The sequence below is a fragment of the Hyla sarda genome, chromosome 4 (genome assembly GCF_029499605.1).
Source record: "Hyla sarda isolate aHylSar1 chromosome 4, aHylSar1.hap1, whole genome shotgun sequence".
Lineage (NCBI taxonomy): Eukaryota > Metazoa > Chordata > Amphibia > Anura > Hylidae > Hyla > Hyla sarda.
In genome coordinates, this window is record NC_079192.1 from 102254037 (window position 1) to 102542394 (window position 288358).

The window sequence follows — 288358 nt, forward strand, 5'->3', positions numbered from 1 at the left end:
AAAATTGATTAAAAAATGTATTAAGTTTTATATAAGCAAATATGGTATCAATAAAAATTACAGATCATGGCACAAAAAATTAGCCGCTTATACGGAAAAATGAAAAAGTTATAGGTCTTCAAAATAGGGGAATTTTAAACGTACTAATTTGGTTAAAAAGTTTGCGTTTTTTTCAGCACAACAGTAATAGAAAAGTTATGTTATCACGGGTATCATTTTAATCGTATTGACCCAAAAAATAAAGAACACATGTCATTTTTACCGTAAATTGTACAGCGTGAAAACGAAAACCTTCCAAAATTAGCAAAATTGTGGTTTTCTTTTTCATTTCCCCACACACAGTATTTTTTTGGTTGTGCCATACATTTTATGGTAAAGTGAGTGATGGCATTACAACGGACAACTGGTCGCGCAAAAAACAAGCCCTCATACTAGTCTGATTTTAGCACTTACCTGCCAGACAGTAATGTACATTCTTAGGAAGGATCTGCGCTTGTCTTGGGGCTAAATGTTGTGAGATTACCATAACACTGTGGCTAGCTTTTTGTGAACTGGTATTTCCTGTTGGAGTTTTCAGTTTTACTACAAATCCCACAATTCCACTTTTCTCCTTCCCACACATCAGCCACCCCACTCATTGAACCACAAACGAGTTGAATTCCATGCAAAAACCAGTGCTTTCTAACCAGGGTGCCTCCAGCTGTTGCAAATTCCCTGTGCACACCCCACCCATTGAAGCAGAACAGGTTCCCTGTCATCACCTGACTAGTGAGGCCGCGTCTTGGCCGCACTGCATCCTGGGAAATACCCGAGACACGAGTCATTTTGTATGCTGTTAAAATTGAACATCTAGAGCAGTGGTCTTCAACCTGCTGACCTCCAGATGTTGCAAAACTACAACTCCCAGCATGCCCGGACAGCCGTTGGCTGTCCGGGCATGCTGGGAGTTGTAGTTTTGCAACATCTGGAGGTCCGCAGGTTCGAGACCACTGATCACATAAGAATGAGACTGGCCATGACACACAGGTACAGACACTATATTATGAACTACACTAACTTTACAGCCGCTGTAGCATAGTCAAATAAAATAAAACCTGGAATACCCACTTTAAGTGGTTGTTTTTAAACTTTTTTTTTTTTTAAAGAATTTTCAATAATTTTAAGGATTTTATATATCATTTTTGGAAGCTGGTGGCATTCGCTCTCCCTTGGATTTTTTCAGTGTTTATCTGCATCGTTGTACTATGAGTTGTGGCAGTGCAAGGTACTGTTGTGTTGCTCCGTTCACTTGAAAAGAACATTGCTGTAGATACAAGCACTGGAAAACATTTGGTGCTTTCATATGTGTCACAGTCCCTTTCAAACAGCAATGTATTATTGATTTCTTTGCCTGATCATGAGCCATCGGTATGAGGAGGCTGTATAATCCCTTTAAATCTTCTGTTCAGGTCTGATCTCTCTGTTTTCTGCTCCCATTAAATCTGCCCTCTACTTTGTGTTTGTTGAAAAATCAGGTGGTGAGTTCCTAAGGTAAACTATCTAATGCATAACATCTGCTCTTACAGGCGGTATCATGCGTCTACGTTCCCAGGTAGTAAATTTCCTAATTCTTTTACATATATTGATTTTACTATGATGGAGAGAAGTGCAGCGAGCGTCTACATCAGTATTGTGCCTACTATGAGCACAGTCCCCTCAGGAAGCATAGTTTACACTACTACAAATATAATATTTTTTTCTTCTGTGAAGAAAGAAAAAACTTGTGTACAATTTTTGTATAAGAGTTGGGGGGGCGGCAATAAAATATATTTCTGTGCAAAATGATGGTGTGTGTATATACTTGTTTTATTATTCTGCACCCTTCATTATATGAATCATCATTCAATTGAAGCATATTCAAGTCACAAAATATTGAAAGCATACTTACCTACCCCAAGCTCCAAAAGAGAAACCAGTATCAGGATGTGTGTGAGGACTGAAGATGGTCGCAAGACCAGTAAAGACCACAAGTCCCAGTACAGGAGAGCGATTTAACAAATAGGTTTTGTACGGATGTGAAATGTAATGAAGCCGCTGGTAAGCAAAGACAGTCTCATTGGAAGAAGGTGACATTCAGCAACACTCAAGCTAAACCTGGATCACAGTAGAATCTTAAAGGAGAACTCCAGAATACAAAAATTGTCCCCCATACTGCCGGCAGTAAAAAAAAAAAGATACTTACTTTCCTTCGTTCCTCTGGTAACTGGCTCTGGTCTCTGCCGCACTCCTCTTCCTGGTTGCCGGCGAGTCATACTGCACTCAGCCAATCACCAGCTGCAGCGAAGTCCCGACTCGGCCGGCGATAGGCTGAGCGGCAGTGTGACATTTTCAGCACCGGCAGCAGGTGCCGGTGTAGAAGAATTTTGTGTCTTGAAGCGTTCTCACACTGCCGCTCAGCCTATCGCTGGCCGAGTGGGGACTTTGCTGCGGCTGGTGATTGGCTGAGTGCAGTATGACTCACCGGCAACTAGGAAGAGGATCGCGGCGGAGACCGGAGTGGGTTACCGGAGGAGCGAAGGAAGGTATGTATTTATTTATTTATTTTACTGCCGGCAGTATGGAGGACAATTTTTGTATTCTGGAGTTCTCCTTTAAGTTAGGCTGAATAGAACCACAAGTTTTGCACCCATAACTTTGTCCAAGTGCCCAGCACAGAGAAGCCTCTCCTGATGACCACTCCATAGGCCAAATGCTTCGGTGTTGGATTTTGAATTTCCTTATATCCACTGTATAATGACTCTTTTTGAGAAGACCACCCCTCTAGAGCAGTGTTTCCCAACCCAGTCCTCAAGGCACACCAACATTCCGGGTTTTTTCAGTTACTCCATTGGAATAGAACAGGGAAAAATTTAAATCCTGGACTGTTGGTGTGCCTTGAGGACTGGGTTGGGAAACACTGCTCTAGAGCAGTGTTTTCCAAGCTTGTGTCTCAAGTCCCTCCGAGACAATCGCAAAATTTCCTTAGTCTATCAAAGGTGATATAATTCTAGTCAGCGCATCAGGCATCACCACAATTATATCATCTGTGAAAGACTTAAAGGGGTACTCCACCCCTAGACATCTTATCCCCTACCCAAAGGATAAGGGAATAAGATGTCTGATCGTGGGGGTCCCGCCACTGGAAACTCCCGCAATCTCCCTGCTGCACTCGGTGTTCCTTTAGAGCGTCTGATGCAGTGCCGGTGCCTCATGACATCATGGCCACACCCCCTCCAATAGACTTGCATTGATGGGGCGTGGCCATGACATCATGAGCCTCTGCATCGCTAGTCCTCAAGCACAGATCGAAGTTTGTTCTGTGCACCAGATGTATGGGGTGCTGCAGCAGAGATCACGGGGGTCCCCAGCAGCGGGACCCCCGCAATCCGACATCTTATTCCTTATCCTTTGGATAGGGGATAAGATGTCTAGGGGCGGAGTATCACTAAAAACATGACCTGGTGGGGGGCTTGAGGACTGTACTTAAATGCTGATCTAGAACAGTGGTCTTCAAACTGTGGCCCTCCAGCTGTTGCAAAACTACAATTCCCAGCATGCCCGGACAGCCGTTGGCTGTCCGGGCATGCTGGGAGTTGTAGTTTTGCAACATCTGGAGGGCCACAGTTTGAAGAGCACTGATCTAGAGGAAAAATGTTGTTTTCACAATGTTTGCATAGTTGACTGAAAGAGGTCTCACTGTACCAGGTGCCACATCTCTATGAGATCTCATTAGGGTGAAACAAAATGTACAAAGCTGGTAGAGATGAGCGAACTTACAGTAAATTTGATTCGTCACGAACTTCTCGGCTCGGCAGTTGATGACTTTTCCTGCGGAAATTAGTTCAGCCTTCAGGTGCTCCGGTGGGCTGGAAAAGGTGGATACATTCCTAGGAAAGAGTCTCCTAGGACTGTATCCACCTTTTCCAGCCCACGGGAGCACCTGAAAGCTGAACTCATTTATGCAGGAAAAGTCATCAACTGCCGAGCCGAGAAGTTCGTGACGAATCGAATTTACTGTAAGTTCGCTCATCTCTAAAAGCTGCAGCACATCCAATCCTTTTTTTTTTATGCATGAAAATGTACGTGTCTCATATAGAAGAGACAGAAAAAGTCCAGGGTGTGGACTATAACCTAGCTGCCAGTACAATTTCCTCTGCTTTTCATGTTTATAGGAAGCGGACATTGTTAGAAAGATGACACAGTCCAGGATGAAGTGCACAATAAAAGCCATTATATTTACTTTAGTGAATGCAGGATACAAATATTTTACAATTGCTATTCTCTTTTTATAACCATTCAACAAAAGTCACAAGTATATCCATAATGTATAATAAAGATAAAATAACACACCCATGAAGTCAATTCTCACAAGTTCAATATTTTAATTCCTTTTACCCTAAAGTGACTGCGACAAAGTCCAGCTTCTGTCGCCATTTAGATTCTAGTCTGCAAACCACGGACAACAAGTTAGTGACAATATGTATTTATTAATACAACCAGATCACTGTTGCTGCACATGAAGGTTTGCTTTGTGATTTCTGTAAGGAGTCTGGAGGTCATTAAATGGTTTCCCAGCTGTGTTAAACATTAAAAATTCCATGTTTACTATGTATATCTTGTGTGCAAATATGGGACGTGTCAAAAACAAGGCAATGGAATTGATAGAAATGTCAGGTTATCTGTTCTGCAGCATTACACCACAATTCTGCTCTTTCCAATATTGTTGGCAGTCCAAAGTTGTCCAGCTATTGTAAACCAAATAAAAGTCATGAGAACTGTATTCTAACAATAATAGAAACAAGAAGCATTTGGAGGGGAAAGTGGAAAAAAAAAAAAGAAAAAAAGTATAAGCGTTAAAAGTAGATGCCCAAACAGGTAGGCCAGTTTCACATTATGTTAATACAGCTGGCATTTTAGAGTATAATGGACAGAACACTTGAACCACATTTTGACTAGAGAGGAGCGAAGTTACAGTGATTTGATTCGTCACGAACCTCGTGGCTCGGCGGTTGCTGACTTTAGCCTGAATAAATTAGTTCAGCTTTCAGGTGCTCCGGTGGGCTGGAAAAGGTGGATCCAGTCCTAGGAGAGTCTCTCTGGAAAAGGTGTATACCAGTGGTCTTCAACCTGTGGACCTCCAGATGTTGCAAAGCTACAATTCCCAGCATGCCCGGACAGCCGTTGGCTGTCCGGGCATGCTGGGAGTTGTAGTTTTGCAACATCTGGAGGTCCGCAGGTTGAAGTCCACTGGTGTATACAGTCCTAGGAGAGTCTTTCTGGAAAAGGTGGATCCAGTCCTAGGAGAGTCTCTATGGAAAAGGTGGATCCAGTCCTAGGAGAGTCTCTCTGGAAAAGGTGTATCCAGTTCTAGGAGAGTCTCTCTGGAAAAGGTGGATCCAGTCCTAGGAGAGTCTCTCTGGAAAAGGTGGATGCAGTCCTAGGAGAGTCTCTCTGGAAAAGGTGGATCCAGTCCTAGGAGAGTCTCTCTGGAAAAGGTGGATCCAGTCCTAGGAGAGTCTCTCAGGAAAAGGTGGATCCAGTCCTAGGAGAGAGTCTCAGGAAAAGGTGGATCCAGTCCTAGGAGAGTCTCTCAGGAAAAGGTGGATGCAGTCCTAGGAGAGTCTCTCTGGAAAAGGTGGATCCAGTCCTAGGAGAGTCTCTCAGGAAAAGGTGGATCCAGTCCTAGGAGAGTCTCTCAGGAAAAGGTGGATCCAGTCCTAGGAGAGTCTCTCTGGAAAAGGAGAATACAGTCCGAGGAGAGAGTCTCCTCGGACTGTAGACATCTTTTCCAGCCCACCGGCGCACCTGAAAGCTGAACTAATTTATGCAGGCTAAAGTCAGCAACTGCCGAGCTGAGAAGTTCGTGACGAATCGAATCACTGTAACTTCGCTCATCTCTAATTTTGACCATCAGAGAGTTCTAGGATCTTAGTTTGGTTCAGAAGAACCATGGGTGTTGGGGCAGTTTTTTTTTTGTTAATATTAAAATTAATCTGAGAAACTTTGGTAGGCTTGCTAGTTTAAAAATACTGCTGGGACCCGATAACAAGTCCTCCGGGTGGGTCACGGTAGCTGCTCCCTGCCCAGCTGGATTGAATGACGCATGTCTCCCTAGCATTGTATCAGTAGAGACCCAGCGCGCAAGTTAACCGGGGCAGGGAGTATCCACCAAGACCTTCCCCAAGGACTAGTTGCCTCGGTCCCCGTGGCATTGATTAACTCAAACGCCTGAGCGTATCAAAATTCATGGTGACCCAGGATTGTGATCCCTGCACCAATTTTTTTCTGCTTGTGGTTTAAACTGCATAAACCTGAGGTTCCCATTAAGGTAGGTATAGATATACTTATACTCATTTATAATGTAAAAAGGAACATCTGTATAGATCTGTAATAACTGCTGTGTGGCATTTTACTCCATTCCATCTGGCCTGCAAAGCTATGGACGGTAGAAGACTAGAAGCAGAAAAGGTGGCCATACACCTTCATTGATTGTACAGCAGCCATTTCTCCTGCCCACACATAATTTGCACAATTGGCTCAGGCAAGCATACACAGCTTCTTAAAGGGGTACTCCACTGGAAAACCTTTTCTTTTAAATGAACTGGTGCCAGAAAGTTAAACCGATTTGTAAATTAAATCCCAATCCTTCTAGTACCTATCAGCTGCTGTATGATCCACAGGAAGTTCTTTTCTTTTTGAATTTCCTTTCTGCCTGAACACAAGTGCTCTCTGCTGACACCTCTGTCCATGTCAGGAACTTTCCAGAGCAGGAGCAAATCCCCATAGAAAACCTCTCCTGCTCTGGACAGTTCCTGACATGGAGGTGTCAGCAGAGAGCACTGTGGTCAGGCAAAAAAGAATTTCAAAAATAAAAGAACTTCTTGTGTTTTATACATCAGCTAAGAAGTACTGGAAGGATTGGGATTTTTTAATAGAAGTAATTTGCAAATCTGTTTAACTTTCTGGCACCAGTTGATTTCAAAGAAAATGTTTTCCAGTGGAGTACCCCTTTAATGGGGAAAAGCTGCTGCCAGACATCTAACGGCTGCTTATCTTACATAGGAATGGATAGTTTAAAATACAACTTGCCCAATCCTTCTTTTATGCAATTATCTGCTATCACATGAAGTCAGGACTCCTCCCTAAACATTAGGTCAACCAATCCTAATGTGGTAATGGGGTCGTCCAGGATTAGAAAATCACAGCTGCTTTTTTTCGAGAAATAGCGCCACTCTTTTCCTCAGTTTGTAGGGATATTGCAGCTCAGTGCCATTGAAGGGAATGGAGTTTTAATACACATACACTGCTTATTGGCAGAAAAGTGCCCTCTTACTAAACACTGAAGTGAGAATTGTCTTTTAATTTAGCAAAGCTACTGGAGTTTAAACTCTCGCGTGTGCAGTAGCGCGCAGGTCAACTCATTTAGGCTCAGCAATAGAGACTGTCAGAAAACAACTGTGTTCACATAGTCTATACCATTAGGCTAGGTTCAGACTACGGAATCTCCAGGCAGAAAATTTCCGCCCAGAGATTCCGGGTGCGGCCAGCGCTGACTGAATCAGTCGGCGCTAGGACCGCGCGGACACTGCAGTCTCCAATAGACTACAACGTGTTCCGCGAGTATTTCCGCCTGTGTGAATTTGTGGACGGAAACCCATTCACTACACTATACATTTTAGCAAGCGGAGTTTCCGCCTGCAATTTCAAAGCGGAATTGCAGGCGGAAATTCCGTAGTCTGAACCTAGCCTTACAGACTTGGGACTTGATAGGATGTTAAATTTAGGCTCATCTCCATAAAGGTTAAGTTTTGTTTTACACTGCAGTGTATGGTAAAAGAGGGTGCTTTTCTGCCAAGAGGCAGTGTATATGTATTTAAACAATTCAGCAAAAAAGTCTTGAGAGACCGCACTGGACCACTCGGCTGTACCCGTACCTATCCGGAGGGCCAATCCAGAGTCACAACAATCCAAGAAGAGATGTACAGCACAAGCCGGAGACTCCAATAGCAAAGGAAAGTGACTTTTATTGGTAACTACCCAGATGCAACGTTTCGGCAAAGAAACTGCCTTTTTCAAGCATGCTTGAAAAAGGCAGTTTGTTTGGCGAAACGTTGCATCTGGGTAGCTACCAATAAAAGTCACTTTCCTTTGCTATTGGAGTCTCCGGCTTGTGCTGTACATCTCTTCTTGGATTGTATTTAAACAATTGGTATACCCTCCATACACTAAGGGCAGAGGGTTTGTATGAGTTGTAATACCACATACAACCTGAGGGCAGGTGTGATGCTGGTTTTGGAAGAAAGCAGGTATGCATTTCTAATTCTGAATAACCGTGAGGGGCACTTTTACACGTGACTGCAGGATATATGTCTGCATAGGTACTGTGCACACAAAACTCTACGCCACTGTTTCCCAACCAGGGTGCCTCCAGCTGTTGCAAAACTACAACTCCCACCATGCCCGGACAGCCGTTGGCTGTCCGGGCATGGTGGTAGTTGTAGTTTTGCAACAGCTGGAGGTACCCTGGTTGGGAAACACTGCTCTACGCTATCTATGAAAATTACTTCCAAACTTGCTTGTATTGTTAGAATACTAAGATGCACTGGAACTATAACGCTGGGATGTTATGTACCGGCTGTAATTGCAGTGAGATGTGGGTCAATGTTGTTTTCAAAGTGGCTTATTTAACCATTTAACTGCACTTGCATGTCAGCTTGGTTTTGCCCACAACATGAAGATTAAAGGGGTTGTATAATACAAGGTAGAAATGTTCATCAAAATTTGTCCATTACCAATGCCATTTACCTACGTATTTACCAAGCTGAAACACTGAGACTAGAGATGAGCAAACTTACAGTAAATTCGATTAGCCACGAACTTCTCAGCTCGGCAGTTGATGACTTATCCTGCATAAATTCGTTCAGCTTTCAGGAGCACCTGAAAGCTGAACTAGTTTATGCAGGATAAGTCATCAACTGCAGAGCCGAGAAGTTCATGACGAATCGAATTTACTGTAAGTTCGCTCATCTCTAAGACCTGTAGTTCCACAACAGCTGGAGAACAATGGATTCCAGATTATAGTGAAGTATGATTTATCACACTGTAAAGAGCTGTCAGTATATTCACTCCATTATACACTAGTAACCTCTATTGATATACATTGGGGCTCTGAGGAATAAAATGCATACAAAGCAGATGCAGATATAATGGTCAGGGCTCAGATGTGCAATTCAGGCTCCATTCACACCATAATTATAAAGCTTACTGGATATACTTATGGACAGGAGCGTAATATGGGCTAAATATATGAGAAAAGTATGTGCCTGTCAAACATAGGCCAAAATGTTTTTTGATTGTATGTTGATTTTTTTTTTGTATTTATTGCCAGACATATAAAGCTGTATGGGCATGCATTGCATACTGTATGTTCTAAGGCAAGCCGCAAGCAGTGCCTGAACTTAAAGAGTACCTATCATGATCTAAACTCTCCCTAATCCCCCCCCCCCCCCATCTGTCCCTGACTCTCACTATCTGTGTTTCTTTTCATTCAAAACCCCCTCTTTCTACCTGATTTATTGTCTTCTTGGCTGCTCATTCAGCCTTCTTAGTGTGAGGGAGGAAGGGGGCGTGGCCCAGCAATAGAGGCCGTGAACACAGCAGCCAGCAGCTCTGAATCTTCTCTCTGTTTACAACTGCATGTGCAGAGAGAAGAAAGAGTGGAGCTCAGATAGTAAAATGAATGAGGGCATGCAGTAAGGCAGATTCAGGAGTATGGCCTGCTGTGCTATGAGCACAGTGCTGGCTCCTGCCTGTCTGATTGACAGGCAGGGAGCAGTGCTGAGCTTGTCTGTGTCCTGGCTGCAGTCTGAGATTTAGGACTCCAGCATTAGTCTGAAATCTATTTAAAAAAAGGGCTTGCGGCCAGGACTGGTAGGGAGACCCTAGTGGTAATTTTTTTCAATGTGGAAAATTTAATAGAAAGAAGCATATTTTTTAATAACATGCCAATGGAAAGTTATTCTGCATACATTAATCTATAATATATCAGAAGTTTTTTTTTGATGAAAGGTACCCTTTAATGTAAATAGAGACTTACTGTCCAGATTGTTCCAATATATGGAAATATATAGGAACAAGTCACGTGTCATGTATATAAAAGGAGCATCACAAGGAACTTGCTTACCTCCCAGTCCTACTGGTTAATGTAAAATAATGTAACTATACCAGATGTGGTGATGCCAGTCATATTATACAGAATAAAGAGTATGTAGTAAAAGGTTTGACCTAATGAAATGTGAAGCTTGGATACGGTTTGATCTGTGGCCCATAAAGCAGCTCATTGGCGAGTGGGTCGCTGCCCTGAGCAGTGCTGTTAAACAGGAATCATCTGCATAGGACAAGAATACAGTCAGCTCAGCCATTTTCTTAAGGCACACAAGATAATAGACAGTAAAGGGGAAAAAAAAGTCTCACTGTGTAGAATTACTCAGAAGAGCGAGGAGGCCATGACGCAATAGCCCCTATACAAATGCGTCATGTCCACCACTGTCGTGACACTTCCAACACAGCAATGTGGCAAATAATAATCATTCCCCTCCCACAAAAAACTTATAAAAACATACCCTGTGTTGTGTACTGAGGCAAGAAAAACCACAAATCTTTGCTGTGGAGGGACACAATAAGAGAAATGCCGCCACCTCCTTTATCCACATTATAGTATTAGTATAAGCCATTTAGTGAAGTCGCTAGTTATTTTGTAGGTTTTACAGGGGTCGGGTCCTGGAAAAAAAACAAAAAAAAAAGGGGGGGGGGGGAACCCACTTAAGATTTTTACTCAAAGGCTGTTCCTGTAGGACCCCTGCTAATGAAAAATGTTCCTGCTGTGGGAAAAAAAACTGCAGGAACTCCGTTCCCATGCGTTCCTGCAGGACGTGAGCCCTGAGCTATTATTTCTCACACTGACGATACGATAACCACATATATGGCCTAATATGGAGATTCTGCAATCAAGGAGATCAGGATCCTAAATTATTGAACATTTTAATTGGGAGGATTTCTTATTGCTTGGTAGAAAGCACAGCAGCGGGTTAGTGTAAAAAATTAAAAAAAAAGGGCTATGAGCACATGCACAGACCTGTACAACTAGGAGCCTCTATGGGTGCGCACTTCCTGTGAGGCTTGTAGGGAAGTCCAGCTCGGTAGAACAGTATGCACTGGAGCCTGTCACAAGACATTCTCATGGTTCTGTATGGAATCCCTGAGAATAAATCCTCTTTGTGCCCCCATATAAAATAGAAGAGCACATGGGGTGCCATCTCATGGATTTATGTCAGAAAGATATGTAAGATAAGCATATACATGGGTGCCAAGTGTAAAACAGGGAATATGCCAATGGATCTTTGCTTTTATTACCACCTTAAAGTCCATCCACTATTAAAGTCCATCCAGTTTTGTGGGTTAAACAGCTGTCTACAAGAAATAACCATAAGGATATTATCAACAGAAAACTGCACATTGGCAATTATGGGTGGGCGAATCTACAGTATGTCTAGCCAAATCTAAAGCTAACAAATATTCTGAGCTGCCAAAATGCCGCAAGTGCATGGAAAAGTGCAATATGACACTCCACGGCAGTGTTTCCCAACCAGTGTACCTCCAGCTGTTGCAAAACTACAACTTCCAGCATGCCCGGACAGCCGACGGCTGTCCGGGCATGCTGGAAGTTGTAGTTTTGCAACAGCTGGAGACACATTGCTTGGGAAACACTGCTCTGAGGTCTCCTATGACTTGGATACAATCCTAAGAGCTAGAGCTGAGCCAAGTTACAGTAAATTGGCTCGTAGCGAACCTCGCAGCTCGGCTGTTGATTACTTTAGTCTGCAGAAATTAGTTCAGCTTTCCAAGGGCTCCAGTTGTCTGGAAAATGTGAATATAGACCTAGGATACCTAAGGCTGTCATCCCGGACTTTTCCAAACAACCAGAGCCCTTGGAAAGCTGAACTAATTTATGCAGACTAAAGTAATCAACAGCCGAGCAGCGAGGTTCGCTACGAGCCAATTTACTGTAAGTTCGCTCAACTCTACTAAGAGACCTCGAAGTATCACACTTGACTTTTTCCATGCAGCTCAATTTTGGAAAAATAATCAAATAGTCAGAAGGTTTGTTAGATTTGAATAAAATTACTAGTTTTACTCATCTCTAGTAAACTAAGTTTACTGAATTTGTTCACTGACTTGCAGAAGGTCACATTCTAGTTACTAGGACTAGTAAAAGTAAGTAAAATTAGGGCTCATTTACATAACAGGAAATCTGCCCTAAAAATTCCAGGCAGATATGTGTGCGAGACAAGGACTGCTCATAAATGCGCCGTCTTCATAGCCAGTAACACATTTCTGGGATTTGAATTAATTCTGCCGTGTGCACGGTGCAGCAGAATCCAATAGAAAACAATTGAAGGCTGCTGCCTCAGTGTATGTTCACATGATTTAATGTCCATGCAGAATTGCGCACGGACATTCCGCCGCAGCAGAGTCTCATTGATTTCAATAGGATTCTGTTGCACTGAGCACCAGGTGTAATTTCTGCTGCAGATATTTCTGCTGCCGAAATACTGATTCCGGTGTCCGCAAAAAGAATAGACTTAGCTATGCATTTCTGAGCGTAATCCTCAAAAATAATAGACTTCTATGAGACGGGGGATTTCGGAACGGTCTTATCGACTGACAGATTATTCTAATGCGTTTTCTGGGCGCACATTTTATGCCATGGAGTGAAATTGTTATGCTGGATTCCACTTAGAAATTCTGACTATGAATGTGACCTTCCTTCTGTCCAAATTAATGACTTTAGTGTGTCATATCTGAATTTCTCATGCAAATGTGGTCCTTTTTTTATTTTTTTTTTTGGGGGGGGGGGGGGATTTGGATTATTTCATTTACTTAGAGAAAGTCACCTGAGATATCACATGCTGCTCATCTATGTCTATATCACAAGGAAGACTTGCACACACTTTGAAATTTTGCATTTTTAGTGTCTTTTGGGGAAAATTTTTTTTTTTGTAACCAGTAGTCACATGATTTGATTGTGTAATAAATAAAGCTACATTTAGCAACAACACATTTTGATATTGCTCTGGATAATAAGTGATGATGACGGATGATGAACCTCTAATAAAACAACAGGAGTATACTATGAAGAGATCACTTCCGGCATAAGGCCAGACTGGCCACTGAAGTATACGTCAGGAAAAGGAAGGCAGCAACATACACTGTATACATCATAAGCACCCATTGTGTTACACAAAAAGGACATTCTTTTGGCCTCATTCAGGTTAACGGAGTAGTAACAGTACAAAAAGTGTACACACGGCCTAGTATGGATCCCATTTTTCCCCAAAAATTAACTGCAGACAAGCTTACTTCACACATGGTCTTTATAAAGGGAATGACGTTTATACAAAGATTGCTGTGAAGTGCCCCCTGTGTTGCTATTGCACACCCCCTTTAAACTACAATACCCTGCGTCCCTTTGCCGCCCCCCCCCCCCCAAGTAAGGTATATTTATAGATTTACAGCATTTTCTAAAACTTGATCACTGTGTCTATTTGCCACATTGCTGCTTCTGGAGCATCAGTGAACTAATGTAGATAACAAAAATATATATATATAATAAACCACACCACTGTGAATAGCACGAAAACAAAATCTTCTACAACTCTGAAAAAACAGGAGTTGTGCAGTAACAGTACTAGCAATTAATACCCAAAGGGGAATACAGCATATCTGACAAAATTGTACATTACACACTGAATACTCTTCTACTAGGATATTGCCTGTTTCTGTTCAAGTTGGCAGCAGTCCGATTGTTATATATCTCATTTGGTGAACATACAATACATTGGTACTTACACCCTGTGGTGAAATAGTTAGGATGCTATATACAAATAAGTTTGGCTCAAAGTTTAATTTACACATACAGTTATATATGTATAGCATGGCTTGTTTCTCTCTCTGTAGTTGTTGCATTATTATTATTATTAATCTTATTTTTTTCTTTTCTTTTTAGTTTTACCAGTAAAAGCAAAAAAACTATAAAAATCATGAAATAACCGTTTCGAGCTATAGTCTACAAAAGAAGCTCCAACATACAGCTTTGGTTTATATAAATAATTCATTGCAGAACATGTTCAAAAGTATAGAACTTTATATATATAGTCATTAATTCATAAGGGTATTGGTTTATTTTTTTTCCTTAATAATATAAAATATACAAGCTAAAATCACTTATCTATCTGTTCTTCAAGGTATGAATGTAAAAAGAAATGCTCTGAAACATATCCCAATTATAACTTAATATATTACTTTTTAATGCCTCAGTAGGCGTATAGATCTTTAAAAAAAATTCTCATGCTTGTCCCTCCCCCCCCATATCCATTTATTCTGTAAGTCACACACTTTAGAAGTTGAACCCCCATTTTCCTTCCTGGTACGTTTGCTTTTTGTGTTGCACGTGCAAAAATAGACTGTGTGGCTTAAGCCCTTCATGAACTCCTTTTGTGAGGGGGATCTAGGCATGGTTGTGAGAGGGGGAAAACATTGTCATATACAGTATTGCTTTCTTTCGTTTCCTGCTTTTCATTCCTGCTACAAAGCCACGTCTTTAACTCATCTGGGCCAAAAACACAAAACTGCTTTGCTAGTAATATTATTTCTTCCGAACCCCGTTTAATAAGCGATTCGGCTGAGGCGGTAAAGGGTCTTAAAACACGGCACTGCACTACAGGGAGAAGCATCTCACTACCCCCAACCCTGTCTAACACCCCTTTACTTTTGCAGTCTTAATGTGATACAGTACTAGACACACAAGTTTTATTTTTTTCTCCAGAAAAGGATTTTTTTTTTTCAAACTCCACGTGCCACATTGCCAGATAAAGTTGTAGGTCTGTGTACAGTCATTGCAGCAGGTACCTGATTGATTTGTGAGAAACTCAAGCGAGCTCACAGAAACACACAAAAGATGTCCCTTGTGCGTGTGTGACATGCTTCTTTCTCTCTATATTTATATATATATAGATTTGCTTATATATAAGGGTTCTGCATCTTCTGGAAAAGTTTTGTGATATGCTGGGGACTCTGCCACAGAAGGAGGAAAGCTATCTCTATGTCACCCAGGCATCCATTCTCATGCGCTTCATGGAGGGACTGTCCCTGTCCTCATTATTGGAATTCCGCCCCATACCCACAGGGGAGTGGAAATCGTTCCTGACGTCTTCCCGGTCACTTCCATCATACGAGCTGCTGGAGCTGCTTAGGCTGTCCACGGGTGATCGCCCCATTTCTGGACGGGTCTGGTGTTGATGATGTTGCTGCTGCTGTTGCTGCTGAGTGAACCCAGATGATGTGACTCTGTCACGGGGAGGGGATATTGGCTCTGACTTAATGTTGATATTTTGGTTGGTATTGATCGAGGATAAGTTTGAACCCTGAGATAACTGCCCCCCGGCCCTGTGGAGAGAATATATAGACACTAGTTATTTAAGCCAACTACAAAAGTAGGGGGCTCAGACTATTGGCAGCTTAAAAGTGGGGTGCCACTAAGTGTCAAAAAGCCAACACTGCATATAGTAATAGAAAGAAAAGACTCCAAAATTGAACACACCCAAAATAGAATACATAATCACTGACAAAAAATAAATAAAAAATGTTTAATATCAAGGACAATATGGATTTAAAACACTTAACTTTCCCAATGCACCCTTTAAGAAAGGGCTCCTGTGGCCCCTATTGTCTCCTGAATATTATTTTTTCTTGCTTGCAGCCCAGACTACAACTACCAGCAGTCAGTGCAGGTCTGTGTAATGGCTGCTAGCCAATTGCTTTTGCCATCTGTTGTAAACATACTGTACATGTCTTTTCTTTCAAACTATCCCCCCCCCCACCCCAGCAAAAAATCATGATATTCTATGAAAAGCATCAGTCAGTGATAAGATCTACAGCAGGAAAAGAGCAGCGTTATGTTCTGAGGAGTCTGAGCTGTTTTTCCCCAGAAAGATCCTCACACAGAGAGGGAAGGGGAAGTGTGGCTGTGAAGCCAGAAATCACGTGTTGTTGGTCTTGCAGGAAGGTGGGGGCTAGGCCTCATTGAGGGGTTTGTACAAAGACAAGGAGGATCTGATCATGACATCTTTCTCTCACTCCCTGCATGTAAGTGACAATAGGGAAACTGCTCTATATACAGTGGGGCAACAAAAAGTATTTAGTCAGCCACCAATTGAGCAAATTCACCCACTTAAAAAGATGAGAGAGGCCTGTAATTTTCATCATAGGTATACCTCAACTATGAGAGACATAATGAGAAAAAAATCCATACAATCACATTTTCTGATTTTTTAAGAATTTATTTGCAAATTATGGTGAAAAATAAGTATTTGGTCACCTACAAACAAGCAAGATTTCTGGCTCTCACAGACCTGTAACAACTTCTCTAAGAGTCTCCTCTGTCCTCCACTCTTTACCTGTATTAATGGCACTAGTTTGAACTTGTTATCAGTATAAAAGACACCTGTCCACAACCTCAAACAGTCACACTCCATACTCCACTATGGCCAAGACCAAAAGAGCTGTCGAAAGACACCAGAAACAAAAATGTAGACCTGCATCAGGCTGGGAAGACTGAATCTGCAATAGGCAAGCAGCTTAGTGTGAACAAATCAACTGTGGGAGCAATTATTTGGACATACAAGACCACTGATAATCTCCCTCGATTTGGGGCTCCACGCAAGATCTCACCCCGTGGTGTCAAAATGATTATAAGAACAGTGAGCAAAAACCCCCAACCACACGGGGGGACCTAGTGAATGACCTTCAGAGAGCTGGGACCAAAGTAACAAAGGCTACCATCAGTAACACACTATGCCGCCAGGGACTCAAATCATGTAGTGCCAGACGTGTCCCCCTGCTTAAGCCAGTACATGTCTGGGCCTGTCTGAAGTTTGCTAAGAAAGCATTTGGATGATCCAGAAGAGTATTGGGAGAATGTCATGTGGTCAGATGAAATCAAAGTAGAGCTTTTTGGTAAAAGCTCAACTCGTCGTGTTTGGAGAAGAATGCTGAGTTGCATCCAAAGAACACCATACCTACTGTGAAGCAAGGGGGTGGAAATATGCTTTGGGGCTGTTTTTCAGCAAAGGGACCAGGACGATTGATCCGTGTAAAGGAAAGAATGAATGGGGCCATGTATCGTGAGATTTTGAGTGAAAACCTCCTTCCATCAGCAATGGCATTGAAGATGAAACATGACTGGGTGTTTCAGCATGACAATGATCCCAAACACACGGAAGGAGTGGCTTCATAAGAAGCATTTCAAGGTCCTGGAGTGGCCTAGCCAGTCTCCAGATCTCTACCCTATAGAAAACCTTTGGAGGGAGTTGAAAGTCCGTGTTGCCCAGCGACAGCCCCAAAACATCACTGCTCTAGAGGAGATATGCATGGCGGAAGGGGCCAAAATACCAGCAACAGTGTGTGAAAACCTTGTGAAGACTTACGGAAAACGTTTGACCACTGTCATTGCCAACAAAGGGTATATAACAAAGCATTGAGATTAACTTTTGTTATTGACCAAATACTTATTTTCCACCATCATTTGCAAATAGATTCTTTAAAAATCAGACAATGTGATTTTATGGATTTTTTTTTTCTCATTATGTCTCTCATAGTTGAGGTATACCTATCATAAAAATTACAGGCCTCTCTCATCTTTATAACTGGGAAAACTTGCACAATTGGTGGCTGATTAAATACTTTTTATCTGTAGCTAATAAATGATATTTAGACAAATACATAAGTTGGTGAGAGGGAAAGGATGGGCTATGGGTTAAGTTTCCCGGAGTACCCCTTTAAAAAAAAAAATTATAATAATAAAAAAAAAAAACAGACCATAAATATTAGAAGGAGCAAACTTCTGCCTCCAGGAAACACTTATCCACATGATAAAGATCTCCAATTGTCAACCTCCCAAATGTACCAAAAGCATGACTATATAGACATAAATAATATTGTAAACCAAATATATTACACATCTGACAAGCCTTGAATGTAGACCCATATTGATTGTATAATAAAACAGAAATAAAAAAAATACTCTGAGTATGCCCAAATGACCATAAAATGCTCCCATATCGGTATGTCGGAAATCTAAACTTTACAACTATTGCAATATAATGCTTTGACCAGACTTACACTAAATACAATAAAGTACTATAATACTGATATACAAGAAACATGTATACATACGTAATGCAAGAAAGTGCTCTGATGTCATGTTGTACCAAAGCAGGGTAGCCAATTGTCTCAGTGCAACTTGGCATCAGTGCACTTTATTACATTAGATATACATACCTGTTTCTTATATATTAGCATTATAGCACCTTCACATTATAAAATAATTTTGCCATTGTTGTTCAGTTTAGATTTTGTACACACTTTTTTTTTCCATTAATTTGGATACACTAGGGTATTTTTTTGTATTTCTGTTTATTATACATGCAATATGGGTCTGCACTCAAGGCTTGACTGATGTGGAATAAACTTGGTTTTCAATATTATTGATGTCTGTTTGCATTAGGTACAGTTGGTAGATTGACTGTTAGTTGGAGATCTTCATTCTACATCATGTATATTTTTATGTGGATAAGTGTTTCCTGGAGGATGAGTGAATTTGCTCCCTCGGATGATATTTTGGGGGTCTTTTTTTGAGCTTTTAATCTGTATTAATCTGTGATGTTTTCTCATATTTTGGGTGTGCGCTATTGTGGTATTTTTCTTTCTATATCGGTATACTAGTTATTGCTACTAAACATGGCAGCACTACCAGCAGCAGAATATGGTAGCGTTTCACTACAATGAGGAATGAGGAAATGTACAGTAAATAGGACTATGACTCTAACTTGAATACAGTCCTAGGTGACCTCAGGCTGTCACACATGACTTTTCCTGACAAATGGGGCAATTTGAAACAAGACCAGATTTTTCAGACACACAAGAATATATAGCCAATTCAGATTTTGTCCTATTTACTGAAGATTTGCTCATCTCTACCTACAATAATCTCCACAGCACATTAACCTGCATTACATTTCACAAATGGGATTTTGTGCTGCTCTAATAAATGGTCATTGTGAAAACAGTAGAAATGTCACACTTAGCATGCTTCACCTGTAATACAACCCTTTAATAAGCTTTTTTTTATTTCAGTACAGGTAAGGTGACCCAGTAACTAAAACGTCACTGCCATTTGAATAACCTTTAAACATGTTGTCTAGACAGGTCTTAAAGGGGTATTCAGGGCAAAAAACCTCTTATCCCCTATCGAAAGGATAGGGGATAAGATGTCTGATCGCGGGGGGCCCGCCGCTGGGACCCCCCGAGACTTCCCTGCAACAGCGTGCATTCCATGCGTAGCTGCGTCTGCAGTCTCGGAAACTGCCGGGCTTCCAAGACGGGGACGTGACGTCACACCACGACCCCTCCATTCATGATGTCTATGGGAGGGGGCGTTGCGGCCGTTACGCCCCCTCCCATAGAAATTAATGGAGGGGGCGTGACGTAACGTCCCCGTCTCGGAAGCCCGGCGGTTTCCAAAACTGCAGACGCAGCTATGTATAGAATGCGGGCTGCTGCAAGGAGATCACGGGGGGTCCCAGCGGCGGGCCCCCCACGATCAGACATCTTATCCCCTATCCTTTCGGGGATAAGATGTTTTTGCCCTGAATACTCCTTTACGTGTAAATAGTACTGGGTCTCACTCTTGAGACCTGCTGGGATCATGAGTTACAGACGGGGGAAGTGCACGGCAGCACGCACCTAACTCCCCACCTGTCCCTCAAATGCATACGTTTACGGAGTGGAGGGGGGGGGGGGGGCGCAGGTGGATGAGTGCAGCTCACTTCACCAGCTTTAGGGAAAAAAAAGAAAAGAAAGACCTGGTGCATTCTAGACTTTTAACATGTCTAGAAACATATCAGATGCAGTCATTTTTTGTGTTTTCCCTTCTTGCCTTGTCAGAGCCATAATTTCTTGTTTGGGATTTTACAGGGGGCTTGATTTTTTGAGGATGAAATGTACTTTTCACTATACAGTCATGGCCGTAAATGTTGGCACTTCTGAAACTTTTCTAGAAAATGAAGTATTTCTCACAGAAAAGGATTGCAGTAACACATTTATTCCCTTTGTTTGTATTGGAACTAAACCCAAATCAGTCGCTTCCTATAACCATCAATAAGCTTCTTACACCTCTCAGCCAGAATGTTGGACCACTCTTCCTTTGCAAACGGCTCCAGGTCTCTCTTATTGGAAGGGCGCCTTTTCCCAACAGCAATTTTAAGATCTCTCCACAGGTGTTCGATGAAATTTAGATGTGGACTCATTGCTGCCACTTCAGAACTCTCCAGTGCTTTGTTGCCATCCATTTCTGGGGGCTTTTTGACGTATGTTTGGGGTCATTGTCCTGCTGGAAGACTCAAGATCTTGGACGAAACCCAGCTTTCTGACACTGGGCTGTACAGTGCCACCCAAAAGCCATTGGTAATTCCTAGATTTCATGATGCCTTGCACACATGCAAGGCACCCAGTGCCAGAGGCAGCAGAACAACCCCAAAACATCATTGACCCTCCACCATATTTCACTGTAGGTACTGTGTTCTTTTCTTTGTAGGCCTCATTCCATTTTGGGTAAACAGTAGAATGATGTGCTTTACCTAAAAGCTCTATCTTGGTCACATTTGTCCACAAGAACTGTTTCCCAGAAGGATTTTGGCTTACTCAAGTTCATTTTGGCAAAATGTAGTCTTGCTATTTTATGTCTCTGTGTCAGCAGTGGGGTCCTCCTAGGTCTCCTCCCATACCGTTTCATTTCATTTAAATTTTGACGGCTAGTTCGTGCTGACACGCATGCTCCCTGAGCCTGCAGGACAGCTTGAATATCTTTGGAATTTGTTTGGAGCTGCTTATCCACCATCTGGACTATCCTGCGTTGACACCTTTCAGCAATTTTTCTCTTCCGTCCATGCCCAGGGTGATTAGCTACAGTGCCATGGGTTGCAAACTTCTTGATAATGTTGTGCACTATGGACAAAGGCAAATCTAGATCTCTGGAGATGGACTTGTAACCTTGAGATTGTTGATATTTTTCCACAATTTTGGTTCTCAAGTCCTCAGACAGTTCTCTTCTCCACTTTCTGTTGTCCATGCTTAGTGTGGCACACACAGACACTCAATGAAAAGACTAAGTGAACTTCTCTCCTTTTTATCTGCTTTCAGGTGTGATTTTTTTATATTGCCCACACCTGTTACTTGCCGCTTAACGACCACGGACGTAAATGTGCGTCCTGGTTTGGCGGTACTTCCCGCACCTGGACGTACATTTACATATGACCTATCGCGTCATACATGGCAGGTTCCGGCTGCTATCAGCAGCCGGGGACCCGCCGGTAATGGCCGAAATCCACGATCGCGCGGATGTCCACCATTAACCCCTCAGATGCCGTGATCTGTACAGATCACAGCATCTGCGGCAATGCGCATGATAAAATAGATGATCGAATCGCTTGCAGTGCTGCCGCGGTGATCCGATCATCTGTAATGGCGTCCGGAGGTCCCCTCACCTGGCTCCGGCCGTCTCCCGGCGTCTCCTGCTCTGGTCTGAGATTGAGCAGACCAGAGCAGGAGATGGCCGATAATACTGATCAGTGCTATGTCCTATACATAGCACTGCACAGTATTAGCAATCAAAGGATTGCTATAGATAGTCCCCTATGGGGACATAAAAAGTGTAAAAAAAAAAAAGTTGAAAAATGTAAAAAAAAAAAAAAAAAGTAAAAAAAAAGTGAAAAATCCCCTCCCCAATAAAAATTGTCAGTTTTTCCCATTTTACCCCCAAAAAGCGTAATTTTTTTCTTAATAAACATATTTGGTATCCCCGCGTGCGTAAATGTCCGAACTATCAAAATATAATGTTAATGATCCCGTACGGTGAACAGCGTAAACGTAAAAAATTTACAAAAAGTCCAAAAATGCTGCTTTTTTGTCACATTTTATTTTTAAAAAATGTATAAAAAATGAAATAAGTTTTATATATGCAAATGTGGTATCGATAAAGAGTTCAGATGACGGTGCAAGAAATGAGCTCTCATACTGCCCTATATAGGGAAAAAATGAAAAAGTTACAGGTGGTCAAAATAGGGCGATTTTAGATTACTGATTTTGTACAAAAAGTTTTAGATTTTTTTTTTTAAGCGGTACAAAAATATAAAAGTATCTAGCCATGGGTATCATTTTAATCATATGGACCCACAGAATAAAGAACATGTAATTGTTACCGTAAATTGTACAGTAAGAAAACAAAACCCTCCAAAGTGTTCAAAATTGTGGTTTTCATTTAAATTTCCTTCCTAAAAAAAATATTTTTTGGGTTCGCCGTACATTTTATGGTAAAATCTGAGGTTTCATTACAATGTACAATTGGTCATGCAAAAAATAAGCCCTTATATGGGTCTGTAGATGGAAATATGAAAGAGTTACGGATTTTAGAAGGCGAGGAGGAAAAAACAAAAATGCCAAAATAAAATTGGCCTGGTCCTTAAGGTGAAAATGGGCTTGGTCCTTAAGGGGTTAAAGGAGCATCACATGCTTGAAACAATCTTCTTTTTCCACAATTTAGAAAGGGTGCCAACAATTTTGTCCAGCCCATTTTTGGAGTTTGGTGTGACATTATGTCCAATTAGCTTTTTTCCTCCCTTTTTTTGGTTTAGTTCCAATACACACAAAGGCAAAATAAACATGTGTATAGCAAAACGTGTTACTGCAATCCTTTTCTGTGAGAAATACTTCCTTTTCCAGAAAAAAATTCAGGACTGACAACATTAATGGCCATGACTGTATTATATATTGATAACCAAAAAAAGAGAACTCCAGGATATGAAACTTATCCTAAGGATAGGAGATAACCTATCCTAAGGATAGGGGATAAGTTTCAGATCGAGGGGGGTCCGACCACTGGGGCCCAACGGTCAGACCTCCCCCCCCCCCCCCCGTGATCTGAAACTTATCCCCTTGAGATAGGGGATAAGTTTTCTTATCCCGAAGTACTCCTTTAAGCTACCTGTCATTGAGACTGCATCATGGAGGAGAAAAGGAGAAAAAATAAAAAATAAAAGACTGTGGTGTTTTTTCAGGCCAAACTAAATGTGTGTCTGTTGGCAGCCTAACCAGCTGAAGTGATAAGCCGGGTAATAAATAACTGTATTGCCATAAATATTTCCAGTATTGCACTAGCACTCACACAAGAGAGCTGAGGGCTGTTTGTCCTAAGTGGTGCTGCTGCCAGGCAGACACCTGTCCAATAGGCAGCATTCCTGGGGAGTTAAACCCTTGAAGAACAGACAGGTCTGCACTGGTGAGAGAATAATCTGTACAAGAAAAACAAAAAACACAGTTAGAGTTTAACACTTCAGACAAATCAGTTCAACATTATACTAGTTTACATAAGCAGATAGAACCAGAATATGCAGATGTAACATTGTTCATACTAGTTTTAGTGAGATCTGTTCTGGAGCTTTAGGCCATGTTCACATCTTTTTCTAAAATATCATCATAAAACATTTGTAACTTTTTGTTTTCCACTTTATGCTGCCATTGACAAATAAGCAGGGCTTAGTGGTAAGTGGTAGAAAGGTGGCATGGCTTCCTGTGCACAGCAGATTTACTACAATGTATGCCAGAGAGCTATCGTAAATTGCAGCTGAAGATAGCATACATTTCCAAAGAGTGCAGCACAGGGCAGCCATTGCAGTGCCTGATTTACTAAGAGGTGTGCTTCTGTTAATAAACCAAGTGAACCAGAAGCCATTGGGATTTACTTGAAAAAAAAAATGACATATCATCCCCTGGAAAACCTCATGATTTAAGAGAAGACTAAAATAGAAAACATAAAGGGGAATCATTTTCTAAGATCAGCGTATCACGGGCTTGGTCTTAAATGGGCACGGTCATGAACTTTTTTTTTTTATATATGTTGTAGTACTTTAATTACTTTATTATTTTTTTTATTAACACACTTTATTTTTATTTTTAAATCCGGCCACTAGGGGTCTCCCTCCTAGTGGCCGGCTGCAGCCTGCCGTGACGTCACCCCTGAATTCGGACCGATGCCGATAACAACAACAGTTATTGTTTTCACCTGTACAGTATGCCTCCAGTTGTTTCACCACTACAACTCCCAGCATGCCCTGACAGCCAATAGATGTCAGGGCAAGCTGGGAGTTGTAGTGGTGAAACAGCTGGAGGCACCCTGTACAGTGGTCCCTCAACATACGATGGTAATCCGTTCCAAATGGACCATCGTTTGTTGAAACCTTCGTATGTTGATGGATCCGTGCAATGTAAAGTATAGGACAGGGGTCTACAACCTGCGGACCTCCAGATGTTGCAAAACTACAACACCCAGCATGCCAGGACAGCCAATGGCTGTCCGGGCATGCTGGGAGTTGTAGTTTTGCAACATCTGGAGGTCCGCAGGTTGAAGACCACTGGTATTGGAGGTTATACTCATGTGTCCCCACCGCTCTGGACTGTCACCGCTGCCCTGGATGTCGCCCTCCATCGCTGTCGCCGCGTCCCCGGGGTGTCCCCGCCGCTCCGGCAAGGCCTCTGCTTCCCCGGCATCCTCGCTCTCCGTCGCCACCATCATCATGTCGCTACGCACGCCGCTCCTATTGAATGACGGGACAGCGTGCGCAGCGACGTGATGACAACGATGGAGAGCGCCGACGATGCAGGGGATCCCGAAGGGGACGGTCCAGAGCCTCGAGGACAGGTAAGTGATCGTCAGCGGACCACACGGGGCACCATAAACGGCTATCCGGTGGCAGCTGAAGCAGTCTGTGCTGCCGGATAGCCGTTTATGCGATGGCCCCGACATACAAAAGCATCGTATGTTGATGCTGCCTTCAACATGAGATGGCCTCTGAGAGGCCATCGTATGTTGAAATGATCGTATGTCAGGGCCATCGTAGGTCGGGGGTCACTGTATAGTGAACTAAGGGCGGAAGTGTCGGCCCCAGGAGGCATCAGTGACGTTGTGCCTGCTGGGCATTTCTACCATAGTAAAGAAAAAATAAAATTAAAGACAGGGAGGGGGTTAGGGATAGATGGGCAATAGGCAGGAACAGGAAAAAAAAAAAAAAAGATGGTGGGAGCTACTCTTTAAGCAAAATCCTGTGAACATAGGATTCGGCCAATTCATTAACAGTTGCACAACTCTTAAAGGAGTACTCCGGTGCGCACTTTTTTCCTTTTATCCCGTCCGTGCTGCAAAATAAAAGAAAACACACTTTCTCTTACCTGCCAACAAGCCCCCGGAGCTCCGGTACACTCCGGCACAGGTGTTCGGTCCCCGGTGTGTTTTCTTTTATTTTGCAGCCTGGGTGGGGTAAATGGAAAAAAGTGCGCGCCGGAGTACTCCTTTAATGAATCAGGTTCTGCAGTGGCTGCCCCGTGCACCACACTTTATAGTTTACCTTTACGTTTTTTTTTTTTTACTGCCACAGCTGGAGTAAAAGGACAAAAAGTCAAATTTTTGTGAAGATAGATGGCTTGCATAAAATGTCTGATTTTTGTCTGCCAATCTGCTGGCAAAACTGGGTAGCAGAACTAAAAATAATATATTACTGAAATGTTCTTTTGGATACTTCATTGGGGTCTGGGCGAACCTTTACACTGTGGTGCAGAGGGTGAAATGTACAGTCATGGGAATACAAAGAAACAGAGGCATTAAGACTTACCTGTATTGTAGGTAGTTGGCATGGCAGAGTACACCAGGCCTTGTGTGGCCAAACTAGGAGTAGTCACAGAGACAATTGGAGTAGCAAGTGACTGTGTAGACTGGGAGCTACTTATCCTGTGAGTATTCTGTGAATAAAAATAAATAAATCATTAGAAAATGCACTAAAAAGAAAAAACAAAAAGAAAGAGTGGAAGCATATGCAAAATACAATCCCAGAAACAATTAACTCTTATTAGTACATTATTTGGTGCTGTATACAACGTAACAAATACACAAATGCATGGTAATTGGTACTTTGTGTAACATTATTGCATGCTACCACCAGCAGAGGGCAGTGCTGTAATGCTAACTGAAGAACATAGAAATGAACACTAAAAAAAATGTATACAATTATAGTGAATGAGGGAGCAGGCAGAGATCCAAACAACGGACATACAGGCAATTGATTTGCTGCAAATCTCATAGAATTCTAAATAAGCGTGCAGGAATTACACCTCACATGTGATAGGCACAGATGTACATGCACCTTAGCAGGCTGTGACATGTGGGTGAATAAATGTAATGGGCAGCCCTTACTAGGCCACACCGGCTCTATAACATGTAGCTCAGTAAGGCTGTGGTCTTTATTTAGGTCATCAGCAGTGCAACGTTTCGGCTATAGTGTAGCCTTTGTCAAGAAAAGGCAAAGGCTACACTATAGCCGAAACGTTGCACTGCTGATGACCTAAATAAAGGCCACAGCCTTTTTGAAATTGGGAGTCTGCATACTTTTTGCTGTGACCTATACCATTTGGATGTTCTGTATCTGGACTGGTTATCCGGATGGTCACGGCCATAAGAGCAGGGACTAGTGCTGTCTTCCCTTCTTGACATGTAGCTCAATAAGCTGCAGATACTTCATGTTTTGTCTATTTCTAATTGAGCCAATGTAATGCATTAAATCGGATAATGAGAAAATGTCCATGCATCCCAGTAATGTGCAGAAAGTGGGTTACGGTTGGCAGGTACTCCTTTCAATAAAATATTAATCAAAACTGAGAAGCTTGGCATTGGCATTCGGGGTGGGTCTCATTCACTGAGGCAGTAAATCAGTATGTAGATAGGCGTGAGGAAGACTGAGATGAGCACTTCTCTGGGGCTCGCTGCTGTCTGTATACTAGCAGACTTGTGCTTTAGTTCTCATGAGGAAGATGAGATCATTCACAGCTCTGTCAAGAAATGACCTCACCAAGGATGATGTAACCTCACTGAAAGGAGGAAGACAAAACAGCACTCCTACCAGGCTGAAGGAAGCAGACAGTAACCTGAAGAATGGTGATACCGTGATGGTGATGACGCTGTATTGTGTGGTGCACAGTCATGTGATCGGTGCACAAAACACAATGTGAAACTCACATCCAATGTTCCCTTTGAACATGAATAAAAAGCATTCCATTCTTCTGCAGGAAATAATGCATCCTTAGAACTCTAATTGTGACGCCCCCCCCCCCCCCAAACTTTAGTAATGTTAAAGGGAACATGACTGACACAGCATATACATCTCCACCAGACACGCACTTAACTTACCAAGTCTAATTCATCTTCTTCTGTCTGTATGTAAATGAGGAAAAGTATAATTATAGAGGATACTGTGTGTGAATGTTGTATTGTACAGTGAGCTGACAGAACAGATCATTTTCCACCAATACCTATATATCACGGCAGGGGACTATGGTTTAGATTTTATTTTTGCAGCACAAAGAAAAAAAAAAAAAAGGTTGTCCTTGAAAAACCCCTGAAATAGTTTCCTGAAGCAGAGCACCCCTTTATAGGTAGGTCCCCCCGGATGAATGTCTAGCCATCCAGTTCACAACATGACATTACTCAATGGACAAAAAACAGCTAACACAGGGTTTCCCAACCAGGGTGCCTCCAGATGTTGCAAAACTATAACTCCAGCCTCTGGCTGTCCGGGCATGCTGGGAGTTATAGTTCTGCAACACCTGGAGGCACCCTGGTTGGGAAACACTGAGCTAACATACCAACCAATAGTGGCCTTCTTTATAATCAAGCAAAGAGATCTCCAACTTGAGACCCTTCAGCTGTTCCAAAGCTACAACTCCCAGCATGCTCTGACAGCTGAAGGCTTCCACAGTAATTTAGTTATCATTCCCTCCACCAAAGAGCCATAGCTTTTTATTTTTCCATCAACATAGTTATATGAGGACTAGTTTTTTGAGAGATGAGTTGTATGGGGGGTGGGGTGTTTTACTTTACTGCACAGAATACACAACATGTTACCTTATTTTATTTACTTTTACAGTACCACTCAGCACCCTTCAACCACCTTGAAAGGGGGGTCCTATTAGGTGACTGAGGACACTACCCTATCTAACGGATTAGATGCAGTGGTTGCTATTGACTGCAGCATATTAGGGGTTAAACTGTATACATCTCAGTTATTTCTGATCTTAGCTGTTACGTAAGCTGTAGTAGACTACTGACACCCACCATGTATGGATCAGTTTCATTCAAATATACCAAATGTGGCAGAAAGGTAAAAACGGTCATGAAGGACCAAAGTATTAATCCATGGATAAGCCACCAATACCAGGCAGCGGGGGCCCGAATCTCTGCACCACGATGCAACAGCAAACCATATGTCCCCTTTAGGCCCCGTTCACACTACGGAATTCTCGCGGATGAATTACGCTCGCGGAGCTTCCTTCTGGCGGCCGCCGCTTCGGCGCTAGGACCGTGGGGCACTGAGCCGTCACCATTGACGGCTATGCAGTGCTCGCGGAATCCGCGTAAAGAATGAACATGTTCTTTCTTTGCGCGGAACCCTTTCAGCGGCGGAAATGTCCGCCGCTGAAATTCCGCAGTGTGAACGGGTCTCGCGGAAATCCGTTCACACTAATGTTAAAGTTCACACCGCGGAATTCCGCGAGAAATTCCGCGGGAATTCCATAGTGTGAACGGGGCCTTAGGGTATGTTCACACTGAGGAACTTCCGCAAGGAATTTCCTTGCTAGAGTTCATCGGTCAATCCACACTATTAATTATTATCAAAGGGGTTATACAGGAAATATATATATATATATGTCAACTGGCTCCAGAAAGTTAAACAGATTTGTAAATTACTTCTATAAAAAAAAATCTTAATCCTTTCAGTACTTATGAGCTGCTGAAGTTGAGTTGTTCTTTTCTGTCTAAGTGCTCTCTGATGACACCTGTCTCGGGAACTGTCCAGAGTAGAAGCAAATCCCCATAGCAAACCTCCTCTACTCTGTGCAGTTCCCGAGGCAAGCAGAGATGTCAGCAGAGAGCACTGTTGCCAGAGAGAAAAGAACAACTCAACTTCAGCAGCTGATGATTATTGGAAGGATTAAGATTTTCTAATAGAAGTAATTTACAAATCTATTTGGAGCCAGTTGATATAAAAAAATACCCCTGGAATACCCCTTTAAGCTTATTTTGCATGGAATTCTAGAAGTCAAAAACCTTGTTTAATTTCTGAAATTTTTAATGTTTAATTTTTTTCTTCTAGATCCTGATAGCAGGGATTAGTTTGGAAGTGAAATTATTAAAACTGTGACAAAGCTGATTTTACTAAACATACAGGCAGAAAACTCACCAGAGGGGGCATCATTCCTTTGCTGGAAGGAGGTATGACTACACGTAAGTCAGGCTTTCTGCTGTTCATTCCCAAATTGCCCCCTGGAGGAGGTGGAGACTTTGTGGGCATTACTTTTCCCAGTCCATTGCCACCAGATGGTCCTAGAAGGCTTGGAGAAGCTCTAGGGTTGACAAACCCATTACCTAAAAAAAGAGACAAAAGATTATAGAAGTGTTAAATAGCATGAACAGATTTTAAGGATTTGGTTGCCTGTTAATGGACTGGAATGATAAAGCCAGCAAAGATACAAACAGTTCTTAAACTCAAGAACTCAAATCACATCCATCAATGCTCCTCAAGTTCACATGTATTTGGAGTAACTACTTAGTGTTGAAGGAAAATTCTGTTTTAATTTTTGTATTAACTCTTCCATATAAGCTATTCATAAAGAGCTTGAAACTCACACACACAAATCCCACCTATTACAATAGAAGGGAAAAACAGCAATAAAAGACCCCAATTGATCAAAACTCAAGTCAAGTCTCTTGTAATGACAGTGCCTATTTAAATGTAAAGAGTGCTATAAAGTACATATGAAGGGCCATATTTCCTGTTTACTACTACAATGGTAGGTTAAAAATTAATTCACAGCTAAAAAGGCTATAAGCCAGCATGATGCATATAAAATGCAATTTTGGTACTGGCACCATATAGACGTCTTATGTGTGTGAAAGGGTGAGACGAACCAGACCACTCAAATAGTAGGCATTTGAGGAGTAGTTCACCAGTATTTTGCAACTGTGCTACTTTCCCCAAGCAGCAATGAGGCTTGTCTAGTTTTTAACCTACTCTTATACCAGTAAGTACACCCCTTTTTCTGTGATTTAAAGGGGTACTCCAGTGAAAAACTTTTTTTTTTTTTTTATCAACTGGTGTCAGAAAATTAAACAGATTTGTAAATTACTTCTATTGAAAAATCTTAATCCTTCCAGTACTTATCTGCTGAATACTACATAGGAAATTCTTTTCTTTTTGGAACACAGTGCTCTCTGCTGACTTCTCTATCCATTTTAGGAACTAACCAGAGCAGCATATGTTTGCTATGGGGATTTTCTCCTGCTCCGGACAGTTCTTAAAATGGACAGAGATGTCAGCAGAGAGCTCTCTGTTCCAAAAAGAAAATAATTTCTTCTGTAGTATTCAGCAGCTAATAAGTAGTGGAAGGATTACATTTTTTTCAAATAGAAGTAATTTACAAAACTGTTTAACTTTCTGGCACCAGTTGATTAAAAAAAAAAAAAAGTTTTCCATCAGAGTACCCTTTGAACCCCTTAACGACGCAGGACGTAAATGTATGTCCTGGTGAGCTGGTACATAACGCATCAGGACGTACATTTACGTCCTATGCATAACCGCGAGCATCGGAGCGATGCTTGCGTCCTACGCGGCAGGTCCCGGTGCCGTGATCAATACAGATCACGGCATCTGCAGCATCGCGGTACTTTAAATGGATGATCGGATCGCCCGCAGCGCTGCCGCGGCGATCCGATCATCCAGCATAGCAGCCAGAGGTCCCCTCACCTTGCTCCGGCTATCTCCCGGGGTCTTCTGCTCTAGCCTGCGATCGAGCAGGCCAGAGCAGAAGATGACCGATAATGGTGATCAGTGCTGTGTCCTATACATAGCACTGAACAGTATTAGCAATCGAATGATTGCTATAAATAGTCCCCTATGGGGACAATTAAAGTGTAAAAATAAAAGTAAAAAAATAAAAGTAAAAAAAATGTGAAAAAACCCCTCCCCCAATAAAAACGTAAATTGGCCCATTTTCCCTATTTCACCTCCAAAAGTGTCAGAAAAATATTTTATATACATATTTGGTATCGCGTAAATATCTGAACTATTCAAATAAAATGTTAATTACGGTATACCGTACGGTGAACGGCGTGAACGTAAAATAAAAAAAAAGGAATAGTTGCTGTTTTTTATAACATTTTATTCCAAAAAAATTTATAAAAAGAAAGTATTAAAAGTTTTATAAAAGCAAATATTGTATCAATAAAAAGTACCAATCACGGCTGAAAAAAATGAGCCCTCATACCGCCGCTTATACGGAAAAATGAAAAAGTTATAGGTCTTCAAAATAGGGGGGTTTTAAACGTACTAATTTGGTTAAACAGTTTGCGATTTTTTTTAAGCGCAATAGTAATAGAAAAGTTATCATGGGTATCATTTTAATCGTATTGACCCAACGAATAAAGAACACGTCATTTTTTACCGTAAATTGTACGTTGTAAAAACGAAACCTTCCAAAATTTGCTAAATTGCGGTTTTCTTTTTAATTTCCCCACACAAATAGTATTTTTTTGGGTTGCGCCATACATTTTATGATAAAGTGAGTGATGGCATTACAACGGACAACTGGTCACGCAAAAAAAACAAGCCCTCATACTAGTCTGTGGATGAAAATATAAGAGAGTTATGATTTTTTGAAGGCGAGGAGGAAAAAAGGAAAACGTAAAAATAAAATTGTAAAAGTACACATGGGCTCAGACTAACTAAGAAGGTTGGGTTTTCCTTTCACATTCCGTCAGATTTACTAACAGTCTGCTTGTTGTTTAGTGTGTGTGTTTGGTATGCTTTTTATTTTTTTAAGCTTTACAATGCAACTTTATGACAATTTGCACTAAAAGAAAAATCCAACAAAAAGTGTGGGTTTTCAGTTTAGTAAATTTGGGTTATGGTCTCCAAAACAAACAGGCAACGGTGCTTTCCCAACCCCCACCTTCCTTTGCAGTGATATCTTCTTTATTATTTATATAGCAGAAATGTGATGGTTAAGAACACACTTTTGCTTTCCCCTTCACTCCTTGCATTAGGCACATACTTTCATTATCCTTGACACTTCTGTCACAAAGCAGCTCCGTCCCTGCAGCCCGGCTCCAAAATTAATCAGGCACCAACCGGGGCAGCCAGTCACTTCTGCCGGTAATGATGTCTGATTCAATCCCATTCTGCTGTCATAACAGAAGGCAATTATCCAGCAAAACTGCCAGTCCTGTGTGGATAGCACTGGCCTGGGGGACAACGCTGCTGAATGGAGGCTGGCATCGCACCTCATGAGGGCCTAGCAGCATGTATTGTAGCACACAACCTAATGATATTACTCTAGAGCAGTGATCTCCAACCTGCAGACCTCCAGATCTTGCAAAACTACAACTCCCAGCATGCCCGGACAGCCAACGGCTGTCCGGGCATGCTGGGAGTTGTAGTTTTGCAACATCTGGAGGTCTGCAGTTTGAAGACCACTGCTCTAGAGGAACCTTCTCCTGGACCAGTACTGTCTGCAGTGTCCTAATCCTGCAGTAAACATCTGCCTATAAATATTGGGGTCCACATTAAATGTAATAATATAGTTCAGCACATACATATAAGCCGAAGTAAAAAGAAAAGCATTTCTCCAGTTCCATTTTTGATGAAAAAATTAAAAATTTACTCACCATAAGCATCATTCTCACGTGTCATTATAATGTTAGTCTACTTTTTATTGTTATATATTTATTTACTTTAGGTAATTACAGAAGTAATGATATTCCCCCAGTGTTTGATTGGATTTCCTTCAGGTTCTCCAACTTCTTCCCACACACCAAAAACATTGACAAGTTAACTGTCTTTTTGGACCTAGCATTAGTGTGTCCAACAAGGACAGGGGCACTGTACAAGGTCATGTAATGGAGCCCTGGGCAGGACTGTTTTATTATTCCCGCTCCCACCGGATTTCTGCCGCTCCTGCAACATGTGTGTCTAATCCCGCCCACTCCGCCTAACATTTTGTCACAGCTTTTAGAGATCATACCCCCTGTGCCATTTCATTACTCCCTTGTGCCATTTTATTACCCCCCCCCCCCCCCCCCGTGCCACTTTATCACCCCCTTGTACCATCTCATCAGACATGATTAGGTTTCGGAGGTTTGTGAGACCGCGCAGGATTTTGTGGGACGTGCTGTATGTTCTGTGATCGCCCGCTCCAGACTGCGACAATCACATTACCGCCTGCAGGAAAAGAAATCCCGATGCAGGGCTCTACCATGAAATATGTCGGTGCTATAAATAAAAATACTAATACAATGTGGGTAAATACTGTGTGCAGATCCTTTATCCAAAATACATCCATGTTTAGAGCGCTGGATTGCGTTTTCTTAGGCTGCGTTCACATCACGATTTCTCCATCCGACTTGAGTAAACGATTTTATAACTTAAAAGGGTACCCCCACCCTAGACATCTTATCCCCTATCCAAAGGATAGGGGATAAGATGTCTTATCCAGGGGGTCCCACCGCTGGGGACCAATGCATTATTGCATGCGGCACCTACCTGTTTTTTCACCGGAACCGCTGGAGCCCCCTCCCATAGGCTTGCATTAAGGGGACGGGCGTGACTTCACACGGGGGCAGAGTCCTGACGTCACGGACTTCCGTTCCCGTAGTCGCGACTCAGACCCTCCAGCGGTTCCGATGAAAAAACAGGTGGGTGCCGCATGCAATAATGCGGGGGTCCCCAGCGGCGGGACACCCGCAATCAGACATCTTATCCCCTATCCTTTGGATAGGGGATAAGATGTCTAGGGTGGGAGTACCCCTTTAAAATCGTATGAAATTATATATAAAGTCGGATACATTGACCTCCATAAAAAAATCGGATCCATTACACACATCCGATTTGATCCGCATCCGATTTCACACGATTTTTGTTCAGGTCTGAAACCGTGGTCAAACCCGATTTCAGACCCGAACAAAAATCATGTGAAATCGGATGCGGATTTTTTAATGAAGTTTTAAGTTATAAAATCGTGTACTCCAGTCGGATGGAGAAATCGTGATGTGAACGCAGCCTTATTACTCGCTCCTTGGTATGTAGGTTTACCGAAACCCTCCTATTGCAAAGAGATTCATATCCTTTCTGCATCTAACACAATTCCTTCAATGCTAGCGACGGTCAGATCTAGTCTAGCCACGATCTATATTGGTACTATCCCTGTGATAATATAGCTTTACAAAGCATCCCCCTGATTTCTGAGGTACTCTGGAGATTTCCCACAATGAGTCACCTATTCACTCAATTTCCAGAGCGGTAATTTGTACCATGAATGAAATGCACAGCATTAGACCCACTGAGAGCACAAGAACAAATAACGGGATTAAACCTGGTATCCTACCCACAGGTAGAAAATACTTAGGAAGCTTTACATTCACAAGATAAAAAAAAGGAAATATTTGCAACAAGAATATCGCAGAAAATAAGATTAGTTCGCTTTTGTTTTTAGAGAGAGAGAGAGAGAGAGAGAGAGAGAGAAAAAAGTGAATCAATACGGGTCATATTTCCTTCTCTAAATTAGATGTACAGGAAGACTGCCAATAATAATGCTTATATTACTGCGGGGGATAAGGCAATGCTCACACCATTAAATATTTATCATGGTCATCTTCCAAAAAGAAAGAACTGGTACGAGGGCAGTATATGTAGAATATTACTACCTGTAGGGAATAAAAGAATACAGGGATGATATCAGACTTCGTAACGGTAGAATATGTTGAAAATAGTATAGTGGTCAAGTATGTTGAAAATACAAGACAAGATTGGTGCCAGAAAGTTAAACAGATTTGTAAATTACTTCTATAAAAAAATCTTAATTCTTCCAGTACTTTTTAGGCGCTGTATACTACAGAGGAGATGCTTCTCTTTTTAGATTTCTCTGATGTCATGACCACAGTGCTCTCTGCTGTCCATTTTAGGAACTGTCCAGAGCAGGAGAAAATCCCCATAGCAAACATATGCTGCTCTGGACAGTTCCTAAAATGGACAGCAGAGGTCAGCAGAGAGCACTGTGGTCATGACATCAGAGAAATCTAAAAAATAAAGCATTCCCTCTGTAGTATTTAGCCCCTATACTTTTTATAGAAGTAATTTCCTAATCTGCTTAACTTTCTGGCACCAGTTGATTTGGAAAAAAAAAAAAAGTTTATCACGGGAGTACCCCTTTAACTACTAGAGCAGTTACCTCCAAACCTAGGACCTCCAACTGTTGCAAAACTACAGCTTCCAGCATGCCCGGACAGCCTTTGGCTGTCCGGGCATGCTGGGAGCTGTATTTTTGTAACAGCTGGAGGTCCACAGTTTGAAGACCACTTTAGTAGAGCATAGCCGTGTAAGGTATACACGGCATCTGTGAACCCACAATACGTCAAGCTAGTATCTGCCAGACAGTAAATAGGGGCACATCTGGGTTTTTATTCAGACTGTCCTGACATCACAGACTGTCCTTCCGGTAAGTTACACTCTGCAGAGCTGACAGACTGGCCAGCGTATGCACTAAAGCTCTTCTAGCTTTTATACAAGCAATAGAATAGGTGCTATAGATCTGCTTTGCGGTTCCTAAATGGAGGCCATGGGATTTCCTTGCCACTGCTTTAGTTCTTACCATCACAATCTCGGTTACAGTAAAGATTTTAGGTCTAAGGTTTTCAGCCAATGCAATGTTCTACTTTCACATAATCACTTATAGACTAGTGATTAGTTTATTGTTCAGCTACAAACTAAGGTCAGCCTAAAAAAAGAACACAAAGCATATCTTATAGGAGGTTTTCCGTACAAAACCTACTACTGGGCGAAAGAGAGGGAAGACATAAATTTGCTACCAACTTAAAGGGATACTCCAGTGGAAAACTTTTTTTTTTTTTTTTTTTTAAATCAACTGGTGCCAGAAAGTTAAAGAGATTTGTAAATTACTTCTACTAAAAAATACTAATCCTTCCAGTACTTATTAGCTGCTGAATACTCCAGAGGAAATGATTTTCTTTTTGGAACACCAAGCCCTCTGCTGACACCTCTATCTATTTTAAGAACTGTCCAGAGTAGGAGAAAATCCCCATAGAAAACATATGCTGCTCTGGACAGTTCATAAAATGGACAGAGATGTCAACAGAGAGCACTGTGCTCATGATGTTAGCAGAGAGCTCTGTGGTCATTATGACAGCAGACAGCTCTGTGTTCCAAGAAGAGAATAATTTTCTCTGTAGTATTCAGCAGCTAAAAAAAAAAAATCTTAATCCTTCCAGTATGTATTAGCTGCTGAATACTACAGAGAAAATGATTTTCTTCTTGGAACACAGAGCTTTCTGCTGTCATCATGACCACAGTGCTCTCTGTTGACATCTTTGTCCATTTTAGGAACTGTCCAGAGCAGCATATGTTTTCTATGGAGATTTTCTCCTACTCTGGACAGTTCTTAAAATGGACAGAGGTGTCAGCAGAGAGCACTGTGGTCATGATGTCAGCAGAGAGCTCGGTGTTCCAAAAAGAAAATAATTTACTCTGTAGTGTTCAGCAGCTAATAAGTACTGGAAGGATTAAGATTTTTTTTAATAGCAGAAGTACGGTAATTTACAAATCTGTTTAACTTTCTGGCACCAGTTGGAAAAAAAAAAAAAAGGTTTCCACCGGAGTACCCCTTTAACTCAAATTGTTGAGTTCCCTAAAATTTTATTGGGCAGACTCTCTTCCTTTATTTATTAGTCCCTTAGATCTGGTCAAAAATAACAAGTTCTATCTGATTATATTAATGTATAAATAAGCAGAATAAAAAGAAAAAAAAAAAAAAACAGGAGCTGCCGGACAGTAAAATCTATAAAATATATCCTACCCCCAACCTTCAGCTACCCCACTATTTATAGTACTGGTCTTATGTGAAAGGGGTCAATCCACACTCCTTAATCCATTTCTGAACCAATACTCTGAACGCACTATAATTCCACTCCTGCCATTAGGAGTCCTTGCAGATTGGTTGCAAATAAAATTCCGAAGAAAAAATAAATAAAAATTACACACATATATACATACAGTGGGGCAAAAAGTATTTATTTAGTCAGCCACCAATTGTGCAAGTTCTCCCATTTAAAAAAAAAAAAAAAAAAGAGGCCTGTAATTTTCATCATAGGTATACCTCAACTATGAGAGACAGAATGGGGAGAAAGTAGACAGGAAATCCCATTGTAGGATTTTTATTGAATTGGTAAATTCCTAAATAAGTATTTGGTCACCTGCAAACAAGATTTCTGGCTCTCACAGACCTGTAACTTCTTCTTTAAGAGTCTCCTCTGTCCTCCACTCGTTACCTGTATTAATGGCACCTGTTTGAACTTGTTATCAGTACAAAATATACCTGTCCACAACCTCAAACAGTCAAATTATACTATGGCCAAGACTAAAGAGCTGTCGAAGGACACCAGAAACAAAATTATAGACCTGCACCAGGCTGGGAAGACTGAATCTGCAATAGGCAAACAGCTTGGTGTGAAGAAATCAACTGTGGGAGCAATTATTAGAAAATGGAAGACCTACAAGACCACTGATAATCTCCCTCGATCTGGGGTTCCACGCAAGATCTCACCCTGTGGTGTCAAAATGATCACAAGAACGATGAGCAAAAATCTCAGATCCACACGGGGGGACCTAGTCAATGACCTGCAGAGAGCTGGGACCAAAGTAACAAAGACTACCATCAGTAACACACTACGCTGCCAGGGACTAAAATCATACAGTGCCAGACGTGTCCCCCTGCTTAAGCCAGTACATGTCCGGGCCTGTCTGAAGTATGCAAGAGAGGGTATATAACAAAGTATTGAGATGAACTTTTGTTATTGACAAATACTTATTTTCCACCATATTTTGCAAATAAATTCTAAAAAAATAAATAAATAAATAAATAAATAAATAAAAAAAAAAACAGAATATGATTTTAATGTATCTTTTTTTTCTCATTATGTATTTTTTCTCATTCTCACAGCTGAAGTGTACCTATGATGAAAATTACAGGCCTCATCTTTTCAACTGGGAGAACTTTCACAATTGATGGCTGACCAAATACTTTTTTGCCCCAGTGTGTGTGTGTGTGTGTGTATATGTGTATGTGTGTGTATATATATATATATATATATATATATATATATATATATATATATACATATACATATATATACACACACACACACACACAGACACACACATACACATACAGGGGTATGGAAATTTTATAAAAAAACTACTTGTCCACGGGACTAAAATCTACTTGTCCCTCATGACGATCCACTTGTCCGGGCCAATTTTCGCTTTTACACACTCATTTTTTTCCTCCTCGCCCTATAATAACCATAACTACCTACTATAATGATACCTTTTAATTTTTCAATAACATATTCTCTGAACCAAAAAATATATATATATATTTGGGGAAGTGAAATTGAAATAGTAAAAGATAATTTAGCAGATTTGGTGGTTTTCTTTTCTGCGCCATTTACCTTGTTGTTGAGATAACATGTTAGTTTTATACTTTAGGCGCCTGGTTACAGCAATACCAGATTTGTATCGTTTAAGTCATGTTTTACTAATTCTGAACGTTTTCTAATTTTTTTAATTGCCATTTTTTAACCCCTGTAGCTTTATTTTTTTTCCGCAAACCAGGCTGTATGAGGGCTCATTTTCTGCGCCATAATCTGTTTTTTGTATGGGTACCATTTTGGCATTGATCTGACTTTTTAAACGCTTTTTAACTTTTTTTTTATGGGATATTATAAAAATTGCAAATCTGTGGTTTGGTATTTTTTTACATTTACCGTACGGGATACATAATGTTATATTTTAATAGGTTGTACAATTACGCACGAAGCGATACCAAATATGTTTATTTTTATTATGTTTGCATGTTTTTATATAGGAAAAGGGGGTGATTTGAACTTTTAACATGGAAGGGGTTAATGCAGCAGTCTTCAAACTGTGGCCCTCCAGATGTTGCAAAACTACAACTCCAAGCATGCCCGGACAGCCAACGGCTGTCCTGGCATGCTGGGAATTGTAGTTTTGTAACATCTGGAGGAGCACAGTTTGAAGACCACTGGGTTAATGTGTCTTTCAAACTTTTATTAAAACCTTTTTAATTTTTTTTACACTATTACACTTATAGGAGGAATCATTAGATTCCTCAGACAGATGAATAGAATTCTATTGAACTCTAATACTCTGTGTGCTCTGTGATCCATTGATAGAGCCTGGTCCAGCCAGGCTCTATCAATGACAGAGCCGGGACAAGAGGAAGCAGAGGTTAAGTCCTCCGGCTACCTCTATAGTGGATCGCCCCCCCGCTATCGCGCTGCGGGGGGGGAGGGGGGGTGATCCACCCCACTAGCCCACCGGGGAGCATTCACATCTCCCTTTAGATCTAAAGGGTTAATAGCCAGCCGCGGCGATCGCCGCATGCTGGCTATTAGCGGCGGCCCCCGGCTACTGAGAACAGCCGGGGGCTGCAGAGTATGGAGCTGGCAGGAATCCCGAGCCCGCTCCATACATACTACAGAGCGCCGCATGCATCTCTCCGTGCAGACGTGCCTCCTCCCCTCAACTCTCCGAAGCTTCAGCTGGGGGGAGTGAAGGCAGAGGACGCAGGTCTGCACGGGGAGCAAGAAGCCACGCCCCCCTCATCTCCCCCCGCACGTCTGCAGAGCAGGGGAGAGAAGACAAATACACAGCTTCTCATCTCCCCTGCTCTGCTTCCGAGGATACAGTTTTTTATTGTCGGAGGCGGCAGAGTATGGAGCGGGCAGGAGTCGGCAGCCCGCTCCATACAGACTGCAGATCGCCACCGCACTTGTCAGGTCCGGCCCTGCTTGCCCGGCGCCCAAAACTGCTAGTCCCGGGCGTCGGGCGATAGGAATTCCACATCCCTGTATGTATGTGTATATATATATATATATATATATGTGTGTGTGTGTGTGTGTGTGTGTGTGTGTGTGTGTGTATATAATTTTATTTATTTTCTTAAGTAATTCTCAGGGAATGGATTTTAAAGAGAAATTTACTGCTCAAAAAAATAAAGGGAGCACTTAAACAACACAATGTAACTCCAAGTCAATCACACTTCTGTGAAATCACACTGTCCACTGAGGAAGTAACACTGATTGACAATTTTACATGCTGTTGTGCAAATGGACACTCCCAATAAAGGAGAGGTTTTGCAGGTGGTGACCACAGACCACTTCTCAGTTCCTATGCTTCCTGGCTGATGTCTTAGTCACTTTTGAATGCTGGCAGAGCTTTCACTCTAGTGGTAGCATGAGACGGAGTCTACAACCCACACAAGTGGCTCAGGTAGTGCAGCTCATCCAGGATGGCACTTCAATGCGACATGTGGCAAGAAGGTTTGCTGTGTCTGTCAGCGTAGTGTCCAGAGCATGGAGGCACTACCAGGAGACAGGCCAGTACACCAGGAGACATAGAGGAGGCCGTAGGAGGGCAACAACCCAGCAGCAGGACTGCTACCTCCGCCTTTGTGCAAGGAGGAGCAGGAGGAGCATTGCCAGAGCCCTGCAAAATGACCTCAGCAGACCACAAATGTGCATGTGTCCACTCAGTCAGAAACAGACTCCATGAGGGTGGTATGAGGGCCCGACATCCACAGGTGGGGGTTGTGCTTACAGCCGAACACCGTGCAGGACGTTTGGCATTTGCCAGAGAAAACCAAGATTGACAAATTCGCCACTGGCGCCCTGTGCTCTTCACAGATGAAAGCAGGTTCACACTTAGCACATGTGACAGACGTGACAGAGTCTGGAGACGCCGTGGAGAATGTTCCGCGGTGGGTGGCATTTCTTTTGGGGGGCCGCACAGCCCTGCATGTGCTTGCCAGAGGTAGCCTGATTGCCATTAGGTACCGAAATTCTCAGACCCCTTGTGAGACCATATGCTGGCCCTGGGTTCCTCCTAATGCAAGATAATGCTAGACCTCATGTGGCTGGAGTGTGTCAGCAGTTCCTGCAAGAGGAAGGCATTGATGCTATGGACTGGCCCGCCCATTCCCCAGACCTGAATCTGATTGAGCACATCTGGGACATCTTGTGTCGCTCCATCCACCAAGGCCACTTTGCACCACAGACTGTCCAGGAATTGGCGAATGCTTTAGTCCAAGTCTGGGAGGACATCCCTCAAGAGACCACCTCATCAGGAGCATGCCCAGGCTTTGTTAGGAGCTCATATGAGCACGTGGAGGCCACACACTCTACTGAGCCTCATTTTGACTTGTTTTAAGGACATTACTTCAAAGTTGGATCAGCCTGCAGTGTGGTTTTCCACTTTGATTTTGAGTGTGACTCCATATCCAGAGCTCCATGGGTTGATAAATTTGATTTCCATTGATATTTTGTGTGATTTTGTTGTCAGCACATTCAATTATGTAAAGACAAAAGTATTCTCTAGTAGTATCAAGGATGGGTTATCTTAGTGTTCCCTTTATTTTTCTGAGCAGTGTAGTTAACACTATAAGCTGGCTATACACATTACATTCTTTTTGTCTGAACCCACCATTTTAAGCATAATGGGAGGACCATCCAATGTGTATGGGGGAGCTCCTGCCTCTCCTCAGACAGAAGATTTCAAGGAAAAAGTGGATCAATTACATATTAACAAGCTTTATCCATTTATTCTTTAAGGATTTAGCAGTCAGCAGATAGGTCTGACAGAAGCTTACAATCCCCTCAACCCATCCACCCGCCTCTTTCAATTTAGGACACATGCATCATTGGCTGAGCTAAGCATACATGTGTATGGGCGTTGGGAAATATCAGTCAACAGCTATCATGTATAGAAGGTCAGCCATAGGCCTAGAATGCCCACCCCCTGCATCATAGCCACATTCCTCATAACAGTGCCTTCCTATCAGAATTAGCAGGAAAGCTGGCTAAACTAATTTGGCAAGGTGGAACATGGTCTTACGATCCACAATGATGACTTTCAATTGAACAGGAACATCAGAAATGCAGGAACATTTTCAACCCAATAATCATGATGGGTTGTAAGACAGATGCCTGATTTTCTGATACATTCAGGTTCCATATTATATATTTACAAATACATATATGAGATATAAATATGAGTTTAGCTACAAAAAGCCCAGGAACTTTGAAATGATAATGGCAAAGAGTGCACCACAAACAATGTTTGACAACCCGAGTAAGTAGGTTCACTGCATGCATAGCTGTCACTGCTCTGTACTGTTTACTGGAAGTGGTGTAGACCTCTGCTTCATTATGTAAACAATTGTCCATGCATGCCTCTGGAGTATGCAAACTTGGCCTACCAAGCTTTTCATCCCCAGAACAGTTAATGACAAACACACCAGCAGAACGCATGTCACAGGAAACAGGACAAGGCAGAGGTGACAATTGTCACCACACAATGAATGGAAATATGAACGCACTGTAACTATTGTTAAAGGCATACAAGGAACCAGAAGGAAAAATACTTCAGCACCTTGATGATCCCATTTGTGCATGGAATATAGGATATGATATTTAAAAAATATAAGACAATAGCAAAGATATAGATGGCTACTTTTACACAAAACTTTTAGAGGACCTGTGCCCTCTCCCAAAAGGTCTGTTTTAGTAAATACTTTTATTTCCCATAAAATATACATTTTGAGCATGTTTTCTTATAGTTCTATGGTGGGCCATTTATTATGCCTAGAAATGTATGACTAAATAGTCAACTAGGTGTTAACAGCTGGAGCATGTCCCTACACTGATTAAGACTAGTACAAGACAGTGTAGAGAAACACCCAGTTGGATATTTAATCACACATTTCTAGTTAGAAACAGTACAACACAGAGCTGTAACAACCCATGAAATACAAATTCTTTAACAAAACAGACAAGTCAGCAGAGGTAACAGGTCCTCACTATCCCGATCAGGATGTAGGGTGTATGGGTACGCCCTTGCATCCCGGTAGTTAGGCTAAGTTTCCACTTTTTTGGGGGGCTTTTTGTCCATAAAAACGCCAAAATGGCTGCATGTTAGCAAGGATTCAATGGGGAAACGCAGAACGCCAAACCCCATTTGCGTTTTTGGGTTTGGCTTTTTTTCCCCTGACCCCAGCGTTTTCTGCGATCTGACAGTATTTTCAAATCGCAGCATTGCCGAGACTCTGGCGTTTTTAAGCAAAAATGCCATAGTTTCATAATCCTTGGAGAGAAGGAGTGATGCATAGCATCTCTACTTCCCTCGGCAGCCATACAGCATTTTCCAGGACAGCATGCTGCATTGGAAAATGTCCCTGCACAGGTCGGGACTTCAGCTGTGCTCGTGGCTACAGAGCCGGAAGAACAGCTGATGATTAGCAGTAGATATACGTTGTATATCTACTGCCCAGCAAGAACTTACAGTGAGTCTGCAATGTGTATACAGAGCACTAAGCACCAGCCTTGCAAGGAAAGAGTTAACTTACACTGCTGAACAGTGTAGGTTAACCATTGGGCGGTAAACACTTTATACAGCTATCTATAGATAGCTGTATACAGTGTATACAGAAGAGGTCCACTTACCTCCCTCGCTCCTTACCACCAAGTCTGTGTAGCTCCGCCCCCTAGTGATGACGTCATTAGGGGTGGAGCTACAGATGGGAGCCAGGCTGGTAAGGGTGTGAGGCTCTGTTCACATTGTACGTTTTGTATAATATGAACAGAGCCTTCTGCCAGTTGGTTGTCTGGGCATGCTGGGAGTTGTAGTTGTGCAACAATTAGAGTCTCTCTGTTTGGGAAGACATTACACTATGGCCGCCCTCCCCAGTGCCAAAAATGTCCTAACCCACTATTTGTCTTCTCGTTTCCGATTCGTGTATGCAGAGGATTACAGCGGACTCGGTGGACTACTGTGGATGAACTGGATTTTTTTCCTTTAATAAAATGGTTAATGAGGGCTGTGGGGGGAGATTTTTTTTTAAATAAAATAATTTTCCAATGTGTTTTTTTTTTATTGAATTTTCAGGCTTAGTAGTGGAAGCAGTCTTATTGCAGGAATCTATTACTAAGCCTGGGCTTAGCATTAGCACCAAAAACTGCTAGTGCTAACCCCCCAATTATTACCCCGGTACCCACTGCCACAGGGGTACCCGGAAGAGCCGGTACCAAGAGGCCCGGAGTGTAAATATGGTGCTCCTGGGCCTAGGCGGTAACAGGCTGGCCATATTTAGGCTGGGGAGGGCCAGTAACAATGGTCCTCGCCCACCCTGGTAACGTCAGGCTGTTGCTGCTTGGTTGGTATCTGGCAGAGAATAAAAATACGGGGAACCCTAAGCATTTTTTCCCCCCCATAAATAAATAAAAAAAATGCATAGGATTCCCCAAATGAATTAATAAATAATACCAAAGTCTAAAATTGTGCATTTCTGGTCACTTTATATACCATAAAAACATTTTTTTTAATAAAAAATGCGCTATCAAAAAGTCCCTTAAAAAAATGGTACCGATTAAAACTATAGACCACGGCGCAAAAAATAAACTCTCATATACCCCCGTATGCGGGGAAAAAAAAGTTATAGGGGTCAGAAAATGACAATTTTAAACATTCTAATGAGTAAAATAAAATAAAACCTACATAAATTGGGCAGCTTTGTAATTGTATGGCCCTACAGAATAAAGATAAGGTGTGATTTTTACTGAATAGTGAAACTACGTAGAAACGGAAGCCCCCAAAAGTTACAAAATGGCATTTTTTTCACCCCACAAATAATTTTTTTTTGCTTCACTGCAGATTCTGTTATAAAATAAGTGATGTCATTACAAATTACAATTGGTGACATAAAAAAGAAGCCCTTATATGGGTCTGTTGGTGAAAATTTAAAGGGTTATGATTTTTAGAAGAGGAGGAGGAGAAAACAAAAGTGCAACAATGAAAATTGGCCTTAAGGGGTTGATTTCATGGTCCACATCAATTTTGTTTTTACATATTACATTTTTTTGTTTTACTCACCTACTGGACTGCCACCAGCACCATTTGGCACAGAGATGTCAGATGCACACAGCATTACACCTGCCAAAATGGAAGGAAATAAAGGGTTCATACAGAAAGCAATGAAGAAGTTGCTGACTAGGACTATGAGTTCGTCCCAAACAATGTAACATTGGATGTAAGTATGCCATATGCTTCACTGTAAACTCTACCATTATACACTCATTAGTGGAAACTGCACAGGTTTATTTCTATTGCTCCAAATCAGCTAAAATATTTTTAAATGCATGGTATATCCCCATTAAAATAAACTGAGATTAGGAACAACAGAGATGAAGCATGCCTAAGTGCCAATAACATTTTATCTATCTATCTATCTATGTATATATATGTATATATATACACACACAGAAAAAACAGCAGAGTCTAGTATATATACTGTAACACTTTTGGAAACCTAGTACCTGCCATTGGCATTGTTTGTTGCACCCTGCTCCCACCTTCAGTCTGGTCCTGTGCATTCTTCAGTCTGGTCCTGTGCATTCATCCAGAAGAAGGATGCACATCAGTGTTTATCTTGCGTTCTATTTTCTTTGGCTGTTGTGAGTGTTTTAGGCCCTGCTTTTTAATATTGATTTTTTAACACTGTGTTGTGATTATTGTATAAGGTTGAATACTGATATATGATTGGATTCGGCACTACTGTATTGTATTGCACATTGCAAGATAACATGACTGCAATATACATACATATATATTTGAGAATGTGTGAGAATGAACTGGCACTACTTGTACTGTGTCTTTAAAGCAGCAATGTGAACAAGGAGTCTTAATGAACCTGCAGCTGAGGAGCTGTGTATTGCACAAATGGAGGTGCTGACCCAGCAAAGTCCAACTATGATGCAAAATAATCCAGAAAAAAAGAGAAAAGGTCGCACTCACCATACTTCTCAAAAGTGCTTTATGTGGGGTGCGTACATGTGGGTACAAGAGGGGAGCGACATGTGTTTCACACTAGTTGCGCATCGTCTGGCTCCATCCACCTTCTGCCATTCCTCTCTTAAAATACCCTACCTTTTGCTCGACTGTATCCATTAGAATGACAGAACCCCACGTTTCGCCGCAACTTCCCCGGTCACATAATACGACCCATGTGACTGCTGACATGGCAACTCCTCCATTGGAAGGGCCGTGCCGGCGTCACTGAAGTGCTGAACACAGGACCGGTTTACGTGGCAGCTGAGGACGCTGTCACCTTGGAGACCAGATGTTATGCTGAGAACAGCACCAATTTAACCATCAGCTTCTATATAACGATGAGGAGAGGGAAATGACAAATATATAATGGTTTCTCCAATCGTGCGAATTAAGGAGAGATAATATACAGTGATGAGTTAAAAACAAATAACACAGTACGAAAAGATGTGCTGTACAGGATCTTATAAATACAAGAATACAGTTACAAATCATTGGCATAAAGTGCCTAAGGTCTTCATCTGACGGCGGTGTTAGAACTCAGGAGAACCCCAGGACCGGCAGTGGGAGAGAAGCGGGTGGCGGCGGCGGTCTCTGGCACCGCAAAAGCCGCTGCAGTTCATTGATTTAAAGCGACTGCTTTAAATCAATGATATGCAGCGGCTTCGGCAGGGGGGATAAATAGCCGATAACTTATATCGAATATCGGTGTAAGTTATCGGCTATCGGCGATAACAGATTATCGGCCATCGGCGATAACAGATAACCTCCACAGATTATCGGTTTCGGCCCTAAAAAAAATTGATATCTGTCGATCCCTAGAGGCGTCACTATTAGAATCATTGTCGCAGAGCGACACAATGACAGAGCCTGGAGGTGGCATCAGTATGAGGAGACCATATAGTTCCTGAATGACACAGCCTGGAGGTGGCGGCAGCATGAGACCATACAGTGCCTGAATGACACAGCGTGAAGGTGGTAGCAGCATGAGAAGACCATATAGTGGCTGAATGACACAGCGTGGAGGTGGTTGAAGCATGAGAAGACCATATAGTGGCTGAATGACCCATCCTGGAGGTGGCAACAGGCTGACGAGACTATAGGGCCTCACAATTGAAAAGATTTAAGATATTTGTTAACATTAAATTGAAGATTTCAAATAGATGAACCTAAAAAGTTTTATTTAATGTGCCAGCAGCATGAGGAGACCAAATGGCGGTACAAATGACACACCCTGGAGGTGGCGGAAGCATAAGGAGACCATATAGTGGCTGAATGACACAGCCTCGAGTTCGCGGCAGCATGAGGAGACCATATAGTGGCTGAATGACACAGCCTGGAGTTGGCAGCAGCATGAGGAGACCATATAGTGGCTGAATGACACAGCCTGGAGTTGGCAGCAGCAAGAGCAGACCATATAGTAGCTGAATGACACAGCATGAGGAGAACATATGGTGGCAGTATAAGACTGCCTGGAGGTGGCATCAGCAGCATCAGGTGTCCTGAAAGTGACCCGGTGACATAGTGGGGCGGTGGGTGGCAATACTAGTACCTGGTGATGAAGGTGGGTGAAAAAAGGAGAACTTGGCATCAGATGTGTGTCATCAGGTGGGTGACAGGATCAAAATAGTAGCTGAGGCAGGTAGGCAGAAGAAAATGGTCTCTTTTGTAAAAGTGTTAGTGTGCACAAGTAAATGCATTGAGGAAATGCATTACGTAAAACAACTTTAATAATATACCCAAATATTTTTTTTTTTTTAAATCAAACAAAAGGAAAGGTGTGCAAAAAACTCCATGTGCCAGCTACACCACCAAGTATTGATATGATGCAAAACCTCTAAAAGGTGGAAGGGAACAACATATGGTCCACTGTAACCAGTGGGGGTAAAAACTTCTCCTGTAAGGCCCTAGTCTCGCATTATCAATTCCCTTCTCGGCAAGTGTTACACGCCCTAAAAAAGGGTGGCCCCACACAGGAAACTTTCACTATTTCCACCTAAAAACCCTGTGAAATGGCAGTGTTTGTAGGTGGAAATAGGGAGAGGTTCCTGTGTGAGGTCGCCCTTTTTTAGGGCGAGTAACACTTGCCAAGAAGGGAATTCATAATGCGAGAGTAGGGCCTTACAAGGGAAGTTTTTACCCCCACCGGTTACAATGGACCATACGTTGTTCCTTCCACCTTTTAGAGGTCTTCGCATCACATCAATACTTTGTGGTGTAGGTGGCACATGGTGTTTTTCGCACACCGTTCCTTTTGTTTGATTTAATAAAAAAAAAAACTTGTGTACATATATTTTATCCTAAGAAAAGTAAAGTTTTAGCTAATGCATATCCTCAATACTTACTTGTGGTCTGATATGGAAGAATGTCTGTAACTGTTGAGCAGCACCTTAAATATGTTTAGCACTATCCATATTTGTGAAGTGTTGGTGTGGCACCATGGTCAATCTACTCTGATGCATCAAGCATTGGTGGGTGGAAATCCTGGCTGATCCATGCCTGATTCATCTTCACAAAGGTCACTCTCTTCACATTTTTCGTGGACAGACAAGTTCTCTTTGGGGTTTATTATGGCCCCTGCCGCATTAAACACCCGCTCTGATGGCACACTACTGGCTGGGCAGGACAGCTTTTCAAGGACAAACTCTGCTAATTGCGGCCACAAATCAAGTTTAGCTGCCCTGAAGTCCAGTGGATCTTCAAGGTGTGTTGGCACGGTCATGCCATGGTATGCCACTACCTGCTGGTTCAGGTGCTGCTCCAGGTCTGCCTGCTGCTGATGACTTACTTTACTATGTGCCTGAAGAAAGCTACTCATCAGCGACTGTAGACTCAGGCTGCTGTTGATGGAGCTGGTACTGCTCCTGCCTCCCCAGCAGCCACAGCAGTGGAAGGTGAGTGCAGATGGCCCCCCGAGTCAGACCTGCGAGAGGATGGACGATGGAGCAGATAGGCATTGGCCGACTGACTACGTAGAGGTCTCTGTAGTAGGTCAGTTTGTCCTCCCTCTCAATGTGTGTAAAAAAGTCCCCCATTTTGTGCCAGTAGCGAGAGTCCAATAAGGTGGAGAACCAGAAGTCATCCCGCTGCCGAATGGTGACAATTCGGCGGTCACTACGCAAGCGAGCATGCATCGTGCCATTTGTGCAAGCAACTCTTAGGGACTTCCTGCCTCCATTTCCACTGCATACTGCCACGGTGTGTCTGGGTTCTCTGTCTTGCCTTCCTCATAATACTCTAGCTCCTCTGGCTGCTCCTGCTCCTCCTCTCCTGTCAGATGACTATAAAAACCACCCATCTCAGGAAACCTAAACTGTGCTCTACTGTGCCCCTACCCCTCCTCCTCCTCCAGTTCAGCCCCCCAAAGGGCTCATGTGGCCGTGAGATGTAGATGCCATGTCTCCCGTGCCCTGACCAGCCGTCGCTTCCAATACGTGTTGTAGTAAATGAAGCAGTGGAATGACGCTGTTCAACCTGTAATTCCTCAAAGGGCCAGAGCGAACGGCAGGTGTCACGTATGAGCTGTCACTGGTTGACATTGAAGTTACACAGGGGATTCCACCCATCCACTTAGATCATCAATAAATATGTGATGGCTTTTCTCTATTCATTTAGTCGGTAGAACATATGGATGCAAATCAGACTATGTTGGGGGATACCGTTCTGACGCTGCAGCTCAAGGAGGGTGTGCTTTGCGTTGTACGAGTGTCTGAAGTGCATGCAAAGTTTCCTTTCCATTGTTAGGATGTCTTGCAGATGGGGGGGGGGGGGGGGGTGGGAACACTTCAGGAACTTGACAACCAGATTGAACACGTGTGCAATGCAGGGCGCATGGCTCAGGCTTCCTTGTCGCAGCACAGACAAGATGTTCTTCCCGTTGTCGGTCACAATGGTTCCCATTTCCAGTTTTGGTGGAGTATGCCATGATTCGATTTCCTGATGAATGACTTAGCAGTTCCTCCCCGTTCGCCAAGGGAAACCATGTGAAGAACAGCGTAACACTGCCGTGTCCTACACACAAGGTATGCTGGAGGGGCACTGAGACTTCTCCATGCAGTGGAGGCTGAGGACACGGTGGAGGATGAGGAGGCGGAGTCGCACACTGTCACAGGACCAACGTCCTGAGACCATGGAGGTGGAAGCGGCGTGACCTGTCCAAGCTGCTGTTGTGGCTGTGCAGGAACCACATTCACCCAGTGGGCCGTAAAGGACATGTATTGTCCCTGACCATAATCACAGCTCCACATGTCGGCGCTGCCGTGCACTTTGGTACACACCCACAGGCTCAAGAATTGGCCCATCTTTTGTTCCACAAAATTGTGCAGGGCTGGTACGGCCTTCTTCGCAAAGAAATGACCACTTTGGACTCTCCACCTTGGCTCAGCACAAGCCATCAGTTCTCTGAAATGTGCAGAGTCCACAACTTGAAAAGGGAGGGACTGCAGCACCAGCAACTTGGACAGGAGCACATTCAGCTTCCGTGCCATTGGATGAGTGGGCGCATACTGTTGTCTCTTGGACATTGCTTCTCTGATGGATTGCTGGCAGAATGACTGACTCGAAGTAGGAGGGAGCATCTGGAGCGACAGAAGATTGGTATAACACACCGCTCCTTTCGGCTAAAGTGGTGGAGCCTTGGGTGGCTTAAACACGGAGCAGCGTGCCGCTGGTTGAAGCAGAAGGCTGGACCACCACCTCGGAGCCACGGTTCTCCCAGGCCACTTCATGGTGATGCTGCGTATGTTGACGCAGGGCCGTGGTGCCAACATTGGGACCCTGGCCACGCTTCACTTTCTGCCGGCACATCTTGCATGTGGCCAAGTTAACATCCTCTGAATGCTTGATGAAAAACTGCCACACAACCAAGTAGCTGATTTTCCCAGCAACAGTCTGCCCTGATTGACTGTTACTGCCACCGACTCCAGGAACCCCTGTTCTACTACCTCCGGGGAAGGTAGGCTACAGCAAGTTGGTCTACCCCGGGCATATTTGGCTCCAGAATTTCCACTTCTGGCACCATGCAGACTGCCAACCATGCTTCAACCTTGCTGTCTCAGCTGCTGCCTCAGGGGCAACCTGGAAGCCTCTTCTCCTGATGATGACTAAGCCCCTTCTGCACCCGGCTCCCAAGTGCGCTCGGCTTCATTATCATCGAGTTGTGTCTGCACGTCACCGACATCCTCCTCAGGTTCCTCAACGGTGTCTGCCTCAGAAGCCTGAACGCTTAAAACGCCACCTCCCACGTCACTCTCCTCATAACTACTTGCCTGGAAGCGGCAGATGTCTCCTCCACTTCTTGGCTGGGCAGTAGCTGCTGACGGTCCTCTAGTAGATCGTCCTCACTAAATAGTGGAGCTGAACCCACAGTATAAGATACTTCTGTGGAGGAGGGAACAGCATAGGACAGAGGCAATGGGAGGACAGGGACTGCCCCGGGCCATGCCAACTGAGGGTTGTGTCTGAGGAACTCACCGACTGTTGACTGGGGGTGTCAGATGTCACTTGTGATGAAGTGGATGACAGTGTTAACTAATAGATGACGGCAGATGGGTCGAGACACGACCGCTAGCTGATACTGAGAGCTCAGGCCTCTAGCTGCTACTCCTGCTGCCACTCGCCTCTAGTCTGCTTTGACCTCTGTCTGATGAATTTAGGCCTCTGCCACTTCTCTGTGCATGTCCTGGCACTTCTTTGCCTGACATACTTAGTGCATATATGCGGGGAGTACAATACGCACCACTATGCTTAAAACAGTATTTGTCTACAACACCAGCAGGTGTGTACTTTTGGCTGGCCTTTCACAGTATCTAGGCCCTTAAGACTTTACCAGGAACAAAATGGTACACCACCTAGATGTACACACGTTACACTTAATAGAGTACAATGCGCTTTTAGTGCTCTGCTCACCCTAACTGGCTGGCTACTATTAGCTTTTTAGTTGTTGTACACACCAGTGCTGCAGCACACAGTCCCTGTGTACTACACCCAAAATTGCACTCTCTCTCAATCTCACTCTCTTCCCTATCAGTGCTTCTAGGCTGGATTTGGGATTGAGTTGAATCGTTGCTTTAAAAAAGCATTTCTGTGCAACACACCGCTCTTCGTCCCTCTCCCTCTGCAATAGAATGCTGATGTGACTTGCTGCAAGATGGCTGCCGATTATATAGGGCTGTGACATCACAGGGGTGGCTGGCTGCTGATAGGCTGCATGCTGCATGTGATTCAGTGTCATCCCGCCGACTCTTGTTCCCGCCTTCCCAGGATTCCTTGCCCCATGTCCTCACATGTGGATCTGCCATTTTAGATGCCTGGCCCCTGGACCGCACTAAATGGAGTTTAATTAAGTGATTTGCGTGATCAAATCGTGGCGATATTTGTATTAGTTGCAAATCAATTTTTTCCTGAAATTCGTAGCGAATTCGGATTCGTCAGATTCACTCATACCTAATTGAGTCCCAACGGACCCTCTGCCTCAGTTCTCATTATCCATTTTGCTTCAGTTTGGAGTAGCAATTTTTGTCTGTCTCCCCCATTATATGGGGTTGAGATCAATTCTAATCCTGCAAATTGTAGTACAGTAGGATCACTGTTATTGCTTTTCCTCACATGTTCGATGAGGTGAGGAGAACCAATGCCTGTGCATTGGACTTAAAATGTTCTCGTATCCTGAGGTATAGAGAATGTATGGATTTACCTATATAGAAGTCCACACTGGCATTGGATCACATAGACAACATAATTACTTTTGCATGTCAGAAAGTGTCTGACTCTACATACTACACCCCCCACTATAAGGTAAATACATGCATGGTAAATCTGCAGTGGGTGCACTACCCAAATCAGTAATTACCTTGTGGCCTTTACCTACTTAACCAATTGTCCATAGTTTTTTCTTTATACTGGTTTGATCCTAGTTCACTGCCTATTGTTTTATTTCTTCTATAGGAGAAAATGGAGCCTTTTTTTTTAAAAGCTATTTCTGCTAACATTGGGTCATTTTCTATTAGATTCCAGTGTTTTCGTAAAGCACTCGACGTTCATGTCCATATCGGAGTACGAGGAGACAAACCTCCTCGCAACCTTTCTTGTCCTTTTCTTTTTTAATAAATCTTCCCTTTTAAGTTTTTTTTAGCTTTTTCATATGCTTTTTTTTTCACTGACAAAGACGGATACCCTCTATTAATTAGCCTAGGTGTCAACTCTTTTGCTTGTTGGTCAAATATCTACTCATTATTATTTATTGTTCTTAGCCTAATAAACTGGCCATAGGGTATGGCCCTCTTGACGTGCGGGGGGTGGTAACTTGGATGATGAAGAAAAGTATTAGTAGCAGTCAGCTTTCTATAATTAATAATTCCGCCTTCCTCCACCACCACCACCCGCACGTCAAGAAAGTCCAATTTTACCCCTCTCTGAATGCGGAGGTGAAGAACATGTTAAACTCATCATTGCCGTTTAGGTAAGTTTTGAATTAATTTAATTGATTTTCATCTCCCTTCCATACGATGAATACATCATCCATGTAGCGTAGATCATTTCCTATCACACCTGTGAAGGGATTTCTGGCAGAAAAAATAAAATGTTTTTCAAATGCGGCTAAAAATTAATTTGCAAACGAACAAGCTACCGGGGTACCCATTGCAGTAACAGATTTGTTTATACCACTTGTTATTGAATCTAAATGAATTATGTGATAATATAAAAGTTTAGTGACTCGCAAATAAATTCCACCAGTAGGGGATCGACAAGGAGCTCCCCCACCACCCGGACCTCCAAATCTTGAGGGAATGGGTATAGAGGCTCTCCACGTCCACCGAGGCAAGACTATATCCCTCCTGCCACAATATTTCTTTCAGAGATATCAAAAACGCACCTGTATCCAGTAAATAAGAGGGCAGTTCATTTAGAATAGGTCTCACCAACCAGTCGATGTACTTAGATAGACTTTGTTATTGACCCAATCCCTGATATGATAGGACAATACTGGGGGTCGGAATAATGATTTATGTAGTTTGGGGATGTAGTACCAATGTGATTTTCTGGACAAACATAGAAATTAATATTTAGCTGTATTTTCAGAGATAACACCTTTTCCCACAAATTTACTTAAAGATTGTAAGCGACTTTGGTAACTACATGTCAGGTCCTCTGTTTGCAGCATATACACTTTCGTGTCACCAAGAAGCCTGTTAGCTTCATCCACATATAGCTTTTTGCTTAATACCACTAGATAACCTACTTTATCAGCTCTACAGTAAATAAGGTGTTTTTGATGCTTTAACCATCTCAGTGTCCTTTCTTCTTTTTTTGTAAGATTTTCTCCTATTTCAGGGTACAAGATAGACTTAACCTCCTGGGCTACTGATTTGGAGAAGGAATCCAGGGCACTTCCTGGCTTTATGGGGGGACAAAATGTGGAACTATTGCCTCTTGAAAAAAACTGGGGTCACTCCTCATTGTTATCCCCTTTTAATTGGTGCTGTTCCCAGCGTGGCGTCTGGTCTCCACGGTGACTGCGTCCTCAGCTGCCGCGCAAACTCTGTCACGCGTTCAGCACTTCAGTGACGCCGTCAAGGCCCTTCCAATGGAGGAGTTACTCCTCCTTGGTGGGCATATCAGCAGTCACATGGGTTGGATCATGTGACCGGGGAAGTTGCAGCGAGACGTGGGAGGTCAGTCAGAATGGAGACAGGTGAGCAACGCTGAGAGAACGCTTCTGCCCAGCAAGTAATTATGAAGACAGGTGAGTCAAAGGGGAGGGTACTTAAGGAGAGGTATGGCAGAAGGTGGATAGAGCCAGACGATGAGCAACTAGCGTGAGACACTTGTCACTCCACTCCTGTACCTGCATGTACGCACCCACCTTGATGGAATAAAGCACCCTTTCACTTTTGCATATATATATATATATATATATATATATATATATATATATATACATATACACAAATATACGTGTGTGTGTGTGTGTGTGTGTGTGTGGCCATGAAATATTTTTTTTTTTCCCCGGCCAAGAAATCACTATGGTTAAGGGAACCTGTCAGCTGTTTCACGAGGCCTGAACCACAGACACTACTTCCTCAAAATACAAAGCGCTAGTATATACCATGAAATTCTTCCCCATTTCAGATAAATAATTTTAAAAATGAGCCTGGAACTTGGTATAAATGCAAGGAGGTGACACTTTGCAGTTATTCCCTGCCTCACTGGGTTTGACTGACAGGTCTCTACCAATACACATATAGAATGAGTGAAGCCCAGGGATGCAGTGGCCTCCTTGACCGTATAACTGGTTCCCAGTTCATTTTTAAAACTGGGAGCATTTCAGAGTAAATCAGAGTACATTGTATTGGGGGATATGGGCCTGCTTCATGCCGCCTATGGTTCGGACTGGTTTCCATTAGCGGCCAGCTGAAGGGTTCTTGGGTGTATCACAAAGTATATATTATCAACCCAGAACTAGCACAGAATCACATTTTAATAGATGATGCCAATAAGATATAAAAAACATTCAAAAGCAGAAATAGATGATCAAAACTTTTCACTCATAATGTGCTCCTATTTTCCTGTGAGATAAGCAATGTGTTATGTTGGCACAAATGAAAGACGCCACACTGGCGTAGCTGAGAATGTCTTTTGAGCAACCATGCTCCCTTTACCTGCATTTCCAGTGCTTGGGGGCCTCTGTGACACTCCTGGAGAAACCACATTTCGATGCAGCGATGTCTGCGGTGGGGACAGCATGCCCGTGTCAGTCAATGTGGTGCTGGCAACTAATGAAGCAGTGACAAGTGTGTTGCCAGGAGAACTGTAGGGTAATTGGTTGGGATTGCTCACTGGGACAGTCACAGACATGGCGAAATTCTGCTGCGGTAATCCAGGCTGCAAAAAGAGTGTGCAATATTACTTTCAAGAAAAAAAAAAAAAAAACACTTAATAGAACGTCCATAAATCTTACACTTATAAGTGAATATAAACCTCACATATAATTGTGTGAAATGAACAAATGGTCAGATGCATAAACACAAACAAAAAAACAAAATTTTTACTAGTACAGGCTGCATCATACATGGTAGATGGTAGGAAATGTGTGGGTTCCACCAACTGCGATCAAAAAAGTAAATGGTAAAGCAAAAGATGAAAGCACTATAATAACTAGTCACCACAATATAACAATATATACAAGTTGTCTGTGTTAGTAAGAAGACGTTGGAAGAGTTCCTTGTCATTTAAAAAAAAAAAAAACTGACCCCAAAAGTTTTGATTGGTCAGGGTCTGCATGTTTTGTGGAGTGGTCTATGGAGTGCGTTTAGAGCAAGTGGACTGAGATGGCAGCAAGCAGTGGAGTATAGCCCAAAGCTGTAGCTATAGCCCACCAACCACTAATCGTGTACGGAAGCTACTCTAAATTTTTTAACATGTTACTGAGACAGATCAGGGTCTCTGTGCTGAGCCTTTCACCGATCAGGAGAATATGCAGGGAAAAGCACACAGTAGTGCGCTTCATTCCCCAGCTTGCAGTGATCTCCGGTCAGCTTCTTTGGATGTGCCCATAAACTTATAATGGGGCTGCAGGACAGAGAATGCTGTGAGCATGGGAGTGAAGCATGCTACTGTGCGCTTCTCCTCGTTCGTTCTCCTTATCAGTGGGAGACCCTGGCAAATCAGAACTTTTTACATGTTTCTGAGACATGTCAAAAGTTTTAAATGAAAGGTACACTTTAAGATATAGGAGATACAGTCCTTTTAAAACTCCTTTTTGGGCTAGGAGCATTATATTGCTCAGTGATTACGCCTTCATAAAAAATTACAATTTAGATTAACAGTGTTTAAAGTGCAACTGCCACCAAGAATATGCTTGTGAAGCTGCATACACAGTGCACATTCTAGGCATACCTTTAGTGGTACATAAGGCTGCTTTATACTTACAGAATCAATAATCCCCTCAGGAGTCCAGCCGACAGTTGGGGAGGTGGAGCCCGTTCTGCTATTGATTGACAGGCAGGGCACGTGGGCAGCTGGAGCAGAGCGGCCCCCCAGGCCCCGCCTCCCTGACTTATTGATTCTTTAAGTATAAAGCAGCCTAATGTACCACTAAAGGTATGCCTAGACTATGCTTGCGAAGCCCTAGTGCATGGTGTGTGCAGATTCACAAGCATATTCTTGGTGACAGTTCCGCTTTAAACCAGTTTGACCCATTCCTTTGTTTAAACTGGACAATTATTGTTATAATCGCTCACAACTGATGAAATAACAACGATCGACCAGTGTAAATGAGCCTCAAGAAATAAGGGATATCTGATTATTTCTTTATAGTAATTGATTCTTCTTGGCGACAATTCTTTGTACCAGATGGGACTACAGATCTATTTATAAAAAAACATTTTAGCTGGTATGAAGTAATTACTGGAGCTTTAGAGAGTAAATGTATAAGATTGATGATATGTTTATTATATTAACTTCATTTACAACCAACACTAGATGTCTTCTATATCATATTTTAACACATTGTATTCTTCACAGTCAGAAAAGACCTTCTATATCAATCTCACTCTACGTATGCATACATATGTATAGATTATTTTATCCTATTCATATTTGTTACAAATGTGGCCATTAAAGGGGTTACCTCACTAAAGTAACCACTCCAGCCTCCACTGGTCTGCTTTATCAAGACACAGAAGAACGGTTATAAAGCAAATGATCTCTGTATAAATTATTTAGAACTTAGACCACAACAGTATCAGTTATAAACATATATTCATATACTGGAATAGAACATTTCTTTATAATATAATTCTTTAACCATACAAAGATGACTTTAAAACCACTTATTTTGTAGCAATTTATTTGCAATATTTTCATTTTCAAGTTTAAGTGATCTTAATCTTAAAGCGGCAGAAAGCTTTTGCTTTCATCCAGTAAGTGCAATGTAAAGACTGGGCAACCATTGGCTTGTATGTCTCATGGCGAAACAGTAATGTATGCACGTAGATTAGAGTAATCTGTGTAGGAGGTGAAAAGGAAAAGTTCCTCAATGGACAGCATTTTACTTTATAACTTGGCTGGCATGCCTTCTTACTGCAAGAGTTCCGAGAGAAACCTTATATTTCCCACCACTGAACACAAGGGGCTGACATACAAGATTAAAGGGGTACTCTGGTGGAAAACTTATTTTTAAATCAACTGGTGCCAGAAAGTCAAACAGATTTGTAAATTACTTATATTAAAAAATCTTTAACCTTCCAGCACTTTTAAGCAGCTGTATGCTACAGAGGAAATTCCTTTATTTTTGAATTTCTTTTTTGTCTTGCCCACAGTGCTCTCTGCTGACACCTGATGCCCGTATCAGGAATGGTCCAGAGAAGTATAGGTTTGCTATGGGGATTTTCTTCTGCTCTGGACAGTTCTGGATACGGGCATCAGGTGTCGGCAGAGAGCACTGTGGACAAGACAAAAAAGAAATTCAAAAAGATAAGAAGTTCCTCTGTATTATAAAGCTGCTAAAAAGTACTGGAAGGGTAAAGATGTTTTAATAGAAGTCATTTACAAATCTGTTTAACTTCCTGGCACCAGTTGATAAAAAAAAAAAAAAAAAAAAATATAATAATAATAATAATAATAAAAATATATATATATATATATATATATATATATATATATATATATATTTATTATAATATATAATATATATAATATAAATATGTGTTTACCCCCGGAGTACCCCTTTAAGGTGATAACTGTAATCCAATAGCTGGTTATGGTCAATACAGATTTTTTTTTTCGGTGTCCTTTACATTTTAAGAGATTCTCCACTTTGTGATCAGCTTATTGTCAAGGAAGCCCTCTAATAAGTAGAGATTGTCCAAATTGTCCCCTGTTAAGACCCCAAGAGATGAGATATATTTGTAGGAAAATCTAGCAGTGTGTGTCCTATTTCCCTGCCACCACAAATCAATGGGTTGTCTGTGCAATGTAGAATACCTATGGGCACCCTAAGGGCACATAACAGTCAAGGCTGCTGTGTGGTAACCATTATACAGAAAAAAAAAAAAAAAAAACACACACACACACACACTTATGCATGATTACAAAAATTTTTTACAAAAGAGGAAGCTAGACATTGAGGAACAGCATCTGTAAAGTTTGCGGGGAAGCAGAACAAGTCAATGTTAAATAGAAAGCCAGGATATGGATTCACTTTAATGTAGTTAATGGCTGTTAGGAATTATTTTGTATGGACATGCAAAAAGGTACATGGTTTTGTAAGGACAGGCAGAAACAGTAGGAACAAACATAGAGGTGACCAGAATGGAGATAAAAGTCCTCTGACTGGATATGCCTCCCGACTGTCCCAACAGTAATATTCCAATGGTAGATAAAAGGGATCTTGCAGTCATATATGCTACTTTGCCCATTAAAGTAAACATCTCTGCGTGAAAGAGACGAGCTTAAATGCTAAAAGGAAATCTTATCAGTGTCAGCTGTACTAACCTGTCAGTACAGACTGGAAGTGCAGGTGCCACTGATGACAACCATACTTGCCTGATCCCATTCTGTGCTCCCGTTCTGCTGCTATCTTCCTCTGCATCTTCAGTTCGGGGGCAGACTTGAAGCATGGGCGGAGCTTCTTGACGTCACAGCTACCGTTTGCTAGGAGCGGGACCGGGCAGAGAAGTAGAAGCGGTGACATCAAGAAGCTCCGCCTGTGCCCCAAGTTGGCCCTGAAACAGAAGATACGGAGGAAGATAGCACAGAACAGGATCAGGTAAGTATGGTTGTCAACAGTGTCACCTGCACTACCTGGTCTATACTGACAGGTTAGTGTAGTTGAAACTGATGACAGATTTATTTTAAAAGTTTAAAGGAAATCTGTCATCAGAATCACCCGCACTAAACCTGTTACACAGGCTTGTAGTGCGGGTGATCCTGATTAAAACGCTCCTTACCTGGTTAAAAATTGAGCGCTTCTTAAGATATCTATATTTTTAGTTTTCTGTTATTCCCTGGCTTGGGACTCAGTGGGAGGTGTTATCATCTGGGACTCGGCCACACGTCATTATAGCTGGGAGGAGCTGCCGCCCGGCTCATGAATATTCATGAACTTATCCTCGCGGCCCTCCCCACCAGACCTAGAAAAAGGAGTTAGACTACGAGGATAAGTTCATGAATATTCATGAGCCGGGCGGCAGCTCCGCCCAGCTATAATGACGTGTGGCCGAGTCCCAGATGATAAGACCTCCCACTGAGTCCCAAGCCAGGGAATAACAGAAAACTAAAAATAAAGATATCTGAAGAAGCGCTCAACCATTTTTAACCAGGTAAGGAGCGTTTTAATCAGGATCACCGGCACTACAAGCCTGTGTAACAGGTTTAGTGCGGGTGATTCTGATGACAGATTTCCTTTAAGCTGGGAGATTTTAACTTTTGGACAAACGTCCAATTGTTATCGTGTACAGGGCTGGTGCAAGGATTTTTGCCACCCTAGGCAAAAGCAAATTTTGCAGCCCCTTGGCTCCGCCCTTTGACACCCCCCACTTTACTACCTGGGGTGACACACTGTAACAAACCTCCTTCTAATGTAATCAATCAAGGGTTTTGTTGGGGTATTGCTGGATGGGCAGGTGCTTCGGATGCTGGCTAACTTTATTGCTGCAAGCAGAGCGGCACCCCCCATCTAAAATGCGCTCTAGGCTGCTGCCTATTTTGCCTTTAGGCAAAGCTGGCCCTGCTTGTGTATTGCTAGCTTTAGACTGCTTGCTCTCCATTACTCAAAGAAGGAGGGGCAGCCTAAGCTTGCAATTCACCTGCACTACTAGATAGGTACTATTATAATATAATAAGTACACCCATCAAAAGCCCACCAGGCTTATAACTACAAATAAAGCCAAGTTATATTACTGTTATGTGACAGCCCTATAAAAAATCTTGTCTTGGGTATTTATCTAAAAGCCAAATTGCAACTGTAATAACGTTGCACAAATTATTTTGGTTGCGTGACTTAGATGTGATTGCCAGTCACATGACCAAAGTCACTGTGTACCCCTAAAAGGACCTTTAGACCAAATAAAGTTATAGGGCAAATAGCTCAAGTATATCCGGGGAGGGTTTGGGTCTCACTTGATCACTGCTCATACCTCACAAGTGAGGAGCGTCTTATTCAAGCAAAATCTGAGAACCTGAAGATGTGCAAGCTCCTGAGTCATAACTGTTGGAGATGCTTCTTCTATTTCCAATATAGTAATGTCAGCATTTGTATCTACAGTATTTTGCAAATCCTCCACCTGGCAAAGTTACATTTGCCTCCTTTTCAGATCCACATTTTGGCCCTGACAACGAGTGGTGAAATTTAGCATATTAATAAAGAAGTGAGAGTACATAACAAAATAGGGAAAAAAGACAAATTGCTGGCAAAAACAGCTTTACATCTTCAGCAACAGGTTGACAGATTGCAAAAAAGCCCATCTGTTTATGAAACTAGGTGCCAAGTACTCACCAAGGCAAAGAAAATATTCTTAACACATTGTACAAACATTATTCTTATACATCAATAGGAGACTTGTTTTCAGATTTAACATGGCACGAATGACATCACGTGTGTTAGATGCTTACAAATGACAAAGGGGGTTAAGTATTAGAGAAAAAAGTCTAATTCTAATGAAGCATACACAGAGGCAATTTTTGCTAAAGTGAAAAAAAGTGCAGCCATACTGGTCAGTTCACACTACCATCAAGCTGTCCATTTCTCTGCTCTGCCATATGAGCAGAAATAAGGCTCCCACAGTAGTAGTGCGTGGCCTCTAATTTTCATTTTATCGTGCCCCCATAGTTCACCATACTTTACTATAGAGTGGAAAAAATCTTAGGAGCATTGGCTGGGTGAGGTATATAGTGGGAAAAGCATCCAATATATATGTCGCCTTGAAGCAGTGGGGGAGGGGGGGGGGGTGGATATGGGGAGTTTGTGTGGGTTTCCTCCAGCACTCCAAAATATACTGATAGGTGAATTTAGATTGTGAGCCCCAATGGGGACAAGGACTGATCAGGGTGATTTAAAAAGGACTGCAAAATCTGTTGGTGCCATATAAAGAATTATTCATATTATTACATATATCTCCAACATGGTTTTTATTTATAAGCATTAAATAAATATTAGTTTTTGCCAACCCAATATCAAGGGATAGGCAATAGGGATCGTCCGATAATCACGATTTTGGGCATTATCGGTATCGGCAATTACCTTGCCGATAAGCCGGGGCGCGGAGCGGTTCGGCGGTGGGGGGAGCGGTGCGCCGGCGGTGGGGGGAGCAGTGGTGGTGATAGGACTCAGGACCCCCGGACAGGCAGGGGGAGAGAAGCGGGTGGCGGCGGCGGCCTATGGCACCGCAAAAGCCACTGCAGTGCATTGATTTAAAGTGCCCGCTTTAAATCAATGATCTGCAGTGGTGTCGCGGGGGGGATAAATAGCCGATAACTTATACCGGAATATCGGTATAAGTTATCGGCTATAGGCCCTAACCTCCACCGATTATCGGTATTGGCCCTAAAAAAACGATATCGGTCGATCCCTAATAGGCAATACACTGTACTGTAGACTACATGGGCAGGTCACTTTAGGAGCCTAAAGACTGTGGTCTCTGGTAAGTCATTAATTGGCAATGAGGCATAATAACCCTGTATCTACTGTGTATTTTGGCTCTGTATTCTGCTTAAATGTGGTAAGTCCCACATTGTTCCATGCAGCTTTATACAAATCCATAGTTCTGTACGCCTCTTTTTGTATTTTTTAAAGCATTGGATGCTGCATGATGGTCATATTCTCCTGTAGACATAAATGGAGTATGGCACACATTAAACCACCATTCTCTGCTGGCATGCCCTATAAGATCTCATCTACATTGCGTTTAGTCCGTAGAGGTCTACCACTGTCTGACCGGAAAAAGAAAGAACTCTAGTACTCACAGAGATTTTATGATTGCGCATCATATTATCAAATTCCTCGTTTATTTTTTTGTACTTTTCCTCCGTGTGGGGTGTGAGGACATAAGAGCTGTCTGGGTCCGGGCTGTCGCACCCTCGGTGTTCCTTCTTGTTCAGTGCCTAGACAGCAAAGTCAATAAAAAGGATCAACACATACAAGGAAGGGAAGAAGGGTAAAACAATACTTACAGGGTCTCGCTTGAAAACAAAATCACTATCTTCATTTAGTTTGCTGAATGTCTCCTCCTCAAAGTATCTCTCAGCATCTGGGCTCTCACAACCATCTAAGCCTTTCTTTTTGAGAGTCTGAAACACAATTGGAAAATTCACAAACAAACTGCACTAACTGAATATTCAGACTTTGGATCTAATGGAGTTCTGCCCTCGCAGAGCAAAACACCTCTATCACAGCTTTATAACTTTTTACTTGGTTGAAGGAGGATTTACCAACAAATTCCCTTCACAAAGAAGGCTGCCTACATCTCCCTGCTATGTATGCTGTCTGGAGCTACAAGGCATATACAAAATCTATGGCCACAGCCACACTTCATTATTTTGCATGAGTATTTGGAAGCCAAAACCAGAAATGGGTTCTTTATTTTTCTGTGTAGCTCCCACTCTTGGTTTTGGGCTACAAATACTGATGCAAGATGCTGACCCATTAATTGCCATAGGAAATTGTCTTACTGTATATGTGAGAGACAGAAGTATTTATTTACTGGACAGAAGACAAATACACAGTGGTCCTTTAAGTTACAATATTAGTTGTTTCCAGGACACACACTGTAAGGCTATGTTCACATTACAGTTGAGCTACATTAAAGTGTGCTTCATCGCAAAAATAATGGATGCCCGACGGACCTCATATAAGTCCATTGGTAGCATCGGGATCAGGTGGCGCCTGTTGTGCAAAGGGTCAATTCGGCTCTGTTATTTGGCACCAAACAGACCCTAAACGTGTAAGGGCCCAATGGCAAGGCGAACATAGCCTTAGTTAAATTGTTGTATCTGGAGACCAAAAGTCTATGGAAAACAAGTAATTAGTTCCAAAGAATCTAAAATGTCTGCCCAAAATTAGAAAAGATTAATTACAAGATAAAAATACAGATAGAGCAAGTCCTCAAATATAAAAGTGAGAAATAGCTGCTGGAAGCTATAAATCCCTTTATACATAGAGGACAGGTGCCTCTTTAGGGTCCTGTACAGTATGCACAGTGTACCAGAGATACAAAAATGGAGACATCCTCACCTGGTGTCCAAAGGAGCAGCACAGTACAACACTATACTGTAAGGAGGCGCTACTAGACAGCAAATCAATGCATGCACTTCTATATAACAGGGGTTTTACCAGCAAACAATCTGCAGGCAAATTCACAAGACAAGTCTGAAAAATCGTGGATTTTCAGCTGTGGAAAAAAATGGTTTTGAAAGCTGTAAGGGTAGAAGCAGATGCTGGCACTTTTTTTTGCCAGCATGTGGATACAATTTAACATAATCTCGTCCACTTGCCTTGTGCTGTATTGCACTGTGGATTTTTCCCGCTGCAAATTTGCAAAAAAAATGTGAACTTACCCAGAGATCAAAATACACTAGTGTAGTAGTATAAATAAACCATGTTCTGCACTTGGTGACCTAATGCATATGACTATTAGGAATTTCTAATATTTCAAGGGTTAAAACTAAAATGTCTCCTTAACACATCTATAATAGTGAAGAATTACTATTACATTAACAGCAAAACACACATATCAAGCCAGTCAGATCAAGAACATTTTTTGTGCTATTTTTGAATTATTTTGATTTTACGATCTGACGGTATACTTAGTAAATAATCTGAGCTAGAGAGCGCTCTGTCTTAGAAGATGAGGTGTAAGATGTTTGCACGGTTAGCTCTGAACCACAGTCATGTACTGGGCTAGACCAGGGAATTTCCATGCTTGCACTGACTCATGTACAGATCATGGGCCAGATAATAACCCATCAGTGGCCTCACCCAGACCACATGCCGCCAGCTACAGGGACTAATCTTTCAAAGCAAGGACAATACCAATACACCAAATTACAGCTCACCAGCAGGCTCTGCACATAAATGTGATATTGTGCGCTTCGTCCATGTGATCAGCCATATGGTTTATTGCTCACTCAATCATCATAAGGTATAAGCCTGAAATTCTGTCTTTCTAATGCAGGATTTGGTTCACAGCACAGGGCCCACTGCCGCCCTGACATTACAAAGAGGATAAGCATTTTTACCATAATACAGTGTAATTGGTAATTTGTGGCAGGTCGGTGGTGATCATTAGCTAAAATGCCCTGCAAGTCCATCTCGCATTACTTTGGCATGTGTTCTGTGTCTCGCGAACCTCGCTACATCAGCACATGAAGGAACAGGTGTAGCTTTCTCTAGCACCTGTCACTGCTCTGAGCGGGGCCCGGCCAATCAGGTGGGTACGAGCGCGCACACGGCCATACATGGTGCTGTTGTTTCTCTCTTTGAAGGTCGGATGTTACTCTCCTCCAAAACCTTCCCAAGCTGTCAGTAATCTGTGGTCACTTTATCTGCTTGTTATTGTTAACCCCAACCGTGCCAGGAGGCCTGCCTAATGCCAAGCACATTGTGACTGTCTTAGCAGCCCAGTGAGGCTATTATATGTCTAGCTCAGGTCCATGCTGAAAGAGAACACTTCTGCATAGCGGACACCACATGCCTGTGGGTGACAAGCTTGTTTATAATAAAGGCAGGTTCACTTCTTTCATTCATTCCTCTACTTTACAATAGATTTAAAATGATTAAACAAGATAAAATTCCTAACAGCACACGACATTAACCCCTTAAGGACCAGGCCAATTTTATTTTTTGCATTTTCGTTTTTTTTCCTCCTCACCTTCTAAAAATCATAACACACTTATATTTTCATCCACAGACTAGTATGAGGGCTTGTTTTTTGCGCGGCCAGTTGTCCTTTGTAATGAAATCACTCATTTTACCATAAACATGTATGGCACATCCCCAAAAAATACTATTTGTGTGAGGAAATTAAAAAGAAAACCGCAATTTAGCACATTTTGGAAGGTTTCGTATTCACACAGTACAATTTATGGTAAAAATGACATATGTTTTTTATTCTAATTATAAAGTAATAATATCCATGATTACACACTTTTTTATTATTGTTGCGCTTAAAAAACAAAAAATGCTAACTTTTTAACAAAATTAGTACGTTAAAAATCCCTCTATTTTGATGAACCTATAATAACTTTAAAACTTTTTTTTGTATAAGCGGCGGTATTGGGGCTCATTTTTTATGCCGTGATCTGCACTTTTTATTGGTACCACATTTGTGTATATAAAACTTTTAAAAATTTTTTTTTAAATAAAATGTGACGGGATCATTAACATTATATTTTAATAGTTCAGACATTTACGCACGCGGCGATACCAAATATGTGTATTAATTATTTCTTTTTTTTACTTTTTGGGGGTAAAATGGGAAAAAGGGACATTTTAAATTTTTATTGGGGGAGGGGATTTTTTAAAAATGTATTTATTTATTTTTACACTTTTTATGTCCCCATAGGGGAATATTTATAGAAATAATTTGATTGCTAATACTGTTCAGTGCTATGCATAGGGTCTCAGGTCTCGATCTCAGACGAGAGCAGAAGAAGCCGGCGGAGGTAGGTGAGGGGACCTCCGTCCGACATGTTAGCTGATCTGATCCCCGCGGGCGATCAGATCAGCATAAAATGTAGCCACGCTGCTGCAGATGCCATGATCTGTATTGATCACGGCATCTAAGGGGTTAATGGCAGACATCCACACGATCGCGGATGTCGGCCATTACCGGCGGGTCCCTGGCTGCTATCAACAGCCGGTACCTGCCGCACATGATCCGATCATCGCTCCGATGCTCGCAGTCATTATAAAGGGCATAAATGTACGTCCTGGTGCGCGAAGTACCGCCGCACCAGGACTTACATTTACATCCTTGGTCGTTAAGGGGTTAAAAAAATGTTTAGCGGAACTGCAGTTTTGTTTTTTGCCCATATCATGCAAAATCATCACTTGTCCTAAAGCAGCATCTGTTTTATTCCAGCACCACTGCATCCACGCATTTCATTACTGTAACTGGGTCATGTAATCACCATTCTGACCCACACAAAATCACAGTGCTTAATGGGGATATCCAGGAATAGGAAAAAATAAAAAAGTTATTTTTTCTGAAAACAGCACCACACCGGTCCTTAGGTTATGTGGGGTATTACACCATCATTTAATTCACTTCAATGGAACTAAGCTGCAATACCATGATGTCAAACCTTCATTAAAGTGCACCGAGGAGGGCTCTGGGCACCGAGGACAAGCAGGGCTCTGGGCACCGAGGACAAGCAGGGCTCTGGGCACCGAGGACAAGCAGGGCTCTGGGCACCGAGGACAAGCAGGGCTCTGGGCACCGAGGACAAGCAGGGCTCTGGGCACTGGACACTGAGGACAAGCAGTGTTCTGTGCACTGATCACAAGCAGGACAGTGTGTACTGAGGCTCTATGACAAGCTACCAGCTTACACGTCAGGATGATTTTTTTTCAATTGACAGCAATGCGGGTACTCCGGTGGAAAACTTTTTTTATTATTTTTTTTTTTTAATCAACTGGAGCCGGAAAGTTACACAGATTTGTAAATTACTTCTATTAAAAAATCTTAATCCTTCCAGTACTTATTAGCTGCTGAATACTACAGAGGAAATTCTTTTATTTTTGGAACACAGTGCTCTCTGCTGAATCACGAGCACAGTGCTCTCTGCTGACATCTCTGTCCATTTTAGGAACTGACCAGAGCAGCATATGTTTGCTATGGGGATTTTCTCCTACTCTGGACAGTTCCTAAAATGGACAGAGATGTCGGCAGAGCGCACTGTGCTCATGATGTCAGCAGAGAGCTCTGTGTTCCAAAAAAGAAAATAATTTCTTCTGTAGTATACAGCAGCTAATAAGTACTGGAAGGATTAAGATTTTTTTTTATTATAAGTAATGTACAAATTAACTTTCTGGCACCAGTTGTTTTTACAAAATAAAAAAAATAAAAAATAAAAGTTTTCTACCGGAGTACCCCTTTATATAAGTATATCCTTGGTTATTAGAAAGATTAAGCATAATGCATTTCAGCATACCTGATCCTTTATTTCTGCAGGAGACAAGCTTTCGGGACACGGCAGTAGCTTATTCCCCACTGAACTAAACATGCACACTCAGCAAAGCAGAGTGTGCATATTTATGAGAACGTCAGGATAAATATGGTCAGAAGAACATGCATTTAGCAGCCAGCAATGTTGTGTATTGCTGGCTTTACAGTGTTCGGTCTTTGCCCTGCACTTTATTTCGTACAAAATTCTCAATGACCTCTATTGATGTCCTTGCGCTGGATAGTCTAGGGCAGTGTTTCCCAACCAGGGTGCCTCCAGCTGTGTGAAAACTACAACTCCCAGCACGCCCGGACAGCCTTCGGCTGTCCGGGCGTGCTGGGAGTTGTAGTTTTCACACAGCTGGAGGCACCCTGGTTGGGAAACACTGGTCTAGGGAATTCCCACAAGGCATACAGAAAGAGTAATCCTGGTGACCATCAACCATCCTTACAGGCTCTCTCTAGACAGTCTCTCTAGTCTTCCAACAGTTAGTCATTGACCTAGAAATGAACCTGACCATTTTATAAGGTGTATAGTCTCTTCATATGTGGTCAAGGAGAACAAGTCAAGAGGCAGGACTGATTTTCTGGCAGCTAGTACAAAGCCTATGGGGAACATTTATCATTGAGTTTACCCCTTTTTCTTGGGTATTTTTTTGCGCAAAAATTTGCGCAGTGACTTTTTAATTGCATCTTTTGTTGTGCGTCTTTTTGGATAGAATATTTCCAATGTTTTCTACGTGCTCGTTTACCAAAGAAAGAAAAATGCTTTACACACCAATTTACTATTGCACATTTTTTTGCTTAAATATTAAAACTCTGCACAAAGGCAACAGATTTTGCGCAAATATAGAACACTGAGGAGTGCACGTACGAATGTGTCAGATGGTAGAAACATGAAAGAATATCTATGTTTAAGCAAAATGTATCAACAAGCTTGCGCACGGTTGATAAATGTTGCACAGACATACAAAACATAGAAAGCACTGACAGGGTTTAAAGGGGTACTCCACCCCTAGACATCTTATCCCCTATCCAAAGGATAGGGGATAAGATGTCAGATCGCGGGGGTCCCGCTGCTGGGGACCCCCGGGATCTCGTCTTCAGCACCCGCCTCAACGGCTTCCGGCAATGCTGGAGGCTTTGGATACCGACCACGCGAGCGGAAGAGCGCGACGTCACGATTCCGCCCCCGGGTGACGTCACGCCCCGTCCCCTCAATGCAAGTCTATGGGATAGGGGATAAGATGTCTAGGGGTGGAGTACCCCTTTAAATGATTTCTACCTCACACCGACATTGATAAATCTCCCCCTTTATCCAGCATTAAAAGTAACAATTAGATTTATCTATAGGCACAGCAGGAACCTAAAATTAAAATATATTGCTCTATCAATATTAATACATTGGATATAATGATAAGATAAATTGATGCCAAGAATCACCTCAGATGAATACACATTTATCTTTACTGCATAGACATCAACAAAACTAAAGACACAAAATAAATAAATCAAGCTGCCCATATTGTGGAGGAATGTTTCTATCTGCCACAAGGACAGGAGCCGTGTGAGAGACATGTCCGCCTCTGCTTTCTCACAGGCACTCAGTAAGACAACAGATGATAACAGCCTCCCCCCTCAGTAAGGGACATCACAGAAAGGTCACGACTACTCTGGAGTATTGTGTGTACACCCCGAGAAAACATTCACACTGATAAGTTCATTGGCGCCTGAGGACACACAAGATACTATACTACAATGGATGGGGGAGAATACTATTTTATTATGGGATGGACAGCAGCAAGACTCAGAGCTCAGGTTCAGTTTAGCCACAGTCTGCTGCAAGATCAATGTCCACATGAATAGCATAAGATCATGGGGGTAACTTCATGCACTTCAAGCACTTGCCCAATAACTTAGGAGGCCCATCAGTTAGTGACTCCATTATAAGTTTTACTGTGGAGTGTGTGGAGTGTTCAGTTATCTATTATCCCCTCACTTCTGCATTATTTCTGTACTGTGACAGCACTGCATTAGACTTTTTTGTGCATGTTATTTCTACACTAAGACACTGTGTGCATGATCCACACACTGACATTGCTGTGTGCATTATCCACACACTGTAACATCCCCGTGTACATTATCCATACGCCGTCACATCACTGTGTGCATTATTCATACGCTGTCACATCACCGTGCATTATCCATACACTGTCACATCACTGTGTGCATTACCCATACACTGTCAAATCACTGTGTGCATTACCCATACACTGTCACATCACCGTTCATTATCCATACACTGTCACATCACCGTTCATTATCCATACACTGTCACATCACCGTGCATTATTCATACACGGTCACATCACTGTGTGCATTATCCATACACTGTCACATCACTGTGTGCATTATCCATACACTGTCACATCACCGTGCATTATTCATACACTGTCACATCACCGTGCATTATTCATACACTGTCACATCACTGTGTGCATTATCCATACACTGTCACATCACCGTGCATTATTCATACACTGTCACATCACCGTGCATTATCCATACACTGTCACATCACCGTGCATTATTCATACACTGTCGCATCACTGTGCGCATTACCCATACACTGTCACATCACTGTGTGCATTACCCATACACTGTCACATCACTGTGTGCATTATTCAGTCACATCACCGTTCATTGTCCATACACTGTCACATCACCGTGCATTATCCATACACTGTCACATCACCGTGCATTAGCCATACACTGTCACATCACCGTGCATTATCCATACACTGTCACATCACCGTGCATTATCCATACACTGTCACATCACCGTGCATTATCCATACATTGTCACATCACCGTGCATTATTCATACACTGTCACATCACCGTGCATTATTCATACACTGTCACATCACCGTGCATTATCCATACACTGTCACATCACTGTGTGCATTATCCAGACACTGTCACATCACCGTGCATTATCCATACACTGTCACATCACTGTGCATTATCCATACACGGTCACATCACTGTGCATTATTCATACACTGTCACATCACCGTGCATTATCCATACACTGTCACATCACCGTGCATTATCCATACACTGTCACATCACTGTGTGCATTATCCATACACTGTCACATCACTGTGTGCATTATTCATACACTGTCACATCACTGTGCATTATCCATACACTGTCACATCACTGTGCATTATCCATACACTGTCACATCACTGTGTGCATTATCCATACACTGTCACATCACTGTGCATTATCCATACACTGTCACATCACTGTGCATTATCCATACACTGTCACATCACCGTGCATTATCCATACACGGTCACATCACCGTGCATTATTCATACACTGTCACATCACCGTGCATTATCCATACACTGTCACATCACTGTGTGCATTATTCATACACTGTCACATCACCGTGCATTATCCATACACTGTCACATCACTGTGTGCATTATCCATACACTGTCACATCACTGTGCATTATTCATACACTGTCACATCACCGTGCATTATCCATACACTGTCACATCACCGTGCATTATTCATACACTGTCACATCACCGTGCATTATCCATACACTGTCACATCACTGTGTGCATTATTCATACACTGTCACATCACCGTGCATTAGCCATACACTGTCACATCACCGTGCACTTGCAATATCCTTGTAGTGTGACATCAAAGTTTAAACAACTCATGTGCTGTAACATGACTGAGAAGATTATACATGTACTGTGACCTCACTGTGTGCATCTTCCCTGTGCTTTAGGGAGATTAAATCAATAATTGTCTTATGTTATGGACTTGATGCTAAAGGTGGTCATGGTGCCCCTTTCAAGTCCCCTGTATTATGTACACATAATGGGAATATTGATCAATTTGGAAGAGCATTGAAAAACAGTACGGTCGATCAAGTACCAGATTGTGACCCATACTGCACAGAGGAAGAGACATGGTGTGCTGTCATGCCTGTTCTAATACTAGTAATGCAGTGTGCAATGATCTTAGCTGCAGAGAAAGCACACACAACTGCATTAGCACCCGGGAGGTGAAGAGAAGCAATCCACAGTTCACACCCTTGTGAATGGACACAAATGGACCTCTTCACCACATTATTTTTCTTTACATAGAATTACTTCCTGATCTTCCCCCTAAGAATCATATACAGCTGTCATTGCTACAATTTTTTTTATCTTAAATATTAACATAGGCCAAGATCCCATTGTGAGGAAGAGCTAGCTTTTTATTATTTTTTAAACAAAGTACAGTAATGTATATATAGATATATTTGTATTAAATACTGCTAAACTATGCGTATGATTCATACATTTAGTTTTGTGCATCCTGGTGCCCTGGTACTCAACTCACCAGCACGTACATTTAAAGGAGTACTCCAGCAAAAAGCATCTTATCTCCCCCATCCAAAGGATAGGGTATAAGATGTCTGATTGCAGAGGGTCCCAGCGCTTTTTTCTAAATTAACTGGTGCCAGAAAGTTAAACGGATTTGTAAATTACTTCTGTTAAAAAAAAATCTTAATCCGTCCAGTACTTATCAGCTGCTGTATGCTTCACAGGAAGTTCTTTTCTTTTTAAATTTATTTTCTGTCTGACCACAGTGGTCTCTGCTGACACCTCTGTCTGTCTCAGGTACTGTAAAGAGCAGGAGTAAATCCCCATAGCAAAATATCCTACTCTTGACAATTCCTGAGACAGACAGGTGTCAGCAGAGAGCACTGTGGTCAGACAGAAAATAAATTTAAAAATAAAAGAACTTCCTGTGAAGCATACAGCAGCTAATAAGTACTGGAAGGATTAAGATTTTTTATAGAAGTAATTTACAAATCCGTTTAACTTTCTGGCACAAGTTGATTTAAAATAAAAAATGTTTTTCACCAAAGTACCCATTTAAAGGGTACGTTCACACAGGATCTGCTGCTTATTTTTGCTGCATATTTTCTGCAGCTGATTTTGATACCCATTGAAATCAATGGGTAGCAAAATCAGCTACACAAAATATGCTGTATACAGTATTCCTGCAGAATTGATGCTGTCTTCAGTCATTTGGTTTACATTGAAATTTGCAGCTTCAAATATGCTGCATCAAATACGCACAGGCAGGATACCGCACGTGTCAATACACCCTAAGGTTCTGTTCACATGTTCTTATATATGCTGCAGCAGATTTGTGCTGCCCACTGACTTTAATGGGTAGCAAAATCTGCTGCAGTAAATCTGAAGCAATGAAATTATGTACAATTTTTATGGTATACATTAAAAGCTACAGATTTGAAGCTGTGTTTAGTCATTTAGTTTTTATTGAACTCTGCAGCTTCAAATCCTGCACATCAAATACACACAGGATAGTGTACATGTGAATAGACTCTAACAATATATTTTATTATCTCCTCACACAAATCTTAATGTCTTTGCATGAAGTTCTTTACAGGCTCTGATCAATAAACTTTTATTTCCCAAAAAAGGGTATGTTATACTACAGAATTTCTGTAAATGTTAATAGGACCTAACACATCAGATACATCAGCAGGGGACAATGGTTGTGGTTTGGCCGCTAGATGACAATCTCCAATGTATTGAAAGGCAAAAAAATAAATAAAAAATATTTATATTAAACCAAAAAGTAACAAAAATGCAAAGTTTATTCAATAAAGCTCTCTAGCCAGATGGCTATACATTGGCAGTCTTTACATTGAAGGATAAAATAGGTCGTACCCTTGAGATAGACTTCAAGGAAATCTATTAGGAAAATAGAAACATTCTTAGACTGTCTAGTCTAAGTTTAAACTGTCTAAGAATGTGCCAAATTTATCACATTGACTTTGAAAATCTTCTCCAGATTTAGGCTGTACTATACTTTATTAATTAGTTGGCTTACTTTAGACCCGAAAGAATATGTGCCAAATACACTGCTCAAAAAAATAAAGGGAACACCAAGATAACACATCCTAGATCTGAATGAATGAACTAATCGTATGAAATACTTTCATCTTTACATAGTTGAATGTGCTGACAACAAAATCACACAAAAATTATCAATGGAAATCAAATTTATCAACCCATGGAGGTCTGGATATGGAGTCACACTCAAAATCAAAGTGGAAAACCACACTACAGGCTAATCCAACTTTGATGTACTGTCCATAAAGGGGTAATCCCCCGGAAAACACACACACACACATATATATATATATTTTTTTTATATCTTAATCTTTCCAGCACTTATCAGCTGCTGTATGTTCCAGAGGAAGTTCTTTTCACTTTGAATTTCCATTATGCCTGACAACAGTGCTCTCTGCTGACACCTCTGTCCATTTTAGGAACTATCCAGACTAAGGCGAATTTGCCTATCTTGGTGTTCTCTGGCAAATGCCAAACGTCCTGCAGTGTTGGGCTGTAAGCACAACCTCCATTTGTGCACGTCAGGCCCTCATACCACCCTCATGGAGTCTGTTTCTGACTGTTTGAGTGGACACATGCACATTTGTGGCCTGCTGGAGGTCATTATGCAGGGTTCTGGTAGTGGTCCTCTGAATCTCTCCTGATGTACTGGCCTGTCTCCTGGTAGCGTCTCCATGCTCTGGACACTACGCTGACAGACACAGCAAACCTTCTTGCCACAGCTCGCATTGATGTGCCATCCTGGATGAGCTGCACTACCTGAGCCACTTGTGTAGGTTATAATCTCAGTCTCATGCTACCACTAGAGTGAAAGCACCGCCAGCATTCAAAAGTGACCAAAACATCAGCCAGGAAGCATAGTCTGTGGTCACCACCTGGGGGGGTCTTGTTAATTATCTATAATTTCCACCTGTTGTCTACAGCGTGAAATTGATTGTCAATCAGTGTTGCTTCCTGAGTGGACGGTGTGATTTCACAGAAGTGTCATTGACTTGGAGTTACATTGTGTTGTTTAAGTGTTCCCTTTATATTTTTGAGCAGTGTACTAAACTCTGCCTCCTTGTCAATCAAGGAGAAAGTGTCTCAAACACTTTAAAAATGTTGTCTGAAAACAGTTTGTGGTTGTTGTTTTTTTTGGTCCTTACTGCACCAGAATTTCTCTCTCCTATGATCTCCACTAATTTGGCATATATGTCTTGGTTTTCCGTACCCTCCGGGCTGTTTGCAGCAGCCGAAGAAGGGGAGTTACGCAATTTGTGTAATACCCATTGACTTTAATGTGAGTTATGCAAACTATGTAGTCCCACAAGCTGCTTGGTTTGTGTAAAGTCAACTGAAGTTACACAAATTATGTAACTTTCCTGCCTGGCTCGCTTTTGGCTTTTTCGAACCACTAAGGCAGCTGCAAACAGGCCAGAGAAACCAGAAAACCAGTAAGAAGTTAGGACAACCTCTATAACCCCTTAAGGACGCTGCCTGTTTTACCTTAATGACCGGCCCAATTTTTCAAATCTTTCCTGTGTCTCTTTAAGTGGTAATACCTCTGACATGCTTTTACTTAGCGATGTGATTCTGAGATTGTACTGCAGTACAATATCACACTGTCAGTATCACACTGACTAAAAGCCTGTGCGATCCTGCCTATGGCTGGACCTTACAGGCTGCTGTACTAGGCAAACAAGAGGCCATCAGCTGGACGTTGGTGGACAGGGGGAGCCCCCTCTCCTTATCAAACCCATAGATTCCGTGATCAGGACTGATCACGGCATCTATGGGGTTAATGCTGCCGTGACCGGTGAGATCCCGATCTCGGCAGCTGCGGCGGGACCCCGGCTGTGATTGACAGGTGGGTCCCACCGCCGATCTCCTGCAGTGCATCAGACTGAGCAGGAGATCGCTAGGACGTATGCATATGTCCAGTTGCGCTAACTAGCTAGCAACTTGGACGTATGCATACATCCTGGGGCGGGAAGGGGTTAAGAAGAAAATTCCATATCAGTAACAAGATAGATTTTTCCTGAATGATGCACCGAAAAGGAAATTTGGGGCCCGAAAACTAAAATTTAGGCTGTGCTTGACCGAAAACCAAAACCGAAACTGCAATGCCCTGCCAGCTTTTTTTTAATACAGTTTTTGTACAATTTTATTATCTGAATTTTTTAGTTAAATAAATTTATGAATTTAAATAATTTGAAATTAAAAACTAAATGCTAATAATAATAAAATAAATATCACGCCCTGTACACTAAAGCGGCCCCGGCCTCCTTATAAACTATGGGCCAATGTGGGGAAAATGCAGCAAGCATTATGTACTGGCCCTGCTTCAGATGTGCTGATCCTGGGGGCGATGTGGTGATCCTGCTGGTATTTGGCACCAACTGCGCTTCCTCTGCTGGACTTGCCTAAGTAAGTTCAAAGCCACGCCCCTACTTTATCCACTGAAGGACACAGACCATTTTTATTTTTCCATATACAGGGATGTATGAGGGCTCATTTTTTGCACCATGGTCGGTAGCTTTTATCGGTACATTCTTTTTTTGACTGTTCTTTTGATCGCTTTTTGTAAAAAAAAAAAAAAAAAAAATCTGATGATGTTAATTAAAATCAATATTTTTGGACTTTTATATTTTTTTATGTTTACGGTGTTCAACGTATGGGATCACTGATGTCCACCATCAACTGCAAGTCCATGGCTGCTGATAGCAGGAACCCGTGGTCTATAATGCGAGCAACAGGATTCAGGGCATGCAGGTACGTTCTGGTGAGTCAAGTCCCAGGCGCCCAGGGCATACCTGTATTCTCTGCATCCTCTGGGGTTAAACGTGCCCACCGAAATTTTTGGCGGAAAATTCCCTTAGCCGAAAAAGCCATTTTCAGCCAATAGTTTTTAGTGGCTGAAATTTCAGTGCGTGCTAAGTTAGCACATCACCTGTTTACATGGGTAGATGCCAACAAATTATTTTTATCCCCAGATAAAAGTTGCATGGGCCATTCTCAGGACTTTTTATTTTTTTATTTTTTATTTTTTTTACAGGGAAATCCATAATTAGGAATAAATATTCTTATGAAGATTTGCTCAGATAGTTATCAGCCTATATAGAAAGCTGCACAAAATCAATCAGGTTTTATGAAAGGAAAATTGGGTATATAAATATTACAAAAACTGTACAGAACTCGATAAGTTCCAGGACCCAGGTAACGCAGAAAGCAGCCATTATATCATTTGCTTCTAAGAAAGCTTTCCATAACGTGTCCTGGGTCTGGCTCTTACATATTAAATATATCTCAGTTAATGGGGGAATATTAAAGATTTATACTTTATGTATATAAAAAATTACCGTACTCAGCGCACAGGTAAGGATGGCGGGCACCCTTTTATTTCATTTTGCTATTGTGCTGCTGTCTTTTAGTCTTTAGAATAATAATAAACAGGGATTAAGGTGAAAGAAAGATGTGAAAATCTCTCTATTTGCAGATGATCCATACAAAGGTCCATATTATTAACATTCCACAGCAGAGGAGATGAATAGGGCCCTTTTATTGTTTAATGAAATCATATTTAACAAAACTGAAAAACCATGGTATATCCTATCATACAAGGACTGATACAGTTTATGTTAGGAACATTATAAAGATACTCTTGCTGGGCAGAAGAATATAAGAACATAATATATATGATGACATTTATTAAAGGGGTTGTCCAGTATTATAAATATGCTGCTTTATTCTTGCAAAAATAGCACCACTCCAGTCCACAGGATGTGTGTGGTACTGCAATTGAGCTCCTTTGAAATTAATGGAACTAAGTTGCAGTACTACACACAACATGTGGACAAGAGCGGTGCTGTTATTGCAAGACTAAAGCAGCACTTTTTTTCTAATACGGGATAACTCCTTTAAATTCAGGTCTTAATCCAGTATTAGGCTTCTTTCACACTATGTTAGGCTCCGTTACAAACAGACGTTAATGGCTCTTTTTTTCCCCCCCACTTTGTCTGCCATTAACGGAGCCTAACGAGTGTAATAAACGGGCACAGAGGGTCCCGTTCACTTAAATGGGATTCCTCGAACGTCCATTATTACATCAGTTATTCCGCTGGGAGAAAAAGACTGCGTAAGAACAATATTTTCTCCCGCTATCTTCTGACGGACCCGCTACTGACAGGCAGTAGCGGGAACATTCTACAGTGTGAAAGAAGCTGTTGGTAAAATTATATTTTGATATCTATGTTCCCGTATGTATATATATATATATATATATATATATATATATATACACACACACACACACAGTGGGGATCAAAAGTTTGGGCACCCCAGGTAAAAATTTGTATTAATATGCATAAAGAAGCCAAGGAAAGATGAAAAAAATCTCCAAAAGGCATCAAATTACAGATTAGACATTCGTATAATATGTCAACAAAAGTTAGATTTTATTTCCATCATTTACACTTTCAAAATAACAGAAAACTAAAAAAAAATGCAAAAGTTTGGGCACCCTGCAGAATTTATAGCATGCACTGCCCCCTTTGCAAAGCTGAGACCTGCCAGTGTCATGGATTGTTCTCAATCATCATCTGGGAAGACCAGGTGATGTCAATCTCAAAGGTTTTAAATGCCCAGACTCATTTGACCTTGCCCCAACAATCAGCACCACGTTTGACTGCACAATCCCTCCAGAAAGATCTGGCAGACACTGGAGTTGTGGTACACTATTCCACTTAAGAGATACTTGTACAAATATGGTCTTCACGGAAGAGTCATCAGAAAAAAACCTCTTCTATGACCTCACCACAAAAATCAGAGTTTGAACTTTGCAAATGAACATATAGACAAGCCTGATGCATTTTGGAAACAAGTTCTGTGGACCGATGAGGTTAAAATTGAGCTTTTTGGCCGGAATGAGCAAAGGTACGTTTGGAGAAGAAGGGGAACAGAATTTAATGAAAAGAACCTCTGTCCAACTGTTAAGCATGGGGGTGGATCTATCATGCTTTGGGATTGTATTGCAGCCAGTGGCACAGGGCACATCTCACAAGTAGAAGGAAAAATGGATTCAATAAAATTTCAGCAAATTTTGGATGCTAACTTGATGCCATCTGTGAAAAAGCTGAAGTTAAAGAGAGAATGGCTTCTACAAATGGATAATCCTAAACACACCTCAAAAACCACGGGGGATTACATCAAGAGGCGTAAACTGAAGGTTTTGCTATGGCCTTCACAATCTCCTGACCTCAACATAATTGAAAATCTATGGATAGACCTTAAAAGAGCAGTGCGTGACAGACAGCACAGAAATCTCAAAGAACTGGAAGACTTTTTAAAGGAAGAATGGGCAAAGATACCTCAAACAAGAATTGAAAGACTCTTGACTGGCTACAAAAAGGGTTTACAAGCTGTGATACTTGTCAAAGGGGGCCGTACAAGATATTAGCTCTGCAGGGTGCCCAAACTTTTGCAGATGCCATTTTTTTTTTGTTTTCTGTTATTTTGAAAGTGTAAATGATGGAAATAAAATCTAACTTTTGTTGACATATTATAAGAATGTCTAATCTGTAATTTGATGCCTTTTGGAGATTTTTCCATCTTTCCTTGGCTTCTTTATGCACATTAATACAAATTTTTACCTGGGGTGCCCAAAAAAAAAAAAAAAAAAAAAGAAAGTAAAGTAATAATAGTGTGGGGGGTTAACAATAGGGAAGGAACACTCATATCTAACAGATTTCTTACAGTAATATTTCCTAAGCTGAAATAGCTATTTGGCCATACTAGAGAGCTAATACATACAGTGATTTCAGAATGTAAAGAAACATAATTAGATTAGGGGAGATTACCATATGGAACAGCACATTGGCTCACACTAAAAAAGTTAATTTAGAAAAATATTGTAATATATTATTTTTATTTTAGGATAATAAAAGTAATCAAAATAATAAGGTAGCCAGTCTTATCAGATGTGGAAAAAGATGTATTATAAGGCAATCCATCAAGCATCTAGACTTCTATAACGTGTAGGTAATATCTATCTCAAAATAACCTAAATGCTATATAAAAAAAAAGGAAAAAAACGTAATATATGGCTTATGGTACTGATGCACTCAGACATTTTTGGGATGAGGAAAAAAACATTTTATTCTATAAAACTGGTCATAGTGTAATAAATATATATTACATTCCTATTTCATTAATACTTGTACAGTGGAGAGGGGGGGGGGGGGGGACTATGTAACGATGAATATGTACATACAATTTTATTGGATCTGCCTCTCTGATATGTAGATTTAAATGTTTTATTTTTGAAGATTTTAAAAGTTATCACTGACCCACAGGATAACGGATAAGTATCTGATTGATTGGGGTCTGAGAGATGGGGCCCCCACAGCTTATGAGAATAGAGGTCCATCTTCATGAATGGCGCAGCTGTGACCAGGACTGTCGTTCACTCCATTCACTCTCTATAAGAATGCGGAACATAGGATGCTCTTCTTGTCAGATGAGGGGAATATATTGAACGTTTTCAAAGTTGAAGGTGTACTCTGTGGGAAAACAAACGTTTTCAAAGCAACTGGTGCCAGAAAGTTATACAGATCTGTAAATGACTTCTATTTAAAAATCTTAATCCTTTCAGTAAGATCAGCTGTGGTATGCTCCAGAGGAAGTTGTGTAGTTCTTTTCAGTCTGACCACAGTGCTCTCTGCTGGCACTTCTGTCTGTGTCAGGAACTGTCCAGAGTAGGGGGTAAATATCCATAGCAAATCTCTACTGCACTGTACAGTTCCTGAAGCGGACATAGGTGTCAGCAGAGAGCACTGTGGTCAGACTGGAAAGAACTACACAATGTCCCCTGGAGCATACAGCAGCTGATAAGTACTGGAGGGATTTTGATTTTTAAATAGAAGTAATTTACAGATCTGTTTAACTTTCTGGCAGCAGTTGATTTGAAAAATGTTTAGTTCCACTGGAGTACCCCTTTAATGAGAACTTGCCAGCTAGTTTTCAGACACAAAACCCCCAGCATGCATTTTACACAGCTGGGGGCTTAGTGCGACACAACCGCCACTGCTTGGCCCACCCAACCCCACTATCTACCAAAATCCAGAACTTTACTCTTGGATAACGTATATTAGAACTAATATGTTCACAAGGTTGTCATTCTCCTTAGATGTATTTCTACATTAAGTAAAGTTGTCAGTATGTTCATCTTGTAAACATGATGTGCTTGACCGCCTGCCGCTAGATTTCACATTACCACTAAGAAAATCTTCCCTTGTCACAATATTGAAAGTAAAGCAACAACAGAAAACAGATGGGCAACATCTGAGGTTGTCATAGCGATGGACCATCACAGTAGTTGCAAACCACAAAGAAATAAAAAAATAAGGAAAAATAAGAAAGAAACATAAAAACACATTATTAATACTGCTCTATTTCCATTACACCAGAGCAGAAAAAAACAGGATCTTGGTTAATAAGATATTAAAGAGTCCAGGAAATCTGGCCTTGGTGTCCCTGACCATGGTGAGTTGGAGCAGGGGAATATGGACCCCATAATAGTGATCCTTGAAATGTCAATAGGTGATAAGTGTTTATCGTAAGGACAGTGGATCCATGTGGAAGGAGAAGAATAAGGCCATGTTCACACAGCGTAATTTGTGCAGAAAGTCTGCACGGAAAAGATGTGCGGACATTTCGCACAATAAGAAAAATCCAGATGAATTTCCGAGCTAAATACACTAAAAGAATAGACATGTCTATTCCTTTTGCGGATATTCCACCATGTGAACATACCCTAAGTCCTTCCTATATTTTTCCCATTCCTTTTGAATACACTTCTGGCTTTGGCTCAAACACTGCAGTGGGACTTTTCCAAAAAACCTTCCAAGTGGACAGAGCACAAAACCCAATTACCGTATTTTTCGCCGTATAAGACGCACTTTTTCTTCCCTAAAACTGGGGGGGGGGGGGGGGGAGTTGGTGCGTCTTATACGGCAAATACACACCTATCGGGTCGGTCCCGACGGCCATCAACGGCCGGGACCCGCGGCTAATACAGGACATCACCGATTGCGGTGATGCCCTGTATTAACCCTTCAGACGCAGCGATCAAAGGTGACCGCCGCGTCTGAGGGCCCTTACCTGCCTCCTCGGTGTCCGATCGGCGAATGACTGCTCCATGCCGGGATCCCCTGCATGGCTGGCACTCTCCTTCGCCTTCATCATGTCGTCGCGCACGCCGTCCCGTCATCCAATAGGAATGGCGTGCGTAGCGACGTGATGACAGCGACGGAGAGCGTGGATCCCTGGGAAGAAGACGTCCGGAGCGTCGGGGACACCACGGGGACGCAGCGACAGCGATGGAGCGACATCCAGGGCAGCGGTGACAAGCGGTGACGGGTCCGGAGCAGCGGGGAAACGTGAGTACTACCTCCTATATCAGTGGTCTTCAACCTACGGACCTCCAGATGTTGCAAAACTACAACTCCCAGCATGCCCGGACAGCCAAGGTTGAAGATCACTGTTGGGTTCAGAATCTTTTTTTCTAGATTTTGCACCTTTAAAATTGGGTGCGTCTTATATGCTAGTGCGTCTTATATGGCGAAAAATATGGTAATCACTTTGTTTTCTCGACATCTCCACCTTCTATGTGATATACTGACAAATAAAGTGGTCACAGGAAGTTCTAAAGTCTACATGATACAAAGGCCTGTATTAACTATCATTCAACAGAAAACATTCCATTATAAATGTGGTAATTTCAAGGTGAAAACAAGACAGACAAATGTGTGGGGAGGGTCACAAAGAAGGTTTGGCGCTCTCCTTCTGCTGAAGAAAGTCTTCAGGACGACACTGTGTAGCAAACAGCTAGGCTCTAAGGAGATGGTACACAAGTAAAGTGGCATGTATATATATATTTTCTTATGTAAATGTTTGGCTTGTATTCACAACCGAGCTCTGGAAATTTGCCGTGTACGCGCCAATGTAATTTTCAGCAATGTTTGCATAAACAAAATACTTATAAGCAATAATAAAAAGGCCAGAACATAGATCCAGATTGCTGTCATTAGTCAATAAGTAGCAATGTAGAAACAATTTTATGCCGTTTTATTCAAGGGAAGAAAGCGTTTTCCCTGACATTTTCGAACTGAGGTAGACAACCTTAAAGGGGTACTCCGGTGAAAAACATTTTTTTTTAAATTAACTGGTGCCAGAAAGATAAACAGATTTGCAATTTACTTATATTAACCCTTCCACAGTGCTCTCTGCTGACACCTCTGTCCAAGTCAGGAACTGTCCAGAAGAAGAACAAATCCCCATAGCAAACCTCTCCTACTCTGGAGTCTGGACAGTTCCTGACATGGACAGAGGTGTCAGCAGAGAGCACTGTGGTCAGGCTGAAAAGAACTCCAGAAAGAAATACAACTTCCTGAGGAGTTTACAGCAGCTAAAGTACTGGAAGGATTAAGATTTTTAAATAGAAGTAATTTACAAATCTGTAACTTTCTGGAACCAGCTGATTAAAAAAAAAAAAATTTCCACCAGAATAAATAGTACACTTTTACAGGGAGCCATGCGTGTGCCTTCCTACAGGTTGTGGTGTTTTACTGGGGGGTTTCTGCAAGTTTTCCATTCTGACCGTTGGCAAAAAAAATAAAAATAAAGTCTCATCTGAGGACCTCACTTAACCCCTTAAGGACCCAGCCCATTTTCACCTTAAGGACCAGAGCATTTTTTGCACATCTGACCACTGTCACATTAAGCATTAATAACTCTGGGATGCTTTTACTTTTCATTCTGATTCTGAGATTGTGACATATTTTACTTTATGTTAGCGGTAAATTTTCGTTGATACATGTATAATTTTTTGGTGAAAAACTCCAAAATTTGATGAAAAATTTGAACATTTTGCATTTTTTTTTTAATTCTCTGCTTATAAAGGAAAGTGGCCATCCCAAATAAATTATATATTGATTCACATATACAATATGTCTATTTTATGTTGGCATCATAAAGTTGACGTGTTTTTACTTTTGGAAGACATCAGAGGGCTTCAAAGTTCAGCAGCAATTTTCCAATTTTTCACAACATTTTCAAAATCTGAATTTTTCAGGGACCAGTTCAGGTTTGAAGTGGATTTAAAGGGCCATTATATTAGAAATGCCTTATAAATGACCCCATTATAAAAACTGCACCGCTCAACACACTTTCTGAATGTAATTTTGAATATTTTAACCCTTTAGGTGTATCACAGGAATAGCAGCAAAGTGAAGGAGAGAATTCAAAATCTTCATTTTTTACACTCGCATGTTCTTGTAGACCCAGTTTTTGAAATTTTACAAAGGGTAAAAAGGAGAAAAAGCCCCCCAAAATTTGTAACCCAATTTCTCTTGAGTAAGGAAATACCTCATATGTGTATGTCAAGTATTCGGTGGGCGCAGTAGAGGGCTCAGAAGGGAAGGAATGACAGTGGGATTTTGGAGAGTGAATTTTGCTGAAATGGTTTTGGGGGGCATGTCGCATTTAGGAAGCCCCCTATGGTGCCAGAACAGAAAAAAAAAAACAACAACACATGGCACACTATTTGGGAAATGGGATAAAAACCTGAAACTATTAATATATGTTAGTCTGAGCTCCTCAGAGATTAGCGAATTTATAGTAAATTCGATTCGTCACGAACTTCTCGGCTTGGCAGTTGATGCCTTACCCTGCATAAATTAGTTCAGCTTTCAGGTGCTCCCGTGGGCTGGAAAAGGTGGATACAGTCTTAGGAGACTCTTTCCTAGGACTCTATCCACCTTTTACAGCCCACCGGAGCACCTGAAGGCTGAACTAATTTATGCAGGATAAGTCATCTACTGCTGAGCCGAGAAGTTCGTGAAGAATCGAATTTACTGTAAGTTCGCTCATTTCTACTCCTCATTCCAACACAGATATTTTGAAGGCTAGAAGAAAATAGTTCCTATACTACCATAATAAAGCCACCATCACAGGGATTAACAGTTATATGGTCAAAAGCAAACCAGTTTCAGAGATTTACTAGCCAAACACTACATTGCCATATATCTATATTGATGTACCTACAGTCTAGCACAGAGTTTCCCCAACCAGGGTGCCTCCAGCTGTTGCAAAACTACAACTCTCAGCATGCCCGGACAGCCGTTGGCTGTCCGGGCATGCTGGGAATTGTAGTTTTGCAACATCTGGAGGTACCCTGATAGGGAAACACTGGTCTAGCATAATGCATTCTAGTAAAAGTCAATAGAAAACATCCAATAAATTCTGTTCTAGCATCTTTCCAAATGAGAGGGATACAAATAAATTCAAAACATTCTTAAGACATCTACGATGCTCTTGTAGAAAAAGCAGGACAAGGAGTTTTACTAAATGGCGGCACATTTAATGAGATCCTCTATATGAGAGTAATATTTACTAGAAATACCCAGTGCAGCAAAAGTTGAGAATGAGAAAACATCCACTTGTATTTCTAAAAGGAAGACAGAACTGACGTCAAAAGGCCATTTACTGAAGGTAAGTGCTCCTCTTCTAAGCGTTACCAGGAAACTAGCAGGACTGGATAGGTATTTTTGTTTCTCTACAAAACCATGTTACATTGTACTAACAGAGGCTGCAACCTAACCCTTTCCTTGCCATGTCACAGCACATGCACCAGCAAGCTTTATTCTCTCTCCAACGCAAAGTCTGACTGAGAAGAGAAGAATTTATTTTAGTAGCCAAAACAAAGATGAAATTATTCACTGTGTTCCAGGGGTATGAATCTTAGATCCTTAGTAGGTAACAAATCATTTAAACAGATGTCTTCAAGACTTACTTTGACAAATGAATCAGTAAGAGACAGATTGCCTTCTCCAAGGCCGTGTCACATCTAGTAATGCAGTTTCTCTGTTCTGGTTATGATCAAATTCTCGGATTCCTGAAGTGTATGTCCGAACTAGAAGTAACTACATAATATGTTTTCATAGTATAAGGCCGGGTTCACACAACGGAATCTCCAACTAGAATTCCAGCCAGAGATCCCCAAGGTGGCCAATGCCGACAAGCAGTAGGCTCTAGGACCGTGCGGTCTGCATTGCAGTGTATGGCAATGTATTTCTTTTGGGGGGATCCACTAAGGGTGCGTTTACACGGCTGTCTGTCCCCGTTTCCCCCCCCCCCCCCCCCCCCCATTTAGGTTCCGTTGTTGCTGCTTGTAAACGGATTACAAACGGTTGTAAAATAATCCCATTGATGTCAACGGGATTTTATTTTACAATCCTTTCACATCTGTTTGCACCTGTCTGCGCTCATTTCTGTTTTTTTTCCATGGGAGAAAAGACGGTGCATGCAGTATTTTTTCTCCCATCAGAAAAAACGAAGAAAAAACGGATACAGTAAATTTAACATTGAAGTCTATGGAAAACAGATGAGTCTTTAAAGTCATCTGTTTGCATCAGTTCAGCATGCTCAGAACAAAAAACATATTTTTTTAGTTTATTAACTGAACAATAACGGATACAAACAGATAACATTCGTTTACATCAGTTTTTTTTAAGTCCGTTTTTATTTCTGACGGGAGAAGAACGGGACGGGTCTAGACGGGCGTGTAAACATTTCCTAAGAAATGCATTGTTCATGAGGACAGCAATGTCGGCACTGGCTGCCCTGGGGATTTTCAGACAGAAATCTGGCAGGTTATAAAAAAGCAGCAATTATGGACCTTTTTTTTTTTTTTTTTACCGTATGGTATAATTAACATTATATTTTAATAGTTCGGATATTTACACACGCGGCGATACCAAATATGTATATTAAATTTTATTTTTATTTTTTACACTTTTTAATAGGGGAGGGGGTTTTTCACTTTTTCTTTTTTTACTTTTATTTTTACACTTTAATAGTCCCCATAGGGGACTATTTACAGCAATCATTCGATTGCTAATACTGTTCAGTGCTATGCATAGGATATAGCACTGATCAGGGTTATCGGTCATCTTCTGCTCTGGTCTGCTCCATCTCCAACCAGAGCAGAAGACCCGTCGAAGGCAGCGGAGGCAGGTGAGTGGACCTACATCTGCCATTCTGGATGATTGGATCGCCGAGGCGCTGCAGATGCCGTGATCTGTGTTGATCATGGCATCTGAGGGGTTAATGGCGGACATCCGCATGATCGCGGATGTCGGCCATTACTGGCGGGTCCCTGGCTACTATCAGCAGCCGGGAGCTGCCGCGCATGACCAGAGCATCGCTCCGATGCTCGCGGTTATGTAAAGGACGTAAATGTATGTCCTGATACGTTAAGTACCAGCTCACCAGGACGTACACGTCCTGCGGCATTAAGGGGTTAAAAGGGGTACTCCGGTGGAAAACATAATTTTTTTGTTTAACAACTGGTACCAGAAAGTTAAACAGATTTGTAAATTACTGCTATTTAAAAATCTTAATCCTTATTAGCAGCTGTATGTTACAGAGGAAACTCTTTTTTTGTCTTGTCCACAGTGCTCTCTGCTGACACCTCTGACCATGTCAGGAACTGTCCAGAGCAGCATAGGTTTGTTATGGGGATTTTCTCCTGCTCTGGACAGTTCCTGATACGGATATCAGGTGTCAGCAGAGAGCACTGTGGACAAGACACAAAAGAAATTCAAAAAGAAAAGAATTTCCTCTGTAGCATACAGCTGCTAATAAGTACTGGAAGGCTAAAGATTTTGTTTTTAACCCCTTAAGGACCAAGGACGTACCGGTACGTCCTTGGTCCTGCTCTTCTGAAATAACGCGGGGTTACACAGTAACCCCGCGTCATATCATGGCGGGCCCGGCGTCATAGTGAAGCCGGGACCCGCCTCTAATAGCGCGCAGCTATTAACCCTTTAGCCGCGCGCTCAAAGCTGAGCCGCGCGGCTAAAAGTGAAAGTGAAAGTTCCCGACTAGCTCAGTCGAGCTGTTCGGGATAGCCGCGGCTAATCGCGGCATCCCGAACAGCTGACAGGACAGCGGGAGGGCCCCTTCCTGCCTCCTCGCTGTCCGATCGCCGAATGACTGCTCAGTGCCTGAGATCCAGGCATGAGCAGTCATCCGGCAGAATCGTTGATCACTGGTTTCTTATGAGATACCAGTGATCAATAATGAAGATCAGTGTGTGCAGTGTTATAGGTCCCTATGGGACCTATAACACTGCAAAAAAAAAGTGAAAAAAAAAAGTGAATAAAGATCATTTAACTCCTCCCCTATTAAAAGTTTGAATCACCCCCCTTTTCCAATAAAAAAAAAAAACACAGTGTAAATAAAAATAAAAATAAACATATGTGGTATCACCGCGTGTGGAAATGTCCGAATTATAAAAATATATCATTAATTAAACCGCTCGGTCAATGGCGTGCGCGCAAAAAAATTCCAAAGTCCAAAATAGTGCATTTTTGGTCATTTTTAATTTTATTTAAAATGAATAAAAAGTGATCAATAAGTCCTATCAATGGTTCCGTTAAAAACTTCAGATCACGGCGCAAAAAATGAGCGCTCATACCGCCCCATACACGGAAAAATAAAAAAGTTATAGGGGTCAGAAGATGACAATTTTAAACGTATTAATTTTCCTGCATGTAGTTATGATTTTTTCCAGAAGTCCGACAAAATCAAACCTATATAAGTAGGGTATCATTTTAACCGTATGGACCTACAGAATACATATCAGGTGTCATTTTTACCGAAAAATGTACTACGTAGAAACGGAAGCCCCCAAAAGTTACAAAACAGCGTTTTTTATTCAATTTTGTCGCACAATGATTTTTTTTCCCGCTTCACCATAGATTTTTGGGCAAAATGACTGACGTCATTACAAAGTAGAATTGGTGGCGCAAAAAATAAGCCATCATATGGATTTTTAGGTGTAAATTTGAAAGAGTTATGATTTTTTAAAGGCAAGGAGCAAAAAACGAAAATGCAAAAACGGAAAAACCTCCGGTCCTTAAGGGGTTAATAGAAGTCGTTTAGAAATCTGTTTAACTTTTGGGCACCAGTTGATAAAAAATAAAAATAAAATGTTTCCCACCGGAGTACCCCTTTAAGACTTCAGGAAGTAGCATAGCTCAGGTCCAAGCATGTGTGTTGCTGCTCCATTCTCTTGGGTCGTCGACCGGCCCTCATTCTCATTGTTGGGCCCAGCAGATAAAAGATAGCTAGCTGATCAGTGCGGTCTATCCTGTGGATTGGGGATGACTTGAAATTTTGGACCCATTTAAGGATGCGTCAGAGGCTCCATTCAACAGAAGTAAGGTGAAGTAAGGTGAGCTGGGAAGTCTGCTGCCCACCAGACAGCCTGCAAAGTCTTCTTGGGAATTGCAATTTCCCCCCTTTAACCTGGTAGGCACATGAACACATGGCATCTGATACGGAGATTTCTGTAAATGAAAATGTGATCTATTTATTCTGCAGCACGTGCACGGACTCAAAAGAATTGGACAGTCTGAGAAACTGCCACATGAAGTGGGATCCAAGGTGATCCACTGGTCCTCCAGGCAGCATTCTGAAGGGAATTGTCTCTGATGAAGAAACCTCTTTATTACATTCTAATATATACTATGGCAGAAAATTATCAAGAACGTCTGGTCTTAAAAGGAAAGGAACTGGTTTAGGTGCACAAGCCTCCTAATAAAATGTGGCACATTTTCATTGTCTGTATGCTGAACTATAAAATCTAGGCCAGCTTTGACTTTAAAAGGGGCATTTCAGGGAAAAAAATTTTTTTTTATATCAACTGGCTCCAGAAAGTTAAACAGATTTGTAAATTACTTCTATTAAAAAAATCTTAATCCTTCCAATAATTATCTGCTGCTGAAGTTGAGTTGTTATTTTCTGTCTGGCAACAGTGCCCTCTGCTGACATCTCTGCTTGCCTCGGGAACTGCACAGAGTAGAAGAGGTTTGCTATAGGGATTTGCTTCTACTCTGGACAGTTCTCGAGACAGGTGTCATCAGAGGGCACTTAGACAGAAAAGAACAACTCAACTTCAGCAGCTCATAAGTACTGAAAGGATTAAGATTTTTTAATAGAAGTAATTCACAAACCTGTTCAACTTTCCTGGATAACCCTTTTAAGTTGATTTCATTCATATTATGCTGTGAAGCAATCAGAACATTATACTAGATTGTAGATGTGCACCATGTCTATTTTCTACCCGAATTCACACTGTGTTTTCTATCCCCTCCTTTTTTTTGTTTGAACATGTGCTGCACTCTTCCCCACCCCCTCAGCCCAACCCTGTATAAGTAGTAGTTAGCTACACAAGGGCCATTTCTTTCCTAGCAGCCTCCCAGTCTGACTGGGAGAGCATGGTAAGTGAGCCATTACACCTTGTTCACACTGGTGTGGTGCTGTGCGGCGTCCGTTGCTGCCGCGGCGTCGTGTCGGCGGGGCGGGGCGGGGCGTGCAGCCCATAGACTGGTTTGAGTGGCATTGGGGCCGCTCTGCCAGTGGGTCGTTCCCCCCCCCCCCCCCCCCTCCCCGTGGGCACTGGTGTCGCGGCGGCGGTGGTCGCCGCTCGGTGCTGCGCCATTTTATGCTAGGGACGTTAGGGACCAACTCTAAATAGGTGGCCTTGACGTGGCGAGTGGGCTTGGTACTTTTTGATCAACAATGTATACTAACAACCTGTTAGTTTTTGATATTATGCTGAGAAGCAATCAGATCATTATACAAGATTGTAGATGTGCACCATGTCTGTTTTCTACCCGAATTCACACTTTGATTTAATTCATAACTGAAGTGAATTTGTAGCATAAGCTATAGTAAATCCACAGTGCCCCAGAGCCCTTCCCCCCCAAAGTGTTGAGAGTGGTGCAAAAAGAAGAAAAGTGCCAGATGTTTGCACAAAATGAAGCTTGTGTAAATACGTGTGACTTTCATTTAACAGAAAACGAACTGACCGGTCATAAATGATGCCTAGATGTTGATGGTAACGCACCACGGACAGATTACGCCAGTGTTTCCCAACCAGGATGCCTTCAGGTGTTGCAAAACTACAACTCCCAGCATGCCCGGACAGCCTTTGGCTGTCCGGGCATGCTGAAAGTTGTAGTTTTGAAACATCTGGAGGCACCCTGGTTGGGAAACACTGGATTACACATATATTCATGTTATCATGTAAATTCTAGAATATTAGTAAGCATATGCGTTCCATTTTTGACTAAGAATGCATCTTTATCTAACCCGGAAGAGCTCTTATGAGATCTAGGACAGCAGAGAACTTCATAAAGCTTCTGAGGTAAAGACTTGAGATTTAGACCTCTGCTTCTTTAACCATTCTATATTTAAAGACTGACAACTCATAGCACAGATAAAGGTCCAGAGGTCTGAACCTCAGGCTCCAGGCTTTATCCACAGTGAAAGCAGAAACTCCTGAGTCACAGGGTGGAACACTCCATAAGTAAATGAACGGCCCCACAATGACAACTCTCTAGAACTGCTTCTTCCCCACATTAAAATAAAGGAAAGATAATCACTGAATAATTGGAGGCCTCTGCTGATTTCGTATGCATATGGATTTTTTGTGTATGAACAATATATAATTATACATACACAATGTAGTAGATTTTCTTTTCAATGATGTGTGTGCACACACAATGCATATACTTAGGAAATACACATCCAATATAAAGTATTCCCTAGGACAGTGTTCCCAACCTGTGGCTCTCCAGCTGTTTCACATCTACAACTCCCACCATTCTTCGCAAATCTTTGGCTGTCAGGGAATGATGGGAGTTGTATCTTCTTAAAGGGGTTATCGAGGAAAAAACACACACACACATATATTTATATATATATATATATATATATATATATATATATATATATATATATATATCTCAACTGGCTCCAGAAAGTAAACAGATTTGTTAATTACTTAAAAAAAAAATGTAAACCTTTCAGTACTTATGAGCTGCTGAAGTTGAGTTATTTTGAGTGCTCTCTGATGACACCTGTCTGAGGAACTGTCCAAAGCAAATTTCCATAGCAAATCTCTTCTACTTTGTGCAGTTCCCAAGACAAGAAGAGATGTCAGCAGAGAGCGCTGTTGCCAGACAGAAAAGAACAACTCAACTTCAGCAGCTGATAATTATTGAAAGGATTAAGATTTTTTTTAATAGAAGTAATTTACAAATCTGTTTAACTTTCTGGAGCCAGTTGATATATAAAAAAAAAAAAAAAAAAAAAAAAAAAAATGTAAACCATTTTTTTTTCCTGGAATACTGCTTTAAAAGCTGGAGAGCCGCAGGTTGGGGAAAACTGTCCTATAAGAAGTGCTGAGAACCAGCGAGTGCTTTGTTAAATTTCCTGTAGGTGCATCTATCAAAAAAAATGTATGTTACATTTCCCCTGCAGCTGGTAATATACTCTATCAAGTAGAACATATCAGGTAATACATAATGACATTAACTGGGCACAGAGTAACTCTTTTTGTGCGGAGCTGTCGGGGCTTTTTAGAGATCACTAATAATGTGTGTCATGTGTAGGGTATGCCAACACTGCTCAGCCGTCAGAACGCCAGGTGAAAGGGAGTTACAAGAGAACAGGGTGGACAATGCAGATCCACAATGACAATCTCCTTCACCTCTCTACTAGCTCAAGGCCTGGAGGAGAGGGTTCCAATGCTGAAATACTGAAAAAGAAGTACACACTGGCACAAAAGCTGTAGGATGTTAATACATTTTATGCAAATCAAACCAAATTGGCATTTACAATGACCTTGGTTCAGAAAGGAACACACTGCTCCAGATTTGTCAGTCTGGCGGAAACAAAAAAATACTGTCTGGTTTTGCCCATAAAAACCAATCACAGCTCAGCTTTCACTTTACCACAGCTGGTTATATGATAGCTGAGCTGTGATTGGACGTTATGGGCAAAAAATGCAGTTTTGGTTTCAGGTAGATTAAAAAATATGGACCATTACATATCTACAGTGGATATAAAAATTCTACATGTCCTTTTAAAATATAAGGTTCTTGTTATGTAAAACAAAAAAATTAATCAGACAAAGATAAATTCACTCATCCCATCCCCCTGCGATAGGACACATTAAAGAGGAACTTTGGTACTACACAATGTAATAGCTATGGATAGGATAGAGGATAAGAGTATGATTGCAGAGGATCCCGTGGATAGGGGAAAAGTTGTTATGTACTAGAGTTTGTCTTTAAGTCATGTAACTTTCTGTGGGTCAGACTGGTGATCACGTGACCAAGTTATAGTCATGAAACGCATAGACCCAGCTGTGCTGGAATTAAACACATTAAAACAGGCTATACTTGCCTGGTCCAGTCGCTCCGGACGTAGTGAAGCACCCTCAGCGTGATTGACAGTCCACTTCCTGGCTCTGCTCCCTAAGCAGATGGAGCAGAGTGGTCACTACATCTGGAGCGACAGTACTAGGTAAGTATAGCTCACCGCACAGGGGACTACTTACAGGGTGGCGGGGGTAACTTACAAGCTTCATATCCTCACCCTACCAGGGGGCAAAAACATCCCCCAGGGATGTGAGGATAAAGATATTACCATATTTAATGCTGTGCCAAACATTATATATGGTAAAATCTAGTGCTCGATTCCCTTTAATCACTGGTCGGGACAGGCCAGCGCTGTGGCCAACGGCTGGACGAATCAGCATTTCCTATGTGCTGGGACAGAGAACAGTAAGCGCTGACAGCAGGAATCGGCACTGGATCGGCGTAAGGAGAGTACATATCTTTTGTTATTTATATTCCTGACACCACTAGCAGTTTTAATTGGCCACATATTTCTCTAGAACACCTCTTACATAAAGATTTATTGCACACAAAAAATATATATATATCATTATATCTCTAAAAACTGGTCCTGACTTGGCCCTCCCTTATATCAAGATCTGGTATCCAGTCTGGGCAATCCTTTGTGAGGTAGAATACATCAGCAGCACAAACTTCTGCCCTGTTCTGATATTCTATTACATGGTGTTTGCACCAAAATGTGCTATGGGGGAATTGGGCGGCCTGTGTTTGTTTACACCTTGGAGAAAGTGTTCATACATAAAGCCTTTCCCCTTTCTGTGTACCTGTCTGGTTCATTGGGAAAATACATCTATAAGGTTTCCACTTGGCAGGTTTTTTGGATAATGCCACTGCATGAGCCAAAACTAACAGAGTAAGGAATGGGACATATAAAAGGGAGGACTTCTACTTCTTCCTCACAAAGCCACTTCTGGCTTTGGCTCAAAAACAGCAGTAATATTTATAAACAAACACAAAAATAAAAACTGCCAAGTAGAAGCGCAGCCTAATGGTGGACTCCATTCATTCATTCAATTACCGTATTTTTCGCCGTATAAGACGCACTTTTTCTTCCCCAAAACTGGGGGGGAAAAGTTGGTGCGTCTTATATGGCGAATACACACCTATCGCGGCGGTCCCTGCGGCCATCAACGGCCGGGACCCGCGGCTAATACAGGACATCACCTATCGCGGTGATGCCCTGTATTAACCCTTCAAAGCTGACCGCCGCGTCTGAAGCGAAAATAACACTAACCCGGCTGCTCAGTCGGGCTGTTTGGGACTGCTGCGGTGAAATCGTGGCATCCCGAACAGCTTACAGGACACCAGGAGGGACCTTACCTGCCTCCTCAGTGTCTGCTCCATGCCGGATCACCGTCATGGCCGGCGCTCTCCTTCGACGTCATCGCGCACGCCGTCCCGTCATCCAATAGGAGCGGCGTGCGTAGCGACGTGATGACGGCGACGGAGAGCGTGGATCCCGGGGAAGAAGACATCCGGAGCGTCGGAGACACCACGGGGACGCGACGACATCGATGGAGCGACATCCAGGGCAGCGGTGACGAGCAGTGACGGGTCTGGAGCGTCAGGGACACGTGAGTACTACCTCCTGTCCAGTGGTCTCTTAACCTGTGGACCTCCAGATGTTGCAAAACTACAACTCCCAGCATGCCCGGACAGCCGTTGGCTGTCCGGCCATGCTGGGAGTTGTAGTTTTGCAACTCTGCAGGTTGAAGATCACTGTTGGGTTCAGAATCTTTTTTTCTAGATTTTGCACCTTTAAAATTGGGTGCGTCTTATATGCCAGTGCGTCCTATATGGCGAAAAATACGGTAATTAATTTATCGCGAATGCAACTCGCAGTCATTTTTCAGATTTTTAAAATTCTTCATGTGTAAAAACCTACCGTATATACTCGAGTATAAGCCGACCCGAGTATAAGCCGAGACCCCTAATTTCAACCCAAAATCCCAGGAAAAGTTATTGACTCGAGTATAAGCCTAGGGTGGGAAATACCTCATCCCCCCCTGTCATCATCCAGACCCGTCATTAACATCCTCATCATCCCCTTGTCATCATCCCACACATCCCCCCTTCATCATCCCCTTGTCATCATCCCACACATCCCCTTATCATCCCACACATCCCCCCTTCATCATCCCCTTGTCATCATCCCACACATCCCCCCTTCATCATCCCCTTGTCATCATCCCACACATCCCCTTATCCCACACATCCCCCCTTCATCATCCCCTTGTCATCATCCCACACATCCCCTTATCCCACACATCCCCCCTTCATCATCCCCTTGTCATCATCCCACACATCCCCTTATCCCACACATCCCCCCTTCATCATCCCCTTGTCATCATCCCACACATCCCCCCTTCATCATCCCCTTGTCATCATCCCACACATCCCCTTATCATCCCACACATCCCCCCTTCATCATCCCCTTGTAATCATCCCACACCCCCCCCCCTTCATCATCCCCCCCCCCCTCCCCCCCCTTCATCATCCTCTTCTCATCATTCGCCCTCAGTGGTCTTCAACCTGCGGACCTCCAGAGGTTTCAAAACTACAACTCCCAGCAAGCCCGGGCAGCCATCGGCTGTCCGGGCTTGCTGGGAGTTGTAGTTTTGAAACCTCCGGAGGTCCGCAGGTTGAAGACCACTGCGGCCTTCAACATGCGGACCTCCAGAGGTTTCAAAACTACAACTCCCAGCAAGCCCGGGCAGCCATCGGCTGTCCGGGCTTGCAGGGAGTTGTAGTTTTGAAACCTCCGGAGGTCCGCAGGTTGAAGACCACTGCGGCCTTCAACATCATCCAGCCCCCTCTCACCCCCTTTAGTTCTGAGTACTCACCTCCGCTCGGCGCTGGTCCGGTCCTGCAGGGCTGTCCGGTAAGGAGGTGGTCCGGTGAGGAGGTGGTCCGGGCTGCTATCTTCACCGGGGGCGCCTCTTCTCCGCGCTTCCGGCCCGGAATAGAGCCGTTGCCTTGACAACGACGTATCTGCGTCGTTGTCAAGGCAACGTGACTATTCTGAGGCCGGGCCCGAAGCGCTTAGAAGAGGCCTCCCCGGTGAAGATAGCAGCCCGGACCACCTCCTCACCGGACCACCTCCTCACCGGACAGTCCTGCAGCACCGGACCAGCGCCGAGCGGAGGTGAGTACTCAGAACTAAAGGGGGTGAGAGGGGGCTGGATGATGTTGAAGGCCGCAGTGGTCTTCAACCTGCGGACCTCCGGAGGTTTCAAAACTACAACTCCCAGCAAGCCCGGACAGCCGATGGCTGCCCGGGCTTGCTGGGAGTTGTAGTTTTGAAACCTCTGGAGGTCCGCAGGTTGAAGACCACTGCGGGTGGGGGAGTTCACTCGAGTATAAGCCGAGGGGGGTGTTTTCAGCACGAAAAATCGTGCTGAAAAACTCGGCCTATACTCGAGTATATACGGTATTTATTTACTTATCTCCCCCTTGGATAGTAAGATAGAAGCGTTTACATGACTAAGAAACAGCAGAGTACACTAGGGTGCCATGTCTCCAATCTACAAGCAGATTACTTCCAGGCACAGGCTTATTGAATGTTTAGAGCTGCTGCTCTGTCCTTGCCCTTAAAATGCTCCTCAAGATTACTCAGACTTTAAGGCATTATCCTTAAACCTGATAAAGAAGAGATCAGTCCGTCTGCAGGGATTGCCCTGTGGAACTCCTGTGTGCCAGTCTGTTTATAGTCTGTGTTCATTGATATATAGGTGCAGGAGATCCACAAACAAGGACTACTTTTACATGTATAGCATCAAGGACTCTATTCATTATGGTGCATTCACCAATAAGTAGAGAAATGTTGCTCCAATCCGATAACTATTGTGGCATCACTGCAAGTTCTGCTTTCCAGGCAGAGGTACTTTACCAGGGTTATAGTAGAGGAAAATGTAAGAGGCAAATGAATCAACAGCATTTCTCACAGTTCTTACCACTATTCACCTTTCTATGATTTACCAGTGTTTAGTTCATTCTGCTTTACTAGTTTACATATGAATATTTTTGCATACACTTGTTAAACAGATTTTTTATTTTTACTTTTTTTACATTTTCTTTAACATCAGTATTTCCCAAACTCTCCGGCTAGGAGTTGTAGTTTTTCAACAGCTGGAGAGCGATAGGTTATTGAATTCACATTTTAAGCTGGCGATACACATAGGACTGATCAATTGTTCATGGGATTATTCTAAGGCCAAGTTTACATGGTTGTTCTGACCTGTTCAGGGTCCATTTGGGTTTTTCTAAACACACAAGACGTCTCCAATCTAGCACCAATTACATACTACAGGGTTACAATATGTATGTTATTGATCCTTACCAAAGGTGTCCAGGCTGAGTTTATTACCTACTTTTAATAAAGCCAAATGATCCAAATATCAGGCTCCCTTCAATGTAATAGAGAGTGAAAAAAAAATCCTTAAAGGGTTACTCCGCTCCCCAGTGTCCGGAACTCATTGCTCTGAATGCTAGGTGCGGGCTTCCGTGTTCGTGTCCGCCCCCTCATGACGTCACGCCCAGTGACATCACGCCCCAACCCCTCAATGCAAGTCTATGGGAGAGGGCGCGACGGCTGTCGCGCCCCCTCCCATAGACTTGTATTGTGGGGGCGGGTGTGACATCACGGGGTGGGGCGTGACGTCACGAGGGGGTGGGTGTGAAAACGGAAGCCTGCACCCAGCGTTCGGAACATTGAGTTCCGGACGCTGGGGAGCAGAGTAACCCTTTAACCTTGCCCATTAATATTATGTGTTCCTGTTAATAGTCCATCCAGCAAAACACAACATGTTGCCTTTCTTCCGATGAGGTGTTTGATATTGACAGGCGTCGCTTCAACCCAGACCGAGGCCAAGTAACACACTGCAATTTGTCTTCAAGACATTGCTCTGAAAACCACTGATCTCATTTCTCCTGGCACGGAAGGTTCTTGCCAAAACTCATTAAGTCGAGCATTCAATTGTCATCCAAGCCTGCCAGACGCATCGCCTCCCTATTTATGAAGCACATGTGCAAAAGAGCTCAGGCTTCCTGAAACACGGGAGCCTTATAATTTGCTCTAACAGCTTCAATAATATTGATCTGGGTTGTATGATTAAATGAGAGCTGCCAGATCCCAAACTGCTGGATTATGTTTTATTTGGCCACCAGAATAACCCGTTTTTATGGCTTGCAGTGTAATCTAATGCATTTCTACAGAAGTTTTAAAACATCTGTGAAAACACTTCATAAGCACAGGAATTTAGGGAGAGCCACACGAGGAAGTCTTATGTGAGCGCAGACATCAAATGCTCATTGTGTCAATATAGAGTTTTTACAGGCTCCTGTGTTCAGCCTAAATGAATGTGGGGAAGGTCAGAATGCCGCCAATGCAGCCTGTCACCAGAAATATATAATGCGCCACAGTTATTAAGACTCACACTAAAATTATGTTAACGCAGCTACTTTTTTCTCCAGATTTCAACATTTACTTTCTCTAAAATTGCTGTGGATTTGTTTGGGATCAAAGAAAAAAAAAAAGAAAAAAAAAAGGGGGGGGGGGGGGGCTACTGTTAGGATTCAGCAGGCAGGAGGTGGATCCTCTGTGTCAGAGAGGGATTGGCGTGGACCGTACCGGTGGACCGGTTCTAAGTTGCTACTGGTATTCACCAGAGCCCGCCGCAAAGCGGGATGGTCTTGCTGCGGCGGTAGCAACCAGGTTGTATCCACCGGTAACGGCTCAACCTCGCTGACTGCTGAGACAGGTGCGGTACAGAAGGACAAGGCAAGAGCAAGGTCAGACGTAGCAGAAGGTCAGGGCAGGCAGCAAGGGTCGTAGTCAGGGGCAACAGCAGAAGGTCTGGAACACAGGCTTGGGACATACACTAAACGCTTTAACTGGCACAAGGCAACAAGATCCGGCAAAGCAGGGAAGGGGAAGTGAGGTTATAAAGGCGTGGAGCAGGTGGAAGCTAATTACACTGATTGGGCCAGGCACCAATTAGTGGTGCACTGGCCCTTTAAATCTTAGAGAGCTGGCGCGCGCGCCCTAGAGAGCGGAGCCGCGCATGCCAGGACGTGACAGCCGGGGACCGGGACAGGTAAGCAGATTGGGATGAGATCCGCGAGCAGGCGCGTCCCGCTATGCGAATCGCATCCCCACCGGCAGTGTCAGTGCAGCGCTCCCGGTCAGCGGGTCTGACCGGGGTGCTGCAGAGAGGAGAACGTCGCGAGCGCTCCGGGGAGGAGCAGGGACCCGGAGCGCTCGGCGTAACACCTACATTTCTGGAAACAGCGTCACTTTTGCCCATGCGAGAGTGAACAACCGATATAAAATCTTTACACCTGATGAAACATGACACATATCTACAAGAATGTGAGCTTATCCAGCCAGGTAGTAATTCCCAGTTCTATAACCATAAGGCTCAGATATATAACTCGATTCTCCCCTGCTCTCTAGGAGGCTGGATGAATAATAAACCACTAACAATATATTCAAGAATTCATTGACTGAAATAAATGCTTATCTATTGCCTTTCGAGTCATCCTGGCCAAGGTTTGCCCATTTTAATTGATTTCACATAAGGCTCTATAAAGCGAAAAGAGGTTTTGTTTTTTTAGCCAAGTCATAAACTGAGGGAAGGTTTTATATTTGAGTCTCTGTGGGTTTTAACCAGGCATTTTGTTTTCTTCTACAGTCTAAACATATGGCGGCAGGATAACGGGTTTTCTTGTGTTACAGGAAATTACATTGTTCTTTCCAAAACCGTGTAATGGACCAAAACATTCATATGCAATGTGCGCAAAAGGCCGGTTATATGCAATGAAGACCTGTACCCAGGTAATCTGAATTATATTGTTGGGGTGTACGGTTTGTTGAGGTAGGTGCTACGTATCCAAGCAACAGCCACATGAACGCCAGGACCCAAGGACTGACAGCAGAACATCACACTGCCCCCTCCAGCTTGACTTCTTCCCATCCTGTTGACAGGTTAGGAATGCACATACTGTACCTAGCCAGCCACATACTGTCAAAAGAATATATAATTCCTCAGCCCAGGCCACCTTCTTCCATTGATCAGTGATCCAATTCAGAGGGCAGGGGTCAGCATGGACACTCAGACCATATAGGACATCACAGCTTACTGCAGTGCTTCCCAACCAGAGCGCCTCCAGCTGTTGCAAAACTACAACTCCCAGCATGCCCGGACAGCCAAAGGCTGTCTGGGCATGCTGGGGGTTGTAGTTTTGCAACAACTGGGGGCACCTTGGTTGGGAAACACTGGCTTACTGAGTAGCTGCATACAGCCACATAAAAGGTCACTTTTGTATTATAGACAGCAGTAACATTATCAGATATTTGCACTTCAGCAGCTCTTCTGTAGGATCATGGCAGACAGGCTCGTCTATGCTCCCTATGCACATCAATGAGCCAATATTGGTAGCTACCAACTAATGCATACAAGTAACACCCCAAGAGACCAATTGTTTTAGAGAAGCTGCCCAGGCCCAGATATCTAGTCTTGACAATTTGTTCCTGACCCAAGTCGCTCAGAGTAGAAAAGTGTCAAAACTATTATTTTTTTTCTTTGTATTAAACTATAAAACAGTAGAAAATGTGAATAAAACTTAGAAAAGTTAAATTCTCTTCATCATACCAATTTTTAATTATAAAATATGAAACGGGGGGGGGGGGGGGGGGGTCAGAATAACCACTTTATTTTTCCTGAATGAACATAGAGTGACAAGAAACCGTGTTCTTAAAGGAGAACTCCGGGATAAGAAAAAACGTGTCCCCTATCCTAAGGATAGGAAATAAGTGTTCGATTGCGGGGCCCCCCACGATCTCCCGTATGTGGTCCCGACAGCAAGTGGCCAGGGAGCGTGTCCGATGACCGAATGACACGGTAGCGGACACGCCCCCTCAATACATCTCTATGGGAGAGCCAGTGCGTTGCATCTGGCAGTCTCCGCCTCTGCCATAGAAATGTATTGAGGGGGCGTGTCGGCCGCCACGTCATGTGGTGGTCGAATCGTGCTATTTCGGCAAAGAGCTGAAGGCCCTGTACGGGAGATAGTGGGGGGCCCCAGCGGTCAGACCCCCCGCGATCTCAAACTCATCCCCTAGAGATCCCTTTAAAAAGGAACAAGAAAATTTGTTATTTCCACTTTGAAATTGAGGGTGATGTAAGAGACATAAAGCTCACTATAAGAATTGAACAAGTAAGACTTTTTTCCTACCACACTCATGTTATCCGTTTTTAACAAACACATGACGGACCTAAAAGTGAGCTTCTATGGGTTCTTGGCAGAAAGAATAGCGCTGCAGAATGTGGAATTTGAAAGCCAATGTAACGCAAGCCAATTCAAGCAAAAGGAAATGCTAAAGGATACCCATCACTCATACTGACATGTCAGAAGTTTGGATTATTGGGGGTCCTATTTGCTAAAATATGGGGGCAAATATGTTCAGCTGAGCACTGTTCCTGTTTGCTTCTACCTTGAAAGCTTTTCAAGTGGTGCATGGACTTGCAGAAAAGCTATAGACTTTCTACAAATCTGTACACTGCTCATCCCACCCTCCAAGTAGGTGTCGAGCAAAAATAAAGGGGGAAGAGCGCTCATCTATTTTAGCAATAAGTGGGGGCCTCAGCACCCAGATCTCCACAGATTAACCCTTCTGATATGTCAGATGTTTTTCAAAAGTGATAGGTACCATTAACAAAATTGTACTATGTACCAAAGGAAATATTGCAGCACTCAGTGTCTCTCCAATAAGAAGAGGGAATTATTCATCCATGACAATGAAATATTTCAGCTCCTCTCCGAGCCTTTCTAATTTACTATGTAGATATTCAGTAACTTGTTGTTCTCAGGGGGAGCTCTCTTTTAAAGAATAGATAACAGTATATCCAAGATATTACGGCATCAACCACCTGACGAACAGGTCATTAGACTGAGATAACCATACAATAAGAATGTGAGGAACCAAAAACACATAATGTCTGCTGATATCCAATAAAGGCCACATTTCTGCAATGACTATATGACTCTATGGAGCAGCATTACTACAGGCTGCTCAGACTAGAGGATCACAGTCTATAGATTTTTATTTTATTTATTTTTATGTCTGATACTTGTCTTTGTTTGTACCCCATAATTGTAAGCGCTGCGGAATCTGTAGGCGCTATCTGTAGGAATCTGTAGGCGCTATATAAAATAAATAAAGTACACAAAACTTAAAGGGGTACTCCACTGCTCAGCGTTTGGAAAAAAAACTGTTCCAAACGCTGGAGCCGGCACCAGGAGCTCATGACGGCATAGCCCCGCCCCTTCATGATGTCACATTCCCGCCCCCTCAATTCAAGTCTATGGGAGGAGGCATGACGGATGTCATGCCCCCTCCCATAGACTTGCAGTGAGGGGGCGGGGCGTGATGGCATGAGGGGGCGGGGCTATCACATCACGAGCTCCCGGAGCCGGCTCCAGCGTTCGGAACAGTTTTTTCCCCCAAACGCTGAGCAGTGGAGTACCCCTTTAAGGTAGGCATTCATGTGTCTTCAAGCCGTCTCAGAGCTGTCTCTCTCCAAATCATGTCCTATCAACTGAACCTCTGATCAAGGAGTAGAAACATCTCAAAGATGATAGAGAGAAATCAGAGAACCCCCAGAACTAGATTTCAAGTAGTACTTTTCCCTTTTTTACTAAATTTGGTGCAGATCAATGGGGAAATTTTTTATTCATACAAGGCCCCAACATAATAAAATTTGAAAAAAATAATAAAAAAAAGTCTGAAGACTTTTCGAATGCATTGTAGATCAGAAAGAACAGTGAAGCACATATAAAGAGCAGTCAAGTTTTTTTCTAGTTTCTAAAGCTATAAACTGTGGTTATATCACATGACCACAATATTGTAGTTTCCATACGTGTATGTAAGCGCATTTCTCCTAATGTGATATAAAAAGTGCAAAGTTCTGCTAAACCATTTGTTAGCTATATATGTTTTTTTGCTTGTTGGTTTGTTTTTTATATTTTTTTTTTATGCATGTTGACACTACAATATCTACATGAGGGTCAAGACTCTTGTATGCCAGATCTGCTATTTGCTGTAGTAGCCAATCACAGACGTATTTGGTACAAGGCTTGACAGCTGGGTGTCAACATGTATGTGGAGGATGTAATGGTGGCCTCAACTTTCCCAGGAAGAGATTACTGATGTGAATCCCATGATACACTGAGAATCCAGCAAATAATTATTCTCACATATAACCTGCCATACCCATAGAGATAAAAAGACAGAGCGTAGTCTATCAATGACTATGCTGAATCTGCATCACCGCAGTAGGACTTTTATTTGTGGGACAGGATCCATTCTACAATGGCATTTATTTTTTCAGGTAAAAAAAAAATACTTTTTACATTAATGGTGGCACTTTGCTTTTTTTTTTTTTTTGCTGCTCTAAAATGCTATGGTTAGGTGGTCTAGAGCAGTGGTCTTCAACCTGCGGACCTCCAGATGTTGCAAAACTACAACTCCCAGCATGCCCGGACAGCCGTTGGCTGTCCGGGCATGCTGGGGGTTGTAGTTTTGCAACATCTGGGGGTCCGCAGGTTGGAGACCACTGTTCTAGAGTAAAATATGACAAGATCTATATAGACAGTGTTTTGGTTTGTGGCGATTTTATCAAAAAGCAGTATATTGAAGGTATGGAATCTTGTCTTTTATATGACAAGAAAGAGAAGTGACTACAGACTGTTAAATACACAGCATTTCCGATCTGTTGCAGAAATGACACAGATTTTCACCAAAAATTGTATTCATTGCAATAAATGAAATCTACATCTAGATTCTGCACCAAAAATCGACAAAAGTCTGCATATAAAAATGTGTGTTTTACTGTGTAATTGGGTGTGCCCCCAGTCTTACACAATTGACAATAACAACTAATATCACTTCCTGGCACCATCACCTTTACACCAACGTGAAGAAAAATCTTCAAAAACAACTTCCATATTTTACCAGCAGCAAAAAATCTTTATGGAAGAGCAACATTCAGACATTAAAAAGGTAAAGAGTCCACTAGGTTAATCCATGATCATGTGGCTGGTGGAAACTAATGCCATGACCTTATAGCAATCCACAAAGCTAAAGGGAAGGCTCAATGCAACGTGCAAGAGGCCAACCCTGTCAAAGGTGTTTGATGCTGGCCAACCCATGGGCAGATTAAAATAGGAGCAGCCTCCCTCATAAAAATGAACTGATTTACTGTAAAATTGTGGGCATCATTGACAGATCTTTCCCCATACAAAAAAAGGGAGAGACCTGTCAATGAAGGTCAGGAGGGCAGAGAGAAGACACTGCGGTGGCTCAAATCCGTGTAACCGGATGGTTTAAGAACATGATTTCCTTAAAGGGGTAGTCCAGTGGTGAAAAACTTATCCCCTATCCTAAGGATAGGGGATAAGTTTGAGATCGCGGGGGGTCCGACCGCTGGGGCCCCCTGCGATCTCTCTGTACGGGGACCAGGCTCTCCAGCCAGATAGCGGGTGTCGACCTCCGCACGAAGCGGCGGCAGACATGCCCCCTCAATACATCTCAATGGCAGAGCCGGAGATTGCCGAAGGCAGCGCTTCAGCTCTGCCATAGAGTTGTATTGAGGGGGCGTGTCGGACGCCGCTTCGTGCGGAGGTCGACACGCCCCCTTCCCGCGGGCTGTCGGGGATCCGTACAGGAGATCGCAGGGGGCCCCAGCAGTCGGACCCCCCGCGATCTGCAACTTATCCTCTATCCTTAGGATAGAGGATAAGTTGTTCACCACTGAGTCACCACTGGACTACTCCTTTAAAACATTGCAGAATTTTAAAGTAAATCGTAGTTCATTGTAATAAAGGAGCCTGTGTCTCATGCTGTCAAGGTTTGGGAAGCATAAAAAGCCTGAAAGGTACCTTTTAGGAACTATTGGTCTAAAATTTGTGTGAATATCATAGTAAACAGACTCCAGCTGAGTGAGAACAGGAAAGTAAGGAACAGCCCATGGCAGCCATACATTTTTCCTACTCCCTCCAGTAGTTCCTCTGCACACATTACATAATCAACTCTATCCCTCAAACAACCTGAAGGAGTTCTACACTGAATCTATGTATCCCAACACATGTAGGTAGCATCCTTACCTCCACAATGTCAGAGTTGGTTCTGCTCTCATGCGGTTCATTGTATTCTGTGTACTTGAGGAGGACTTTATCCATGTCAGTGCTCGCATACTGAAACAGTTTGTTAGAGCCATTAAAAATTATCAGTGCAATTTCACAGTCACATAGTACACTGAGTTCGTAGGCCTTCTTCATTAATCCAAACTTCCTCTTGGTAAATGTGACCTGTACAAAGAATAAACAAATATGAATCTGAATATTCTACATTTTCATTTTGTTTCTTGGTATGTAAGAAACTTTTACCCTGACTTCAGAATGGTATACTTCTCAACAAAAAGGATATGTAAAAGCATATACAAAATTAGAGGTGGCATAATACTGAATTATAAGGCTCACCAGAAAAGTATCCCACGTGTCACATATAACAAACTATATCCCAGCCCCCTGAAACAAACAAACCCACCACATTGCTAATGCAGTTCAGTCTACTGTTAGCATATTATAGAGGAGGAGCAGATGAGATATAGATTTGTTAAAAAAGTTACAGTATAAAGGCCTTTTTACACAGATTATAAGGCAAATGACCATTCAGAACAATCCAACTATGTAAAAGGGCCAGCGATGGGCCAATGAACACGCAAACGTTCATTTGTCGGCTGATTGGATCTTTTGTGCTGCCATTTAAATTATGGTTACCAGTTGCACTTCGCCCTGTGTGAACAGGCAATGTGTGGCCACATATGATGCATATAAATGGCCGCACGAATAATTGAGAATCATAAAGGCTCTGTAAATGAGCATGGGTCACCACCAGCCGGTCTAAAAGAGCGCTAACGTGTCAGTTTTTCATTACAATCTCTGCTCATTCTGGGCTTGGGAATTCAGTGGGCAGCCCTGATCACTGATTAACAGCTATTTCTGTATGTAAACTACTACAGGGAAGGCTGACAATGAATAGGACCACCCACTTGACCCTAAACCAAGAATGAAAAGAGATAATGACAGGTTACACTGGAACTTTTTTAACAAAACTATTAGCCAATTTGCTTATTTCATCCGGCTCTATAACATGCAGGCTGTAGGACTGCTTTTTCAATGTGACATGTCCCCTTTAAAAAGGTACGCCACACAAACATGTATGGAGCCTGGCCAACGTGTCTGCACACCCAGGCAGTGATAAAAGATACATACATAGAAAAAGGCTTATTACACAATTATATACATGGATAATAAGAGGGTTTTTTTTTTTTTTTTAATTTTTTTTTTTTTTTAAGATCGTCACTAAAATAAGTAGTTTTTTTTTTTTCTTCTTCGGGAAAGTATTTGTTAAAGTCTGCTACCAGATAGCATCAAAACACAGAATGCACATCTCCTTTGTATTAAGTACCTGTCTGTTCCGTTCATCCATTATCCGCGTAATCTGTATTTTCTTCCTCCCCATTGTCACTTTCTTTCCCTTTTACAATCCACAATAAATGTTATAATCCAAAAAGGTGGCAGTCCCCAGAATCCTAACGCATGGTCAGCAGCTTTCTGTAATTGCTTTCTCGTGCAGCCCAAGGCTTCAATTTCCTAGCCAAGAACCTAGAAGAGCAATTTGGAAATGGAAATTAATAATAAGTTTTGCCACAAAAAAAGCAAGAAGTTAAACCTCCAACACGACAAGTAAATATAGTTTGGGAATAAAACAGCAGGCAAAGTGATTACAAAATTAAAGGGCAATTACTTGCCTTAAAATCATGGACTTTAAAACACATGCGTTAAAAAATAAAAGGAGGTTATGCTGTGGTTTATTTTCAGAATGCAAAAAAAAAAAAAGGAATGAATGAATTGCCATCATGACACCTGCTGTATATTTCTGTTCATTATACTGTGCTTATAGGTGTTATCACTTGGACAATCCCTGGATTTCTGCTGCTGGTGCTCTGAGTGATCAAGTGTGATCTGCAGAGAGAAGTCTGGCAGTAAGTGTTTAAAGGGGTACTCCACTCAAAAAAAAAAAATTTTTAAATCAACTGGTGCCAGAAAGGTAAAACAGATTTGCAAGTTACTTCTGTTTAAAAATCTTAATCCTTCTAGTACTTATCAGCTTCTGTATGTTGCAAAGGAAGTTCTTTTCTTTTTTAATTTCTTTTCAGTCTGACCACAGTGCTCTCTGCTGACACCTCTGTCCATTTTAGGAACTGTCCAGAGTAGAAGCAAATCCCCATCGCAAACCTCTCCTGCTCTGGACAGTTCCTAAAATGGACAGAGGTGTCAGCAGAGAGCACTGTGGTCAGACTGAAAGGAAATTCAAAAAGAAAAGAATTTCCTCTGTAGTATACAGCAGCTGATAAGTACTGGAAGGATTAATCATTTTTAAATAGAAGTAACTTACAAATCTGTTTAACTTTCTGGCACCTGTTGATTTACAAAATAATGTTTTCCAGAGGAGTACCCCTTTCATTTTCCTGCAGCACCACCACAGGGAAAAATGATTACACAGTGCTCATACAGATCAATGGGTTGTGACCTATATATTCTTTTTAAGCTCACATCTGTGTGACAGTCATCAGTCAGCAGTTCACTGGAAGCTGTACATCAGTGGTCTCAAACTGTGGCCCTCCAGATGTTGCAAAACTTCAACTCCCTGGCTGTCCGGGCATGCTGTGAGTTGAAGTTTTGCAAAATCTGGAGGGCCACAGTTTGAGACCACTGATGTATACCATATGATCTAGGTAGCTGGGTCTGTTCACAGCTGGAGGTACCCAAATCCAGCCCCCTCAACATCTCTCCATAATACGCTGATGCTCTGAGGTAGCCCCAAAGTTACAGCAGGAAGGAAAAGTGCCAGAGCTCATCAATATATTTGCATGCTGCTGCCTAGAATTATTTATCATGCAAAGTGTGTGATGTTTCACAGACTGTAAGCAGATGTAAAGCTGCGGGACATGACATGTGGACAATGTCTGGTGAGAATTTATTCTTTGCAATGCTTGTCTTAACTATTTCATTCTTAGAGAAAGAAAAAAAAGAGGAAAAAAAAAAAAAAACATGCTACTTATCAACACTTAGGTCCTATTCACATGACTATTTCAACCAGTGGAAAAAGGCTTGCAGAATGTATTGCAATGTGTTCCCAACAGGCCCAAAACCTGACTGGGCTGAACTTCCTGTTGGTTCATAAAAAGTTTTTTCAAAAAGGTAGTAAATCTCCCAAAACCACTGCAAAATCCATGTGTTACATGCATTGTTTGCTATGGATACTTACTAATTATATCGATATTTCGTATTTTCTAAATATCGCACAATTTGGGAGAGGGAAAAGCCCACAGCATTGGATAAAAATGAATGTCATCCCCTTGCCTAATGCTGTAATACATGGACTTTGTGTAATAAATGTGGGCTTAAAGGGGTACTCCGGTGGAAAACAATATATTTTAAATCAACTGGTGCCAGAAAGATTTGTAAATTACATCTATTTACATCTATCTTAATCCTTCCAGTACTTCAGGTGCTGTATACTACAGAGAAAGCTATTTTCTTTTTAAATTCCTTTTCTGTCCGTCCACAGTGCTCTCTGCTGACACCTCTGTCCAGAAACAGCAAGGGAATAGAGAGGGCGCTACCTAGCGCATTACCACTAAAAACAAGGGTGAACAGAGGTAATTACAATGCTCACCCAGAATGTTACACTCGCCAAGTGTAACAATGGAAAAGGGCTTGTGTGTGAGTATGCCGGCAGCCGGTCCACCTTCGAACAGATGCACAAAGAAACAAGGAGCCTCAGAGGAGGTGGCGGACATCACGAGGCACTGGACACACTCGGAGGGTAAAATCCACTTTAATGACCCATCATGCAACGCGTTTCACAGATTATCTGCTTCATCAGGCATTCCTGATGAAGCAGATAATCTGTGAAACGCGTTGCATGATGGGTGATTAAAGTGGATTTTATCCTCAGAGTGTCCACCGCCTCTTGATGTCCGCCACCTCCTCTGAGGCTCCTTGTTTCTTTGAGGAACTGTCCAGAGCAGAAGAGGTTTTCTATGGGGATTTGCTTGTACTCTGCTGACACCTCTGTTCATGTCAGGAACTGTCCAGAGTACAAGCAAATCCCCATAGAAAACCTCTCCTGCTCTGAACAGTTCCTGACATGGACAGAGTTGTCAGCAGAGAGCACTGTGGTCAGACCGAAAAGAAATTGAAAAAGAAAATAACTTTCTCTGTAGTATACAGCATCTGATAAGTACTGGAAGGATTAAGATTTTTTAATAGAAGTAATTTACAAATCTGTATAACTTTCTGGGACCAGTTGATTTAAAATATTTTTTTCCCCCACCGGAGGACCCCTTTAATCTGGACACACACATTAGATTTGTCAGCCAAACCTACTAATTTTATTTATATGGCGGCCTCACGACTGATGGCAGATGCCATGGGAGAGAGGGATCCCTGTTAGATGTCAACTGCTGGCCAGAGATGTCTGGCAGCGACCTTATCCCCTCTTCTCATTCAGAACACATGCACACTCGGGGGAATAAGAGATTTTGCAGACAGCCACCTTACGTCTATGGCTTCACCCTTAAAGAGGAACTGCACGAGAATTGCTTTTTAACACTGTACAATCTGCACTGTATGCAGATGCTGACTATGCAGTGATAAGTTATTTATGCTCAGCTGAGATGTAACACCCTTGTGCTCCCCCATCATGGTCCCAGGGGCTCAGAAGATAAATGAGGTGATATTCAAAAAAAAAAAAAAAAAAAAAGTGTTGCCTATAGCAACCAGATGACTAATTACCGTTCCTTTATTAGGTTCTACACTAAGGCAGATTATGAATGCAGCTATCTGACACTGTTATGGGCAATTATTATTGTGTAAATTATTAAGACGAAAAACAAAGGACGACTACAGCAGAACTGTGGAAAAATAATATCTATATTGTTTCCTGGATATCACTTCTTGTCACATTCCAAAGCCTCTCTGAGAAATCGTCAAGGCTTCTCCTCACAGCCATGACAGTTTTCACACATCCGCTAACAAGCCAATTAACAGGCCCACAGCTCTGACGAAGCCCCATAGAAATGAAGACATCTCTCGAGCACTAGGTGACTTTAGCAAGTGCATGATAAGGGGTAAAAGCTAACACCTAGCTCTGTATGGCGTCACTGGTGAATAGCCCCCGCACACAATAATGCTCACAAGACTCTAAAGATGGAAGCTCCCATCTGTACTTATTAGGAAAGGAATACTTCTATAGCAACAAGGACAGCGGTCTCCAAAACTATGGTCCTCTAGATGTCGCAAAACTACAACTTACAGCAGTGTTTCCCAACCAGGGTGCCTCCAGCTGTTGCAAAACTACAACACCCAGCATGCCCGGACAGCCTTTGGCTGTCCGGGCATGCTGGGAGTTGTAGTTTTGCAACAGCTGGAGGCACCCTGGTTGGGAAACAATGTCTTGCCACATGACTGGACAACCTTCAGTATGGTAGCCCATGTTAAAGGGGTGAAAAACTTTTTTTTTTTTTTTTTTTTTTTAAATCAACTGGTGCCAGAAAGTTAAACAGATTTGTAAATTACTGCTATTAAAAAATCTTAATCCTTCCTGTACTTATTAGCTGCTGAATACTACAGTGGAAATTATTTTCCGTTTGTAACACAGAGCTGTCTGCTGACATCCTGAGCACAGTGCTCTCTGCTGACATCTCTGTCCATTTTTAGGAACTGTCCAGGGTAAAAGGAAATCCCCATAGCAAACATATGCTGTTCTGGACAGTTCACAAAATGGACAGAGATGTCAGCAGAGAGCACTGTGCTCGTGATGTCAGCAGACAGTTCTGTGTTTCAAAAAGAAAAGAATTTCCGCTGTAGTATTCAGCAGCTAATAAGTACAGGAAGGATTAAGATTTTTTTTTAATAGAAGTAATTTATCTGTTTAACTTTCTGGCACCAGTTGATTTAAAAAAAAAAAAAAAAAGGTTTTCACCGGAGTACCCCTTTAAAGGATGTCCAGTAATGCTACAAGTTGTAGTTTTGCAACATTTGGAGGGCCACAGTTTGAAGACCACTGAACAAGAGCCCAAAAAGAGTTTGATCTTTATGCATAAACAGCACCACCTTTCTCCACAGGCTATGTTTGGTATTGTTATAACTAGAGATGAGCGAACTTACAGTAAATTCTATTCGTCACGAACTTCTCGGCTTGGCAGTTGATGACTTATCCTGCATAAATGAGTTCAGCTTTCAGGTGCTCCCGTGGGCTGGAGAAGGTGGATACATTCCTAGAAGACTCTTTCCTAGGACTGTATCCACCTTTTCCAGCCCACCGGAGCACCGGAAAGCTGAACTAATTTACGCAGGATAATTCATCAAAGTTTGTGACGAATCGAATTTACTGTAAGTTCGCTCATCTCTAGTTATAACCTACAAGAAAGGACTAATGTATATGTAGGGGTAAGCAAAATAACCCCAAACAAATCGGCAAGATGACACTAAATATATCAACCTACAAAAACTTCTGCCCAAAATAGATAAATACGGTAAATGTAACAAGAAAGTAATCATCAAAATTATACTTTATTAAAACAAGAAAATTCATATATGACATACAATTGATAATCCCATCCTCCCCATATAAAAACATACATACACACATAAGACAGTGTTAAAACAATGGTTGGGGGAACATCCTGGATAATCTATGTGATAATGGTTCTCAATACACACCCTCATAATTATGTATATACATAAGCACCTCACAGATGTATTAAAAATACTATATCAATATTGCACTTGGCCCCCGATAAATATATAGTGGATCACTATGATATGCGAGTCCAATATAGTAAGTCTTAATGTACTGCTCCTATACTCAAACAGATCTATAATCAAGTGACCACTGAGTCTATAAAGTAGCTAGTGCATAAAAAAGGTTGCAGCATAAATATAGGGCATAGTGCAAAACAGAAACATCTGCTGCCCAGGTACGTCGCTCTCACGCCGCCATCAGGTCACTACGCACGCCGCTCCTATTGCATGACGGGAGGGCGTGCACGGCAACGCGATGACGACGACTGAGAGCGCCGGCGATGGAGGGGATCCCGAAGAGGGCGCTCCGGAGCCTCGAGGACAGGAATGAGACCATCACCGGAAGACACCGGAGGGCACCGTAAACAGCTATCCTGCGGCAGCTGAAGCAGTCTGCGCTGCCGGATAGCCGTTTATGCGATGGCCCCGACATACAAAATGTTGATACTGCCTTCAACATGCGATGGCCTCCGAGAGGCCAAGGCATGTTGAAATTATAGTATGTCGGCGTCATCGTAGGTCAGGGGGTCACTGTATAACAATATTACAAGGTGAAAATGTAGGCAAACAGGGTATACCATACCAATCAATATGATGTACACAGGGTATGCTCCACGAAGTCCCCCCACATATGTTTGGTATTGAAAGGTGATGAGCTTCGATACCCAAAACTGGCAATGATTTACTATTGTGAACTTGACCTGTTTTTTATTTTTTTTATTTTTTTTTGGGTTGAGCACCAAAACGTGGTGCACTGGGCCGCAATTTGTGTCTGCGCCAGAACAAAACAAACCTACAAGCCTTACAAACCGGAAAAGGGGCATGGTTGGCCATAAAGGGGGGAGTGGTTGAGCAGGTTAAGGGGTGCATTCTCAAAACCCAACCTATTCAAAATCCTGTGAATAAATGGCTAAAAATTCCCACCAAGAAAAAGCTGGTCAGAACTTTTGTGACCTGCAAACCCCCATAGTAAATAGAGTGTAATCCTGCAAGTCTAAAACAACAACATTCCACACTAATAAAAACCCAACACTCTTAGTTCATGCAGTAAGCACCGTAAATACACACTAGATAGATTTGCTGTGGACATTTTCTGATCTGATGACAGGTTACCTTTAATGGACATAAAAGCTTTATGGTCTATGAAATAAAATTTTAAAAAAACACAAGTAACAAGTTTTGATCAGTGTCGAGACCCTAACTGATATAGCCAGGTGAAGCACACAGCGGTGCACTTCACTCCCCCCCGGGTGAACACTCACTCACATACAATAATGGAGCCTGTCTCCCACAATAAGTGCAGCGCCGGGGAGTGAGGCGCACTGCTGTGGTGCTTCACCAGGCTATATCTAGAGATTGGTGACGGTCTGAGCCCTTAGACACGGACTGAACAGAACCTTAGACTTGTTTTAAACCTGTCACCAAACTAAACTTTTAATATATTGTTCTTTATGTAATTATAAGACACTTTGCTTTTTACTTACAATTGAAATTCTCAACCTTTATATGTCTTTAATGTGACTGAAAAAACAGCCACTAGGTGGCTCTGTTCTGTTCCCTGCGCAAGTCAAAACAGTTAGTTTGGTCTCCTCCAGGACTTGCAGAAGTCCAAACTTAGGAAGTGTGTGCGGGGCATGGCAAGGCACAGCTCTCACAGGCTTCAGTGACATCGCGCCTGCTGGGGAACGCCCACTTTCTCCTGCCGGACGCTCACACAATGAGCAAGGGGAAAGGTAAGATACACAGCTTTTTAAAGCTCGGAAAAAAATATTAAGGGTAGAAGAGGCGTTAGAAGTAGCTAGGGAATATAACCTAAGTTAGTTTACAAAATATGGTACTCTTTAATGACAGTAACGCTTGTCTAGTGACAACGTTTGGTCCATTTCTTGAATGTATTCTTTTATCTTGCAGAGTGGCAGACCACGCACACAGCTATTATCTGAAGTGAAGTCTCTAGGTTCCTGAGGTACCACTGAAATGGAAAGTGTAAAATGACAGAACTATTCTTAGAGCGGAACCTGCACAATTACATCCATGACACTGCTTTTTCACTTCTGTCTCTGCACCCACTTCACTTTCTGCCCACTAAATACACAACAAAAAAATTCCACCCATTGCAGACTTATTCATCCAGTCCAAAGAAGTGGGTGATGCAAACACCTCATTACTATACTACAAGTTCAATTAAACAGTAAACCTCAACCTTGGAAATTTCGCTGAAAGGTCTTCCCCCAGATGACTAAAGGGCTGAGGTCTATTTTTTGTAACAGATACTATAGGAGGTTAAAAAAATCATAATAAAATGGTATGGCCTGAATTAGAGTTAGATCAGCTTTTTACTTAAGGAACACAGGCTTTGTTCAGACCTCGAAATGTCTGCACAGAAAGTCTCTGTGCGTACATTATGGAGACTGCAGGTGCATTGAGACTTGTGTGCGGCGACCACAGAAAAAATGAACAGGTTTATTCTTTCTGCGGACACAAAATTCTGCTATGTGCACAGGGAAGTAGAATTCTGATGAATGCTCTACGATTTCCATGCAGAATTCCAATGCCGAATTATGCACTAAAATTCCGAGGTGAGAACACACCCCTAGAGTTGTCCAGTATGGGTAAACCCTTCTTACAATGTAGGCACCCACTAAGAAGTAGCCATATTCTGGTTAGGCTGGTTTCAGACAGGATATATTATGGCCACAATACAGATGTATGAAGCTTTTAGTTTGGGTCATCGGACCCCCAATTGGGCAGCCATATTATGCTAGGGGGTTAGCAAGTTTCCCTATTTAGGGGTGGGGATGACGACCTCCTAATTTGGACCCTCTCCTGGGCAATACTGAGGTCCGTCTGCAGTTCTGGTCTACTCACTCTTTGTCACTGTCGAGTAGTTAAATATCTTTAAAATGATTTCTCTCTCCAAATTTTTACACCTGTTCCATTTGTTGGCTGTTCTTCCCCCAAGAGATTTTTTTTAAACAATTGAATGGTGTGCTGAGATACTTCTAGTGGCAGGGCCGGCCTCCTAAACTGAGTCTGGCTTTAATTCCGATGCCAAAACATGAAGGTGGGTTGGCGGCTCCTAATTTACATAATTACTTTTTTGCTTCTCAGTTGGTTTATGTTGCCTGGGGGATCGATCTTGATCTCTCTAACATAGCAATAGCCCTGGCTAGGGCCCTCGTGGGATCTTATGAGAGCCTCACCAGCGCACTTACATGTCTTCCGCTACTTCTACTTTTCTTGGCACTATAAAAACAGTGGCTGTGGTTTGGTTTGTGGCGTCTAGGTGCTTCCCACAATCCGGTGTCTCTCTAAGAACCCCTCAGTGGGCGAATGTACATTTGCCCCAACTACGCGAGTTATCGGCTGCCTGCTTCTGGGGTCGTGGGATTGAATTTGTTACACATCTGTTCGGTGAGGATCATAAATTATTTGTCCTTCACTGACTTGCAGTCCCAGTTACATATCCCTCGGACTGGAATCTCCTTATTCAGTCTCGTTTTCGCCTAGTCTTTATTCTTCATCTGATTTGTGCTTTAAGTGCTTAGTGGAAGAGTGTTCCTTCTTACATGTAGTGTGGAGCTGTAATTGTGTTGTCCTGTTCTGGAGGAAGGCCATGCAATGCCTTACTGATCACCTAGAATTCCTATTGCCCCTGAGGTCTGTTTGCTGGGTCTAATAATGAGGCGGAGACTGATTTGTTTTCTTCAATTCCGTGCATGCAAGATTATAGCCATGACCTGGAAAGACAATTCTACCCCCTTATTGTTCACTGGATTAGTCTAGTTAATAAGTATGTCCCAGTTTATCAGGCCCTCTACCTTAGTCAGAAGTGTCCTAAAAAGTTTGACAAGGTATGGATGCCATGGCTCTTCCTTGATACATCAGTGGATGCTCCACGGCTGGCTGTCCTGAATGTGTAACTTGTTATACCCCATTTCCTTACCAGAGAGGTTGTGGCGGGGGGGGGAGGGGCGTGTGTGTGTGTGTGTGTGTATGGTTGTGTATGTGGTGAGCAAGTATGCTGTTAGGGTGGGTGCACGGTGTCTGCCTGCTTTACTGCCTTTTACTATTCCCCCATGCCATGTTGCCTCTGTTTCTGATGCCTGTTTTTTGTCTGTCTGTAACTGTGTGTCATATTGGCCATGCTCAGGTTGGTACTGTTGTTACTACTTTTTGTTGTATTATGTTTTATGCAGTTGGAGGTCCACGTGCTGGCTGCAATTATCAGGGACTCTCGAGCACTAGTGTCTGACAGCTAGCCACTCTCTGATAATTGCAGCCCAAACTTGGACTTACTGCTGCTTTGGGGCAAATTCACAAGTACGGCATCTTCTGCCGATTTGATGCGGTGTTAAAATATTTAATTGTATTGATTTAACAGTATGGAATTTGCAGGATCAAATCCGCAGTAGGGTCCAGCATGCATAATTGTACCCTAAAGCTGCAACTGCAGGCTGCAATGATTAAACTTGCATGGCAGCGGAAGGCTCTTACCGCCGTGTATAAGACCGACCTAAGTCTGCCCCTGGAACCAATGAAAGAAGATAATCCTGGACACTGAAGGAAAGCAGCTGCTACACAATTCACCAGTTACGTCTGTAGACATCTGACCTTCTTAACAGTGGAGTGCTGGAATCTGGCTGGCAGCTGACTGGTGGAAAGCAAACAAAGTCAGGATCTTCTAATACAGTATAATGGACACCATGAACAAGCAAACGCTACATTTGATAAATTAGGCTCTGCTTCATCTGTCCAGCATTACGTAGCAAACATATGATGAAAAAGGGTAAACTGGATATGTGCTAATACCCTTAAGCAGAATGGATGCATAGTGGGATCTGCACCTATCACACTTAGTGGTTTAGACATATTGCTTGTCTGGATAGAGATATTCTGTATGTGATACGATCTACAATGATAAGGAATGACAAGAAATAGTTAATCAGAGGAGAGATTAGCCAAGATGCACTCTGTCAACCCTTTCACCTCCTGCTGAGCCTGCATATGAAAGTCAGCAGGTTGTGTCCGCACCAGACTGAACGTTACACTGGACCCTGTAATGATTTCCACAAGTATTGCTTCATATCCCCTACAGATTCACTAGTCAATGGAAAGTAATGCTTCACATGAGACAAACATAAACCTATCTCAAAATCTTCATTGAATCCTTCTTAATCTGTCGCAGCATGTACCATATCCCGCTAAACATGCTCTGTTTGGGTGTGCCACACAAGTGATCACACTACTGAAAAGGTGCCAGGAACAGGCACACTGCTCCCTATTTAACCACTGCAGTACTCCCCAAGCAGTGTGTAAGTCAAACACGACAGGTGACAAGTTAACAGGCTTCTTCTAGCACGCATACATATAGACATGGGCTCGCGTATGATCTGTACAGTCAGATCCCCCCACTCCCCATCGTGATCCAGAAATGGAATGTGACATCAAAGTAACAGTAAAAAGTAAGCGAGTCAAGTTTCCTACTATGCTTTGCCTTATGTAAAACTGCTACTAACGTCTCCATTCTTCAGGCTGCACTCAATACATCCTCTCTGTTTGGATTCCTACACTTGACAGAAAATATTGCAGACCCTTTCAAGTCACAGAAAGAGGAAAAAAAAAAATTTGAAATAAGCACAAGCATACGTAACCCATCCGGTGATCTCACTTATAAGGATGATTGTACCCAGTTATAACTGGTACCAACCCTTGGCATAGTCTACTATAGTAGCATGGCACAGTGTTTCCCAACCAGGGTGTCTCCAGCTGTTGCAAAACTACAACTCCCAGCATGCTCAGACAGCCTACGGCTGTCCGGGCATGCAGGAAGTTGTAGTTTTGCAACAGCTGGAGGCACCCTGGTTGGGAAACACTGGCATGGCAGGACGACACTTAGTAATGTCATGCCATCAACCTACTGTAAGGGAGAGTTCTCCCCCCCCCCCCCCCCCCCCGTTTAGTTTCAGTTCTTGCAGGCTGTAAACTGATTAAAAAAAGTTGTTTTTTTTTAAATCCCATTCATGTCAATGCGTTTTTTTTACTATCCGTTTACATCCGTTTATACCCATCTGCACTCATTTCCTTTTTTTTTGACGGTAGAAAAAACGGTACATGCAGTATTTTTTCTTCCGTCAAAAAAACGGTAGAAAAAACGGATACAGTAAATTTAACATTGAAGTCTATGGAAAACGGATGAGCCTTTGAGGTCATCCGTTTGCATACTGTTTTTTGATCCGTTTTTACTTCTGAGCATGCTCAGAACAAAAAAAAATGATTAACTGAACAATAAGGGATCCAAATCCGTTATTGTCCGTTTTTTTTAAGTCCGTTTTTATTTTTGACGGAAGAAGAACGGGAAGGGTCTATACAGCCATGTGAACGCAGCCTTACATGGAGTAGAAAGACAAAACGTTTTACTACATTTTGGCAGGAGAACAGCAGAAGTGACTGGCAACACGGACAATATGCACAATTATGAGGTATATCCTCAACCACACGGAAATGCCTCAATATTTCGAGGAAACTATGAAGATCAACACGAAGAGCCTTACAGATCTTTTCTCTAACCTGTTACAGCAAAATGACAAAGGCAACCATCAAGACTGAAATGCAAAGCAACAAAGACGACATATAATCCCCATATATTAGGATATTTAAATGTGTACCTTATAAGGGGGTGTCTATTAGGAATTGCCAGTTAATAGAGGGGGATCTCCTGTTTATGACCCTAATATATTCCCTACATCAGAGAGTAGGTACATTCAGTATTTCTCACTCTGGAGGACGCAGAATATACACACATTACATGGACAGCCCTTTGGATAGGGGATAAGATGTCTAGGGGCGGAGTACCCCTTTTAATCAAAACCTGTGCAGATAAAAGCTGACCAGTTGCCTACTGCAACCAGATTGCTTCTTTCATTTTTTAAAAGGCCTTCTGAAAAATTAGAGAAGCAAATCTGAAAGAAAAGTCTTCACAAAAGACAGTGCTGAAAAGTACTTACTGCACATGCACAGACCATGGAAAGATTTACAGATTTTATCGGTTTTACTTGTGAATTATTTTCCATCATTATTTTTTAAACAAATTGTTATAGTGTAGGGAGGGGTGGTAGGTAGCAGTGGCAAAAAAAGACAAAAAAAACAAACAAAATAAGCCTGGGACTATAGAACGACTCTGGCCACATGATATTAAAACCACAACGTTGCGCTGCTAATAATGCAAGCTTGCATAATGTTACGATCTAAATTTTGGGCAGCCAAGCTCACTGTGTAGTCCATTCTCCTACAAAGAAATCCTTTTTCAATACTGTCATGTAGTACACAATAATTGCTCTCACAGCAGCATACAGTGGTGCTCAATGTGGGGGTATAACACACAGCAATGCGTTACATGTGATCATAAGAGTGTACTATTACTATTACTATTGCTGGAATTTCCAGCCACCAGTTGCAGTCTGTAGAACACCTGTTCGCATATGATCAGCTGCATGTGTGATGCATGTTGGGGACTCCAGTATGGGACCCACTCTTTGCAGCCACACTATGCTCCAATTCCCAAAGTATTTGAAAATACATTTTCTAAGGGTGCATTCACACCACCTTTTTCCACTACAGTTCCCATATACGTTTTTAATTTGAAAACCGTACTGAACCGTATTGAAAACCGTATGCATTGACTCTCCATTCGTATGCCAAAAGATGCCTCCGGTTGAATCCGTTTTGCGTCTTGTACGGTTTTGCCCGTTTTTTTCACATACCCAAAACTGTAGCCTACCACGGTTTTTGGTCCATGTGAAAAACCGTATTGAAACCGTATACGTTTTTTTTAAACGATGGGAACCGTAGAGAACCGTATGTGCGTATGGTTCCAACCGGTTTGCACCATACGGTTTTTGACTTTGCAGTTTTTTTTCTTGGAATTTCAATCAAACAAGTGAAACTTTATTCATAATGAAGTGAAAAGTTAAAAACTTATACTTTTTTTCTTTAAGGAAAACGGATGCTACCGGACATCCTTTCTCAAACCGTATATGGGATAAAATTTGTACATACGTTTTGAGGAATCCGTTTTTCATCAAAACCTGATACGGGAACTAAATTGCAAAAACGTGGTGTGAATGCAGCCTTAGCCAGACTACCCACTGGCAAGAAGCAATTTGCTTGTGCTTAAATCAGTGGTCTCAAACTGTGGCCCCTCCAGATGTTGCAAAACTTCAACTCCCAGCATGCCCGGACATTTTACTGTATTGTATTGTTTAGGGAAATGAAAGGGCTTCTCAAGGGGTCTTGGGATGCTGTCCTTTTGTGCCACAGAGCTTTTCTCTTGGATGTGAAGGCTACTTGTTCAGCAGAAAGATACTAATGGGAGGCATTTTCCCACCATGCTGAAATAATCCTGGGAAGCACTGAGTGGTTTATGCTCTTGTATGACTTTTACCAATTTATCAAGTGTAAGCATCACTGTACAAATGGATCAATGGGAATATGCTGGTCTCAATGGTCTTCAGATTACAATGCAGCTCCTCTGGAAAAAAACAACACCCAGGCTTCTTTTCGGTCATCCTTATGGGGTGTCAGTTTCCAGCAGGCCATGCCCTGCACAAGCACAAATGATATTGCCATTGCCAGAGGAGTCAAGGTATTTAGATGGTACAAGGTTTTAAAGGGCTACATTTCTTTTAAAATATATGTGCCCTGAAGCCAAAGCAACCCTTTCTGTAGTGTAGGTAGGAGAGATTCTTAACCTTTCACATGAAATATACACATTGGGCTTAGTATAGGAAATGCATGAGCATTAGACAGATGCTTTATTCGCAATTGCCATTACACTAAAGCTAATAAGGCAATGACTATTATGGTACAGGCCAATAGGTATACGTTGTACAGCCTAAAAATGTAAAAAGAATATCTGTGTTCAGATATACATCCCCCACTAACAGTGACCTATTGATAATGCAATGCACTAATAATTCTGTAAAATGTAATAAAGTTTGTCCTCTTAATAGTGTACAGCAGGCCAAATACCAGCTTTTTCATACTATTTGATGCTATCTAGCACGTTTGCTGCTGCCGCGGTATGCTAGACTATCAGATGAGTCTCTCTTTGCACTTTACCGGGGTAATGGAATTACACTGTAAGGCTCGGTTCACAATACGGAATTTCCGCCTGCAATTCCACTTTGAAATTGCAGGCAGAAATTCCGCTTGCTAAAATGTATAGTGTAGTGAATGGGTTTCCGTTCGCAAATTCACACTTTGGAATTTGTGAACGGAAAATCCGCTTGGAAATTTCCGCCTGAAGAATGGCATTGCTCATTCTTCAGGCGGAAATACTCGCAGAACACATTGCAGTCTATTGGAGACTGCAGTGTCCGCGCGGTCCTAGCGCCGACTGATTCAGAAATTTCCTGCCCGGAGATTCCGCAGTGTGAACCTAGCCTAACACTTCTAGCATAGGGATCATGGATTTTTGGGCCATTTATCCCTCCAGGTTATAATAACCTCACATGCAATAGAGAGGAACAGCCGTCACAAAAGTCGATTCTCTATAAATCAGAAGACTTATTTCTGCTTGATGTCTACAGTACAAAGAATCATACATGACACATGGAATGATTTGCGCACCTCTACACGGTCACGTCTTGCAGTTGACAAACAAGGAATCAGAGTGCTTTGCTTTTGATGCACAAAGTACTTACCAAATAGAGCAGCCTGAAGCTAAACACTAAAGTCTTTAATCTCAGTAAAACTGCTTTAGGAGATTGGACTAGATGACACTTTGAAGGAATCACATACACCTCTCTCCGATCCATCCAAGGACAACTTGTGTGCACTGTATGGTCAAGACTGCCCCCCAGCCTCTCCCATCCTGCAAGCAGGAAATAAATGATGGTTTCAAAGGCATCTCTGTATGAGCAATCTCCGTGTCAGGTTTCAAAACAGATCCAGTCACACTTCCACTACATTTGCTGTAAAGTGCAGGGTTTACAAAAAAAGACTTGCCAACACGCTGCTCGCTTCAAAGCCACAGAATGGGTTGTTAGCTTATTAAATTCAGACAGAAAATATCAGACATAAAAACTACACATTCCACTTACGGCTGTCAGACATCAAACACAGGCAGGCTATTTGGGACTTGCTAGCAGGAATAGTGTAAGAATCTGTCTATGGTGAATGCCAGAAGATATCTTTTCTCCTACCACATCTAAACAGTGACAAGTATGTGGTGTGCTCGCAGCTATACTGTAAAGCTGGGCAAAAAAAAACTAAAATATTAACAAATATCCAGGTTCAGGAACTCCCAATAGGATCCATGTAATGCATCTGTCCTAGTAGGATCCTGGTCATGGATACGCAAATGGTGTATATCATAAAATATGTATGTTTAAAATAAAACTAGACCTCAGCTGGAGAATCCTTGAACACTACTTAAAGGGGTACTCCACTGGCCAGCGTTCAGAAGTAAATGTTCCAAATGCTGTTTTAGCGCTGCAGGGATCGTCCACGCCCCTTGATACATTACAGCCACGCCCCCTCAATGCAAGTCAATGGGAGGGGGGCGTTACTTCTGAATGCTGGCCAGTGGAGTACCCCTTTAAGCCTCATTCGCACATGTATATATTCTTAAATAACTAAGACAAGAGAACCATGCTCGGTAGAGGAGAAGGTCTTTGCTTTTTACTTGCTGTAGTCTAGTATGCAGCCCAGCAGCAATGCATAGAAGCAGCAGGCCAAACCCTCATGAGGATTACGAAAAAAGGGAACCCAACTGAAGCCTGGCGGAGGTAAGGGGAACATTTAAAAGTGAGGAAAAACAAAGTTTTTAGGTTTTTCCAACGAGGGGGTGGAAGTCAAAAGGTTGTGCTAGAAAACATACAACTGCTACTTTGAGCCAGAACGACAGTCACAGCAGATGTCATGTCCTGTATCCCCACACAGGAAAGTCATTTATATGCAATGTCCTGCCGTATGTAGTAAAATCATAAAAAAATACAGTTAACTGTAGACTTTATATCCTCCTACGGAGAGACTCCAGATGCTTCTGGTGGAAGGAGACATGCACCCAGCAGCATAGATTACCTGCACCAGCAAGAGGGAAGGAAAAACATCATGAGAGGGCATGTTTTATGCTTTGTAAATTACTTTACATTATAGGAGTACTCCGCCCCTATACATGTTATCCCCTAACCAAAGAATGGAGGGGGCATGGGGGCTGCATTCTCCAGTCATCCGGCACTGCACAGAGTTTTCTACGTGCACCACATGACTGGGGAGCCGCAGCAGAGATCGCGGGGGTGCCCAGCGTCCAGACCCCCTCGATCAGACATGTTATTCACTATCCAAAGAATAGGGAACAACATGTCGAGCAGCAGAGTACCCCTTTAAGGGTCCCATTACACGTGGCAATGGGGTCTCCTGTGGGTTTTCAGCAGAAGAATTTCCTCTACGGAAAATCTGTCAAGGATAGCCCAGTCTGATGGAGTTGGCTGCGGGAAAAACTGCGACGGAGAGCTTGCAGCGGGAAACACGCTGCTATCTGACAATTAACCCCTTAAGAACTAAGCCCATTTTGGCCTTAAAGGGGTATTACAGGAATTTTTTTTATTTGACTATGCTACAGGGGCTGTAAAGTTAGTGTAGTTCATAATATAGTGTCTGTACCTGTGTGTGACGGTTTTCTCACAATTCTTCTGTGATTTTCACCCCAATATTTATTTTTAACAGCATACAAAATTACTGTTGTCACTAGTCAGCTGATAACAGGGAACCTGTCTGCTTCAATGGGTAGAGCAATCGCTTGGTGGGAGAGAGATCAATCTGCAACTAATGCAACAGCTGTAGGCACCCCGATTGAAAACCACAGGTTTTTTGAATGGATGCAGCTCATTTATATTTCAATAGGTGGGGTGGCTGATGTGTGAGAGGGAGGAAAATGGAATTATGGGGATTTGTACGAAAAAAAAAGAAAACTCAAAAAGGAAATACCAGTTTACAAAAACTAGCCACAGTGTTATGGTAATTTCACAACATAGCCATTTAGCCCCAAGACAAGCGCAGATCCTTCCTAAGCATGTCCAATACTGTCTGCCAGGTACGTACTAAAATCACCTTATGGTGGATAACCCCTTTAAGAACTTGGGGGAGATTTATCAAAACCTGTGCAAAGGAAAAGTTGCCCAGTTGCCCATAGCAACCAATCAGTTCGCTTCTTTCATTTTGCAGAGGCCTTGTTAAAAATGAAAGAAGCGATCTGATAGGTTACTATGGGCAACTGGGCAACTTTTCCTCTGGACAGGATTTGATAAATTTCCCCCTCAGACAAGTAGGAGGGCTTGTTTTTTTTGAGCTACCAGTTGTCCTTTGTAATGACCACTCATTTTACTATAAAATGTATGGCACGTCCCAAAAAATACTTTTTGTGTGGGGTCATTTATAAGAAAACCGCAATTTTGCAAACTTTAGAAGGTTTTTGTTTTAACACTGTACAATTTACGGTAAAAATGACATGTTCTCTTTATTTTGTGGGTAAATATTATTAAATGGGTACTCCGGTGCTTAGACATCTTATCCCCTATCCAAAAGGATAGGGGATAAGATGCCTGATCGCGGGAGTCCCGCCGCTGGGGACCCCCGTGATCTTGCACGCGGCACCCGTTTATAATCAGTCCCCGGAGCATGTTCGCTCCGGCTACCGGCTGATTACCGGCGACCACAGGGCCGATGGCGAGTGACCATCACGCCCCCTCCCGTAGGTTTGCATTGAGGGGCTGAGGCGTGACGTCACACGGGGGCAGAGGTGTGACGTCACATGCAGTCAGCCCTGTGGTCGCCGGTAATCAGACCCGGAGCGAACACGCTCCGGGGACTGATTATAAACGGGGTGGCGCGTGCAAGATCACGGGGTCCCCAGCGGCGGGACTCCCGCGATCAGGCATCTTATCCCCTATCCTTCGGATAGGGGATAACATGTCTAAGCACCGGAGAACCCCTTTAAAATGATACCCATTATTACATACGTTTATTATTGTATCGCTTTAAAAAAAATCTCAAAACTTTTTAACCAAATTAGTACATTTAAAATGCCACTATTTTGACAACCTATAACCTTTTCATTTTTCCGTATAATCGGCAGTATGAGCACTCATACCGCCGTGATCTGTACTTTTTTTTTTATGTTTATGCCGTTCACCGTACGGGATTATTAACATAAAATGTTTATAATTTTTATTTACACTTTTTGGGGGTAAAATGGGAAAAATGGACAATTAAAATTTTTATTGGGGGAGGGGATTTTTCACACTTTTTTTTTTTTTTAACACTTTTATGTCCCCATAGGGGACTATTTATTACAATCACTTGATTGCAGATACTGAACAGTGCTATGCATAGGGCATAGCACTGATCAGTATTATCAGCTATCTTCTGCTCTGATCTGCTCGATCGCAGACCAGAGCAGAAGACCCGAGGAAGGCGGCAGACGCAGGGGAGGGGACCTCCGTCTGCCGTTCTGGATGACCGGATCCCCACGGCAGCGCTGCGGGCGATCCTATCATACATTTTAGTGACAGCTTTGCCGCAGATGTATACATATGCATGGCACTGATCAGTGTTATCGGCTATCTTCTTCTCGATCTCAGAGTAGAAGACGCTGTGAGGACGGACGTGGGCAGGTGAGAGGACCTCTGTCCACCATCTTGGCTGATCTGATCCTTGTGGTGGTGTCGTGGGCGATCAGATCAGCCATTTAAAGTGCCACACTGCCACATATGCCGTGAGCTGTATTGATCACGGTATCTGAGGGGTTAATTACAGGCGGGTCCCGCGCATGACGCGAGCACAGGACTTAAATGTATCTCCTGGTGCAGGAGGACGTACATTAACGTTCTGCGTTATTAAGGGGTTAAATCTGCCTGTGTAAACAGTCCTTAGGGCATATTCACACATACAGCATCTTGCTGATTTTATGCTGTAGATTTCAATTTAGACTAAATGACTGAGCACAGCTTCAAATCAGCAGCTTTTACTTCTATTTTCTGTAATTCAGTATTAACAGCTCCCATACACACTAGTATGTGCAGTCTAATCCTGCAGTCATACTGCCATCCATCTGTATAAAAGAAGCTACAACTGAAGGATGAGAGGTCACAGTTTGTATTATGTTACCATGGCAACAAATAGATCTGCAAAGAACAATGTTTCATCTACCTGTTGCAAAACTACAACTCCCAACTGCTGGGAGTTGTAGTTTTGTGACAGCTGGGGGCACCCTTGTTAGGAAACGCTGGCATAGAAGCTGTAAACACAAAAAAAGGTAGGAGATACATGCTATTTAAATTCAATTTCTTCACTTTTTAATTGCTCAAATATGTCTATAATGAAATTGGTTGGCGAGGTAAACCTTCCTTTTCCTAAGGTCCTAATAAACTGTATGTCCACATACAAAGGACTAGTGTTAGATAAAACCCTGAAGCTGCTGCGCCAGCAGAGGTCCACAGCAGCTGGAGTCTTACAGGTTACCAAGGCCTGTAAAAACAGTAAGAAACAGTAATGCTGTAAGAAGAGACTGCTTTTCCAGGGTATGTAAATAAATGGGCAGTGTGGCTTACATAACTATATAATTATACATTCAGATTGTCAGCTCAAGGGGTTTGTTGTACCAGCTCACTTGTAGGATACCAGTATTGCCAACCTGTCTCTACTTGTCTGGCACACGGTTCAGGAGTATCTGTTGCAGATGTTTATCTATTTGACTAACACTTCTGCCATAATTGCATTAGAAGCCAAGAGAGTAATGGACTGACACACCGCATGTATTCATACAGAGGCCATAACAGAACGCTCACTCATTCAGCATTGTAAAACCATTAGGCTAGGTTCACACCTGCGCTGAAGGCTCCGTTGCCGTCTGTCACAAAAATACTGAACAAAATAGAGCAGCATGCTGGGGTATTCCATGCAGACACCATGCCGGACTCTTGACAGGTGCCATTCGTGTCCTTCATGTGATTGATCCCCTGACGCCCTTTGTTTTGTTCCTTTGCTTCAACGACAGAGCAGAATGGAAAACACAGGTATGAACTCTGCTCTAGGCACTGTTAACACTTCGATAGGGGCCTTTATGTTTGTGCTGTACCTTTTATTCCCCTGTCCATTTTTTCCTTCATAATGACAGACAATGTAGTGGAATGGTTAACAAAAGTCATAATGGAAGTATGAACAAAGCCTTATGCTAAGCTATATGGCCACTAGGTGCTGTTCCAGTTTAACATATAAGCATAAGAAAGTGATAACAAACTGATAAGAAGCCATGAAACACTGAATACTAAAAAGATACAATAAGGGCACCCTGACATCTATATGAATGAATCTTTTTTCCCAGTAAACATCAGTAGGACAGTGTTCCAATGTATACTGTAGTGTACTTGTGCTGGATCCATTGATTTCAATGGGACGATTGTGGTGTAACATTGTGCTTTTAGGCCCTGCAAAAGACTGTACGGGGGAGATTTATCAAAACTTGTGCAGAGGAAAAGTTGCTGAGTTGTCCATGGCAACCAATCAGATCTCTTATTTCATTTTTGAAAAGGCCTCTGAAAAAAATGAAAGAAGTGATCTGATTGGTTGCTATGGGCAACTTTTCCTCTGGACAGGTTTTGATAAATCTCCCCCTATATGCTTATAATAGGACCAAAAGAAGTCACACAGACTACATTTGGTCCTCTGAAATCCCTGAATCTGGGACAGGTAAGCTGCAGAATACATTAGTATACTGCTGACGTATACCGCAAATACACATCAGAATAAATGTCAACATGTCCTATTACTGAGGAGAGGTGGTCTTCACATGGGATGCACAGAAGTGCTATAAGAAACAGTATAATGGACTGTCTCCTGAACTGTATACGAAATATATGAAGCTTGGTGAAGCAAATGAAGGAAGAGATCAGCTTTGAGCATGACAGAAGACTGCATTCCTGCCATCTCTCCAATTAGATCTGCATGTCTTTGAAGTGCACGGCTCTATGTCCCATTAATGATCAGAAATTGGGAAGAACAAAAAATGAAATGTTCTTTCACATCAAAGCAACTATTATTTATGAAAACAGCCCTGCAATGAATAGTTGCCAGTAAAGTGCATATTTCTAACTCCCGTCAAGCAACCTGTGTGTAGTTCACTTCCCTTGTTCTGCTCTACCATACAAGCAGGAAGTCAGCAGTTCTGGATCCATCAAATGACAAAAAACAGAACGACCCTTGTATAGTGAATGGAGAAGTAGGGTTTCCACCACTAATTTTGTCAAAAATTTAAAAACTTGCACGAAAGCATCAAACTTTGCTTCTGTATAGTATTAATACTCTATATATATTATACACAAATAGAATCATCTTCCAGAAAGCCAGCATGCTGTAATATTACAATAATGTCATTACAATCACCGTTCAAAACACGTGCCAACAGCACCCAAAATTAGGCCATGGCTTGTATATGTCGGGATGTATTTTCTTTAAAGGGGTACTCCACACCTAGATATCTTATCCCCTATCCAAAGGATAGGGGATAAGATGTCTGATTGCGGGGGTCCCGCCGCTGGGGACCGCCACATTCTACCATGCGGCACCCACCTGTAACTGTTTTCAGAACTGCTGGAGACCCTCAGGCTAATACCTTCCCGATCACGGGGACGTAAGATCGTGACATCACAACTCCGCCCTCTTGTGACGTCACACCCACCCCCTCAATGCAAGTCTATGGGAGGGGGCGTGAAAGCTGCCACGCCCCCTCCAATAGACTCGCATTGAGGGGGCGGGGTGTGACGTCACACGAGGGTGGAATCGTGATGTCACGATCTTAAGTCCCCGTGATCGGGAAGGTATTAGCCTGAGGGTCTCCAGCAGTTCTGGAAACAGTTACAGGTGGGTGCCGCATGGTAGAATGTGGGGGTCCCCAGCGGCGGGACCCCCGCAATCAGACATCTTATCCCCTATCCTTTGGATAGGGGATAAGATGTCTAGGGGTGGAGTACCCCTTTAATGAGCCTAGCATAATCTACTAGCAACTATGGAGGAGCTTTAAAACCTGTGCATTTTAGAAGTAGAGCAGGCACCTGTAGCAACCAGTCAGATTGCTTTTTTACATTTTTCAGAAGCCTTAAAAAAAAAAATGGAAAAATTGGAAGAAGCAATCTGATTGGTTTCTACAGGCAACTGCATCACTTTTCCTCTGCACAGGTTTTTATAAATCAGCAGGACTTACTTCTGTGTTCTACAAAAACAACAGTATAAGAGCTCTCAGGTACTTGGTATAGAACATTAGTATACAACCAGGTATAGCACTTTGTATAAAACCAGGTAAAATCAACCCTCTCCTATCAGACTGCAGCATAAAAAAAGGGTGATTACAGAGCAGCCTGCAGTGATTGGATGAAGAGACCCAGCACAGCACAGCAGACTCAGGGAGCAAGATGAGTCATGCAGAGCAAGGATACACCCATTCCAAACACAGAATAACAAATCAAGTGAGCAACAGATAGTTGGTATTTTTGAGAGAAATATAGCTGCTAGACACATAAAAATGATATATATATATACACACACACATGATCAGGATTAGTTAATGAGTAACGTGTAACTTTTTTGTGGGATATGACAAGTAATAAGGTCTAAGTTTTTAAAATTGCTACAAGGTTGTTTGTTCCAAATAGAACAGTACTATCTGAATGACAATGTCCTAGAGCAGTGTAATGATTCCCATGGGATTCTGTAAGCAGTTCCGTCATATCACAGGATGACAGATCATAAAGGGGAAAACATTGGTGACCCTTTGTTTTATAACACTTGCTGTAGCTTGTCCAAGATCTGACACAATGGAAAAGAACAGTTGTATCTGTTCAGCAATATGTCACTAAAGGAAGAGGATGAGACAGCTGGGCCACTAGGCTCATTCCATGTGCAGGTGGCAAGTTACACGACAACTGCCTTGTAAAAAGGTGTGACATGTGAACAAACGACTACTGCATACGGACATTTAACACTAAAATAAGGTACAAAACTACAATGCTACCCATGCTGAAGACTTGTCTCTGAACAAATGCTTTGTAGAACTACTAATAAAATATGGCTTTAACATGGTAAATAGTTATAGACAATTGACCTAAGAAATTCAGAGACACAGATGGTTCTGTGATGGTACATTTAGGAAATAAATACTCATGCCACCACCTACCTATCTCCTGCAACCATGTCCAGTCTGTATTTATCTCTCAACTTAATGAAAAGAGAAGGAGAAACAACTTACGCTTAAGGTGTGTGCCCAACATAAGCTGTGACCTTGTCTAAGAGAACTTGTCCCCCTTGGATGCACCTGTGAGCGTCATTCTTTTGTAGTACGGGCACAACAAAGAGACGGGGCTCTATAGCGGGTGTAAACAGACCCTGCCCAGATGCTGAATGAGGATAGATGATATTGTAAGGGAGGGGGGATGGAGGTGAAAAATGGGAAGAACAAAATGTCTACATTCATTGTAAATATATATATATATATATATATATATATATATATATATATATATATATATATATATATTATATATACACACACACACACACACACAATTGAAGTAGTGCGGCACTGCTAAGACGGCTGATCGGTGCAGGTGTAGCTATGTTGCTGTGGGTGGTGCTCTGATATGTTAAGCAGTATTCAGATATGGTTCATAAGATAACAGAAAATATCGGCACTCACCAGTTCAGCTTGCAAGTCTTCTTTATTGAGACATACTCACATTGCGGGTACAGAAGAGAGGGGTAGTGGGGGGACAGTGAGTGGCGACCGAGCTCCTTCGTCTGGCCGGACGAAGCACGCCAAGTGTGCGAAACAGGAGCTCGGTCGCCACTCACTGTCCCCCCCACTACCCCTCTCTTCTGTACCCGCAATGTGAGTATGTCTCAATAAAGAAGACTTGCAAGCTGAACTGGTGAGTGCCGATATTTTCTGTTATTTCATTGTAAATATATTTAGTACAGAAGCAGCAGTCAACCTACCGGGTAACCTGCTCACTGCCAGGGACTATGGAACACTTCTGTTATTTCAGGACTATGAACTTTACAGACTGATCTGATAACAATACATATTAGGAGAGGGGCCTATATCTTAAGAAGTGTTTCCAAACCCTTCATGTCATTCCAGTTGTTACAAAACTACAACTTCCAGAATACTCACACAGCCTGGGTGCATGCTGGGATTTGTATTTTTACAACAGCAGGAGGCACTCTGGTTGGGAAACACTGACCTAAAGGCTGTATGAAAGATGGACCACAAGCTTTGCTACAGGCAATGGCAGTATACAAAACTGGGGAAGCAGTATATGAGACAGGGGAGGACCCACTGAGACCCAGTAAGTATGCCGAAAAGCAGCTCCCTAAAATCTACTAGGTTGTAAGGGAACAATGAGCCTATGAGTCAAATGGCTCACACTTTCAAGGAATCTCATAGCAGTTTTAACTCCCTTACACCCCCCCCCCCCCCACCCCAAATCACTTGATACATGACAAGGATACAGGTTAATAGATACCCATGCTGTCGATCATACTCCTATCAAAATTAAGAAAGTTAAAATGGAATCGCTCGTGCGGCATAAGCGGATGAGGCACTAAGTGTCCGCTAGGCAGGGAAGTGGTTCCTGCTTGAGCGATGGCTCCACCAGTCTCCTGGGTGAGATATCCACTAGAGCCGTCACAAGAGCATAGGGAAAAGGTTAGGAAGGGTTCACAGCAGAGAAGCTTGAACATTTCCATGCCTGGCGGACACTGGGGCTCTCATACAGTGCATGAGTGCTTAAAGCTTCTAAGTTATGTAAGGAATATAATAGTCAACACTGGTATGTTCAGATTTGTATCCTTATCTAGACAGCAATGTTGGTGGATTCATTCCTTATTTCAGCATGCAGAAATATTCCAAAGCTCCTTTGAGAAGGAATGTGTTCGACCGCCTTATTCGGGGAACAACTGACCTTCATTCTAGGGATCAGCAGTCAGACCTAACTGCTCAACTAGTTGTCCCCTATCCTGTGGAAAGGGGGATAACCCAATTTTTTGGTGAGCGTTATCAAAACCTGTGTAGAGGAAAAGTTGACCAGTTGCCCATAGCAACCAATAAGATTGCTTCTTTCATTTTTGATAAGGCCTCTGAAAAATGAAAGCAGTAATCTGACTGGTTGCTTTAGGAAACTAGTCAACATTTCCTCTATGTAGATGAAGAAAGGTAGTCCAGCAGTCCCTTAAAACGTAGATCCTTTATTTCACTTTTCTTTAAAAATACAGAGCACACACCATCCACCTTCACCTGGTCAGCAAACAACTCCTATGGACGCGTTTCGAACGCATGGGCATTCTTGATCAAGAACGCGCATGCGTTCGAAACGCGTCCATAGGAGTACTTATTTTTTGATATGTTATAGTACTTATGTACCCTCCTAGTGGCTGGCTGCAGCCTGGCGTGACATCACGCCTGAAAAAGGACAGATTTTGGCCTGGCAATCAGTCATTTTTCAGTTATGCTGCACTCGCTCCCTGTCTGTCAATCAGACAGGCGGGAGTGAGCGCATTGGCTCCCTGGCCACTGGCTGGGAGGCCACTCCTTCCGCACATCGCCGCCGCCGCTGTCCCTGCACGCCCGCTGCCGGACTCTGCAGTAACTGTAAGTGTAATGAGGGAACGGGGTATGCGGGAGGGGGGGTTTGTGATGGAGGGAACGGGGTATGCAAGGGGGGTTGTGATGGAGGGAACAGGGTATGGCGCGGGGGAGGGGGGATTTGACGGAGGGAACGGGCTAGCGATTAACGGGCTGTTTAACTTTCTGGAGCCAGTTGATATATAAAAAAAAAGTTTTTTCCTGGATAACCCCTTTAAATGTGAGTGCAAGTGCAGTGACAAAAAAAATAAAATAATAATTATATATATTTTTTAAACATTTTTCTATAATAATTTTTTTTTCTATAATCACTTAACACCTTCCCCCCCCCCCCCCCCCCAAAAAAAAACAAAGAAAAAAATTAAAAATAAATAAATAAAACTACAGCTATTTCAGTGATTTCTACACTATCAAAAAGCTGGTGTGAAATTTTTGATGTAAACTGGACTCTGACCCCTTAGAAAATATCATGTAAAGCAGACAATATACGTGGACACGCCCACTTTTACAAAACTGACGTGAACAGTGTAAGCCGCGGCACAAAGCTCTTTGAACATATGGTCGATACTTTTTGCGTCCAAATTTTTGAGCGAAATTGATTTTTTTGGCACAAAATTCTTTGACAATCTCCCCCAAAGCATCTACAGCACAATGGAGAAACTTAAACTATGCAAACCTGTTGTTCTACCATTCAAGAAGTAGGAAATTCAGAAATTTAGACCTGGGGCATGAAATAAAATCTATGGAATCTGGAACAATGTGACCATTGGACAGACATGACTGTGTCCATCTTCTTACTACTGCTGTACTGACAAAAAGTATAAAACACACAGAAAACTTTACGTCTGCAGCAATATCAATGTAATAAATACAACCTGATGTTAGACAAAAAGCACTGACAGTGTCACCGATACTACACGGAAACACACAGATGACGCCAGTGTTGTGAGACCAAACGCTTGTTTCACCACATTACAATAATAGAAGTAATATACCATCTGCACTGGCACCAGCTCAACTAGGAAATAGAGTTACATTTATTAAGGATTTATGTATCTAAAACATAAAAATACATAACAAAAAAGTGTACATGGCCTTTTAGTGCAAGGTACTGATGAGGTTAAACCTTTATGTTTCAGCAATTTAAACACGAGAAATTGTAATAAAACACATATACATACAGAACATTGCCCGGAGAGAAATTCTGCCAGCCGCATGAGTGATATCCTAACCCGGGCAGAGATGATCTATGTGCAGCCGCTGACTGACCTGCAGGAAGGTCTTCGTGTTGAAAGTTTGTCACCCAGGAAGGAGAGAAGGACAGCCTCTCTCACCGGGCATCGCCATCCCCTTTTCTCTCTCCCTCTCTGATTCCCATTTGAGGAGCAATAGCAGCTGAAGCAATGAATATTGATGGTTGGCCGGTAACAGCTGAGATAGCACTGACGTCTTTCATTTCACCTGCATCAGCAGAGATAGTGCTGGGAAGTAGGAAGTTTTGGCCCTTCGCACTCCTTTTGATGTGTCTACATTTTAACGAAAAAAGTTGCCAGTGTTTCTGGACTGTAATAGGACCTACTGTGTAAGTGTAACACAGCAAGAATCCACAAGAATGTCAAAAGTTATAAAGCCAACAAATGCAAAACTAAATTAACTAAGGATCAGATGAATATTTAAATACATTTTTTAATTTTACATCTACTGTTTTCAACACAAAAATCTAAGAAATTCTGGGGGGGGGGGCGACTTTAATCAATTTGAGTTAATCTTAAATTATTGTTTCTAATCTCCAAACAAAAATAAATAAAAAATTAAATAGCTGTACATTGCTGGCTTTACTGCCAACCTGTTGTGTCCATCTAGCTTTTCAAGGCTGCAGATTGTCAAATCTACCGAACCTTCAATAAATCATATATATTCAACATTTCAACCCACTTTCCATGAAATGGATAAGTACCGTATATACTCAGGTATAAGTCGACCCGAATATAAGCCGAGGCCCCTAATTTCACCCCAAAAAACCTGTTAAAGGTATTGACTCGACTATAAGCCTAGGGTGGGAAATACATCATCCCCCCCCCATGTAATCATCCAGACCCCCGTCATCATCACCCTGTCATCATCCCCCTGTCATCACCGCCTGTCATCATCCCCCCCCCCTGTCATCATTACCACCTGTCAATCCATTGGTCTTCAACCTGCGGCCCTCCAGATGTTTCAAAACTACAACTCCCAGCATGTCCGGACAGCTGATGGCTGTCCGGGCATGCTGGGAGTTGTAGTTTTTCAACATCTGGAGGTCTGCAGGTTGAAGACCACTGAGAAGGAATTGACAAGCAGAGAGTTCACTCGAGTATAAGCCGAGGGGGGAGTTTTCAGTACGAAAAATCGTGCTGAAAAACTCGGCTTATACTCGAGTATATACGGTATGTTGAAACAAGATGAAAGAGGATATTGGAGGTATGCTAGGTTTCTGGCTTGAAAAAAACTCCAAAATTTTGGCACAATGTAGATTTTATCAGGATTGCACCTCGCTTGCCACTGATGTTTGCAATAAATATAAGCTAAAATCTATTATTTGAAAGTCTGGCACCAGGTATTTGCTGGTGTGCCAAGTTTATTAGAAGGTGTGGACTTTTTAACAAATCTAGCAATTTTTATATAATCTGACTAGCATCAGACAAATGTAAGGTCTCAAATCCTGTTGCAAACTGCAGATCTAATGATCCAATGATGGGACTTGCAACCACCCTCTCTCAATCAGGGGCCAATCTCTATTATGTATACACGTCATTATGGGGTTTATAGACAGGGATTGCCTTTAATAAGCCAACCTTACCAAGACCTATTACGTCCAATAAAAACAGAGATCTGATGCACTGGTAAACACTGCCAAGTCTGCAGCAGTTTTAGATCATCAGAATAAAATCCATACATAGAGTTCAATGACATTTGAGAATTATACCATGTACACTTGGAGAAAGTAACATACTCAATGTCACCAGAGGTCAAACACTTCTCAATCAAACCACACTGCAGCTGGTGTTTTCTTCAAGGTAATATAACCCCAATAGCTCCAAAAGGAAGCAGGATCCAAGCCACACAAGACAAAGAAGTGGAGAACACCCTCTGTAAATAACTGTCTGGTCCCAATAATGCTCAACACCAATGAAGACCGACAACTGCATAAACAGAGAACAAAGCTTAAAGTCCCATGTATTCCAACCCAGGAGATTTCTCACACTTGCCATTTGGGCTCTATATAGTGGATTCTCATCTCAGCACAAACTACAAATAATTTACATGTCGGTAAAATAGCCATCATGAATAACAGGAGCGGGGTCTTACAACAGGAGCGGGGTCTTCCAACAGGAGCGGGGCCTTACAACAGGAGCGGGGCCTTACAACAGGAGCGGGGGGTTACAACACGAGCGGGGGGTTACAACACGAGCGGGGGGTTACAACACGAGCGGGGGGTTACAACACGAGCGGGGGGTTACAACACGAGCGGGGGGTTACAACACGAGCGGGGCCTTACAACAGGAGCGGGGCCTTACAACAGGAGCGGGGCCTTACAACAGGAGCGGGGCCTTACAACAGGACCGGGGCCTTACAACAGGAGCGGGGCCTTACAACAGGACCGGGGCCTTACAACAGGACCGGGGCCTTACAACAGGACCGGGGCCTTACAACAGGACCGGGGCCTTACAACAGGACCGGGGCCTTACAACAGGACCGGGGCCTTACAACAGGACCGGGGCCTTACAACAGGACCGGGGCCTTACATCAGGAGCAGGGGGTTACATTTTTCATAAAGCGGTTATCCAGCTTTGTAAAATTGATGGCCTTTCCCCAGGACAGGCTTTCAAGATTTTGGCCAGGGTCGGATTGCCAGAACCCCTGCCAGATAGGTCATCAGTTTTAAGACTCTGGATAACCCCTTTAGCAGGGATGTAAAAGTTTAGAAAGAAAATGTACATCTCATATATGGGAATGAGCAAATCATGGACCACAGGGGACAATAGGAGCACTGTTTGAGACAATCCCTTTAACCCCTTAAGGACCCAGCCAATTTTCACTGTAGGACCCGGCCATTTTTTGCACCTCTGACCACTGTCACTTTAAACATTAATAATTCTGGGATGCTTTTACCTTTCATTCTGATTCCCAGACTGTTTTTACGTGACATATTCTACTTTGTTAGTGGTAAAATTTTGTTGATACTTGCATCATTTCTTGGTGAAAAATTCCAAAATTTGATGAAAAAATTGAAAATGTTGCATTTTTTTTTTAACTTTGAAGCTCTCTGCTTATAAGGAAAAATTTATATTCCAAATAAATTATATATTGATTCACATATACAATAAGTCTACTTTATGTTTCCATCATAAAGTTGACATGTTTTTACTTTTGGAAGACATCAGAGGGCTTCAAAGTATAGCAGCAATTTTCCGATTTTTCTCAAAATTTTCAAAATCGAAATTTTTCAGGGACCAGTTCTGTTTTGAAGTGGATTTGAAGGGCCTTCTTATTAGAAATACCCCACAAATGACCCCATTATAAAAACTGCACCCCTCAAAGTATTCAAAATTACATTCAAAAGGTTTGTTAACCCTTTAGGCATTTCACAGGAATAGCAGCAAATTGAAGGAGAAAATTCAAAATCTTCATTTTTTACACCGGCATGTTCTTGTAGACCCAGTTATTGAATTTTTACAAGGGGTAAAAGGAGAGAAATCTTACTAAAATGTGTAACCCAATTTCTCTCGAGTAAGAAAATACCTCATATGTGTATGCCATGTGTTCGGCAGGCGCAGTAGAGGGCTCAAAAGGGAAGGAGCGACAGTGGGATTTTGGAGAGTGAGTTTTTCTGAAATGGTTTTTGGGGGGCACGTCACATTTAGGAAGCCCCTATGGTGCCAGAACAGCAAAAAAAAAAAACACATGGCATACTATTTTGGAAACTACATCCCTCAAGGCACGTAACAAGGGGTCCAGTAAGCCTTAACACCCCACAGGTGTTTGACGACTTTTCGTTAAAGTTGGATGTGAAAATGATTTTTTTTTTTTCACTAAAATGCTAGTTTTCCCTCAAATTTTAAATTTTTACAGGGGGTAATAGGAGAAAATGCCCCCCAAAATTTGAAACCCCATCTCTTCTGAGTATGGAAATACCCCATGTGTGGACGTAAAGTGCTCTGCTGGCGCACTACAATGCTCAGAAGAGAAGGAGCGCCATTGAGCTTTTGGGAAAAAAAATTGTTTGGAATGGAAGTCAGGGGCCATGTGCGTTTACAAAGCCCCCCGTGGTGCCAGAACAGTGGGCCCCCCCACATGTGACCCTATTTTGGAAACTACACCCCTCACAGAATTTAATAAGGGGTGCAGTGAGTATTTACACCCCACTGGCGTTTGACAGATCTTTGGAACAGTGGGCTGTGCAAATGAAAAATTAAATTTTTCATTTTCACGTACCACTGTCCAAAACATCAGACAATTGTGGGGCATAAATGCTCATTGTACCCCTTATTACATTCCGTGAGGGGTGTAGTTTCCAAAATGGGGTCACATGTGGGTATTTATTTTTTTGCGTTTATGTCAGAACCGCTGTAAAATCGGCCACCCCTGTGCAAATCACCAATTTAGGCCTCAAATGTACAATGTACTGAGCCTTGTTGTGCGCCCACAGAGCATTTTACGGAAATACGGGGTAATTCCGTACTCAGGAGAAATTACGTTACAAATTTTGGGGGTCTTTTTTTCCTTTTAATGCTTGTGAAAAAAAAAAAAAAAAAAGTATGGGGCAACACCAGCATGTTAGTGTAATTTTTTTTATTTTTTTACACTAACAAGCTGGTGTAGCCCCCAACTTTCCTTTTCATAAGGGGTAAAAGGAGAAAAAGCCCCCCAAAATTTGCAGTGCAATTTCTCCCGAGTATGGAGATACCCCATATGTGACCCTAAACTGTTTCCTTGAAATACGACAGGGCTCTGAAGTGAGAGAGCGCCATGCGCATTTGAGGACTAAATTAGGGATTGCATAGGGGTGGACATAGGGGTATTCTACGCCAGTGATTCCCAAACAGGGTGCCTCCAGCTGTTGCCAAACTCCCAGCATGCCTGGACAGTCAGTGGCTGTCCAGAAATGATGGGAGTTGTTGTTTTGCAACAGCTGGAGGCTCCGTTTTGGAAACACTGCTGTACAATACGTTTTTAATTTTTATTGCGGGGGACAGTGTAAGGGGTGTATATGTAGTGTTTTACTCTTTATTATGCGTTAGTGTAGTGTAGTGTAGTGTTTTTAGGGGACATTATTCGCACTGGCGTGTTACAGTGAGTTTCCCGCTAGGAGTTTGCACTGCGGCAAAAAATTTGCCGCAGCCCAAACTTGAAGCAAGAAACTTACTGTAAACCTGCTCGTGTGAATGTACCCTGTACGTTCACCTGGAGGGGCAAACCTCCAGCTGTTTCAAAACTACAACTCCCAGCATGTACTGACAGACCGTGCATGCTGGGAGTTGTAGTTTTGCAACAGCTGGAGGCACACTGGTTGGAAAACCTTCAGTTAGGTTCTGTTATCTAACTCAGTATTTTCCAACCAGTGTGCCTCCAGCTGTTGCAAAACTACAACTCCCAGCATGTACTGATCACCAAAGGGCATGCTGGGGGATGTAGTTATGCAACAGCTGGAGGTACGCAACTACAACTCCCAGCATGCCGAGACAGCTGTTTGGGCATGCTGGGATTTGCAGTTTTGCAACATCTGGAGGGCTACAGTTTTAGAGACCACTGCAAAGTGATCTCCAAACTGTGGTCCTCCAGCTGTTGCAAAACTACAAATCCCAGCATGCCCGGACAGCAAACAGCTGTTTGGGCATGCTAGGAGTTGTAGTTTTGCAAGATCTGGAGGGCTGCAGTTTAGGGACCACTAGATAGTGGTCTCAAACTGTAGCCCTCCAGCTGTTGCAAAACTACATATTCCAGCATGCCCAAACAGCTGTCTGGGCATGCTGGGAGTTGTAGTTTTGCAACATCTGGAGGGCTACAGTTAGAGACCACTTTCTAGTGGTCTCAGACTGTACCCTCCAGATGTCGCTAGGCAACTCACCGACTTCCGTAGGATCCAGCCGCACGACGTCGCCGCCCGCCGATCTCTGTCGCCCGCAGCCTCCGGATCGGTAAGTGGATCTTCGGCGCCGGTCCCTGTCGGGTTTCCCCGTCCTGCCCCGCCTATTGTGGATGGGCAGGATGGGGAAAACGAAAGTTAACCCCCCCCCCCCCCCGCCCCTGATCTGCTATTGGTGGCCGCGTCTAGACCACCAATAGCAGGGATAGGAGGGAACCCTGCCACCTCACTCCTATCCCTTCAGGGGGATTGTGGGTGTCATGGACACCTGCAATCCCCCTTCTATTCCGGATCACCATAGACCCGTAATGACCCGGAATCGCGCAAATCGCAAGTGTGAATTCACTTGCGATTTGCCGCGATCGCCGACATGGGGGGGGGGGGGGGGTCCCCCCTGGGCCTTTGCACGGGATGCCTGCTGAATTCTCCATGATGTACGCGTACGTCGTGGGTCATACGTCATGGGTCCTTAAGTACCAGGGTGTCATGACGTACATCTACGTCAAGGGTCCTTAAGGGGTTAATGACACTTTATAATATACTCTCTGATTTAAGTGTGCCATTTTTGTTTTTTTTATTTCTTTTTTGAAAGTACTGTAAGTAGGCATGCTGCACTATGGACACCACAAAGGAACATGTTGGACCCCACTACAAGTCAATAGGGTTCATCGGGACAGGTAGTGTTCGTTGTTTGGCAGCTTCAACATTGCTGTCATGTGATGGCAGGATTCTAAAATATATTATATATATATATATATATATATATATATATATATATATATGTCAGTGTATATCTATGTACACACACACAAACACCCACACGTGTCGTCAGGAAACAGTCGGTATGTTCCGAAAGCCCTGCTGAAATTGGTAGGTTTGGTCCACATTCATCTTATGTGACTGCTCTAGTCCTCTTACAATGAAAGCTCAATTAAGAATTCTGCAAAACAAATCAATAAATCTGGTTGCAGATGATCCATATTACTGACAAGTCGCAGCCTGAGCACGTTTATCCTGGTCCACTGAAAGGCTGGGCCCTGTTTTTGTAATACAGATGCAGGATAGGGGGGTTTATATGGCCACAAGGGATGAATAGAACATTGCAGAAGGACCTGAAGTCCGAATCGATTGTGCAAAGGGTAAGGGTATTTCAGGAATGGCAAGCTAATGGAGCTCATCTAGAGATTGGAGGGGGAAAATGTGCACATCTCAGAGCTTGACCGATCAGAACTATAATAATAATAATTATTTATTTATATAGCACACACAGATTTTGCAGGAATGTACACTGGTCACTCAGATCGGTCCTCGTCCCCATTTGGGCTTTCCATCTAAATTTACCTCAGTATGTTTTGGAGTGTTGGATACAATCAGAGGAAACCCATACAAACACGAGGAGAACAAACTCATTGCAGATGTTATCCTTGGTGGGATTTGAACCCCAGCGCTGCAAAGAAACAGTACTAACCACCATTTGTTTATTGTCTATTTAGCTTCTGCATCTGCGGCATTCATGGTGCTTGCAGACATCCATGCACTTGATGCCAAAACAACTCCATGCATTTGAATTTATCAATCATGATTTGCAGGCATTTCTGCAACAAAAATCTGCTGTGTAAATAGAGCTAAAATAGTCATTACAGTATTATTAATAAAAGGTAATGATAGGCTAAATTCACATCTCTGGTCAGGAGCTCCATCACCGATTAGGACAAAACAGAGCTGGGTGGACCATTGCACAACAAACACCAACGGGTCCCAGTAACTTTCATGGGGTATGTCTGGATTTCATCTAGTGTCTGCTTATTAGCAGAACTTGAGTGGAGAAAAAAAATCCTGCCAACACAAGATGCACAGCACAAGCTACTTCCAATGGGTCACTTTTACCACTTATTTCTGACTGACAACTAAAGAGGAGACCAAAGACATGTTGGTTGAACCTATGTTAGAGTGTGTCCTCTATGCTGTGCTTGGGGTTTCTAGCGTCCTATAGTGAGTTGCATGAATACGTTTTGCTCAGAAGCAGATATACTGAGAGGCCCATCAGGGTTTTGGATTCCACACTATTTACAGGAAGTCCCTGTGCCAGTCCCCTCACATATAGTTGTGTGGCATTGGTATAATCACATTGGCATTTTAAGACTTATTTCTAAACAGATATTGGCTTATAATTACTCCAACCTCAGGTGCAAGAAGAAAGTGATATAAATGTTGAACGGTTACAAAATAAAAGTTACTTTATACCAACTAAAGGGGCTTGTTCACTCCTCCAGTGAATGAGATAAGCTGTAATACCCAACACAGCTACTTGTATAGACGGGCCACCATGTCTATGTAAACAATAAGGGAATATGGTGCTCCAAGTAGTCAGATCCCACTGATCTATCATTGATGGTCTATCCAAAAGATAAACAGTCAATGTCCAGAGAATCCATTAAAAGTTAAACTTCTATGTAAATGAAAGAGTGGTCACCTTTCTAATTATACTTTGTGTCACAATTTCTCAGCCCTTTTAACACCTCTGCTTGCTGTCAGTGAAAAATAACTTTCTCATTTCCATTACCAGGTTTATAACATGTACTAATATGTGTTCATGAGTTAAAGGGGTTAGTAAAGTGATTTTAGTACGTACCTGGCAGGCAGTAATGGACATGCTTAGGAAGGATCTGCACTTGTCTTAAATTGGGGTTAAATGGCTATGTTGTGAGATTACCATTATGCTGTGGCTATCTTTTAATGACCTGGGAATTTCCTGTTTGAGTTTGTACATCCAAAACTACAAATCCAATAGTTCCTTGTTTGTAAGTGATAGGTCACTTTCCTCCCTCCCACACATTAAAAAGACCAGTGTTTTCTAACCAGGGTGCCTACAGCTGTTACAAAAATACAATTAGTTGCAGAATGATCTCTCCCATCCAGTGGCCGCTCCACTAATTGAAGCAGGACAGGTTCCCTTTGTACACCTTACTAGTGATGTTATGTCTAGGCCACACTGAAACCTAGGAAAACCTGAGACCTAGGTAATTTTGCATGCTGTTAAATAAATATTGGGAGCGAAAATCACAGAACAATTACGAAATCACCGTCACACAGGTACATACACTATATTATGAACTACACTAACTTTTCAGCCCCTGTAGCATTTCTTGAATTCCCATTTAACCTAGTGCTGCTCACTGCTCAGAATTTCTTACAATGAGTCAGTTTAGGCAATAATGTATGAGACAAGTACCAATCTCTGCTATCTTCAACCCTAGGCATAAGGTTTAGCTGTTTGAATGTAAAATGTTCTGGTGTAAAACGGCTATCTACTTTATAACTATTAAATAACTTAGGTAAGAATGACATCTGTCTCATTCCTTAAGGACCATGGGACTCTAAATGTCAGAGATGTTTCAACGAAACAGGTAAAATTAACTTTTCAAAGGCAAACAGCCAGAAAACCCCATTCTCATAACCTGCTGGAGGCCACAGAGATGTAACCCCGACATTTCAGGCATGCGTGGCATATTGTGCGGATATTCCATAAATGTTTTGGATGAGAATACCCCTTTAACTGTTTACATTCTTGACAGACTTCTGCTTTGATCCAATAGAAACATAACGGTAAACAATACTGCAGATTTTGATGCAGATTTTTTAAAGATGCTAACCAGTAACTTAAATGGGCAGCAGAATCCACTGCAGAAAATAATCACATGTGAACAGACACTTACAGGTCCCATTGACTTGTTTTATCCAGGTTTTAGATTTTAACTTTTCCCCACAGCAGATTATGGAAACCTAACAGATCTAACCTAAGGCTCAAGACTCCATCTGAAATCCATGGAGACCTTAAACAAACATTTTATTTAAGGGGTAATAGGGAGAAAAAAAATGTATTTTTAAATCATTGGTGCCAGAGAGTTACAGTATATTTGTAAATTACTTCCACTTACAAGACTCAAGCCTTCCACTATTTAGCTGAATGAACGTCCCAGGGGAAGTTATGTAGTTTTTTTTCAGTCCAACACTGTGATACCTGGTGTTAACCACTGTCCATGTCAAGTATACGGATGCCCGTACTCCTGCTATCGGCATGCATTCATTGTAAAATGGTATGATCAAGCCATAAAACGATTTAAAAAAATATATATATAAATAATAATAATAATTAAAAAACCCATAGAACGTTACTGCCTCATCAAAGGCCTAGCGAGCTGTCCACCTTGTGCTTCGGTATGCAGTCTTCTAATTCAAAATATGCCCCAGTGCCTCTGAGAAGCTCTGAATGGGAAAAGTCTCAAACACTGGAGCTATATTTGGAATTAGAGGACTGCATAAAGAAGCACAAGTGTAAGAGTACGCTAGGACAATGGTGAGGCAGTAGCGTTCTATGGGTTCCCTGTGAGAAGGAACATAGGGTAAACTTTTTTTCTTCTTCTGCTCTGGACTGTTCCGTTCACGGACAGAGGTGGAAGCAGGGAGCACTATGTCAGATTGGAATGACTTTTTTGAGTCCTCGAGCTAGGACTATGGTGAAGCAGTATTGTTCTATGGGTTTTATCTTCTTAATTGTTTTTATGCCTTGAGCATACTATAACCGTGTGAATCCACGCCAATGGGAGCTGTGCAGGACTTCCATATACTTATATATTTGCAATAGTTTCTATAGAACAGTGATGACAGCAGGTATCACACCATGTTGTACTTTAAAAAAAAACTACACAACTTCCCTTGGGGCATACAGCAGCTGACAAGTAATGAAAGACTCAAGTTTTTGTGTTAGCACGGTGGTTCAGTGGTTAGCACTGTTGCCTTGCAGCGTTTGGGTGCTAGGTTCAAATATCACCAATGACAACCTCTGCAAATTGTATGTTCTCTACATGTTTGTGTGTGTTTAGATGTCTTCTAATGGGGACAGTAGGCAATTTGAGTGATGACAAGCTTTGTGCAGTACTGCAGAATATGTTGGTTATTATTAAAAGTCAGAACAGATGTCAGATTCAATTGCAAGTGCATACCAATAAATCCTGACTGAGCCGAAATTCTTATAATAGGGTCTAACTAGCTTCTGATATTTCGGGCATCAAAAATCATGCTGCAGTCACTGATGTTATTGGTGTTAAAATGACTGGAAAACCTGACAAAACAGTAAAAGTACCAGAATGAACAGTGCCAAATAAGGGGACAGTAAGAGCACATTTTAACACCTTATCCAAAATCTAGTATATCTTTTATCTACTTTATAATAATCTCCTTTCTTATCTGTAAAACCTCCAAGGGCGAAGTGCTAAGAAGAGGCTGCTCGTACATATACAAATGTGGTAAAAATAAGAGGAACTGAAAGGCGAGGATACAGGCGAGGATACTCCTACAGTTTAGACTACAACAGTACAACAGTAATGACTGCGGCACAGAGGGTGATGAGGGGACAGTAATGACTGCGGCACAGAGGGTGATGAGGGGACAGTAATGACTGTGGCACAGAGGGTGATGAGAGGACAGTAATGACTGTGGCACAGAGGGTGATGAGGGGACAGTAATGACTGTGGCACAGAGGGTGATGAGGGGACAGTAATGACTGCGGCACAGAGGGTGATGAGGGGACAGTAATGACTGCGGCACAGAGGGTGATGAGGGGACAGTAATGACTGTGGCACAGAGGGTGATGAGGGGACAGTAATGACTGCGGCACAGAGGGTCATGAGGGGACAGTAATGACTGCGGCACAGAGGGTGATGAGGGGACAGTAATGACTGTGGCACAGAGGGTGATGAGGGGACAGTAATGACTGATAATATGACGTCATATAATGCCCTGTTACGTGTGGCATCCTGGCTCCTAACTTTTTTTGCTGGATCATAGATTTATAACAAATATTTTTAAGCTCTGGGCTACAACACCATTTTTGGACCTAGACTTGGTTGAGTAAAATTCATATTTTTATGTTCATATACGTTAGCAGAAAGTCCACCAAACTCCCTCACATGTATCAGACAATTTCAACTCTCACACGGCAGGCAGATTTTCAGAGAAAGAATGATTCTGCTGTTGTACTATTTTTTTTATACTGAAGATAAGTGTCTTGCAGTGGCCCATTTCCCTTTCCTGGCCCAGCATACATGTGTTTGGTGGAATCAGGACGGACAGCTGTTGGCTGAACGAGTGCCCTAAGCTTTTGTGTATGACCAACTTTGAAGAAAGCTGTATATCCATAACACTTTACTGTTCTTCTTCCATGCCTGACAATCTTCTGTATGTATTAGATGTTGTTCACACTTCTGGTTTTCTCTAGGCTAGTTATTACAAAATCTCTAGGTTATTTATTATTTTTCGGCAAAACCTCTTTCATTTTTTTCGTATTTTCACGATAACAAACGCCATCCGTGAGTCTCTAATAGTAGAAGAAAACCACAGAGCACTCCAAATGTAGTAACCTGAATGGTTTATTCATGCAACAAACTCTAAATGATCTAAAGCAGAAGAGTTTGTTAAAAGTATTAGAAGATACCACAAGCATAAAAATACAGAAGTTTTGGTCTTCATCATAATAGTACCTGAACTGCAGACTAATGACAGCAGGCTAAGCCCGTGATAGGTAAAAACAAAATATGTCAAGCTATACAAAAAATTTACTGTACACTGTATATCTTATAATGACTTCTATGTTTGAAAAAAAAAAAAAAAAAAAACATATTTGCTATTCTTCAGAGGATAGGTCCAGGTACTGATTAACAAACCCACTGGTAAAATGATGAACCTGGAAATGTGGGAAACCCTCTTTTAGGGTACGTTCACACATGCAGGATCCTGCGCAGATTTGATGCACAGGATTTGTAACTGCAGATTAGAAGCTGTGCTCAGTCATTTAGTTTACATTGAAATCTGCATTAGAAAATCCCGTTCATCAAATCCTGTGCATCAAATCTGTGTACGTGTGAACTTACCCCAAGGGTACATTCACACACGCGGATTTTATAGTGGGTTTTCCGCTGCGTATTTGAAAGTGGGCAGGCTCTTCTCGGCTGTCCGCAGCAGATTTTCTGCAGCGGAATTTACGCTGCGGAAAATCCGCCACAGTCCCTACTGACTTCAATGGGGCTTGCGGTGGATTTTCCAACATTCCGCCGCGGAAAATCTGCTGTGGACAGCCTGCCCATTTTCAAATACGCAGCGGAAAACCCGCTAAAAAAATCAGCACGTGTGAACGTACCCTTTAGCAGATTTTGCAGCTCACTGAAGACAAAATTTGCAGCAAGGGTATTTTTTGCTACAGATTTTCAGTAGCAGATTTTGCTACCCATTGAAGCAGCTAAATTGCAGCAAAAATAAGGACATGTGAACTGACTCTAAGGGTCTATTAACACATACAGTATTCTGCTAATATTTGATGCTGCATATTTGAAACTATTCTGTCAATTACTTTATATTGAAATCTGCATTGAATTTAATAATTCAATTGCGGATCAGCAGCTGTAAAATCTGCAATTGGGGATTTAAAAACCTTTAAATCCGCAGCGAATCCCGTGTGTGTGCGCGTGTATGTACACAAATAATTTCTGATGCCTCCTTCTTTCTAGCTGTATCAATGAGCACACTGTCCATATGTGCAGCAGTATTGGCTGCCGGCAGTTATCCTCTCCAGCGCACAACACAATATAATAAGAAAGGTATTCTGACTAAGACAGGATTCCCTGTATAAAGGCCAATGGAGCCCAAAAAGACACTCTTGGGGTTGCCTTAGTGTCTACTGGAGATTATGCCTAGGTTTGCAAAGAGCTTTTTTTGGAGCAACTTAACTAGAAGTGATCATATGTGTAACATGAAATCAGCCTCCACCTGCGTTTCTATTCATTTTACTAAAAGACATCATCTGTTTCCATACACCTACTAATCCTTCCACATTTCTACAATACGTTTGTACTTTTACAAAATGAGGGCTCCACACGGAATATTTTTATATAGCATTCCCTTCCAAAACATAATTGTTATGTGGGAAAGTAGCCGCATAGTTGTAGTTTCCTCACAGCAGATCCTTATCTCACTTGCTCCCAGGACATCTTTTCCAATTTTATGAGCTGTGTTTTCATGCAGAGTAACAGAGCACAGGCAGCAAGTAGAGAAGAAAAGTCGTCATAGAAAGCAATTTAAAAAGGCATTCTTTGACTTCTTGGGCCCTGTGCACACTACAGTTTTATTTGCACACTTCTTCCCACCAGGGAGAATGGCCTGTAAAACTTCCTGGAGTTTGATCTCAATAAGGGGAATCAGTTGGAGCCCCCCTGGAGGTGTGCCAAAAGCGTCTACACCCAGCCAGCTAGTACCTGCTCTGAACCGATGAGGAGCAAGAACAAGAGATACAAGCCAAGTAAACCAGTAAAGATGCTACACTGCAAATTTTTTTTTGTACAAAATTCCGATTTTTACAGAGGATCACCAGGAAAAAAAACTTTTTTTTTTTACATATCAACTGGCTCCAGAAAGTTAAACAGATTTGTAAATTACTTCTATTAAAAAATATTAATCCTTTCAGTACTTATGAGCTGCTGAAGTTGAGTTGTTCTTTTCTGTCTAAGTGCTCTCTGATGACACGTGTCTTGGGAACGGCCCAGTTTGGAAGTAAATCCCCATAGCAAACCTCTTCTCCTCTGTGCAGTTCCCGAGACAAGCAGAGATGTCAGCAGAGAGCACTGTTGCCAGACAGAAAAGAACAACTCAACTTCAGCAGCTGATAATTATTGAAAGGATTAAGATTTTTAATAGAAGTAATATACAAATCTGTTTAACTTTCTGGAGCCAGTTGATATAATATAATTAAAAAAAACTAAGAAAAAAAAAAGATTTTTCCTGGAATACCCCTTTAATTTACACTTTATTTTCCCTCCCTTTCTCTTTGGGAATGGGTGTAAATTTACCATTAGCTCAATTCTTGCATGCAGATGCCGCGCATTGGGCAAAGAAAAAACAACACTGCTGTAGAAAAAAAAAAAATACAGTAGTTTCCAAATAAAGGTTCAACGCAAGATTTGTGTTTTGTTTCTTTGTGTCTTCTGAGTGTCAAATATTATATCGCACACACAACTAAACCAAACTTCACAAAACACCTGCTTTAGAAATAGCATAATAGCATAAGCTGCAGTAAAAACGGACAAAAAAAAAAAAAAAGCAGAAAAAAAATTGCTGCTGTGGCAAATACAAAATGTACAAAAAAGAAAGTTGCAACAGCCACAATGGAGGCTCTTAGCGCACTTTTTGATCAAAAAGTGTCCCCCCCCCATCCACCACGCGGAGGTGGTATCATATCGGATGGGACCCTAACATGATAACTCTTGGTCAAAAAATGGAGAGCCTCCATTGTGGCTGTTGCAACTTTCTTGTTTGTACATTTTGTATTTGCCACAGCAGCGGGCACCTGTGTATTAGGTTGTTGTGCTGGCTATTTTTCCTTTTGTTTTTACTGGTGTAGATTTGTGCCAAATTTAGCACAGTTGCGACAAACTGATGAATTCCTTAAAGGGTAGCTCCCACCAAGTACTATATAATCTAATCAAAAAATGTTTTAATGGCTTTAATAGAGCAGATTTAGTGCTTCTAAATCTGCTCTATAAAGCAGGGCAGGAAGCAGCGCTTCCCAACAGGCGCGATGTCACTGACACCTTGCTGGGCGCTTGCTTCCTGCCCTCACATCGTCTATGCATGAGTGTTATTTATCCAATAGGGTGCCTCCAGCTGTTTCCCAACTACAACTCCCAGCATGTCATGATTGCTATTAGCTGTCAGGCCATGCTGAGAATTCTAGTTGTGAAACAGCTGGAGGCACCCTGTTGTCTAGTGTCACAAGAATGCCTCCCGCGAGCGTGATCGCTACCATCACTGCTAGCGGGGTCCCTGTGCCCACTAGCGGTGTCACAAGAATGCCGAGCGCTGCTCTGTTTCCCGTCCCTGTCAGCTCTCAGGGTACGGGAATAGATTTAAAAGCCTCGCGCGCGGCTAACGTAGTACTGCGCAGGCGCAGCACTACGCAAATAGCATAGGGCTAACGTAGGCAGCGCTAGGAGCCTGGCGTTAGCCCTACGCTATATGCGTATTACTGCGCATGCGCAGTACTAAGTTAGCTGCGCGCAAGGCTTTTAAATCTGTTCCCGTACCCTGAGAGCTGACAGGGACGGGGAACAGAGCCGCGCTCGGCATTCTTGTGACACCGCTAGTGGGCACAGGGACCCCGCTAGCGGTGACGGTAGCGATCGCGCTCGTGGGCACAGGGACAGAGTAACGGGGGAGGGCCCGTGCGCAAGGCCAGTCGAGCTGACCAATGCGCGCAGCACCAGCTATCAGCGTGCTCGCTCTCGCCTGTTTGATTGACAGACGGGAGCGAGCACCGCAGTGCCTGAATTTCGACTCATTGCCAGGCTTAAATGAGTCGAAATTCAGTAGTTACGTCACTGCCGAATGCATTCGGCCACTAGGAGGGCGACCCCTAGTGGCCGAATTTAAAAGTGATTTTAAACTTGTTTAAAATCACTTTTTTTAATTAAAGTATATTGGAGATATGTTGTAGTACTTAAGTACTACTTCATGACAGTGCCCATTTAACACTGCATGATATCAACTGAAATCATGACTTTATATGTTCTTTCAGAAAAACCTTCTAAAAGAAAGTCGCAAGGAAAAGTCTCAAAACAGAATCTGAGAAACTGTGAGACAAATGTACACCACAACACTGCAAGACATATGTACACCACAACACTGCGAGACAAATGTACACCACAACACTGCGAGACAAATGTACACCACAACACTGCGAGACAAATGTACACCACAACACTGCGAGACAAATGTACACCACAACACTGCAAGACATATGTACACCCCAACAGTGTGAGACATATGTACACCCCAACACTGCGAGACATATGTACACCCCAACAGTGTGAGACATATGTACACCTCAACACTGCAAGACAAATGTACACCTCAACACTGCGAGACAAATGTACACCACAACACTGTGAGACATATGTACACCACAACACTGCGAGACAAATGTACACCACAACACTGCGAGACAAATGTACACCACAACACTGCGAGACAAATGTACACCACAAAACCAGGGTAAAACCAATGATAAATTCCCCCAATGTCAACTGCCCCCACTAAACAGCCTTCTGAAGTGGTAATGGCACACAGGTAAAATCTCTCCTCTTCATGCGCAATACGCGGAGCTACAGCTGTTATACTGCAGAGTGGAGCTCTCTATATGGCAGCATAGCAGGCTCAGCACAGAGGGAGGAGGCGTAACAATGAAGAAGCCAGCACATACAGAACTTCAGGACACTGGACATCACTGTGCACAGAGATTTGGAGTCTTGGGTACAACCCCCCCCATGCACCAGGCTCATTACCACATCCAGAAGACAAGGGATTACTAAAGAACGGAGCCACAGATAGAAGATTGCCAAGTATAATTTTCATCAGTGTCAACCGCACTATAACCCTGTACCAACAGGCTCGTGCAAGTGATATTGATGTCAGATTACCTTTAAAATCTTTTTTTTGCCACATATACAAGATTAGTGACAATCCATGTAAAAGTTCTTCCTAAAAGTACCTGCTTAATATTTTTTAATGGTAAAATATACAATTGTATTGGTTAATATATAATGTTTGCTGTGTGCAGCCTGAAAACTATCTTGTACTGACTGGCGTCCCCATAATGTCAAAAACAGAAACAATGGTTGGATTGTAAGGAAAGGGCTTGTTATGTCTGCACACAAATACACAGGAGGATTTTTTAAGATATTATACTCACATACCAGCATATACTGTATTTGACTATTACCTATAACACCAGAACAGGCACATGTTTTGATAAAAAGGCCAACAGAACTGGTGCTATTTTACTGGAAAGACAAATGAGGATTACTGTGTATTCTGGTAAGAGATAAGAGAGAAGACAAGAAGCAAACGAAACAGGAATTAACAACTCCAAACCACACGCGAGCACGCAACTTCAACGTGCCCCTTCTGCAGGTGCACAGACACAATAGGTTGTTGGGGGGGGGTTCTCAGGAATACAGTGAGAGCTGGAGTTATGAGACAGGAAACAGTCTTATCCACAGGTGACCGCTGCCTGTTGTCCTTTTCAAGCAAGTTTACTCTGTGCCACAGTTTAGATTGTACCTAGCATAAGTCAGTCACTGTGCTGTCCCCTTACCACCGCACTTCACAATACCAAGCAGGAGAACATTTCATTGGGGGAGATTTTATTCTTGACCTTAACCAAGGTCATCTGTACTAATAACTGAGCTGGCAGACTGCAAAGCCAGATATCCAAAAACAGCTACAATTCTTGGAATTTGTTACAAAGTGGTCATTTTAAACCTAATATATATATATATATATATTTTTAATTTAATGGGGCAAATGCATACAGTGGTCCCTCAACATACGATGGTAATCCGTTCCAAATGGACCATCGTTTGTTGAAACCATTGTATGTTGAGGGATCCGTGCAATGTAAAACACAGTGGTCCCTCAAGTTACAATATTAATTGGTTCCAGGACGACCATTGTATGTTGAAACCATTGTATGTTGAGACCAGAACTCTATGGAAACCTGGTAATTGGTTCTGAAGCCCCAAAATGTCATCCGAAAAATAGGAAAAAGTGAGGATTAAAGAAAAATAAGTAGATACTAATATAGAGAAAGCAAATCCTTACATATAAAAGTAAGAAAGGTCTGCCGGAAGCTGTAATCACTGTCTATGTCAGTGTTTCCCGACCAGGGTGCCTCCAGCTGTTGCAAAACTACAACTCCCAGCATGCCTGGACAGCCGTTGGCTGTCCGGGCATGCTGGGAGTTGTAGTTTTGCAACAGCTGGAGACACCCTGGTTGCGAAACAATGGTTTATGTAGAGGACAGGAGCTTCTTCAGGGTCCTATACAGTACACAGTGTCCCAAATGGAGCCCCCCTTACTTGGTGTCCAAAGGAGCAGCTAACCCTGGCACAGATAAGGAGTAGTACAGAACTTGTAGTTCCTCCCTGTACTGTAGGGGGCGCTACCAGACACCCAGTCAGTGCATGCACTTCAGTAATACAGGTGATTTACCAGTAAAAAGCCCATTCTGATTGGTCAGTTCCTCCAGTTGTGACACGTTTCGCTGATCTGTACTGTCTGTACATTGTATGTTGAAACTATTGTATGTTGAGGCCATTGTAAGTTGAGGGATCACTGTATAAGACAGTAGTCTACAACCTGCGGACCTCCAGATGTTGCAAAACTACAACACCCAGTATGCTGGGAGTTGTAGTTTTGCAAAATCTGAAGGTCCGCAGGTTGTAGACCACTGGTATTAAAGGTTGTACTCACCTGTCCCCGCCGCTCCGGACCGTCACAGCTCGTCCATCACTGTCGCCGCGTCCCCAGGGTGTCCCTGACGCTACGGCAAGGCCTCTGCTTCCCCAGCATCCTCGCTCTCCGTCGCCGCCATCAAGTCGTTACGCACGCCGCTCCTATTGGATGATGGGACGGCGTGCGCAGCGATGTGATGACGTTGGAGGAGAGCGCCGACGATGCAGGGGATCCCGTAGAGGACGCGCCGGACCCCCGAGGACAGGTAAGTGATCGTCAGCGGACCACACGGGGCACCGTAAACGGCTATTCGGTGGCAGCTGAAGAAGTCTGCGCTGCCGGATAGCCGTTTATGCGATGGCCCCGACATACAAAACCATCGTATGTTGATACTGCCTTCAACATGCGATGAGGCCATAGAGGCCATTGTATCTTGAAATTATCGTATGTCGGGGCCATCGTAGGTCGGGGGGGGGGGGTCACTGTATTAGGATAAGGTTATTTAAAGGGAAATTGAAAGTGGGTTCACCCACACAAAAAACAATACACCACCAGAGGAAAATCTGAAAAAAGCCAGCTTTGCGCAATGGTATACCAAGCATCCCTGCCTTCAGGGAGGTCAACCAAACCTATAATCATTTACATATCTACTTGAGACATGAAAGCAGAGTTTTAATCCTACATTTCTAATTGGGTGAACAGTTTTTGTCAAAGAGTGTGCTGGAAGATTGCAACCAAGCTTGGTACATGGCATGTATTCCCAAGCTTGGGAAACCGTATGTATATAAAATAAGCAAAAATGTTAAAGGGGCACTCCAGTGGAAAAAAAAATTCTAAAATCAAATGGTGCCAGGAAGTTAAACAGATTTGTAAATTACTTCTATTAAAACAACTTAATCCTTCCAGTACTTATCAGCTGCTGTATGCTCCAGAGGAAGTACTTTTCTTTTTGAATTTCTGTTTTGTCTGACCACAGTGCTCTCTGCTGACGCCTCTGTCCATGTCTGGAACTGTCCGGAGCAGGAGCAAATCCCCATAGCAAACCTATGCTGCTCCGGAGAGTTCCTGACAGGGACAGAGGTGTCAGCAAAGAGCACTGTGGGCAGACAGAACAGAAATTCAAAAAGAAAGGAACTTCCTCTGGAGCATACAGCAGCTGATAAGTACTGGAAGGATTAAGATTTTTAAATAGAAGTAATTTACAAATCTGTTTAACTTTTTGGCACCCACTGATTTAAATAAAAGAAGATTTTCCACCGGAGTACTCTTTTAAGCTAAATTCAGTGCAGTATAACTTATTTAACCCAGTTATTACACGGAAAAAGCAACACAAACACACACACACACACACACTTCCTATAAAGGAGATCCCATACATGACCTCTCTCTATCAGCCATTGTCACAGCATATCCATATACTACATGGTCAGTCACTTTTCTGACTACATGAACACACATTTGTTGCAGTGTTTGTGTGGGTTTACACAGTTTTTTTTTTTAGGTAACTAATGAGCACAAACTAGAATGGAAATACTCCTGGTTCTGGTTACAAATACTGACCAAAATATTGTCGAGTGATCCCAGCCTTTGGCTAATCTCTTAGATATAATTTAATTTATTATCTGATAATATGAAATATCAGTATCTGTTACCGTATTTTTCGCCCTATAGGACGCACCCAATTTATAGGTGCAAAATCTAAAAAAAATAAAGATTTTGAACCCAATAGTGGTCTTCAACCTGCGGACCTCCAGATGTTGCAAAACTACAACTCCCAGCATGCCCGGACAGCCGTTGGCTGTCCGGGCATGCTGGGAGTTGTAGTTTTGCAACATCTGGAGGTCCGCAGATTGAAGACCACTGCAGGAGGAGGTAATACTCACGTGTCCCCGCCGCTCCCGACTAGTCACCGCTGCCCTGGATGTCGCTCCATCGCTGTCGCCGTGTCCCCGTCGCTCTGCTGCTGAACGTCTCTGCTGCCGGCCGGGTATCCTCGCTCTCCATCGCCGTCATCACACCGTTACGCACGCCGACACACGTACGCGACGACGTGATGACGAGGAAGGAGAGCGCCGGCCATACAGGGGATCCCTGAACGGAGAAGACACCGAGGAGGCAGGTAAGGTCCCTCCCGGTGTCCTGTAAGCACTAACCCGGCTATTCAGTTGGGCTGTTCGGGACCGCCGCGGTGAAATCGCGGCAGTCCCGAACAGCCCGACTGAACAGCCGGGTTAGTGTCACTTTCCCTTCAGACGCGGCGGTCAGCTTTGATCGCCGCGTCTGAAGGGTTAATACAGGGCATCACCGTGATCGGTGATGTCCTGTATTAGCCGCGGGTCCCGCCATTGATGGCCACAGGGACCGCCGCGATAGGGGTGTATTTGCCGTATAAGACGCACCGACATTTCCCCTCCAGTTTTGGGGAAGAAAAAGTGCGTCTTATACGGCAAAAAATACGGTAAGTGGGGTTGACAAATGCTGATGTGTATTAGTATGAAATAATCATAGTTACGAAGTAGTAAAGTATATAAGAACATAGGGAGAGATTTTTCAAAATTTGTGCAGAGGAAAAGTTGACCAGCTGCCAATAGCGACCAGATTGCTTCTTTCATTTTTTTTTTAAAAAAGCCTCTGAAAAACTAAAGAAGTGATCTAATTGGCGAAGGGTCAACTTTCCTCTTCACAAGTTTTGATAAATCTCCCCAATAATGCTTACTTCTAGATAAATTGTTCATTAACATACCCTACTATTTTTTTTTTTTTTTTTTTTTTTATTGAAGTCCCATAGATTGATATTTTTTGCATATTTTTCAAATTTTCAGTCTTGTTAAATTCCATATTATTTATCAATTAGTATTGGACTATCAGAATTTCCGACTAATGGATTTCAAATAAAAATAACTTTCAAAAAAGTTATCTTCTAAATAAGAAAACAGAATGTCATTGGAATGTAAAGGCTAAAAACATCCTGCATCGTCTGGTGTTGACTGAAGGGCAATCCAGGGAATATGACAGCCAGAAATAGTCCTTCATAGTACAGTGAGCAAATCTATTTGGGGGTTTATTCTGAATGGCTGCTATATTTTACTCATTCATTGGATACTATATCTGCTACAGTTAAACTATTAACAGCATCCAGTTTAGAAAAAAAATTCCTATAGGATGCGTGCCAGGCCTTCTAATCTGAGGCGGGACTCTGGCAGAGACCTCTATTTACTGAACACACACGTGCGCCTGGTGCTACAAATAAAGGGTGGAAAAAACACTTATCCCAGTGGTTCCTCTTGTAACACGCCAAGTGAGCCAAGCAAATAAGCTATATATACACAGCAGGGACTATTTTTATTTCCATGTCATACTTTATATTATCTGCCTATGTCTTTCTAATACATTACAATACAGGATATACTCTGCTACCTGTCTAGGTAGCATAAGTAAAGTAAATTGTACATATTCTGCAAATAGTACTTGCAGCAGAAGCCTCGATCATATGTATTTATTTAGTTTACATCTATTATGTCATTTGTATGCTATTCAGAAAAAAGGGTGTTTACTTAGATGCTGAGCTGTACAAAAATAGTTAAAAAAAAAGTCCTCACACTCGATATGATGACACAAAAATCCTAAATAAAAGGGAGGCCACCAAATTCACTAGGGGCTCCTTTATGTCAAAGGTCTGTGTGACACCGGCTAAATAAGGCACTTTTCTAAAAACAAAAATGTAAAATACATATTAAAGGAGAACTCCAGGATATGAAACGCATCCCCTATACCTATACTAAGGGTAGGAGATAAGTTTCAGATCACGGGGGGGGGGGGGGGGGGAGAGAGAATTTCCCATCCTCGGCCCTCAGCTCTTTGCTCAAATAGCGAGTTTGGACCACCGCATGATGCGGCAGCCAACGCTCCCCACAAAACACTTAATTGGCGAAGACTGCAGCGCTCTGGCTCTTCCATACAGATGTATTGAGTAGGGGTGTGAATCGGCAAGAATTTGGCGATACGTATCGCGATACGATATATCCCGATTCTGTCTCAAAAACAATGTCTTTTACACTTTTATTAAAACATTTTTATTTAAAAAAAAAATTTTTAATACACTTTATTACATTTTTAGGAGGAATCATTAGATTCCTCAGACAGATGAATAGAGTTCTATTGAACTCCATTGAGCTGCGATCCATTGATAGAGCCTAGTCAAGCCAGGCTCTATCAATGACAGAGCCACGGGACAGCAGGAAGCAGAGGTAAGCCCTCTGGCTACCTCCACGGTGGATCGCCCACCTGCGATCGCGCAGCGGAGGGGCGATCCACCCCACTAGCCCACCAGGAATCGATTTTTTCTTACACCCCCAGAATTGAGGGGGCGTGTCGGCTGCCGTGTCATGCAGTGGTCAGACACGTCCCCTGGCCGCTGACTCTCGGAGCCCCATACGGTTGATCGCAGGGGGGCCCCAGTGGTCGGACCACCCGCGATTTGAAACTTATCCCCTATCCTTAGGATAGGGGATACATTTTCTTATCCCGGAGTACTCCATTTAATTATATTGCTCTGTCAACATAGAGCTGGGCGGTATGACCAAAAACGTGTATCACAGTATTTTTGTAAATTATGGCGGTTCCATGGTATTTAATGGTATTTACCCTCCCCCCCCACCCACACACACACACACACACACCCCATCATCATGTAAGGAGGGCCGGCTTCTTACATGACAGTGTGCTCAGCCTATCACCGGCCGAGGTGGGACATCGCTGCGCCAAGTGATAGGCTCACGGCTCTGTGACGTTCCCATCCCCAGGAAGCAGCAAGAGCAGCGGAGGGACAGTGAGGCCGGTTCCGGAGCAACGGGGGAATGTAGGGGAAGTTAAAGTTTATTTTGTTTATTTCTGAAGCCTGGGCTCAGGATAGTACAGTGCAGTACAGTACAGCACAGCACAGAAGCTGATAATTATTTGGTGGGGGGATGAAGAGAAGCAGTGCTCGCAGGTCACATAGTCCCCCAATGTCAGGACAGCACTCTGCGGCTGATAATTCATTAATTCAAGGGGGGGGGGGGGAAATGGTATTGCGGTATAGGAAAAATTCATATTGTGCAGGAAAAAAAATTCGGTATCAACCGGTATACCGCCCAGCACTATGTCAACACCTGCCAAAGGTATCCAAAAGGACAGGGAATAAGATGTCTGATCGCGGGGGTCCCGTCACTGGGCCCCCCTGCAGCACCAGACATTCGTTTAGAATGACGTCTGCGGCTCTGGAGGCTTGTGACATCATGGCCTTGCTCACACATTTGAAAAGGGGTGGGGTCTCTGCGGGCTATCCATAGCAAATTTTTGGCAGCAAAAGGTCCGCTGCAAAAAATCTGCCTCAGACCCCATTGAAGTTAATAGGATCTGCGACGGACTTTCAACAGCGGAGACTCCGTTGCAGAAATCTGCTGAGGATGGGTGCGGAGACCTCACCCCTTTTCAAACTTGCAGTGTGAAATGCGCTGCGAGTTTGAAAAGAAATATGCCCATGTGAACATACACATATTGACATACATATAAGACATATTGTAGATGTGAATGAATAACTAAGTTATCTGGAACGAAGGTCCCTCTTTCAGAAGCAAAGAATTTCAAATCTAGAAAAAGAGCCAGGCTGTACAAAAAGACCACTGATCTGATGAGTAATGTTTTTAACAAGGTACTGAACAATACATAGCAATCTTATGATTGCTTCTAATTGTCCCCTATGGAGATTTAAAAATGTAAAATAAATATTAACCCCTTAAGGACACTGCCCATCTGGGCCTTAAAGGGGTACTCCACCCCTAGACATCTTATCCCCTATCCAAAGGATAGGGGATAAGATGTCAGATCGCCGGGGTCCCGCTGCTGGGGACCCCCGGGATCTCAGCTGCGGCACCCCCTATCATTACTGCATAGAGCAGACTCGCTCTGTGCGTAATGATGGGCGATACAGGGGCCAGAGCATCGTTATGTCACGGCTCCGGATGACGGCCGTCACGCCCCCTCCCATACACTTGCATTGAGGGGACGGGGTGTGACGTCACGGACTTCCGTTCCAGTGGTCGCGACCCAGACCCACCAACGCTTCCGAACAAGAAACAGGTGGGTGCCGCATGGTGGAATGCGGGGGTCCCCAGCGGCGGGACCCCTGCGATCAGACATCTTATCCCCTATCCTTTGGATAGGGGATAAGATGTCTAGGGGTGGAGTACCCCTTTATCGCAAGAATTGCCGATTTTTGGTCACATCATATGCTGGGGATAATTTTTTATAAGAACACAACAAACAGATCCATCAAAACTAAAATGGTACCGATAAAAACTACAGATGAGAAAAATGGATTTCATACCGCCCCACATAGGGAAAAACAAAATATAGGAGTCACAATAGGACAATTTTTAACATACATATTTTGTCAAAAAAGTTTGACTGTTTTAAAAGTAGTACAATAATAGGCAAGCATGCAAACATAGGTATGGTTCTCCTTTCAGTAAGATGGAATCAGACATTACAGTCTATGGCAGTAAACTATAGGGAACTGCAAGCAATTTGCAAAGCTCTCTAGTGTGTCTACATCTATTCAAAAATTGAGAGGGGACTTCAAATACTGCCCTCTTAAGGAGTTGCCCAAAAAAATTATTGAGCAGAAAAATCTGTAAAGTCTTTAAAAGCAGTGCACCTAAAGGGCTTGGAACATGAACGGGGACAGACTTTAGACTAGGGGGAATGGTCTCTAGTTTCCTAGGCCAGTGTTTCCCAACCAGGGTGCCTTCAGCTGAGGCAAAACTACAACTCCCAGCATGCCTGGACAGCAGCAGGCTGTCCATGCATGCTGGGAGTTGTAGTTTTGCCATAGCTGGAGGCACCTTGGTTGGGAAACACTGTCCTAGGCATTCAACATGATTAAGGATAACTGAGGTTTTCCTGTAGAACATTGTAAAAAAAAATGTCTTGCTTAACCCCGAGACTTTCCATTGGGATACATGCTCAGAGGTGGCCACCTGATCGATCGATTTGGCTTCCTCCTCTTCTAGATCTGCTGTCTGATGGTCCAGTTTGTATTATAAATATTATGAAATATGACAATTTTCAATGCACAATATCACTGTCAAATATTTTAGAGAATATGGCTTAATTGATATACAATGTACAATTTACAGTGTTTGGTATCTATATTTAGAATCTACTGACACAGTACAATATATTTCAGAACAATGCACATCAGAAAAGGACACACCCACAATCTAATGTATGCTATAGGGGGTAAATCGACCACTGGAACCCCCAACCATCTCCGGAACGGTTCTCTGAAAGCTAGTGCCGCAGGCAGCACGTGCTCCATTCATTCCTATGGAAGCCACGTACAGTGGGGCAAAAAAAAAAGTATTTAGTTAGCCACCAATTGTGCAAGTTCTCCCACTTAAAAAGATGAGAGAGGCCTGTAATTTTCATCATAGGTATACCTCAACTATGAGAGACATAATGAGAAAAAAAATCCATAAAATCACATGGTCCGATTTTCAAAGAATTTGTTAATTATGGTGGAAAATAAGTATTTGGTCAATAACAAACGTTCATCTCAATACTTTGTTATATTCCCTTTGTTGGCAATGACAGAGGTCAATCGTTTTCTGTAAGTCTTCACAAGGTTTTCACACACTGTTGCTGGTATTTTGGCCCATTCCTCCATGCAGATCTCCTAGAGTAGTGATGTTTTTTTTTTTTGCAACACGAACCTTCAACTTCCTCCAAAGGTTATCTATGGAGTTGAGACTTGGAGACTGGCTAGGCCACTCCAGGACCTTGAAATGCTTCTTACGAAGCTACTCCTTCCTTTCCCGGGCGGTGTGTTTGGGATCATTGCCATGCTGAAAGACCCAGCCACGTTTCATCTTCAATGCCCTTGCTGATGGAAATCTGAAAAGAGAAAGGAGAAAGGCGCTCCCTGTGGAGTAAAGCCAGCACGAGGGTGGGGAAAAGGGGAAAATGAATTATCCGTGCTCACCCTGCTAAGTTGTGTAGTGGCATACACAACAATGCTGATCGCGTGTGATTTGAGGATCACAATCCTGTAGTCTGCAGCCTTCCTGAGGAATATATGAAATAGAGAAGGACTTCAAAAGAACCAGGTTTTTCGGCACTGACCACGGAGGAACAATCGGAGCCCAGGTAAAGGAATAAGGTTTAATAGCAATGCGTTTCACCGAGCTTGTGCGGCTTCATCAGGCTTAACACACAGCAGTTGTTCAGGGGTTATATACCCACATGGAGTTAACCCATAAGGTGCACAATAGTAATATAATCCAGACAATATAAAATATATATCAACAAATGTATAAACTTGCTGATGGAAGGAGGTTTTCACTCAAAATCTCACAATATATGGCCCCATTCATTCTTTCCCTTACACAGATCAGTCATCCTGGTCCCTTTAATGAAAAACAGCCCCAAAGCATGATGTTTCCACCCCCATGTTTCACAGTAGGTATGGTGTTCTTTGGATACAACTCCGCATTCTTTCTCCTCCAAATACGACAAGTTAGTTTTTACCAAAAAGTTCTACTTTGGTTTCATCTGACCATAGGACATTCTCCCAATCCTAGTCTGGATCATTCAAATGCTCTCTAGAAAACTTCAGACGGGCCCGGACATGTACTGGCTTAAGCAGGGGGACTCGTCTGGCACTGCATGATTTGATTCCCTGGTGGGGTAGTGTGTTACTGATGGTAGCGTTTGTTACTTTTGTCCGAGCTCTCTGCAGGTCATTCACTAGGTACCCCCGTGTGGTTCTGGGATTTTTCCTAACCATTCTTGTGATAATTTTGACACCAAAGGGTGAGATCTTGCGTGGAGCCCCAGATCTAGGGAGATTATCAGTGGTCTTGTAGGTCTTTCATTTTCTAATAATTGCTCCCACAGTTGATTTCTTCACACCTAGATGATTGTCTATTACAGATTCAGTTTGTTTCTGGTGTCCTTCGACAGCTCTTTGGTCTTGGCCATATGGGAGTTTGGAGTGTGACTATTTGAGGTTGTGGACAGGTGTCTTTTATACTGATAAGTTCAAACAGGTGCCATTAATACAGGTAACGAGTGGAGGACAGACTAGACTCTTGAAGAAATTTAGAGGTCCGTGAGAGCCAGAAATCTTGCTTGCTTGTAGGCAGGGCTGTGGAGTCGGTAGATAAATGTTCCGACTCCGCAGTTTTTTTGTACTTCCGACTCCCCCTCCCTGACTCCTCTGTATTAATATGCGAATGTATTTATAAACACTTACAGTTGAATCCAAGAAGCTGTTCCACCAAGTTCTTCTAAGCTCTTCTAGCAGAGAGAGGTAGTTGGGCAGAAGCTGCTGCCTTCTCCTTTTTGTGTGCTGATCTGCTGCTAAAGATAGGGCAGTGGGAGGATCCAGGAAGGGGCATTTATTATAAAACATGATTTCCCTAGTAGAATCCCATAGTCATGTTTAAAGTTTAAGCTAACAATCAGAGTTTACAAGTTTTTATAGCCTTAGCTGAATGACAGCAGTTTTTCCATTGATTTACAGCTTCAGTCTTGAACTATTGACCCTCCATTCCCTTCACTTATAAAAGTGTCTCTAGTCCTGCAAAAAACATATTTACTTAATCCCTTATAAGTGAGAGGCTAGGTTACCCCTGGGTTCCCTGTAACAGCAGAACACAACACTATGCAAAGTATAAGTATTGCCACTCCTAATTGTGCGTTGCGTGCCATATAGTGAAGCACATGAAAAGCATGCTTCTTCACGGTCACTTAACATGTTGGTTTTGCGGTTACGTGAGGCACTGCATGCATTGGTCTTTATTCTTACAGTAGAGAAGTCATTAATTATAACTTTTTGTGAATTGGGACATGTAAACTTGCTTTTTTTAAATTCCAATCTAAATTTAGTAGGAGTCGGTGCATTGTTTGCCGACTCCAGGTACCCAAAATTTTGTCCGACTCCACAGCACTGCTTGTAGATGACCAAAAACTTATTTTCCACCATAATTTGCAAATAAATTCTTTAAAATCAGACAATGTGATTTTATGGATTTTTTTTTCACATTATGTCTCTTATAGTTGAGGTATACCTATGATGAAAATGACAGGCCTCGTCTTTTCAAGTGGGAGAACTTGCACAATTGGTGACTGACTAAATACCTTTTTTCCCCACTGTAGATGCCAGAGTGCTGTCTGGGCCCTCCCATAGAAATGAATAGTGAGCATGCTGTTTACAGTCAAGGTCCCGTTCTGGAGATCGTTGGGGTCCCAGTGGTAAACCCCTCCAATTCTATAGATAGGGGATAAGTTCTTTTTTCAAGGGGCAACCCCTTTAAAAAAGCAGTCCAGGCATATTTATGGGGGGAGAACAAAAGGAAAAAAAAATAATAATAAAGAAAAAAAACAAAAAAAACAACTTTTAGTAGAACAGCGTACTGCAGATTTTAATTGGTTCTACCATGAACATAAATAAATCTAAACTGATGAATTTTGGTAAATTAAACATATTTACAATGTACATGCATTTATAAAAATGTACTGTTTGAGAGCAATATACTTACTAATCCCCCATGTGCCTTCTTTGTTTTGTCCTGTTGCCCTTGGTTACGATGGCATCCTTTACATATATGTATCTGGTATACAGCTGATTTTGCCAACTTTACTTTGTGGGGGGAAAAACTTTACAGTCTAATAAATTTCTGTGGATTAACTAAATATTTTGTTATGCAGTATATTGGACATCACTTTGCTGCTATGTAAATATACTGCAGATTTTATGTACACAAATCCACAGCATAATCCATTCCATGTGAACATAGCCTAGTAATGGTCCCCATGTTCGGTTTCAAATATGAAATTAACAAGACTGCAATAAGCCTATGAACACTACACTTTTGTGGCTCTTTAACTAAAATCAAAAAGGTTGGCATTTATCATTGAATGTCCCAAAATATTCAGCACTGCACTACACACAATGCATCAACTTAGATTAGCCCCTGCAGAGTACAGACATCCAAATACAGTGTATATCTACACGTACACTAGGGACCAGTGTGATGATGGTTGACCATTAGTAGAAACCTGAATGAAAAATGAAAGCGCAAAGGCTCACAAACAGAAGGCGTCAGGGGACCAAAAGACCGTCATTGCTGGAGCCGTGGAGGATTTAGCAGGAGATAGGTGCTAATCTGTTATTTTATACCCTAAGAAATCAGCTTATTCTTAAAATAGGCCATTAAAGCAAAAACAGTCATCCTGTGTCATCCCACACTAAACACAATACACTGCGTTACAGTGTGGGTGAACAGGAGACCGGTGAGGGATGAATGAGTTAAATACGTACCTGTAGTCCGGAGCTGTGTCCCTTCAAAGATCCTCTTCTATCCCTGCTGAATTGCGAACAGGAGGTGGGCCCGCCTGGCGAATCTGAATATTCATTGGCACTGGTCACGTGAGAGCTCAGTAGGCACATGAGCTCACGTGACCAGCGCCAATGAATATTCAAATTCACCCGGCAGGCCCGCCTCTTCCAGGGAATAAAGGGGGTCACCTATCTGCCTCCAAGGACATAGAGGGAGATTCATGAAAACTTGTGCAGAGAATATGTTGACCAGTTGCCCACAGCAACCAATCAGATAGCTTCTTTCATTTTTTTAAAAGGTCTCTGAAAAAATGAAAGGAGCAATCTGATTGGTTGCTATGGGTAACTGGTCAACTTTTCCTCAGCACAGGTCTTGATGAATCTCCCCCATAGTCTTTTCACTTCTTAAAGGGGTTATCCAACAACCAAAAGACGGATTTCTTTTGAAAACCGCTCCCTGGCTGTTTCCAGGTTGGATGTGGTTCTGCAGCTCAGTTCCATTGAAATCAATGGAGCCAAGTTATAATACCACACCCAAAGTGGAGACAGACAGAGAGCAGTCTTTGGAAAAAAAAAAAAAGGTCTGTTTTTCAATTCCTGGATAAGATTTCAGAAGAACATTATTATTGAAGACAATCATTGAAACTGTAAAATACCTGTTGTCCACAGAAACTAATCACTGAGCATATTACCAAAGCCACGCTCTTATTGGTTGCCAAGGCAACAAGCCAGGGAATGTAATATCACGTTTGCGCCAATTTTATAATACACACTATATTCATGCTAGAGTTTGTGAAGTTTCTTTACTTTGCATGAAAAAATTGACACCTGTTCACGGCAGGCATATATTTCATTTTCTGGCTTAAGACCATTAACACCTTAAAGGAAAACATTTTTTTTATATCAACTGGTGCCAGAAAGTTAAACGGATTTGTAAATTACTTCAATTAAAAAAATATTTACCAGTACTTTTAAGCAGCTGTATGCTACAAAGGAAATTGTTTTCTTTCTGAATTTCTTTTTTATCTTGTCCACAGTGCTCTCTGCTGACACCTGATGCCCGTATCAGGAACTGTCCAGAGCAGGAAAAAATCCCCATAGCAAACCTATGCTGCTCTGGACAGTTCCTGATACGGGCATCAGGTGTCAGCAGAGAACTGTGGACAAGAAAAAAAATGTCCTCTGTAACATACAGCTGCTAAAAAGCACTGGAAGGGTAAAGATTTTTTTAATAGAAGTAATTTACAAATCTGTTTAACTTTCTGTAAACAGATGATTTAAAAAAAAAATTCCACCGGAGTACCCCTTTAACCTCTTAAGGATGGAGGGTTTTTTCGTTTTTGCATTTTCGTTTTTTCCTCATCACCTTCTAAAAATAATAACACTTTCAATTTTGCACCTAAAAATCCATATGATGGATTATTTTTTGCACCACCAATTCTACTTTGTAATAACATCAGTCATTTTATCAAAAAATCGACGGCGAAACATAAAAAAAATTTCATTGTGCGACAAAAAGAAAAAACGCCATTTTGTAAATTTGGTGGCTTCCGTTTCTACACAGTACATTTTTCTGTAAAAATGACACATTATCTTTATTCTGTAGGTCCATACGGTTAAAATGATACCCTACTTATATAGGTTTGATTTTGTATGACTTCAGAAAAAAAATCATAACTATATGCAGGAAAATTTATAAGTTTAACCCCTTAAGGACCAAGGACGTACCGGTACGTCCTTGGTCCTGCTCTTCTGATATAACGCGGGGTTACACAGTAACCCCGCGTCATATCATGGCGGGCCCGGCGTTATAGTGAAGCCGGGACCCGCCTCTAATAGCGCGCAGCGCCGATCGCGGCGCCGCGCGCTATTAACCCTTTAGCCGCCCGCTCAGAGCTGAGCCGCGCGGCTAAAAGTGAAAGTGAAAGTTCCCGGCTAGCTCAGTCGGGCTGTTCGGGATAGCCGCGGCTAATCGCGGCATCCCGAACAGCTGACAGGACAGCGGGAGGGCCCCTTCCTGCCTCCTCGCTGTCCGATCGCCGAATGACTGCTCAGTGCCTGAGATCCAGGCATGAGCAGTCATGCGGCAGAATCGTTGATCAGTGGTTTCTTATGAGAAACCAGTGATCAACATAGAAGATCAGTGTGTGCAGTGTTATAGGTCCCTATGGGACCTATAACACTGCAAAAAAAAAGTGAATAAATATCATTTAACTCCTCCCCTATTAAAAGTTTGAATCACCCCCCTTTTCCAATAAAAAAAAAAAACACAGTGTAAATAAAAATAAAAATAAACATATGTGGTATCACCGCGTGCAGAAATGTCCGTTTTATAAAAATATATCATTAATTAAACCGCTCGGTCAATGGCGTGCGCGCAAAAAAATTCCAAAGTCCAAAATAGTGCATTTTTGGTCACTTTTTATGTCATTTAAAAATGAATAAAAAGTGATCAATAAGTCCTATCAATGCAAAAATGGTACCGTTAAAAACTTCAGATCACGGCGCAAAAAAATGAGCCCTCATACTGCCCCATACACAGAAAAATAAAAAAGTTATAGGGGTCAGAAGATGACAATTTTAAACGTATTAATTTTCCTGCATGTAGTTATGATTTTTTCCAGAAGTCCGACAAAATCAAACCTATATAAGTAGGGCATCATTTTAATCGTATGGACCTACAGAATACATATCAGGTGTCATTTTTACCGAAAAATGTACTACGTAGAAACGGAAGCCCCCAAAAGTTACAAAACAGCGTTTTTTTTTTCAATTTTGTCGCACAATGATTTTTTTTCCCGCTTCACCATAGATTTTTGGGCAAAATGACTGACGTCATTACAAATTAGAATTGGTGGCGCAAAAAATAAGCCATCATATGGATTTTTAGGTGTAAATTTGAAAGAGTTATGATTTTTTAAAGGCAAGGAGCAAAAAACGAAAATGCAAAAACGGAAAAACCTCCGGTCCTTAAGGGGTTAAAATTGTCCTATTCTGACCCCTATAACTTTTTTATTTCTCCATGTACGGGGCGGTATGAGGGCTAAATTTTGAAGTTTTTATCGGTATCATTTCTGTTTTGATCAGACTTTTTGATCGCTTTTTATTAATTTTTTATGGTATAAAAAGGGACCAAAAATACACTATTTTGGACTTCAGAAGTTTTTTCTGCGTACGCCATTGACCGTGTGGTTTAATTAACGATATTTTTACATTTTTGGACATTTACGCACGCGGCGATACCACATATGTTTATTTGCACAGTTTTTTATTTATTGGGAAAAGGGGGGTGATTCAAACTTTTATCAGGGAAGGGGTTAAATGATCTTTATTAACTTTTTTTTCAAAAATGTTCTCTCTCTCATAGGGGACTATAACATTCAGTACATTGATTCAATACACTGATCCCTGCCATTAAATTGCAATGCATTGATCAGTGTTATCGGCGGTTGATTGCTCAAGTCTGGATTTCAGGCTTGGAGCAATCAATCGCCGATCGGACGTGCAGGAGGCAGGTAAGGCGTTCTAGTTGATCGGGACACGATTTTACCGCAATGGTCCCGATCAGCCTGACTGAGCTGCCGGGAAGCTTTTACTTTCACTTTAGACGAGGCAATCAACTTTGATCGCCACGTCTAAAGAGTTAATGCCGGACATCAACCCGATCGGCGATATCTGGCATTAGCCACGGGTCTTGGTTGCTTATAGCAACCGGGACCCACCGGGTATGATGCGCGATCACCTGCTGAGCGCGCGTCATACCTTGGGAGCAGCTAATGAACATTTATAAACGTCAATATGCGTTAAGGTGTTAAGGACAAATTATTATTTTTTTTTATGTTTTCGTCTTTTCCTCCTCGCCTTCTAAAAATCATAACTCTTTTATATTTTCATCCACAGACTAGTATGAGGGCTTGTTTTTTGCAAGACCAGTTTTCCGTTGTAATGCCACCACTCATTTTACCATAAAATGTATGGCGCAACCAAAAAAAAAAAAAAAAAAAAATACTATTTGTATAGAAAACCGCAATTTTGCTAATTTTGGAAGGTTTCATTTTCGTGCTGTACAATTTATGGTAAAAATGACATGTGTTCTTTATTCTGTGGGTCATTTCAATTAAAATGATTCCCATGATTACATACATATCTATTATTGTACCGCTTAAAAAATAAAAAATCACAAACTTTTTAACCAAATTAGTACGTTTAAAATCCCTCTATTTTGCTAACCTATAACTTTTTCATTTTTTTGTATAAGCTGCGGTATGAGGGCTCATTTTTTGCGCCGTGATCTGTACTTTTTATTGATACCACATTTGCATAGACAAAACTTTTAATACATTTTTATAAATTTTTTGGGAATAAAATGTTACAAAAAAACTGCAATTTTGGACTTTATTTTTTAAAAAGTTTTGGTGGTAAAATGGGACAATTTACATTTTTATCAGAGGAGGGGATTTTTCACACTTTTTTTTTACATTTATTTTTACACTTAAATAGTCCCCATAGGGGACTATCTATAGCAATCATTTGCTATACATTTGAGCCAATACTGTTCAGTGCTATGTATAGGACACAACACTGATCAGTGTTATCGGTCATCTTCTGCTCTGGTCTGCTCGATCTCAGACAAGAGCAGAAGACCCCTGGAGTCTGCCAGAGGCAAGTGAGGGGACCTCCGGCCGCCACGCTGGATGATCGGATCCCCGCGGCAGTGATGCGGGCGATCCGATAATCCATTTTAGTGACCGAACTGCCGCAGATGCTGTGATGTGTATTGATCACAGCATCTGAGGGGTTACTGGCACACATCAGCGCAATCGCTGATAGCAGCCGGAACCTGCCACGAACGAACCGAGCATCGGTCTGATGCTCACGGTCATGTACAGGACAAAAATGTACGTCCTGGTGCGTTAAGGGTTTTAAGAAAAGTCAGTTTTTCTGGGGGGAGTTATAATAAGGTTTGTCTCCGTCGGAGTGAACAAGGTGCAAGGTTCACTTTAAAGGAAAGCTGTCACCAAGTTCACCCACACTAAACCCAATACACTGGGTTACAGAGTCCATACATGGGTCACTTACTTTTTTACGTTTTCTTGTCGCCGAGTTGTCGTCCACTAAAGTTCCGCTGTTTGCCCTTCACTTGCGCTCTGAAGGCGGGTCCACTGCCGGCAGCCTTGCTTTGGGTCCTGGAGGAAGGGGCCTTAGCCCACCCCCCCTTGTTCGCATATTCATTTTCCCCCTGAGCACAGCACATCGGGAGAACGCTCTGTGCAGTGTAACTGCGCACGCGCCGATCCCTCGCTTCACCCGGAAGTCAGGAGGTACTTCCGGATGTAACGAGGGAGCAGTGCATGCGTAGTTACACTGCACTCAGGGGGAAAAGGAATATGTGAACAAGGGGGGCAGGCTAAGGCCCCTTCCTCCGGGACCCAAAGAAAGACTGCTTTTTTATGTTTTTTTGTCACCGAGTTGTCGTCCACTAAAGTTCCGTTGTTTGCCCTTCACTTGCGCTCCGAAGGCGGGTCCCGCCTTCGGAGCGCAAGTGAAGGGCAAACAACGGAACTTTAGTGGACGACAACTCGGCGACAAGAAAACATAAAAAAGTAAGTGACCCATGTATGGACTCTGTTCACCCACACTGTAACCCAGTGTATTGGGTTTAGTGTGGGTGAACTTGGTGACAGTTTTCCTTTAAAGGATATGTGCAACTAAAATTGGCACTTTTTACTCTAACATACTGTACTTCAGTTTAAGCCTGGCATATAAAATGCTGGTCTTATAAATCTGTCCTATTGTTTTTTTTGTTTTTTTAGACAACTTTGATAAATGAAGCCTGTAACATGGAAATTATAATTTACAGCTGCTATATCAATGCAAGGAAAGAGCAACACATAATCTCTGCTGGAAAGGTCAGAATCACTATGTGCAAATGACAGTGTGCAGCCACCCAGGGCTCAGGTTCACAGGCAGGCACTATCAGAGAAATGTGAACATAAAGAGACATACTGACAGCACAGCCGGCATGACCCGAAGTTACGGCAAAGCCTTAAACTTTTTTTAAATGTTCATATACTGTACATAATAAAAGCAAAACAAGTAAAATTTTATATAGTAGCAACAACTGCTATAATTCAATGCAATGTAAACACAAATTTGCAAGAGGTCCAAACCGATCAGCCATAGAAGGACACATTTACATATTTTAAAAAAAATACACACTTCTGTGTATAACTATACTTAAAAATAAATAAATAACATAGGTCACTATATTTGTGTAAAATCTCCCGATTTTTTTAAACAATACATTGTGAACACCAAGTACAGATATGACTGTATAGCATTTTTCTTGACCAATCAGTAGTTTATATATGGCAGCTCATCGAGCCAAGTGGATCGAGCCAAGTGGGTCCATGGACCCATGAAGGCGTACTCCGCCCCTAGACATCTTGTACCCTATCCAAAGGATAGGGGATAAGATGAATCTCCGTCCACCCGGCATAATGTTCCCAGCGGCCGGACCCGTGATCAGACATCTTATCCCCTATCCTTTGGACAGGGCATAAGATGTCTAGGAGCTGAGTACCCCATTAAAGTTATGATCACACAGTGTAGAATTAACCAACTTAGCCGATTGTAATCAGCAAAAAGGAGTCTCCCCAAAATGCCGATAACGGACAAAAATTTACACTGTGTGACCCTACCCTGAGGCTTCAAAAAAGAGCCAACATGTGCATTCTTTGCGTGTTTTGCGCTTCTTTGAAATCAAAAGGAGCACAAAAAAATAAATAAAAATTTACCACTAAATACACAAGGCTAAGGCTGCTTTTACACTATAAAAATTAATCCGTTATAAACGCCTGTTATAAAAACCCTGGAAATCGTCCGATGGAGAATCCCATTATAGTCTATGGGATTTTTCTAATAGCCGTTTTAACCCGTTATCGGCCGTTATTAATAACGGACGTTATTTTGTGATGGGCGAATGAACGGAAGAAATAGTGCCTGCACTATTTCTCCCGTTACTATTGCCCATCACAAAATAATGGCCGTTATTAATAACGGCTGATAACGGGTTAAAACGGCTATTAGAAAAATCCCATAGACTATAATGGGATTTTCTAACGGCCGTTTAACAGACGATTTTCAAGATTTTTATGATGGACGTTCATTACGGATGAATTTTTATTGTGTGAAAGGGGCCTAAGTTTACATGGAGTTTTTTTTTTTTTTTTTTTTTTCTTTTTAGCAAAAACCAAGAGCGGAACAATACAGAAAAAAGGGATAAAACATTATTATTATGGATTATTTATTTATTAAATAAAGATTGCCAGACCCACTTCTGGTTTTGGCTAAAAATACCGACCATGTAAACAGCCTGTAAATCACACATATTTTGAAAGCGCATCAGCCTTAAAATACGTGTATTTTTCTATTTAACACTATGTGAATCAAGTGACGGTAAACAAGTCTGGGATGAATAAACCTGTATTATCATAAAGTAAAGATAAAAGGGAATGGATATGAAACAGACTAGATGGATCATGTGGTGTGTCCCTGATTTTAATCTACTGCATGTTTCTAGGAATATATTTTCTAAACTCAAAAAGCAGCATTGTAGCACGAGAGTACTTGCAGCCTAATGCATTCCTTAGAGGAAATCATAATGCATTACAGAAACACCATACTGCCACACACAGATGGCGATATGGGCCCGTACTGCACTAGACAGGAAATTAAGTCTTAAAGGGTACCTCTCATCAAATAAACTTTTGATATATTTTAGATTAATGAATGTTGAATAACTTTCCAATAGCATGTTAATGAAAAATATGCTTCTTTCTATTATATTTTTCCCGGTCAGTCCTGTCAGCAAGCATTTCTGACTCATGCTGGAGTTCTAAACACTCAGAGCTGCCAGCCTGCTTTGTTCACAGCCAAACAGGCTGTGAACAAAGTAGGCTGGCAGCTCTGAGTGTTCTCCTTTGTGAACAAAGCAGACTGGCAGCTCGTAGTGTTTAGGACTCCAGCATGAGTCTGAAATGCTTGCTGACAGGACTGGTAGGGAGACCCCTAGTGGTCATTTCTTCAAAGTGGAAAATTAAATAGAAAGAAGCATATGTTTTAATAACATGCAATTGTAAAGTTATTCTGCATACATTAATCTATCATATATCAAAAGTTTTTTTGATGAGAGGTACCCTTTAAAGCAGACCTACTATATATTCTATGCAGATGGATCTTCAATATTACAGTACAGGTCGAGTATAAAGCTGCTATGCAAAAGAAAAACAGGAAAACTAAAATGCCAAAACACAAATAATGTATAACCAGTATACGAAGAGCAATACAAAATATCCAAATCATTTCAGAATAGTAAATCTACCTACCATGTTTTCCTCTCAATGCGATTTCCATTTTAGTACAAAAATATAAAATAAAACCCATTTGGTGCCATATACCACACAAGCTCCTTTGCTTTTTTAATGGTGTTATTAAAAAAATGCTTCAAGGTCAGTTGCTTATTGGGCAAATAACATTTTGCAACATTTTCAGTATCCATGTGTCGGCCATGCACACAAACATGAGCTGTATTCTCATGTGCCACCCATTTCTCATTAACAGAATTTTATCAATAAAATCACCAAGCAGTTTCTCGCACAAATAGCATGGCATTCAGAAGGTATTTTTATGTTACCTCACTGAGATAGCGACTCCACTATCACCACAGGGTTAACCCACAAGTGGCATCATGGAACCTTCCTAATTTGAAGTCAGCTATTAAATATGTTTATCAAAAGTGTTTACCCGCCGCTCTCCCCAAAGACACGCCTGTAGTAGTGATGGCGAGGAGAACATCTGGCTGCACCTCTAGGTGACTACACGCGGTAGCACTGGGAGCACCATCACCCAATTAAACAGTTTGTTTGGCGGTCACATTATTAATGAGATTCTGAATACAGCCGCAACCAGACAGATGCTGCAAGAGCAAATGCATTAACTCTATGCTATCTGCCCGAAGAATTAATGCCATGAGCTCTGTTCAAAAAAATATATATAAAGGGAACACTAAGATAACACATCCTAGATCTGAATGAATGAACTAATCATATGAAATACTTTCGTCTTTACATAGTTGAATGTGCTGACAACAAAATCACACAAAAATTATCAATGGAAATCAAATTTATCAACCCATGGATGTCTGGATATGGAGTCACACAAAATCAAAGTGGAAAACCACACTACAGGCTGATCCAACTTTGATGTAATGTCCTTAAAACAAGTCAGAATGAGGCTCAGTAGTGTTTGTGGCCTCCAAGTGCCCGTATGACCTCCCTACAATGTCTGGGCATGCTCCTGATGAGGTGGCAGATGGTCTCCTGAGGGATGTCCTCCCAGACCTGGACTAAAGCATCCGCCAACTCCTGGACAGTCTGTGGTGCAACGTGGTGTTGGTGGGTGGAGCGAGACATGATGTCCCAGATGTGCTCAATCGGATTCAGATCTGGAGAACAGGCGGGCCAGTCCATAGCATCAATGCCACCCCACATCATTACTGACCCACTGCAAAACCAGTCGTGCTGGAGGATGTTGCAGGCATCAGAACATTCTTCACGGCGTCTCCAGACTCTGTCACGTCTGTCACATGTGCTCAGTGTGAACCTGCTTTCATTTGTGAAGAGCACAGGGTGCCAGTGGCGAATTTGCCAATCTTGGTGTTCTCTGGCAAATGCCAAACGTCCTGCACGGTGTTGGGCTGTAAGCACAACCCCCACCTGTGAACATTGGGCCCTCATACCACCCTCATGAAGACCGTTTCTGACTTTATGAGTGGACACATGCACATTTGTGGCCTACTGGAGGTCATTTTGCAGGGCTCTGGCAGTGCTCCTCCTTGCACAAAGGCAGAGGTAGTGTTCCTGCTGTTGGGTTGTTGCCCTTCTACAGCCTCCTCCATGTCTCCTGATGTACTGTCCTGTCTCCTGGTAGTGCCTCCATGCTCTGGACACTAAGCTGACACTGCAACCCTTCTTGCCACAGCTCGCACTTATGTGCCATTCTGGATGAGCTGCACTACCTGAGCCACTTGTGTGGGTTGTAGACTCCGTCTCATGTTACCACTTGAGTGAAAGCACCGCCAGCATTCAAAAGTGACCAAAACATAAGCCAAGAAGCATAGGAACTGAGAAGTGGTCTGTGGTCACCACCTGCAGAACCACTGCTTTATTGGGGGTGTCTTGCTAATTGCCTATAATTTCCACCTGTTGTCTGTTCCATTTTCACAACAGCATGTGTAATTGATTTACAATCAGTGCTGCTTTTTGAGTGGACAGTGCGATTTCACAGAAGTGTGATTGACTTGGAATTACATTGTGTTGTTTAAGTCTTCCCTTTATTTTTTTTGAGCAGTGTATAGAACACTTGCTATACAAGAAACCAATGAGCACTTTGGCCCAATTTTTCCCAACCAGGATGCCTCCAGCTGTTGCATAACTACAACTCCCAGCATGCCTGGATAGCCAACGGCTGTCCGGGCATGCTGGGAGTTGTAGTTATGCAACAGCTGGAGGCATCCTGGTTGGGAAACACTGCTTTTCCCAATATATTGCTATTACTTACCTAACTGGAAGATCTATAGGAAAGCATAGTAGAGTCCAGAGTCTGCGTATGATCAGATTTCCTTGATCATCACGGATTCACAATAAAAAATAAATTAAGTTGTCACATTACACAGATCTAATGTTCCTAGTACATTAAATTGCATCTAAAAGGTTAATACAGACCTGTATATGGTGGCACATAAGGTGCTATAAATCTGTAATGCCAAACCATTAGAATTATGTGTGCCACCTTGTTGGCATCAAGTCTCAGAACAAGAAAAATTAGTGCAATTTGCTCTAACCGGATGCAAATGACCAATGCTGGCAAAGTCACATTCATCCTGCAACCAAAAATCCAACACTGGTGTTGCGATCGTATCACAATGTTAAAATGCCAATCATCAGACGCAACTTTGCAATAAGTCATTGCTATTTTCATGTTGTGCAACCAAAGTCACCACATAGCCCCAGGCTAAAGGTTTTGTGTTTTGGCCTTAGAGAGAGTTTGGGGAAATGTCAAAGGCACTGTGCGCCACATTAACCAGTTTCCTCCATATTTCAGCTTCTTTAAATATAGGGAAAAAAGGGTCTTTACATTTCGAGACTCTTTAAAAGCAAAACTTAATGGTAACTATATTGCTATGGCACATAAGTCGGTACATAGACGTTACAGTAGAATGCTGGGGAAGAAGTAGACAATGAACCTTCTCCATAGATATGTACCCTACCATCACGTGTCCTGGTGACGTAGGTCCCTACATACTGCACACATCCTGGCCAAAATGGAATAAATTACGAAAATAATTTCCTACGGTAACATTTCTGCACCCACTGGAACAGTCTACATAGGTGATCTCTAAACTGTGGCCCTCCAGATGTTGCAAAGCTACAACTCCCAGCATGCCCGGACAGCCAACGGCTGTCCGGGCATGCTGGGAGTTGTAGCTTTGCAACATCTGGAGGGCCACAGTTTGAAACCACTGGTCTGCAACTCCTTGAATGGTCTTGACAAATTTTTATAAGATCATTTAATAAAAAACAAACAACGTAATCTATGAATATGCTCCGGGCATGCTGGGAGCTGTAGTTTAGCAAAATCTGGAGGGCCACAGCTCGGAGACCACTGGTCTACAGCAACTTCAGCACCTAGAATGGTCCTAACAAATTTTGTTAAAAGAAGAACAACAACGCAGTCTATGCATTTGCCACAGTAGTAGCCAAAAGTCATGTGCAATCTACCACAACCTAGGGCTCTCTCAGCCTGTCGCAAAACTACATCTCCCACCATGCCCTGACAGCCAGGCTGGGGATATGACATGATGGGGGTTGTAGATTTGAAACAGCTGAAGATCCACAGGTTGGGGGATTTGGCTGTCAGAGCACGATGGGTGTTGTAGTTTTACAAGTGGTGACAGACAGGATGGGGAAAGCTGCTAAAAGAGTCTTTGGCTGTCGGGCAGGATAGGAGTTGTAGTTTTCCAACAACTGAAGACAAACGTTGCATATATATATATATATATATATATACATACACATTCATTCCAGGAGTCAGTCTGACTTCTTCCATAAGAACATAGACATCAAAACAATCCAAAAAGTTAGGATAATGTGAACAGAACGCCCCATGGGTGCTTTAACTTTGACAGTAAGTGCCAATATATCACGTTGTGCGGAATAAAAAATAATAATAAGAAATAGAAATGGAGCTTATGAAGAAATGGCGCTTGTAATGGAAAATAATAAAACCCCATGACCAAGTAGCCCCTGACAGGGGTATCTAGTGTTGTGATCTCTCTCCACCTGTCAGCAATGGCAGTGCGGTGTATTTACCTCCCTATGACAGGGGGTGTGGACAGAGAAAACAACATGACATACAGGCTGGGTACACAGGGCAGTGAGGGAAGTGTGGGCACAGCAGGGTGGGCACCTGGGTGACCCCACAACTACGGGAAGAGGTAAGTTTCAGCTCCATATTTCCTTCTCTTCCCTCTCAGTGAGCAGACACTCCGCGGACTCCACACCGAGCCATAATAAGATGACAGCACATGTGTGAAGCCCCTCCCCACAGCAAAGACCCCCACACCGGGGCTACTCACCAATGTGCTCCTGTTAGTACACTGTCACCGAGCTTCCCGGGGACTACAACGTATTCCTGCCGCCGCTGGACACACACACACCCCGCCTTCCCAGCCTTCACTCCCTCCACACGTCGCTCACCTGGAGCTCACGGTTCTCTCCGGCGGACTTCTTTTCGTCAATCCGTACCCACCCTCTCCACCACACAGAATAATTTCTGCTCAGTGACACTCCGCCACAGCCGCTTCACCTCCTGGAACTCGGGGGGCTGAGGAGGGCGGATCACTCCGCGCCAAAGGCCCGGTTGATGACGTCAGCGGCAGCCCAGAAGCAATGGCAGGCAGAAAGAAGAGCACGTCGTCTTAAAGGAACGCACGTCCCGTCTGTAGAACTGCAAGGCGGCTGTCTCGGTAATGGTTCTCGGTCACGGGACAAGGCAGGAGAGAAATGAGGCCGCTAGCTTGACAGCTCGCATGTTGGATTCCTCTTAGCAACCGATGACGTCATCTATCCCGTAGCTTCGGGCAATTGGCTGATACAGTGACAGGAGACGGGAGGGAGGGGCGTGTGTGTTGAGAGGGGAGTGATTGACGTCTGTTGTAGCCAATCCGGAGAGAGAGCAGGTGGAGCTCAGGAAGCCTGCTTGTGCTCAATGTTTTTATCAGCTGTGTGGTAAGGCGTGTGCTGCACGGGCGGAGCGCAAATCACTGCGCTAATAGCTCTGACACGGGGTGATACCTGAGGAGCTGCTGGTATCACGCCCTGAGCTATGCCAGATTACATCGTGTAAGGGAGAAACATAGCTAAATTAGTGCAAAGGGAAACAAAAGTAGTTGCTCCTGGCAACCAGTTAGGTCACGTGGTGTAAACATGAGTGTCAGGATCTGATGGACAGCACCACAACTACTTCTTTGCATTATATTTGATTATCCTTTCCCTTCACATTTTAAGAGGTTTTTATTGATGTTTTATAAAAATTTTTCATTTTACTATATTTTTTAAATAATCATGAAATTTAGCAGTTTTCATTTTGGCCATTAGGCCTTAAACTTCTGTACAGATCATCACAGACAGGACTGCAGTGGAAGGATATGCCACTAGATAAGACAATAGATGATGTCCACAGCGAAGCTCCCAATGGAACGACCTTTGCAAAGGTCACAGAGAATGACCAGTAACATTTCCAATTTATATGAATGGGACAGCTCCTGCCTATTGTTGTCTACATTCCATAGGGTTGGCTGTAAAGAATATCTTTAACGCGTACCGGTCAGATCACCACAAAAAAATAAACTGTTATATGTTGCTCATTATCTCATCCCGATCATGTACATATCATTTTAATGTGTCTATGACCCATATTTCTCTCAGAATTAGCTTTATTTCTGAATTACCTAATGTTGTCGACAAGAAGCAGGGGGGCGGGTCCCTTTCTTCTCAGGTGATAACCATCCCCCTCCCTCACTCTCCTCAGTCACTCGTCTCGGGAGGGAGCATCTGTAACCCTTTCCTTTCTGGTTTTATGCTATACACACACACTGTGTGCTTACAGCTTTTGCAAAACTACAGTTCCCAGCATGCCCACATATCCTTTGAGTTGTAGTTTTGCAACAGCTGGAGGCATATGATTAATAAAACTCAGATTTACAGCAGTGTTGCTGCAGGCTGTGTTCCTCCTGCTGTTGCAAAATTACAACTCCCAGCATGCCCACACATCATTTGGCTGTGCAGGCATGCTGGGAGTTGTAGTTTTGCAACAGCTGGAGGCATATGATTGTAGTCCCCCTGTATTCGATACACACACATATTGGCCCTCATTTACTATTGCACACCCGACATGTTTTGTCGGGACGTGCGCCATTTTCGGGCGCATTGCGCCTGAAATTCTGTCTGCGCCTGAATTTTCACCTGAAATTCTGTCTGCGCCTGAATTTGCGCCTGAAATTTTGTCTGCGCCTGAATTTGCGCCTGAAATTGCACCTGAAATGAAAAAACCCAACTAACTCTCCATTTTGCTAAGAAAACCCGAAAAAGGGGCATGGCCGTCGTGAAAAGGGGGCGTGGTCACACAAAAGGGGCGTGTCCCCGACATTTTCACAAAAACCCAACATATTTACTAAAGTTTCCACAGAAAATGTGGTGAATTACAGCTGAGGAAAACCAGACAGGTCAGAGCATGTGTAATAAAAGCAAAGTGTAGGGAAAGTGGAAAATGTAGGGAAACTTTAGTAAATACCGTGGAAAATACATTTTAGGGAATTAAAACCCACAAAGAAACCTACACAACGCTCTTAGTAAATGAGGGTCATTGACTTTATTTATTCATACTCATGCACATTACCTAGACAACCCAGATTTACACACATACATATATATCCACACACATATATACATGCAGGAACACTTACTTTTTAAACAAAAAATCCTCCATTCAGTCCCCATCTTCAGTCACCAGCTTTTTCATCATCTGCTCACAGGCAGCAGTGTACTCCCGCCCCTCTTCCCTTCTCCTCACATGAGGAGACTGAAGTAAACACAGACAGTGAGGGAGTTGATCACAGCAGCTTTAGATCTGCAGACCTGTCAATCATGAAGTGTGTCCATGACGTAGGTGATGACGAGTGGACACAGCCGGGCTGGTATGTATCCCAGGAGGCAGGAAGGCAGTTTTATCACTGGCTTTTTCAGTATGAAATACTGAAAATGTTTTAATTAAAGCAATTGAAAAACCTATTGGTTTTTCATGCTTTACCACATATCAAAAGTTTTTATATCTGACAGTGCCCATTTAACTCCTAGAGGACACACAACATACATGTAAGTTGATGTAGCCTAGCATGTTTACTATCTGTGAAGAGACCAGCAGTGCTGTGCTAGCTTGATAAACCACAGGTCTCACAATAGCAGCCAGGAACCTGCCACTAATGGTGGACATTAGCCTGCCACTAATGAATGCCCCCCCCCCCATTAACCATTTAGATGATGTGATCAATGCCATTCACAGCATCTAAAGGATTATGGAGAGGTGCCTGTGGGTTCAGGGTGCTTATCGGACGCCTAAAGCACAATCACGGGGATCCCATGAGTTGAAATGGTGGCTGGAGCTTTCTTAGCCATCCTCCTGCTGCCGGATCCTTGCTTCTGTGATATAGCCTGACAGAGCCAGGCTGTATCAGTATAGTGCCGATCTCTTTGTACAATACTAGGCATAGCGCTGATCAGTATTATTGGCGATCTTCTTCTCTGGTCTGCTCGATATCAGACCAGAAGATAAGACCCCTGGTTGATGGCTGGAGCAGGTGAGGGGACTTCTAGCCCCCAGCGCCACGGGCGATCCGTTCATCCATTCAAATGCCCGCATTGCCGCAGATGGTGTGATTTGTATTGATCACGGCATCTGAGGGGTTAATGGCGGACATCAACGAGATTGCTGATGTTCGCCATTACCTACGGTTTCCTGGCTGCTATGCATGATGCGAGCACCGATCCGGTGCTCCCTTCATGTACAGGATGTAAATGGTAAATGTATGTCCTGGTGCATTAAAGGGTTACACCAGTGGAAAACTTTTTTTTTTTTTCAAATCAAATGGTGCCAGAAAGTTTAATAGATTTGTAAATTATACAAAAAAAGAAGGTTGCAGCAGCACTCTTAGTCAAAAAAGGAAGGCTCTTAGCGCACTTTTTGATCAAAACGTGTCCCACATCCACCACGCGGATGGGACCCTAAGGCTAGGATTCCCCTTAGTTTTTTTCCCCAGCATTTTTTTCCCAGAAAAAAAACGCCAGTGCAATTTTCCGCGTCTGACGTTTTTTCTGTCATTTTTGCGTTTGAGTCATTTTTGCATTGAGTATAGAGCTGCTCCACATCTCTGCAATATATAGGATGATCACAGCAGGTGTCAGGAGTGATACCCGCTGTGATCTGTCCTTAACTGCAGGTACTACTACTCCCATCATGGAGCACACTCTGCTCCATGTTGGGAGCTGTAGTACCTGCAGCTAAGGGGAGATCACAGTGGATGTCACTCCTGACACCCACTGTGATCCTCCTGTATAATGTATAGATGCGGCCGGCCACTCTTCTATGGTCCCCTGCACTGACGTATATATACACATATTCCTATTTCCCACAGAGAGTTGTGATTGGCTGGAACCATCTGGTCAATCGCAGCTCTCTGTGTGAAATATGAATAGGTGTATATATACGTGAGTGCAGGGGACCATAGAAGAGCGGCCGCATCTATACATTATACAGAAGGATCGCAACAGACCCGGGTGATCTCTCAATTAGTACAGGTACTACTATTCCCATCATAGAACAGTGTGTGTTCCATGCTGGGAGTAGTAGTACCACCTAAAAATAAAGAAAAAAAGTGAAAAACACACACACACACACACACACTACATTTTTATTATTGTCGGATAGATTTTTAGTGCCCTGCCAGCCCACCTAAATTGATCCCTGTTTAAAAATTTATAAACATTTTGTTATAAAAAAGATTAATTTAGTTAAATACAATTTTTTCCATGACTACTGTAGCTTTTTATAATTTTTTTTTTAATGGTACCCTATGAAATTTTATTTCAAAATTTATCTCCATCACTTTTTTGGATCGCTAAAGAATTTAGCGATTTCTCATTGATTTACAGCTAACATCTGGCCACAGCGTTTTTTAGCCGAAAAAACGCCATGCGGCAGAATTGGTGTTTTTCTTGGCATCCCCCCCCCCCCCACAAAAAAAAACAAGTGGAATTCTGGAATTCCAGCGTCACACTTATTCCACTCACTCCTGCTGGGCATATGGCCTCTGACTGGGTGACATGCAGGATCCACTATCAATTAAAAAAAAAACTCCTGTGAATAGGGGAGGGGTGCACAGCTACAGAGGGTGCCAGTCCCCCTAAATTGCACAGCAAAAAAAACAAAACAAAAAATAGCCAGCACAACTACCTAATACATGGGTGCACGCTGTAGCCTGATTTGCAAATGACTTTTATTTAAAAGTCTTAATCCTTCCAGTACGTGTCAGCTGCTGTATACTACAGAGGAAGTTGTATTTCTTTCTGGAGTTTTTTCCAGTCTGACCACAGTGCTCTCTGCTGACACCTCTGTCCATATAAGGAACTGTCCAAAGCAGGAGAGATTTGCTATGGGGAATTTATTGTACTCTGGACAGTTCCTGGCAGTTCTTGCTCCCCCTGCTGCCTGAGCTAGGCCAAGAGCAGCTGCAATGTGTGCGAGTATACTGTGCATGCGCATGGCGACTCGCAGAACACTGTGTCTGCTCTTAGTGGCGGATTGCCGTTACGAGCAGGCACAGTTGGAGGCACACTGTAGGGTCCTTCATCACCGGATCCACAATGTAAAATATGCTGTGGATCTGATCCGTGTTACCCTACCCCAAGCCTTGTTTGTACCGAGTATTTGGTGCAAAAACACTGTAGTGTGCGCCCCACTGTTTTCACACTGTTTTCAATTTTGGTATGCCTTTTACGCCAGAATAAATAAAATGTCACCTAAAGGGGTTTACCAGGAAAAGAGGAGTAATGGGCTATTTAGAACATGGTTGATGGGGTGCTGGAACCCTCTCCGATCAGCTGTTCTGCACAGCCATGGCACCCAGCTATAAACAATGTACAGAGCCACAACACATGTATAGAGCCAAGGCTTCTGACTCCGTATATTGTTTACCTCTGGGAGCTGTGCCTAGTTTAGATATTCATGGCCTATCCTGCGGCCATTATGGTGGAGATTTATCAAAACCTGTGCAGAGGAAATACAGATCGCTTCTGTATAACTTGTCAAAAGTCTTTTTAACTTATATTAACACTTTAAGGATAGAATGAAAATGACTAATGCAATCACACTGAAGTGTGAATGAGGCCTTAAGCTGTGTAAATTGGCTATATAGGATGAAGGAGTCAATGGATCATTGAGAATTAAGTAATTTGGGACAGAATGGTTGCCAGAGATCATTTAGAAAGGTGTATTCCTAGCAGCCTGTCTGCCTTGAAGGACTTGTCTACGCTGCTGAATCTCTGCCTTCTCCTGCTATAAAATTGCATATACAAGTAATAAAATGGCCAAAACTAGTGCTGCTCCTCATGTACACAAACAGAACGGATTATAGTGAAAATCTACAGGTACATTTTAAGAATCAGATGCTATAAACTGTACTATACCAGGGGTTTCCCTTTTTACTTTATTATTCTTCTAAAATAAGCTGTTTACATAAGCACATAATGATAACCACAGAAAGGGGGATTACTTTCAGAAGGCATCACTATGTAAATAGTTAGAACACTCAATGTGCAGTATGAACTATATGGGTGAAAAGAAGCCTTGATTTACCTTTCAGGCCCAGTGTGCATAGCTGAATATGGCTCCGCCCACTTCCTGTGTTCTACCTGTGTACTATGGAAGCCCCTCCCACAGAATTCCCCTAACAGAAAGGAAACAGCAGTTTGCAGAGTGTGACACCAAGGGGGAAACTTTAATGCTATTTTTTTGGAGTGAGGATTCAGTTTTGGTAAAGAAAGTGGTTTACAAATATGTTAGAAATTACATAGTCATCACATAGAGAGAAGTTGAAAACAGCTTTGACTATTTAACTATCCACGTAGACAAGAATAATATTTATAATATCTCACATGAGTGAGTACACTTCTTACATTTTAGTAAACATTTTATTATATATTTTCATGGGACAACACTAAAGATAATACATTCTGCTTCAATGTAAAGTAGTGAGTGCACAGCCTGTATAACAGCGGAAATGTCCAAGTTTGGCTCAATTAGCCATTTTTCTCCCTGGTGTCATGTGACTCATTAGTGTTATAATGTCTCAGGTGTGAATGGGGAGCAAGTGTCTAAAATTTGTTGTTATTGATCTCACACTCTCTAATTCTGGTCACTGGAACTTCAACAGGGCAACTTATGGCAAAGAACTTTCTGAGGATCTAAAAACATTATTGTTACTCTACATAAACATGGGCTAGGGTACAAGATTGCCAAACTGAGCAGTTTCACAGGACAGGCTCACCATTGTCAACTAAAAGTTTAGTGCATGTGCTCAGCGTCATATCCAAAGGTTGCCTTTGGAAATAGATGTATGATTGCTGCCTGCAGAAGTTAAAGGACATGAATTACTGGAGTGTCCTGTTACATGTCCTGTGATCCAATGAGATAAAGATAAACTTAATTGGTTCAGATGTTGTCAAGTGTGTTTGGTAGCAACCAGGTGAGGAGTACAAAGACAAGTGTGTCTTGCCTACAGTCAAGCATGGTGGTGGAAGTGTCATGGTCTTGGCCTGCATCAGTGCCGCTGGCACTGGGGAGCTACAGTTCATTGAGGGAACCATGAAAGTCAACATGCACTGTGACATACAGAAGCAGAGTATGATCCCATCCCTTTGGAGACTATGCCGCAGGGCAGTATTCAAACATGATAACCCCAAACACGCCTCCAAGACGACCACTGCTACTAAAGAAAGGGAGGGTAAAGGTGATGGACTGACCATGTATGTCTCCAGACCTAAACCCTATTGATTATCTGTAGGGCATCCTAAAATGTTAGGTAGGGGAACGCCAGCTCTCTAACATCCACCAGCTCCGTGATGTCCTCATGAAGAAGTGAAAGAGGGAACCTGTGAATCTCTGGTGAACTCCATGCCCAAGAAGCTTAAAGGGGTACTCCTGCCCTAAGACATCTTATCCCCTATACAAAGGATAGGGGATAAGATGTCTGACCGCGGGGGTCCCGCTGCTGGGGACCCCCGCAACCTTGCATTCGGCACCCACCTCTTTGAGCTGCATGCCGTGTTGCCAGCTCACAAACTGCTGGGTGCTGACCACAGGGCCGGAGTATCGTTACATCACGACCCCCGTGTGACATCACTCCCCGCCCCCGCTATGCAAGTCTATGGGAGGGGGCGTGACTGCAGTGCTGGAAAACAATGGTGACCACACTTTGACACTTTGATCCCAATTTGGACTTTTCTATATAGGGTGTACTCAGTTTTGTTGCCAAGATTTAGACACTAATGGCTGTGTTGAGTTATTTTGAGGGGACATAACATAAACACTGTTATACAGGCTGTGCACTTACTACTTTACATTGTAGCAAAGTTTTCACCAGAGCCTGCCGCAAAACGGGATGGACTTGCTGCGGCAGGCGGCGCCCAGGTCGCTGCCCCTGGCATGGCTCGACTACACAGGCGGCTGAGGAGATTCGAGGGACAGGTGGGATAAGGCAACTCGTGGTCAGGATAGCAGAAGGTCAGGGCAGGTGGCACAGTAGCGTAGTCAGGAATGTAGCAAGTGGTCAGTAGGCAGGCGGCAAAGGAGCAAGGTCAGGTCACGGAGCAAGGGTATGATACACGGCAATTTGATACACTGGAATGCTTTCTCTAAGGCTCTAGGGCAACAAAGATGTGGCAGGGAAGTGTGGGAGGTGGAGGAATTTATCAATACACTGCTCCTCCATGCATGCGCTGTCTGCGACCATTACGTGGTCCGGCAGAGAGTGAGCAAGCTTTCTGCCCCTATTGGTAAGAGACCATGCGGGGAGGAGCTGTATATCACTCCCACAGCCGAGATGCTATAACATTGTTTAAGAGAGGTGTGGTATTGCAGACCCCCACCACGCCTCTTCAACTGTGCATGACTCTGAATAAAAGCTGTTTTTACAGTCATAAAGCCAACGATTAAACACAATAAAAGTATGTCTCCATTACTGTGCTACACAGCTTTCACATAACACGTACAGGATCCTGCGCAGATTTGATGGGCAGGATTTGTAACTGACTATTAGAAGCTGTGCTCAGTCATTTCGTTTACATTGAAATCTGCATCAGAAAATCCTGTGCTTCAAATCCTGCGCATCAAATCTGCGTATGTGTGAACGTAGCATAAGGGATAAATATTGATGACCACTTCACTTTGAAGGGGTACTCCGATGGAAAACACATTTTTACAAATCAACTGGTGCCAGAAAGTTAAATAGATTTGTAAATCACTTCTATTTAAACATCTTAATCCTTCCAGTACTTATCAGCTGCTGTATGCTCCACAGGAAGTTGTATAGTTCTTTTCAGACCACAGTGCTTTCTGCTGACACCTCTGTTCATGTCAGGAACTGTCCAGAGCAGGAAAGGTTTGCTATGGGGATTTGCTTGTACTCTGGACAGTTCCTGACATGAACAGAAGTGTCAGCAGAGAGCACTGTGGTAAGATCGAAAAGAACTTCACAACTTCCTCTGAAGTATACAGCAGCTGATAAGTACTGGGAGGATTAAGATTTTTAAATTAAAGTAATTAACAAATGTGTTTCACTTTCTGGCACCAGATGATTTGAAAAAAAAAATAGTTTTCCACTGAAGTACCACTTTAACCCCTTAACAACATCGGACGTAAATGTATGTAATGGTGCGGTGGTACTTAGCGCACCATGACGTACATTTACGTCTTGTACATGACCACGAGCACCGGATCGGTGCTCGCATCATGCAAGGCAGGTCACGGCTGCTGTCAGCCAGGGACCCGCTAGAAATGGAGGACATCAGTGATTGCACTGATGTCTGCTATTAACCCCTCAGATGCCGTGATCAATACAGATAACAACATGTGCGGCAATTTAAATGGATGATGGGATCGCCCGCAGCACTGCCCTGGGGATCCAATCATCCAGCATGGCGGCCAGAGGCCCCCTTACCTCTCCAGGGGTCTTCTGGTATGAGATCAAGCAGACCAGAACAGAAGATCGCCGATAACACTGTGCAAAGCACTGAACAGTATTAGCAATCAAATGATTGCTATAAATAGTCCCCTATGGCGAAATAAAAAGTGTAAAAAATAAATTTTAAAAAAAGTTACACATTTTTTTTTTTCAAAATGTGAAAAATCCCCTCCCCCCCATAAAAAGTAAATTGTCCGTTTTTCCCATTTTACTCCCAAAAAGCGTAAAAAATGTATAAACATATTTGGTATGGCCACGTGTGTAAATGTCTGAACTATCAAAATATATATTTTATATATATAATTATCCCGTATGGTGAACAGCATAAACGTTAAAAAACAAAAGTCCAAAATTGCTGCTTTTTGTCACATTTTATTCCAATTTTTTTATAAAAGTGATTAAAAAGTAAAATATAAGCAACAGTGGTACTGACAAAAACTACAGATCACGGAGCAAAAAAATGAGCCCTCATACCACCCTGTATATCGATAAATTTGAAAGTTATAGGTGGTCAAAATAGGGCATTTTCAAACTTGCTCATTTTGTTAAAGGGGTATTCCAGGATCTTTTTTTATTTGACTATGCTACAGGGGCTGTAAAGTTAGTGTAGTTCATAATTTAGTGTCTGTACCTGTTTGTGACGGTTTTCTCACAATTCTTCTGTGATCATCGCCCCAATATTTATTTTTAACAGCATACAAAATTACTCATGTCTCGGGATTTTCCAGGATGCAGTGCGTCGAGACCTGACATCACTAGTCAGGTGATCAGAGGGAGTCTCTCCTTTTTCAATTTATACACCAAAAGAAGGGGACAAAATAAAGGTCATAAAAAATATATATCTTTATTACAAACAGTGGCGTTGCTAGGGTTGGTGTCACCCGATGCGGTAGAAAATGGTGTCACCCCCATACCTCCCCCCCCCCCCTCAGTAAGTTTTTAGCCTGTTGTGACAGACACCACTGTTGTAGCGCATTGTGAGAAATTCCAGTTTAATAATTAGAAATACCAGTTGCCACAGAATAGGAAAGTGTTAAAGAAGTTTTCACCATTTAAATATACAGCTCCCAGAATTACTTAAAGGGGTACTCCACTGGAAAACATTTACTTTTATATCAACTGGTGCCAGAAAGTTAAATAGATTTGTAAATTACTTCTATTTAAAATCTTAATCCTTACAGTACTTATCAGCTGCTGTATGCTCCACAGGAAGTTGTGTAGTTCTTTCCAGTCTGACCACAGTGCTATTTGCTGACACCTCTGTCCATGTCAGGAACTGTCCAGAGCAGGATAGGTTTGCTATGGGGATTTGCTCCTACTATGGACAGTTCTTGACATGGACAAAGGTGTCAGCACAGAGCACTGTGGTCAGACAGAAAATAAATTAAAAAAGAAAAGAACTTCCTGTGAATCACTTATACAGCAGCTAATAAGTACTGGAAGGATTAAGATTTTTAAATAGAAGTCATTTACAAATCTGTTTAACTTTGTAGCACCAATTGATAAAAAAAATATGTTTTCCAGTAGAGAACCCCTTTGAGCAGTGGTGAGGTTATGCTGGGAGTTGTAGTTTCACTCACCATAACTGTAGAACTTACAAGTGACTACAGCTCTGATAGGACATAGAGAGGAGAATGTACAATGACATCAGTGACTACAGGTGACGTCTTCTCTATAGTCTTCCCTTATCTAATTCAGATGGTACAAACCGCCTGGTCCAGCTAAAACTTCTGTCTGTAGAATGTGACGCCCAGACGTCTCCTCACTATGTCAGCGCATTCTCATCCTCTATATGAAAACAAGTATTATTATAAACCTGCCAGACACTGTATCCTCTAACCATAATACTACTATACACTATACTCTTTGATTATAAACCTTCCATACACCATACCCACTGAATATAAAACTACCACACACTGTACATTCTGAATATAATATCATCACATACTGTACCCTCAGAATATAAATCTACCACATACTGTACCCCTGAATATAATACCGCCACACACTGTACCCTCTGAATATAATACTACCACACACTGTACACTATGAATATAATACCATCACATACTGTACCCTCTGAATATAAATCTACCACATACTGTACCCCTGAATATAATACTGCCACACACTGTACCCTCTGAATATAATACCATCACATACTGTACCCTCTGAATATAAATCTACCACATACTGTACCCCTGAATATAATACCGCCACACACTGTACCCCTGAATATAATACTACCACCCACTGTACCCACTTAATATAATACTACCACACACTGTACATTCTGAATATAATACCAACACATACTGTACACTCTGAATATAAATCTGCCACATACTGTACACCTGAATATAATACCGCCACACACTGTACCCTCTGAATATAATACTACTACACTCTGTACATTCTGAATATAATACCATCACATACTGTACCCTCTGAATATAAATCTACCACATACTGTACCCCTGAATATAATACCGCCACACACTGTACCCTCTGAATATAATACTACCACACACTGTACATTCTGAATATAATACCATCACATACTGTACCCTCTGAATATAAATCTACCACATACTGTACCCCTGAATATAATACCGCCACACACTGTACCCCTGAATATAATACTACCATCCCACTGTACCCTCTGAATATAATACTACCACAAACTGCGCCCTCTGAATTTAATGTTGCCATACAGTGCACCCTCTGAATATAATACCGCAACCGCAGTAACACCCCTCAACATCCGTTAGCTGATGCTATTACCACGGGAGTTTTTTTTTGGTGGTGTTGCTAGTGGATGATGGGGGTGCTACTACTGGGGGGGTGTTGCTGGAGGATGATGAGGGTGCAACTGGCCATCCCCCCTGGCAGTATCACCCCCATCATCCATCAGCAGGATCATCCTCCTGGCAGGAGCACCGCCATCATCCACCATCAGGATCTGCTGATGGAAGTGCTACTGCTGGGGGGGGGGGGGAGGTGTTGCTGGTGGATGATGAGGGTGCTACTGCCAGGGGGGGAGCATTAGGTAGGCAGCAGTTCCCCCACTTTAGGTAGGCAGCAGTTCCCCCACATTAGGTAGCATATTTTCCCCACATTAGGCAACATAGATTCCCCACATTTGGTACGTGTTCCCCCACATTAGGTAGCAATTTCCCCACATTAGGTAGCATAGATTCCCCACATTAGGTAGCAGTTTCCCCACATTAGGTAGCATAGATTCCCCCCATTCGGTAGCACAGATTCCCAACATTAGGTAGCATAGACTCCCCACATTTGGTAGCACAGATTCCCCACATTAGGTAGCAGTTTCCCCACATTAGGTAGCATAGACTCCCCACATTAGGTAGCACAGATTCCCCACATTAGGTAGCATAGACTCCGCACATTTGGTAGTAGTTACCCCACACTAGGCCGCAGATTCCCTTGCAGGTTCCCCACAATGGGTCAAAGTCTCCCCACATTAGATTGCTGTTTAACCCCCCCCCCCCCCCACACACACACACACACACAAAAAAAAACACATACAACACAGAGAGACACAAACACACACACAGTCAGAGAGACACACTCACAGACAGACACACACACAGAGTCACAGTCACACACACAGTCACACACACACAGAGTCACACAGTCACACACACACAGAGTCACACACACACACAGAGTCACACACACACACGGAAAATAAGGCATACTTGGCACACCAGATGGCCTCCTACATAATTCCAATACAAGAAATGATTGTGGGCAGGGGTGTAGCGCTCCTGGGTCCCCCTGCAACACACACGCAGTCACATACACACACAGTCACATACACACACACACACAGAGTCACACACAGTCACATAAATACACACACACAGAGTCACACACAGTCACATACACACACACACACACAGTCACATACACACACACACACACACACAGTCATACACACACAGAGTCACACACAGTCACATACATACACACACACACAGAGTCACACACAGTCACATACATACACACACACAGACAGTCACACACAGACAGAGATAGCGACAGACAGACACACACACTCACCCATCGAGCGCAGCGCTCCTTCTCTCCTGGCGCCCTGCGAGTGACATCACTGACGTCCCATGCCGTGGTGCTGACGGACGGGCGCACAGCGGCGATGAAGGCCGGGGGGGGGGGGCTGAGCAGCTGACGGACGGGCGCACAGCGGCGATGAAGGCCGGGGGGGCAGCTGACGGACGGGCGCACAGCGGCGATGAAGGGCGGGGGTGCTGACGGGAGCACAGCGCAGGTGAATGCCGGTGGGGGTGGGGGATGGTGCTGTTGGACGGGCGCACAGCGCAGGTGAAGGGGGGGATGGGGGGTGCTGTGGAGCATCTTGGTGTCACCCCATTAGGTTGGTGTCACCCGGTGCGGGCCGCACCCCCCGCACCGGGTCGCAACGTCACTGATTACAAAATTTATTAAAACAATCCAACAGATTAAAAAATGACAATATCACTTCAAGGGGACAGTTACACACACAGAAAAATAGAGGTGAGTATATCGTATAAAGCGCCTGATGGAAATAATCACCCTACATAATAATAGGTAGAACAGTAGAGCAGGATCACTAATAAATGCTATATCCAGAGAAATCAACAAGGTGCAAAAAAGACTAACAAAGTAATAGTTATACACTGCAGGGAAAAAGGCTGGAAGAGGAAAAAGTCACACATAACATATTGCAGACCGGCCAGACCATATACCCCCATACAATACCTCACCTTAGCAACATCTGTAGGCCCCCTGGTTAGAAAACACTGTTTCAATAGGTGGGGTGGCTGCTGTGTGGGAGGAAGGAAAGTGACCTCAAACTTTCAAGCATGGAACTGTGGGATGTGTTGTTTCGAGAACAAAATTCTGGAAGGTAAGTACTAAAATCACCTTATGGTGGATAACCCCTTTAAAATAGTTTGAGATTTTTTTAAAGCAGTACAATTATAAATAAAAGCATATAACATGGGTATCGTTTTAATCGTATTGACCCAAAGAATAAAGAAAATAAGTAATTTTTACTGTAAAGTGTACAGTGAAACAACAAAACTTTCCAAAGTTTGCTAAATTGCGGTTTTCTTTTCAATTTCCCCACGTAAATAATATATATTTTTTTGTTGCGTCGTAAAATTTTTTGTAAAATTTGTGATGTCATTACAAAGTAAATTTGGTGACACAAAAAACAAGCCCTCATATGGGTCTGTGCAGGGGCGGACACAGACAACAGAGGGCCCCTGTGCAAAGAATATGCCTCGCCCCCCCCCCCCCCCCTTGCTAGGTAAGCAAGTAGTATGTTTTACAAGTAGTAAATTAGGTAGGTAGAACATTCTCTAAGTAGGTAGGCAAGTAGTAAGTTTGCAAGTTATTTAGGCAGATAGTAAGTTCAGTTGGTAGGAAGGCAAGTAAAAGGTTTGCCGCTAGGTAGGTAGGTTATACGTTTGTTAGGTAGGCAGGAAAAGCGTTTGCTAGGTAGGTAATATGTTTGGTTGGTAGGTAGGCAGGTATATGTTTGGTTGGTAGGTGGGTGGCCACGTAACATTTTGTACGTAGGCCCTTAGTCCAGTGTTTTCCAAACAGGCTTTGGCTGTTTGGGCATGCTGGGAGTTGTAGTTTTGCAACAGCTGGAGGCACTCAGGTTGGGAAACACTGGACTAAGGGCCCAACTACCCACCAAAATGCCACCTTCTGTTGCAAAACTCTAATTTCTAGCTTAAGACTGTCCGGGCATGCTGGGAGTTGTAGTTTTGCAACAGCTGGAGAGACAATGCTTCGAAAACTCTGCCGTAGGCAGTGTTTCCCAACCTGGGTGCCTCCAGCTGTTGCAAAACTACAACTTCCAGTATGCCCGGACAGTCTTAAGCTGGGAGTTATAGTTTTTCAACAGCTGGAGGCACCCAGGTTGGGAAACACTGGACTAAGGACCTACCTTCCAAACCTGAGTGCCTCCAGCTGTTGCAAAACTATAACTTCAAGCATGCCTGGACAGCTAAAGACTGTCCAGGATTCTGCTGGGAGTTGTAGTTTTGTAACAGCTGGAGTGGAGGCACCCAGGTTGGAAAACAATGGACTAAGGACCCACCTACCAAACCTGAGTGCCTCCAGCTGTTGCAGAACTATAACTCCCAGCATGCCTGGACAGCTAAAGACCCCCCCCCCCCCCCCCCCCGGTCACGTCCTATCTTCTCCACAGGCCAGGCATCCGTGAGTGATGTCGTCAAGGCAGAGGTCACGGCCTGCTCTGTATACTGTGTACAGCTCGGAGCAGCGCCGGGGCAGGAGCAGTGCCGTCAGTAAAGTTTTTCTTTCTTTTGTTTCCGACGAGGGGGGCTGGCATAAGACGGGGAAGGGGGCCCTGCAGATGCTCGCCATGGAGGTATGTGCGGGGCACGCTACTGTAGTCTGACTGATTGGCTGACTGTATGTAGTCAATCAATGAGCAGTGCACAGTGGCGGCCCCCCCAGCGGTCAGTGAGTGACAGACACAGTCACTCACTGACAAGAACGGGAAAAAAAAAAAAAAGCAAAGGGCCGGCGGGCCCCACCTGAAGTTCTGGGTCCCTTACAGGAGTAGGGGTTGTACCCCCCTGATGGCGGCCCTGGCCCTGACTGTGAGCAGCAGCGGTGCAGCGCTGCAGCTCAGTGTGTGTTGTGTGAGGGGGCCCTCTGCCCTTTCAAAGGGCAGTGGGCCCCCTCACACGCTAGGGCCCCTGTGCAGCTGAACCGGCTACATATATGGTATGGCCGCCCCTGGGTCTGTGGATGAAAATATATAATAGTTATGATTTTTTTTTATATATCACTCAGTACCTAATCCTGACCATGTACATCTATTTATATGTGTCTAGCACCTTTATTTTTTATTACACTTTTAATTTAGCTCACTAGTCTGAATTCCTCTCAAAGGGAGGGGACGTGGCTTCACTGTGCAGGTCTCCACCCCCTCCCTCAGTATGCTGTCTGCTCACATCTCCCCTAGTATTAGCAAAACTACAACTCCCAGCTTGTCCTCACTGAAAGTAGCGGAACACAAACTGACAGTGGGAGGATTTTTTCTCCAGCTGTGAGCCCTGCGCTCACAGCTGTCAATCAAGGAAGTGTGTCCATGACATAGGTGATGACGCATGGACACAGCAGGACTAGTATGTGTCCAAGCAGACAGGGGGGGAAGTTGTTTGACTGGCTTTTTCAGTATGAAATACTGAAAATTTTCTAATAAAAGCATTTGCAAAACCTATTGTTTTTGCATGCTTTACAACATATAAAAAGTTTTTGTATCTGACAGTGTCCATTTAAGGCCAAAATGGGCTTGGTCCTTAACCTCCCACGGTGACCCCGCATCATATCACGGCGGGCCCGGCGTCATAGTGAAGCCGGGACCCGCCGCTAATAGCGCGCAGCACTGATCGCGGTGCCGTGCGCTATTGACCCTTTAGCCGTGCGCTCAAAGCTGAGACACGGGGCTAAAAGTGAAAGTAAAAAGTGCCGGTTAGCTCAGTGGGCTGTTCGGGATAGCCGCGGCGAAATCACGGCATGCTGAACAGCTTACAGGACAGCGAGAGGGCCCCTACCTGCCTCGTTGCTGTCCGATCGCCGAATGACTGCCCAGTGCCTGAGATCCAGGCATGAGCAGTGAAGCGGCAGAATCACCGATCACTGGTTTCCTATGAGAAACCACTGATCAATGTAAAAGATCAGTGTGTGCAGTGTTATAGGTCCCTATGGGAGCTATAACACTCCAAAAAAAAAGTGAATAAAGATCATTTAACCCCTCCACTATTAAAAGTTTGAATCACCCCCCTTTTCCTATAAAAAAAAAAAAAAACACAGTGTAAATAAAAATAAACATATATGGCATCGCCGCGTGCGGAAATGTCCGAATTATAAAAATATATCGTTCATTAAACCGCACGGTCAATGGTGTACGCGCAAAAAAATTCCACAGCAAAATAGTGCATTTTTGGTCACTTTTTATATAATGAAAAAACTATTTTAAACACATTAATTTTCCTGCATGAAGTTATGATTTTTTCCAGATGTACGACAAAATCAAACCTATATAAGTAGGGTATCATTTTAATCGTATGAACCTACAGAATAAAGGTAAGGTGTCATTTTTACCGAAAAATGTACTACGTAGAAACAGAAGCCCCCAAAAGTTACAAAACTGCGTTTTTTTTTCAATTTTGTCTCACAATGATTTTGTTTTCCATTTCACTGTAGATTTTTGGGCAAAATGACTGACATCATTACAAAGTAGAATTGGTGGCGCAAAAAATAAGCAATCATATGGATTTTTAGGTGCAAAATTGAAAGAGTTATGATTTTTTAAAGGCAAGGAGCAAAAAACGAAAGTGCAAAAACGGAAAAAACCCCGGTCCTTAAGGGGTTAAGGACGCAGGGTGTACCTGTACGCCCCGACGCCTTAAGTGGCTTTAAAGTGTGCACAGGAGCTGCGCTTGCTTCAGAGCAGTGAGTGTTGGGTGCAATAATGGGTTGCTGGACCATTGTAACATGGTTTGCCTGAAGATAAGTGAGTCTTCAATTCTCCACAGACACAGATCATATTTATTACCCAAAGCTTTATTGTGGACTTTCACATTTGAATAAAAGAACAAGACATTTCACGTTTCAAACCTGTTAAAGAAGGTTTAAAACCTTTAAAACAGGTTGTTCTTTTAGTCATATTTAGTTCATACCGTAAATATGATCCGTAAATCTGGAGAATTGCTTGATGTCCCAGTGATCATGATGTAAACCTCATTACAAGGGTCCAGCAACAAGCCTGTAATACATATTTTCCAATGGCTGGAGCACCCAACTTGCTGGGTATGCTGAATGTTCATCAACTGCTCTATATCATACTCCTCAAGTAGAAATGAGAAAACAACAGCAATAATTCCCTTTTTATTCAGGATAGGAATGTAGCAGATCACCCAGGTTTTGCAATACAGTTCCCGTATCAGGTTTTTGATTAAAAAAAACGGATGCCTCAAAACCTGACTAAACGTATCAAAATTTGTGTACAAATTTGAATCCGTATACGGTTGAAAACCGTATACGGTTTGAAAAATGATGTCCGGTTGCATCTGGTTTTTTTTTTAAAGAAAAAACGTATATGTTTTTAACTTTTCATTCCATTATGAATAAAGTTTCACTTGTTTGATTGAAATTCCAAGAAAAGTCAACCGTATAGTGAAAACCAGATGGAACCGTACGCACATATGGTTCTGTACGGTTCCCATTGACTCCCATGTTAAATCAAAAACGAATATGTTTCAATACAGTTTTTCACCCGGGTAGGCTAAGGTTTTGGGCACGGGAAAAAAAAACTGACAAAACCGTATAGGATGCAAAACAGATGCAACCTGATGCATCATTTGCCATATGGTTTTCAATGGAGAGTCAATGCATACGTTTTCAGTATGGTTCTGTCCGGTTTTCAAATTGAAAACGTATACAAGAACTGTATTGCAAAAACGTAGTGTGAACCCAGCCTTAGTCAGTCAAAGCCAAAGTAAGACAGCCACAGACTCTCCAGTAAATAAAAAATTTTAAAAGAGGGAAAAGTCAATTAGAAGGCGTAAAATAAACCTTGAACTTTGACTTTTCATTCTTCTATACCCTATAAGACTTTCAGTTTATACCAATCTTTTATTGAGAGTTCTCCACCCTTAGAAGCAACGAAGAAAAGGAGTCGAATTCACCCAATGTTATCATTTCATATTCTATATGATGCAGGTTTAGCTGAACTTATTGAGTAACACATTCATTAGTGATAACAACACATATTTTTCTTTTGTTAATATGATTTATTTGTTTAATGAAGAAAAACTGATTTGAAAGAAAAAATAAAAAATTGTCCTCAGATCCATATTTATTTCACATCATGTACATTATTAAAAAAAATGCAACATTTTGGATTATTATAAGCCATGATGTTTGACAGAGGCATATTATAATCCAAATATTGCATTATTTTGTGTAATGTGCAGGACTTAAAATATATATGGACTTGTGGACTTAAAGGGGTACTCCAGTGGAATTATTATTTTTTATTTAAATCAACTGGTGCCAGAAAGTTAAACAGATTTGTAAATTAAAAGAGAAAAAATGGTATGTGCAGCTCACAATTGATTAGCCGAGGTGTAATATGGTTGAACACCTACACCTTAGGTGTAATATATATTTGTAAAAAAGAAAAAGAGATTGTAACCATAACCTCAAGGCTAATATCAGATATACTGATACATGATGGATAATTAATGGAATCGTGCTTCAAATGTATGATGAAAACAATAGATACATTTATTAAAATGCATATAACAAAATTAATAAAATAAATGTATTGTTATATAAATCCTCCTTTCACAGGGCCCTTGTGACGAGGTGAATGCAATAGATCAATAAAGGGTACCTCTCATCAAAATAACTTTACAATTGCATGTTATTAAAAAATATGCTTCTTTCTATTTAATTTTCCACTTTGAAGAAATGACCACTAGTGATCTCCCTACCAGTCCTGGCAGCAAGCATTTCAGACTCATACTGGAGTCCTAAACACTACGAGCTGCCAGTCTGCTTTGTTCACAAAGGAGAACACTCAGAGCTGCCAGCCTGCTTTGTTCACAGCCTGTTTGGCTGTGAACAAAGCAGGCTGGCAGCTCTCAGTGTTTAGGACTCCAGCATGAGTCAGAAATGCTTGCTGACAGGGCTGATCGGGAAAAATACAATAGAAAGAAGCATATTTTTCATTAACATGCTATTGGAAAGTTATTCAACATTCATTAATCTAAAATATATCAAAAGTTTATTTGATGAGAGGTACCCTTTAACCCCTCAAGGACCGTTTTTTTTTTTCGTTTTTGCATTTTCGTTTTTTGCTCCTTGCCTTTAAAAAATCCTAACTCTTTAAATTTTGCAATTTTTTGCGCCACCAATTCTACTTTGTAATGACGTCAGTCATTTTGCCCAAAAATCTACGGTGAAACGGAAAAAAAAATCATTGTGCGACAAAATTGGAAAAAAAAACGCCGTTTTGTAACTTTTGGGGGCTTCCGTTTCTACGTGGTACATTTTTCGGTAAAAATGACACCTTATCTTTATTCTGTAGGTCCATACGATTAAAATGATACCCTACTTACATAGGTTTGATTTTGTCGGACTTCTGGAAAAAATCATAACTACATGCAGGAAAATTAATACGTTTAAAATTGTCATCTTCTGACCCCGATAACTTTTTAATTTTTCCGTGTATGGGGCTGTATGAGGGCTCATTTTTTGCGCCGTGATCTGAAGTTTTTAATGGTACCATTTTTGCATTGATAGGACTTATTGACTTTAAATGATATAAAAAGTGACCAAAAATGCACTATTTTGGACTTTGGAATTTTTTTGCGCGCACGCCATTGACCGAGCGGTTTAATTAATTATATATTTTTATAATTCGGACATTTCCGCACGCGTTGATACCATATATGTTTATTTTTATTTTTATTTACACTGTGTTTTTTTTTTTATTGGAAAAGGGGGGTGATTCAAACTTTTAATAGGGGAGGAGTTAAATGATCTTTATTCACTTTTTTTTTTCACTTTTTTTTTCAGTGTTATAGGTCCCATAGGGACCTATAACACTGCACACACTGATCTTCATCATTGATCACTGGTTTCTCATAAGAAACCAGTGATCAACGATTCTGCCGCATGACTGCTCATGCCTGGATCTCAGGCACTGAGCAGTCATTCGGCGATCGAACAGCGAGGAGGCAGGTAGGGGCCCTCTCGCTGTCCTGTAAGCTGTTCGGGATGCCGCGATTAGCCGCGGCTATCCCGAACAGCCCGACTGAGCTAGCCGGCACTTTTTACTTTCACTTTTAGCCATGCGGCTCAGCTCTGAGCGCGCGGCTAAAGGGTTAATAGCACGCGGCGCCGCGATCGGCGCTGCACGCTATTAGAGGCGGGTCCCGGCTTCACTATGACGCCGGGCCCGCCGTGATATGACGCGGGGTTACTGTGTAACCCCGTGTTATATCAGGAGAGCAGGACCAAGGACGTACCGGTACGTCCTTGGTCCTTAAGGGGTTAAATTCAGGATGTATAACACACCACTGTATACAATGTTAGGAGATATAGACAGACATTTATCAACCGATTTACCCGAGTTTTAGTGCATAAAATTGTCGCAAAAAATTTGCAATTGCGCCACCGTCTTTTTTTGTGCGACAATCTGCCACAAGAGCGAGAAAAGCATTTTTTTTTCAAATCGGCATACATAAGCATTTTTACCATTTTGACTTGCCATAGTCAGAAATGTATCAACCGTGACATTCGCAAAAAAGTCGTTAAGGCTTTAAAAACCTACTAAATCTTCTCCAGACGAACCTCGGCTTAACTAACAGAAACTGACTATTGTTTTCGGTTACGTGAGAAAAAACTCCCGCTTTTGCTTACCTGCGAAAAATGTATTAACGCCGTGCAACAATATAGTAAATTTGTCGTACTTAAGCAGAATGGAAGTGAAAAAAAAAATAGCATACCTAAGCAAACTTTCATAAATCCCCCTCATAGTCCATTAATCCGACATTTGTTAGTTTAGAATGTAGGTCACTCACAGTCTGCAAAAATGAGTAATAGTGTGTGTGGACCCAGGTCCATAAATTGGACACCAATATTAAGTATATTTACCAGCCAGATGGAATAGTCAGGTAGATGGCAAGCACCCATCCAAATCGGAGTCTGTGTATGTTGAGTACGGGCGCTAGCGTGCGCTCCTGCGGCTGGTCTGCCTGCCACAGACACGGGGGAAGCCGCTATCGATGGTAGGAAAAAACACAGCTTACAGGTTTCAGATGGCCAGACCTCATGGCATTTCTTGGCGAAAGTCAGGTAAGTGGGCTGGATAGATGGAGGTTGCAGCTGTTGTAGGCAAGCTGTGTTGGACTTGCAGTAGCGATAGTGCTCACTGTCTCAAATGACAGTGGTGCGTTAATGATGCGTTAAAATACTATACGCGTTTCGGTGCTCTCTGCTGACACCTCTGTCCATGTCAGGAACTATCCAGAGCAGGAGCAAATCCCCATAGCAAACCTATCCTGCTCTGCACAGTTCCTGACATGGACAGAGGTGTCAGCAGAGAGCACCTTGGACAGACAAAAAAGAAATTCAAAAAGAAATGAACTTCTCCTCTGTATTATACAGCAGCTGATAAGTACTGGAAGAATTTTTAATCGAAGTAATTAACAAATATGCTTAACTTCCTGGAACCAGTTGATTAAAAAAGATATGTTTTCCACCGGAGTACCCCTTTAACCCCTTAACGTCATAGGACGTATATTTACGTCCTGCACTGGCTCCCGCGATATAACATGGGGTCACGCGGTGACCCCGCATCATATCGGTCTGTCCCGGTGGCCATCAACGGCCGGGACCCACGGCTAATACCGGACATCACCGATCGCGGTCATGCCTGGTATTAACCCTTCAGATGTGGCAATCAAAGTTGACCGCTGAAGTGAAACTGAAAGCATCCCGACAGCTCAAGTCGGGCTGTTCGGGACCGCTGTGGTGAAATAGCAGCATCCCGAACAGCTTGCAGGACACCAGGAGGATCCCTACCTGCCTCCTGCGTGTCTGATCGCTGAATGACTGCTGCGTGCCTGACATCCAGGCAGGAGCAGTCGAGCGGCGTTAACACTGATCAATGCCATGTTAATGCATGGCAGTGATCAGTCTAGGAAATGAGTGTGTGCAATGTTATAGCCCCCTATGTGGGTTAAAACATTGTAAAAAAAAAGTGTTAATAAATGTGATTTAACCCCTTCCCTAATAAAAGTCAGAATGACCCCCTTTTCCCATAAAAAAAAAAAGGAAATAAAAATAAATATAAAAATATGTGGTATATATATTGTTAATTAATATAAACTGCACGGTCAATGGCGAACATGTAAAAAAATTCCAAAATAGCATATTTATGGTAACTTTTTATACCATTAAAAAATGAATAATAAGTGATCAAAAAGTCTGATCAAAACTTTTTTTTTTTACTTTTTTTTAGGAGGAATCATTTGATTCCTCATAGAGATCAATGTGGTTCCATAGAACCACATTGATCTGTGTGTTCTACACCCGATTGATAAAGCCTGGTCCTGCCAGGCTTTATCATTCACAGCGCAGCAGCTGACACAGGAACAGAGGTAAGCCCTCCGGCTACCTCAGAAAAAGATCGCCCCCCGGGGGGCGATCCACCCCACTGGACCACCAGGGAGCAGTTAAAGGGGTACTCCTGCGTAAAACTTTTTTTTTTTTTTTTTTTAAATCAACTGGTGCCAGAAAGTTAAACAGATTTGTAAATCACTTCTATTAAAAAATCCTAATACTTCCAGTACTTTTTAGGGGCTGTATACTAAAGAGAAATCCAAAAAAGAAATGCATATCCTCTGATGTCATGACCACAGTGCTCTCTGCTGTCCATTTTAGGAACTGTCCAGAGCAGGAGAAAATCCCCATAGAAAGCATATGCTGCTCTGGAAAGTTCCTAAAATGGTCAGCAGAGAGCACTGTGGTCATGACATCAGAGGAAATGCATTTCTTTTTGGGATTTCTCTTTAGTATACAGCCCCTAAAAAGTACTGGAAGGATTAAGATTTTTTTTATAGAAGTGATTTACAAATTTGTTTAACTTTCTGGCACCAGTTGATTTAAAAAAATGTTTTCCACAGGAGTACACATTTAAAGGTACCTTTAGATGCCGCTATTCAGCTTTGACAGCGGCGATCTAAAGGGTTTATAGTGGGCAGTGACAATCGCCGCATGTCGGCTATTAACACCGGCCCCCAGCTACAGGAATCAGCTGGGGGCCGGCCGGTATGATGTGGGCTCGAGTCGGGAGCCCGCGCACCATACCCAGTTAATGGCACAAGGACGTGTATACACGTCCTTGGTCATTAACCAGTTAAAGAACTTAAAACAAAAACAGTTAATCAGTGACAGAAAGTTATACAGATTTGTAAAGTATGCTCACGAGAAAGTTGATCACAGTGCTCTCAGTACGTGTCAGGAACTGACCAGAGCAGGATCAAATCCCCATAGCAAACTTCTTCTGCTCTCGACAGTTCCTGACACAGACAGAGGTGGCAGCAGAGAGCACTGTGGTCAGACTGGAAAGAACTACACAACTTTCTCTGTAGTATACAGTAACTGATAAGTACTGGAAGGATTAAGATTTTTAAATAGAGGTAATTTACAAATCTGTATAAGGGTCTGCATGCGGATATTCAGAAGTGTGAATTGGAGTGCGGAATTACATAGAAGTCTGTTGGCCTTTATTTGAGGCGGAATCCGCATGCAGAAATTCTTCCATGTGACTACACCCTAATGGTACATTCACACTGGCGTGTTCCTTTTCAAACTTGCAGCGGATTTCCCGCTGCGATTTTAAAAAGTGGCAGGGTCTCCGCGCGCTACCCACAGCAGATTTTCACCAGCGGAATCTCCTCTCTTGAAAATCTGCTTGAGACCCTATTAACTTTAATGGGATCTGCTGAGGATTTTCAACAGGAGATTCCGCTGGCGAAAATCCGCTGCGAGTTTGAAAAGAAATACGCTTGTGTGAACGTACCCTAACTTTCTGTCACCGATTGATGTGAAAACATTTGTTTTTCCTCCGGAGTACCTCTTTAATGACTTCCTGATACCATTTCTTCCATGAGCTCTATATCACCACATGATCTCCTTTATAACTAGTATTTATGCTTCTAATACAAAATTTCAGTTTCAAAAGATTCCATTGGCTTATTTTTCACAATATGAAAAAACAAAATTTCTGCAAAAAAAAAAAAATCCCTTACAGTTACAGTATTAATAATGATCATATATTAAACTGGTAAACAAAGTTTTTGTTTCTTATGTATTTTTTAATTCTGATTCTGAATCATCATCAGGCACCAGTTTTCCGCAATTACATTTTCCATTGTTGTGGGTTAGCCTAGCCAGCCTTCATACTCTATATTTAAAAAATCTAAATTTTTAGCCCAATAATGGATATTATGACTCCTAAAACTTGCCTCATCTGACTAAATATTATGGAATAGTACATCAAGATTCTTTTGAGGTACCTCTGATCATGTATGGTGGGGAAAAGGGAATTCCCCAGCCACCGAGCAATCACTCGGTAGGAAGCTTTGACCATACCCAACCGCCAGCATTCAATTAGTTTATACCTGTCTGCATTTTCTCCTCGGGTCCCCTCGGGGACTTCCTCGACCAACGCAAATTGCACTGCACATGATGGCAAGCCTGAGCAGGGATATAAGGAGAGAGTTATTGGAGGAGATTTATCAAAACGTGCAGAAGAAAAGCTTCCCAGTTGCACATAGCAGCCATTTATATTGCTTATTTCATTTTTAACAAGGCCTCTTCAAAATGAAAGAAGCAATCTGATTGGTTGCTATGGGCAACTGGTCAACTTTTCCTCTGCACAGGTTTTAATAAATCTCCCAGAGTGTACCTTCAGACGCCATTGCTGCTGGTCGTGCCTTTTTATTTAGACGCTTCATTAAATGGAAGCTTCATTTATTACTTGTTTGCGTTTCAGTTCAGCTTTTGTGTTTTTTTGGTGATCTTGTTTCTGAAATTGCCTTGAAGTTATTTGAATCATCCTGATAGTTCCTGTTATGTTTGTGGAGAGCTCATTTTTAAATTGCTAAGAAAAAAAGTTAAAGCCATTGATTGGCAAAAGTTACGAACTATGTTTTGGTTGCAAGATCAGAGAACAGGACAAGTCTTGGTTTTCACATATATATTGTGTGTCATGTACTACTTATCTTGCAAGTTGGTTAAGAAAGAAGCTTTGTCACGTGGCCTTCGTTCCCCTGGTATGGAGAGAGCCAAAGGATCCCTTGTCCGACTGCTATTTCTGCACTACCAAAATCACTATATTGCGATGGATAGAAACGGATGGATAGAAATGGTGACAGTTTAAGCTCTCTAAAAAAAACTAATTTCCATGGGTCAGTGATGCTAAAATCAAGGAAGGCATATTCATTGGCCATCAATTTTGAGGATTAATGAACGATCCTGAATTCGATGCCACCCTAAATGAGCAAGAAACACCAGCATGTGAGTCATTCAAGAAAATAGTCAGGAAAGTAGGACATCGTTGAGAAATTTCTTTAGAACTGTAAAGCTCTATAAAGGTTGTGATATATTTACTTCATTCACATTTAGATTATTTCCCAAAAAACCTAGGTGACGTCAGCGACAAGCACAGTGAGCGATCTCACCAGGACAATCGCCTTATCAAGTCAAGTGGAGCCCAAACATGCTGGCCGATTAGTGATGGACATTAAAAAGAGATATTTTTGCTGCAAAATACAGAAGAAAATCATGTAAAAATACTTTTTGAACTGTCATCAATATTAGAAATTTGGAAAGCAGATTCAGAGTCAGTGGAGAAAATACTATAAGAATGGTCATATTTGATCGAAGAAACACGAAAAAAAAGTGAAATCTTGTTTACCACACCCTTTATAAAGCACACTTGCTTCCAGGGCACCTTACATTTGATAAGGGTTTAAATACATAATACAAGTGCAGATACTATGAACGTGATGCAAATTAAATTGCAGACTGGTAATGAGGGGGAGAGGGCCCTGCCCGCAATGGCTTACAATCTATTTCAACAAACTGATACTGTACAACTTTATAATGATGTATGTTATAAAGGTGAACTGTAAACCGTATGCAAAGTGGTGAATTCTTAGTAGTCGCTTTTTATCACTTTTTTTCTAGTGCTGTATATTCCAGTTACAAATGTATCGTTCTTCCTATCCATTGTTCCAGTGTTAGAGGTGTCCTAAGAAGTTATTTAGGATATGAATTAGGGAAATCCTTTCACACTGCTTCTAAAAACAAATGGAAGACAGGGAAGTCTACAAGATGTTATCATGTCATTTTTACAATGACCTGATGGCTGATAAGCTTTATCCACATAAGTCTGAAACAAGAACAGCATTTTCACATACAGCTTAAAGCTCCCTATATACATTAGATTATTATTGGCCATGCTCCTGATTTTGGAGGGACTGTATGGTCTATGTTCCTTTTTTCTCTGTCATATAAATTCTTAATAAAAGGATTGAAACATATTGCCGTGAATGAAGTTGTAAGGTCCACTATATGACAGACCCCAATAGATCCTAAAAGACTCTACTCACTTAAATACAGTCTGTCACATTTACACTTGGTGTCTGTCATTTTATTGGATTTTAACTGGGCAAAGAAAAACAATACTGTTCGGAAAGCTTTACAATGGGGATCAAAAGTTTGGGCCCCCCAGGTAAAAATTTGTATTAATGTGCATAAAGAAGCCAAGGAAAGAAGGTAAAATCTCCAAAAGGCATCACATTACAGATTAGACATTATTTTAATATGTCAACAAAAGTTAGATTTTATTTCCATCATTCACACTTTCAAAATAACAGAAAACAAAAAAATGGTGTCTGCAAAAGTTTGGGCACCCTGCAGAATTTATAGCATGCACTGCCCCCTTTGCAAAGCTGAGACCTGCCAGTGTCATGGATTGTTCTCAATCATCATCTGGGAAGACCAGGTGATGTCAATCTCAAAGGTTTTAAATGCCCAGACTCATCTGACCTTGCCCCAACAATCAGCACCATGGGTTCTTCTAAGCAGTTGTAAGAAGATAGCAAAACGTTTTCAGATGTCAATATCCTCTGTTCGGAATGTACTTAACAAATGGCAGTCATCAGGAACAGTGGAAGTTAAAGCAAGATCTGGAAGACTAAGAAAAATATCAAACAGAACAGCTGGCAGGATTGTGAAAAAACTATTCAAAACCCATGTTTGACTGCACAATCTCTCCAGAAAGATCTGGCAGACACTGGAGTTGTGGTACACTATTTCACTATAAAGAGATACTTGTACAAATATGGTCTTCATGGAAGAGTCATAGGAAGAAAACCTCTTCTACGTCCTCACCACAAAAATCAGCGTTTGAACTTTGCAAATGAACATATTGACAAGCCTGATGCATTTTGGAAACAAGTTCTGTGGACCGATGAGGTTAAAATTGATCTTTTTGGCCGGAATGAGCAAAGGTATGCTTGGAGAAGAAGAGGAACAGAATTTAATGAAAAGAACCTCTGTCCAACTGTTAAGCATGGGGGTGGATCAATCATGCTTTGGGGTTGTATTGCAGCCAGTGGCACAGGGAACATCTCACGAGTAGAAGGAAGAATGGATTCAATAAAATTTCAGCAAATTTTGGATGCTAACTTGATGCCATCTGTGAAAAAGCTGAAGTTAAAGAGAGCATGGCTTCTACAAATGGATAATGATCCTAAACACACCTCCAAATCCACGGGGGATTACATCAAGAGGTGTAAACTGAAGGTTTTGCCATGGCCTTCACAATCTCCTGACCTCAGCATAATAGAAAAGCTATGGATAGACCTTAAAAGAGCAGTGCGTGACAGACAGCCCAGAAATCTTTAAGAACTGGAAGACATTTGTAAGGAAGAATGGGCAAAGATACCTCAAACAAGAATTGAAAGACTCTTGGCTGGCTACAAAAAGCGTTTAGAAGCTGTGATACTTGCCAAAGGGGGCAGTACAAGACATTAACTCTGCAGGGTGCCCAAACTTTTGCAGATGCCATTTTTTTGTTTTCTGTTATTTTGAAAGTGTAAATGATGGAAATAAAATCTAACTTTTGTTGACATATTATAAGAATGTGTAATCTGTAATTTGATGCCTTTTGGAGATTTTTCCATCTTTCCTTGGCTTCTTTATGCACATTAATACAAATTTTTACCTGGGGTGCCCAAACTTTTGATCCCCACTGTATGTCCAGTTATTTGAACAGATTCCGTAACAGAGACCGAGAATGCAGCCTCCAACACAGGTGTTACCATAGCCTAATGTGTATAAGAGCCTCCCTACTATTTCCATTGGCCAATGTCAGGGGGAGAAAAGGATCTGTCATTTGGATTTCAAATTGTCCAAAATTTCAAATACATCTGTGAGCAACCTCTCCCCTTTCAGACCTAATGCACATTTGGCTGAGTATATGGGGGATGAGGAAAGATAGCTGATGATGCAGAATACAAAGCCAGACTGGCACTCTTCAGTGCAACAGCTCTAAAGCAGGCTGTACGCATTTAAGTTTCTGGGCTGCACAATCTTCAGCTACAGTGTGGGAAGCTGCTGGGAGGTACAGTTGCCAAGGCAACCACATGACGCCTAGTGACTTTCGTGCTTAAGCCCTATTAAGTAGAAAAGGGCTCATGCACAGTACCCACTGGACATCCTACTACTGGAACATAAAAAAAGCACCTAAACCACTGTCTCACTGTGTGCACTACCACTATTTTATCTTAGTACTACATTCTATCGGTGACAGGGGCGGCCTGACCGGCCGGTCCAATCGGTCGTCCGAGGGCTCGGCCGGGTTAAGGTGTCCCCTCTGTCTGAGCCGCATCTGCAGTTTACACAGAGGAGACGTGACCTCGGCCCCCACGCAGTACAGGCGCCGAAGATATCACTCTTCAATGCCTGTACTGTGGAGGGGAGAAGACGCGGGCCCCTGCTGCTGAGGAGATCGCTGCGTGGGACATCTTGAGCATACTTTTTTTTTCTTTTTTAACTCTGCCTATACCTATGCGGAAGAGGAGGGGGACAGTACAGTCAAGAGCCCTCTTGTATAAGCCTGTTAGTGGATCCCTCAACATCTGGCTCATAGCCAAACAACTTCCAGCCTATATTGGTAGGACTGCCTTTAAAAAATAATTTATTTCTGATAACTGTTAATACTGTATTTTCAAATATGTATATTTTCACATAATGCATCAGTTTAGACCTATTTACTGTATCTTCAGGGTAAAAGCCTTTAACTTTGCTGCCTGACTAATCCATCTCTTCCCTTGCTCCTCCTCTGCTAATCTCTTCACAGGCTACCCATTGCCTAGTGCTTTCAGTTTAAATTGTGAACAATGACACACAAACCTGGTCTCCAGAAACCGCCCTTTATGCAGTCTCTGATCCTCACAAGACACCTGGTCGACTACTCATACAACGATCTCCAAAATTTCTCCTAAGCTTCCTTCATATCCCGCAACTCACTACAATGACAAATCCACCTCACACCCATCATCAAAACCTTCAAAAGATACTTGAAACCCCATCTCTCCAGAATAGGCCCCAGCCCACAATAACCATGCTGCCACTGTACTGCACTGTGAATGGCTTCTCTTACCTACCGACTTCCTCTCTTCACCTTTTAGATTGTAAACCCTCGTAGGCAGGATCCTTTCTCCTCCTGTATCAGCCTGTCGTTTACTTTTTCATGTGTATTGTACTTGATTTTATTATAATATGTATTTTAACCCCTTATCTATTTTTCTTCTCTTGTCCTGCTACAGTTTTATTCATATTGATCTAAATGATAATGCTTTCTATTTTTTGGTGCTTTATGTTTAGTTGGTCATAGGTCATATACTCTTTAACACTGATAATGCAACACCAAGAAAGAAAAGCCATGGAATTATGAAAATCAAAGGATCGATAGACATGTTTATGATATGTACATGAGGAGAAATGGAAACAACTAATTTAAATGATCTTGATTTTTTTTATTGTGTATGACTGCCATGCACAGAAACATATACACTTACATGCCTTTGTATGCTATCAGTGAGGTTATTATTAACTGTTGTCTGAGGAATGTTCTGCCACGTTGAGAGCACATGTTGAGGACACCTAAACCATCATGATAGACTGCTTACAGCTCCCTTTGCAATTTTATACCACCTCACACCACAATCCCTGGAGTAAGACCAGTGTGATGTTCCCTCATTAAGGCTTCTTCATGGCGTTACCCATGTGGTCTCCAGGCCAGTCTTCAGCTAGTAATGAATCTGACACAAAAGTGTGACACCTCACTAAAGAGGATAGACCTCTATTCCAGCCACCATTGCTGTCTTGCTCTGCACTATGATAGCCTATGATCAGTGGTGTGAGGTCAATGAAACACATGTTGCTGGACATCTGGCTCATAGCCCAAATACACGCTGTTTTTGTGGCTACTCTTCAATTCCCTAGGCTTGGCGTGTAATGTTCAATTTCACTCACCGTGCAGAAAAAATTATTAGTTGCCTTTGTTCTACTCTGAAGATCCATCTATGCAATGGTTTGCCTAGTTTCAGAGGCGTAGTGATCTGCCGTAGTTAAGAACCAAAGTCTCTCAGTTCAAGAATTCTGTCCCACTAATTTTACAAGTGGCAATAACTGGCACATCAACAATCATACTGTACTGGCTTGATCTGGTTTCTGAGGTCTTATGTGAAAAAATTTGCTTTCAATCTTGCATATCCCTTTGAAGCCCCTCTCTGACTGGAGCTAGGTGCTTGGAAATGTGATCATTTGCAGATCTTAGTCAAACCTGCTACTTACTCAATTTAAATAACTTTCAAATAACTTTTTGGCTCATCCTTCTTAACCCCTTAAGGATTCAGGGCGTACCTGTACGTCCTGAGTCCGCTCCCGTTCTATAGCACGGGGCCACTGGGTCGGAACCATGGCTAATAGCGCGCGGCACTGATCGCCATGCCGCGCACTATTAACTCACTAGAAGTGGCGTTCAAAGTTGAACACCATGTCTAAAGTGAAAGTAAGTGGGAGCTATAACATTGCAAAAGAAAAGTGAAAAAAAAAGTGAATAAAGATCATTTAACCCCTTCCCTAATAAATGTTTGAATCACCCCCCTTTTCCCATTTAAAAAAACCCCACTGTAAATAGAAATAAACATATGTGGTATTGCCGCATGCAGAAATGTCCGAATTATAAAAATATATTGTTAATTAAACCACACGATCAATGGCGTGCGCGCCAAAAAGTCCAAAATAGCTTATTTTTGGTCACTTTTTATATCATGAAAAAAGGAATAAAAAGTGATCAAAAAGTCCTATCAATACAAACTTCAGATCACGGCGCAAAAAATGAGCCCTCATACCACCCCGTTCATGGAAAAATAAAAAAGTTATAGGGGTTAGAAGATGACAATTTTAAACGTATACAATTTCCTGCATGTAGTTATGATTTTTTCCAGAAGTACGACAAAATCAAACCTATATAAGTAGGGTATCATTTTAATCATATGGACCTACAGAATAATGAGAATGTGTCATTTTTACCGAAATATGTACTGCGCAGAAACGGAAGCCCCCAAAAGTTGCAAAATGGCGTTTTTCTTCAATTTTGGCACACAATGATTTTTTTTTCTGTTTCGCTGTCGATTTTTAGGTAAAATGACTGATGTCATTACAAAGTAGAATTGGTGGCACAAAAAATAAGCCATCATATGGATTTTTAGCTGCAAAATTGAAAGGGTAATTATTTTTTAAAGGTAAGGAGGAAAAAATGAAAGTGCAAAAACAGAAAAACGCTCAGTACTTAAGGGGTTAATGTTTAAATGTTGAAGAGTGTATATGTGTATATATATATATATATATATATATATATATATATATATAAAGTATAAGTCAATTCAAAAAGTGACAATAGGAGTCAACATCCTGGGAATATACAGTATATGAATATAAATTAGTATGAATTACTAAATTGTTTCTGGTCCATTAAAAGTCTTCTCCAAAAGGGTTACATTTCTTTACCTGCAATGCCAAATAGAATAAATCATAGGCTATCTGCAGCTGTGGGAACATATTGGCACTTTGCCGTACATATCACTCATCATCAGACAACTGCGTAGACACTTCACATTACAAGCTGTCTGAGTTTGGTGGGTGATACTCGATTTGTCACCTACATGATACTCATGTATATCTTGATAGCAAACAGATAAGATGGGTGCCTTGAATGATGAAATATAATATCACAAGGCTGCATCTTGCATGTCGTGGCAGAGTGTACATATTTTTAAAATCAGCACAAGAAAAAAACCGAAATCTCTTCTTAGTTTGCTGATATTTTAACTTGTCTTGTACTTGTGTGCTTAATAACCTTACCTTTTGCTTCCGGACACAAAGCAGAGGTCTTCAGTATGTTATATAATAAAACATCATGGCAGCAAACATCATATATCTCAGGTTTTTCTAGTGTTAAATATTTGCTTTCTGCCAGCATGAGTTATCTGCCATAACTTGAATAGATTGTCTAAGGGAGGATACAAGAGTTTGGTTAAATGTAAACAGTTCTCCCCAAATCCTGTAACCCACGATGATCCTGGATATGGATGCAAAGCTCCTATGATAACCATACAGTGGTTACAAAATAATGAGAATCTAAAAAATTAATGTAAAAGATAGGAAGTAGCCAGCCTGAAAAATGCAAGAAGTCTCGTTTATTGGATAAAAGTGTCAGAGATACATATATAGTTAACCAGGTCATGCGTTTCAGGTGTTGCCACCCATAGTCATAGAAAGTATAAAATGGACATCTCAGGTTTAAATAGGGGAAACTGACCCTGTCAGTTTCCCCTATTTAAACCTGAGATGTTCATTTTATATTTTGCATGACTAAGGGTGGCAACACCTGAAACGTGTGACCTGATTCACTATATATGTGTTTCTTTTTTAGCCACACTTTTAGTCAATAAACGAGACTTCTTGCATTTTCCTTTTTATCTTGGATTTATACTTGGTGTGCCCATCACCTACCGGGACGTGGATGTGGACCTGGGGTGAGCTGAATTACTGCACTTTTTTTTGTAAAAAAAGTAAAGTAGTGTGATAATGGCATACACTTTACTGTAGTTATAAGAATATAAGTGACCAAGGAGTTCTGTCACCATGCAGTAGCACAAAGCTGCAGACTGAAATAATTTCATATAATACACACCTCAACTGCTTCAAAATCTGGTTTTGTTGCACATTATACCATGAGATGTGTCCTTTTTTTTTTTTTTTTACTAATTTTACTGTGAGTTGTGCAGTTTTGCAAATTGCACAGTGACAGGTAAACAAGTTTGAAGCAAAAAGGGAGTGGGACATGTCAGTCAGTCAGTGTTTGACGTAACAAAAGAAACTTCTGCAAAAACGATCTGCAGAAAGAGGTAAGTAGAGCCTTTATAGCCCTATTAATTTCTGCATAACTGTCACATTTTGACATCATGATTTAATGTAAATATCAAATTACATTTAAACAAATATTATTTACAGATATGTCAACATAAAAATATATTATACATGTATAACAAGATAGCATATATTTTCTGTCATTTTGTTGGTACAGATAGACTGATAGCTGACAGCAAATATCGTGATATCCTATTGCAGAAGCTTGTTGTCTGTGAATTATCAGTAAAAATGAAGACATAAGAATGGAAGTTTAGAGTAATATAGTTTGTAAGGCTGGGAAATCATATAGGTCCATCCAGTTCAGCTTATTGTTCTGTAATGATGTCTTAAATACATTCAAGAAAATTTTCAGGCCTACACACAATACTGATATTCTGCAGACAAATCTATTTATCTATCTATCTACACAAGCCTGGTAACTGACTACTCAGAGGCACATCCATAGTGTAGGGTCCGTCCCAATGAGGTCACCTTATCGTGGTCGGATGGTACGCACTATTTTGCCCAATGGTAAGCGAGGCACCTCAATTTTTCATTATAGCAATATAGCATTTCATATTTTATATATATCTTTGGCTAGCAGTGTGCTGCTATATTCTCCTGCTTGTGTATATTTAGCTTAGCAGCGTGCACCTGTATGCCGGGTCCATGCAATAGTTGTGTATCTGTATCAGTATGTGCTGGCCATATCCTTTTTTGTATCTATCTATCTATCTACAAAAAGAAGAAGGTAGCAGCACCCCGAACAGAGTCCGATGCGGGTGGGTGCAAGTCAGAGCGAAATTCCTCGGTTGCAGGTTTCCAGAAAGTAGGTACAAACTTAAAAAGATCACTGCAGCACCCCAATGTGGTGAAGAAAGTGGATAGTGTTTATTCCATCAACCCACACATGACAACGCACATGCACTTGCACTTTTTTGCACATGCACTTGTCTAATGTTATGATTGTGGCCAGATTAACTTTTATATTCACTATATGCTAACTGTATTACCTATGTCAACTCTGTGTTATGATTTGTATGCAAATCACATAGTCATGTTTATGTAATTGATGACATCACTTCCTTGACCATATAAATTGTCAGGAACCAGACTGGAAGCGGGTAGTGAATCCTCTGTGTTAGTGAGGCGATGGCGTGGGCCGTAGCAGGGGACCGGTTCTAAGAAGTTACTGGTTTTCACCAGAGCCCGCCGCGGGATGGACTTGCTGCGGCGGTAACTCCCAGGTCGTATCCCCCGATAGCGACTCAACCTCACTAACAGCTGAGATAGGCGTAGTACACAAGGATAAGGCGAGAGCAAGGTCGGACGTAGCAAGAGGTCAAGGCAGGCGGCAAAGGTTCGTAGTCAGGGGCAACGGCAAAGGTCTGGATACACAGGCTTGGAAACACACAGAACACTTTCTCAGGGCACTAGGCAACAAGATCCGGCAGGGACAGGAAGGGGAAGTGTTTTTTTTTAGTGTAGGGAGTGTTTGGAACTAATTGGGCCAGGCACCAATTAATGGTGCACTGGCCCTGTAAATCTGAGAGACCCTGCGCGCGCGCCCTAGAGAGCGGGGCCGCGCGCGCCGGGACTGAGCAGGAGGACGGGGCCAGTGAGTGACACGGGATGCGACCCGCGGGCGGGAACGTCCCGCCACGGGGATCGCATCCCCGCCGAGAGACACAGAGCAGCGCTCCCGGTCAGCGAGTCTGACCGGGGCGCTGCAAGCAGGAGAGTAACGCTACGAGCGCTCCGGGGAAGAAGCGGGACCCGGAGCGCTCAGCGTTACAGTACCCCCCCCTTAGGTCTCCTCCTCTTTTTGGAACCCCAGAATTTATGAATGAGTTCCTTGTCAAGGATATTAGCCTTGGGTTCCAAAGACCTCTCTTCGGGTCCACAGTTCTCCCAATCCACAAGAATTTTTTTTTTTTTTTTTACCTCGGACGACCTTGAAGGGGAGGATCTCTTTCACCGAGAAGACATCAGAGGACCCAGTGACAGGAGCAGGAGCGGTGGCCTTGGGGGATTAACGGTTAAGTATGAGAGGTTTGAGAAGGGAGACATGGAAAGAGTTAGGAATACGAAGAGAAGAAGGAAGGTGGAGCTTGTAGGAGACAGAATTGATTTGGTTTTTGATTTTAAATGGCCGAGGTAACGAGGACCCAACTTGTAGCTAGGGACACGAAACCGTATGTATTTGGCAGAGAGCCACACTTTGTCACCAGAAACAAAGACAGGAGGAGTTCTTCTCTTTTTATCCCCATGTCTCTTCATTCGAGAAGAGGCCAGTAAGAGCGACTTTAGAGTTTCCTTCCAGATAGAGGAGAAGTCCTGGGTTAATTCATCCACGGCAGGAACTCCAGAAGAAGTGGGAATGGGGAGGGGGGGCAGCGGGTGACGGCCGTACACCACAAAAAATGGAGATTTGGCGGAAGATTCAGAATTTTTGAAATTGTACGAGAATTCAGCCCAGGGCAGAAGGTCAACCCAATCATCTTGGCGGGAGGAGACAAAATGTCGCAAGTAGTCACCAAGAATCTGGTTCATTCTTTCCACTTGTCCATTGGATTGGGGGTGATAGGAAGAAGAGAAATTTAATTTCATCTTTAATTGATTACAGAGAGCTCTCCCAAATTTTGACACAAATTGAACCCCTCTCTCCGAGACGATATGCATGGGGAGCCCGTGAAAATGAAAAATATGCAGAACAAATTGCTTCGCCAATTGTGGCGCAGAAGGAAGGCCAGGAAGCGGAATAAAATGAGCCATTTTGGAAAAACGATCAACGACCACCCAGATGACAGTGTTGCCATGGGATAAAGGAAGGTCAGTGATGCAGTCTATAGCTATATGGGACCAAGGTTGTTCAGGCACCGGCAGAGGAAGGAGAAGACCAGCAGGCTTCTGGCGTGGGGTCTTGTCACGTGCACACACTGTACAGGCTCGTACGAAATCGGTCACGTCCTTTTCCAGGGAGGACCACCAGTAGTGTCTGGCAATCAACTGAATAGATTTTTTGATTCCAGCGTGACCAGCCAGAAGGGAGGAATGGCCCCATTTGAGAATCCGGAGGCAAAGACGTGGAGGAACATACATTTTTCCTGGAAGGAATAGACACCAAAGAAGCAGGAGCAGAAGAGATCAGACACTCAGGAGGGATGATGTGCTGAGGAAGGGTCTCGGCTTCTGAGGCATCGGTGGTGCGTGATAGAGCATCAGCCCTGACATTCTTGTCTGCAGGACGAAAATGGATTTGAAAGTTGAAACGGGCAAAAAACAACGACCATCTAGCCTGGCGAGGATTGAGCCGCTGGGCGGATTGAAGATAAGACAAATTTTTGTGATCTGTATAGATGGTGATGGGATGAAGAGATCCTTCCAGAAGATGTCTCCACTCCTCTAGTGCCAACTTAATAGCCAATAGTTCATGGTCTCCTATGGAAGAATTCTTTTCAGGAGGAGAAAAGGTTTTGGAGAAAAATCCGCAAGTGATGTCTTTTCCTTTAGCGGATTTTTGTAGGAGAACAGCTCCGGCTCCAACTGAGGAGGCGTCAACCTCGAGGAAGAAGGGCTTCAGAGGATCTGGTCTGGACAAGACTGGAGCAGAGCAGAAGGCGGCTTTGAGGTGGTTAAAGGCTTCCTCCGCCTGTGGCGGCCAGGATTTCGGATTAGCGTTTTTCTTAGTCAGTGCTACAATAGGAGCAACGATGGTGGAGAAGTGGGGAATAAATTGACGATAATAATTTGCAAATCCGAGAAATCTTTGGATAGGCCAGTGGGACGAGGCCAATCTACTACCGCCGATAGCTTATCAGGATCCATTTGAAGACCTTGACCGGACACAATGTATCCCAGGAAGGGGAGACTGCTGCATTCAAATAGACATTTCTCTATTTTGGCGTAAAGATAATTTTGATGAAGTCGCTGAAGCACTTGTCGGACATGAAGGCGATGTTCCTCTAGGTTGGAGGAGAAAATGAGGATGTCATCTAGGTAGACTACCACACAGGAATACAGCATGTCCCGAAAAATCTCATTAACAAAGTCCTGAAAGACTGCTGGGGCATTGCAAAGCCCAAAGGGCATGACAAGGTATTCAAAGTGACCATCTCTAGTGTTGAAGGCGGTTTTCCATTCATCACCTGCACGAATACGGATGAGATTATATGCGCCCCTTAGATCAAGTTTGGTGAAAATCTTAGCTCCATGTAGTCAGTCAAAGAGTTGGGAGATGAGAGGCAGAGGATAGCGATTTTTTACTGTAATTTTATTAAGTCCGCGGTAGTCAATACAGGGGCGTAGAGATCCATCTTTTTTGGCAACAAAGAAAAATCCAGCTCCGGCTGGAGAAGAAGATTTCCGGATAAAACCTCTTTTGAGGTTTTCCTGAATGTACTCTGTCATGGCTTGTGTTTCCGGGGCAGAAAGTGGGTAAATCCTACCACAGGGCGGTGTGGTACCAGGGAGCAAGTCGATAGGGCAGTCATAGGATCTATGTGGAGGTAAGAGCTCTGCTTGCTTTTTGCAAAAGACGTCAGAAAAGTCCTGATAGGCCCTAGGAAGACCTGACAATGGAGGAGCGATGGAGACTTGATTGACAGGAACCAACTTAAGACATCGCTTGTGGCAGGAAGGTCCCCAACTCTTAACGTCCCCAGTGGCCCAGTCAAGGATAGGTGCGTGACGCTGGAGCCAGGGCAAGCCAAGAAGAATTTCAGAAGTACAATTGGGCAATACGAAAAATTTGATATTTTCAATATGGTGAACTCCAATGTTCATGAGGAGGGGTTCAGTGCGATAACGCACGGTGCATACCAGTTTCTCTCCATTCACTGAGGCAATGAAGAGAGGTTTGACAAGATGGGTAACAGGAATATTGTACTTGTTGATGAGTGAGGCCTCAATGAAATTGCCTGCTGAACCAGAGTACAGAAAGGCCTCAGCAGAAAAGGAAGACTTAGTGGGCAAGGAAATCCGTACTGGAATAGTAAGACGTGGAGAGGAAGAATTCACACCTAGTAACGCCTCTCCTACGTTCACTAGGTGCGCGCATTTCCCGGACGCGGAGGACGAAGAGGACAGTCCTTTAAGAAATGCTCAGAGCTCGCACAGTATAGACACAAGTTCTTGTTCCTTACGGCGAGTCCTCTCTTGTTGGGTCAGGCGAGACCGGTCCACTTGCATGGCCTCCTCGGCGGAAGGCACAGTAAGAGATTGCAAAGGATGCTGAAAGAGAGGAGCCAGGTGCGGATTACGCCTGGTGCGAATGGGATCTTTTTCCTGGCGAAGCTCCTGGCGTCTTTCAATGTAGCGCATATCAATGCGGGTAGCCAAATGAATGAGATCAGATAGGGAAGAAGGTATCTCTTGTGCGGCCAGACAATCCTTGATGTGGCTGGATAAACCTTTCTTGAAGGTCGCTCAGAGAGCATCATTATTCCAGGCCAACTCAGAGACCAGCAACTGTACGGCATATTTGCCCACTGTAGAGTCTCCTTGGACGAGGTTTAGCAGGGCTGTTTCAGCGGAAGAGGCACGGGCAGGTTCCTCAAAGACACTGCGTAGTTCGGTGAAGAAGGACTGGATGGTAGCAGTAGCAGGATCGTTTTGGTCTCAAAGCGGTGTGGCCCAGGATAAGGCCTTTCCAGATAGCACACTGACCACGAATGCCACCTTAGACCGTTCAGTGGGAAAGTGGTCCGACATGATCTCCAGGTGCAATGAACACTGGGTCAGGAACCCACGGCAGAGCTTAGAATCCCCATCAAACTTGTCGGGTAGAGACAGATGGACTCTGGGCGTGGAGGCGGCAGCTCGCTGTGGAGGAGATGCTGGAGCTGACGGAGGAGATGGTTGCTGCTTTGGAGGTAGAAGCTGCGTGAACATAGCAGTCAACTGTGACAGCTGCTGTCCTTGTTGAGCTATTTGCTGGGACTGTTGGGCGATCACCATGGTGAGATCAGCGAGGCTTGGCAGTGGTACCTCAGCAGGATCCATGGCCGGATCTACTGTCAGGAACCAGACTGGAAGCGGGTAGTGGATCCTCTGTGTTAGTGAGGCGATGGCGTGGGCCGTACCAGGGGATCGGTTCTAAGAAGTTACTGGTTTTCACCAGAGCCCGCCGCAAGGCGGGATGGACTTGCTGCGGCGGTAACTCCCAGGTCGTATCCCCCGATAGCGACTCAACCTCACTAACAGCTGAGATAGGCATAGTACACAAGGATAAGGCGAGAGCAAGGTCGTACGTAGCAAGAGGTCAAGGCAGCCGGCAAAGGTTCGTAGTCAGGGGCAATGGCAAAGGTCTGGATACACAGGCTTGGAAACACACAGAACGCTTTCTCAGGGCACTAGGCAACAAGATCCGGCAGGGACAGGAAGGGGAAGTGGGTTTTTATAGTGTAGGGAGTGTTTGGAACTAATTGGGCCAGGCACCAATGTAATGTCAATTTGTCATGTGTGGGTTGATGGAATAAACACTATCCACTTTCTTCACCACATTGGAGTGCTGCAGTGATCTTTTTAAGCTTGTATCTATCTATCTCTCTATCTCATATATATATATGTATCCATCTATCTATCTATCATATATGTATTAAGATGCTTTCATTGCTTTGGTATATATTTCAGTATTTTCCCATGGTATGGATTGTTTCATTAGGTTTATTGCTCTCCATAGACTGATATTGACACTTGTAATGTTTACGTAAATGTCTTGGGTATTAATAAGTCTCTTGTGATGTTTAAACCTTCTTGTATGTTATGAAGAACAACAGCTAGAATTACTCTATTAAATCCCTTTTTCCCCTTAATGTTTTCTTCGGTATAACCTTATGAGTATAAATCAGCTACATTTGATAAAAGACATAACTTGGGCCATTCATTATTTCTGTTTGTGAGTTCTTATTTCTGCAGGTCTTAAGACCATTTTTTTGTTTGTGAATTCTGGCATCTCATATACATGTATTAGTCTTAAATTCACATCTGAAACACCCATTAATATCCACCTACCATATTTTTCGGCATATAAGACAACTGGGCGAATAAGACAACCCCCAACTTTTACAGTTAAAATATAGAGTTTGGATATACTCACCGTATAAGACTACCCTTCTAGCGCGATACGGTACCTTACCATTGTTCCCCCACACTAGGTTGTCAGCATAGTTCCCCCCACACTAGGTAGGCAGCATAGTTCCCCCCACATTAGGTTGTCAGCATAGTTCCCCCTCATTAGGTTGGCAGTATAGTTCCCCCACATTAGGTTGTAGTTCCCCCACATTAGGTTGGCAGTATAGTTCTCCCACATTAGGCTGGTAGTATAATTCCCCCCACATTAGGTTGTAGTTCCCCCACATTAGGTCATAGTTCCCGCCCATTAAGTTGGCAGTATAGTTCCCCCACATTAGGTTGTAGTTCCCCCACATTAGGTAGGCAGTGGACCCCACAGACATACAGCCTTTAGCCATATACAGTGTATGGCTGGAGGCTAAATGTCTGTGTACTGCCTCACTTCAGTACTTCGACCACTGCTCCTGCACCGAAGATAACGTGCTGGTAATTTACCATGCCCGCGCGTCCTCGCTGCTCCGCTCTGCTCTGCTGTTGCTATGGGCGCACACATGGGATGTCAGTGACGTCCCTGCGTGCGCTACCTCCCAGCGGCCCCTGTGTTTTTTAAGTTAATGCGGGGCTGCAGAAAGGTAACCGGGACATCCTTGTGTCCCAAAAACATCTTGTGACAGGGAAAGTTAATCTCGGCCGGGACGCCCGGGGTATGCATAATCCATACCCCGGGCGTCCCGGCCGACTGTAGCACCCGGCGTATAAGACGATCCCTGACTTTTGAGAACATTTTACGGGGTTAAAAAGTCATCTTATACGCCAGAAAATACGGTTTTGATTTAGATGTGAACCACTTTCTGTATTTCATGACGTGAACTCGTTAGATTGCATGGAGAGGCTAGGTGGAAGATCAGCCCCATGATCTATGTTCAGAACCATTACAAAATAAGCGATCAACCAACAAATGCCTGATTGTCAGCTGATTGTAACTTTTATGTATACATTAAAAATCATTACTTGTCACCAAAGTATGTCTCTGAGTTAAGTGTGCTGTTGACAAACAGTAATGTCTATGAGAGGAGGAGGTTTACACAAAGGATAGCAAGAATCCTTTCCAATAAGGGCACAGTGTAAATGAATTGTTGGTCATTCACCTGCCCATATACTGTAAAATGTCCCTTACTTACTCCTTGTTTGTGTCATTTAATCATCAATAAGATTTAATAGGTTAACATTTATTGGCTACAGTCTGTCCCGTATTATTTTTAACTACTCCCCAAAAACACAAAAATGAAGTTTTGCAGTGTTTTTATCAGACCTGGGCCCAATATGTAGCTATATCTAAAACCAAGTACTGGATCCACGATACAACATCTGGTACGTTAATCATTTTTCTACCTTTGCTTTAATTGTAAACAATACTGTAGAGATATATAGATGATATCATGTGGGCTTCTCAGTAATTGCTGTCAAAATAAAAGAGTACACCCCTACCAGAGATCAGCAAGGATATCAACAAAATGTAAGAGTAAGATTTTAATGAACAGTATCCAACCTTATGGACCAACCTTATAACCTTCTGTAATACTCCAACCCAGGACCATGATACAAGATTACCACAAAGTATCAGAAGGCAGAAGAATGACTACATGCTTGATGCCTTATTTAGTAAATACTCATTTCTTTAAATAAAAGCAGATAAAATGCCTAAAATGTGGGGACCTTTCCCCCGTAATCAGATTGGGTTTCAGAGAACGTACTGTACAACCCCACACGCCCCATGGTATTACACAAAATGCTGCCCTCTTGTCTTTTGTTTTTTCTTCCCAATATTGTCCCAAAAAATTATAAAGTCACATGAATGAAACTGATAAGTAAGTGAGTAAATGAGTAATTTACAGTATATGGGAAGACATCATTTGCCATAAATATACCTAAAAAGCCAAAAGTTTTATTTGAAATTGCATTTTTCATCATAACAAAATGAACATTTCTTTTATAATTTTGTTTTCTCACAGTATATATTTAATTTTAGTTTTATGTACATAAGTAGAGGGTGACTATCTTGCTTGAGCTGCGGCTTTGTTCCTTGAACATTATTCCCAAAGATTTGATTTACAGCAAACAAGAAAAAGTCTGATACAACCTGCAGACTTTTTTTTCCTTACTTTTATTTAAAAAGGAGATGTAAGAAGTTTTGGCGCAGATATGAGGAGGAGCTTAAACACTTAACATATACAATAGGTCTGTGTCTTTAAAAATGACAAAGGGAATCTTTGGTTCTTTGTAAGATGTCAAGGATGAAAACAAAAAGCAAAATAAACACGGTTACACAACCTTCAGGGCTGTCCCAATCTGGTAAAAATGATCCAGGCTTGCCATTATGTGAGTTTATAAAAAGATATAATCTGTCATAAAGATTTACAACAGCAGTGATGAAATTCTGCCTAAAACAATGGTTACAGAAATTGGACACAAAATATATATTTTTTCATTTACTAAACTATTTACGTGTTTTCTCTGTCTAAACAAAGTTAAAGGGGTATTCCAGGCCAAAACTTTTTTTTATATATCAACTGGCTCCGGAAAGTTAAACAGATTTGTAAATTACTTCAATTAAAAAATCTTAATCCTTCCAATAGTTATTAGCTTCTGAAGTTGAGTTGTTGTTTTCTGTCTAACTGCTCTCTGATGACTCACAACCGGGGAGCTGTGCAGTTCCTATGGGCATATTTTCCCATCATGCACAGCTCCCGGGACGTGACATCATCAATGAGCAGCTAGACAGAAAACTTCAGAAGCTAATAACTATTGGAAGGATTAAGGATTTTTTAATAGAAGTAATTTACAAATCTGTTTAACTTTCCGGAGCCAGTTGATATATAAAAAAAAGTTTTTGCCTGGAATACCCCTTTAAAAGCGGATGATGAAAACTGATGCAAAAGGGGAATTGTTGAAAACAAAAACTGAACTGCTCCATTTTTACTTTGCTTCAGTTTTGATCATTCCCCCAATGTTCTTACCTTTCACATCTCCTTGTTAAGCCTCCTATAATTGTTTATACTGTTGCAGTCTTGTTGTCAGCAGCCAGGGATTGGGTCATGTGTTGAATAATCATAAGTTTTACCCTGGTGTAAACAAGGACTGTTGGAGGACCAGGACATGTCAGTGCAGGAGAGGCAGGGGACTTGTAAGGTGAGTATATATTTTTTTAAATACATTTAAAAAATATATATTTAAATGAAACATACAGGGCTAAAATCTATTTTATGTCCTATATTTTTATTTTATACATTTATTTACATACCTTGCTTGCTGATAAATTTTCTCCTTGCCTGGCTGGTCAGATTGGGGGGATGGCTTTGTCTGCTTTGTACTTCTCCACAACCTGGACCTGTTTGGTGAGATGCTGCTGTTTGTTCAGTAATGCCCTCTAACAAACTCTGAGCCCTTCACAGAACAGGTGTATATTTACTGAGATTAATTTGCAGGTGGATCCTATTTATTAATTATGTAACTTGTAAAGGCAATTGGTTGCACCAGATCTTTGTTAGTGGTTTGAATACATATGCACTCATCACTTTTCAGGTTTATATTTGTAAATAATTTTGAAATCCATGTACTGTATATATATATATATATATATATATATATATATATGTCACGATTCGGCTCACAGGTAGTGGATCCTCTGTGTCAGCGAGGGATTGGCGTGGACCGTGCTAGTGGACCGGTTCTAAGAGGCTACTGGTATTCACCAGAGCCCGCCGCAAAGCGGGATGGTCTTGCTGCGGCAGTAGCAACCAGGTCGTATCCACTAGCAACGGCTCAACCTCGCTGACTGCTGAGAAGGCGTGGGACAGAAGGACTAGGCAGAGGCAAGGTCAGACGTAGCAAAAGGTCGGGGCAGGCGGCAAGGTTCGTAGTCAAGACGGATAGCAGAAGTTCAGGTAACACAGGCTTTGGACACACTAAACGCTTTCACTGGCACAAGGCAACAAGATCCGGCAAGGGAGTGCAGGGGCAGTGAGCAGATAAAGTCTGGGAGCAGATGGAAGCCAATTAAGCTAATTGGGCCAGGCACCAATCATTGGTGCACTGGCCCTTTAAGTCTCAGAGAGCTGGCGCGCGCGCGCCCTAGAGAGCGGAGCCGCGCGCGCCAGCACATGACAGCAGGGGACCGGGACGGGTAAGTGACCTGGGATACGACTCGCGAGCGGGCGCGTCCCGCTGTGCGAATCGCATCCCCGACGGCCATGTCAGTGCAGCGCTCCCGGTCAGCGGGACTGACCGGGGCTCTGCAGGGAGAGAGACGCCGTGAGCGCTCCGGGGAGGAGCGGGGACCCGGAGCGCTAGGCGTAACAGTACCCCCCCCTTAGGTCTCCCCCTTTTTTTGTCCGACAAGTGCTTTACCTGGGACGAGGACACCGGGAGTGAATGGAGGGTTTCCTCAAAGGCAGGGAGTACAGCAGGAGTGGGAATGGGGAGGGAGGGCAGAGGGTGAAGCTTGGCACGGGGCAGGGTGACACAAGGACGGGGGCCATGAGGAGGCACAGAGGCTTGCCTGACGGGACTGGGAGGGGGGGAGAGGCACTTCCTATGGCAGGCAGAGTCCCAGTTCTTGATCTCCCCGGTGGTCCAGTCAAGGGTGGGAGAATGAAGCTGGAGCCATGGCAGACCGAGGAGGACCTCAGAGGTACAGTTGGGAAGGACGAAGAACTCAATCACTTCGTGATGGGGTCCAATACACATCAGGAGGGGTTCTGTGCGGTAACGCACAGTGCAATTCAATCTGACTCCGTTGACCGCGGAAATGTAGAGCGGCTTGACGAGACGGGTCACCGGGATGCGGAATTTATTCACCAAGGAATCCAGAATAAAATTCCCAGAGGCACCAGAGTCCAAACAGGCCACGGCTGAGAGGGAGGAGTTGGCTGAAGGAGAAATCCGCACGGGCACCGTGAGACGTGGAAAAGCAGACTTTGAACCAAGAGACGCCACACCCACGTGAGCTGGGTGCGTGCGTGCGTTTCCCAGACGTGGAGGACGAATAGGGCAATCCACCAAGAAATGCTCGGTACTGGCACAGTACAGACAAAGATTTTCTTCCCTACGGCGATTCCTCTCTTCCTGGGTCAGGCGAGACCGATCCACTTGCATGGCCTCCTTGGCGGGAGTCCCAGGCGTAGATTGCAACGGATACTGTGGGAGAGGTGCCCAGAGATCTAAGTCTTTCTCTTGATGTCTCTCAGAAAAACGAATGTCAATGCGGGTGGCCAAATGGATAAGTTCTTGCAGGTTGGCAGGAATCTCTCGTGCGGCCAGCACATCCTTGATGCGACTGGATAGGCCTTTTTTAAAGGTCGCGCAGAGAGCCTCGTTATTCCATGATAATTCAGAAGCTAGAGTACGAAATTGGATGGCGTACTCGCCCACTGAAGAATTACCCTGGACCAGGTTCAGCAGGGCAGTCTCGGCAGAAGAAGCTCGGGCTGGTTCCTCGAAGACACTCCGGACTTCAGCGAAGAAGGACTGGACTGTGGCTGTGGCAGGATCATTGCGGTCCCAGAGCGGTGTGGCCCAAGACAAGGCCTTTCCTGAAAGAAGGCTCACTACGAACGCCACCTTAGACCGTTCTGTAGGAAACAAGTCCGACAACATCTCCATATGCAGGGAACACTGAGACAAAAACCCACGGCAGAGTCTAGAGTCCCCATCAAATTTGTCCGGCAGGGACAAGCGGAGGCTAGGAGCGGCCACTCGCTGCGGAGGAGGTGCAGGAGCTGGCGGAGGAGATGGTTGCTGCTGTAGCAGAGGCAGAAGTTGCTGTAACGTGGCGGTCAACTGCGACAGCTGCTGTCCTTGTTGGGCAATTTGCTGCGATTGCTGAGCGACCACCGTGGTAAGGTCAGCGAGACTTGACAGCGGCACCTCAGCGGGATCCATGGCCGGATCTACTATCACGATTCGGCTCACAGGTAGTGGATCCTCTGTGTCAGCGAGGGATTGGCGTGGACCGTGCTAGTGGACCGGTTCTAAGAGGCTACTGGTGTTCACCAGAGCCCGCCGCAAAGCGGGATGGTCTTGCTGCGGCAGTAGCAACCAGGTCGTATCCACTAGCAACGGCTCAACCTCGCTGACTGCTGAGAAGGCGTGGGACAGAAGGACTAGGCAGAGGCAAGGTCAGACGTAGCAGAAGGTCGGGGCAGGCGGCAAGGTTCGTAGTCAAGACGGATAGCAGAAGTTCAGGTAACACAGGCTTTGGACACACTAAACGCTTTCACTGGCACAAGGCAACAAGATCCGGCAAGGGAGTGCAGGGGCAGTGAGCAGATAAAGTCTGGGAGCAGATGGAAGCCAATTAAGCTAATTGGGCCAGGCACCAATCATTGGTGCACTGGCCCTTTAAGTCTCAGAGAGCTGGCGCGCGCGCGCCCTAGAGAGCGGAGCCGCGCGCGCCAGCACATGACAGCAGGGGACCGGGACGGGTATGTGACCTGGGATGCGACTCGCGAACGGGCGCGTCCCGCTGTGCGAATCGCATCCCCGACGGCCATGTCAGTGCAGCGCTCCCGGTCAGCGGGACTGACCGGGGCGCTGCAGGGAGAGAGACGCCGTGAGCGCTCCGGGGAGGAGCGGGGACCCGGAGCGCTAGGCGTAACAATATATATACCTTTTTCTAAGACATTAACTATAATTCCACTCTTCCATGTCAAAAAGCTGAGTTTTTTTTTAAATTCTACTAAGCCATCAAAACTTGTCAAGACTTCCTAGGGAATCAAATAAAATCTTACTAGACACTAAAAAGTTCAAATGTCATTCATATCATTATTTGCAGTTCAATAAACATCTCGTTCAGGAAATATTTGTCTTTTATGGGCAGAAGCCTGTCTCCCACAAGGCAGTATATTTTAGCTATGTGCTGTCTACGAGGAGTCTGAGATGCTATCAGTGTTTACTTTATCCATCCATGGAATGCGATTCATGGGGGCACCTCATTCAGAGCCTTTATGCCTTCATTTCACCCCAGCTGGTCATTAAATATTCCTATACATAACATACTTGAAATTCTTATGGTTCTAAAAAAAATTAAAAAAAACTCCTCCTCCTTATGGTTTCCTGTGAACTGGTGAACAGTCTACCCTTTTTAAATCATATGTTTAATGAAAGGAAGGAAAACACTCTAGCAACATTTCTGAGAAGTCAGCATTGTATGTACTTTTCAGCAAGTTATATGGGGCAATTTGCTAATTTAGCAGTGACAAAATAAAACAAAATACTATTGCTTTATGTATCCCTTATACAATATATCAATCGATATAGTTGTTAAAATGGTATGTGTGAAGTATATAAGCACAGCTAGCAGTAAAATGTGTTTTACTGCACTTATTACACTTGCTGTATAAATGTTGAGAGTCAGTGCTCAGAAAAGGACCACAAAACCTTGAACAAATGTTTTACCTTTAGGCACTAAACCTTACATGACTGCTATTATTATACTGTTCCAGCTTTAGAAGCATAGTCTCTTAAAATCTTAAAGGAAACCTGTCAGGTCTTTCGAACACCCTAAACCCCCGCCATGACAAAGTTTATAAATATCCTCCTGTATGACACAAAATCAAAATCTATAACCCCACAATTTAAGAATTCATTGACACCTTCCTGTCCACTGTATGTTACACCAACCTGTGGCCGTGCGAATGTCAGTCCAGTTTTGAGTTGGTGGAATTTTAGATGTCATCAACTCCCAGATGACTTTTCACATGTAAGTAACATACAAAATGCGCAATTTTAACAAATTTGATACTGATTTTGCTGCACCTGAAATAATATACACAGGCATGTATGGAAACATTGTCAGGTTCTGTAATAAGCAGGTTCTCATTACTGTATCATAGCCTATAACACTTGTCAAATATACTCAGGAAAGCGAATTAGTATCTGTTTACACTAGTGGTGTTGGGGGGTTCCAAACATTAGGATTTTCCCCCACACCGCTCTTGAAAACAGGGTCCAGAGTTGCATGCGCCGCCACTCCATTTATTGCCTATGGGAGTAGCCAAAAGAGATTAGTGTGGTGTTCCAGCACCAAATGCTGTCCTGTAGGCTATAAATTGCCTCGGGCATCCCTGCTGTCTCTGTGTTGGGCCCACTGCTCCATAGTATAATTTATTATACTGCGTTGTATTCCTGTGTTATGTTGTGTTAAATCATGTACTGTACCCTTAAGGGAATGCTGCAGAGGGACCAGGTGATCCTGACGTCCCAACATTGACTTTTATATAGTGTAGGGGGGGGGGGGGGGGGAGCTGGTCAGTTCTAGTGTGAGAGGAAAGTATGTGACAGGAGTCTATGAGTGAAGAGCTGAGGAACAGAGTGAAGAGACCTCAATAGAAGAGCCTAAAGTCTGCAGCCACGCCACTCTCAGGAAAACCCCAGTGCACAGGTGAAAGTCAAAGCCTGGCGGTAAGCACAGAGTCCTTTGGGAGAAAAATAGTCTACAGTCAGTCAACACAAAGTCTCTATATTCAGCATGGGCTGTCATAATGACGAATCTGCAGTTTTACCTACTATAAGTGTCAGCAAGGCGACAGGCTCCCCGGGTTCCATCCCGCACATCCCTCTGCACTAAAGTCTGTACAGTCATGGATTTGCTAATTCCTGTAACAGTAATTATAGCTATCCGTAACCTTGCATCAGTGACATCCTTGTCCCTGAGCTTGGCCCAGGAGAAGCAATCTCATCCTCAGACTGTGTAGGTTAACGGTGCTCTGGCATCACGAAAAGTTAATTCCACCTTACTTCCACCGGTGTGGCAACGTTAGCATTGAATGAAATAACTGCTTTTCCATTCTAATGAGAGAATTGGGAGATTGTAGGGTATCCCAGCTATAGCTCTACAATATATATATATATATATATATTTTTTTTTTTTTTTTTTGAAAGTTAAGCTGGAATATACAAACACACACACACACACACACACACACATATATATATATATATATATATATATATATATATATATGGCTGGAGATATTTCGGTGAAGATGTTTATTTTTTCTCTGAAGTCCCATGCAAATCTATGAGACTTTCAGTACATCTCCTGATCACGGCACTCTCGGGCTGCAGAGATTTCCCGGGACTTTTAAACATACTGGCGTTTTTCCAGCAGGGAGGTGCTCAGAATAGTTAGTGCGGGGGTTGGCATATGAGGTCAGGGTGTGAAGTCATGATATGAGGATGAGAGCGTCATTGGTGCTTTTCCTTTCCTGGGCTGGGTACTGATATGCTGAATACTGAAATCATATTCTTCCTCTCCATGCCCTAAAGAGTCTGTCAGCTTTTCTTAGAGTGTTTCTTTAAACTGCTGTTAAACAGGTGTTACTGTCTAATGCTATGGAATATTACTAGGATACACCATAACATGATGACTAGTGGAAGTCCAACCTGGAATCCATGATGATCATAAGAACATGTTCTTTCAGCCTATTCTCTGCACACTGCTTTCCTACAAGATGGCTTAATTCAAAGAAGTGTGGTTATACTGCAGTCCCTTGAACAGTGGGTTGCTGGTAGCCTTGCGGTGCAGGCAAAAATCTGTGAAGGAGCAACATTTGTGATGTGCTCTCATTTTAATACTTGATAGGGGTCTCAGAAGTCAGATCCCCTCTCTTAATATGTTATGTTAGTATTGAGGGAAAACTATTTTAATTATCAGGTACTGCTATGCACTTAATATACTTAAAGGAAATCTGTCACCAGTGTCGCCTGTACTGACAGATAGTGCAGGTGACACTGATGACAACGGTACTCACCTTGTCCCATTCCATGGTGGGGATAGTCAGTAATTTTCCTCCATAACATTTGAAAGATTACGTAAACATTGAAATGGCAAGACCCCCTTCAAAAAGCTGATTACCAGGGTACCATGAATCGAACCCCTCCAGTCGAATATTGATGGCCTATCTGGAGTATAAGCAATCACTTTTTACAGGATGAATATCCCCTTTAACTCTTAAGAACAAGGCTAGCTATAGTTGTGGCCATGTTTCTGACTGTTACCTTTCCATTTAGCAGATTTTATTGGAGAGCCTTGGTTATAGAATAGTCATATCGTCGACTATATTGCAGGAGGACACACATACAGAACAAGAACTCCTTCCCATAAAGCCTATTGTAAAAAAAATATAACCATCTCAAAATGTATACTTTTATGTATAGATTCACACTAGTATATTGGCAAATACTTGAATTCCTTTTATCAAATGGCCAAAGAAACCAGTGGAAATACATGATAGTATTACACATTTTAGATGTGTCTTTTGAGCAGTAGCTCTAGGTGGAGATATTGAACAGTACTGTGCATTGCTTTCTTTTCTTTAGGACTTGAGATGATAACCTCAATCAACTTTATCATTGTGTTTATTGTCTTTTATTGTACAGCATGACTATATGCAAAAAGTTGTTATAAACTTTGTGTCATAAGACATTTATATCCACTCCTGTTGGGGAAAGGAAGCAGCCCAAAGGTCGCATGGTAGCGCTCTTAAGGGGGGCTTCCCACTTAAATGAAGCAGAAGAATAAAGGGCTTTTATTTCTTTCTACTATTTGAACTGGATCAAGGTTTATCCAAAGGCAGGTTGTGCCATAGTGAGTGATGGCTATGCCCATCCTAATGTGCCAATGAGGGTTCATGATAACTCCCGACTGCCTGGACCATCATGATTCACTACAAGGGGTCCCTGCCCTGCTTTTCTCATTGTATGACCAAAGTGAAGCTATGGTGTTATACTGATCATTTTGTAGCTGTCTGGACCCCTCAGATGTCTAACTCCACCTAATCTTGATATGTTCTACAATGTCTTCTTTTATTTATTCCCCTCCTATGTGTATCATTGCTCTTCTTGTAAAGTCTGTTCATATGCACTCTTGCTATTGTCACATTAGTTGGTTTGCACATTTACATGCTTCTGTTAGTTCTCTATTTATGCCTAACAAGTGCTACACATGAATTTGTGTGATTCACTTTTATTATCATTCTCCTTTGCTTTGTGAGTCTTCCACTTTACCTTTTCCTGTAACATGTGGACACCAACCAGCAATGCCTATTATTTCTGATCCTATGATGAAAGTTCTACTCCGATGAGCTGTAATGGTGATATTCCTCTCTGTGTTCTTGATAGTAAGTTGATGCATCCTCACCTGCTTATAGACACTCATAGGGGCCGTTACCATCAGCATTATAAAACTTGTGCCGTTTATCTGATATATTAGTTTCTACTATGCAAATGAGGGAGTTTGGGGTACTGGGGATATCCTTTACCCCTTGTGCATGGATATAGCCACCGGTCTGCTCCTCTAAAAACACAGTCAATCTGCAATGGAGTTGCATCACTGCAGAGGGACGGCTCAGTATTCATAAGGTGGTGTTAGAGATCAAGCCAGCGGGTAACAGACCCCATTAGTGTCTATGAGCAGGTTAGGAAGCCCTAACCTGCTGTTACATCCATTTAAATAAACAATTATATAGAAAAGAAAGCTGTGGTTAAGCTATTTTCTGCACTTTAGCTCAGTTGGTCTCACTGTGACACATCATGTCCTGAAAGGAAATGTTCTTTTGTGGTTAATAGTCCATGGTCTATATTACTGTTTTGTATTTAATACTATTTAGTCCACTCATGATGTGTGGATTTTTGGAGATCCTTTATGAAAATATTGTGTCAATTACATTTTATTTTTACTCAACAGTATTTAAAAGGGTAACACCGGCGCTGAACTATATGGTACCCCCGTACAGCTGCCAAGATACTACTTAGTGGATCCCTACTATCACCACAAAAACAATTCAAACAACTGATGTATAATTAATATGAGTATGGGCGCTCTTACAGGTAAGTGTTGTGTGTCTAATGATAGTAAATCTCATAAAAATAAATAAAAGATTTATCTTGTTAATAGTTGTAAAAAGAAGCATTCAAATATTTTCAGCTACGAGAAAATACCTATAGAATTTATCAGTAAGTTCATCCTAAAAGTTGGGCCTGAAACATTAAAGGGGTACTCTGGTGGAATTTTTTTTTTTTTTAAATCAACTGGTGCCAGAAAGTTAAACAGATTTGTAAATTACTTCTATTTAAAAATCTTAATCCTTCCAGTACTTATCAGCTGCTGTATACTCCAGAGGAAATTCTTTTTTTTTATTTTTTTTTATTTCTTTTCTGTCTGAGCACAGTGCTCTCTGCTGCCACCTCTGTCCATGTCAGGAACTGTCCAGAGCAGAATAAGTTTGCTATGGGGATTTTCTTTTTCTCTGGACAGTTCCTGACATGGACAGAGGTGTCGGCAGAGAGCACTGTGGTCAGACTGAAAAAGAAATTAAAAAAGAAAATAACTTCCTCTGTAGTGATTTTTAAATAGAAGTAATTCACAAATCTGTTTAACTTTCTGGCACCAGTTGATTTAAAAAAAAAATATTTTTTCCCCTTTAAATCCAAGTAGTCCAAAATTTCATGTAACTATACTTTGCATTCTAAATATGTATAGGTGAAATGTGTATATATATATATATATATATATATATATATATATATATATATATGTTACGCCGAGCGCTCCGGGTCCCCACTCCTCCCCGGAGCGCTCACGGCGTCTCTCTCCCTGCAGCGCCCCGGTCAGTCCCGCTGACCGGGAGCGCTGCACTGACATGGCCGTCGGGGATGCGATTCGCACAGCGGGACGCGCCCGCTCGCGAATCGCGTCCCAAGTCACTTACCTGTCCCGGTCCCCGGCTGTCATGCTCTGGCGCGCGCGGCTCCGCTCTCTAGGGCGCGCGCGCGCCAGCTCTCTAGATTTAAAGGGCCAGTGCACCAATGATGGTGCCTGGCCCAATCTTCCCAATTAGCTTGATTAGTTTCCACCTGTGCACTCCCTACTTATACCTCACTTCCCCTGCACTCCCTCGCCGGATCTTGTTGCCCTTGTGCCAGAGAAAGCCTTTCCTTGTGTGTTCCTAGCCTGTGTTCCAGACCTCCTGCCGTTGCCCCTGACTACGATCCTTGCTGCCTGCCCTGACCTTCTGCTACGTCCGACCTTGCTCTTGCCTTATCCCTTGTACCATGCCTATCTCAGCAGTCAGAGAGGTTGAGCCGTTGCCGGTGGATACGACCTGGTTGCTACCGCCGCTGCAAGACCATCCCGCTTTGCGGCGGGCTCGTGTTAAAACCAGTAGCTACTTAGAACCGGTCCACCAACACGGTCCACGCCAAACCCTCTCTGACACAGAGGATCCACCTCCAGCCTGCCGAATCGTGACAGTAGATCCGGCCATGGATTCCGCTGAGGTGCCGCTGTCAAGTCTTGCCGACATTTCCACGGTGATCGCCCAGCAATCCCTAATGATCACCCAACGAAATCACCAGCTGTCATACTTGACCACCGTGACACAGCAACTTCAGTCACAGATACAGCAGCTGCTGCCGCAGATACAGCTACTTCAGTCACAGACACAGCAGCTGCAACAGCAACAACCATCTCCTCCGCCGGCTCCTGCAGCTCCTCCGCAGCGACCGGCCGCTCCCAACCCCTGCTTGTCCCTGCCGGACAATTTTGATGGGGACTCTAGACTCTGCCGTGGTCTCCTGCCTGGGAAGGCCCTGCCATGTGCCACACCGCTCGGAGCACCTCTCTCACAGTATCCTTTGCAATCCACCCCTGTGTCTCCCGCCGAGGAGGCTATGCAAGTGGATCGGTCTCGCCTGACCCCTGAAGAGAGGACTCGCCGCAGAAAGAAAGAAGATTTACTTCTATACTGCACTGTGCGATTGAGCATGGAAATGTATCTCGGAAAAATTGAACTTTTTGTTTTGCCCAAATGCTCCTCTGAAGTCCTCCTCGGTCTGCCATGGTTCCAACGCCACTCCTCTACCCTTGTCTGGACCACCGGGGAGATCTTGAGTGGGGGTGCTTCTTGCCACAGAAAATGCCTCACGTCTGCTCCCAGTCCCGTCAGTCAAACCTCTGTGTCTCCTCCTTTACCTGGTCTCCCCAAGGCCTATCTGGACTATGCTGTGTCTCCTCCTCACAGCCCCCGTCCTGTTAACACTCTGCCCCGTGCCAAGCTTGACCCTCTTCCCTCCCTCCCCACCCCCACGCCTTCTTGTGTGCCCGCTGTTGATGTGGTTTCCCGGGGCTTCGCCACCATCTGGAAAAAGACTCTAAAGTCCCTCATACTAACCTCATCCCGGGTAAAGAAGCTTGCCAAAGAAAAAAGAAGAACTCCTCCTGTTTTTGTGTGGCTCTCCACCAAGTATATCCGCTTCCGTGTCCCCAGTTTTAATCTTGGACCACGTTATCTTGGACCCTTTGTACTTGAGTGCTCAGAGGAGAGATCTTGGGAACCTGAGGACAACATCCTGGACAAAAGTCTTATCCTCAGGTTCTCAGGCTCCAAGAAGAGGGGGAGACCCAAGGGGGGGGGTACTGTTACGCCGAGCGCTCCGGGTCCCCGCTCCTCCCCGGAGCGCTCACGGCGTCTCTCTCCCTGCAGCGCCCCGGTCAGTCCCGCTGACCGGGAGCGCTGCACTGACATGGCCGTCGGGGATGCGATTCGCACAGCGGGACGCGCCCGCTTGCGAATCGCGTCCCAAGTCACTTACCTGTCCCGGTCCCCGGCTGTCATGCTCTGGCGCGCGTGGCTCCGCTCTCTAGGGCGCGCGCGCGCCAGCTCTCTAGATTTAAAGGGCCAGTGCACCAATGATGGTGCCTGGCCCAATCTTCCCAATTAGCTTGATTAGTTTCCACCTGTGCACTCCCTACTTATACCTCACTTCCCCTGCACTCCCTCGCCGGATCTTGTTGCCCTTGTGCCAGATAAAGCCTTTCCTTGTGTGTTCCTAGCCTGTGTTCCAGACCTCCTGCCGTTGCCCCTGACTACGATCCTTGTTGCCTGCCCTGACCTTCTGCTACGTCCGACCTTGCTCTTGCCTTATCCCTTGTACCATGCCTATCTCAGCAGTCAGAGAGGTTGAGCCGTTGCCGGTGGATACGACCTGGTTGCTACCGCCGCTGCAAGACCATCCCGCTTTGCGGCGGGCTCTGGTGAAAACCAGTAGCTACTTAGAACCGGTCCACCGACACGGTCCACGCCAAACCCTCTCTGACACAGAGGATCCACCTCCAGCCTGCCGAATCGTGACAATATATATAATCAGTAGCACTTACTCTGATCACAATAGAATTCCCGTGTAGACAGCGCATGAAGAGCTGACTGCGACCTCAGTGCAGGATGACGTAGGTGCTGTCCTTCCATCCTGATAACGATGCAATTGAGAGGCTGCTCGGTTCAGTACTTTACTTCAATAAGTTATAAAATCCCGGTTAGGGTATGTTCACACTGCGGAATCTCCGCTTGCGGAATTAAGCCGGCGCCGAAAATACTTCAGCAGTAGGACCGCGCGGTACTGCACCGTTACCATTGACAGCTATGCAGTGCCCACGGACTTCCGCGCAAAGAATGAACATATTCTTTCTTTGCGCAGAACAATTTCAGTGGCAGAATTGTCCACCGCTGAAATTCCGCAGTGTAAACGGGTATCGCGGAAGACCCATACACACTGATGGTAACGTTCACTGCATGGAAATCCGCTCATGGAATTCTGCTCACGGAATTCCGCGGGAAAACCGCAGTGTGAACAAACCCTTAGGGTCTATTCACACGGTGGAATTACTGCACCAATTCCGCTTCCTGGCTTGTGCAGATTTTGTGTGGAATTGGTGCAGAATCCATGCGGAAATTCAGAAGTGTCGAATCCCATAGTCTATTGGGCTTTCATTTGAGGTGGAGTTCCACAAGCGGAAATTCTGCTGTGTGAATAGACCCTTAGAGGAACTTCGGGCGACAGTGAGTGTAATAATGTCCGGAAGCATCTCACCAGCTGGCAGCACTGACAGAGGCTGACGGAGGTCTCAGCCGGGTGAGATGCTTCCATGATTAACCCCTTAAGGACCTAGGGCGTATGGATACGCCCTGGCTTTCTGGTACTTAAGGACCCAGGACGTATCCATACGCCCGTGGGAATTTCGGTCCCTGCCGCGCACCGGGCAGGGACCAGACCGGGATGCCTGCTGATATCGTTCAGCAGGCATCCCGTGCAAATACCGAGGGGGGGTCATCAGACCCCCCCGTGTCGGCGATCGTGGCAGATCGTTAGTGAATTCACACTAACTATCTGCCGGGATTCGGGTCATACGGGTCACGTGTGACCCGATGACCCAGAGATACAAGGTGATCGGGGGTGTACAATACACCCCCTATCACCCACTGTATCTATGGGGAGGTGGTGATTTTGTGATCGTCCAGCCAATAGCAGCCGGCAGGGGAGGGGTTAACTGCATCTTCTTGCAGCTCTGCCCGTTAACTGAGTTCAGTCAGTGGGCAAAGCTGCCCGAAGGTGCTAAGGACCCCCCCTCTGTGCGATCAGTGCCCCCTCAGGGAAGAAGATCTGCAGGGACAGAGCAGGGAAAGAATACACTCCAGGGCAAGGTAGGAGTGAGTGTAAAAAAGTAAAAAAAAAAAATGTAAAAAAAACCATGACCCCCTAATAGGTCCACCATAAATTTTTCAGTGTGACCCGGGCCCTATTAGGGGTTCAGGGCGCTGCATTTGCCCCCCCCCCCCCCCCCCATTTTTTTTGTCCGAAATTTTTTTCCACCCTTATATAACGGTGTGTGATTTCTTTTGAGAATTGTAGTGCACCCGCAGTGCACTTGACGTCCACACATGGGGTATTACCATACTCAGAAGAGATGGGGTTACACATTTTGGGGGGCCATTTTCTCCTATTACCCCTTCTAAAAATCAAAAATTTGGGGAAAAAACTGCATTTTAGTAAAAAAAACAACAATTTACACATCCAAAGTAGTCAAACACCTGTGAGGTGGTAAGGCTCACTGGACCCATTGTTACGTTCCATGAGGGGTGTAGTTTCCAAAATAGTATGCCATGTGTTTTTTTTTTGCTGTTCTGGCACCATAGGGGCTTCCTAAATGCGACATGCCCCCCAAAAAACAGTTCTTCAAAATGTGCTTTCCAAAAGCCAAATGTGACTCCTTCTCTTCTGAGCATTGTAGTGCACCCGCAGTGCACTTGACGTCCACACATGGGTTATTAACATACTCAGAAGAGATGGGGTTACAAATTTTGGGGGGCATTTTCTCCTATTACCCCTTGTAAAAATGTAAAATTTTGGGGAAAAAACATAAAGTAGACATATTGGGGGAGATTTATCAAAGCATTTAGACTGGTTTTTCCTGTCTAAATTTGTTGCACAGAAAGTCGCAGTCTAAATATGTGCGACTTTTCTGCGACTTTTGCTGTAGAGGATTTTTAGAACATGATGCATGCAAGTCTATTTTAGACGGAAATGCATTGGAAAATGCATTGGTGCTGAATTTATCAAGTGTGACTTTTGTGCGACAAGTCGCATCTGCCCACAATACGCTGAAATGTCAGACCATGTTGGAGCAGGTCTAAATGCAGTTTAAGCTGTAGACCCTGAAGTCTGAGCACAGAATTTATCAAGGGCTGTGAGACTTTTGATAAATTAGGAGCACAATAGACAGGAGACTACCACATATGCTGGTCTATAAGCATACCCAGAATAGACTAGATTAGTAAATGTCCCCCATTGTGTATGTGGATCAATGTATAATTTATTTGGAATGTCTATTTTCCTTATACGCAGAGAGCTTCAAAGTAAAAAAAATGCAAAATTTTCAATTTTTTCATCAAATTTTGGAATTTTTCACCAAGAAATGAAACAAGTATCGACAAAATTTTACCACTAACATAAAGCAGAATATGTCACGAAAAAACAATCTCGGAATCAGAATGAAAGGTAAAAGCATCCCAGAGTTATTAATGCTTGAAGTGACAGTGGTCAGATGTTCAAAAAATGGCCGGGTCCTTAAGGTATACTTGGGCTGGGTCCTTAAGGGGTTAATCATTCCCTTGTGAGATTTATTATGATGATAAACGTTCATTGTGGGAGAACTCCTTTACCAGGCATTGGTATCTCAATTATTACCAGAGTATAGATAAGAACAGTCATAAAGGTGGGTGAGATGGTAGATGACAGTTCATTTTATTAAAGAAAAGCGATCAGGTACTTGATGGTGGCCAAACCGCGGGCAGCGCGAAACAGGCATGTGCTCCCTCATTTCAATGAGCTTTGATCTACTCTGAAACGCTAAAGATGCTTCATACCTGGCTTGATTGACAGGTCTCTCCCTATTTATGTAAATAGATAAACCTGTTAATCATGCCCAGCCCTGTCTCCTTAGGCTTCATTTAATAGTATTTCCCTATTAGTGTATAGACAGTTACTTGTCAATCTAACCTAGTGGGGCAGGAGGAGGCCAATAGAGAACCCACTTCCTTAAAAAAAAATTATCCCCTCTCCACGGGATCAGGGCTACCGCGATTTCCTGCCTGGCACCCTGTCTCTCCCCATGAATAAAGTGTGTCGACCACAGCATGAATCTGGACAGCACCTCCTTTCCATGCATCTCTATGCGAGAGCAAGAGATACGTGTGCCCTGGAGGGGGCATCTCAGCTTCTGCTTGGTGTCTTGGTCGACACACTTCATGGGGAGAGACGGGGCGCCAGGAAGGAGATTGCGGGGATCCCAGTGGTCAGACCAACACTTATTCCTTATCCGCTGGGTGGGGGATACGTGTTTTTTTTAAACCTGACTACTCCTTTAGCTTTTCATCTCAGTCCTGGCTCCTCTTTAAACTATAATTTCTTTGTACCGCCTTAGTATTTTTGTTTTAATGTTGGAGCCTCTCCCTGCTTCATGTTGCCCACATTTTAGCAACATAAAGTGCCTTACTGGATCATGACTGCCGCTTGCTTTATTCTTTCCTTCTTTGTAAGCTAAAGAACAAATCATTCTGAACATTCATTAATGGTCTTATCACCTTATATCTGTCTGCCCGTATGTTACTCTCTACATATTCTATTTAATGCATTTTCCTCCCACTTCTGATCTCACTCTTCTTTCCTATTTGTTTCTATATTTCAAAAAACAAAACTTTTTTAACAGGTCTATTCCTGCCTGACTATGTAGTCATCACTTACCTAGTTATGCGCATATCACATTAACCTTGCAGTTACTGGAACACTTCAAAAAACCTATGCCAAAAGAAAATATTTAGAGTGACACATTCACAGGGTAATCTCAGCCAGAATATTTCACCCAAGACGACTTAAGAATGTTGGATAGTTAGGACGGGTTCACACTACGGAATTTCCAAGTGGAATTCTATTTTGAAATTCTGTTCGGAAATTTGGCTGGCAATGGGATTCCTTTGCACAATTCACTATGGAATTTCAGTGATAGATGTTCCGCCGACAAAAGAATGAACTTGTTCATTCTTTGAGGGGAATCCGCTCCACAGACATCGCTGTCTATGGGGACGGGTCTGCTCAGTCCTAGTGCCAACTGATTCAGTCGGTGCTGGTCGCACTCGGAATCTCCAGATGAATTTTGTCTGGCCAGAAGTTCCAAAGTGTGAACCCAGCCTAAGGAACTCACACTATGCAACGCCGAGCGGAATTCCATTCTGAAATTCCGCTGCAGCAGAATGTTATTGTTGCCAATGGGATTCCGCTGCACAGTGCACATTATGGAAAATTCTGCCACCAAATGAATAGTCTTGTCCATTCTTTAGGCGGAATCTGCTCCACAGACATTGCCAATTATGGGGGCGACAATGTCTGCACAGTCTGAATCAGTCGGCACTGGCAGCACTTGGAAGCTCCGAACAGAATTTTTCCGGCAGGAGGTTCGTAAATGTGAACCTCGCCTTATTATTAGTCTTCTTTAGGAAATACATTATCTTTTTAGGTGAGTGTTAAGCATCAGCAAAGAGTAGATCTTGCTCTAGGACAGTGGTTTTGAAACTGTGGACCTCCAGATATTGCAAAACTGCAACTCCCAGTATGCTGGAGGCCCACAACTGGAGGTCCACAGTTTGAAGATCCCTGCTCTAGACTTTGCTGTAGGTTGTACATGTAATTCAGTGTTTCCCAACCAGGGTGCCCCCAGCTGTTGCAAAACTACAACTCCCAGCATGCCCAGACAGCCGAAGGCTGTCTGGGCATGCTGGGAGTTGTAGTTTTGCAACAGCTGGAGGCACCCTGGTTGGGAAACATTGATGTAATGCATGGACAGCCTATTGAGTTCAATGGGCACAATGTAATGGTTATTTCCCCTGTGTCTGCAATGTGTTGCCCACAGCAGTGTATAGTCCTGTAATGAGCTTATGGTCAGAGGCTCCTCCTAGCATAAGGAAGCAGTATATTGCTAGTAAAATATATAAGCAATGGCTTTGACCAGATAGGATAGTATCAGATTCTTTATACCTCTACCTGTTGTGTTTGGTACCAAGTATGACTAAACCAAAGAGTGATTCAACCAAAAGAAGATGTTGCACAGTAGTAAAGCAGTGAGCTGTCTTCCAATGTGCGTACATCCAGGTTGAGTAATACAGAAAACAGGAGCTTATATAAATTTCCAGCTAATATCATTAAAAAAAATCACATTATAAGTGTTACTATATGACATAAAGCATAATGAGACATTGGTTTAGGTAATCAAATCCTAAAGTCCTGGGGTACCAATTTAAAATATAACTTTTAATAATACTTGATAAAATGTATAAACACAAGTAATAAATTATAAACACCTCTAAAGTGCATAGATCACCATAATAGATAAAGTAAAATAAAAAAATCCACACAAACAATAATATATTGCACGTAGTCCGATATTGCACTTGCACTTTCCTATACCCATAAGCTCATAATCAATCATGAATTATCAGTCAATCAATCTAAACATGATTCTAGACATTCAAGCAATATGGTGCATAGACCGGGAGTAAATTGCACATATGCCCAACAAAAATTACACAGATAATGGTAATAGAGGTGGGGGGATATCCAAAAAAGCAGTGGCTTATATTAGGAAACTTGCTGGGAAGCCATATATGTATCTCTCCCTATGTTCCCTATAAATCCTTATAGTGTAGTGCAAGACTCCCTATTCTATATGCACCCTAGCTGTGTGGCACGTAACTGGGGCTCGCCCTAGAAAGGGCGACCCCCGTGCCTCAGGAACCTGTTTCCTACTCTGTACTGTCCCTGATAAATTCACAGTGATACAGTAATAGGGTGCAAAGAATGAAAGTGCAGAGTGCTGTTCAGTGCAATAAACATGACTGCAGCGTGTCTCCTACGCAGCGTTTCGTCTTTGGCTCATCAGGGAGACTTCAGCAGCATTGGCAGTCATAGCATAATAGCAGCAGGATGGCAGTGGCAACTTACCTTACCAACATGCGATCTTTAAATATCCTCCTGGCGTCCATTACCTGTGCGCGCCAACACGCCACAGGCAGGGGGAAGACCAATTGTCTCTGGGGTGGGGAGCTTATCACAGAACGTAGGAATCTATCTTGATGAGATCCTGCGCCCCTTTGTTCTCACGTTGCCATCCTACATCAGAGACACGTCAGACTTACTCTTGAAATTGGATGGGATCTCGATGGATGACAATAGGATTTTTGCATCCATCGATGTGGAGGCTCTATATAGCTCAATCAGGCATGATTTGGGCTTGCGGGCAGCAAGATTCTTCCTGGCCAGTAGGGACCTGAATCTTGGTCCCCACAGCGAACTCACGATGGAACTCCTGGAATTCTGCCTTATGCATAATTACTTCCTCTACAATGGCCGCTTCCTCCACCAGCTCAGGGGCACCGCGATGGGGAGCCCTTGTGCCCCCACGTATGCCAACTTGCTCCTGGGCTGGTGGGAGGAGAGGGTGGTCTTTGAGGAAGGCCTCAGCCCATGGCACAAACATCTGACCATGTGGCTGAGGTATATAGATGACATATTCATCTTATGGGCAGGAACGGGAGAACAATTCCAGGAGTTCGTGGGGGTCCTCAATTGTAATGACCTGGATCTTAGGTTCACTTGTGAGTGGAATCCGGATAAGTTGGCCTTTTTGGACGTACTGATCGCAAAAGGACCTCTCAACAACATTGAGACATCCATTTATAGAAAACCAACGTCTACTAATGGATTATTGAGGTGGGATAGCTCGCACCCAGTGGCCCTCAAAAAGGGTATACCAGGGGGCCAGTACCTGAGGTTGCGAAGAAACTGCTCGGGGACCAGAGAGTTCCTGAGTCAGGCACGGGACCTCAGGTGCCGGTTCCATGAAAGAGGATACCCGGATGACGTATTAAGGGTGGCCTTTGATGGGGCTATCTCCCGGGATAGGAGGGATCTCCTAATCCCAAAAAAGAATTATGTGGAGGACAAGGTAGAGGAACAAAACACCATTCTCATGATTGGTACCTTTGATACTATGCATGGGCAGATCAGAAATATCCTAGAAAAATACTGGAACATATTGCTAGCGGACGAGGATATTAAACCAATCCTGAGTAGCAGACCACTTATCACATACAGAAAAGGTCCCAGTATCAGGGATCTGGTGGTACATAGTCATCTGCCACCAAAGAGGGGTCCCACAACATGTCTGGACCGCAGACCTAGCGGCACATTTCAATGTGGTTCGTGCTTAGCATGTCCATCCATTAAGAAATGTAAAAACTTTGTATGTTCGAATAACGGAAGGAGCTTTGAAATCCGTGACTTCATTAACTGTAAAAGTATGGGAGTCATCTATTTGGCACAATGTACGTGTCCCATGGACTATGTGGGCAAGACACGCCGTGAGTTTAGGCGGAGAGTAAGAGACCACTATAATGATATTCTTAACCAGAGGGACACGTCCTTGGCCCGACATGTTCTCCAAATGCACAACGGTGACCCCAAAAATTTAAGATTCATAGGCATTCAAAGTGTGGAAAGAGGCCCCCGTGGAGGTGATTGGGATAAGAAATTGCTACAAATTGAATGCAGATGGATTCATCACCTGAATTCTTTGGCACCAGGGGGCTTGAATGAGTCCCAGAATTTCATATGCTTCATTTAAACTTTGGTATCTATAACTACTGTGATCTATCAATTTCAGTAATCTAATTTTGATATGGTAGTACTGGGGACTATTATCCCCTAATAAGAATGGAAAATTGTATTCAATCTTCCCTGGGGAGTGTTATGCATGTTCTCTATACTTTGGGCCACCACCAGCATCTTTAGAGGGTACCTATGGGCGGTACTGTGCTGTACCAGCCACCAATGATTACCCTTAGGTAGGGTGACCCAGGGTATGTTTGACTACATTCCTTTAGGATATTGATATCTTTACTAATATAACATTCTAGATGCTAACCGCTTGCTTGTTAGCTGAGGACAAGTTGTAATTTGATTTCTGTGCTGTATTATATTGTAAGTAACTTATATACCTTGTGGTGTTAAACGCAGCTAACAGAGAGGTTTGTGAGGAGTTAATCTCAGTCAGGGACGCGCTGTTAGTCCCTATGGTTACTATCGATTCCTCCCCTTTGGGCGTGACACGCCGAATGCTGGAGAGAGGGGGCGGGATCCATGGTCCGGGAATTACCCTATGACACGCTCCGAGGGCGGTACAGTAAGTTACGGCCGCAACCGGAAGTGACGTCAGTCCCGGCCAGGAATCCCAGTGAGAGCGTATGCGCCCTCCCCCTGCCTGTGGCGTGTTGGCGCGCACAGGTAATGGACGCCAGGAGGATATTTAAAGATCGCATGTTGGTAAGGTAAGTTGCCACTGCCATCCTGCTGCTATTATGCTATGACTGCCAATGCTGCTGAAGTCTCCCTGATGAGCCAAAGACGAAACGCTGCGTAGGAGACACGCTGCAGTCAGGTTTATTGCACTGAACAGCACTCTGCACTTTCATTCTTTGCACCCTATTACTGTATCACTGTGAATTTATCAGGGACAGTACAGAGTAGGAAACAGGTTCCTGAGGCACGGGGGTCGCCCTTTCTAGGGCGAGTGCCCCAGTTACGTGCCACACAGCTAGGGTGCATATAGAATAGGGTGTCTTGCACTACACTATAGGGATTTATAGGGAACATAGGGAGAGATACATATATGGCTTCCCAGCAAGTTTCCTAATATAAGCCACTGCTTTTTTGGATATCCCCCCACCTCTATTACCATTATCTGTGTAATTTTTGTTGGGCATATGTGCTATTTACTCCCAGTCTATGCACCATATTGCTTGAATGTCTAGAATCATGTTTAGATTGATTGACTGATAATTCATGATTGATTATGAGCTTATGGGTATAGGAAAGTGCAAGTGCAATATCGGACTACGTGCAATATATTATTGTTTGTGTGGATTTTTTTATTTTACTTTATCTATTATGGTGATCTATGCACTTTAGAGGTGTTTATAATTTATTACTTGTGTTTATACATTTTATCAAGTATTATTAAAAGTTATATTTTAAATTGGTACCCCAGGACTTTAGGATTTGATTAATGAAACAGTGGGGCTCTTACACAGGCTTCTAATGCCATTATCTCATAGACTATGAGTCATTGTGTCTAGTTTTTTGATTGGTTTAGGTAAGTTTAAGGAACTTTCTATGTTATTATTTATACCAATCTTTTTGTCTCCATGGAAGATAATTATGTCATGTACATAACGTTAACTTTTGTTATATTTATTACATTACTTGTAATATTACTACTTACAAAATGTTGAAAAAGAGGTGTGTCTTAAATTGCGCCAATTTTTTCAAAGTTTGCAACAAAAAAAAGAAAACCGTCTCTAGTGGCAGGCAACAGTTGCCAAGGCCTAAAAGGCCATAGGCTGTATCAAGAGAGGCATAGAGGCTCGAGGCAGAAACATTGTTTTGCCTCTGTATAAATCATTAGTCAGACCAAATATGAAAAATTGTGTCCAATTTTGGGCACTTGTATATAAAAAGGACATGGCTGAACTGGAGAGAGTGCAGAGGACAGAGACAGAGGTAATAATGGTTTACTGCTGGACACATTTCTAGAGAGTAAAAACATTACAAGTTACGGATACTAGATATATGTGGACAGAACTTTGATCCAGGGATTTATTCTGATTGCCATATTAGAGTCAGGGAGGATTTTTTCCTGTCATGGGGCAATTGACATCAGTGGAGTATTAAATGTGTTGCCCACTTCTTACAGCTGGTTCATTATGGTTCCGGCAGTGGATAACCCTGTGATGATCTTATGGTCAGGGGCCCCTTCTAGCAAAAAGTTTTTTTTTTTTTTTTATTCCTCTGGATCAACACAGTAGGTTTTTAGGTGGTATTTGGTGGACTCTTGTCTTTTTTTTTCAACCTTACAAACTGTGTTACTATGTATTTCATATAATACATATCCAGACATACCTAGTGCTTCCTCGCCTATTTTGTGCAAAGCCCATTATTAATCCTCTTGTACATCTTATTACGATAAGTTTAAGACAAATTAGTGGTTTTGCACGCCTATGATCAAATGCATATAAATCTACAAATGTGTCTTTACCTTAACATATTAGATAAAGGGAGGATGAATAAGGGACTTTGCAAGTTTTTTTTTTCCCTCCTTCTTTTCATCAAATTTAACTGTAGCCATTTTTTAAGACCCAGAATTCTTTTACTTCCATAAACTAAAGGTGCATTATCTGTATCCATGACCTATTTAATAACAGGGGAGCTGAGAACACGCTGCTTAGCATGTGGATTAATGACACAAGAAAAAAAATGTGCAAGTAGAGATTTAGGAAGAAGAGTCTAAGGAGGGAGACTATTAAAATCTTTTAGCAATTCCGTCATCCGCCTTCTCAGCCTTTATCGGCACTAAGCTATAATTAAGTAAAGGATACTGTGTACCTGAGTCTCTCTCACTCATTGTCGGGGATGATTAATGAGCAGCGTGTTGTGAGAATTCCTCTGCCAAGACTCTTCTTTTACACTAAATAAATTTGCATCTCATAAATCATATCATGTGGAAAATTAAAGGGGCAAGGCAGAAGGCCAATGACAATCTTAACACACACAAAAAAATCTTACTAACCTACTCTCTTTTCTTTAACTCCTGAGGCAAAAAAAAAAATCTAATAAATGCAAAGTACCCGAGCATGCGCCTAATCCCCTCGCAGAAAGGGAAAAGGTACAATACACAAATAATAGGTCTGAGATAAACAGGTGTAAGCTGTTATTAGACCTTTTAAATATTTATCCTTAGAAATTTTACAATATGCATCATCGCCTCCGGGGACGCAGTAGCTAATTGGGTAAGAGTCCGTCCCCAGTGGGGAAAATGGCAGTCATACACATTGAGAAAGACAAGCACAAAGGAAAACAAGCATCTTTATGATAATTTATGAGACAACGTCTTGCTATACTTTATTGTCTCACGCCATTTCCAACTTGATATACAACACGGATCTTATTACTGTTTTTACAACCCATTGTTCTGTGTAGCCAAATAATATTATGTATGTATACATTTGTATTTGGTAATATACTTAATAAAAACATTATATCATATAAGAAACTGATGAGTAAATTAACCAAAAAGGCTAGTCTTTTACTTTTAGCTGCTGAGGAAAAGTCCTACGGAGGACTTGAAATGCATCCAGCTTTCCCTTCTAAGTGCCACTCCATACAGCCAATATCCCAGAGACAGAACCCTTCAATTTTCGGCGCGTCAAACCTATGCGCAACGCTCCAGCCACGAGGATACGCTACACCGGGCTAATTATGAGAGCTGTTACAAGGATCGGATCCTCTACAATTTGCTGTATCTTTTGAGACAAGCCGTGTCTCTAACAGCTGACCATTATCTGTACTAAGCCGGGACTACCAGTGCCACATCAGGTACTATGTATACAGCTATGCTGTACTTTTGAAGCGCTGCAGTCCCCTGTTTATTTGCCCACCAAAACCCACTGCATAATTTGAGACCGCAAAATCTCTAGCAGCAGATGTTTCATTCAAGAGAACTAAACCTATGAGAAATACACAATTGTATGCATACATAGTATCACTTGTCTAGCAACATTGTATCCTCCCTATAAACTCACTTCAGACATCGCTGCATATCGTTGAGACTGCCCAGTCTCTAGCAGCGGGCTCTTTGCATAAAGAGCCAGAACTTATACATCGGATTACAAATGATACACATACAAGGGGATTCATTTGAACAAAACTACTAAGAGATTAATATGCACTTTATTTTCATGTTACCCACCATCTGAACTATTAGATCAATTTCTCAAGAATATCTCTATTTTTTTGGCTGGCTTATCGGACACTGTGGATAATTTTGACTGATTTATCGGACACTGTGGATAATTTTGGCTGTTTTATCAGATACTGTGGACACATATTTTTTTTTACAATTTTATGAATTTTACTAATTACCTGTTGATATTAGTTACACTTGCCGTATTATATTGGTATATTTATTGTGAATTTTTATTGTGTATTTGCCGACCCACAAGGGCCCTGTTAGGTTCAGCACACACTTTAATTATCATATATATTTTATTATAATAAACATATCATCATCCAATATTCATTGACCCTGAGCCTCAATTTCCATTTTTTATTTATTGCATTTTGGTGTTATTTGAGTATCTCAGGTCCCAGGAAACTAGTTGATAAGAGCCTCTCCTACTCTTTATTCATCTATGTTTTAGTAAGGCCAATGCTATAAGGTAGAGAGTTAGAAAGTTTGAGTATATATAGAAATTAATAAATTTACCTGTATACAAACTTACTCAAGTCTTGGCCTTTCCCAGGTTGCAGTGGGGCTGAGACATGACATCACTATTCAGGTGTGCAAAGGGAGCCTGTCCTGCTTCATTGGGTGGAGCGACCACTTGGTAGGAGAGAGATCATTTTGCAACAGCTGTAGGCACCATGGTTAGAAAACACTGGTCTTTTGAATAGAATGCAGCTCATTTGTGTTTCAATGAGTGGGGTGGCTGATGTGTGGGAGGGAGGAACATTACCTCACACTTACAAACTAGGAACTATGGTATTTGTAGTTTGAGAGTACGAACTCCAACAGGAAATACCCAGTTCACAAAAAGATAGCCACAGCATTATGGTAAATTCACAACATAGCCATTTAGCCCCAAGACAAGCACAGATCCTTCCTAAACATGTCCATCACTGTCTGGCAGGCACCTACTAAAATCACCTTATGGTGGATAAACCCTTTAAGAATATATCTGTACTTTTCTCTATTCAGGTTTGCCTTAACCCTGACCAGTTTCCGTGTCCAATCAGATGAAAAACATCCTACAGCATGATGCTGCCACCTCCATACATCACTGTAGAGATGGTATTGGGCAGGTGAAGAGCAGTGCCTGATTTCCTCCAGACATGACACTTGAGGCCAAAAACTTAATTCTTTGTATTATCAGACCAGAGAATCTTGTTTTTCTCAGTCTAACAGTTTCTAATTTTATTAGGGACTGTACGAACCATTGGCCATGGAAATAGATAAAAAATGTATAGTGATGGTGAGCGATTAATTTTTCAAAAAATCCCTGAAATACATATTCTCCTGTTTTTAGATATTGTCATAAAATGTATCCTAACCAAATGGATTAGAATAGGATTAATCAGAATGAATACAATTTTAAAGAATACATGCAAAGTACTTTGCTGAATGGGACTTCTCAGGCACTGTGCACTGCCATGTTGTCTGTATGTTTGTAGTGTTACACAATGACACAAATGATTTACTTGTTACATTGCCTATGACTTTTTATATGTCATATCCAGTGTTTATTGTCAGCAAAGAATATCCAAGAAATGGGAGATGAATCGTGCTGCCACCAACGATTTCTTGAGAGAGTATTTTCATAGGTACGTTTTATTTGACATAAAAGGATCCACGCAACGCGTTTCATAGCCAGTCTGGCTTTTTCATCAGGCATGCCTGACGAAAAAGCCAGACCGACTTTGAAACGCGTTGCATGGATCCTTTTATGTCAAATAAAACCTGCCTATAAAAAAATACTCTCTCAAGTGATCATTGGTGGCAGCGCGATTTATCTCCTATTTTGTGGATCTTCTTTGGTGATTGTTTTGTGTGCTGGAACACAGGGAGCCGCAGCAGCCATCGCCTATGATAGTGATTGATAACGCTCTGAGTGTTGTGCCTCCATTCACACAACACAATCAGGTGAGCGTGTTTCAGTCACGCGTTAAAGGGGTACTCCGGCGCTTAGACATCTTATCCCATATCTAAAGGATAGGGGATAAGATGCGTGATCGCGGGAGTCCCGCCGCTGGGGACCCCCGTGATCTTGCACGCAACACCTCAATCCGCCCCTCAATGCAAGCCTATGGGAGGGGGCATGACAGCTGTCACGCCCCCTCCTATAGGCTTGCATTGAGAGGTGGAGTGTGACGTCACATGGGGGCGGAGGGGTAACGTCACACGCCGCCTGCCCCGTGGTCACCGGACTGATTTTAACTGGGGTACTGCGTGCAAGATCACGGGGTCCCCAGAGGCAGGACCCCCGCGATCAGGCTTCTTATCCTCATGGATAGGGAATAAGATGTCTAAGCACCGGAGTACCCCTTTAAGCACTACTCCTGTATTCGTGGATTCCACCCAGGGGAGTGCACCCTGTGTTTCTCTTTGTACAGTGTTTATTGTGTCAAATACAAAATACAATGAACTGGTTCTTTAGTTTCAGCTGTTTGCTGTTTTGCAAATAAAATGCATTTTAGGGCGGAGTGATAAAATAGGGATCTGTATAACAGAAGGGTTGGTAGTGGGAAGGAGTTAATATCCATCTGGAGTCAGATCAGGATGCTTAGCATCAGATACACATTGCAAAGTCGTCTTATCCTGCAGAGACCAATTTCTTTTTCCATCACCTGTGGCTCTCTCTTCAGCAGCGGGTTCAGCAGCCAACTGTTACTGAGGCTTCACACCAACTGTACTTGTAACAAAGCTGTGAGCTGGGATGAAGGTAATGACTTCCAAAGTGCAAAGATTACTCACTAAGCAGCAGAACACGGAGGGGCTCCTGCTATTTACTGCACATAGCCCTAGTATGTGAGCCAACTCTGCCCAGCTCCCTAGTGTCTTGATTCTGCCACTTTGATGTGTTTGGTTGGGTTGACATTACAAAGTCTTTTTCTGAAGAAAAGGCAAATAAGATGAAAAAAAGTTGTAAACCAGTATGCCAAAAACAAAAAAAAAATGTCTTCTATGTGGTATAACAAGTAGACTTGTGTTAAATCTGTATTATCATTTGTTTTGCATAGTGGTGGATTTTCTTACACAATATAAGATGTTTTGTACTGTTAGGCTGGGTTCACACTGCAGAATTTCTGGGCAGAATTTCTGCCGGAGATCGAGCCGGCAGCGCTAGGACCGAGTAGACTGCATTGCTGCCCCCATAGACTGCAATGCATTTCTGGGTGGATCTTTTGGGAGATCTGCTTAGAAATGCATTGCCATCTATGGGGACAGCAATGCAGTCCACGAGGTCCTAGTGCCGCCGGCTCAATCTCTAGCAGAAATTCTGCCCCGGGATTCCGCAGTGTGAACCTAGCCTAAGGGTGTATCCACACAGCCGAATTTCCGCTTGCGGAATTCCACCTCAAATTAAAGCCTATAGACTTCTATGGGTTTCCGTACTCCCATTCACACTTCTGAATTTCTGCTTGCAGAATTCTGCAAGCGGAAATCCAGAAATGTGAATGGGAGTTCAGAATCCCATAGAAGTCTATGGGCTTTAATTTGAGGTGGAATTCCGCAAGTGGAAATTCTGCCGTGTGAATAGACCCTTAGGCTAGGTTCACACTATTGAAATTCCACCTGTCTGATTGAAAAAGTTTGGTAGAGTAATTTCCACCTCCAAAGCCTATTTTCTGTTGCAGGCGGGATTTAGTTCTTTCCGTGAGTATTCCTCCCCTATTCCAGATGGATTTTCCGCCCCCAATAAAAAAAAAAAAATTGAAGCAGAAAACAGTGGGAGTGCACTAAGGACCAAAGTTCAGCCCCTTTTGGACCATTGGGTCACATGACTAGAACCAGGCCATCCCACTTTTTCATGCTTGGCTGAGGAAGTAAGCTCCAAGAACCAGTGAGCTGACCCAATTTAAAAATTTCAACTAAGCTCTGTACGGAAATTCCGCCTGCAATCTGCTTCCAATCTGCCTCCATTCCATGTTGGGTAAAAATCCGCCTTCAAGTTAAAGTCCCATTGAAGTCAATGGGATTCTGCGGTTAAAATCCACTGAAGAAAGAGCACCCCCATTCTTCAGGTGGAAATTTGAAAGCGAAAATTCCACTCACAAATTCCGCTTGAAAAATTCCGAAGTGTGAATGGGTACATGGAAAACCTATTGACTCGCATGTAAATTTTTGTAAGTAAAATTTCTGTCTGCAATTTTAAAGTGGAATTTCATGCTGAAATTCCGCAGTGTGAACCTAGCCTTAATATTATTACAGCATATCATTTTAAATCAGCATAGAAAGGCCAGGTTTCAAAAAAGGGGTTTTCTGGCGTTTTTTGGAAAAATGCCACTGCAGTTTTTGTTCCAAAGTCAGAAGTGGATCTAGTAGGAAGAAGAAGTGTAAGTCCTTCCTTTATATGTCCTATTCCTTTTGAATACACTTCTGGCTTTGGCTCAAAAACTGCAGTGGCACTTTTCCAAAAAATGGTCCAGAAAAAACCTGTGCGGCCTAATAAAAACCTGTGTGGCCTAATAAAAACCTGTGTGGCCTAATGTAGAGAAAATCAAGATGGTCAGTTGCTCTTTAGCCCAAACCTTAGGATGAAGAAGAAATGTGATCTTAGTGACACTGACCATGAAATGCTTGTGGATGTCAGAAGAGATGCATTGAATATTTCAGAAAATGCTAATCTCATGCTCAACCAGGGTTGTAGATAAGCTGTGAGGGGAGTAAAAGACACCTGAGGCCTGAGTGGGGCCCAAACCAAGATTATGTATGTTTACAAATGCGAAGGCCCACTCTAATAAATTATGTGGAAGTACAGTAATATATGGGCAGACTGGTCTCACCCTCCCCAAACTGAAGTTATTCCTTCACAGAAAAAATACATTTCCCAAGATAGTAACAGTGCCTACACAATCAGAGTGCCCCCACCTTTTGTGCCCCAAAATGTAAAAATGGCCCCTTCGTCTCTGTACACAGTAACAGTACTCCTTTAGTGCCGTTTCAACAGTAATATTGCTCCCATATTGCCCCTACATAATAGTGCCCCGTAGTACCTTGCTCACAGTATTAGTGTCCCCACTCAGAAAAAAGCACCTACCTTAGTACCTTTCTCACAATAATAGTGCTGCCTTTGTGCCCACTTACAGCCCCTAGATAGCAATAGTGCCCCCACACCGAAAGTATGCCCCTTTAGGGTCCTACTTCTAAAACCAATCGTCCAAAAGTGGGGGAAATGGGGTACATCAATATTCAATTACCAAACCCTCTTGATCCTGGAGGGGATCACAGGATATAACCATCTTTTACTATTACCCCTCCCCCTTCCCTTTTATAAACTCTTATTCCTTATTATTATTCCATTAAAGTAATAGTTCCCTGAGGAAATGTTCAAAATTTACAGGTGCTATAAGACTAAATGTAAGTATTTTCTGTTCCTCAGTCAGAGATCTTGATATAGATGCGCCTGCAGTGACCCCAAAACCTGCTTTAAAAACATTAACACATAGCCTCCCCTACATGTTTCATGGCACCAGCCACATCATCAGGGGTGCGAGGCTTACTATAAGCAACTGTATGAGAGTTTAACATATAGATTGAGGGAGGTGTTAACAGAACATACTGTGCACGTGGTAGCCACTGGGGAAATTGTCAGGGTTATGGTGTATTAGTCCTTGGTGTATATGTCACATTGCAGAGCTGTATACTAACCTGGTGTTCCTATGTGACTCTACAGCTTTTGTCATATACATAATGCACGTATAAGACCTCTGCACACTATGATTCTGGGAAACAACTTGTAAAACTTTGCTTAAACTTCTAGTGCAATTCCAATAAAATGCAATGGTTTTGGTATAACTTGGAATGTTACAGCTTCGCAGCCAGAAGAGTAGATATAAGGCCACTTTAATCAGTGCTTTTATAGTAGTCTTACTGAATTTAGCACACTTTCACGCTTTAGGTGCTTCCTTAGCACATGAATGTGAAAATGACCAATGCAGATGTATGTCTATGTTCTCTGGTTCTTAACCCCTTAAGGACCCGGGGGTTTTCTGTTTTTGCATTTTCGATTTTTTTCTCCTTACCTTTAAAAAATCATAACTCTTTCAATTTTGCACCTAAAAATCCATATGATGGCTTATTTTTTGCGCCACCAATTCTACTTTGTAATGACGTCAGTCACTTTACTCAAACGATGAAACGGAAAAAAAGTCATTGTGAGACAAAATTGAAAAAAAAATATGCGCCATTTTGTAACTTTTGGGGGCTTCCGTTTCTATACAGTACATTTTTTGGTACAAATGACACATTCTCTTTATTCTGTAGGTCCATACGATTAAAATGATACCCTACTTATATAGGTTTGATTTTGTCGTACTTCAGGAAAAAATCATAACTACATGCAGGAAAATTTATAAGTTTAAAATTGTCATCTTCTGACCCCTATAACTTTTTATTTTTCCACATATGGGGCGGTATGAGGGCTAATTTTTTGTGCCGTGATCTGAAGTCTTTAGCTGTACCATTTTTGCATTGATAGGACTTATTATATATAGGACTTTTTATTCATTTTTTCATGATATAAAAAGTGACCAAAAATGCACTATTTTGGACTTTGGAATTTTTTTTTGCGCGTACGACATTGAACGTGCGGTTTAATTAATTATATATTTTTATAATTTGGAAATTTCCGCACACGGAATACCACATATGTTTATTTATATTTTTATTGGGAGCGGACGCCCGTGGCCCCGCGTTATAGAATGGGAGCGGACTCATGACATACCGGTACGTCATGGGTCCTTAAGAGGTTAAAGGGGTACTCCAATGGGAATTTTTTTTTTCTAATCAACCGGGGCCAGAAAGTTAAACAGATTTGTTCTACTTCTATATAAAAATCTTAATCCTTCTAGTGCTTATCAGCTGCTTTATGCTCCAGAGGAAGTTGTGTAGTTCTTTTCAGTCTGACCACAGTGCTCTCTGTTGACACCTCTGTCCATGTCAGGAACTGTCAAGAGCAGGAGATGTTTGCTGTGGGGATATCTTCCTACTCTGTTCTTCTCTCAAACAATGACAAAGTTCTTGGAATTTTGTAGAGCAATATCCTCACAGTGTGGATGGAACAGAAGCAGACAAGATTGATTTTATATTATATGGTACCTAAGTTAAGATATGCGGCCTAGGTGTAGGTATGTTTAGAAATAGCAAGATCATGAGAGGTACTCTTTAACTTACATTGAGAGGTGTGTTGAGAGTTATGGCCATTCATGCATAATTGGGAAAAAGGCTATGCAAGGTAGCTCTCTCCCAGAAGGAAAAGCACTTGATCTTTGGTGCAACATATTGGAGGTATTATTCCTGAAAGCCACTGTATGTCTTCTTTTGGAGCCTTTAAATATGACTGAAGATTTAATAGCCAAGCCAAAATCATTTCCCAAAGAGAAAGTTACTAATCTGTAAACAGCTGGATGGACATGACAAAGGCCTCTCTGCTAGCCAGCTAGCACCCTGCTCTGTACTGACAAAGAGAGAATATGGTTTGACTTTTAATTCCCCAGTTATGTTTTATGGCTCTTAAAATAGTCATGCATTAAATTGCAGAGATGCTACCTCCAATAGGAGGCACCAGGGAGCAAGCTCCTTTATTTCTGGGAGAAGGCTGTTTGTATAACATACATTGTAAAATGCTATCTTCTCCCAATATCTAGTCTATCTGCTAATACATACTTGACCCCTTGCCGCAAAACGCCGTCTATAAACGGTGCTGCGGCTTGGCAGGGTTATGAAGCTGCTATCAGCAGCCAAGACCCGTGGATAATGCCGGACATTGCCATTCAGGCAGATGTCCGTCATTAATTCTTTAGACGCAGCGATCAAAAGTCAAAGTGAAAGCTTCCCGGCAGCTCAGTCGGGCTGATAGGGACCACCGCAGTGAAAACGCGTGTCCCGATCAGCTAGGACGCACAAGGAGGGTCCCTTACCTGCCTCCTCAGCAGGAGCAGTCCAGGCAGGAGCAGTCAAGCGGTGATAACACTGATCAATGTTATGCAATGGCATAGCATTGAACAGTGTAAGAGATCAGTGTATGCAATCAGTGTAATGCATGTTATAGTCCTCTATGGGGGCTATAACATTGCAAAAAAAAAGTGAAAAAAAAGTTAATATAGATAATTTAACCCCTAATAAAAGTTTGAATCACCCCCCCCCCCTTTTCCCATGTAAAAAAAAAACCATGGCAATAAAAATGAACATATGTGGTATTGCCGTGTGCGTAAATGTCCGAACAAAAAAATGAAAAACGCAGGGTCAATGGCGTATGCGCAAAAAAAATTCCAAAGTCCAAAATAGCGTATTTTTGGTCACGTTTTATACCATAAAAAAATCAATAAAGAACGATCAAAAATTCTAATCAAAATAAAAAGGGTACCGATAAAAAATGAGCCCGCATACCACCCCGTATGCGGAAAAATAAAAAAGTTATAGGGGTCAGAAGATGGCAATTTTAAATGGATCAATTTTCATGCATGTAGTTATGATTTTTTCCAGAAGTACGACAAAATGAAACCCATACATATAGGGTATCATTTTAACCATATGGACCTACAGAATAAAGATAAGGTGTCATTTTTACCAAAAAATTTCCTGCGTAGAAACTGAAGCCCATAAAACTTACAAAATGGCATTTTTTCTTCAATTTTGTCACGCAATGATTTTTTTTTTGTTTCGCCGTCGATTTTTGTGTAAAATGACTGATGTCATTACAAAGTAGAATTGGTGGCACAAAAAATAAGCCATCGCATGGATTTTTAGGTGCAAAATTGAAAGGGTTATGATTTTTAAAAGGTAAGGAGGAAAAAACGAAAGTGCAAAAACGGAAAAACGCTATGTCCTTAAGGGGTTAAAGTGGTACCAGAAAGTTAAATAGATTTGTAAATGACTTCTGTTTAAAAATCTTAATCCTTCCCGTACTTATCAGCTGCTCTATGCTCCAGAGGACATGGTCAAAGGTGTCAGCAGAGAGCACTCTGGTCAGACAGAAAAGATATTCAAAAAGAAATGAACTTCTTCTGTAGTATACAGCTTCTGATAAGTACTGGAAGGATTAAGATTTTTAAATAGAAGTAATTTACAAATCTTTTTAACTTTCTGCCACCCGTTGGTTTAAAACATTTTTTTTTCACCGGAGTAACCCTTTAAAACATACTTTTTTTTTGGATCTTGATTTTCATAGTCTACATTTTCAGCCTGTATTAGTTTAGTATCAGTAATGCTACAGTCTTATGTCCTTATCTTTTCCATGCTTATTGCATTTCAGTGCAATTCTATTTGTGTTTGCACAGATGCTGGCTATGTAACTGGTTCATGCATCATTACTTATAAATCACCTTTATTTTCAGATGTGGCTCCTATACGTTGTTTTACTTCCTTTATTTCCTTTAGACTGTCAGATCAAATGGGGAGGGCCTTTTGGTCTTTTGTGGTACTGTTTGCACATGGTTTAGTCAATATTTGTTAGGAACTGTGTTTGCACGTTTTATGCTTCCGATTATTACTATCATCATTATATTACCCATCTTGAGATACTGCAAATCCACAAACACTAGAGGTTAGGAAACACCCCCTATTGTAGTAAGTATAGTAGAAGGAAGACTGTATAATAAACCAAACTAATTATCCAGTTCCCTCTTGAGACTGGTTCATGATGGTGAAGAAAACACAAAGATTTGCTATGAGCAATAAATGCAGTTCCATAAAAAAAAAAAACAATATTAATAAGGATGCATTCACACTTCGTTTTTACGTTACGGGTGCCGGATCCGGCTGGGGGAGGGGCAAACCGGGCTTTCCTGTACCCTAGCTGGACCAGCGCTGAAATCCATTTACTTTAATGAGCCGACCGGAGTCAAACGGTGACTCCGATCGGCTCATTTTTGACCCGTATGCGGTTTCCTGACCGGACCTAAAACCGTAGTATACTACGGTTTTAAGACCGGTCCCAAAACCGGATACGGGTCAAAAATGAGCCGACCGGAGTCACCATTTGACTCCGGTCGGCTAATTTAAGTAAATGGATTTCAGCGCTGGGCCGGCTGGGGTATGGGAGAACCCGGTTTGCCCCTCCCCAACCGGATCTAGTACCCGTAATGTAAAAACGAAGTGTGAATGCATCCTAACACAGTGTTTTTATTTTTATTTTTTAAATTTGGAGTTGTTCAGCTCCTGCTTGGCTATGTTTCCACACAGGTTTTTTTTTTCTGGCATTTTTTGGGGAAAACTATCACTGCAGTTTTTGAGCCAAAGTCAAAAATGGATCCAGTAAGAACGAGAATTGTATGTTCTTCCTATATATGTCTCATTCCTTTTAAATACACTTCTGGCTTTGACTCAAAAAACTGCAGCGGCAGTTTTCCAAAAAATGCCAGAAAATACCTATGTGGAAACCCAGCCTTTAACTTTTTATTTTTTAAAGTTATATAGGTTTTTAGCAGCACTATTAGCTAAGCTGTGGGCTGTTGGTGTCCATGTCTTCAAGTTCTTCATGATAGCTAGCTTTGTCGCTCTGGTGTGTTACGCCGAGCGCTCCGGGTCCCTGCTCCTCCCCGAAGCGCTCGCGGCGTTTCTCTCCCTGCAGCGCCCCGGTCAGACCCGCTGACCGGGAGCGCTGCACTGACATTGCCGGCGGGGATGCGATTCGCATAGCGGGACGCGCCCGCTCGCGAATCGCATCCCAAGTCACTCACCTCTCCGGTCCCCAGCTGTCATGTTCTGGCGCGCGCGGCTCCGCTCTCTAAGGCGCGCGCGGCTCCGCTCTCTAGGGCGCGCACGCGCCAGCTCTCTGAGATTTAAAGGGCCAGTGCACCAATGATTGGTGCCTGGCCCAATCAGCCTAATTAGCTTCCACCTGCTCCCTGGCTATATTACCTCACTTCCCCCGCACTTCCTTGCCGGATCTTGTTGCCTTAGTGCCTAGAGAAAGCTACTACTGTGTTTACCATTACTGTGTTCCTGACCTCCTGCTATTACTATTGACTACGAACCTTGCCGCCTGCCCCGACCTTCTGCTACGTCTGACCTTGCTCTTGTCTACTCCCTTGTACCGCGCTTATCTCAGCAGTCAGAGAGGTTGAGCCTTTGCCAGTGGATACGACCTGGTTGCTACCGCCGCTGCAAGACCATCCCGCTTTGCGGCGGGCTCTGGTGAAAACCAGTAGCAACTTAGAACCGGTCCGCCGACACGGTCCACGCCAATCCCTCTCTGGCACAGAGGATCCACCTCCAGCCAGCCGAATCGTGACAGTGTGGTTCATATTCACACACTATCACTTATACAATCCCTAGTAAAATCCTAAATTCTGTATGGTAAACACTGTGAAAAAACAATGCCAGAATTGCTGTTTAAAGGGGTACTTCCCCCCTAGACATCTTATCCCCTATCCAAAGGATAGGGGATAAGATGACTGATCGCGGGTTCTCGCCGCTGGGGACCCCCACGATCTCGGTTGCGGCACCCCAGACATCCGGTGCATGGCCACGTCCCCTCAATGCAAGGTGGTGAGGCTGTGATGTCACGCACGGGCCGTGACGTTACGAGCCTCCGGTGCTGCACCCAACCATCTAAATTAATTCCGGGTGCAGCAGGGAGATCGCGAGGGTCCCCAGCGGCGGGATCCCCACGATCAGACATCTTATCCCCTATCCTTTGGATAGGGGATAAGATGTCTAGGGGCGGAGTACCCCTTTAAGTCACCTTGGTATCCAGAAAAAATAAAGCAAAAAGAAAACCCCTAGAAGGTACCAGTAAAAGCTACAGGTAGTCCTGCATATTCTGGGAATCTGGTGATTCCTAAGCTTGTCCATTACTGTCTGCCAGGTACGTACTAAAATCACCTTATGGTGGATAACCGCTTTAAAAGTAAATCATCACAAAATAATATACATTTTGTATAGTTGTAATTGGCCTGACCTGCAGATTATACAAACGAAACCTCTCTAAGCTGATGACTGTTTACAGAGTTATAAAATCATATTTTACTTCCAAGATCAAGTGCCTCCCCTCCCTGCCCTGCATGATTGATGTACAAGGTTCAGTGCCAGAAGCAAAGCAGGAAGGTGTAGGGGAGAGAGGAGGCATGCATGCTGAAGCTCAGCATGGCCTCTATAGCACTTGAGCTTGGAAGAATAACGTTGCAAGCATATAACTTTGCAAACAGCTCTCAGCTAAGAGACAAATATCACTTGCTTTATTTCGCATTCAGCTCTCTTCCCATGTCTGCAGCTTACATAGAGCTTACAGATTTATTTTAATACTTTAACCTTACAATAAATGTCATATAAATGTTGCCCAAAAAAGCTATCACAAAAAAATTGTGCAATTTAAATTTTTGTTATTTTAGGCTACAGTCCTGCCTAACGGCCCCACCTCCAAACTTCACTGAACACACTGCTGCCGGCTAGCCCTGTGTGTATGCTCAGTGCAGAATATGCAGCATTTTTCCCGCTGCGCAGAACATTTTGCGTAGCGTGAAATATGCTGCGTTACCTCATTGTGGGACCATAGCCTTACATAACCAAAGCAATACCATCTGAAACATGCTTCAAAGAAAAATAGTAATTATTTTTTTTTTTTATAATTAATGCCATTTTTTCCATATAAAGTAGAGGAAATTGTGCAATAACTTATTGTTGTAGAAAAACTTATTAAATCATCCACTAGCTTGTTGCCTGTTCTCAGGTTTTTATGATGCACGTGGCTTGTACTTCACTAATGATAAACAATACTCTACATTAGGATGGGTCCAATTGTTTTATTAAAGAGCAGTGACAGTCTCTATCCTGGTATCTGAAACCCAGATGTCATCTGTGGATTTCTTTAAGGGTATTTATTTTTTAAAAGTGCAACTTTAGAGTAATCTGGAGTGAATGACGGACGGGAAACTGTATTTGTGTGTTTGCATTCGTTTGTGTTTGTGTGTGTACTGCACATAAATGCAAATGTAGTCATTTTCGGAGCCTGAATGACTGCATTATAATTTTTGGACGGAGCTAAATCAGGTATGCGTAGATGAGTGCCAAATCTAGTTCTGCTCCACTTTAATGGATAAAACACAATCTGAGCACTTTTCCATGCTGTTAGATCATGGCCGTTAATCATGTAAGTTCTAGAATTATAAGAACCATGAAACCTTCTGGTTTCTTCACAAACAACAGTGTATCAAAATGGAACAAAAATAAAGTTTTGTTTTTTTCCCCCCAGAAAAAGTGGCCACTGAAGAATCTTAAAGGGGTTGTCCACTGCCCTGCCTTCCGGAGCTCCGCTCGTAGCGTCCGGAAGTTCATTACTCCAAACGCTGTGTGTGGCTCCCGTGTTCGAGGCCACCGCAGAGCGGAGCTCCGAAAGGCAGGGCAACGGACAACCCCTTTAACAATTTGACATGAGGATGGGTGTCAATGGTTGTGGCGCCTGCAGGAATGCATAAGATAATATTTGCATATAGCATCCTGACAGTTCATATGAACAGATTTTGCAAAGACTTGCTTTGACCTGTTGTACTTCATCCCTGTATTTCTGTGTGAGTGCTCTAAAAGACGATGGGGGAGATTTAGCATTGTTTTTAGAGCAGTTTTTTAGTGCTGTCCATATTTTGCCACTTTGATGCATCTTTCGACATAGACAATTTCACTATTTTTGTCTACCCGTAGACCTTTTTGTTTTTAACCATGCAGTGGTCACATATTTATTATGTGCAGCTTTTGACAAAAGTCAGAATTTTTTGCACAAAGGTACTTTTGTAAGCGCTAAGCTACACCACCTACCAGTAGATGTGATAAACACTTCTACCTTTCGCAATTCAACTGAAACCTTTAACCTCTTGGGGACGACGGTGTACCTTGACGCCCTTGTCCCGCTCCCCTTCTATGATGCGTGCTCAGGAGCTGAGTGCGGGCCATAGCTGGGCCATAGCCAGGACCCATGTCTAATGCGGGACATCACGATCACGGTGATGGCCAGCATTAACCCCTTAGATGCCGCAATCAAATTTGATCGCAGCATCAAAAATGCCAGTAAAACTGTCTTTAACATAGCTTCCTGAGCTGGCACACTAGTGGCTGAAGTGCAAAAGCAAGTAAAAACCTAACCTGCCAAATTCAGGACCCGGGAAAAAGTCTGCTTCCCTCCCTCACAAGCGTATACAAAATGTGTATGTGGTAGAGCTTTACCCCCACAGCAGAGCTGCGCAAAATTCATAATTCTGCAGCACTTGATTAATAAGATGCACGCTAATGAAACCCATCGCCCAAATAAATGCCAGAAAATTGCTCTACCGTAGATATAGCCACCGACAAGAATTTCTTGCATATCCGCAAACTTAATAACAGAAATTTTGATGCTAGGACAAAAAAAAGTCTCTCATTTTCTACAGAAGTATAGGTGAAAATTTTTTAGATCCAATCACTTTGGCGGAATGGGGGGGGGGGGGGGGGGGGGGCAGCATACTGAAGGTATAGTGAAAATCATAGATTGATACATTTTACAATTATACATCAATTGTATTTTTTACCAATTATAATGGAAATTAGGCAAGATGCTAACTACCCAAAAAGTGATATGCAAGGGGCAGATTTCCTCCATATGATTTGGACATGCCCTAAGGTCATGAGTCAATGGGAAGGAGTTAGGTCAGAAATTTTTAAACCGTACCTGTCAGAGTCCCCCCCCCAAAAAAAAAAAAACAAAAAAAAAAACCATAAACTGTTATATGCTGCTCAGTACCTTATCCGGATCATGTACATCAAATTGCTATGTGTCTACGACCTATATTTCTCTCAGAATTACCTTTATTTACTTGACATTATTGCTCAGTGAGGTTTCTGTTGATGCAAAGGCATGGGGAGTGTCCTTCTCTTTTCCTCACCGTGATGACTCCTCCCCCTTCCCCTCCCTCACTCTGCTCTGACTCACAGAGAATCGGGAACAAGCACAGCAGCTCTGGACCTACCTGCAGCCCTGTCAATCACTCATGGTGTCCATGAAGTGTGGATGACCACTGGACATTGCAGGACTGGTATGTGTCCCAAGAGGCAGGGGGACCCCTAGTGGCCACTATTTTGACTGGCTTTTTTAAGTATGAAATACTGAAAATTTTCTGATGAAAGCAATTGGAAAACATATCAAAAGTTATTGTATATGTATATGACAGTGCCCATTAAATAGATTAGTTCAAGATATAACATTAGAGCCGAAAATATGTATTCTGGGGAAATCACCCAAAGTGGATCCTAGGAATTAAAAACTAGTGAAAAAGCTAAATTTTTTTTACTCATCTTATAATCTTCAGGACATGGTTCGCTAGAACACTACCCTCTATTGGAGCATGAAAGAAGCTTACTGGTTAAATAAAATGCTACAAGCCTTTATTGCTAAAAGAAAGAGGTAAAATATTTCTGGGCAATAGACTATGGGAATAATGGTGGAGAGTCATAAAAGAGCAAATTGATGTGTTCGAGACATATTTGTTTTCCTCCTCATGGGGTTTTGATGGGGGGAGCATACTGAAGATATAGTGAAAATCATAGATTGATACATTTTACAATTATACATCAATTGTATTTTTTACCAGTTATGATGGGAATTAGGCAAGATGCTAACTACGCAAAAATTGATATGCAAGGGGCAGATTACCTCCACATGGTTTAGACGTGCCCTAAGGTCATGAGTCAATGGGAAGTAGTTAGGTCAGAAATTTTTAAAGGGTACCTGTCAGAGTCCCCCCCCTCAAAAAAAAAAAAAAATGTTATATGTTGCTCAGTTCTTTATCCTGATCATATACATCTAATTTTTATGTGTCTACGACCTATATTTCTCTCAGAATTACCTTTATTTACTTGCCATTATTGCTCAGTGAGGTTTATGTCGATGCAGAGGCATGGGGCATGTCCCTCTCCTCTCCTCACTGTGATGACTCCTTCCCCCTCCCCCTCCCTCACTCTGCTCTGACTCAAAGAGGGCCAGGGGGCAAGCACAGCAGCTCTGGACCTGCCTGCAGCCCTGTCAATCACTCATGGTGTCCATGATGTGTGGGTGACCACTGGACACTGCAGGACTGGTATGTGTCCCAGGAGGCAGGGGGACCCCTAGTGGCCACTTTTTTGACTGGCTTTTTTCAGTATGAAATACTGAAAATGTTCTAATGAAAGCAATTGGAAAACATATCAAAAGTTATTGTATATGACAGTTCCCATTAAATAGATTAGGTCAAGATATAACATTATAGCCAAAAATATGTATTAGACTATGGGAATAATGGTGGAGAGTCATAAAAGAGTAAATTAATGTGTTCGAGACATATTTGTTTTCTTCCTCATGGGGTTTTGGTGGGGGGAACATTGTTAGGGAAATTAGAAGAAGAAAATAGTATTTTGTCATTTAAGGTATATCTGGGTATGTGTAATATTGGCTGCTATGACTTTTATTTTATAAGGCAAATAATACATTTCCTTGTGTAATGTATGTTGTGCAGATACGTACTCTGCAATTTACTGGATTTTCTCTATTTGTCTATGAAAGGCTGACTAATAAATGCAGTAATTTTATGTTTTGTTTTTTTTAAGAAATAAAGAATTAAATAAAACATGATCAAGAGAAATGAGAGGCTTCAAGAGCTAAATATTAAGTGTCATAGCAAAGGGCCTGAATTCTCATGGCCATGCAAAATTTAAGTTTTTCCTTTTTTAATACATTTTCAATAATTTCTTTAGAAAAAAAGAATCTGAACAATTACTTGAAAGCAAAACACTTTGGTACTTAACGTGTGAACCTGATGATCTCTCCAGCTGGTGCAAAACTTAAACTCCCAGCATGACCTGACCATTTGGCAGCAGCTGGAGAGCCACAGGCTATAGACAACATTACCCAGTATCCAGGCCATGCATCGAGAGCATGAATGGACAGTGTGCAGTAGAGCTGTTCTGCTAGCTTAATGAACATTACCTTAGAACACAGCATCAGCAGGGTTTATGAGGCATCGGTTGACTGGACCGGGGTAAAGCTGTGGATGTTGTATATCAAGATTTTCTATTTCATACTGTGCGACATAAAAGTTGTAACATGAAATGAGAATGCTGGAATTGAGGTAAATACACTGCTAAAATAAATGAAACACTAAGATAACACATCCTAGATCTGAAAGAACTAATCGTATGAAATCCTTTCGTATTTACATAGTTGAATGTGCTGAACAAAATCACACGAAAATTATCAATGGAAATCAAATTTATCAACCCATGGAGGTCTGGATATGGAGTCAAAATCAAAGTGGAACCTACACTACAGGCTGATCCAACTTTGTTGTAATGTCCTTAAAACAAGTCAAAATGAGGCTCAGAAGTGTGTGTAGCCTCCACGTGCCCGTATGACCTCCCTACAACGCCTGGGCATGCTCCTGATGAGGTGGCGGATGGTCTCCTGAGGGATGTCCTTCCAGACCTGGACTAAAGCATCCGCCAACTCCTGGAAAGTCTGTGGTGCACTGTAGCATTGGTGAATGGAGCGACATGATGTCCCAGATGTGCTCAATCGGATTCAGGTCTGGGGAACGGGCAGGCCAGTCCATAGCATCAATGCCTTCCTCTTGCAGGAACTGCTGACACACTCCAGCCACATGAGGTCTAGCATTGTCTTGCATTAGGAGGAACCCAGGGCCAACTGCACCAGCATATCGTCTCACAAGGGGTCTGAGGATCTCATCTCGGTTCCTAATGACAGTCAGGCTACCTCTGACAAGCACATGGAGGGCTGTGCGGCCAGACTCTGTCACGTCTGTTACATGTGCTCAGTGTGAACCTGCTTTCATCTGTGAAAAGGACAGAGTGCCAGTGGCGAATCTGCCAATCTCTGTGTTTTCTGCCAAATGACAAAGGTCCTGCACAGTGTTGGGCTGTAAGCACAACCCCCCACCTGGGGATGTCGGGCCCTCATACCACCCACATGGAGTCTGTTTCTGACCGTTTGAGTGGATACATGCACATTTGTGGCCTGCTGGAGGTCATTTTGCAGGGCTCTGGCACTGCTCCTCCTGCTTTACCTTGCACAAAGGCGGAGGTAGCGTTCCTGCTGCTGGGTTGTTGGCCTCTTATGGTCTCCTCCATGTCTCCTGATGTACTGGCCTGTTTCCTGGTAGTACCTCCATGCTGTGGACACTACGCTGACAGACACAGCAAACCTTCTTGCCAGAACTCGCATTGATGTGGCATCCTGGATTAGCTGCACTACCAGAGCCACTTGTATGGGTTGTAGACTCTGTGTCATGCTTCCACTAGAGTGAAAGCACCGCAAGCATTCAAAAGTGACTAAAACATCAGCCAGGAACTGACAACTGGTCTGTGGTCACCACCTGCAGAACCACTCCTTTATTGGGGGTGTCTTGCTAATTGCCTATAATTTCCACCTGTTGTCTGTTCCATTTGCACAACAGCATGGGAAATTGATTGTCAATCAGTTTTGCTTCCTGAGTGAACGGTGTGATTTCACAGAAGTGTCATTGACTTGAAGTTACATTGTGTTGTTAAAGTGTTCCCATAATTTATTTGAGCAGTGTATGTGTAACTGGATTATCTTTTGGTTTAAGGATAGAAAATAGGGGCACATCTTTAGATTGGGCACTGTTACCAATGGGATACTACAAAAGTCAGTATTTCACCGTCTTATTTTTAACATATTTGTTACCTTGCAGAAGCATTACAGAGGAAAATTTCAATATAGATTTATCTGTGTAAAAATGCACTTGTTGTTCACCATTTACATTTCGTTAACATTTATCATATTATATAGGAATTACAGTAGTCTGTTTACATATGCTATTGCACAGCCAATAGACTGATATGTGCTAAGCAGCATACAATGTAAAATGCTGGAAAACAGTAGTGTGGCCCCTATAGAATATAGTAACTTCTTCTTTATTTGTATCATGTACCATGTTTTTTGGATTTTTTGTTGTAAACTCAGGTGCACAACACCCTAAATACCCTAAAAAATCTACTCGGAAAAGCCTTAGTAAATGAGGCCCATTAGGTCTATACAGGCGGTCTGTAAAATATACAAGTGAATATAGTATTGTTCAGACACAGCCCAAACTATTCCATTCAGTGACTCATATGTGATGTACTGGAGATGCAGGATTGGAGTTATTCACTTTCTCTTTTCTTTTACCATCCAGCCCAGAACACCATGACTTTTCCCAACCACAACTCATCTCTGAAGAATTTGCTGCCCAGGTGTCTTAGCTCTTCACTCTAACACCTTTTGTGCTCCACACATAACCACCATACAGTATTAGTGTCAGTGTGCCTGCCTGTTAGTGTACTGCCTCTTCACATTTATAGTCCCCCACATAATAATCCTCCCAAATAGTAACAGTTTCCTTTTTTGTGGAGCACACAGTAATAGTGCCCCCAAATAATGCCACCTTTGCCTCCATTGTGTCCCACATAATTTCATAGTAATCAAGGTGCTTGTACATAGGGTAAGTGGTCCATAATCCCTCCCACACACAGTAAAGATGGCTTAAAGGGGTACTCCGCCCCTAGACATCTTATCCCCTATCCAAAGGATAGGGGATAAGATGTCAGATCACGGGGGTCCCGCTGCTGGGGACCCCCGGGATCTCGGCTGCAGCACCCACCTCAACGGCTTCCGGCAATGCTGGAGGCTTTGGATCCCGACCACGCGAGCGGAAGAACGTGACATCACAACTCCGCCCCATGTGACATCACGCCCCGCCCCTCAATGCAGGTCTATGGGAGGGGGCATGATGGGTGCCACGCCCCCTCCCATAGACTTGCATTGAGGGGCGGGGCGTGACATCACACGGGGCTGAGTCATGATGTCACGCTCTTCCGCTCGCATAGTCGGGATCCGAAGCCTCCAGCGTTGCCGGAAGCTGTTGAGGTGGGTGCTGTAGCCGAGATATCCTATCCTTTGGATAGGGGATAAGATGTCTAGGGGTGGAGTACCCCTTTAAAGTGTAGCCTAACTTTCCTTCAATAGAAGCAAAAAAAAAAATGTCTATACTAAACATACTGGGGGATATTTATCAAAACCTGTGCAGAGGGAAAGTAAATAAACCAAGACAAAATCAAAATGTATATTGAACCTTTGGCTGCCCCCAGAAGCCTTGAGGCAGCCTGCCTACAGGGAAATAATGCTCTGTAATATTTCACTTCTTCCATCTTCCATCTTGTTGGTTACAGGCCTTCTACAGCTTACAACACTAAGTCTGAATGCCAATGTTGCAGTGAACTGACTGTTCCCTGGTCCACTATAGTATTCAACTGCAGCTGTGCCCTGAGGACAAAGATACAGTTAAAGGTTGGGCCTGTCCATTTCAGGTACCCTACATATATCTGGCTCTGTGTATATCAATGTTGATATTTAAGTTTTTAAGATCCAAAGGAAATACTCTATGCTCTCTGCTTCCTCAAATACTAGGAAATGACTAATATACTGTATAACAGCACATCACAAACCAAAAGCTGTCTGCACAATGCATATGCCTTAGAATTAGATGTGTAATCTCTTAAGACAAAAGTTTATTTTAAAGGGGAACTCTGGTGGAAACAAGTAGAAAACAAATGTTTTCAAATCAACTGGTACCTGAATGTTAAACAGATTTGTAAATTACTTCTATAAAAAAAATCTTAATCCTTCCAGTACTTATCAGCTACTGTATAAAACAGAGAAATTTGTGAATTTATTTTCTTTCTGACAACAGTGCTCTTTGCTGACACCCCTGTCTGGAATTGTCCAGATTAGAATCATATCCACATAGAAAACCTCTCCTGCTCTAGACAGTTCCTGACAGAGGTGTCAGTAGAGAGCACTGTAGTCAGACAGAAAAGAACTTCACAAATTTCTCTGTAGTATATCTGTAGTACTAGAAGGGTTAAGATTTTTTAAATAGAAGTGATTTACAAATCTGTTTAACTTTCTTGCACCAGTTGATTTGAAGAAAACAAAATCCACCGGAGTTCCCCTTTAACTTTTGTAGTTTTAACATAAACTGAGATATTCCCAATTCCTATAATATAAGTGCATTCAGATCAATTTCATTACTTTTGTACTGTGCGTTCAATAGTCAATTGCTTTCTCTCATGGTATCAATCAATACACTCCTGTGCTTTACAGTCTTATATCACATGGGTCCGGATCACGATATTTTGACCTTGGCAGGGACTGTTAGGATTGTGAAATGTGAGGTGTGCCGAAAGACGTGACAGCTGGGAGCTGCAGCTAGTGTGCTCTTACAGAATTATCTGCCAAAACAAAAGATGTTTCAGTAGTAAAAAAAAAAAAAAAAGTACATAAATGGATTTAAAGCCTACCTGTCTTTTCGGGTGACTTTCCTGGATAAGCTGTTGTAGTGTCCCAGTACAACTGTTCCAGCTACTGTCCTAAAAATGTTGTGTGGCCGAGAGTAAAAGATTTTGTATAATGCACAAATGTGTTATCAGGTACTAAAGAGTTAATGCAAATGTGTTCATGTGCATTGCAACACTTTTATGTCATACACTGAAGTAACAAAAGTGTAAAGTGTTAACATTCTGTATAAATAAGAATGATGCTTTGGTCACATGATGCTCCTAGCCAATGATTGCAGAAATCCCTAGTCCACCCTCTCTATACCCGGAGAAGGGATGGACCTAAATCTATGTTTGCTGTTGGTAGGCATACATACACCTAGGCTACATGTCTTCAACATAGGTTCAGAAAGCTGAACAACTACATCTCTGGATACTCAAATCTCTTCATTGGCCTTTGGTCGGAGTTAGTGCTGCTTGACTACCATGTCAGGATAACTTCCCTGGTGTTACAGGACCAACGCTGAGTTAGTACAGAGAAGTATACATTCTGCACCCTGCACCACAGTGAGCCAACCTGTGAAGATTATTATTAAAATGTTCAATAATATTAGACTGTGAACTTGAAAACAAGAGAAAAAATATATACATCTGCATTAGTCATTACATGTGCTTGTGCTGAAAGAAAACAACTAAATATTGCAAAATTAGTAAAGCTGCTATAAAAGCACTAAACAAAGGGACAGTGACTAAATATCCATTCTTGTGGCTGAAACACTGTAACATTCCAAGCTATACCAAAGTAACTGTGTTTCATTGGAATTGCATCAGAAGTAGAGATGAGCGAACTTACAGTAAATTCGATTTGTCACGAACTTCTCGGCTCGGCAGTTGATGACTTATCCTGCGTAAATTAGTTCAGCTTTCAGGTGCTCCAGTGGGCTGGAAAAGGTGGATACAGTCCTAGGAAAGAGTCTCCTAGGACTGTATCCACCTTTTCCAGCCCACCTGAGCACCTTAAAGCTGAACTAATTTATGCAGGAAAAGTCATCAACTGCCGAGCCGAGAAGTTCGTGACGAATCGAATTTACTGTAAGTTCGCTCATCTCTAATCAGAAGTTTAAATAACCAAGACTGAGGATAGCTGAGGGTGCTGCCACATAAGGCAGCCTGCCAGCTACAAAATGGACAAACACCAGACAAAATGGGTGTACAGTGTTGTAGCGACAGCAGTGGGTACACATCAATGGGGTAACACCATATTAAGGAATGCAAGAATACCAGAAGAAGGCAACCCCATTCTACTAAGGTGGAGATTTTACAGGTGGGACTCCTGCCTATGAGAAAAATATGCCACAGCCCGTGGATATGTCAAAAATGTGTTTTATGGGGAAACTCTTAAAGATTAAAACGATACAAAATCTAAATCTTACAATTTCCAAGAAGATTTTCAGGGATCTTGCCATACGTTGCCACACAACACATATATAATACTATAAAACATTATTAACAATATTTTTTACAGCAGGGCAGAAGCCATAACAAAATGTGCTAAAAAAATAAAAAAGCAGAGAGAAGTGACAACAGCAACACACTTGATAGTAGAATTTATTTGCCAGGTTGGAGATTCACAACACATAGTATATGTTTCCATTTTGAAAGTAAATGGAGAACAGAGTCAATTATTTCAGTAGCACTGTAAGTAATACTAAATAAATGGACTGAGGACTCAGGTTTAATAAGAAAAGTATTTTCCTGAGAGGTCCAGAATTTGGCCATTTGGTCTCTACATCGTCTCAGTGTAATGAATGTATAAAAACAGCTGTAGTTTCACTCTTCAAAGATTCCATGAATTCATGTCATACTATTGCCACCAACTGTATCATCCTGCATGGTGGTGCACTAGTACTGGGTGTTCAAATACCAAGGAGCACATTGCTGTCATATGCTGAACATACAGAATCTCTATTTTGAAATAAGATATTGCATTGCACCATCTGTAGCTAAATGGGGTATACATTGTGGTGACACGAGCCTTATGAAACACACCCTACAATATTGTGGGCTAAAAATACTTTATCTGACATCTCACTGAAACTTGTCATAGGATGCTATCCGGAGGAAAGGGGTTGTGCGTAGTGACCAGCACCAGGCATAAGAATGAGGGGGTGGAGGAGATCTTAGTATTTCTTAAGATCTCTGGGTCTGTTGGAGATTCATTCACTGACCCTTATCAATATGTGACGGTAACAGCATCATCGATAACATTTACAAATCTGAGCTATAAATGTAAAGGATTTGCCATTTGTATGCCATTATCTCACGCCAATAAGGCATGCCATCAAAGTGTGGCTGGTTAGCAACTAAAGTTCTCTTATGCGGATAAGTGCAAGATAATGCACCTGGGATGTAAAAACCCTCAGACAAAATATAGACTATGAGATACAGTCCTGACCTCAGTATCTGAGGGAAGGGATTTAGGGTTCATTATTTCAGAAGACATAAAGGGGTACCCCGGTGGAAAACTTAATATTTTTTTTTTAAATCAACTGGTGCCAGAAAGTTAAACAGATTTGTAAATGACTTCTGTTAAAAAAATCGTAATCCTTCCAGTACTTATTAGCTGCTGAATACTACAGAGGAAATTATTTTCTTTTTGGAACACAGTGCTCTTTGCTGACATCACAAGCACAGTGCTCTCTGCTGACATCACGAGCACAGTGCTCTCTGTTAGGAACTGACCAGAGCAGCATATGTTTGCTATGGGGATTTTCTCCTACTCTGGACGGTTCTTAAAATGGACAGAGATGTCAGCAGAGAGCACTGTGCTCATGATGTCAGCAAAGAGCACTGTGTTCCAAAAAGAAAATAATTTCCTCTGTAGTATTCAGCAGCTAATTGTCACGCCGAGCGCTCCAGGTCCCTCTCCTCCCCCGGAGCGCTCATAGCGTTCACCTCCTGGTTGCAGCACCCCGGTCAGACTCGCTGACCGGGAGCGCTGCTCTGTTTCCCTCGGCGGGGATGCAATCCACGCGGCGGGACCTGCCTGCCCGCGGGTCGCATCCCGTTCTGTTTACCTGTCCCGTCCTCCTGCTGATCAGTCCCGACACGTGCGGCCCCGCTCTCTAGGGCGCGCGCGCCGGGTCTCTCAGATTTAAAGGGCCAGTGCACCGTTAATTGGTGCCTGGCCCAATCTGTTCCCAATCACTCCCACACATATAAACCCACTCCCCCTTCCTGTCCTCGCCAGATCTTGTTGCCTTAGTGCCCTGAGAAAGCGTTTTGTGTGTATCCATAGCCTGTGTATCCAGACCCCTTGCTGTTGCCCCTGACTACGAACCTAGCCGCCTGCCTTGACCTTCTGCTACGTGTGACCTCGCTTTGCCTTGTCCTTGTGTACCACGCCTGTCTCAGCTGTAAGTGAGGTTGAGTCGCTATCGGGTGGAACGACCTCGGGGTTACCTGCCGCAGCAAGTCCATCCCGCTTTGCGGTGGGCTCTGGTGAAAACCAGTAACCTCTTAGATTCCGTTCCACTGGTACGGCCCACACCATCGCATGACCTCCTGAGGAAGAATACGAAACACGTGTTGAGGAGGCGTCGGGGGCATAGTGATCTTGCAGGACCCAGCATGACTACCTTAAGTAATAACACATGACCACATTATTTTCTTCTTTGACCTTGTTATTTTTGTGATTCTTTCATGTATGCTAGGGTCTAGAGATGAGCTATCCCCTGTCTATTTTTTGTGGGGTTCATTTTTAAGGGTGGGTTGTTTTAATTGGGTGGGTCCCATATTGTGTATATTGAATTGTTCTAAATAAAGTTTTTTCATTTTTTGACTTTATATTTCTGGACTCTTATTGGGTGCTAGTTGTAGGTTCATAGTTAGTTTATTCTAGCATTTATGGACTTTAGTCGGTGTATGGCCAGAATTGTAGGTTTGTAACCTCTTAGATTCCGTTCCACTGGTACGGCCCACACCATCGCCTCACTGACACAGAGGATCCACTCCCGTGTCCTCCCCGCATACCAGTCCGGACCCTGACACTAATAAGTACTAGAAGGATTAAGGTTTTTTAATAGAAGTAATTTGCAAATCTGTTTAACTTTCTGGCACCAGTTGAAGTACCAGAGTACACCTTTAAAGGTAGGCAGACAATGTAATAGAGCAGAAGGAAATGCTAGCAGAATGCTTGAATGTATAGGGAGAGGTATAAGCAGTAGAAAGAGATAAGTGCTAATGCCACTGTACAGAACACTGGTGAGACCTCGCTTGGAGTATTGTGTGCAGTACTGGAGGATATATCTCCAGAAGGATATAGATACTCTAGAGAGAGTTCAGAGAAGATACTAAACTAGTACATGGATTGCAGGATAAAACTTACCAGGAAAGATTACAGGACCTTAACATGTATAGAAGAAAGAAGAGACAGAGGGGATATGATAGAGACTTTTATATACATAAAGGCAATCAACACGGTAAAGGAGGAGAACATATTTAAAAGAAGAAAAACTACCACAAGAGGACATCGTTTTAAATTAGAGGGGCAAAGGTTTAAAAGTAATATGAGAAAGTATTACTTTACTGAGAGAGTAGTGGATGCATGGAATAGACTTCCTGCAGAAGTGGTCGCTGCAAATACAGTGAAGGAGTTTAAACATGTATGGGATAAGCATAAGGCTATCCTTCATATAAGATAGGGCCCGGGACTATTCATAGGATACAGATTATTGGGCAGACTAGATGGGCCAAATGGTTCTTATCTGCCGACACGTTCTATGTTTCTATGTTGCAGCAACCTAATTTGAGAATCAAGTTGTCTTTCCATGTAGATGAAGGAGAGTTGGGTACACATAAAAAGACTAAATCGATAGTTTTCACACCGCGATATAGAAGGGTGTTACATACTTACATAGTCAGTATGGTTGAAAAAAGACTTACGTCCATCAAGTCCAACCAGGGAATTGAAGGGAAGGGTGTAAGGGGATAAGGGAAAGGGATGTAGTTTTATAATTCTGCATAAGCATTAATGTTATTTTGTTCCAGGAATGTATCTAACCCTGTTTTAAAGCTGTTAATTGTTCCTGCTGTGACCAGTTCCTGAGGTAGACCGTTCCATAAATTCACAGTCCTCACGGTAAAGAAGGCGTGTCGCCCCTTTAGATTAAACCTTTTCTTCTCCAGACGGAGGGAGTGCCCCCTCGCCCTTTGGGGGGGTTTAACCTGGAACAGTTTTTCTCCATATTTTTTGTATGGGCCATTTATATACTTATATACGTTTATCATATCCCCCCTTAAACGTCTCTTCTCAAGACTAAACAATTGTAACTCCTTCAATCGCTCCTCATAGCTAAGATGTTCCATGCCCCATATTAGTTTAGTCGCGCGTCTCTGCACCCTTTCCAACTCCGCAGTGTCCCTTTTATGAACAGGCGACCAAAACTGAACAGCATGTTCCAGGTGAGGCCGTACCAATGCTTTATAAAGGGGGAGTATTATGTCCCTGTCCCTTGAGTCCATGCCTCTTTTTATACATGACAATATCCTGCCGGCTTTGGAAGCAGCAGCCTGACATTGCATGCTATTCTGTAGTCTGTGATCTACAAGTACACCCAGATCCTTCTCTACCAGTGACTCTCCAAGTTTAATCCCCCCTAAGACATACGACGCATGCATGTTATTAGTACCCAGATGCATAACTTTACATTTATCCACATTGAACCTCATTTGCCAAGTGGATGCCCAGACACTTAGTCTATCCAAGTCATCTTGTAACCTATACACCTCCTCTATAGACTGTACCGTGCTACAAAGCTTGGTGTCATCTGCAAAGATAGAAACAGAGCTGTTAATACCATCCTCTATATCATTGATAAATAAATTAAACAACAGCGGGCCCAGTACTGAACCTTGGGGTACACCACTAATAACCGGGGACCAATCAGAGTACGAATCATTGACCACCACTCTCTGGGTACGATCCATGAGCCAGTGTTCAATCCAGTTACAAACTAAAATTTCCAAACCCAAAGACCTTAACTTACCTGTCAGACGTCTGTGAGGGACAGTATCAAACGCTTTGGCAAAATCCAGAAACACTATATCCACAGCCATTCCTCTGTCAAGGCTTCTACTCACCTCTTCATAAAAGCAAATTAGATTGGTTTGACAACTTCTGTCCTTAGTAAACCCATGCTGGCTATCACTTATAATACTATTATCCCCTATGTATTCCTGTATGTAATCCCTTATAAGTCCTTCAAACAATTTACCCACAATGCACGTTAGACTTACCGGTCTATAATTGCCTGGCGAAGACCTAGAGCCCTTCTTGAAGATTGGTACCACATTAGCCTTGCGCCAGTTCCATTGGCACAATACCAGACACCAGAGAATCTCTAAATATCATGAACAGGGGTACAGATATTACTGAACTTACCTCTCTAAGAACTCTTGGGTGTAGTCCATCCGGCCCTGGAGATTTGCTTACATTTACTTTACTTAACTTACCTTGTACCAGCTCTACATTAAGCCAGTTCAGTACATTACATGATGTGTTACCATCACTGACCTGTCCAATGTCAGCTCCTTCTTCCATAGTATATACAGAGCTAAAGAACCCATTCAGTAGCTCCGCCTTCTCTTGATCGCCCATGACAACCTCCCCATTATCATTATTAAGGGGTCCTACATGCTCTGTCCTTGTTTTTTTTGTATTTATATATCTAAAAAAATATTTAGGATTAGTTTTGCTTTCTTTGGCCACCTGTCTCTCATTTTGAATTTTTGCTGTTTATAGAAAATTGTAGATGGGCCATTGGGCATGGGCACTATATGACAATATACTCCCATACAATACACTGGCTGTTGGTACCAATGTATAATCATGTAGGTTGGAAAAGGTATTAGTCACAGTATGACAATTTATGAAAACTTCCCAAAGTAAACTCTAGCTACTGTCAGCTCCCATTGAAGTTTATTTGTGATATGGAAACAGTAAAACTTCATTTACAGTATACCTAGCTGCCACACTGTAAAAGTACATGAAAGCTATCAAATCAACAGTTCCAATGATGACAATACAATGGAAGGAGTTTTCAGATGATAAATATATGGATAAACATCACATTGTGCCCATAGAATTATAAGGGTGGATTCATCAATTCAATTACACCAGTTTTTTAACATGAGCTTCAGATTTATTAAGCTCCCTGCCAATTTTTGTGACAACTATGACATTTTCAGAGGCGTAATACTCCATGTGACTAATGTAGAAAACCTTTCCGCCAGTGCATCGCACTATACCTATACATGATATCTAATTTACACCACGTATTACTGGGCAGAGATATAGAAGCTTAGTAACGCCTGCATGAATTCTTATTATCTTCACGGAATATGTATAAGATAGACATTCTGGTAGTAATAGACCTGCTCATTATGCTGACAGGCCTTTATGAATATGCAGATTATTATGTGACATATTGACCCCGTAGTTCCTGTTTCCTAATGTAATTGATGCGCTCACCTACTTGTTAATTTGCTCACTTTCCCTCTCCTCTTTATTTCCTGGCTTCATTCTGCAGTCAATTATGTCCCAGTTTCTTTATAATTACTATGTTATAATGAGCCATGTCCAGGCGCATTTTACCAGTGAAGTCATCAATCGCCACCTACTTGGAAGTGATATAGTAAAAGACCTGCAAAATTGATTTCTGCTTCATTATTTATTATTATTATAATTTTTTTTTTTTTTTACAAATTATTATATTAACCCCTGAAAGATTTAGGCATTCAGGATGCAGCCATCTTTCAGCGTCAGTGCATTCTAGCAGCCATGTGTAGCATTTTCAGCTGTATTTTTAATGACACCATTTTGGAGTAAACATTATAGTAGATATATGAAAAACTGTACCATCATGTGAAAACGTTATTGGGATACCAAATATGTGTGTTTATGTATATATATAAAATGCATGAACATCTGTAGGTCATAATAGGCATTCTTGCAAAGGCATCCCTTCATTTGTTTGTAAAGTATTATACATAGAAACTTAACCCTTGTAAATGTTGTATAATGTACATAATAGTGTTGTACAATGAGACTGCCTGACTTCTGGGTCCAGTAACTCACTTGTCTTTAGGTTTGTTTTAGATAAGACTGATATGGATGTATATGATACTTTTGGTTTGGGTATCTGGACCGGAAGTTAGGCTGGGATTTGCGGCCTCATATGGACGCAAGATTATTCCAAATTATGCTTGTCTGAAACTGGCCATACAGCATTTTGTAGTCACTTGCTTAGGCTGCATTCACATCTCGTTTTTACACTACGGGTGCCGGATCCAGCTGGGGGGGGGGGGGGGGGGGGGGGGTAAATCGGGCTATCCTGTACCCCAGCCGGACCAGCGCTGAACTCCATTTACTTTAATGAGCCGACCGGAGTCAAACGGTGACTCCGGTCGGCTCATTTTTGACCCGCATGCAGTTTCCTGACCGGACCTAAAACCGTAGTATACTACGGTTTTAGGACCAGTCACAAAACCACATACGGGTCAGAAATGAGTCGACCGGAGTCACCGTTTGATGTGGGGAACTATGCTGCACCTAATGTGGGGAACTGTACTGCACCTAATGTTGGAGAACTGTACTGCACCTAATGTGGGGAACTTTACTGCACCTAATGTGGGGAACTATACTGCACCGAATGGGGGGAACTGTACTGCACCCAATGTGGGGAACTGTACTGCAAGTAATGTGAGGGAACAGTACTGCAAGTAATGTGGGGGAACTATACTGAGCCTAATGTGGGGGAATGATACTGCACCTAATGGGGGAACTATACTGCACCTAATGTGGGGGAACTGTACTGCAAGTAATGTGGGGGAACTGTACTGCAAGTAATGTGGGGGAACTATACTGCACCTAATGTGGGAAACTATACTGCACCTAATGTGGGGGAACGATACTGCACCCAATGGGGGGAACTATATTGCACCTAATGGGGGGAACTATACTGCACCTAATGTGGGGGAACTGTACTGCAAGTAATGTGGGGAACTATACTGCCACCTAATGTGGGGGAACTATACTGCACCTAATGTGGGGGAACTATACTGCACCTAATGTGGGGAACTTTACTACACCTAATGTGGAGAACTGTACGGTACCTAATGTGGGGGAACTGTACTGCACCGAATGTGGGGAAACTATACTGCCACCTAATGTGGGGAAACTATACTGCCACCTAATGTGGGGGAACTGTACTGCACCCCTAATGTGGGGGAACTGTACTGCACCCCTTATGTGGGGGAACTGTACTGCACCTAATGTGGGGGAACTATACTGCACCTAATGTGGGGAACTATACTGCCACCTAATGTGGGGAAACTATACTGCCACCTAATGTGGGGGAACTGTACTGCACCCCTAATGTGGGGGAACTGTACTGCACCCCTAATGTGGGGGAACTGTACTGCACCCCTACTGTGGGGGAACTGTACTGCACCTAATGTGGGGGAACTATACTGCACCTAATGTGGGGGAACTATACTGCACCTAATGTGGGGAACTATACTGCACCTAATGTGGGGAACTATACTGCACCTAATGTGGGGAACTATACTGCACCTAATGTGGGGAACTGTACTACACCTAATGTGGGGAGCTGTACAGCACCTAATGTGGGGGAACTGTACTGCACCCAATGTGGGGGAACTGTACTGCACCCAATGTGGGGGAACTATACTGCCACCTAATGGGGGGAAACTATACTGCCACCTAATGTGGGGGAACTGTACTGCACCCCTAATGTGGGGGAACTGTACTGCACCCCTAATGTGGTGGAACTGTATTACACCCCTAATGTGGGGGAACTGTACTGCACCCCTAATGTGGGGGAACTGTACTGCACCCCTAATGTGGGAGAACTGCATCATAATGAAGTGCTCCGTCTTCCAGGCAGCCTTAATCTGGCCCTGCCCCCACCAGAGCTAATATGGCAGCTAAAGTTCCCCTGGTCCCAGTGGTTGGACCCCGCCCCCCCAACCCACCACCACCAATCAGTTGGTTTTCTTCTGTAAACATCACTTTTAATTTTGCAATAATACCTTTAGTTGGAATAGGATAAAAAATATTTAGGTGACACATTTCCAAAAGCACCCTCCTTGTTCTCAGGAGCATGTTTCCAATAACGCCACCTCCTCAGGGCACCAGGTCATACTGCTTTATCCTGCAAGTCAGTCAAGCTAGTCTTGGCTATCCAGCAAAAAGGGTTTTTCTTAAAACATGCCCAGGCTGCAAGAAAACCCTAAAACCTATACTGATCTCTCAACAATCCTTCTAGTCTCTACCATGCTGAAACAGTTGGATAACATCCTGTTATTGATATCAGTCTGTAGCCTATGGTGCCTCGATTACAAGTGTGCTTTTATTTTGTTTCTACACCAAAACCTCCCGGTTCCTAAGACAGGGCTGGCCCAAGACATTGCGCTGCCCGGGTCTAAGAATGAAATTGTAATGTCTGTTTATTTGTATTTTTTATTTTTCCTTTTTGTGTCCTGTCCAGACATTGGCCCTGACTTACTATTGTAAACCCAACCTGTTTTGTCGGGTTGTGCGGCAGATTCTGGCACATTGCGCTAGAAATTCTGTCTGCGCCAAAATTTGCGTCAGAAGTTGCGCCATAATTGAAAAACCCAACTAACTCTACATTTTACTGAGAAAATTTGAAAAAGGGGCGTGGCTGCTGGTAAAAGGAGCGTAGTCTCTGAAAAGGGGTCATGTCCCCCGACATTTTCAAAAAATCCCAAGATAAACTAAGGTTTCCACAGAAAATGGAGTGGTTCTGAGCTGAGGAAAACCCTGAGGAAAGCTTAGAGCAGGTGTAAAAATAAAGCAAAACGTAGGGAAAAGTGCAAAATGTAGGGAAACCTTAGTAAATACTGTGGAAAAAATATCTGTTGGGAAAAAACCCCACAAAGAAAACTACACTCCACTCTTAGACAACCAGGGCCATTATGTTTATGTCTGAACAGTTTATGTGTTTATTCTCCCTGGTTTGGGAAGAGTTAACCTCCCAGCCCTTCAGCACTGGGAGTGTATATAAGGCCTCTTCAGGTGCTGCTCTGGGCTAGTAATTACTCCTATTAGGGTACGTTCACATGTACAGTATCCTGCGCAAATTTGATGTGCAGGATTTGATGCACTGGATTTTCTGCTGCAGATTCTAATCTGCAGTTACAAATCCTGAGCATCAAATCTGCGCATGATCCTTTTCATTATTTTGCTATGTCTGTGTGTGTGCACTGAAGTCTTTGATTAGCCATGACTCCATGTCCTAGTTGTTTGATATATAGATTTAAGTTTGCTTTGTTTTAGTACTTTGTCGGGTTTCAGTATTCTTGTATGGTTCTTTCTGCTTTGTATTGCCTAGTACGTGTTCACAGTCCTGGTTTTACCTTGTTTCATCCTGGATCTCCTAGGATAGAATCCTATTCTGAGCCTTGTGCTAATCCGTCTATCTATGAGTGAGTCAGTCTTGTGTCTGTACCCATGTTTGCTTGTATTTAGGATTTTTGGCTAGTATCCTGTTCACACTTTGGAGTGTGCCTGCTAGCTAGGCACCTATTTGGCCTTAGTATCGATGTCCCTCCATGATTGGAGTGGGGTGTCTAATGTGTTTCTTGTTCGGAGTCCAGTGTGAACAGTGCTCTTGATTTCCTGACCCATTTAGGGTTCTGACATTCAGTAAACCTGTTCATTTCCGGCATTTCCTGGTTTTGTCTGCTGTATACTTATCCTTATATCTAGTCTTGTTCATATTATCATATCTGCCGTTAATTTTGATCCTGGTTCTTGAACTGTTAGTTAGTATGCTTTATCCTGCCTGGTATAGCTGTTTGTAGCTTTGTAGTATTCACGTTATGTTACTGACTTGTTTCCTGACATTCTGTTACATCTGTTTTGTATGACTTTCATGGGGGTCTGTCCTCGTGGATGTCGATCTATCGTTCAGGGCGGATGGGCAATAGGAAGGGACAGCGGTTGTAGGGACAGTTAGGGCTCACTACGCCCTGTTCCCTGCCCCCTTTTATGACAGAAATGCTGTTAGGTTAACATGTGTAAGACAATTTCCATGTGTGATGTACTGTATGCATAAATAAACTAGTCATACAATTAAGAACTGATACCAGTATACCAAGAGCAAATATCACCATACATATTACCATCATACTTTAACTGACCAAATCCTGTATACTTAGACCAATATTACTAATAATACCAGTATACAAAGGACACATAAAATCGCCACACCATGACAGATGCACAAAAAGTGATAAGTGAGTGGATAATACTGTTATTATTGTTATTAAATAGAAACCACTATATACAGATCAATGTTTCACAACAACCCACTCCCCTATACAGTGATGCCATATAGTGGTAGTTACCATAGAAATATTCATATACAGTTACATCTAGTAACTCACAGGTGATGTCTGCTCCTGTGTTCACTGTCTTCTCCATCCGGCTCAGACTGCCATGATGAATTCCTACAGCCACAACTCATCTCTTTAGCATCTGCAGGACAAACATTTTAGGATCCTTATTCCACTACCATCCCATTCCCACCTCTATATAAGTTCTTCATCTGTATTACAATGCGCCATTAGTAGTTGGGGCCACTGCCCCATATAGCAGTTAGGACCCCTGCTCCCATAGCCTTTGATACATAGAGCACCTTAGTTGAATAAATCTGCTGAGAGGCGCTGCATATTGTAGGAGGCTGGTCCCCCCTGGCCTTGCTCTTGGGACATTCAGCCAAAAAGAAAATTCCTTATTACAGTTTTAGTGATGCGGTAGTTATAATAGATCTTAACCCTTCCACAAGGTGGAAAACTAAGGAGATTATGGCTTTTATAAAACAAGGAATAAATGATTAAAACCCAAAATTTAACAATGGCCCAGTCATTAAGGAGTTACATTTTGGAATTATATTAACAAAACAGTCCTATGGGGAAGCGCTGCAGTGAATAGGGAAATTGTAGGATGAATACCTATTCAGCTTTTTCCCATAGTTTTGTCAACTTAATGATAACAAGTTTGTTTTAGGACAACCATACCTCTCCCCTTCCTTTGTACCCAGGCTAGAGGGAGCCTCGCTTCCTGCTTTAGCTTCTCTCTGAAAATAATGGAAAAAACCTTCTACTGTTTCCTCTCACTCAAAACAACAATGCTGTGTCTAGGCTATAATAGACCTTGAGCTAAAATTATAGCTGTTGTCATCCATCAGGCCCAGACAATTGCTGACCCCAGACCACCGGATTTGCACATCACAATTTGCAGATTCAGAAGCATATCACTAACGCCTTACCAGATTATGAAATATGGAGTTGTGTATTAATAGTTGGCAGTAATGAATCACTACCTTGACTTATGAGAAATTGTCCACTTCATTCATAGTTATATTTTGTAGCTGTGTGTAAATATAGCTGTAGGGAGCACACTATATACACTATATATTTGATATACAAATAAAATAATTTGCATTCTTAAAGCGTTGTTGTCATTAGAAACAACTTTTATTCATTTTATAAATCCCTAAAAACTAAGTATTTTCCTAATTTGCTTCTTTAACCCCATCAGGACCAAGCCCATTTTGACCTTAAGGGTATTCCAGGCAAAAACATCTTATCCCCTATTGAAAGGATAGGGGATAAGATGTCTGATCGCGGGGGGCCCGCCGCTGGGACCCCCCGTGATCTCCCTGCAGCAGCTCGCAATCTATGTATGGCTGCGTCTGAAGTTTTGGAAACCTCCGGGCCTCCGAGATGGCCACGCCCCCTCCATTCATGTCTATGGGAGGGGGCGCAACGGCCGCAATGCCCCCTCCCATAGACATGAATGGAGGGGGCGTGGCGTGACGTCACATCTCGGAAGGGCGGAGGTTTCCGAAACTTCAGACGCAGCTACGCATAGAATGCGGGCTGCTGCAAGGAGACTACGAGGGGTCCCAGCGGCGCCCCCCCCCCCCCCCCGCGATCAGACATCTTAGCCCCTATCCTTTCGATAGGGGATAAGATGGTTCTGCTCGGAATACCCCTTTAACCTCTTCAAGATGCAGGGCGTATGCATATGCCCTGCATCCTGAGTCCTTAAGGATCTAGGGTGTATGGGTACGCCCGTGGGAATTCCAGTCCCCGCCGCTAGCCGGTAGGGGAACAGACTTGGGATGCCTGCTGAAATCATTCAGCGGGCACCCCTGCTCATCGGGTAAATACTCACCGGCGATCTGTGGCGATTCCGGGTCATGTGGGTAACATGTGACCCCGTGACCCGGATAAGGATGATGATCGGTGGTGCCACCCCCCAGTACAGCTGTGATTGGGTGGCCGTAGTGACCGCACCAATCACAGCAGTAAGGGGAGGGAGGGAGGAGATGGGTGAAGGAACATGTTGCTCCGTTCTGCCCACCATTTCTGAGAGATCTGGTGTGCAGGACGGAGCCCTGTGCTGCCATCTCCCCCCTCAGTGGGAAAAAAAATGCCCCCTTGCCCCCTTTCTGTTGCCCCTTGGCACAGAATGCAGTCAGGGAAAGTTTTGATTAGGTAGGGACAGATTTTTTTTCAGCGTACCACCCGTAGGTGTCCGCGGGTCCGTAGCACATTTAGCTGCATGACCCCATCCCTAATGGGTCACTGCGATCTGCTGCCAGCGTTTTTTTTTTTTTTTTGTGCAGACCTTTTTTTTTTTTGCTAAACATGTGGCCGAGCCCTCATAGCTATAAAAGAGCGGTCCGCCATGTTAGCTAAAGCCCACCCGCCTCTGATCAGTAGCATTTTTTTTGTGGTGCAGGTGCTTTATTGGGTTATAGCGGCGTATTTTTTGCCTGTGCCGTGTCAGTGATTTATCACTGATCAGCGTTTTTTTTTTTTTGGGTTCAGGCGGGTGCATTTTTTCGGGGTTAAGCGTTTTATTATTTTATTTTTCTGGTATTTTGTGTGGGGGTCTGTGTATGTGCCACCGGTCACTGTTCTGGGCTGAGTGGCCAGACCCCCCTACTGACTTCTGCACCCCCTGCCACCACCAAGCGCTAATCAGTGCACACACCACTGATTAGTTACATGCTTTTTTTGCGCTAGAAGTCAATAAAAAAAAAAAATAAGAAGTTTTTTTCCCCCTTTTTATTTTTATTTTTTTCTGTTAGGGCGGGTTTAGTTTGTTAGGTTAGGGCAGGTTAGGGAGGTAGTATCGCACCACACCACACACAGCACATACACCAATAAAGTTTTTCCCCCCACATATATACACTTCACCCCCCCCCCCATTAGAGTAGGGAAATGGCCCGCAGGGCGTTTTCAGCGGAGGAGGCATATGCCATACTTGCCTCCGACACTGAAAGCACCACAGAGGACGAGGAAGACCCCAGCTTTCTTATTTCCTTGTCCTCCTCATCATCTGCGGGACCGCAAACCTCCTCTGCTCCTGGCCCTGTGCCCCATGCTAGTATGAATCTCCCTGGGGCTCATACTAGTCAAGCCCCCCTAGCCAAGTTCACTGGTGCCCCGTACCAGAGAACTTGTCTGGTCTGAGCCAGCGGACCACGAGTCCGTGATTCCTGAGTGATTCCTGAAGAATCAAGATTGACTTCATCGGGTTCACTGAAATGGATTATTTCAGTTTTTTTTCAGTGACGACTTTGTCAATCTGATGGTTGACCAGACGAACCTGTACGCCCAACAGTTCGTCGCCACAAACCCGGGCTCACTTTTGGCTATGCCCAATGGCTGGTTCCCAGTCAATGCAGGCGAAATTAGGACATTTTGTAGCCTTGTGCTGCATATGGGCCTGGTCAAAAAACCCAGTGTCAGGCAATATTGGAGTGGGGACATCCTTTACCAGACCCCGCTCTACAATATGGCCATGGCACGTCCCCGGTTCGAGGCCAATCAGAAATGTTTGCATTATGCTGATAATGCGGCATGTCCCCCCCCCCAAACTGATCCCGCGTATGACCGCCTGTATTAAATCAGGCCGGTCATCAATCTTTTATTTTTTTTTAAGAGCCGAGGCAAGTGCTCTCTATCACCCAAAGTGCAAGAAAAAGTGCAAACGTGTCACACTAAAAAAACGTGCACAAAGGATGCAGTCTATCACTAAGCCCTTCTCCGACAGGAGAGAGGCCCCCCAACAAACCTACCCTTCACCTCAGGGCCAAAAGGCACCTGTAAGGATCTAGGTTCGATGCCTCTTTTCGCCGAAGCTACTAAGGGGCCGAAAATGCTCCTGGCTTCAACCTAGGCGTTAGCCAAGGTATCAGCCGAGGAGCCATATACTGGTGGCATCTCGACCAAAGCCAAGATGCCCAGGGTTGCAGGGAGGTGAGGAACCTAATGGCCACACACACCTCCCCTAGACTGCCAGGAGGGAGACCCAGAAGGGCTACCGCATCCTGACAATCCTGTGTACCAATAAAGACACAAACATGGCAAACAAAAAAATAATAAATAAGTGGACGAGTTACAGATATACTGCCCGGTCATCTGCCCGGATCTATAAAAATTGCCCTGATCCTAGCCAGAAGGCTGGGATACCAAGGGTGAGTGCCAAAGGTGAAGAGTAATGGTGCAGTGCTTTCACTCAATGAGTTATAACACCCAGTGAGTTTCGGCACCTCAGGGTCACCACTCCCCGAGGCACAGAAGTACCTCGGCTCTATACTCCTCTACCTCATGGCGAGACCCGGAGGAAACAGGTCACATCAAGGCAGCTGTCGAGCTGATTACTCAGAACCAGCCCTGGAACGCCCCGGTACACCTGCCCCCTCCATGCAGCATCCATCCTACATCAATGGCCAGAGACTAAACCACCAATAAGAACAGATACTACACTTGATCTTAGCCAAAAAGCCGGTCATCAATCACTGTCAAAATCCTCCCACTGTCAGCTTGTGTCCCGCTACTGTCAGTGAGGACAAGCTGGGAGTTGTAAGTTTTGCTAATGCTAGGGGAGATGTGAGCAGACAGTATACTGAGGGAGAGGGGGCGGAGACCTGCACAGTGAGGCCACACCCCCTCCCTTTGAGAGGAATTCAGACTAGTGAGCTAAATTAAAAGTGTAATAAAAAATAAATAAAGGTGCTAGACTAGATGTACATGGTGAGGATTAGGTACTGAGTGATATATTAAAAAAAAGTTTTTTGTTGGATCTGATGGGTACGCTTTAAGGTTAAATTAGCTGCATACTTAAGGGGTTAAGGACCAGGCCAGTTTTATTTTTGTGTTTTCGCTTTTTCCTCCTCGCCTTCTAAAATCCATAACTCTTTTATATTTCCATCAACATACCCATATAAGAGCTTGTTTTTTGCATGACCAATTGTACTTTGTAATGAAACCTTTCATTTTACCAAAAAATGTATGGTGAACCCAAAGAATTCTTTTTTTAGGGAGGAAATTTTATTGAAAACTACAATTTTGCACATTTTGTACAATTTTTGATAAAAAAGATATGTGTTCTTTATTCTGTGTGTCAGTACGATTAAAATGATACCCATGGCTAGATACTTTTCTATTTTTATATCGCTTAAAAAAAATCTCAAACTTTTGTACAAAATCAGTAATATAAAGTTGCCCTATTTTGACCACGTATAACTTTCAAATTTTTCCGTATATGGGGCAGTATGAGGGCTCCTTTTTTCCGCAGTCATCTGTACTTTTTATTGATACCACGTTTGCATACATAAAAACTTTTAGATCACTTTTTATAAAAAAATTTTTGGAATAAAATCATTAACATTATATTTTGCTAGTTCGGACATTTACGCTTTTTGGGGGTAAAATGGGAAAAAGGAACAATTTTCATTTTTATTGGGGAGGGGATTTTTCACTTTTTTTACTTTTTATTTTTACATTTTTCAACTATTTTTTTACACTTTTTATATCAGTAGCAATCAGTTGATTGCTAATACTTTTCATTGCTATGCATAGGGCACTATCAGTATTAGTATTATCGGCTATCTTCTGCTCTGCTCGATCTCAGACCAGAGCAAAAGACCCGAGGAGACGGCCAGAGGCAGGTGAGGGGACCTCCGGCCGACATTACAGATGATCGGATCCCCGAGGCAGCGCTGCAGGCAATCCGATCATCTATTTTAACATGCGCATTGCCACAGATGCTGTGATCTGTATTGATCATGGCATCTGAGGGGTTAATGGCGGACATCCGCGCGATCGCGTGTGTTGGCCATTAGCGGGACCTGCAGTGTATGACGCAAACACCGCTCTGATGCTCGCGGTCATACAAAGGATGTAAATGTACGTCCTGGTGCGCTAAGTACCTTCGCACCAGGACATACATTTACGTCAATTGTAATTAAGGGGTTAAAAAAATTCGATTGGTAAAGATGTGAAAAAATTGTTGATAAAAAAAAAAACACGGCCAGTAGAGGTCTCTGTCTCTTTAATTTTGCAAACGAACCCTGTTATTCAAGTCCTTTTGGTCCTAACAACAACATATTTGGACCCAGTGGTGTCATTATCTCCCTGCTATGCCTCAGTCCATTGTATAATCCAGCTCTCACCTTTGTGAGCTGAATCCCTGTGAGACAGTGTGCAGTCTTTTCAGAAGAGGAGCATTTAACTTAATATTTGGTTGCACACCCTTTGGAAAAAATAACTGAAATCAGTGGCTTCCTATAACCATCAATAAGCTTCTTACACCTCTCAGCCGGAATGTTGGACCACTCTTCCTTTGCAAACTGCTCCAGGTCTCTCTTATTGGAAGGGCGCCTTTTCCCAACAGCAATTTTAAGATCTCTCCACAGGTGTTCAATGGGATTTAGATATGGACTCATTGCTGGCCACTTCAGCAATTTCAGGGGTGCCAACATTTAAGGCCATGACTTTATATATAAATTTCACAGAAACTGAAGGGCTATGAAGTTGTTCAGTTTGTTAGTTCAGAGTCGCTACTATAATCTAAAAAGGTCAGGAACACACAACTGGCTTTAGCTGGGCTGAGTTCACACTGTCACATTGCACTGCGCTCTGCACAATATAATCTCACTGTAGACATGATATGCAGGTGAAACTCGAAAAATTTGTATATTGTGCAAGGTGCATTTATTTCAGTAATGCAACTTAAAAAGTGAAACTTATATATGAGAGAGACTCATTACAGGCAAAGCAAAATAGTTCAAGCCATGATTTGTCATAATTGTGATGATTATGGCTTACAGCTCATGAAAACCCCAAAGCCCCCCAATTACTATGATTTGGGAGCCATGTCATCTGCTGGTGTTGGTCACTGTGCTTCATTAAGTCCAGGGTCAACGCATCCGTCTACCAGGAGATTTTGGAGCACTTCATGCTTCCTTTCCTTTTAAGTTTCATTAATGCCCTTAGTACTAATGCCCCCTCAGTGCCTTTATCCGGTTATATTGACCCTTAATGTCCCTGCTCAAAGTTGCAATAGTCTTTGTCTGTGTCTCTTGAGACGTTGTAGGGACAAGTGTGATGATTGCTTGAGCAGGAAACCTGTCCTAGCATCTAGCTACAAAAAAACCTCTTCCTGGTGCTGAGGGTCAATAGGTTAGAGTGCATTTCAGCCAATCACTGGCTGAGAAGGGACATCACTGTGGCCAGTGGCAATGTCTTGCGCCAACCCCAGCACGTCACAATGCCGCTCAGCCAATCACTGGCCGCAGTGGTGTTCTGCCTTAATCAGTGATTGACTAAGCGGGACTCCCAGCACCAAGAAATTGACTATGAGAGCAGATTTTTAGAAAAATAATTTTTTGCCGGACGACTAAAATTAAGGCCCAAGACATATTGTAAACATGAAGTAAAAATATATGAAGGCAGGCCCAGTGTTACTGTTACTATCAACACCATAAAACATGAATGACTGTAAGATGATAGAAGTCAAAAAGAGGAACACTGTTAGAGAATAATAGCAGAGGCCAAATAATAGTAGACCAAG

General features: G+C 42.7%; 1 protein-coding gene across 12 annotated transcripts; it reads right to left on the reverse strand.

Annotated features, from left to right (window-relative positions):
- Positions 1-14273: 14273 nt before the first annotated feature.
- On the reverse strand, positions 14274-178362 carry MEF2A (myocyte enhancer factor 2A). Of its 12 annotated transcripts, none has more exons than XM_056571828.1 (13): positions 177991-178362; positions 117128-117284; positions 107226-107422; positions 105860-106063; positions 63426-63542; positions 63219-63356; positions 55916-56138; positions 45303-45362; positions 29472-29656; positions 27422-27445; positions 25854-25980; positions 23354-23480; positions 14274-15522 (listed from the first exon to the last, which is right to left on the reverse strand). In XM_056571828.1, the coding sequence occupies exons 3-13, from the start codon at positions 107277-107279 to the stop codon at positions 15177-15179; spliced, it is 1605 nt and encodes a 534-aa protein (XP_056427803.1). In that variant the 5' UTR covers positions 107280-107422; positions 117128-117284; positions 177991-178362; the 3' UTR covers positions 14274-15176. The 12 variants fall into 12 exon arrangements, with proteins under 12 accessions (XP_056427803.1, XP_056427802.1, XP_056427801.1 ...); XM_056571827.1 differs by having other exon boundaries at positions 117147-117284; positions 177870-178031; XM_056571826.1 differs by having other exon boundaries at positions 177870-178031.
- Between the last annotated feature and the right edge of the window lie 109996 nt (positions 178363-288358).

Bases quoted from the DNA above. Each gene is read 5' to 3' on its own strand.
- MEF2A (XM_056571830.1), bottom strand. From the start codon at position 107,279: ATGGGGAGGAAGAAAATACAGATTACGCGGATAATGGATGAACGGAAC. The intron at 106,064-107,225 runs GTACTTAATACA...TTCTTTGTACAG, and splicing joins TGGATGAACGGAACAGACAG to GTCACATTTACCAAGAGGAA. The intron at 63,357-63,425 runs GTAAGTATTGTT...TTTGCTGTCTAG, and splicing joins TTGTTTTCAAGCGAGACCCT to GCACTGAACAAGAAGGAACA.